Source organism: Grus americana, chromosome 9 (assembly GCF_028858705.1).
Source record: "Grus americana isolate bGruAme1 chromosome 9, bGruAme1.mat, whole genome shotgun sequence".
NCBI classification, from domain to species: domain Eukaryota; kingdom Metazoa; phylum Chordata; class Aves; order Gruiformes; family Gruidae; genus Grus; species Grus americana.
In genome coordinates this window covers 9935567-10223924 of record NC_072860.1, presented here as the reverse complement: position 1 = coordinate 10223924, position 288358 = coordinate 9935567, and the positions used below count along the sequence as shown (strand labels likewise).

General features: G+C 40.3%; 1 protein-coding gene and 1 long non-coding RNA gene across 4 annotated transcripts; one reads left to right on the top strand and one right to left on the bottom strand.

The window, feature by feature from the left end:
- Window positions 1-22922: 22922 nt before the first annotated feature.
- Window positions 22923-27091, top strand: LOC129210080 (uncharacterized). The gene is made up of 2 exons (XR_008578297.1): window positions 22923-23253; window positions 26294-27091. It is a non-coding gene; the product is annotated as an uncharacterized LOC129210080 (long non-coding RNA).
- A 101465-nt stretch (window positions 27092-128556) lies between these two features.
- Window positions 128557-273132, bottom strand: NYAP2 (neuronal tyrosine-phosphorylated phosphoinositide-3-kinase adaptor 2). 3 transcript variants are annotated; one of them, XM_054836123.1, is made up of 8 exons: window positions 272616-273065; window positions 271873-272370; window positions 265079-265321; window positions 208436-208734; window positions 185755-186852; window positions 165598-165810; window positions 157177-157280; window positions 128557-132544 (listed from the first exon to the last, which is right to left on the bottom strand). In XM_054836123.1, exons 3-8 carry the CDS (start codon window positions 265282-265284, stop codon window positions 132317-132319), a joined length of 2148 nt encoding a protein of 715 aa, XP_054692098.1. In that variant the 5' UTR covers window positions 265285-265321; window positions 271873-272370; window positions 272616-273065; the 3' UTR covers window positions 128557-132316. The 3 variants fall into 3 exon arrangements, with proteins under 3 accessions (XP_054692098.1, XP_054692097.1, XP_054692099.1); XM_054836122.1 differs by having other exon boundaries at window positions 271873-273132; XM_054836124.1 differs by lacking the exons at window positions 271873-272370; window positions 272616-273065 and adding an exon at window positions 273121-273132.
- Window positions 273133-288358: the final 15226 nt, after the last annotated feature.

The following is a 288358-nucleotide window of genomic DNA, read 5'->3' as shown; positions in this document are numbered from 1 at the left end:
ACTTTATCATGTACCTTGCTATGTCACTGCACAGTTTTGGCAAAGCAGCTTTATGCAACTTTGTTAGAAAACACTTCTCACTTCTTTTTGTCTGTTTCACTGCTAGTTTAGAATTGAAGCCAAACTCTTGGCAGTCCATTTTATTTAAGTAAGGATTAAGAGAAAATATTGAATCTCTGTCCTCCTTCAGTATGGAGGAAAAAAAATCACAATTCTTACAATTCTTTGCATTATAAGCTCTGAGCCTGTACTTCCCTCAAATTTCAGTGTTTGTAGTATTTTGGACCATAATTTAGACCTCATCGTTTACAGTCTACTAAACAATTTTTATTTTGAGGATACCTTTTCCCCAGGGAAACCTGCAGTGTTGGAGTTGAAGCTATCCCCTACTCTGGGTTTTGAGGCCCTGGGCCACAGGCCCCCCTTTAATGCTTAACTCCTGCTGGCACTAGTGGACCAGACAGTGGCAGACTGGTTACACAGAAATGTCCCATAATGCTTGAAAACTGGATTCCCTCTAAGTAAAAACACATTATGAATTCTCTCAAAGAAAAAAAAAAAAAAATCATAGCATTGCTGATTTTCATTATAGCTGTCACTGTCACACCATGGATTCAGCTAGCTCAACCCTTTGTTATGAACATTTAGTTTGAATTCTGGCATTTTTAATTGAGTAACTGCAAGTATTTTGTCATTATTTTACCAGAGATGGATTGCAATGAATCTGCCTGCAGTGTTTCTGGCCCATATTTTCTTTAAAAACAGAACCAACATGATGACCTGCAAATATTTTGCTTACTTTGGTGCTATTTACTCCAGTATTCTCCTCTGGTAGGAACACATTTCTTCATTAAAGGCTGAAAAGAATATTGCTGTTAGTCCAAGGTTCTCAAATACAAAGCCACGAGGAAAAAAGATGGAACCATTTTCACAAATAACAGACCAGCCCAGAGCTCTTCTTGAAAACAATGTAAGAAGACTTTATACATCTGTCCATGTAGAAAACAGACTATCCATTTGTTTTTATATTTTTTTTCACCAAAACATGTTTGCCTCTGGTATAACGGAGCATTCATTACTGCCCTTTATCTAAAGAATCCAATCCATAGAAATTGTTTGGAGCCAGTTTTCTGGCTCTACGTGTCTGTGTAACTCAGTAACTCATCTGCTGACTGAGAGGTATGTATGTCTATAGAACAAGGTTAACCAATGGACAAGCCTAACACCATCAATTTTGGTACAACAGTGATAATGAAGCACAGCGCAAGCTAATTCTGACATTCATTTCTGAAGCTGTAATTTAATTCAGTCATAAAAGAGTTTGGTACAAGTATTAATTTAAACTCATTTTTATTTCTCATCTGCTGGCTAAAGCTTGCAAACAATAGGGTAAAGATCTTGCTATACTGCTACAAATAAATAAGTAAACAATCTTTTCTGCCAAGAAGACTACAGTGTAAACACAGACTCAGGGAATAATTTTTGACTAATTCATCCTGCATATGGATACTTGGAAACTACAGATGCTACACAACGCTCTCTATCTACAAATATTTCCCAAAGGAAAAGAGAACTTCAATTGCACCTAGATTATAATAAATCATTTCCATGGACTGCTGTTAGCTCATATTAGAGAAGCACTGTGGACAGGGTGAGGTCTAGGCAGTCTGGTTCAGCATTAGGAGCACAAGCCCCATGTGAGGGCAAAGCAAGGCAAGTTCAGATGTTGGGAAGAGGACGTGAAGAGGATATGGGAGAGAATTAAAGCCTCAATCTATCAGAAAGCAGCTGCAAGAGCTTCCCTAAATACACCTGCGGTTCTCTGATGAGGTTGCAAGCTTATCTGCACCATGGCCAGCTAAGCCACACCATTTAGAGCCATGAAGGAGCTAAAGAAGAACTGGATTGAGGTCTGACGTATAGACTTAAAAGGCAAGTTGTTTACTTCCCTCCTTTTCCCCTACTGTGCCTCACATAGTGGCACAGTGATAGGAGCAGCGTGGCACGTAGGTCACAGTTCTGGCTCTCTAACAGTGAGTAATAACTTCTCTGATGCTCATGCTTGCCTGACTCTTTTCCTTTCGCTCCAGATATCCCTCCTGTGCCGTTGTCATTACCCATGTATCTCTAGACGTACAGATAATTTGCCTTCCCCATTTTCTTTACCACATCTCCACGAGAACCATCCCCCTTTCTGACTTACTGCTGGCACTTTCGAACACCACCATCTCCTCAATATCACTGGACAATCCCCCTTGTCTATTTATTCTCTTTCCCTGCCTTTCCTTCTCTCTTCATCCCCCCAGTCCTGTTGACTCCATGCTTCTACCTGTTCCTGGGGCTCTTTTCCTCCTCTTCCATTATTCTGTATGTACTGCTAACCCTTAGCTAGGCATAGCGGGAATGCAGGGAAAACAAGGCTGAGAAATTAACTTTCTCCCTCTGTATTTACATTGGTTTCTAGCTCATTCTACGAACAGGCATACGGTGTTAATCTAAACTGTTCAAGACATTAACAGGAGGGAAGTAGCACCCAGGGGATTATTACAACATTTTACCTGGCAGATGCCACCATATTTATTGATATGAAAACTTCCTCCCTTCATATCAGCCACTGAAACCTCCCTCTGTGAAGTTGTCTTTAATTTAGTGATAGCTCTATTAAAAAAATTTGTTGAGCTCAGTAAGTTTTACTGTGGCTAGAGTCAACATTTTTATTCAGGAAAAGTTATCACTAAGGTTAACAGTATTTTAAAGTAATGAATGACGATGTTTATTGTATTCGGCTAGCTGAACACATTACATTTTTATGATTAATTTCTGTGGGCTACATATATATACATATGTATATTTTATTTTGATCTCAAAACCCTCTATTTTATATCAAATATTCCTAAAGACAACACTTACAATCAATTAATACTTACACATCAAAATACTAAAAAGCAGGGCCAAAGTGAAGAAAAGTATTACTTAAGTTAACCTTCAGATAATCCTGAAATGTGGAAGAATGTCAAGCCAAATCTGGAAAGCATTTATAAAAAAAGGCAGGAGATATTTGGGAAAAAAAATAAATAAAATCACAGTTTCCTTATTTGTCATTTAAAAATAATCTTTTGAATTAGATTTCCTACAGTTTTAATCAAATAACCAGAGCCAATATAAATACAAAGAAGAAGGGTCAAAGACAATTTAGAAACCATGCCTTGGAAGGGCAAAAGCTTTCTGTTTGGTTTTACTTTCACAGAGAAAAACTACATTTAATTTGATCAAGCACTGCGTTTTCAAAAATTTTGTGGTTCTGGCTTAATTCCTCAAAAGAGAAAAACTTCAAAGTTAGGATCAAGCCTCCAATATTTAGTCACAATGTGACACAGTTGGCTAAAATTAAGGATGGTAACCCGTTGCGATAGACAGTGGGGAGGGGTGAACTCTGACACGAGGTTTCCTTTCTTTTGCTGAGTGAATCATAACAAATCCCAATCATACTTAGATGAATTTCTTTTGCTTTTATGATAATATGTCTTTGCTTTTTATTTTGGAAGCAAATAAATTCTAGAATATCTGCACATGTGTATTGGTAATAAAATATTTTATACCTCTAAGATAGCTATGAAACCTGACTCCCCTTTCCTGGTGACCTGTTCTGTGTTCTTTGTGTCTGCAGGTCCTTGCAAGCACCCTTTTGTCTTCCGTTGGCCGACATGGGAACATGATCATAATATCCAGTGACATGCAATACAGTAGTATGTTTTTCTACCTTTAAGGGGCTTGGTATATGAGAAATAGCAAGGTCCACACACAGAAACATCTTTAATAAATCCATTGATAGAGCTTGGGAAAGCGGACAATGTTTTGGGCTCAGAGCCAGTGACATTTAGTGCAATTTTCTGTAGCAAGGCAAGTCAATGGATATGCAGAAAAGACTGTTTGGGGAAAAAAGAAAAAAATCACACATGTTGCTACATCTTATAGGTTAAAAATTTTCCATCGCCATCTGTTCCTTAAAGGGAAAATTGGATTTTGTGAGAATATTTTTTCCAGAAAAAAAGTATCTGCTTTCTGTAGAAAATTAGAGCTATTCATCAGAAAGCCAAACACCTGCAAACCAAATATTTCTGGCTGAAAGTATTGATTTGGAGTGCTGCTGCCGCACCTCTCGGGAGGATGGCAGTTTGATGCTTCATTTCCACACTCTTTGTGAGGGGGCTCACAACCGCCACATCTTTACTGCCTTACATGGCTGAGCTCAAGTAGGGACAGGAGCTCACGCAGCCAAATGGCTGCAGCACGTGACAGCAATGCTGCCTGTGAAGCGGAATTTGGATGTGAGCTGGTTCCTCCCTCCGCTCCTCCTGCAAGACTAGGGCCTGAGTGCAAGCAAGCCAGGCAGTAGGGATGCTCAGGGAGCCTGCGCTGAAAACGAGCTCCAGGAGCAGCCTAAGCAGGACGCCGATTCTGATACAGCGCCAGAGAGAACAGCGATGTTGTCAAGCACCTAAATCTACCATTGGCACAGCTGGAGAAGTGTTTCTGACTGGGAGTTTTCAGATGGAACTTTTGTTATTTCACCATTATAAAAAGAAATTTCTTCAGCTTTTCCAATTAAAAATAAATCAATTAGCTCAAATAGTTTTTGGAAAGTAATGGGCCTGAGACTGCTCCATTAAAGTCAGAGAGGCATTGATTGGGCAGAAGATTACCTAGAACTGAAGCTTGGTAATGCATGAATTTTTAGTCAAGGTAACATTTAGTAATGTTCTATGTAACAACTTTTTTTTTTTTTTTTCCTCCAGAATTGTATTTTAGTTTTGGTCAAATCGAGCTTTTAAAAGATGTTGGCAAAATAAAAATTAATCAGGAAAAGTATACTTTTTTTTTTCAATCCAAAGTACTTAGTTCAGCTTCAAAGGAATGGCTTCATTTTTGTTCTTGGGCTGTTTTGCACGTTTTAAAGCTTTTTTTCTTTTTAAATTTAGGCCAATTTTGAAATGGACAGCTAAAAACCTTTGTTTTGAAAGTTTTTGGAATTGTTTTGGCAGTTCTAGAATGAAACACTCCATTTTGAAAATACTAAAATGCAGTGTTTTGACATTTTATTTTTTTTCTCTGCATTGTTTCATCTGGGACTATTTGCTAAATTCCATTCAAATTCAGGAAGAGTCTCACTCCCTCTGAAATTCATTTGTGTGGTATATTTATTATTTGTCAGAAAGCAGTGATTCATTAAGCTCTGCATCAGTTCAACTTTAAATAATGGGAGAGAATGCTTAATAGGGAATTGATTGTATACAGCTACATTTCTCACTCACTTTATAATTACTACCCTAACGGAGAGCACTGGGCTGTGTGGGGCAGCTGCAGGAAGGAGGCAGCCTTCACCCATCTGGGAGAAGAGGTGGCAGACAGACCCCAGCACCCTGAACTGGTGCTGCTTCCTCCTCTCCACCAAACAGGACAGTCTTCCTCCTCCTTGAGTGCCCATTTAAATCTTATGGCGTGCACCGGTGTTTCCATAGCCTTTTGCTAAGCTCTGCCTTTCTGCCATTGCCTATATTGCCGCTCCTGCCACTGAAGGAAGAATATTTGCTGTTCATATTAGTAAACGTGGTCATTGCACTTCTTATGTTTGCTTTCTCTTCTTTCTCTTCTTTCTCTTCTTTCTCTTCTTTCTCTTCTTTCTCTTCTTTCTCTTCTTTCTCTTCTTTCTCTTCTTTCTCTTCTTTCTCTTCTTTCTCTTCTTTCTCTTCTTTCTCTTCTTTCTCTTCTTTCTCTTCTTTCTCTTCTTTCTCTTCTTTCTCTTCTTTCTCTTCTTTCTCTTCTTTCTCTTCTTTCTCTTCTTTCCCATTAATGAAGATTAGGTTGAATATACTCCAACTGGTTTAAATATTTCTAAAAGCCATTCACCTGCATTAGAAGTAAACAGCTGGCATACCAGTATTTTTGTCTTTTCTGGTTGCTCAGCTTCACCAGGGCTATTCACAGCTTGCACTTTACTAAGGTCACTGGTATCACCATTACACATTTCCTGTATTACATGAGGATCGGGTTCCAGTAGTTAACAAGTCAAAAAATATTCCTGGCAGTGGGAGAGGAACTAGGTAGATAAGTGTGTTACACATGTCCGCTTTATTTCTGCCTTCATCCATGCGAGAAATAATTGTGATCAAACATAGGTCTGAACCATGGTACCCCAAATTATACAGAAATGCTTTTGCAGTCTGCATTCTGAATGTTCCAGTCCACGTAGGCCAAAGTATGATGGGACCTCAGCTGCTGGCCACTGTTCAGAGCCTAGGCTCTAGATAGTCTCTGGGCCAAAATTTGCACTACTGTAATTGGGAATAACTCCAAGAAAATCAGTATCTCCACATTTATTCTCTTGAAATTTAAAGCTAGATTTGGCCCACTATGTGGACAGAGTCCAACTAAAAGCTAGAGGCCAGATTCTGCTCTGACTTATGGGAGAGTAGATGAGAATTAACTCTACTGCAGTTAATCAGGCTCAATCCTCATGTGTGTCTCACTGATATAACTGCTCTAACCTCAGTGGAATTGATCCTAATTTATGCCACTGTAACTGAGATTGCAGCATGCATTGTTTAAATTCTGTTGGGTACGCCTTCTTCCAGGATGGAAACTATTTGCAAACTATAACAGCCCCTTTCCTAACATTGAGGCTTGTCATATCTGAAATTTTTGGTGGGGCAGGGGTGTGGAGAAAAGGATCTAAAGCCAACTTTGTGCTTGGTGCTACCTTGTATACTTTTGAGTCCTGAAGTGTTCTGTTAAATTATCAGTGCCCAATTAGGGGATGAGACGACTCCTATCCTCTCGTCATAATATAGGGAATGTGTTCTAAGATCACCCAAAAGGAGGGAGGAGGTAGCTTGAGGAAATTCAAAATGGCAACATGATGATTCTGTGCAGGCCTTTTTTCATATATGGGCTTTCCTGCTAATTGATTTTTCTTGCCTCTGCAGTTTCTGTTTTTTCCAGGTTTACATATTACATTTCTGAAGCGTATGATGAATGGGATGCTGTGCAGCCGAAAGATCACACGTCTCAAATGGCTCGCTGGTGTTCTCAGACCAAACTGACTGGCTGAGTTGCAGCTCTCTGACAAGTGGAATGGTTGCTTTTCTCTCAGAACAACACTGTAAGCCTTAAATGCGATATAAAGAAGCCTTCACCTAGCAAGATATTATACACATATATATATTTGAGTGTGTCTACATATATAAATATATATGTGTGTATATGCGTGTATTTTTGGAGTAAAAAACAATTCGGTCTTCCTTTGCTTGCACTGGAAATGTTCAGTTTGTCAGGCTTTTTCCCCTGTTAGCAATGAAATTTGGCCAGGAGTCCCAGCACGCCATAAGAAATCAAGCCGTGACCACATTAAGCATGAATGGAGGGCAAGGTTATAGCATGTAACACTATGCTGTGGTGACCTGTTACAGAGTTAGAGGCTGGGAGGTGTGAGGCTGCATCAGATAACTATTGCAAGTGAAGCACAAAGTGAAGCTCAAAGCTGCTTTGGCTGTTTACTATTTCAAGAAACATTTAGTGAGGATTTTTTATTTTGAAAGCATATTTTGAAAACGTCAGCTGCAGAGCTTGTAGCCAACCTTCCAGAATCAACCCAGAATATTTCTTACTTTTACCTACACGTACACTCATATTCCTACTTATTCTACAATGATTTGAAATGCTTTTCTAAAACCTCGTGTACAGATTGACTGCTGAAAACAGGCTGTCAAAGACAGAGATGTTCAGCTGCAGTGATATAATGCACTGTATCACCCAACCAGCAACAGGAGTAGGTTGGGGGACCTCTCCTGTGATCACCTCTGGAGTTGTTCTACCCAGCAGGAAGTTAGGCATTCTCTTAAAGAAGAAAAAGGAGAGATGCCAGGGAAATGTTTACACCACCTATGAACTTTGTTTCCCAAATCTTTATTTTGTCTCTTGAAATACTGAATTAAATGCAGATGGGAAAAACAAAAACTTTTTTGATTTCAAGGCTTTCTTATTCGTTAGTCTTTGCCTTTTTTTTTTTTTTTTTTGGTAATTTTTAATTTCTCTGACTTACTAGACCTAGTAGCCCAAGAGATAGCACCATTTTAATGTAGTGCTGAAGGGAATTTGGTTCGGCATTGTAAGGCAGGCTAGGGAAGAGCCTGGTCTTAAAATAGACACAAGGCACAGTACATGAATCAGCTTCCAGGATCGCACTGAGGCACAGTGTGAACTTTGCTTTGTGGAGCGGCATACTTGAAGAGCACAATGAAAACTTTCATGACAACCAGAACCAGGGCTGCAAAAGATCCGGTGTCCCCCCTTTTATAGCAGCAAATAGGGTCTAGTGAAGATCATGCACCCACACCTGCTTTGCCTGGGTCTAAGACTGCATGCCTTTGTGTGGAATCCCTTGTGAGCTATCTTTCTGTGAGGAGAGGGCAATCCAGCTTTCTCACACCTCAGTCACTTGGGAAACATTTCAATTTTTGTTGACGATATCACTGAAGCAAATAGAAAAATAACTTCTGGTATTTGTAAGTTCTGGCTCACACATCATGGGTAAGGTCTAAGCATAATTAGGATTTAGGTGTTTAAAAGGTCAGTACCAGAGCCTTGCTTAATAACATAATCCAGAGCTGTACACTGGGCATAAGTATTAGATTGATGGTAGCAGCACACTGACCGGGGAAGTGCCTCAGTTCAGCATACTCATTGGGGAGCTGCGTATTGTCCCAACAGAAATACCACCTCTTCCTAGGCTGCAGACTAGCAGGGAATTACTGGATGCCAGTTCTTGCAAGAACTTCTAGATTAGCAGAGTTTGGAGCACTTTCTGCATCCTAGAAAGCTTAAGATGCTGAGGACATAAGGTGTCATTTAAGGACTGCCCCAGCATAGGCATCTGCCTCATTTCTGATTGATATTAGTCCAGCCTGTTCTTAAAACCTCTGTGACAGCACTACCATAGTTTCCCGAAAAGCAGGCTGTGTCTGAGCTGGTCATTAGCATTAGAAAGCTTCTCCTAATGTCCAGTATGAGTCTTTCTTGCTGCCAGTTATGTTCTCACTTTTATTCTTATCTGCTAAGCACATTTCTTCATTTTTATACCAGTCCTTTCTGTGTGTGCAGACTGTTATCCCAGTTATCTCTTTTGCATGCTAATTACCTCAAATTATTCAATCTTACCTTTTAAGTTGTATTGTCTAGATTTTTGGTTCTTCTCAGAGCTGTTATCTAATAGCACTCTCTCCTGTCACTTAACAACTTTCTGGAAGTCTTGTGCTCATCACTGGACCTGATACTTAAGCTAAAGCCTTACCAGTGCCCAGTACCTTGTCCTATGGCTGATTTATAGTTCTTTCAGCCCCTCTGGTAGGACTGCTTTCACCAGAGATGCCAATGTCTGCTTTCAATATTTAAAAGCAAAAGAGGATGAACTGATGCTAAGAGAAGCCAGACATTCAGCTGACACAAACTGATGCAGCATCTTAACGTCTACAAACAATACAGATTTACATTATCAGAGTATGGTGAACCCACCAGGTTTACAAATGCCCTGGCATTAAAACATTCAAGCCTCCCGATCTGTTTCACTGCAAGTGCTGCTTCTGCCAGCTGCAGGTTGGAACTATACCATCTCCTCTGTATCTGTGTCTAAATCTACCCTGCTTCACTGTTGTGATGGACATAAAACCCTGGTGGATGAATGATTCATGCTTGCATAATTAATACTAATTGTTTAACCAGAAGCACTTGCTGTATGAAGTATTAAAATCATTACAATTAAATACTGCTGTATTTTTTGGTTTATGGATACTAGTGTTTAAACTCAGTAATCAAAAGATTATCATTAAGGGTTTCAATTATATCAAAACGTACTAAGAGTACGTTATATTCAAAGTGTCATCAGCTCTGATCAACTCTAAATAGAAAAACATGTTTCACTGATTTGAGGTGTTACAAAATGATCATAAAGTTATCCCAAGTAACAATGTAATTAAGATTTACGGGTTGCATAATTTATTTCACGTGTATAACAATTGAAATTTAACAAATGAAACCTGAGTAAATAGTGCTAATTGGCAGTATTTTCAGAAGCAAAAATGTTTTAACAATTGAGTATCTTATCTTGTTCCTTTCTTACCATTTTTTGCTGGATTGTTATTCTGCTCCCACATTTTCAGATTTGCTGATTTTCTTTTTGGTTGGACTTGACTCTGTTGGGGAAGAGAATGAGGTGGGTTTTTTTTTTTATAGATGAAAATCTTTAGCTGATAAATCATATTATTCCATTTTAAATTGTTCTTATTTTACCCAGTGTGGCCTGGGCAGACTTGCTGATGCATGTTTTTATCTACACCTTGGTCATATATTAATTTAATTCATTGTACAGCAGAAATAGCATATTATATTCATGGAATTGAAAGATTTAGCAGTTTTTGATACTGTGTAACTTCATTGCAGGCTCAGCTGAAGCCTTTCGAACTGGAATGAATCAAGGAATAATTATTCTTGTTACAGTATGTTTTGCTAAAATCAGGCAACACACTTTTCTTTACTATTATTTAACATTTATATAGCAGTAGCTTCAAGAAGTAGAGCTCTATTGTTTTAATGATTATACTGCCTTGTTTATGTGTATTGGTAAATCCCCTACCTTGCTATGGTGATGACAAAGACAACCTGGATAGATAATTATTCACAACGGAGATGAAAGGGCTTAAAATTTGGTCCCTGTCTGAAAGCTGACAGGGTAGATCATTCCATGTCATCAAAACAAACTCATATGAAATTGCATCGATTACTATAACTACTATATAGTCTCTCCTACTGCTATACCCAAAGTCCTTCAGTAGGATCACTCTTCTGAACACTGTTACTACACTTGCTATTTGCATTGCCTTTGTTAATAATTCTTTAAACTGAAAGAGAGTAGATTTAGATTAGATATTAGGAAGAAATTGTTTACTGTGAGGGTTGTGAGGCACTGGAACAGATTGCCCAGAGAAGCTGTGGATGCCACCTCCCTGGAAGTGTTCAAGGCCAGGTTGAATGGGGCTTTGGGCAACGTGGTCTAGTGGAGGGTGTCCCTACCCATGACAGGGGGGTTGGAACTAGGTGGTCTTTAAGGTCCCTTCCAACCCAAACCATTCCAAATTATGCACAGTGCAAAAAAACAATACTGCAGGTGTCTCTCAACGTTAGCATTTACCCATCTTCATGTAACTTCTGACTCTCACACCTCACTGTGGTGAGTGGTTTGAGGGAAGAATGGAAAAATACACTTTTTGTTGTTGTTGTTGAAAGAGGGCTTTATGCTTAAATGGAGACAGCTTACAGGATTGGGCTATCAGAGCAGCAGCTCATGACTTGCGTTATGTTATATTGACAATGTCTTGGCAAATAAGAGACTGACAAATTGTTTTGCAATGAAAGCATAAGCTATACAGAATATTGTGGAATGCAGACAATATAAGGAGACACCCTCCAGTCTCAAAGGACTTGCATTTTTTCTTGCTCACAATATTTTCTCTAATTTCAGGGCTGATGCAGTGTTTCATTTGGGGAAGTGTTTTTTTCCTTCTGCCTCCTACCAAGCACCCAGCAATACCTTGAGACCAACACCACTTGTGCTTGTCTAGTGAATTAAAGAAAATGCACACTGCTGTGTTACAGAGGTGAGAAGCTTTGTTAGGGGCTAACCTCAAAGACTGAAAGATTCATCCTGCAAGAAGAACTGCATGGCAGGTATTTAAAGAGGTAAATAGACAGGTTAGGCTTTAGATAAAGGTCTCCAAAAGTGCAGATGGATACATTTTCTCAGGAAAGTTGTGGAATGCTCATCACTGTCTTAACAAAAAAGTAAAATGAAAAATAATAAATAAAATAAAATCTCCCACAAAATACAATCATCATTAAGCTAAAAGCAAATACAACATGCAGATTTGACTCTTCGCTGAGGATGCACCAGAGGATCTCTCACAGCCCCTTCCAATTCTGCCTTCGGGGTCAGATCTTGAACTGGTGCTGAATTCTTTACATTTGGGTGGCCTGTACAGGGCTGTCCATTGGTACTGATTTGTGTTTACCTCCCTTTGGTAGGAAGGGGGCTTTAACTACTTGACAGTCCTGATACTCAGCAATACCCTGTCAATCTTGTGTTTATTCAAATTTCAGACAAAGTAATGTCTTTTCAATATACTTAGAGATAGATTACTAAAAAGAATTATTAGATGTTGCCAAATTTCAAAGTTCAGTTGTTCTAGAATGATGTGTTTAAAAAGAGTAAGTGTGTGGCACCAGTTTACTGTGCGGGGAAAGACGAATTTTTTTCAACTTCTGTCTTTCAAAAACAAGCAGAGAACAGGAAAAATGTTTTTTCTTTAGCTTGTCACAAGCAGTAATTAAATAAGCTTTTCACTAAGATAATATATGGAAAACTCTAATTCCAAAGAGAAAATAAATCTAGAAAGGTATAGATTAGTGAAAAGGAAGATAAAGATGAAAGTAGCCTTATAAGTAAATATAAAACACAGTAACATAATACTATACTTTTATACACTAGTAAAGCCTTACTACCTATTTCTGTGGCTCACTCTTTCATGGGTTCTTCGGTATTCCCTGCTGCAATAAGCAGTCATCCGAAATACCTGTGGGACTGGCCTCTCCCAAGACACCTACTGTGGCTTGTACTGATTTCTATTATTTTAATGGCACAAAGAAATCACTCTAAAAATGAATTATAGTATTCATCCAATCATAAAATGACATTATTAAAGCAGTTCTTTTGCTGATGTGGTGACTATAGAGTTGCTTGACATTAATCTGGTAACACAATTTGACTGGATATACATTTTGACATCCAGGAAACAGGAACACTGATGGAAACTGATGGACCCAATGTCAAAAGAAGAAAAAACTAGCTGCAGGAGGACACCTAGAAAATTGATAGGTGGATTGGAAAAAATCCCATTCCCAAAGGGCAAAGTCAATAAAAAGACGACTGGAAAAAAACAGAAACAAAAGGCAAATACAAACCAATTTTTATATTTCTTTCTTATAAAAATAACAGAGAGATACTGAGGGGAATTTTAGAGCTCAGTAGAGGCAGGCTGAGGAGTAGTAAGTTTTAACCTGAATAGCTGACATTCAATATTCATATATCTGTTTCTGCTGCAGCCTTCAAGAATAACTGTTGATAATGTGGAGTGCTTCATTATTAAGCATCCTTCATCTTGTTCACACTTTTAGTCTTTTTCTTAATTTCCACCACAAACGTGTTCCAGAATACTGTGAACAAAATGCGCTCCTCAGGAGGACTAACATTTGTAGACATTTTTTGTTGTGGACATTTCATTACAGAAGCCAAGACCTTTTCTTACTTCCCTCAAGAGCCTTTGTTAACACTTCTGCTTTCACATTTATAAAGTGTATTTATATATAATCTCCTAAATCTCCAAGATAAAAAAAAAAATCTGGTTTTGTAATCAGCCAGAAACATATCCTTTCATATATTTTGTCCATTCCTAACTGAGCATTTGTATGTGTCATAGATTGGTCAGTTTTCCCTGTCACCGAGTGATGATATTGCATAGGTAAAGAACTTATGACAGGGCTTAAGGCAGAACTGTGTTAAATAATGCAGTGCCAAGAATTCAGTATTAGCACAGTCAACAAACTCCTCCAAGTAAATGATAACATTTACATATTTTGCCACCTACTGACATGTCTCCCTTTGCATTGACACCAGTATCAGACTATTTCTAAAGTCAGTCAGAAAGACTTCATTATTCTGACGTTTTTGAGCAGTCTGTGAAGTCCCTGAGCAGCAGATTTTGGAAGCTGGGAGACTGGTGTACCTATTGTCATTATATACTTACTGTTCTCTTATATCCTTCCGTAGGCATCTGCTGATGGCCGTAGGATACATATTGGCAAAACCGACCTTTGGGTTGTTCCAGAATGGCCATTCCTATTGTTCTATGCAAAAAAACCCCTACAAAAAACACCAATCAGTCATCCAAAATAATAAACAACAAGAAACAATTTTTTTTTAGCAAAAAAGGATCCTGAAATCAAAATACTGAAAATCAACCAAAAGGAAAAAAGAAGTTTTTGTCAAAGTGACTTGGCTCCATTTTACTGTTTTTGGCTAGAACGTTTCCATTGATAGAGTTGCTAAGTGCATTCTATTTACAAATATAAACACTTGATTTTGATCAGCAAAAATGCATCAGCACACTTGAACAGTGTCAATGATGACATAATTACACTCACAATTTCCTCTCTGTAATGATTTTTAAATGTCAGCAGTCATTTTTTTTGTCTAATTGTAGCCTGCATGTCAGCACTTCCTCTTAAAACAGCATGTTCCTCTCTGTTGGAATTTCACACCTCTCCACTCACTCGCTCACTTCACCAGTGAAGATAATGAAGATGATATAGGGCTCCAGGATATTTTCACTCCTGTGCTGTTTTACCATTTAACATCAAGCAGGCAGAATGAGGACTAATTTATTTTTTTTTAAAGTACAGAGTTTGATCAGTTAGGCTCTAAATAATTATTTGATTTTAATGAACAAATCAAAAAGTAGCCTTTGTTTTTCTGCCCCCCTGCTGGTGCTTTGCTAATAACCTGTTTAAAAGCATGGGCACATGATAAAAATATTCTCACACAGCTACACTGTAAGCTTACTCACTAGAGGAGAAGCCTTACCCTGCAATGCCAAACAGTCTCTTGATCAGTTCAGTGTTTAACGCAGTGCAAAAGCAGGTGACCCTTTCTCTGCAAAGGCAGCCTATTTAGAGATGTTATCACTACTGTCTCATGCTATGACCTAGAAAGTGACTTTTGAAATGTTGTTTTGCATGGTTCCAGGCCTCCGGAGCCCACAGCATAACAAATAGGTGCATCTGGAGTTCATCTCAGAGCTCTCTTCCTCTTTCCATAGATCACAGACCACATCAAGTGTATGGAAGTGTATCACTTGTGCAATGAACTGGAAGCTCTGCATTGAGGTTAGCAGCAAACATTTTTCCACTCATCTGAACATAGAGTGGAATTGGAAACAGGGGCCAAAGAGGCCTCCTTCAATCCAATTTGCTTACAACTCATCTTCAGCTCTCTGATGATGCTTAACTCTAGGATTTAGGAGATAAAGCTTATAATTTACTGGCCCATTTAGTATCAAAATAGGTGAAGAGCCGTAAAGAATATACACTGTGAAATCAAATCATGAAATAATGTTGAGACGTCTGATAAAAAAAAGAATATGATAGAGTATCTCTGATTACAAAGACACATACCTACACAGAGACATATCAACCCTACTTGTATGTCTGAATGGGTCCCCAAAAGATAGATGAATGAATGAATAAATGAATAAATTGAATAAATAATGTGTAGGTAGGGGGTGGAAGTGTGTTTTCTAAAGCCCAAGATAACATTTATTACGTTTCTCTGTAACATTACTAACACATGACCCATACACACACAACTGTATATGTGCACACAGGCACGCAAGTGATCATGCATATATTTGTACAACACAAATGCTGACCTCATACTCTTTGTGATTTATGCTGCATTTTGTATTGTACACTTCAAATTTTACTTTTTGACTAAATTAGTGCCTCAGAAATCTTCTGGAGCTGTTGGAACGGGCAAGAATTTTTTTAACAATCACATCCTATGCACTTGTGAGATATATGAATAAATAGAGACAATCTGAAAAGAGATCCTTCTGGGTCACCCCACTGCAGAGGGATGTCCCCAAGGACCATTTCATTAAGGAAACAAAGCAAACCAAAGAAACTAACAGCTCAGCAATCAAGAGGAAAAGAAACCAAAGTCTTTCAATACTTCTAGGAGAATATGAGTGCTGAAGCCAGAGGAAGACCTGCCATGGGGAACACAGTGGGTGCAGCTAGCTTGCCTGTGTCCACCCTCGGAGAACAGGTATCAAGAACTAGAAATACTAAAAGCTGAAAGACTATGCAAGAGATGAACCTAGAATACAAACAGACACTCCTCTAGAACTTTCCTTCTGCCCTACACTTTCCCATTTTTATACCAAAAAGTAGAAGATATTAAAAGTAATTCTAAATTGGATGTAATATGCTCATAGGGAAGTTGGCTATACTGAAACTTTACAAAAAAAAAATCTTCCTTTCCCTATGAGCAGGCTCCACTTCTAAGCATTGCACTACAAAAAAGATCAACACCTCCTTGCTACATTGTTCGGCTAAAGCTAAATTGAGAAAAGGGAAGGCAAGGAAAGAGCCATTCCTGGAGTCTTCTGCAGTTCCAGGTGGCTTGCTGGAGGCGGTGAAAAGGATTTTCTTAAGGCTAATAAGGTAAAGAGGCTACTTTGAAGAGCAGGTCCATCTGTTTCCATAGAAAAGCAAAAAGGCTGTTTACACGTGTGTTTGACTCTCTGGGTATATCTGCAGAGGACGATGCAAACCCCACACAGTTACCTGAGCTAATTCTTATTTACCCTGGCTAGGAGTTTTTGAGTTATTGCTGAGTCTCGGTATTTTGGTTTGAACCTCAAGCTTTTTAATATGAACTGCAAAAGGCAAAATGCCTTTCACACCCCACACACCGCCCGCCCCCCCAGCATTTCAACATGAGGAAATTTGCGAAAGGAAATGGGAAATGGAGTTTTCCATTTCAATGGACCAAAAGTATTGGATTATTGATGTTAGACATAGGAATTAAGTTTATGTTTTGCATTAGAGTCAAGCATTCCCACAGCTTCAGACAAATAAATACATGCTGCTGAGAGAATGACACATTGGTCATTTAGTGTCTAGTGGTGGTAGGTTCAGCCTGTAGGAGTACAGGAACATTCCCTGTACCAACCGAAACAGGTTTATAGCTTTTAAAAATAAGACTGTTACGGACTGTGCCATTTGGCAGATTATTCATGACTCAGTCACTGCATACAGGGCATTGACTTCTGCTGCATCTGAAGGTGCCTGACATCTCCTAAAATCATGCCACAAGTATTTCAAGTTGGCCTCTCAGAAAATTATGCATATTAAATTAGAGACCACATCTGAAAACTTCAGTTCATTTGCTGCATATGAACTTGAATTGAACCTCAACCTTACAAAACAGGGCATATTAAAACATAAAGACAGCTGAATGGTAACCATGACAACAGTACTTCCAAAAAACCATAAGTATAGCCAACATTTATTTATACTGTGAGGGATAACACATTATTTTGTACACTTATTAATATCAGTTCATGCTGTGTGCATTACTTCTCATCAGCAAAACTCTACATTATGCAGGTCTTTCCAGATACCCTATTAATTTACCTTTGATATTTTTGCTACTCTGACAACATCTGTACAAAACAAAGTTGGTCAAAATGTTCCAAGTTTTAGATTTGAGTACAACGTGGTCTCAAAATATTGTCTCAGTTTTAAAAGTCTCTCTTTTGGTAAAATTTGGTACTTTAACTATACATTGTGTTCCGTAATATTGGTTATAACATTTCCACAAATTTATTTTTTTTTTTTGTAATTGTGAGAAAAAGAGTGACATTTTTTTCATTGTTATATTTTAGGAAGAGGGCTATGAATTTTTCGACTAGCTTGTTATGTTAAATGCGACTTTATTCTATCTAGATATCTGTTATTTTTTTAGTCCTTAGACTAAAGGACCATTCTTTAGTTTGGATGCTTGTTGGCATGGAAGTAAAATGCTTTATGTTGCATTTTTATAACCCATTTCAATCCAACCAGGGTGCATTTTTAATCCCCTTTAACTAAGTTGAGAAATATAGTCTTTTCCATCACTTTGGACAGGAATATGTTTAGTTTATTTTGAAATACCCTTCCAAGGGGCACTTTCCTAAATAAGAATTTTCTAATCTTTAATTAGTATCACAAATACTTTTGCTGCCTGCACATTCCTCCAGTGAAAGGTTGTATAGAACGAGTCACTGAATTCTGCATGTCCTGTGGGACTATGTGAGGAGCTACACACTCCCCTTTCACATAGTGAACAAAAGCCAAATTCTTGCTTGGGTTGTTGTGTGGTGTGGTTTTTTTTTTTTTTAGCTCTGAAATACTAAAGCTATAGGTGCAGTACTGAGGGCTGAATACTGATGATCAGGTCTTCTTGGGTGGTATCAGGGTAAGGCTTAATGTAGCTCTTTTCTTTTGCTATTACATTGCTTTTCTGGCCTTATATATTTACTTAATAGCACAGATACAGTGTTTACTATTTCTTTGGAGAGCTAATGAATTGCAAATACAGTGTCCTTTCCCCTAGCAAGACTAGTGCATAAATAGTTCAGGTACTGTCAATCGGAAGCACTACACATATAGATATAATTCTTACGTATTTTTATGTGTATGTATATTTTTTATATATATATATATATAAAAACGTAGTCTATTGACAATGCACCTTAGTCCATTAACTAGTCTGATATATGTCTTTGGGATCAGCCTCTTCTATTTTATAGCACAAGTGATAGCTAAGGCAGTCTTAGAGTGCAAAAAAATCTCTACCTTTGTGCTAGTAATGCATATCATTCTTCGCTCATCTGTTACAAGCTATGTTAAAGTTTCCCTAACTAGATCTGCAATCATACCTTTTAATCCACTCTGTACTTTGGGAACTAGATGTGGGTTGCATCTCACCTATCTTCAATAGCTATGCTTGCAGTCTCAGAATAGTGATTTAAGTCTGGCTTATCCATCCTGCAGGGAGAAACCTTAAACGTGATCTGGTGTTAAATTTGTCTTGACTTCCACTGTCTAGAGAACCTGGTTGGCTTTTCCCAGGCTAAAACCAGAGTGTAAGCTAACACGTAAGTACTATGGATAAAAAAGGGTGCCAGGATTTGACTGTAAACTGCTGCCCAAATTAGCAAAATTGTATAGATGGTATTGTAACAAATAACCTAAGGTTGTAAAGAGACTGCCAAAATTTGAATTTGTGCAGGTCTCCTGGTCTTAGACACAGGCCTTTTCAAAATAAAGAGCTTGAAAAGGGAAGCTTTCTTTGCCTGCTCCACTTGTCTGTTCCCGGGTATGTGTAGTTTAGGTTGGATTAATTCTCACATAAAGGACTGACATATAGGCAGCAGTTGTTAGGTGTATGAGTGACAGCTGAAGTGATGGTGATATCTGCTTTTTACTGATTTTTTTTTTTTTTTCAGTCTAAATTATTCTTTCCTTAGTGTGTGGAACCCTGTTCCACTTTGGGGACAGCAGGAATATATAACCCAGTTAATCCTATCTCCATCTGGATGCCCCCTCCTTTCTTTATCTGGCACTTATTGCATGATGGCTACTATAAAGTTACCACAAGACGGTGCTAAGGGCACAAATGCACCTCATTAATTGTTCTAGCAAAGAGAAATTCAAGAGCAATAACACCCTGGAAGCTTTAATGAACAGAAGAATCATAGCATGAGCAATAAAAACCTGTCAAGCTGTCCTCTTGGTGTGACCCTCCCTCTGGCTTTCATTCAGCCTAAGCCCTGGCCTGGGCTCTCTCTGGACATGCACTACTGCAATGGTGACAGTTTGTGCCTGCTGCTGGCACCGTGTATCCTGCAACCAGCTTCTCTAACCAAAGCCCATTCAAGTCATTGGGCAGAAGTCCAGCGTGAAAGCAGCCATAGCATTGCTACATCTTTGGGTGTCACCAACACTAATTGAAATGGCAAGCAAGGCCCTTTCATAGCGATCTAGTGCCATCATACTCCTTCCATCTCAAATGCAATTGGCCCAGGAAAACTTGATATTCAAAGCAGTGTTAGCTGGGATTTGTGTTGCTGTGATGCTGTAAAATCTTTAGCGACATGGGATATGTAGAAACAGCAGCACATGCGAAGACACGCTTTCCCCAGGAAAGACAATACTGCCACATTGCACAGAAGAAAACTAAGAGTTACCTTGTGGAAGGTATCACCATATGTGGCTCTGTGCCCATGCTGATCTGGGCACAGTGCCACACTGATCTGTCTAGGATCCACAATAGCTGGGTTAGTGCAAAATCCTAGTTCTCTGCAGTAAGATTTACATTCTGGTTTGTAGAGAATAGGGAGAAGGGAGGCTCCCTGTCTTATAGTCCTCTGTGAAAAGTTACTGCATCACCAAATGCTTAGGGTCTTTAGCAGACAAGCAACAAACTGACTTATTTCTCCAGTAAATTGGGAAAACACATCCTTTACTGCTGCAGAGGTTCCTAAATGAAGCACAGCTGGATGGCTGCCAGTAAAGCCTTAGTATAGTAGTTGGCTAGGGAACAAGGATGCCCTGGCAACCACGCGTTAGCGAGGATGCTGCATAATCTTTTACAAACTCTTGTGAGCTCAGGCTGAGGGTGGAGATGCGGGGGGGGGGGGGCGGTGTGCGCAGATCTGCTTCCCAGAGATTTACATAGGTGCTGCTGCAGAGGAGAAGGTGAGCACTCTCCATCGATGGAGAGCAATGCTGGAGCGATGGAGCCTTAGATGTTTAAGGCTAAAGAGCCTTCAACAATTTTGCAGGTGTACTTACTCTTTCTTGTATCTTCTTGAAGCTACAAAATGCAACAAGGTGCCTCACCATTACAGGATGGAAGATCTAAGGGAAGATCATGCAGACTCTTTTGAAAATAAAAATTAAAGCTTACAGGGAGAAAGGGGGAAAAGCTGGGTTATGAACTGTAACTGCTTTCAACTGCACTGACATCTGCTTGATCCCTGATTTAGTTTTGTTGCATCAATCTCTTCCTTTGTTTAAGTAAATATGCATCGGTGCACTGGTAATTAAGGAATAGTTATAGGTTTAGTGTAGGTACTGATGGTATGCTTTCTCTTGCTCTTCTATAAAGCTAGATCAGGTCGCTTCTTGTATGCTGAGGAAGCAAGGTTAAGTTCTCTTCGGTCAATCTCTACACATCATTTGATGACCCACCCTAGGGTAAAGATTTTAATGCTTTCATAAACATAAACTTCTGAGGAAGACAATAGGGGACAGACCATTGTCTTAAATAAACTTGCAGAATACCATTGATGGTGCAGCTATTAAGTTCATTAATTCTGAGAGCCCAAAATCTACACCAGCTCTTTGTGAGGTGCAGGTGAGGTCTGGTGACTTCTACCACCCTGAATGCGCACTCAGCTGGAGCGTCGTCTTCCAAACATTTATGCAATAGGAACAGCCACTGCTAAAGAGCAGATGTGCTTAACTCCAGTTCATTGGGCAGTGGAATAAACTCAGGGGCAGATCTCATGTATTTCACAAAGACGGTGTAAATCTTATTATTTCATAGTATTAGTTAATATTTATGAAGTATTTTAAATTCCCAGAGGAACCATTATGAAGTTGCTATAGATGTTATTATTGCTGTATCTGACAGGAACAATATTGTGTTCTATAATATACACAAATGCTAATATTGTTTTGTTTCTTAAGAGTACTTATGTGCTTTATAGAATTTCTTGTCTATTTTTCTCTGTGTCCTCTGATCTACAGGAACTTTATAATGGTATGAAACATTGATGTTTTGGGATTGTTTTTTACAGTCTTTTTTCATGCAGACTTCTATGGAGGGTTTGCTAATGGTATATGTGTGTGTTTGAATGAAACCCTTTAATGCTAGGGGAGGAGATCAGTTTGACATGGAATTCAACTGCTGTTTTTGTAAGGAGAAAAGGCCTGAGTATATCTGGTTGACTGAACTGTTTCCTCAAGGAAGTATTCACTCAGTCAATGTCCTGAAGGGTTAAGAAAACAGAAACCCATAGTTTTACTCAGTTGTTGTTATGTACGTTGCCAAGGGAACTGTAGCTGGAATGTTTAAATGTGTTGTTTCTCCTCAAACCCACAGAAGTGGAGCTTGAGTGTCTTGGTGTGCCCTAATCCTCGCAATTAGCTTCTATGTGGTGGGGGGCTTATGGGGCTGAATCAGACTTAATACTTGTTAGTGACACTAGGTAACATTCCCACCATGCTGGATGGAGTGAGTTTAGCATCATACTCTTTACTTACATGAATCACAACCAAAAGCAGAGAAGGGAGTATATTAAAAGCCTCCCTCATTGCTTCTCCCTGAACCCCATGGACTTCTTTTAGTAATACACATTATAGAAATTAATGATATCCAAGGAGCTCTCCTTAAGACTTAGCTAAGAGAAATCATTAGGTTGATTGATTTTGACGCAGATCTTTCGTATCTGTATTGTCTTGTCTCACATACTATTTAAGTTAGCTTCACTGGTGTAAAATTGGAGGAAGATCTATTGAAACTTTCAACAGAGGAGGGAAATTTTAGCCTTGTTTCCATTTTAATGGTTAGGCTCTTGCACTGTGAACAGATCAGTCTGCAGAAAGTCTAATCAAGCGCTCCTCACTGCCAGATCAATTGCTATAAGACAAATCTCTCTCTCTCTCTCTCTCTCTAGGTCAACTGTGACTTAGATCTTTCAAGAAGCTGGGAACAATAACAAGGTCCAAACCCTCCCAAAGCCTTCTACCACCACGCTTTTTTCATGAGCGACTGGCAGCACCTGGCTGAGTCAAAACTAGCCGAGCAGCACTCAACCCCTGGTTGAGTCAAACCTTTTTCCAAGCATAAACTGACCCACACTTTGATTTATGTATTTCTTCTGGTAAGTAGGAGGATCTGCATTCAGGGAAATGTTTTCAGTTTTGTACTTGTATCTCCTCCTATCACTCAACATAAGGTTTTTAATACAGTTCAAGAGAATTCTGGCTTAATATAATTTGAGCCAATTCTTGTTCCAGTGGACATGGAAAACAGACTATCTCCTTCTTTGCAGCTGCCCTTCAAGCACTTGAAAGCCCAATGCTTTCCCAAGACATAACACCTGATGATTCTTGTTGCTTTCTATGGTTCCTAAGAAGGACCCACACCTTGAGCTATGGCTCCTGAAACAGATGAAGGTCTCCATCTTGTCGGTGCTGGGGCAGTTTACACACATTTAATCTATGAAAGTCCTGTGTATACATCCTACCATGAAGTTTCCTTTTTTGTTCCTGCCTCAGTATGAAACCTACAGGCTTTCTTTCTGCATCAGATAAAACAATAAGCTTACTCTTCAGCATGTTCTGGAGTCCTCATCCTCCAGCTGTCCTAACTGGGAGTCATCTGAACTGCAAAACAAAGAGGGAGACTGATTCACACTTGTGTCTTCTACAGGCAATGTTCTCAACATGTCTTTCAAGCACTGAGATTCGTAAAAGGTAGGAAAACAGACCCCTATGATCAGTGATAGTAAAATCCTGGGGATTCAATGCTTCTATCAGTGGTCAGAGGCCAAGTGTCCTATTTCCACTATGGTCAGAACAAGTGGACAGCACTGAAGCTAGCTTGGGCATGCTGACAGCTCACATTTCCCAACTGTGATGAATGTGATGATTTAAAATCCAAGAACAAAGAAATAAAGGCCAGATCTTGATCAATGATTTCTGTGGCTCTTTTACTCCACGTCTTTTGATACTGTGACGCAAAGAAGGGCAACTCACAAAGCATTAATTTTTTGGTTTATTCTATTACCTAGTTTTGCACTTAATGAAACTTCTGCACAGGTTAGTTTGAGTAGGCATTTCTGCACACTTCTGAAAGCGTAATGTAGGGCTAGACGGAGGTGCATTGGCAGGAGCTGAACACAGCTTACCTGCAGTCTCCTTGGCTCAGGTTTGCACTTCACCAACCACATTTATCTAAGTTTTTATTTAAAATAGTCTCTTAGCAGTCTCTTTAGATACCTAAAGTCTTCTAAATTGCATGCAAAGCAGAAGCTCTGACATGAGCCGAGTCCGCTATGTAAAAGATAACCTATAAAAAACAATGGGAAAGTGTAACCAAAGCCCTGCATTCCTCAGAAGAGTTAATCCTGCAATGGGTGCTAAACTAAGCCCTAATGATACATGAGGTGTTCCTTACATCTTTCTTTTTCTTGCCATTTGCAGCCACAAGGTAAGGATGAGCAAAAATATGCCTTTCTTCCTTTTATTAGGTGCAGGAAACTCTTTTGTTTTGGCAGTGCTTCTTTTTGTCATTCTCAAAGTTTGTTTTTCTCTAGAGTTTTTTGGGAGCTTTTTATTTCCTGCCAGACTGTGGAGGAGAAAGCTGTTCTCGACTGTAAGTTATGCGCCCCTTACAGTGCCCCTCAGTTACACAGCACAAGGAAAAGAGAAACAGAATCCATGGCATCGTGCAGAAATGCTGCACTATATAGTTTACCCTGGTTAAACATTCCCAGAAAGGGAATAACACAACGCTGTGGAGCTCTTGAGTGTCTTTTGGCCATTGTGCTGCAGAGGATGCAGGCATTTAGAGTTAAACTGAAACAGCGCTGGATTCTGGGCAAATTGGTTTTCAGATCTGAGCTACATAGATTAGAATTATTTCCTGTTTGTATTACTACACACTATCTCCTCCATACCTGAAATAAGTGGCATCTGGAGCCTTGAAAAGCAATACTTAACAGCTGTGGGAGAATTTCAGTTTGATTTAGCCACATGCCCCAATCTTCACTCACCTTTTTTGATCTTTGTCCAAACAACTTAAAGTATGCCTACAAAATAATGTTGGAAGTCTTGTATGTACAGATTTTTTTGTAGTATGTAATTCTGTCGGGTTTTTTGCCTTATGTTCCAGATATTCAGGGAGATGTCAAACTAGAAAGGAAAAAAATGGTAATTTAATAAAATTTTTCAAACCCAGCAAGAGGCAAGGGTTGCATTTTTGGATCAAGTTTGGGATGTTCTCACTTTCTTCTCAGCACTCATCTTTAACTCACTTTATCTTGCTCTAAAATGTTTTGGTGAGGGAAGCTGAGCACTGAATCTAGTCAGCTGCTTAGAGCTGCTGGGGTTTTCTGAATTATACCTCAGTGCATTCATGGCTAGTGGTCCCTAATCTAATGACAGAATGGATCAAACCACTGGCTCTAAATAGCAGCTTACATGAAATTTGAATGTGCATCTGTAGCTTATGACTTGTGTCAGCTGCTTTTTCTTTGCTGCTAATATTTGAATCTTGCCAGTTCCTATGCATATGCCCCTTCAAGATCAAACACTTACCTGCTTATAGTTATGTTTCTCCTTAGAGCATCATGCAGTCTTTTAAGTTGCAAGGACCTTTCAAAACTAACATGCCTATCAATCACAGGCAAAGTCCATGCAAAATGCTGGATGGGAAAGCGAGTTTTGGCTGTGCATAAAATCATCTGCAACTGCGAGACAACAGGATTTTGTGTAAACAAGAAAAAAAAATACAATCTATCCATTAAAAGTGCACATTGGAATTACATGGTAGCAGAGAACGCATTCCCACAGCAAACACGCTATTATTTAACAGAAAAGCCCTTTTCTGATTTACAAGTAATATTATTGTAAACTACAAATCTGCTGTTCTGCCAATTAATAACTTTATTTCTGTTATGTTCAATTAATTAGTTATTGGAAATACACTGAGGCAAGCATTCGTGCAACGAATCAAACCTTTCAGCACAGTCAGATGCTGGGGATGCTGGCATACATCTATCTTTTCTGTAGCTATGTAGAACAACAACCACCACAGAAGAACCCATTGCCTTTGGTTAGCCCCTGCATTTTTACATTAGGATTTGTTCAGTTGATATAAAATGGTAACTCAGGCAGTCCAAGTCAACACTATGGGGGGGCCTCTACAGGGGGGAAGCACAGACCTAAACATGCTCCCCAGAGCCCCCCAGTCAGGTTCAAAGAATGCAGTTTTAACCATTCCTAAGATGAAACCCCTACCAACTTTTACAGAGGCCACCCTCTGCTCACAAAACCTAGTCCCTTCCCTGCAGGCATTCAGGATCCTTTGAAATGGAAAATTTATGCTGTACTGAAATAGTTCATACTATAATAAACAACTAGTGCCATCATTCTGCTGGTATTCAGAGCACAATTAAACCTGAACCTCATATGAGTACTCCATTTGGGGTGGGAAAGTGGTGGTGTAGGGGGGACAGGCAGCTCACCCCCATATAGTCTTTCCTAAGGCAGTTGGTTTTACTGCTTATCCCGCCCCCCACTCTCCCTGTAGTGAAAACCCCCTTCTCCCTCCCCACACTTACATGGGGCACGGGGGCTGTGGGTGATTATATAACTTATAGGTCAATTTGTTGTTTGGGCAGAAGCGCTGCAAGAATGTGGTATGTTGGCTGAAGCTGTTTGTTTGCTTAAGTTCTCAGAGTTCAATGAGGTCATTTTCTCATCTTCCCTGTGTTTTCTGTATTTTCCACAGACCTGCCAGCCTCAAACAACACCCTCTTTCTTCACATTAGAAATGGAAACACGTCCTCTGCAGGAATTTTCCACTTAATAGCTCCTGCTTTCCTACCGGGGGCCTCAGTGCACCACCACTGCAATGCTGTATTTCTTTCCACTGCAGTTTGACATTTTGCAGCCAGAACAACGAGCGGCATTCACTCCATCCTGATTTTTGAAAAACATATCTCTATAGGCACACAGAACGCACCCAGTGCAGCAATCACCAGGGAGAAATGGCAAAGGTATTTAAACGTCGTTACATGGCACTAAGGATATGACATTTTGTAGTAATAATGATCTTTTATGCAGTTGCTTTTCCTTACTCCCCCCCTCCAACCCTTATACATAAACACGCAAACATCAAAGCCTCTACCCTGCTCTCCCATTACCAGGCAGTCTCATGTTCTACACTTGATTGTAATTGTTTGCCTTTGTGAATTATTTCCTTTGCGTAATATTTGCAAACTGTATATGAGGTCCTGACACTGTGAGGAGCAGAAATGCAGATTGCAGATAATCTGAGCAGTAAACACGGAGCCTGCTTTAAAATGCGCGGAGTGACCTGTCTGAAAGCAGCAATATTTGCGAACTGTTTACTGCTGAGATGCAATGATGTTGTCTGAAATGCAGCAGCCTGAAGATTGGAGCAAAATGGGATCTCAGACACTTGGTCAAGCACAACCTGTGATTTTTTTTATTTGTTGTTTGGGTTGTGCTTTTTTAAAGTTAGAGCTGTATTATCAATTATTAAAAGCTAATTTCCAAAAATCCATTTGCTGTATCTATGAAGTATTTTTTAATTCCTTTATGGGAAAATAAATGTATGGAAGTAAACATTGTTTATTGCTAGAAGGAAGGTTTCCCCTGTCTGTGCAGTGGTAGAGTCTCAGACAGCAAGGTCCCAGTAGGTCAGACTGGCACATTGAATTGCGTATCAAATGAAACTGGTATTCTGGAAAAAGGGTGGAAAGAGGAAGAGGGGTGTTATAAGGAGGTTGCTCAGGCCAGGAGGGTGGGCCACTGAAAAACAACAAGGAAAAAAATAGGATTGATGATTTGCAGGACACCTAGGGTATTTCTTTCAGGGGGTATTACTTCCACTTTTAACCAGGAACAAGAGCTGGTAGAAAAAAAAGCGGCAGGAGCTGACAGCTTTGTGCTGATCAAAGGGACCGTAGCGTTGAATGCCTTCCTTTGCTAGCTATTTATTAGAAAGAGAGGAGGGCTCCTTTGCCATTCTACTTGGGAGAGAAGGGATTAAAGATCAAAAAAAGAGGGGGACTGGCCTGACTTCTTTGTTCAGAAAATATTTCTCTCTCCTTTTTTTTTTGTGTGTGTGTGTGTGCCATGCTGTCCACTATAAGACAAAAACGCCCTTTCTTCTTATAGTGTTGGTGCCTTTCTTTTCTCAATGAGCAAAATTTCTGTTGATGAACAATTCCAGTAGCATTTTTTTTTTTAATTTAATGTAAAGAACATCCCCTTTGGGAACCTTAGTTAACTGTCTTTTAGCCTGATTAACCTAGGAAATAAAGTTTAAATGCACTGCTGGGATTCTATTAGGATCATCAGTTCATATAGATAACAGCACAAGGTGTTAAAATGCACTTCACTGGCGCAAGTGATCTCATGTTGTAAAAATGATTATCCCCAGCAGAACAGGGAAGGATTAAGGGGCCATGTCTACATCTGGGAAACTCCGTAAGTGTTTTATTAGCATTAGTACATGTATTAATCAGACACACAAAAAAGGCCCATCAGGATGGTGGCAAATGGCACAGTGCATTAAACCTACTCTCTTAAGTCACTGAAATGTGATCGTCTTTATTCCTAGAATTGCAATAAAGCTGTTAAGCAGGCTGAATGAAATTGGGAAAAGCCTGCTTGTATGATTGTGGATCATTGTGGATTACCTGTCATGTAAAAAGAAAGACTGTTACCAAAATAAGATGCTCCCCTTGCAGAGACTTTGAAGAAGTGTGGGGTAAATTTGGTGTTCTAGCTCTAAATTAGTTGAATTACACTGCATATGACTTTGATCACAGTGGCCTAACTGCTCATTTACATTCTCATTTCTGGTAAGTGGATCAGAAAGAGAAAGTCTAATCATGTCCCGTGCTTTTGCTCCCTCCTCCGCTCCTTAATTCATGTTGCTGCTCCCTAGCGTGAGTGAGAGTAAGGCTAAATGGCTGTGCAAGCAAGGTTGAGGTAGACACTGATAAAAATAAATGCTGTTGACCAGAGACATGAATAACTCAGCATTTGACATGAGCAGCATCTTTCACACTTTCCAATTGCATCACTAAGTTTTGTTTCAGCTTGAGAGCAACCTCAAGTATCAAAATGAAACATTGCCAAATGTATGGTGATTTTTAAAGCAAGATTTTTTATAAGGTCTATTACCAGCATTAGGCTAGCAAAACAAATACATGGTGATGATCTTTACGGTCCTTTTCAATCTCCAACCTTCAGCACCACTGAAACAAATCTAAGTCCTGCAGTGGAGATTAGGAATACAACTCTTGAAAAAAAAAAAATCCTGATATCTGTGCTGCAGTCTCCTTTCAGCTATGCTGTTTGTTGACAATCACCATACTAGAGTAGCATATAGGAAAGGCTTGGTAAAAACTACTTTAGCACCATGATAGATGTGAGTGAGACAAATTATTGACTTTATTGCTAAAAATATTATAGTTATACATGTTCAAATCCTGTCAAGCAGTTGCCTCTTTCATTCCTGTATTAAATGCTTCTCTTTCAGTGGATATTTGGAATATTGTATACGTCTATCACCACAGCAGTGACATTTGTTATTTTGCTCATCAAAATGTCACCTGCCTATCAAGATATCTAGGATAAGTAGGACTGGGAAACTTCATTGAATCATGCACAGGCTTTTTTCTGCCAGCAGATGTATTATAAGAGGCACTTACATTGATGTGGAATAGCAACAGAAGTCAGCTTTCTTGACTGCAAATTTAAGGGAATTAACATTTCCCTTAAAAGGATATTTTAGTAATTGCTTCACAACATTAAGGGGACCGACGGCCTATTAAACCAGTCAGTGCCTGGCAATGCAGGATTGTTCTTATTGTAACTAGTGTTTGCAAAGGACTTTGAAGATGAAGAGGACTCTGTAAATGTTAAGCATTGTAAGTACTATAGTATTTCGAGCGTTTTTAGCTAGGACACTTGGCTGCCCTAAAAGTCTGAAGAAAAACTTAACTGAGGGCCTAGTAAGTAACTAGGTGACAAAAGAGACAGGAAATACGGATGCTAGATAAGCATTTAGAAAGCAAATTCTAAACAGGGAGGCAAAGAAGAAATGAAAAGCCAAGCCTATAAAAATACAGTGAGGTTTTTAGAAGTGACACCATTATGACAAATGATCAACACTGTTTCAAATATACTGTATTTCTCCACCCATCCCTGAGTAGGTCTTAAGTACCCTTCACCGACTTGGAGTCAGATTTCATGCCAAAATGTCTGTGTTACTAGTTTTGCAAGTGCTACCACTAATTGAAACCACATAATGTTGCAGATCTGAAATAAGGCAGGCAGGGCATCCCTGCTGAAAAGCTACCCAGCAGGACAAACCCTTTGTTCTCTTTTAAAATGAACTAATTCAAGGGAAATGTCTAAATCATTACTTCTAAATGTATGCAGAATTTCCTCCACACCCCTCCTACCCCCCACTATAATTTTCCTGGTTAGCTATCAAAGGACTTGGCTATTCTTGTAAAATGCAAAAATGGTTTTAATATGCACACTTGTCACTTCTAGGTGTATAAATTTTGCTTTTGCGGGGATCTTACATGGCACATATTGTGATCACCTGTGGGTAGGGTAGTTAATTAGCAGAGTTCAGGTCCTATTTCATTTCACCTATACCAGAGTAATTTAAACTAAGAGAATGATCACAGCCACACTCAGTAATTTATCTCCCTCCTTTCAAAGCCGTTTTAATAATTATATTTTAGTTGTATGTTTTCAGGAAGCTTTTACACTGTTTGTTCTTCTGAACCATGCAAGCTCTCTCCCTTCCCAGCTCCCCTCAACCCTGGCTGTTTGTCCTTCTGGGTAGTGTTAGCTGCATTCCTTTAAGAAATTAGAAGGGATGCAGCTGTCATTATGTTGTCAATCGTAAAATCTAAGACATGGAAAAAGTCTTAGGAGGGCAGGGGCTTCATATAAGTTCTACTGAGAAAACAGGTTGTTCCCCAATAGTTTCAGCAGTACTTTCACTTGACCTAAAAGAAAAGGGTAAAAGATGGACTTTTGCTATCAAGGCTTGGATTTTCAAGTGGATCACTACGATGTGTGTACATAAACATCACTTGATACCTGATTTGGAAACCCTCAAAAGCCACCCTCAGCAGTTTTTGGGGAATAATTCATTGTGCAATTTAATTCTGAGCCTCATTATCATTAAAAATGTTGGTGCTATAGCAATCATTTAGCTACAGTGGAATATGGCAGTGGCCTAGACCAAAAGTGTCCAAATCAAAGCATGTTCCCTGTCACAGTGAATGGAAAAACTGACAATAGCGTATAACTGGTAGCATGCAAATAACTTGTTTGCTTGCAGCTTGACAATGAAGGGCTTGCTGATTGTGTGCCCCTTTTAAATCGGTCCTTTTGGACAGGGACTTTGAGATTTAGGAAGACTTTTAGGGATGTAGGGACTTACAGAATCATATTTTTGTTTTCACTCTGAATAGATATGAGAAAAAAAAAAAGTTCATTGCAATGTCAAGATCCCAGAAAAAAGATTGTGCAGTTTTGCTGTTGAAATTTTGATTGCAAAATAGTAGACAAATAGGTTAGCGCTTACTTTTCAGTACTCTAAAAGAGCTGGCCTTTACTGATGCTATTAGTCTTCCCAGTTAACCATATTCTCATCATACATGCATTACAATTTAAAATGAAATAACCTCATGAATTTCTACCAGTTTCTGTATGTCTGCTACAGATTGTACACCAAAGATCAGACTTTTAACATTTATTCATGCTGGAAAATATTTTTGTATGTGTATTTTCTTGACTAAAAATTCTTATTTAAGTACGTCAATAATTTGGTACTTACGAAAAATTCCTTCCTGACCATTGCTTATGTTTATTTGTGTGTATGGAAGCACAAATCTCAACAGTTACATCGCTTTTCACTTAAACAGCTGGTGGCGGTCTAATTATTTATTTTCTTGAGTCCATGGCCTTTGGAGACACAGATTTCCAGTCACTGGTTAGTCTCTGAGTAGTGGGAAACCTTTTGTGAAATATGGGACTTCAGAGGAAGAGGGAGGGGTTTCCTTTAGGATAAGAAAAGTGTCTGTGGATTTTGTTTGAAGATACAATGTATGATTAATGATTCTCTATTCACTGGAAAATAGTTACTCTCATAAAGCGAAATGAAAGTACACCAGGGTAAAATGCAGCCTAACTGAAAAAAAGAACTGAGCTTAGGAAATCCAAGCAGCAACCTTTTTTTCTGGGCGGTGAAAAGCAAAGTGTAGATGTATTAGGCTTAAATTTCCAGTGAAGAAGCCAGATATTTTGTTGCTTTCTATCAGCTATATAGAAAATGGGTCCTGAGCTCTTGCCAAGGGTTGCATGTTGCTTGTCTGAGCTAATGAGTGAGTTATCAAAATACAAGATTTATGACAGCAGTAAAGGAATTAATGAGCAGAATTATGAGGGCTGAGGAAGCCTTTGCAAATCCCCAAAATAGAGAGAAATCTCTGCTTGAATCATCTTCTGTTGTGAATTGGTATGGCATCTGCTGCTACATGTCTAAAAGCGGAATGAATAGACAAAGAGTTTCAGATGTACAAGCTATGCTTAATCACCAAATAATAACAAATAGGAACTCCACAACAACCCTCTGTGAGATCACGCTCAAATTAGCTACACATTCAAGTTTTAGAGCAACAATTTCCTCACTTCTATTTATGGGAAAACTGTAGTATATATACCAGCCACAGAACTTCCTGCATCACATGACACAGATGATTTTCTAATTGACTCACCCTCTATATTGCTTCATGCATGGTCCCTTAGGAGGTTTTTTTCACTGCAGAGCTCAATGAAGCTCACTGTAAAGCTCTTCTCAAGAGCACCTCCTGGCCAATTTTTGGGTGTGAAGAACAAAAAAATTAGCAAAACATTTCATGGTGCCTAAGAAAAATTTGTTTCGTCTGTGAGACTTCATGTATTAATCCAAGTTATATCTATCTGCTTACTGTGTTTTTCATGACAAACAGAGTCAGAAGAGCTGGAGAAGAATTTGATTTTATGTGGTGTTTTTCATAATGAAATTATCCCAGTAGACATGGGCAAGTTATGAGTGTTGTCAGAGGCTGTTAAGTGTGCTTACTGGGTAAGCAGAATAGAGCAGTCAAGTTGTGGTTAATGATAATTCACATAAAGCAACAGACAATGAGAACTTGTTTGAGTGGGAGAGTAGGAAAAACTTGGTCACAGACTCTCAGTATATCAGTATTTCCCTAACTTTTTTCCTTTCCTTCTTTCCTCCCTCACCAAAACACTCTCTTGGTTCTTGGAACTGAGAGAGTAGCAACCCAAATTTCACTTTTCATCTGCTCCTTAATGTGCCTTTTTCCTCATTCAGCCAGACATAAAATATTGCACTTTGCTGCATAAAGGATGAAGTGTTTTTGGAGTAGATTTTAAAGCTATTAGACACCTAAACAATGCAGTTTGGATCACAGCAGGATTTTTCAAAGGTGAAAGCAGAAGGTGCTCAATGGGAATTATGAGCCCTTCTGCTTTTTTAGCTGCCCACAAGACTTAAAAGAAAAAAAAAAATGAAAAAGAATCCTGCTGTATTTCCTCTTGAGGGTCACTGGCCCAAGAGCCATTTCCAGAGGAGCAGGGCTGAATCATTTAGGTTAAGAGGAAACTACAATAGTAATTGGAAGCAGTGGAGCTTTTTTTACTATTTCAGAAAAGGTACCAGGCCCATTGGAGTTTATATGGTTTACTGCAGAGCAAGATGTATCTCCTGGCACTTGTAGTAGAACCCCTCCAGCACATCTCAACAAGACTGCATCTGAGGCCCCCAGATAACATAGTGCTAGTGACGCATGTTTACATTCTGAGTATTAATAAAAATAAAGTAAGGCTCCAAAAAAAAAGACCAGCAGCAATTAGTCTACTAATTCAAATAATGCTTTTTGACTTGCTGCCTGAACTATCTCTGCTGAATAGTTTGAGATTAATTAACACCATGCTATGGGTCTCTCCTGATGAATCTGTTCTATTTTGGATGGAGCTCTACAACAGCCATTGAGAAAAAGAGCATTTACCCAATGTGTGGAGCAACTGGGTGCCTGACTCCTCATCAGCATCAATACCAATACATAGTCAGGCATTTACTACAGAGTCCCAGCCAGATAATCTGCTGCTCAGAATCACTGATAGCCTGGGGGTTAAAAGTTTCTCAGAAAGTAAAAGGCTCAAAGAGAGTTCTCTTACAACATGAGAGAGTGATGTGGACATTCCTGGATTTTTTCATTGCTGAGAAAGAAGAGAACTTTTTCCAATTTCTTGCATGTATAAATCATGCCTCTCTGCATTTCCACTACTTGGCTTTAAACAAACACAAACATAATACAAACTGATGCCTGAAAGAGAAAGAATATGCTTTTTAGAAGACTGAGTGAAAACAAATGTCAGTTTTGGGTCAACTGAAACATTTCATTCCACCCAAAACCAATTGTTCACACAAGTCTAAATAAAAGGTGCTAGAACCAAGCCATAAAAGCTGTAGCCAGAAGCAGAGCTGAATCCGAGTTACTCAGTGATCTGAGGCTGCCTGGCTAGCTGGTGTTCAGTCACTAGAGAAGAAATAAGCATATTTTCAATCGACGGCACTAGAGAAGAAATAGGTATATTTTCAATTGACGGATGTGAAAAATGTAGTATCCTTTTGCCCTTTTTCTGTTCCTTCCCCACCTCCACTGCAGGTGGCTTTTCCATGATATACTGTCCCACCCTCCCTCCCTGCTTTGAGCCACAATTAGCACATATTTTCATAATAAAAATAAGCCTCTCCCTCTGTCCTCCCAGCTGTGCTTCCCACCCAAATTCCCATTATGAATCAAGACAAGTACATGTGTTTAAAATAACAAAAAAAATCTGTCTTTCTTCCCTCCCCAGCCTTGCTGCCTTTTTCCACCCATCACCTCAGCTTCACTGAAATATTTCCTGGAGGGCTCCAGAGTTTCTGCTGAGCTGAAGGCGCCTCGACCGTCCAATTTCTGCTTCAGTGTTTTCAGAGCAACACATGACCAGGGCACTGGGCAATAATGTCAGGAGTTTCTGTCACACTTGTGTAAGACAGTCAGATGAAACAGGCGCAAAAGGACAAGGCAAGCTGGATGGAGGCCCAAAGGGAGAACAGAGGGGTGAAAACTGTACTTATCTTCATGAATCTACAGGGGTTTAGGCTGCAGAGCTTAGCTTACTGACAACAGGCCACTGCAGGAGCGCTCCCGCTTTCAATGTTAGCTAGTGAGGAGAGTATATAACTATGGAGGCGAGGAAGAATATCCTAGCTGGGCAGATTTGCATATGTGGTGCTAGATGGATTAAAAAATATGTGCCAAGGAAACTTACCCATGGAGGAATCCCTCCACTATTCTGGCAGAAAATGAGAGGCTTTCCATAGGATGGCATGCTATGTCCAGCAACTCTTCCCTGATATGGAAGTATGTAGGTTGGTTGGAAGTATCACAACATTTTTCCATGATGAAAATGATAGTTAAGTTCAACATCCTTCTCCATGCCTCAGTGCAGTTCCTCTGGAATGCAATTGAGTCAGCACATACTGAATACCTTAAGACGCTGCAGAACAAGCTTATTTGTATTTACAAGTTATTAATAAAAATGATGGAAATTTTTTAATGATGTATGTTTTCTGAGAGAGGTTTCTGTTCTGTTTCTGTTCAGTGTTGCATGATTTCCAAGTTGAACACTATGCTACCACCTCTTGAAATCTGACCTAAGCTTTTTCAAGCCAAAGCCTGCTTCATGCTTCTCAGCCTTCAACATCTGAGCTTTTATTCAGCCTTTAGTTCACTGAAGTTCATGTGATCAGCTGAAACTGAGTTTTCAACCTAAAGTAAGGTTGGCCTTTTAATGACAACTGGGGTAGTTATCCTAAAGATGAATGATATTCTAGCTGAGTCAGTTGCGAGGTCCAAAACTGGCCTTGCTTGGGCGCTTCTCTTTAAAATTTTTCCCACCATGAAGAACACTGAGGATGTTCTCATTTCAAGTGACTTCTCAACCAGCAACAACCATGACCTGCAAAAATTTGCAAGGGTACTGGTTGCTTTAAATAAGCTTGGCAGACTGATGCAGAAAAAAAGTTATTTTGTGCTTGCCTAATCCAGAGGATTGCATTAATAAGCACTGGGCCATGGACATTGGCTCAGTTTGCTGCTGGTTGAAAGGGCATATTTTGTACAAAATTGTTAGAGTTTCATGTTCTAGAGCTCCCTTATCCCAGTGTCTTACCTCTGTACACAGAATTTCAGGCCTGGCTGATGAACTTTCCAATGTGCCAAGTGTGAGCCCTGTTAGCAGAGCAGCGCAAGTCCTGAACCCTGCCAAGTACTCTGAGCCCTCACGGTGCACGGCCAAAGCATGGTCCAGCTCACAGCCGCTGGGCACATGCTGAAATCAGACCCTGCGCCCATGGGATAGGCACCCACCTGGCTTGCTCTGCCCACTGCATGTACCCAAGTCAAGCATACATACTCCAGGCAGGTGCATCAGCCTTTCTCTTTTTAAAACCCAGGGCCTAGCTTCAAATGATTTTCTGTCACTAGGAAGTATTTAGCTCAGTTCTTACCATTAATTACAAGTATTCATAAGGGCATTATCCGGCAAGCAAGAGGGGACATTTAAAGGACATATGGCTATCCTAGTACGTATATCACTATTCCATTGCCTATTTTCATTGCTCTGTGAATACTGTGGACGATTTCTATTTATTTGTTCAGGCTTCTACAGGCTGCAGAGGCAAAGGTAATAAGCTTGCCACAGGTAGGCACCACCTCTGAACGCTGAACAATTCATGACCTGTCTCCCAGTGATCTCACAGCCTGTCCACCAGCTTTCATGCCTCCACATCTACCAAAGAGTTCATTAGGACAATGACAGTTTGATCCTTAAAAACAGTGCAGTGGGTGGTATCTCTGCTAGGGATCTGCCTTTCTTGCATATGCTGATTTCACCCTCCAGAGGCGTAAATCTTGAGAATGTAGTTATTCCCTTGAAGGCTCAGTCCCCCTCTCCAGCAGCCTTTGATGAAGAACAACATGCAGGCATCTCGCCTGGTAGAGCTCTCCCTGGCATGGGCCACAGCCAGTTTCAGAGCCAACCACTATGGATTTAGGTTTCTATCTAAAAACACTGCATCTTATCTGCTTATTAACAGAGGCCAGAACAGGTCTTCAACCCACAGCATGGTTGGTTTTTTTTCCTTCATTCCCAGTACAAGTTAAAACAGCTTTTATTCTTCCCAAAACACAGACTGGCTCACCATGACCCTCCATCCCTGGAGGATGAGCTGTGTCTGGGAGGTTCGCCTGCCTTTCAGCTCAGGATAGTCCCTGCCCTGACTGTGCACATCAGGCAGCTTGGATACAGCACTTCTCAGCCAAATGGCAGCTGAGAGCAGAGGGGGAGCTTGGCAAGTGGCATGTGGCCAGTGCATGGGAAGCAAGGTGGGCTTGAATGCAGAGGGGGAAGGGATGGTGGGCTTTTGATAGCTGTACAGGTACCATATGCTCAGGGTCAGCCCTGGATGGCATGGATGGTTTGGAACAAGACAGTTATTAGATCCTTTATCACAGCCAATGTTCTGTACTATTTGCACCAGAATGAAACATGTCTTGCTCTCCCGCGGCTCCTTCTGAAGGAAACCCTCTCCTGACCCTCCTATGTCAGGCACAAGATGTCCTTAAAGTAGGACGAGCATCTGCACAAACTATCTTCACCCTGATCTTGATGCTGTGAAGAACCTCTGGTGATGGGAGTGACCCACAAAGGGTGTGATAAGGGATGCTAGGATTTAAACTACTTGGTTAGCACCCTCTGGGAGCAGGGATCTGCAAGTACTACTGTCTTTCCACTGGCCTCCTGGCATGTTGGAGTGCAAAGACTTAGGTAAAACTTTTTGATAATCCTGTAGACATGAGGAGTGAACTGCATCAGATGACCACAAGGACAATCACACCTGTTTATGCCATATTTATACTTTGTGAAACTTCTCAGAGAAGACACTATTTTTTCTTTTTTGTTTAAGAGTACAGTTTGCCTGCATAAAATTAATTCTCAGCACAGATTGTACCTTAGGAAGATTGAGTTCGAGGTAATAGAATTTTTTTCTATTTGGTTGTTAATTTATTATTTGGGCAATGCTGAGAACATGCTAAATGCTGTAGAAGCATGTCCAGGGGAAAAAAAAAAAAAGTTAAATTGAATCATTTACAGAGAACAGGCTGGTGCAGACTTTCTGCTGGGGTAATCAGGCAGGGGAGAAAGGATTAATGTCTCTGCATTATTAAGCTTTGGTGTGCTTGTCATAACCTTCCACCAGCTTTTGCGTTTATTCACTAAAACCTGGCTACCAGATGGCATTATTTGGCTTTGCCTATGCTTCTGAGACACCCTAGTATCATCCTGTATTCTATCCAGAACCCCTTGGTGTGTTGTTATACAGTAAGAAGAGTGAGTCTGGCACCTTTCATTAGCAAACCATGCAATAAATAGCACGAGATCCCTAGGAACAAGCTGGTGCTGTTTTAATGCTCATTTAAGTCTAGCATTTTTCTGGCCAATCTTCTCTAGATTTTAATTTATATTATAATTTCATATTTCTATTTTCATTTCTGAAAACTTTTTTTTTCTTTTTACCTTCCTGCATCAGGAAAAGCAGACATAAAAGCTTCAATCAATTAATTTCTCTCCCATTAGTTTTCTGTCTTTATAATTCTAATGCCAGTATTGATTGGAGTTAACCCCTAAGTTTACTGGTATAAATAAAAAGCAAATTGGTCCAAATATATTTCCCATCATCTTTCAAGTATTCATTTCCTGCAGTTATTTCACCCTAGTGATGCCTGTCAATATTTTTGGCTTTTAAAACACGTTGTACAAAAATATTCAGCAAAACTCATTTCTGAAAACAGAATTTCCCCCCCATTAAGTCTTTATGAAGCAACTCATGAGGTTAAGAAGTTATGGCATTTCATAATCAGTTGAGCAATCATCCTCACATACTCACTACTGATAGCTAAATTTTAGTTCTATATATATTCTTCTAATACTTTCTGTTCTGTTAAGTTTGGGGCAACCCTTTACAGCATTGACTGCTGCTGTGAGCTATGTCTTTCATCTCCCAGCTAGCTGAAGTACCTGTGGTGGCTACCTCCAGCCTTAGGCAATGCAGAACCGTGTTTTGTAGTCTACAAAGTTGTTTTTAACAGTTCTGGGGAACAATTGCATCTATTAAAAGCTCCAGAAGCTCTTTTAAAACAGGTAGCTAGTAAGCCCTTAACTATGAGGTTTTATCTGTCAAGATTGAGATTAAAAAAAAAAAAGTTTGATCCTTCAGCCTCAGTTCTCTTAAGGAAACTACTACAGACCCTGCAAGATATGTGGCTCAGTGTAAGATTAACTGAAGGACACCTTTAGACCTGATGTTCTCTGAGTGCTCAGACTAGGCAGTGAATCCTGAGCTGCTTCTGAGCTGCTTCTGGCTGTGGCCATGTAGACAGGCCCTGGGCCCCGGCTGCCTCTCCGGCTCTTCCCCACAAAGGTTGCTCCTTTGGAGTCAGACCAGGACTTTTGCAAATATTGGCTGCACTGACAAAGTGTGTGCATGGGGCATGGACTCTGCATTAGGAAAACCCCTCAGTAGTATCTATTTAAGATTATTTCATGACTGCTCTACCTAATATTAAAGGTGTAAGAGGAAAATTTGTGGTCGTTTACCTGTATATGTGAGGGAGAACCTTGACATCTTTGCTGCTGTTAGTTGTGTTGTCTCTCACAGTAAACCTCTTCAGACAGGGGTTGGTGCAAACTACAGAGCCTGTGCACTTCCACACGCATTTGCCTTTGGGCTGAATTCCATTTTCTGTAGCTAAAGCTCGAGGACCGCAGAGTATGGTTACAAAATTTTAGGACTCCACAGTTCCCTTTGGCAGTGCCTCCAAGAAATGGCTTTTGTTCTGTCAAGCTTGAAAGGTCTTGCAGTTAAATTGCACATAGATATCTGAAGATGAAGCAGTGAACATAGTGAGTATCTGTAGCTATTCAGCCACAGCATTTCCATAATGCAATTGCTTGCCCATTTAGTTAAATAGTGTATCTAAGCAAAATAAATCTCTGCAGCAATAACACATTCTACATATGAAACTACATTTGTCACCTACTTTTGGATTCCTCTAGTGATATTAGAGAAACTGCAGTTTATCATAGGTACGTTCGTCTAATCCCTTGTCTTGCAGGGCACTGTGGTTTAGGCAGCAACAGGGCCTGGTGGGAAAACTAGCATTTGCAGCTGAAACCAAAAGACACATTTGTTGTGTCTGAAGAACCCTGCACTAGAGAAGTGGCTTGTGGTTGCATTATTCTCTCTGCAGCAGAGAAGAAGTTTGCATTTGTTTACAGGGTTTGTGAATTTGCATAATTAATATCAATCAATAAATCTGCCATCTAGGATCTCTGAGGAAACCATCAGAGTTGTATTCTCTGAAATCAGTGACCTTAGCAAAGACCTGATGACACACTCCCACTGTTGGAGAACATCATTCACAAAAGCAGGAAGAAAACTGTGTGGTCAGGCCCTGGGCTGAACCCCATATGTGCTGCAAACTTCAGCACAACAACCCTCACACTTTGTCTCTCTTTAGAAGCTTCTGTGGCATTGCCTTTTAGTCCCCTTATATAATTTATAGTGGGTAGCATCTCTCATTGTGCTGTCTTTGCAACACAGCTCCCTTTAGACATGCAAAAGCCTGCTTTGCTGAAGACACATATACAAACCCCTCATTTAGAGCTATATAAAAGGGCCAAGAAAATCTTCTCTTGGTGAACTTAATGGGTGTTTTACCACTGACATCAATGAGGCCAAGTTCCCACCCCTTTTTCAAGTAAGGCTAAAACACTGAGGTCAGGTGACTGGCGGAAATTATGCAAGAATTACAACCACCAGGACAGAAACACAGTAGGCTGCCATGTAAATCTTTGGTGTAACAGAATCAATGAGCATCATTGCAGTTTTATGAGTATACATTTATACTTGTCACCATTTTAAGGCAAAGCTTGCATGTCCTAGGGAAAGTGCTGCAAAGCTCCCACACCTTGTTATATAGAAGTATGTAGCTCTGCCATGCATAGTAAATATACTCAGATTTATTTTAGAAGTTGCTTTTCCAACCTCTTCTAATGTTAGCTCTAAGCAAACATGCAAACAAAAGCCTCACAACCACACGTGGAGAAACAAGTTGTGAGTAGCATTTAAACCACCTGTCCAGGGAGCTACTTTGGGCCCAGGAGATGTGCCAGCAATGGAAAGGTCAGAATGAAGCTGCTGGCAAATGGAAAGGCAGGGTCATATCTTAGCACAGAGTACAACTGTGCTAATATGTTGACCCTTTGGCTCCCCTGTCAGTCTGAGTCCTGGGACTACTGCTTGGGTTGGGAATGGCAGACAGCAGCAGTACAGGTCCCTTCTGCAAGGTGACTTGTGTATGAGGGCCTGATTAGCCATTTGTGCTGCTGGTCGGTGATTGGGGGGTGTCTGATGAAGTGGAAGGAGCGATGTGTGCTCAGCTTTTGGAGCAGAAAACATGGGGGTAGAAAGACCTGGAGGAGAGCGCCTGCTCCAACAGCTCTGGTGGTATCACAAAGCCAGCAGCACTCAGATACCCTTGGGGAGACCACAGACCCCACAGAGAGAAAGGAGTCTGCACAAGCAAGACAAGCCAGTACATGGCCTGGAGAGCCCACATTCAGGCAACAAACAGGAAAGAAATCACAGAATATTGTGAGTTCTGAGAAAGTTCTAATCTCACTTCTCATTTCTAATCTGTTGAGGAGTGGCACGTGCTAGCATACGCGAGGACAAATGAATAGACTAACACTTTCCCAGTTAACCTCTAGGGAAAGGCTCTTTCTGAAGAGTCCTGGACTGCCTTAAGTGGCTGGATGGTTAATCATCTGTGGCATGATGACTTTGCAGTAAGACTCGATGAATAAATCAGAGAGAGAGATCACACTTGGCAGACACATCAGCAAATATTAGAAGTCCTTCCCTAAAACCAGACCTTCCTTGATGTTGAAGCAAAAGAAATGACCAGAAATTTCAGATTAAATACATTTCCATGGAATAGTGTGAATTGTCAAAGCATAAACATTTCTGAAGAAGTACAGATTCAACAAGTTTTAAATGTGAATATTCCTGTGGTGCAGATCACTTCCAACCAGAGAAAAAGAAGGAAAAAACAGTGACTCAAAAATGTGATTTTTTTTTTCTAATTTAAAATAGACTAATGCAACAGTTCTGTTTTGTGATTTTTCTAATGACCATATTTTGTGTGTTCCAGGGCAGGAAAAAGAAAAAATTGAGACCTTTAAAGTTATCATAGAATGGAACTGTAGTTCTCTGGCCAATTATATTAAGCAGGCTTGAAGTTACAAGAAATGCCTTCAGAAATTAGAGAAGTAAGGAAAAAGAGATGCATAGGGAGCTGAGAAATGTTACTGTATGTTTAATTCAGGAAAACAATGGTCTGCTGTCATCTCTCTGATTCCAAGGACAGTAGTATCTTAAGGACAACGCATAAGATCTTTGGAATGGAATAACCTTAGACAAGCAAGAGCCCATCCATAGAGCATCTAATAATATCATAGTAGAGATATACGGCATTTTTTTTTTTTAAAGTTGCCTTTATCTCTCTCCAAATAGCTGTGGAGATGCATAGCCCAACCTAGCAATTTTGCAAATGTTAACACTTGTGAATAGTTGATAAATTCTGCAAAAGCCAATGTCTCTCCTAGCTATGCAATAAATAGAGACTGGAATTTATCAGATTAATAGTTACAGTTTAGCTGTCTAATGCTGAAAGCCAGAGACTTTTTTTAATGGAAAAAAAATTGTAAGATGGTCCCTTTTAAACATTTTCATATTTCTGAAAAGAACTTTCACGCTGTTTCTGCACCTCATGAAATCATTATTTCTGGAGGAGTTATCACCTAGTTCACCAGCTGGCCAGCCCTTTGGTATTGGCTTGCCTTTAAAAGAAGGCATCAAAATCAGTGAAGAAAGTGGCAATGATTGTTAGTAGAATTTCCCAATTTAAATACAAGGATTGAACCAGAATACAGAGCTCAACAAAAGACAGTGGTGATCAGGCTAGATGACAGGCTGGCTGCCTTTCTGTTGATGCTTATCCTGAAGCTGCTATATCAGCTAGTGAAGCTGAAAGCCCTTTGGGACCCAGGATGCATCTTGCTAATGTCTGTAAAGTCCTTGTCACATTTTCAGCTCTGCGTTACTAGTAAAGCCAAGTTGCAGATTCCAATGCTGTACAGAAAATTAAATGCTTATTAAAATGTGCAGTACTGTGAAGCTCAAACACAGTGCCTATCTACTTCATCCCATTTAGACAGCGTGCCCTTGTGCCTTGTTTGTACAGCATAGAGAATCCCTAATCTGCAGGTGAACAGTCCTTGCAACTGCCTACACTGCAAAGGAAAGCATTTTACTGCATATTCTTCGAAAGAAACAAGCAGGGAGGCCCTGTAAATATGTTATACTGTACTGAGAGAGAGACAAAGATATGCGGTATGAATTTATTTTTGTTAACAGCCAGAGAAATAATGCTAGTTATTTTAACTCACCCTTGGAGTTACTGCTCTGAAGGAATGTGCTAAATGCTATGCATTTCTCAGTGTGTCTATTTGAATATGAAGATTCAACAGCATGAGGCTACATCTGTTCTAAAAAAAAAAAAAAGATCAGTGCTTGGCATCTTGGTGTGCACTGTGCTACAATTCATCAGATTCCTTGCAATGTAGCTAAGATCTACATTTTTAATATTGGCTAGCCGTGCCTCCATTTTTGGATTGTTAGCTTAAATTGCCTTACAGATGTTGAATGTTCTGGGAGTGAGTACCCTGTGCTGCTTTGAAAAGCCTTAAATGAAAAATCCAATATTGTTTTGGGAGGCACTCCAAAATTATCCATTGCCTAAATACATGAATATTTCAAGTGCTCCTGAAGATAATAGTCCTTGAAAACCTCATGCAATAATATTCTGATATGTTGTAGAGCTTACTTCCCATTATATCTCTTTCAGCATTGATTAAATATTATTTGCTACTCTTTCCAGAGTTAATGAGAAGCTCTACAGAACTTTAAAATATCTCAAATTTGGAGTTGCTTAGTGAAGTCAGAAGCCCTGTTACTCAGTTTGAATATATAGCAAGTTCAGATTTTTTTCAAAGGCAAAAAAAGCAGCACACTATTTTTTCCATGGGTTCAAATTTTGCAAGTGATTCCAATACTTTTAGATAATGAGGCTGGAATAGTCTGAACAACTGCAATAAGCAATGTTTAGTTTTACACAGAATTAAATTAGACAGTACACAGAAATGGCTTAATTTGAACTTGAAAACCTCAGATAATAAATAAATAAATAAATACACTCCCTAAGAGCTCCAATTTAACACAAAAAACCCCCAGAGAAGCAGGGACTGATAATTCTATCTATGTCAACTGGCTGCACTTTTGGGTTGCAAGGGATGCAACAACCAACCAGTGCAACATCCGAGACTTGCACTGTTCAGCGACATGCATGTCACCCAGCATTAGCTATCTAAAAATGGTGTGTCTAAGCTGGTTGTCTCTGCTGCCTCACTACTCACTGCAAAGCAACTGATACATGCAGAGACATCTAAGAGAGGGTGCAATGAATAGCCCTTTGGAGGTGCTACAGTTATTTGAGACAAATCTTTCCCTAGATCTGCTAAAAGCAGAGTATAATTCAACTGTTAAATGCAAGCAGTCACTTTGGAAGATAGGCATTTGTACTACTGTCTTACTGTTTTATTAGGTCAGTCCTGAGCATGGGCATTTGCATCTGGTAGAATCTGTATTGCTGAATTCACCCCCAAATACATATGCACAATTCCTATCATTTATAGAAGTTATTTGTGTTCAACTGTTTTTAAAGCAGAAGTTTCAAAGCTGCATCACAGAGAATTTGTGGAAACAAAATTTTAAACTGGCACATGTGAGGATGAGCTTCATAAATGCTTGAATATGTAAAAAGTACTGTGTGACTTCTCTGATGAATAACAACTGAGCAGCACAGCTTGACTTTCAAATATTCATAATCAATTCATTAAATAAGGAATGAATGGAAGAAAATTATGATCACAGATATTCCACAAACAGAAGGGAAAGCAAAATGACAATTCTGATGTGTCCTCTGAATATTTTCATGAGAAAACTATATTAATATTTAATGTGTGTATTACCTTTTTCAGTCAGCTCTAATTTAAGTGAATTTCATTCTCTGTGAAATGTCTGCTAATAGAATACTAATGCTACTAATAGGTGCTTGCCATACTTGGGGAGGCAGGAGTTAATATTACTAACGTCTGTGTCTAAAGATGTTATTCTTAACATTGCATTAGAGAATGTTGTAACCATGTAAATTTATAAACTAGCACAATAGAAATGGAAGCAGTGTGTCAGAGTGAGCTATTTAATCTATCCATATAAATACGTAATCTCACAGATGGCAAACAACCCCAGATTTGAGAAACAGACTGTGTGCAATACTGATACTAGAGAAAAGCATGTCCCTAAAATGGCAAAAGCTGGGGTGTCTAACAGCAAAGTCAATACACCACGTTTCTAATTAGCTCAAGTTGCCAAAGACCTGCCTTGAACTGCTAACTAGATTTCCCAGGTCTATGACCCACTCTGTGATGGAAGGCACTCTTCCCTCCCTTTGTGCACCCCAGGAGCTTTTCTGCACGGGCTACTGAGCGATCCCTGCAAAGGGTCTGCGGCCTGGTGAGCAGGGGAACCTTCCCAGTGTGGGCAGTTCCGGAACATACCCAGCCCTTGTCCTTTCAGGGCGGGCACTCCTGAGCCTTTCTGACTCCCAGGCCTTCCAGAACTGATAGTAGAACTGGCCCTCAGGAGCTTCATTGTCTTCAGCCATATGTTTCAAGAGCAGATACTTGCCACCTTGAATTGTTTTAGCTCAATCCAGTTCAATGCTACCCAATATGAGGGAACACTCTAGTAACTACAGCTTTGGAAAACTAAAAGCAAACTGCATGCAGGATTTCATGCAATCCCTTGATGTGAGGAAACATTTTATTCTATTTCATACCACTTTGCAGCTTACTATTTTTCCTTGCAAGAAGAACAAGGAAATAAAAAACATTTACAGAGTTACCAAAAAGTTCATGAAGAAATGAAGGGCACAAGCACACATTCACATGCTAATATAATATGTACAATTAAAGGAACTGAAGGCTTAATGAGTGCACTAAAGAAAGGTTATTTTAAGTGCCTGATGCTAATGATTTCTCAGTCAGCTTTCTGATATCTAAGGAAATGACTGACTTCAAAAAACAATGCTTCTATGCAAGTTTGTTTAAAGAAGTTTAAAAACAAACTTCTATTCAATGCTGTAATTGATGGTCCTAGGACAATAAATCTGCAAAGATATATCTACCTGGAGGAAGAAACGACAGTCAAAAGGGAAGAAGAAAGAACTTGAAATATTTGAGCATAAAGAAATATACAACCACCACCTGAGTGCACCAGTGTACTCAGGACTTCACTGAACTGGAAGTGTCACTTTTTAGCCAAGTCCTGGCTAATTTTATTTGCTAAGTCTGGTTTACCAAACAGGATCAGCTGAACAAATTTCACATAGATTAAAAAAAACTTGAATGGGATCTACTTTCTATTGGGGCTGAGATGAACCACGTCAATTAATTCCTTACTCATGGCGCCTATGTCTCATGCCAGCCAAGCTTTAGAGGGAGACAGGCCAATGCTTTAGCAGACAACAAAACCTCTTTTCTTAAGACATTTCTTCTCACACTAGAAAAAACGCTGCTAGTTTTTCTTTCATCGTATATTTAAAATAAACCTTTTGTGCTTCCCGGGGCAATTCCTGCTTCCAAAGCCGTCCCCTGGGAGCGAGATCAGGTGTTACTGCTGTGTGAGGGCAAGGAGGAACGGCAGGCGCCCTGGGAGCTGAGCAGGGCTCTGGCACGGGGGTCAGCAACGCCTGTCGCAGGTGGCATGTGGCAAGGCTGGAAGCTGGGCATTCCCAGATTGGCATCCCGAGCTGGTGTGGGTGGGTAGCTCCCTCCTTGTGCAGCAGTGGGTGCCCACAAACCCACCGAGGAGCAGCATCTCCTGTCTCCCACTGGCTTTCTACTGGTAGGTTCAGTCCCTGAACTGGGAAGGAAAATCACAGTCTGGCTGACCAGCACTGAAAGGTTGCCAGAATCTGGTCTAAAGCACAGAAAGAGGATTTTACGCTTTATGTGCTCTACCATTTCAGGGGATATATGGATGCAGGATGGTGCTAAATCCGGACTCCTTCCTGGGGGAGAATGTGCTGGAAAAACAATAACCCCCATCTCAGAGGCAGGCAGAAATGTTGCCTACAACCTGAATACTGGACCATTGGGGCATTTTCTTACTTTTTACCTCACTCTAATGCTATTCAAGCATGATAGGGTGATAAGTCAATGCAATCAGGGTTAATCCTGGTGTCTGTGTATCTGATGGGCTGACAGTGCTAAGTCTTCTGTTTAGCTGCTGTGTGCAGCTGATCTTAAATCTGAAGAACTACCGAGTTACAGACTGAGCCACTTTTGTTTACATCAGGCTAGATTTACAGGAGGCACATGTACAAATTCTAGTGAATTTTAGGATATCCTCAAGGTGTTCCCTCTCTTCCTCAGTTTAAATGCCAGCAAATTCCTCTAGAATTGAGAGGTGTTTTCATAGTGTTGCCCTGTTTAAGTACACGCACTTTACCTAGGTCAGGTCAGATCCAGATATGAATAGTGTACTGAGAAAGTAAGTTACTAAACAGGCATTTTGTTGTACCAGGTTTCCTTATGGAACCATAATCTTTCTGCACATCATAATGCTTGTGAGGGATTAATAGTAATGGCTGCAGGGAGATCAGAGGGCTTGTCATATTCATAGCTGTAGAAAAGGAGAGACTTTCTGCACAATGGTTTGGTGGATGACACTGAGTGCTATATTCATAGTGTTAGAACATTGCCCATAAGAGCTGAGACTTTTTCCCCCCTCTTTCTGGAGCACATGAAGTGCTCTGCTGAGAGCAGGAAAACAAATTAGGTCATTGACCTTTCCCATGACCTTGACACAAATTCCAGTTTGAATTGACCAGCAGAGCGCCTACTTGAATGGGACCTGTCCTGTCCTCTTTCTCACCATGCCTCACCCACTTCAAAGTGGCAGAAACAGAATAGAAAACCAAAGTTCGGATAAAAAAGGAGGAATTTTTAATAACAAAACCCTCTTGGGGCCTCCCTGCCGTCATAATTTAAGGAAACAAAGTTATTTCATTCTAATTCTGATATTTGGCAATGTTGACAGCTCTAATACATTGTAGATCCTTCAGATCATATTGTTAAGCCAACTCACTTCCACAAATTAAGCTGAAAAAAGACAGATGCCATAACTTGTGAGGCTGATAGGTAATGACAATTGTGCTTGCATTTAAACACAAAATGCATTTCATTCCTCCTTGTGCTGCATTCTCTAGTCAGAGATCACCCACACATTTTCACACCAAGAATTGTATCTTAACAGTTTGTTTTATGGGCCACCTCTTGTGTCATGGGCGACCAACACAGATCACTTCTCCTCCCTGTTGGAGGAGAACTACCAGTAGTACAGCAACTACAGTTGTTTATATCAGGTTCCTTATGATCAAAAAAGTATTTAGGTGTATGTCTTCTCAAGCATATTGCTGTGTGTGTAAGCAAGCATTCAGTTATGGCCAGAGCTTTGTAATCATTTAGACTGCCTGCAAGATCCAGGGCACAGGCAGCTATGCAGGCAGCAGAAGGATTTGCTTTCTGCAGCTCTTTACAAACTGTGTGTAAGATTTTTGCAACTGAGAAATCTGCACACTCCCTAGCTCTAGTTCTAGGCTGGGAGTAAATAAATGTGTAGAGGGGTTTTCCCAGGAGTAGGTATTACAGCAGTGCTAAGGAGAGGATAAAACCCATTTAGCTCCACTCCTTCCCTAATGAATCCATGCTTTTGTAGGTTTGCCCAGACTTCATGCCAGTGATTGCTCCTTCACCAGGAAGAGAGCTTGAAAGGAACTGGAAGTGTGGTGTGGGGTCATTAACTGATGAGAAGAAAAAATCTGTAGCTAATCATAATACAGTTTAATCTGCAGAAGTGAAGAGGAGGGTCCAGACCCATGTGCATAGCCACATCTTTCAACACACTTTAGGCTACTAGTTGGTTTTGGATCACAATTTGAATGTGTGTGATGACCAAGAAAAAAGGTGTTTTCCAAAGCATTCATCAAAAGCCTGATTTGGTCTCCTGTAAGTCAATAATGAATTCTTGGATTCCTGTCAACTGAAGCAAAGTTAAGCCAATGCTAAACAGTTTTGAAAAACTCACCCAAAAATCTTATCCAGCCATTCAATTCTCATTAAGGATCTGCCTGTATAAATTCACAAGCAATGCAGATACGCAGTTCCAACATGCAGTTGCTCTCTCTGCACAAACAGGACAGAGTGATTTACATGCAGTTAGCAAAATGGACACATCCCTGATCCTTTTACAAATAGGCATTTGATTTCTTTATATGGGGAATTCAAGTGTGTGCTCAGCACATATATAAGACATTGCCCACATATTTTTGCAGAGGGGAAGAGGCCTAGAATAAAACATTTTTTGTTGTTAGGTGACTTTTCGTGTTTATGAAGACATCTTTCTTCTTCAGCTATGCAACCTTAAAGATGAAAGAAGGCTGTAGTTCACAAAAAAGCTTTGTGCTTTGTTTAAGATTATCTTGAAAGTTACTCAGTATTTTGTTGCTTTAAATAATTATGCCAGCTGCAAACCATAAAGATTAAATATATGATCCTAGCCTGAGCAGAAGGCTAATCTCCCACAAAGGGAGATGAGCCAAAGACTACATCAACTGAAGTAGGGATTTCAGTATTGCTCCTCAATTTTACAAGGAAGGTGTTCATATAGAATCCTGGCAGAAAGACAGACAGATGAGGAAGGATGATACGTGCATGCCCTGTCATGGGAATTTTGGATGAACTGCATGATTTATCTTTTTTTTTTTTTTTTTTTTAAGTAACAGGAAAGGAAAACTTGATTAGGAGGATGTTGGAAATCAGACAAGGAACTTTTTACAGAAGGGCTGATGACTTTTTCAAATTACTTCAATAGAAATCATCACAGCTATTAATATTCAATAGCTAAGTAAGAGTTCTTTAGAAATAAATAGAGAAAACAGGAGGAGGCAATTGTGTATTTAAAGTAGAAATTACTTATCTGCCTGTAAGGCATCCCTGGGGATCTGTGCATGTCTCCTTGGTGACCAACATTCAATTTCTCATCTGTGAGTTTACCCTAACATTTTCACTCCAGAGGGGAACTACATTTCTTGCTCAGTGTTTGAGCAGCAGCTTCCTCTTCAGCCCCAAACTGGGGCTGCTTGTCAGGAGAGCTCTGCGAGCCAGATGTGTCTCAGTTGCTCTCTGGACACACCAGGAGGAGAGTTCTGGGTTTCAGCTTCCAACCCATTTTTAAATATGCAGCAGAAATTTGCTGCCATTCAACTAGCGCATTTTCCTCAGCCTTCTTCCTCTGCCACCACTGTACCATGCATGCTTTGTAAACATTTTCAATCATCATAGCTACAAAAAAGTGAAGCTTTATAGTAACAAAATACTTATTTGTCTCATTAAGTGCTCATCTGTAATTCAGTTTAATGAAGCTGCACTTTTTTGTGGTCTCTCATTGCCTAGAGGGTATTTTGTATTGATTAAGTCATTGTGTAGGTCTCAGTAACAACCAACCACATAAAACACAGACTGGAAGAGGAAAAACCTTCCTCAGGTGGAAAAACACATTTATCAGAGTAATGAAACTTTTGATTCGGAGAATCATTTAGAAGAAATACACAAAGAAAGAAATTTAGTGCTTAAATAGACACCTCCATGGAGAGGATAGGGAAATACCCACTTGGTTTGTTGTTCTCTGTGCTTTCCTAAACAAACTGATCAGTCCCATCATAGAATATGAAATATTGCTCTATGTGCACTGTGTCAAGTCCCAGTGAGTAGGTATACTGTATGCAACACTTATCTAAATTCCAAAACAATGTTTTTGTCCCAGTTGTAGTTATTAACAAATATTAATTTGATTAAATCTATTTCTTTTCAGAGAAAGTAAGTTAAAGGTAATTAATAATAAAACGTTATGTGATAAATGGCAAAAAGTGATCCAATCAAACTATTATGCTTATATATTTAATCAATGATCTGAGAAATAGGACCTATCACTTGTATTGCTATGACTAAAAGTAAAATATTCAGAGAGACCTTTGAATACTTTAAATGGGCAAGAGTTAAGAAACTTCTTCCATTCCAGCTCCAATATAGAGAAACTCTTTCAATCCTGTAGAGTTTTTTCCCAGAGAACAAATTTTCTAATGTGCTTAGGGCAGTCAGGTAAGAAAAAGGTAATGAAAAAAATATGTAGGGACTCTCAACAAAATACGTGGACACCATCACCAAAGAGCCCTTCAGGTTCCCTCCTCCCCACAGGGACGAGACCCCACACCTGACCACTGGGCTCCCCAGAGCAAGCGTGCGAGTGCAAGCATCTCCAATGGGATGCAGGATGCCAGGCAGGGAGCTGCCTTGCACAGCCAGAAGGAACCAATATAGATAAAAAGCCTGGGGAAAGGTCTTATGTTACTACCTTTCACGTACAAGTTTACAGGCCAGTGCTCTCCACTAAGAAGCAGTGGCAATTTCAGCTTTCCCTTCTTTGATGGTGATTTCTTGAAGCAAGCTGTGACTGACAAAAGTTTTCCTTAGATCACATTGGTGTCCTCTTCTAGTATCACTGTCACCCTGTACCTTTCCAACTTTTGCAACTCAGTATGAAATGTAAGCCAACAAATAATACTGTGAGTTCCTCTCACCCACAAGGGAAGATTATGACTGGCTTTTACTTGACCATATTAACTTTTAGGTATCTTTATTTTTTGCCCTTCAAAAGCAGAAATTGTGCTGGAAGACACTAAGTATAAATTCAGGAACTGTGGAAATATTTTGCTAAGAACTTCATCATGCATGATGGCACCATGTGGGTCTTAAACCTAAGGTTTGGGGTGTCTTGATTGGAACTCCAATACAGAGCAACTCCCAAACTGAGTGCTCGCTCCCAAGTGAGAAAGTAAAGCCTCTCTTTTTAATTCAGTCTCTTTTTAATTTGCCCGTGTTTGCACTCACTAGCGAGGACCCACAAAGCAGTCATAACCAAGGGACTTTTTAAGTATTTCTCATGGGAAAAACATTTTGTGCTGATCTACAGCTCTCATGCTATTAATCACCTGAATGGCACAAACTGAAAAATGGTATTTAGAATTGCTTTTGGACAATGTCTAAGTTACCGATTTCTTATGCGCTAATGAGATGGATGTGCTTTTTGTGCAGCACAGAGCTACAGACAAGCAAAGCTAATCTTTATGGCCACACCATTTTCTTGCTGACAATCATGTACAACACTCTTATCATATGGTAATATTCACAAAGGATCACAGAACAAACAAAATAAGACCTACAATTTGAATGATGTTGGAAATAACTCTATAGATGGTTTCCCCAGAACAGCACTGTTTCAGCCGTATGAGAGGAAGTATAGTCTTGGTTTAAGGCCTGGAATTCTCTTTTTCAGAAGATGCATGGGCCTGGAAACATGTTTGTGTTCCTAACTGTAAGCATGTGAATAATCCCATTACGGAGATTTTGTTACTGGTTTTATGCTTGAAGTTAAAATCACAGTAAGTGTCTAGAGGATCTGTGCCTAAGGCAGGCGTCAATATTGAAAGAAAAAAAGCTGATTAAGACACATTAGTTTCTTTTTATTCTAAGAGTGATACCATTTTCTATCTTATATTTTGCTGGAAATTGCAGGAATTGAAAATTCAATTTTGTTTTTAATAAATAATTCATTGCTCTTCTGATGTTTTATACTTTTTCTGAGAAATCACTAGAACTGGGAGTTTCTCCCCACGCATTTTGTGCCTTTTTTCACAGAACCCTGATGAGGAGGAATAAAAGCTGTAAAAAAAAAATGTTACTGGTCACTGCATTAAAAAATTTAGTTTCATTAGCAGACTTTGCCTCTTTGTTATCCATTTGCAGGCATCTAAGTCATATTATATATATCTGTAGCAAACACTTTAAATGAATCAATTAAATAGATTCCTGAAATAAAAGCTACCTTTGTAAGAGTTCCAGAATTTTTGAATGTATTGCTTCTATTCAAGCTACTAGCAATAAATATAACATTTATATAAAAATATTACATGGAACATTAATACTACAGCACTAGTAGAAATGCTTGAAATAATTTATGGCAGATAAACAGCACTTCAGGCATTTTCTTTGGCAATCTTTAATAAACCATGAACTTCAGGATCACTACAAGTCCTCACAGCTGATGTACAATACTACATAGTGTTGTAGCTCATCCACAATAGACTAAGAAGGTTTCCCCATTCCATGTCTCTTGGGCTGAACATTTTACCACCAATGAGAGAGGAACAGTTTAAGTAAACAACTTTCAACTTCTAGCTGTTCAGCAGTGCAATCCAGGGCTTGTGGGTATGAATCATTGATACTGATCCATAGGGGTGCTATTTGGTGTAGGTTTAGTGTGGAATCAACAGCTAGCAGCTTGCCTTTAACCATGCATTCAATGTGTTTTCCAGGTTTTAAGAATATAAGTGCTGTAATTTGAGGCTAAGAATCATAACCAAGATTAACACTTCACTCCAAAGGAGGTAGCACGGGTACGTAAATTCAAGAAAGAATCCAAACTAATCTCATGTAACCTATGTACGTAGCTGAGACACTAGACATGCAGATTCTCTGATGACATTTGCTGTTCATACTTAAAATTTGGATAGTGTGCAGTACAAGAAATGCCAGTGTCTTCACAGTGTTGGACTTCTATCCTATGCAGGATTCACAGACTAGGTAATTACATTTTGTTAGGTGCACAGTGTGGCTGCTGAAAACAGTACGTGATATTAAAAATATATTGGTCTCAGAGAAGAGCTGCAGCATATTTCCTAAAGCCCAGAGCAAAATGCACCTACATGTAATGTCGTTTGGAAGATTTTCTTCATTCAAGTCTTTCAAAAGAGATAATCATGGTGTGGCAGGTGTAAAGGGAGCGTTATAACTTAGGTAACTCTGTAGTTTCAACAACTCTAGGAAAAGAAGCAACAATCCTATTGTAAATAAATGACAAGAGAAGCTTCAGATTTGCATCTTTATCATGCAAATCCATGACCATCCTGGGTTCTAGTCCTAAGCAATCAAGCTTTCATTGCAAACAACCATTTCTCTCACCTCCGCATAAAATAAGTCCAGCCCCTAGAAAAAAATAAAGGAATACTGAGAATAATGTGATCACATGTCCCAGAGTGACACTTTAGAAGGTATGGTCTGTCTACGTTACAAACGCTTACTTTCTGTCATGAATAAAATGCAACCAGGATCTGTTAAATACTTCGAATCCTCCATTATTTTCACAGGTACTGATGAAAACTGGAAGTCAAGCTACTCACAGAAATTAGTCTCTTTAGTCCTTGCAAAAGGATTTTGAAAGCTTACAGGAATTGCTGTCTGGGAATGACATAGCACTTGCTCCTCAGCCTATATCCTACAGACTGTACTTGTTTTTTGAGCAAGTTCTGCTGAACTGCTGTAACTTGCACAGGTGTGGGTTTGTAGTAGGTTAGAGCAGCACCATGCTTACAGCCCATTAATGATGTTTCCACTATAAGGTGGCTTGTTACTTTTAAACGATAGGATTAGCTGTGCTACCTGGTTGCATAGAGGGCCTCGAAGGACGATAAGTGCTTCATTCTAGAATTTGTGGTGTGGATATGTCCAAGAAAGAATTGCATTTGGTTCTCTCTTACAGAATTTGCTAGGTAATTCTTTTCTTTCTTGGTACATACTGTGCTTGCATCTGGTAAGCATTTCTAGGTGCCAGTATAATAATAGAGAGCAGGGATGTGGGAAGGAAGATGAGTGTGGCTGCTGAAGATACAGATGTGATTTTAAAAACCATGCAGAAGATGTCACAACTCTAACCATCCTCTGTTCCAAAGGGAATCCAACACGCATGAAAAATTAGTATCTGCTTAAATGATCTTCACTGCATAGCTCTAGGGGAGTTAGCAGAGGAACATGGGAATCTTGACATGCCTTCTATGATAGAGACAGGTCATCTTTTTGCCTATTTGAAACACCAAAGCAGGTTCTTTACACAATGTGTAATACAAGATACTTAAAGTTTACCAGGATTCTGGTATAAGAACAATCTAACAGGGAATGTAAAATGCCTTTGTGATGCTTGTGGCTCAGAAAATTCCCAGTCTGCTCATTCACGGAGGCTGGAAGAGTGCATCACTGAAGTGTGCCTGCCCTGCTCTCTACTTTCAGTGAGGTTATTGACTGCTGTCAGAAATAGGAAATGGACTACAGAGACTTCTGGTCTGGTTCAGTACAGGTATTCTGATGTTCTAATTAAAAAAAAAAAAAAAGTTAGTCTGAGTGATTTTTAGATGGATCAACAATCAAAACCCTGTCGGAAGTCAATAGCAATTGTGGATGTCCAAATCTTCCAAAAGATCATACTTTATTTTATTTATTGAGACTAACAACCAATTTTGAAATTAACAACCAGTCTGAATATTACCATTGTAAATGGCACAGCATTCTCCTGGCACAGTTCTCCTTTCCAGGAAAACCTTAGGAACATTCTGTAATTTGTGTTCATAGGAAAGCTGAGAAAACGCAGGCTTAAGTAGCATTGCCAGCTCTTGTGATTTTATCATAAACCTGACAATATCTCATGTTTTCTTGAAGGTCTAAAATCTTGGATTTATAATGGGAATCTCAGATAGGTAAGCTTCTCTTTCTCATGGCTGCAGAGAAAGCTTGAAAATCTGAATTTTAGACTCCATAATCAGAAGGAAAAAACCTCTACAATCTTTATATTAAAAAAAAAAAATACTGTAATACAATCTCTTACTTTTTGGGACCTGACTCTCAGAATTTGAATGCTTTGATTTGGCATTAATGCTTAACTTCAGCTTTGCAAAACAGTCTTCATGTTAATGTTTAAGTCTTCATATTTTCCATATGAAATTGGCAGGCTTAGACATTTTTTAGGGGCTATAGTTTTATGACTGGTCAATATGAGTTTGTGAAGACCATAAAAACACAAGTCCTTTCTAACTATCATGAACAATTCCTTCTTCTCACACTATTTCTGGATCATGACCCACTTCTTGGATTTCCACATCTAAAGTGAAGGAGGAAAATATTTATATTTAGAGTATATATTAATATTCAAAGCATGCTGAAGTTGATGGGACTTTATTAGCACTGCTGGACTTTGGTATCAGTACTGACATTGATTTCAGAGCCATGTGCATCTTCAGCTTCTCTGCCTCCCACCCAAGAGCAAATGTTTAGTTTCTTGCAGATTTAAACATAAACTGTGGTTGAATCTTGTTGCTGGCAGAAATAAGAAAAACAGATACACAAAGGAGAGTACAGAGATTTAAACCTTGCAGGGTAATGGCCATTTCAGGTCTTACTGCAGCTGCCCTGACTTTTGCTTTCGGCTCTCACTACGTGGCTCCATTCTCTGCTGCCTGTGGCAATGCACCCACCTTCCTTGATGGGTCTCTGGCCTGGCTGGGAGGTCAGGCAGAGCTGCGCATTGAGTACATATCACAAGCCCTGTCCCAGACCAGGCTTGCCTGATCCCCTGTGTTGGATTCACACATAGCCCTCCCTAAATCTGCCTTCCTTAGCAGGACTGGCAGGTGTAAAGAGATAACAAGTACTATGGTATCTGTCAGATACCCACAACAGGATTTCAGAGTGCAATGCAAAGGGTTTCTCCTGTGTCCCTGTCTGGAGAGCTTCTGCAGAAGGTTGCTATCTCCAGAGCTCCCCAGGTATGCCCTGCTTTCCAGAGGCTTTCTGTGATGTTTGATATTCATATTTCCAAGAGAGAAAGAGGAAAAGTTTCCGTACTGCTCCCTACTCTCTTGAGATAGGAAATAAGTATAACCAAGCATTTTTTCTCTGACATTTGCTTAAGGCTGCAGCAGAAGGGATGACATGAACACAATCCTCTGAGGACAGGAGTGGAGAGTGGATCTTAGTGACTCTCAGGTACCTCATTCACCTGTGTCTGGTAAAGACCCTGTGTGTTACTACCTCTGTCTGCTGAAAGCAGATGAATTAGCAGGATTGTATCACAAGGTGAGTTGGTTGTAAAGAGAGTTCAACCAGCTACATCCATACCCTTTACAAGTAACAGAAAGACAGCCTCCAAAGGACGATGAAAACAGAGGACTGAAAATAAGCCTGAGGATTGCTTTGTGTTTCATAGCTTGGTCTGTGACCAGGAAGAGTTACCTATGCTTGGTGCTTCTCTTGGAAGCTTAGTAACAAGGGGCAGTCCCTGGTCATTGAAACTGCTGGCCCTCTCCAGCTCTGAGCCAAGACAAGCCTCCCTGGGAGCCAGCCAGGCAGAGCTGGGACCTTGCTGCCCTTTCCTGCATGTCCACGGGAACACCACCACAGCCACCACTCTAGATCCTGGATGTTCTTCATCTCAAACACAGATTCATTAAATAAACACCCTGCAAAATTACTCCTTCACCAACGTGCAATTTTCTTCTGCCCTCCAGCTCCATACAGGAAGATTTCAATAGATACTGATGGCATTTTATGTCAGATTAAAAAAAAGAAATGACAGAATAATATTGAAACTCATGTCCAACATGACTGAATTATAGAATATTTAGCTTTTGGTAACTGCTTATTGGTACACAGAATGTCTTTCACCTAAAATACAGCCCTGTGTTATCCCCAGCAGAAAATGAGTATCTCATTTTAATATTTGCTTTTTTTCACAGAGCAAATGAATAATCTTCACTAAACTGTCCTGTTTTAGAGAGACTGCAACACAAGAGAGTACAGTCTACACAGGTTTTTTTGTATATTGTCACCAAAAATTTGAGGGGATGGGAGAGAAGAAAAAGGGTGGAGGGACCTACTGACCACCAAGCACTCCTAGATATCAGTAGTTCCTGACAAGGTCTAACAGGAGCTTAGTAGGGAAGAACACAAGTAAGCCTTCACAAATAGATTCTTTTAAATGTAATTCATATTTTTAAAAAATTCTAGTAACTTCAGTGTCATGCTTTCTGAGGTACATAATACATAGTAGCCAAAAGGTTGTATCTTTACTTGCACCCAATGTAGCTAGAACTGAAATAAAGTGGGTCTGAAATGAAAGATTATATCAAAAAATAACTGAGAAATAGTTATAAACACCATGTGGCGTTTGTAAGCATTCAAGAACCTTTGATTTACCAGTTCCAGTTTTTAATGGTAAAGTAGGAATTTGCTCTATACTTAATCGATCTACAGTTAATAAGACCCCAGTATCATTTCATGCCTGCCCATTCTGGAATTTACATGGGGTCTTTGGGGCAAGGGGAGAAAATGCACAGCCTAACACACAACTCTGCCAAAATCCTGCGATGAGCCCATTGCTATGAACCAGTTAATAAGGTAATTCTAGAAGCCCAAGTTTGTTTCCGTAGCTACATAACATTACACAAACATTTTGGTTGCAATTTTGTGGCAATGGTTTCACAGTTATTTGATTAAAATGCAGTGCTGTGCTGCTTGGAGCCTGGGAGTGTCTGATATCAGTGAAAGCTCTTTAGAAGTGCTACAATTTAAAATTACAGCTTACTCTGTTTGAAGAGATATTTTTAGTCTATTTATTCAGAGTATAAATATAGTTCTATACATCACTGGTTTAATGTCTGTCTCTTGAGCTGGTCAGAAAGACACTTTACCCAGCACCAAACAAAGGTCAACAAATGAGTATCTTTTATTTTTTTTCTTCCTTTTTTTTTTGTAAAGCAGCATTAAGTGCTTTAGAAAGCAAAATATCTTGTCAGCAAAGGCTGCACGTCTAACCCCTTTAGTGCATTGACCTACTTATAGGAAATACTCCTATTGAAAAGGGCTTTTTCCAAGATCTAGCTTTTCAAAGAAAAATATATCTAAAATTAGGTGGAAAGTTCTCCTGGTTTTGGGTGGGATAGAGTTAATTTTCTTACTAGCAGCTGGTATAGTGCTGCGTTTTGGATTTAGTATGAGAATAATGTAGATAACATGCTAATATTTTAGTTGTTGCCAAGCAGTCAAGGATTTTCAGCTTCTCATACTGCCCTGCCAGTGAGAAGGCAAAGGCGCCCAAAAAGCTGGGAGGGGACACAGCCAGGACAGCTGATCTCAACTGGCCAAAGGGATATTCCATACCATATAACGTCATGCTTGATGTAACTGGGGGGTTGGCCAGGAGGCAGTTCAGCTCAAGAACTAGCTAAGCATTGGTTCTGGGTGGTGAGCAATTGTGCGGAGCATCAATTGTTTTCTATATTCTATTATTATTATTATTAATTATTAATTATTATTATCATCATCTTCCTTTTCTATCCTATTAAACTGCCTTTATCTCAGCCTATGAGTTTTACCTTTTTTTCTTTTTTGATTCTCTCCCCCATCTCACTGCAAGGGGAGTGAGCGAATGGCTGTGTGGTTGTTTTAGCAGCCTGCTGGGTTAAACCACAACAAAAGTGTTTAAGGGATCCCTAAGCAAAGATAATTGAGAGAATAAAAGGCGAGAGAAGGGAAATGATGATGAATCACCATGCAGTCAGGAGGAGTGATGTAGTGCATATTTCTATGAATGGCCATTTTCTGGCTTTATTGTCAACAGTTACATGAGTTATTTATTTCTGATTATTTGTTTGGGTGTCAGGGGGATATTTGTGCCTGAAAACCCCTGGAAACCAAAGTTTTATGTACACACAAAAGGCACAGTAGCGACAGTGGAGGCAGCCACAGCCTTGATCAGCTCTTGCCCTTGACCTCAAGGGACCCTCCCTTCCACACAACAACCCAACAGCGCATACTTGGTTTCTGCGTTCATGTAGCTCTGGGCTTTTCTTGAGCTGGGTTCACTAGTTGTGCTGAACTGTGATGAATTCTTCAAGGAACAGTAGGGTTGCGTTGACTTCAGGTTTGATGTATGCTGGGGTAATGGGGGAAAGAGGTAGAATTTCTTCTAATAAATGGCCTCTCCTAAACATGTTGCTCTTCCAGTTGGAGCCCACCTCAGTCTTAGTGGAGCTTAGAGATCCGAGCAAGTAGAAAAACCCAAAAAGATTAAGTGGGCTCTGCAGTTCATATCTCAGTTGAGGTCCCAGCGGAAAAAAAAAACCCAAACAAATAGCAAAGCCACTTCTGGGTGGTGTTTCTCAGCATCTCATTAGGGGCACAAAAATCTAGCATCTTTCATATTGTGGAGTGTGGATTGGAATATGTGCATGGAGGGAAATGCGTGTGATGTCCCTTTGTTGAGGCAGAGGTGACAGTTAAGTTTTTTTGAGGTGAATGTCAATGGGTAGAGGAGCTTGGCAGTCCAGAATCTGAGGAAAGAAGGTGAGATTTCTGCATATGCAAAAAAAGACTTGTGACCAGGAGGTACAATGCAGGCACACAGATATATATCACGGGACCACCCTGAGAAATTCATGTTGTTTCTAAGGACACAGCTTTGTCAAAGTTCAAAATAGCTATTCAGGCACAACCTCTTTTTAACACTTAATTTTGGAGATGATCTTTTTATTACTAGCTTACAATAAAAAATCAGTTTGGCTGAGATGGGGCCAGGTTTCAGTGAGGAATACTGTTCTATTTGGGTTTTGGGGTTTTTTTTTTCCAATTTTGACTATGTATTAATAAAACTCTCCCCAAAGATCATGCACCAGAAAGGCAGGGGAGACTTTGCAAGACATTTCAGTCCTGTTCTCAGTTCACTGTAAATCTGGGCTTGTGTCATGATCTTTGTATGTCCCTGTTCTTCACTTAAAGAGTCTGGTTAATCTCTCTGTCTCATCTCTGTAATCTGTGGCTACATCCTTAACATTTAATGTAATGTCAGATGCTGGTGTGACTAAATAGTAGAATTTGAAAACAAAAAATCAAATTAGTTTAATCCTCACTTCATTACCTGAGCCTTCTTTTATTCCTTTATTTACTCTCTCCATTTCAGAAAATGGAGATTTCTACTTTCTCTTGACTATTAAAATGCAAGGAATGATCTGGAGAAATATTCTCCCCAGGCTGCAGCACAGAGGCTGTCGATTGCTGGCTCTGCACCCGCCTGGTGTGTGGAATACATATCGACGTCAAGGGGAGTTCCTCCCGCAGAACAAAGGTGGAATGCGCAAGCGGGAACGGCGCGGGGCGCCGCCGAAAAAAAGGGGGCTGCTCCTGTTTGGCAGATGAAGGATAAATACAGTCTCCACTGCAGTCAGAAGAATGGTGTGACATAAGTGGTTTTCCTGTTGATTTTTATCTCGTCCTAAAGAAAGCATTGAAAGAAACCCCAAAAATGCATAGCATGTAAAATAAAAATATTGGAGAAGTCATTTCACAATCCAGTGAGGTACACAGGAGTCCCAAGAACAGGACAGCCATTTCTGTGTTGCTTGTCTAGTTTTGTGTCCCCTGAGCACTCTAAATCAAATTCACAGTATCTGCAGGCTGTGACAGGACTCCCCTAAACACTGCAGTTCTCATACACACAACCTGCGAGCTTCAGTGCACAGACAGCCCTTTCTGAATTCTGCTCATGGAAGCTGGGTGGGTTTTACTGTGTTCTCAGCCACCAACTGTCCTTTTTCATTTCTTTGTGAATTATTACGGACATAATAAGAAATATATACTTTAACCTGGACTTTTACAAATCTCTATGAACCATATTGCTTAGTACGAGAAGTAAAACTTGTTAGCTCTTTCCCCAAGTCCTTTTGTATTTTTTTAATTGCTACTAGGTTAAACACGGATTATTCATGATTATTTTTATATAATTTGAAGTCTTAGGACTACATGTCGTAGTGTGCATCCTATTCCCCTGAGAAAAATGCCATTTCTTATTTATAGGGCAGAAATACAATAGACAGACGACAATGTGATCACTGCCTAACATATCTCCTACCCCACAGCAAGGATTGCACCTGGAAAGTGTTTATTATAGCCAGAAAGACAGCCCTCCCTAAGATATTTTAGGATGTGACTCATGATAATGACTAATAGAAAGTTACTTTACTCATAAATCTGCTCTGTCCCTAATCCATCTGTTATTCTTGTTCTTACAAAAGGCAAAACAATTTGGCAGAATGTTTTTACACAGATATAATACATTTACATGATTGACTCTCCATTGCTGCTGGAAAAGCAAGTCATTATAGCATGAGAATATACTGTAGGAATTCCTTTTTGGATAACATTTTTGCAATGGCAGTTCCAGGTGAGCCATCTAGAGGCAAATGTAAGATTTTCTTAAGAACACTCCACACTAGTAACGTAATGAATTCCTCTCAAATAAATATCCTAAAACACTCGTAGCATCATATGTACTAAGAGCTGAGAGATTGCCATCTGTTAAATTCATAAACCTCTTAAATGCTTTAATTTCCTGTATGCTCATGCTATGAGTTTAACAGTTTCCTCTGCTTTTTAAAATGATTTCTGAGAGTGGTTTGGATTGCTTTATGCTAATGTAGTATCAAGAAAAGCCTGTATTAATTATAATAAATAATATACCAATTAAAGGAGGGACTGTAGAGTTAAAAAAACTTGGAATATCTCCCTGCTCTTGACTCTCTGTGTGACACTGGGAATTCTCTTATCCAGAGTCAGTTTTACCACCCATAAAGTACAGTTTATAATTTTACCATCTTTGTAAAGCACTTTATGATCTTTGGATGAAATACCAAAACACTACAATAAAGATACACACACAGTAAATACAATGAATGACCACATTTTGCCTTTACTTCCCTTTTGCTTAATCCTATTAAAATCAGAAGTACATGGTGCATAAATCAGAGCAGAGCAAGCAGCCTTCTTTGGACTTAGCACTAGCAGCATCACAACACAGCTTATGAAAGGAGGATAAAAGTCACCAATCCAAAACACAGCTGGGGTGATCTCAGAATAGGGGTGCACCTGGTGCACCCTGTGGGAGAGTTTAGAGTGGGTAGTCATCAAAGGCCTATTTACTATTAAAATTGCTAAATGCCTTTGAAAACATTTCTATTCACACAAAATTTCCCTGTGCCATTTAACTGAACCCTACTGCAATACAAGATTTTCTTCTCAACATGCTGGCTAAGGTAATGCAGCCAAAAGCCTGACCTCTATTGCAGGCCCAGCGCTTGCAGCTGATTACACGGTGCAATGTCAGCAGGGCTGCCCGGGCTGTGAAGTGGGAGGTGTAGCTTCAGTCCCAGGGACTCAGAGTCCCAAATCCAGCTGAAACTACCCTGATTTAGAAATTGCTAGTGTCCAGTGCAGGCACAGCTACACCAGCTACTAAAAGTAGACACAGATGTTCTGCCTTCATACCAATTACAGCAATTGCAATGGGAAACAGAAGTGAAAAACCTCTTTTAACGGCATGGTTCCAAGCCCACACATGGGCATCTCTGCTAAGCACACAGTCACCCTTGGGAACTGGAAGAGCCCTTCCTGGACTACCAACAGGGCTTGAATGACCATTTAAAAAAAATCTGTATGAAGCCTGGGCTGTAATCTGTCTGACATTTAACTTTTCCCTGTAGTATAAAACATGAAACGTACATCAGCATATATCAGGCTGGACACACATTGCATGTGAGTACTGGTGTGTGATGCTGGTCCACCGAGGGTGGAGGTTGTCCACATGGAGGTCATCGTGGGTGGGAGCTTTGGGAAAGTAAGGAAGGATGGGGATAAGGAACAGACTGGTGATCCTCTCTCCCTTCCCCAAGTTCACAGGACATATTGGGATAGGCACTCTGGGAAAACATTGTGTTCTTGTCAAAAAAAAAAAAAATTAAATAGATGAGGGCAAGGAGCCAACAGAGCAATGGTTCTCACTGGGAGCCAGAATGAATCAGAAAATGTCTTCTAGCCTGGAAACACAGGCTTTTCACGTGGCATGATGCTGTGCATGGAAGGGGGTGGTGAGGATGCACGGGCAAAGGTGAAAGATAGGGAACTACCTGTACATCAGCCCTTGAGTGGGTCACTACCCTGTGCTATACAGCTAACAAAGTCAGGGTATAAGAGCACACAGACTCCTGCCTGATCCTCTCCTGCAAGAGCTGGTGTTTTACTGGGGCTCCTAGGACAGGGCTGACCGAGTTCACAAATTCACTATCTTGGCTACTGGGATGTGATTTGGATAAGGAGATCTGACCCCATGTCCATTCCTCTCCGTACCTCCGGCTTTGGTGAGCCGTGGGCAGCCCTCCGCCTGGCTTGCAGCATGCTCCAGATGCATGCCGCTGTCTTCTGTGGAAAGGGCCAGCTGGACTCTGGTCCCTATTTGCTGCAGACAGCTGTGGTCTCCTGTGGCTTCCCTCTCTGACCCAACATCATAAATGCTTGATAATATATTTGAATAGTTCTTCTTTCACCCTTCTCTTTTGGGAATTACAGCGGATTTTTGTTAACCATTTAAATAGTGCCAATAATTGCCCTTGTAGTTAGAGATAGCTGCTATCAGTCTAATAGTAATAAAAGCATTCACTAATTTTCCACAGACACAAGCAGGATAAGCCTCATGTATATATCACAGACACTTATTGAGACAGAATAAATAAATTCCGTCCTACAGCTGTTTCCTAGGTAACTGAACCAGGACCACAGAAACAGACTGTGCACAGCTTAAAGAGTGAAAACAGCAAAACTGCAGCATTTCTTTCTGTCTCCAAACTTTTGATTTTGTGTGGTTACAAATATGATAGAAATGTTTCAAGAATGAAATATGCAACTGGAAAATATGCACCTATTCTCACATAGCCAAAACGTGTGATCCCATGAGTCCTATGATATATCACTTCTATATCCTCAGAGCAACCTTGCCTATGCTTGGATTTCTGCCAGTGCCCAAACCCCTGGAAAGCCACAGAGAACAGTCACCAAAAATTGTGTGGTTCTAAGTGTTTCTCAGATGTGAAATCTAGCCACCTTAGGCAAATAGATTTAATGTGTAAGCTGAGAGGAAGTCAGTCCTGTGCAAGGGACTGGTGAAAGCTCTGGTCTCTTCAAGCAATGCAAGGGCTCCCTATCATTAACAAGTTGGAAGGTCCCAGCGGATGGTACAACCTTGCATCAGCAAGGCGTGAACAACATTTTTCCATAGTGAAAATGTCTGCACGGATACGCTGCAGGAAAATGCAATCAGATCCTTTGGAGTGCTGTTCTGCCTTATTCTGTCCATGACATCGACTGCCATATTTGCTTGTCTATTATTTTCAATCATATACTTCTTATCAGTGGATGTGACTATCCATGCCTTCAGCAAACTTCAGTCTGTTTTTGTGGAACATAACCCCTTTTTACATATTTGCATCTCCATTGGATTAACTACACTTCTCGATGGCTGATTTTCTTGTGGGTTGCTTCTTTTTGCCACCCAGAGCAGCCTGGGCACCTTAACACACTGGGATAGTTCCTGGGTCTATATGCTGACTGCCAGCCTGGGGAGCCAGCAGCAGCACCTGCCTTCCTCAGGGGCGGAGGGAGATCCTTCAGGTGAGCACTGCCTTCCTGTGCCCGCCAAGAAGGGGCAACAGTTCCTGCAAAGACCTCTGCTGTCACACTGGTGAATTAGAGGAAAAAAACCCAAATCCTCACACTGTTTGGTAGCTAGACAAAGGTAAAATTATTTGGCTTCCCATAGTGCAAAAGTCTGAAATACTTTCTGCTAGGACCTTGCATTCAGCTAGGAAAATTAGAGAAAATAAAATAGATTATGCTGGGTATACCCCTATTTAATCTATGGAAAGAGTAATATGCAAGTAATCAGCTGCTAAGTGATGTTTGTTTGTGACATTGTAATAATTACTTCCAAATATTGTGCTGGTTGAAATAAATGTATTTGTTTTGTTGTGCAGAGCTATGGAACAGTATTTGTGCCTTATGAAGTAGCACGTTTTTGTGGATTAGAATCATGGTAAATGTGTTACTCTAATGACAAAAGCCTGATAAATAAATGTTTAACTAAACGGTTTTGTTAGCTGTAGGGCCATGCAAGGGCAAATATATTAGAATCGAGGTGATCTAGTGAGTATCAAACACTCTGAAGAATCAACAAACTTAGTAATTTTAGTAAAAAATAAAAATAATGCCTTCTTCAGTTGTGCTCATACATCCAGATACTTGTTTTAAAGACACAAAATGTGTATACCAGTGTGGGGAAGGAAAGTTAGTTTTTAAGTAGTGATACCAAGGCAAACTCATATTCCTGTGTAAAAGGGTCAGAGGATCATAAATGCCAGTAGGGAAAAGAGAGGTCTTCTGTTTTCATGATGAATTACATGCAATTTTTAGAAAAGGAATTAGAATATGTGCCTATCCACCCAGAAAATCAAGTTCACAGAGTGAATTTCAGGAAACTTGGTGCCAGCTATTCACTGAACTACATTTGTGTGGTCCTAGTGAAGGTAATGGGGTTATACGAGGTGAAAGTCCATGCAAATATGGGCTCAGCCAGACTCTCTAGAGGTATGTAGAAACCATAGGACCTTAGTCTGATCGCTTTGGCAGTGATTTGGATTTAAATTATATTAAAGTCTATTGATTTCAGTGGATGAACCGTGAATGTATGCCTATGTAAATGTAGCTAGACTCAGATCACCCACAGCTATATCCAGCCCTGCAGCTGTGAAACAGAGTCAAATTCTGATAATATGGGTTCAGTGCTTCTGCTCCGTTTCACTTCCATATGCAAATGCTCAGTCTGCAAGGAAACAAGCTCCCTTCTTGTCTGCTTCCTGTTCCAACCTACAACTCTTTGAAAATAGCTTATTCTGCCCTCTTGCAGTTCATCAGCAAATGGGGCATGCAATAGTAACTGTTCATGTACAGCTCCGAGTAAACCAAGGAAAACAAGTCTTCACCTGAACTTCAACAAAAACATCCTTAGATGACTGGAAAAAAGCTTAGCTGTCCCATTAGTTGGCTGGTCAGAAGCAACAACTAAAACCAAACAGCAAGCATCCTTTGTTACTGAAATTCAGAGATCTCATTTCAAAGCTACACGCATTTGTCAAGCAAGAAAGCATTTAGTTGCTGTAGTCACTTGCCTGAATGTACCTATTTTAAAATTTGATCACCTACATAAAAGTAAGAATAGGATCACATCATTTCATTGGCTGCAAGTCATAACCTTCCTTTAAAACTGTAAGCTACCTTAAGGTCTTTTGAATACAGCAGGCAGTAAAATCCTGATGTTATTCATATATCACCTAGCTAGGAACAACAGTCTCCTGGGGTGAAGCTCTTTAGTAAGCACAGCAGGGCCAGGATTTTGCAGCCCAGCCAGTTCAACTTTGCCCTGAGTAACAGGGAAGTGCTTGAGGGCCAGGCTGGGCACCCAAATCACAGAAGTACACTGCTTTCTCTTTTGACATAGCTGGCGAGCACCAGGACATAGCTGGCTGGCACCTGTGGCTCTGGCACTTCAGATGTAAGGGTGTCTAAGTTACTCTGACTTTTTAAAAAGCTAGGGATGTCTCTCTCCTGAAGACATTGTCCTTTATCACAGAGAACATCTAATGTGAACAGAAAGCTGCAGTCTGCCAGGGGAGGTTGACTGTCTTACATGGGAAGTTGCCTCCGACTGCAGTTTTGCTCTGTGCTTCTTCCTGCTGGATAGTCTTAATTCGTTACAAACATGATTCAAAAGCAACCTGCAGGATTACTAAACCAGTTAATCACCTAGACTAGATGGTCTGAATGTGAAAATACGAAGGGATTTTAAAAACAGGCAAGAGAGCCCCTGAGGGGTCAGACTCAATGCCATGCTGATGATGGACTCCAGGAGAAGCATCTATTAATACTGCCTGATGAGCTTGCTCATCCAATTTATTGTAACATACAGGAAAACGTACAAGAAAACTGTACCACAGCTAAGCTTTAGAACAGAGATAAGGCCACAATCATGAGTAAACCTACACACACCCCTTAATTCTGTAATACAAGCTGCTTACAGTTTAGAGGGTATAAAATGAAACATATCCATGACTTGGGTTATATTTTCCATTCAACCTTATTTCTCCCATATCTGTAATTAATGTTACACTGAAGCACAAGCTTCAGTGTCTGCCTCCAACTTCTACCAGACTGCTCCTGTCTCAGGATTTATACTGGGAGTTCCTCGTTTGAAATCATATCCAAAACCAAAGTAGTTCACTACTGTCCCAAAGGGCTGATGTAAAGATCATAAGGCAGCTTGAACCAGCCTCTCCGTTTAACTAATGCAGACCATTGGCAGAAGATTTTTCACATATTATAGATACTACTGTGGTTAGTACGTCAGGATGTATTACCACATCAGGCTCAGTACAGAGTCTAAAGCACAGCGTATAAGGAATTAAGGCTCATCCCTTCTCTCCATCAGCTCTGTGAACCTGGCAGGATTTTTGTCCTCTTGCTTTTGGTTGCTTGTTGATTTGTTTCAGTCATTCTCTTCTGGCTCTCTTCTAGCCTAGCAGACTTTTTTTTTTTTATATGAGTTTGAGAGTGAATTGAAAATATAAATCAGAAGGAAGGAGTTCAGCTTTGTTAAGTTCACAAGCTGCATCATTTATGCACATACTTAGAGGGTACAAAATGTATACCATCTGAAAGGAAGCAAGCCCCAAGTAATTAACTTCAAATACTGTAATTATCAGTGGTTTTTTTTCCCCGGACTCTTAAGAAATCACTTCAATGACTGTTTTGTTATTATAGAAACCACTTAATATGAAACACCTCAGGTTAGAAATGTTAATAGCAGATGAGCTTATGTGATCACAGAAGATCTCCTAGTTATGGATCAATGGAAGTGGTATAACTAGCAGGCAGCCCTCAGCTTAGGGGTTTTTTTTATTTTAGAGCTAGTTTTTGCAGAATCTGGCAAAGTTTAAATTTTATTTTCATATAAAATTAAATGGAAAAACAGTGGTATGTTTTCCTTAGGTTTACTCAGTGCAGCATTTCCTGACTGAAACAACAGCTGGTCTTGGTCACAAACACAGAAAGGTTCATAATTTTCTACTACACAACTGAAATAAAATGTGCCCTCATTTCTCACTCCAGCATACATTTTAACTTTGTAGGAACAACAGGCAGTTTGTACACACTACTTAGTTTAGGTAACTGTAGTTTTCCTCTGCTCCCTTCCTCCTTTTCCTTGATCCACTTCAAATTTCACTTTTAAGAAAAGAAAGTTAAATTTAGTTTAAATGACCAGTGGTATTACCCAAATTGCCCTTAGTTTGTTGAAAGGCCAGTGAACCATTCTGCTGGACTAGGCTTTCAAGTCTCTAAAGAAAAGTAGTGAGATTTAGATATTACAAGCCCAATGCCAACATTTTGCATATCTATACCTATGAGAGACTGTTCTCTGGTTCCGTTTCCACAGAGGATGCATTAGACATCGAGCCTTTTTGGCATGGATAGCTCAATGCAATGAGCTAGATCAATGCTTCAGGGACCACTTCAGAGCAGGTACTTTGCTTGACTTGCTGGTGTGTAGACTTTCAAAGATAACTGAACTAGGTGAAATGAAAAATTATAAATAAACATTCGAGTCTGCTAGAAATACAGTTGGTTGGTAACATGGAAGATTATACAGACAGGACATGGTTGTTACACTCATGTGAAGGTATAAACTGTAGTATCCTTACTTTAAAGTGTGAAAAAATGATCCCTCCTAATGATCCCCCTTACTGTTTGAAGATGGAGTAGAAGAGAATGTGCTGCCTCCATCTTGGCAAAATAGGGAGCCTTCAGCTACCACACCAGAACCATCTGCAATCCCTAGTCCTCTGTGCCGTGGGCTAAGAAATGCCTTTTTTCCATGCATTATCTAATCATTAATAGCAATCATTTAATTAATTCATTGCAATGACAAGCAACCCTGACATCAAACCTGTCAGGGAACTGCACAAGCAATTAAAAGTACAATCCTGCAGAAGGCATCATGAAACTGATAGCATAAAATGAAATAAGTTATTAAAGTTCTGCTTAGAAATCTTATGAACCTATAAATATATAGTGCTGAAATATATGAAGTTATTTCTCCCAAATGTAGATAGCTAGTGCTGAAATATGTTGAGAAATAAGATAGTGAGAAACAATGGCACAGGTTTCACTCCACAGGTCTGAATAAACCTTTGCAAAATGGATTATGCAAAAACGTCTCACATGCTAATAGTGAGAAATTCTTTGCTCTCAGGGATGGTGTATTCCTGGGATTGAGGCCATGTGTCCACACCGATTTTTCCAGAACCAAAGTATTGTACGGTAATTGCTGATTCTGCAATAAAAATGCTAGCAATATTGTTAACTGACTTCCCCTTCCAATTTCTGTGTAATTTTTCCACCTGCCAACACAACCACAAATGGCCTCGAAAAGAACAGAATTTTATTGCACTGCTTTAGGCCATGTCTACATTGGGTTGTTGAACCACTTTAACCGTGGTTAGCTTGCATTAAAGTAGCTGGTATGTACATCAGACTGGTTTTCAAAGTGGTTTAGTACCTCAGGCTACACTAAGCATCCCTCTTTAGAGCAGACATTAATCCATTTCGCAGGGACCCTGTTCCCTGTGGAGTTCATGTGGCCCTAGCTGCTCTGCTGCCACAAGCCCTTTACATAGAAACTTGCTCTGTACTAAGCTGCCTCAATATTTCTATGTCTCCAATGCATTGAGGTTATCTTGGCCAGATGCACTTTCTGTTTAATTATCAGTAGCCCTACAGATATCAACATATCAAGTTTTTATACCTGCTCTAGGACATGTGTATCTCTGGGTTTCTTCATGGATCCATGCATAGTTCTTAGACCTGACTGCTCTTGCCAAAGACACATACGCAGCCTCACCACAGTAAGATATCCCACAATGTAGATACTTTCAGGGAATTGCTAGAGCAGAAAGGCAAAAGGCTGACCAAAGCTTGACTCAAAACTGAGTCAAAGCAAAATGCTCAGGCAAAAGTGCCATAATACAAAAGGCCACAACGGAAAGACAAGCAAAGCTCCTAGACATGAGATGACGACTGTATTTTTGTAACCAAGACACAGATGAAGCCAAAACTAATGGTGCATATTGTCTGCAGCAGCACTGTGGTAAGTACCCACAACGGAACTGGCAGACTCTGGGAAACCACTGAGAGCACCCAGCACCCCATGCATACATAAGGTCTGACCTGGAGAATTACAGGGTGGCTGAGACTCAGCAGATGTGGTGGAGACACACAGAGCCCCAGAAGGACAGCCGCACTGAAACATGAACTCAACAGCCAACTAGAAACCACTGCTGGGACTTGCCAACAAGTATGCTGTGCTATATTGTTACACAAGTGCCTATGGGGATTTCAAAGAGTTGGGGTTTTTTGTTACAAGCTACATTGCAGGAGATAGCCTCCTTCCACCTGTCTTTTAAGCCCACTCACAGAGACACCACCTTTGTCCTTTTATACATGATATTCACAGCTTTCCTCTCACTGTCTCTCCCCTGCTCCAAAGACCGGGTCGTTCCTCTTCCTGAATCCTATGCCCACATTAACAACATTGGTGATTTTAATTTCTGATTTAGACTACCTTTTTGTATTTGGGGCTTCATCCTCCTCACACAACACAATATAATGTCTCTGAGAAGAGTGCAACTGCGTGGAAGCAAGAGGAACGGGCAGGTCTTGCCCCTTGCAGTGCAGCACCTTCAGTCCAAGGAGCTAGTGGTGAAGCCCTTGCTCTGCACAGCAGCTGCGGGGGCGGGGGTGGTGAGTGGCCACTGAGAGATGCTCTGGATCAGGAGCAGCAAAGTGTCCTGCCGTGGAGGATGTTGGTTTGGGACAGCAGGGAGAAGAAAGGAGAACAAAACCAGAATCCTCCCTGCCCTCCTCTACGCAGCAGGGTGAGAGTACAGAGTGGACATTCACCACACCAAATCCTGTCCTGACCACAACCACTTCACCGTGGCCTCTGGCCACCAGATGAGGAACGCAGTCCCCAAGAGATGCTGTCCTCACTACCCTACAGCTCTTCAAAATTTGAAGTTTTTCAAGCTCTGAGGGTTTGCTTCCTCTTTGCCATGGTAGGTGTTCACTATATCTTAATGCTTCAACTATGTGTCATAGATTCTCTCTTAGTCTCTATTTGGGACAAACAGGCCAAATATAACGAAGTTTTTGCACTCATTACTGGAGTAAAGCATTGCCAAAGTTTCTACTGATGCTAAGTCTGCTGACAGTCAGCAGCTACATCCAGGAGGGACTGGTTCTACTTTCGTTAAAATCAACTATAGGACTTCTTCAGCAAGTCTCTACATAAAGCCAGTCAGTGTGAGGGGTGTTCATCACTGCCATGCAGCGACCCTGCAAGCTTGCCACAGTAAAGCCTTTGGGGAAGGCACTTTTACTGCAGTGAATGCAGGACCAGGACTGCCCATTTCTGTTTCTATGGTAGAGAAACAGATTGAAGTTAGAGTTTCAGACAGGGAAACAGTCTGCAAAGCTGGGTGAGCTATCAATAGCCTTTGATTAAAACCCTTGAATTCAGACTGCCTTGACATTCAAATTTCAGATAAAGAGAAGAGCTCTTGATTCTCACTCCAATTCTGTTTCAAGAGACAAGACTCTCTTCATTTCAAAACACAATAAAAGATAGTAAATTTTATTTGTTCCAACCTTTTGTCTGAATAAAGGAGGGCTATAAGTCCTAGGCAAATGAAAATAATGTATCACAATGCTGCCTTTGTATTTCTGTTCTGTGCTGCAAGTTCTTTCCTTTACTCTTGAATTGGCTATGAGCAAAGGGCATGAAGAGAGCTGCAAATATAATCTTCAGACCTCTGTATGCAAAAGTATGAATCAGTAGTGGTTACTCATATATTTGCCTAACAACAAGCATCTAGTGCCAGCTAGGTACACAAGAGTAGCCTGCCTGGCCTCCACACTGCTGTTCCAGCAAGCTGTAGGTCTGCCTAAGGTCCTCCATTGCATCTCCTCTGTGACCCCCATTCTTGATACCCAAATATCTCACACTGCACTGGGTGTTTTCCTTTGTTCAAAGTACCTAAATCAGTCCTGCTGCTGCTTCCACTATGTTTAAATTCTAAGCCACAATATATATCAGCATGTAGGAACACAGATTCATATTTAGCATTGCACAGTTGAAAAACTTGTCCTGAACAGAGCCACCAAGCACATCTAAATGCACATCTTACTCCTAGAGGCTCCCTCTTCTGCTATGTGTTGTGGTCTGTGTTTTGAGGCAGCAGTGAACAATTCAGGGTCTGACTGCCCATCTCTAATACTGACTTTGTGGACCTGAGAAAAGGCCAAGCACTGATTTCATATAAGAAATTAATTAAGCTTTGAGCTAGCTAGTGTCATGGTATTAATTATCTTACACATCTATCCATACCAGAGGATAGAACTACTCCAACTAAGTATAAAGATCTGCAACCAAATCTGGATCCCACTGAAACCAAATGGTAAAACTCCCACCAGACTTCAGCAGGTCTGAGGCTTGCTCTATATGGATTGTTAGGAATGAAATTTTTTAGTTTGGATTCCTAAGGGAATGAGGTTTATGCAATCATGCTCTGTGCATAAGCATGTCAGTCTACCCTAGTAACTTTGTACCCACTGAACAATTTCAAAAAAGAGCCCAAAGACATTGAGTTTCTACGAATTCAGTAAAAATAAGGAGGAGATGGGTCGTAGAGAGAGACTCTATCAGCACCCAGTGAAGGCTACATGGCAAACTGAGTTCAATCCTTGTTACGCATCAGATAATCCATGCAGGAGACAGATGTAGGACACCAGATTTCTTTAGTCCTGCAACCAATGAGGCAGCTCGATTTTGTTGCTTTTTTGCCATTCTATGCTTGAGATTCAAGATTAAAATCATTCAGAGTTTGGGGGGTTTTGTGGGGTTTTTTTGTTTGGTTTGTTTTGGGTTTTGTTGGTTTTGTGTTTTTTTTTAAATAGAAGACAGAGCATGCCAATGGCTGCACAAGTGAGCAGTGGAGTTCACAGAATCACAGAATCATAGAATGGTTTGGGTTGGAAGGGACCTTACAGATCATCTAGTTCCAACCCCCCTGCTGTGGGCAGGGACACCCTCCACTAGACCACGTTGCCCAAAGCCTCATCCAACCTGGCCTTGAACACTTCCAGGGATGGGGCATCCACAACCTCTCTGGGCAACCCGTTCCAGTGCCTCACCACCCTCACAGTAAAGAATTTCTTTCTAACATCTAATCTAAATCGACCCTCCTTCAGCTTGAACCCATTCCCCCTTGTCCTGTCACTACACTCCCTGATAAACAGTCCCTCACCAGCTTTCCTGTAGGCCCCTTCAGGTACCAGAAGGCCACAATTAGATCTCCCCGGAGCCGCCTTTTCTCCAGGCTGAACAATCCCAACTCTCTCCGCCTGTCCTCATAGGAGAGGTGCTCCAGCCCTCCAGTCAGCTTCGTGGCCTCCTCCAGACTCGCTCCAACAGCTCCATGTCTCTCCTGTACTGGGGCCCCCAGAGCTGGATGCAGTACTCCAGGTGGGGTCTCACAAGAGCCGAGTAGAGGGGCAGGATCACCTCCCTCAACCTGCTGGTCACGCCTCTTTTGATGCAGCCCAGGACACGGTTGGCTTTCTGGGCTGCAAGCACACACTGCCGGCTCATGTTGAGCTTCTCATCAATCAATACCCCCAAGTCCTTCTCCTCAGGGCTGCTTTCAATCCATTCCTCGCCCAGCCTATAGTCGTGCTTGGGATTGCGCCGACCCACGTGCAGGACCTTGCACTTGGCCTTGTTGAACTTCATGCGGTTCGCACGGGCCCACCTCTCCGGCCTGTCAAGGTCCCTCTGGATGGCACCCCTTCCCTCCAGCGCGTCGACCACACCACACGGCTTGGTGTCGTTGGCAAACTTGCTGAGGGTGCGCTCGATCCCACTGTCCGTGTCACCGACAAAGATGTTGAACAGTGCCGGTCCAGGTACCGACCCCTGAGGAACACCACCTGTCACCGTCCTCCACTTGGACATTGAGCCGTTGACCACAACTCTTTGAGAGCGACCATCCAGCCAAGTCCTTATCCACTGAGCGGTCCATCCATCGAATCCCTGTCTCTCCAATTTAGAGACAAGGATGTTGTGCGGGACAGTGTCAAATGCCTTGCACAAGTCCAGGTAGATGATGCCAGTTGCCCTTCCCTTATCCACCGATGCTGTAACCCCATCATAGAAGGCCACCAAGTTTGTCAGGCACAATTTGCCCCTAGTGAAGCCGTGCTGGCTGTCACCAATCACCTCCTTATCTTCCATGTGCCTGAGCATAGTCTCCAGGAGGGTCTGCTCCATAATCTTGCCAGGCACGGAGGTGAGACTGACCGGCCTGTAGTTCCCTGCATCTTCCTTTTTACCCTTCTTAAAAATGGGGGTTATGTTCCCCCTCTTCCAGTCGGCGGGAACTTCGCCAGACTGCCAGGACTTCTCAAATATGATGGCGAGTGGCCTGGCCACTTCATCCGCCAGTTCCCTCAAGACCCGCGGATGCAACTCATCAGGTCCCATGGACTTGTGCACCTTCAGGTTCCTTAGATATTCTCAAACCTGATCTTCTCCTACAGTGGGTGGTTCTGCATTCTCCCAGTCCCTGCCTTCTGTGACCTGGGCAGTGTGGCTCAAGCATTTGCCAGTGAAGACTGAGGCAAAGAAGTCATTGAGTACCTCAGCCTTCTCCATATCGTGGGTAACCAGGTCACCCATTTCATTCTGGATGGGACCCACATTTTCCCTCATCTTCCTTTTATCACTGACATACCTATAGAAGCTTTTCTTGTTGTCCTTGATATCTCTGGGCAGATTTAATTCTATCAGGGCTTTGGCTTTCCTAACCTGATCTCTGGCTGCTCGGACAGCCTCAACAAATGCAAGCAGTGGTCAAATACCAATCCTCCTGTGACACTATCAGGCTCTCAAATATCCTACCCTGCAGAAATAACTGGAAAGTGATTTGAAAAAACACCTCGACTAGTAAGGTATTGCAAAATCTGAATGATCCTCCCTTTTTTTCGTCTCTGATTCTTAAGCAGTCACTGATGCACTATATTAAACTATTCTCACATTTGCATCTCAGTGACTTTCTCTGGTAAATTGAGAAGAATTTAGTTCCTAAATATTTTTTTATGTTTTTATATAAACACAGTAGCCAGTTTCAGCTGTGATCCAGTGACAGAGAAAGACATATTGCTAGGGGAAGATTTGCAATTTATAGCCAAGACTGTATATTTTCTGTAGCTTTTGTATTGGGCAAACACTGAAGTAAGTATGGGGCTTGTCTTGGTCTCCTTGGGCCAAACGCACTGTGGCTAGAAATCCCACATAATTTATGAATTCAGTGTCCAGGGAAATTTCAGCCTATTAGTTATTATAGATGGAGTAGAACTGTATAAGACCCATGTGAATTATGACTACCCTACAGCAGAAAAGTCTGTCACTTTTATTTTATTTTTTGCTACACATCCCTCACACTTGAAGAGCCAATAACCTGTGTTCAGGCAAATGGCCTCTTTTGGGCTATACTTATAATTTTATTAGAAAAACACAATTATAAAAGTGCCCATTTAAAATTCATAGATACTAACAGGTTACTAAAAAGCCTATTTTACACTGGAAAATTATACTGTGCACATTTTTCTAAATAAAGCAGATTATATTCTACAGACAAATGAATAATTTATTCTGAATTGTACCCCTGATAGTAGCACTTTCACAGACATTTCTTTCTGTGTCAAAATTGTTGGCTATTTTCTCTTAAATATACTATAGTTCTAGGACACCTACATTCTCAGAACCATTCTTTCTTACTGTGCACAATACAATAAATATGAGAAATATTCCTGAGAGTGAGCTCAGTGACAATTAAAGAATGAAAATCTTTAGTATTACTAAACACTTTTACAGTTTGGGGTTTTTTTTGTATTTGCTATGGCACACAGTTTCTTGAGGACACTACCTAGTGTTGACAACTTCCACTGACTTTAGATAAATTCATGTGTAGATTAACATATATGCACATGCATGTTCACATGTGCACACAGGCACCCACGCAACCTTGAAGTCCTTACTGCATTGCAGTCTGTGGACATTTTTGCATTATCTCCAGTTGCACCAAGATGTCACATCTCTGGGTTTTTTGGGGGGTTGTTTTGTTTTTAAGGATTCACTTCTAAACTTAAAGGCATTTTCTCCATATTTATTTGTTCTAGGATCCAGTGCTCTACTTCTGACAAACATAAAGCAGTTGTCAGTCTCAACAAGAGTTATATCCTTAATAACTATAAACGTGTCTACCCTATATTATAAAAGCCTAGCTGTTATTGTGAAACAATTGGTTTTCTTAGTGGATTATATGCAGTAATCTAGTACTTTGAAGTAATAATGCTTTATAAAGTGGAACAGCTATTTCCTGACAGATGCCAAGAAAAGCAAGAGAAAAAGTATATAAAAAAATTTGTAAACAGAGTTTATCATAAAAAGATTTAAAATTAGAGTTTATCTTTCTCTGGAAGAACAATTGTGATTACAGCAATTATACAGTAACCACAAACCATGTTATTTTAATAACGTTATTGCCTGCCTTCAAGTGAGATGTTGATGATACCATGACACAATCAACCAGGCTTGTTAGGGAAAATTCTGTATAACAAGTCAGAATTTTACCAATAGAGCACCACTGTTTCTCAGTCTTCCGGAGACAATTTATACCAGTTGCAACTACCAGTCCTTAAACACCTTCCATATTCACTGTAAGGAATGATAACCTTGAAACAGAAAAGATCTGGGTGATTTGACAGATGTAGAAAGACACAATGTGATCAAGATTCCCCAACAGTGAAGTTAAAATATTTTAATGGAACTACAATAGTTGATCAAGGAGACATGCAGTACTCATGGGTACAGAGAGAAGATATTCAGGGTCCTTATATCTGTCATAAAACACTAATGGGGACCCATGAGTACACTATAACCAATTTACTTTAGTTTAAGTGAATTCTAAAACCTTATATTATTAGAGACAACCAAGTTCCTTGCATCACTTTTCTTTTTTGCCTTATACCCTGATAGTTCTTCATTCCCACTTGTTTAACAAAGCATGCAATTACTGCTGTAGATTTAGCACTTGATTGGTTTGGGCTGTATCTAGGGCTTTGTATCATACAGAACAGAAATGACAGACAGATTTTCTTAGGAAAGTATGAGAAAAGTTGCAGCTGTCCTGCATGATGCCTCAGCACCATGATTTCTGGGAGAATAACCCAAACATAGGAAGGCAGCTTGGTCAGCGCTTCCAAGCCCTTATACTCAGTGAAATCATCTGACAGTTGAGGGCTCCAACATGAGCTTGTAGAAATAGAAAATGCAGCTTGATTTTTTTTTCTATTGGAAAACAAGGTATTTTTTTCTAAGAGAAATTATTATAGGAACCATTACATAAATGACATAATCATGTATATCCCACACGTCAGACTGGAAGATTAAAATTTCAGAGAGCCAAAAGCTTTCTATGTCTAACATGTATTGAGTTCCCTAAGCCTCTCTGAAAAAGCTGTGCCTTTATTAAGGCTGAGGCTGTAATGTTATTTCTAAAGACTTCAGCAGGGTCAGGGTTCCACACTGGCTATTACTCTAAAGTAAATATGCAGTCTCAACCACAGGCAAGAGGAGTTGCAGCGACTTCTGTGAAGTTGTGTTGTGCCTTATGTAAGAGGCTGGCCTAGATAATCAGAGTGGACCCTTGTGGCCTTATGAAACAATCAAACTTCACATGCCAGAAGTATTATTGCCTGAAGAAAACAAAACTTTTGCAAAATCAAATCTTTTGGATTTATGGACATTCCTAAATGCTCTGCCAAATCCAGCTTTTTTGTGTTATTATTTTAAAATCAGATATTTGTTGGCTGAAGTGCTTAGTAATTGTGGTTGTGTGCTTTACTACAGAAGTACATGACAGCTAGCAATCAGGCATATCACTTGAAGAATTCACTGTGCCAATTATGAAAAGCATCAAAGCATTATTAAACTCTGCACAAGTGGATAGTGGGGCATCCCATGGCTCCAGACTGGGAAGAGGGTCTCTCCTATCAATAGCTCACCCTCATTTTCTTTTATTCTTTTGTCTGATTTGATCTCATCATGAGCCAGGCCCTAACCCAGGGGGACGTGACAAGCTGATGGGAGTTGTGGTGCAAAAAGGAGCTGGATTCTGCTCCCTCAGCCAAGGCAAAGGGCCTCTGTGGCAACACAGCCCTGGACTACCTCTGTGGAGCTGCGATGTTGGAGATGTTTGTGTAGAAAAAAAAAAAAAAAAAGACTTATAACAGAAATTGATTCAAGACAAGCTTTTAACTGTTCATGTTCATTGGCCACCAGCAATTTTTTCACCCCTTTATCAGCCAGCCTTGAAGCAGGATATTTTGTAGGAAGGTGACAGTACATTTCTGAAACTGCTCCAGTTGTCTCCCTCCCCCTTTCCCACCCTCAGATGCCTGGTATCTAATGGGTCTTCAGCTCTGCCCTGCTGCTTGCATTAGCCATAGGTTTTGTCTGCTCTAAATACAGCTTCTTGCTTAGAACAACTGGAGCTCTCTATCCTTGGTAGGATCAAGACCTATGGTCTCACACATACAAATGCTATGATAAATGCTCATATGTTAAAAATGAAAAGGTCAAGTTTGCCACAGAACTGTATTGCACACAGTTAACTACTTAGGAACACAGAAGTCTCTAAGCCCCACCCCACATATAATTTCTGCATCATGTGCCCAGGGACAATTTGGCAATGTACAAATCGTGGTTGTGAGATGCCTTTTTTACTTTATTCTCTTAAGTGAGTTTTTGATTAGTTTTCAGACCTTTGCCATTATTGCACAGTCAAAGCATTTTACATATAAACATGTGGCCATGCTTCTGGGGCTTTCAATTTACATGACTCCAATTAAAAACAAAACAAACAAAAGAAAATCCCTTCACTCAATAGGTTTGGACTCTCTATCTCACTGAAGAACAAAAAAGCAAGTTCTGCTGTTGAAACATGTGGGATTTGTACTTGCACAGCTAAAACACTGTTTAACTGGGGGCTTGCTGATTGACTTGTGCAAGTGGGGACAAGATCTTTGAAATAAAAAAAAGTCTGGAGTGATGCTAAAGTTTTCTTGGTGCATTGTGTAATAGCCTTCAATTATGCAGCTATTTGTAAGTGAAAAAGACCTAAGTATCATCCAGGTAGCAGAGGATGTTGTATAAAGGAATGTGATTCAGACTGAAGTCAAATCTTTAATTTGCCTTCAGAAGGACAGAAAACTAAATAATGCTAAATACGGCCACCATAAAGGTTAACATTTTACCACAGTCTAGTTTCTGCCCAGATACTCTAAGGTAGCTTGTCCACTCTTTTAGCCTCATACTATTTTCTGTGAGTGCTGCCCTGAGAACTTGAAACATTCAAGAGCAGACCTAGCATACAGTTTCCATATGCCAAGTGCTACTTTCAAAGCAATAGTTGCTGCTTTGAACTTGTAGCTGATGCCTACAAAGAGCTGGGATCTTCATTCAGAAGAGCAGGGGAATAACCTTATGTATATATGAACTGTATACAAGTATATTACATCTGGTGTACATAAAATTTCCATTTGAATGACAATGCACATCTTCAGCATGGCCATTTATCTCAATACCTTTCCTAATTAATTGGTTCTATTAAATACCAGAAATTAGAGCTTAAGCTTAAGAAAAATAATTAAATGAATCTTTAAAAATCTATGTTGTAGGTAGTTTATGCATGTCCTGATGATTTAGTTCACAAGTTCTAAGTTAAAATAATTGGAGCTCAGCAAAAATCCCACTGGATCAAGTTGTACCTTCAGCTGCACCCAATTAATTAAAAAAGAGTGTGTTTATAGATTCTAGGTGGTCCGAGCAGCATCTTACGTTTACACCAATTAGACAAACAGTATTTAACCCAAATAATTATTACATAAATTATATATTAAGCAGTACAACTAAGCACTGATTTGTAAGACTGAACAAGACAATGCTCCAAAAGATTTCTTTTTTTTTTTTTTTAAATAGAATGAATTTAGAAAGTAATTACTTAGGTGACAGAGGTTAATTCTTCTATTTACAGGCAGTATTTTAATCCTAGCATCTAAACTCACTTTGAACTTGCATAAGTTACAACTCACTGCTGCCTGAGAATTGTACATATGTAAACATGGGCTGAACTGGAACAAATTTTTAAACATAGATTGTTTGATAGCCAAATGGCAGTAATATGGCCAAAACCAAAATGGACTATGCAACTGAAAATATTGCTGCTGATTAGCTGTAGGTTTTGTTGGTTCCGCCCAAAATACTGTTCTCAACAGTTATTTGTAAAACATGCCTGAATTAAAAAAAAAGACAAAAAGAGAAGGTACTTTGTTTATAATGTAGTTATTCAACAATCTGTATACTAAAGAGCACTTTGATTTTCATGGCATCCCAGGCAGGAATTTTTACTTAACATCTGCTTGAACTTTTACAGATTATGTACAACAAAATTTAAAAAAGTAAAATGTGCAATTCTCTCAGTTGCAGAAGTATAAAGCAAGAGTAGGGATGCTGGCTGCAGGACATGTAGGTATTTCCAAGTACATTAAAGGAAACATTATGCCTGATAAGCTTTGATTTTACCTTTGAATTCATTATGGGACCAAGTATGACTCATAGGAGCTTAAGGCTTCAGGAGAGAGTCAGGAGGGGAACTGCCAGAACTGAAGTGTCTTATTTCTGTAAAGAGCATGCTTTCCCCTGGGACCTCGAGAAAGGGGAGTAAGGAAAATACCAACGGCTTCATGTTCTCTACACTCACTACCATAGGAGAGATTACTTTAATCCTTTAGGGTTTGAAGATGGAAGGGGAAGACAAGGGCTCTGTGTGCCATCTCTCCATTTGAATGCTATAGAAACTACAGACCTCAAATGAGATAAAGCTGGCTCAAACTTTTTTTTAATTGAAAATAATTTAGTTCCCAAGTATCAACACATCAACGTTACAAAGTAGGTTTCAGCTGGTACCTTATACATTGGAGCTATCATACTACCTTTTATTATTAACTACCAAAGTTGATCACATTGTCTTTCGATGAATTGTTCCATTATTTTAATCTCTTCTAGAGTGGCTTGTTTTTTGCATGCTTCATATTTACAGCTCCTCAAGTAGTTTGCAAACACACCCCATCTGTTAGCTGTACCTGTGTTTATTTGGCTAAGTGTGCTGCACACATACTATGACATTGTTTCTGCTTCTGCTTTGGATTACTCAAAACTTCCGAAGTGAGCAGCATCACTAGTACTGGTCAACAAAAGCTGCTGCAAACACTGTTTTCTAGTATTTGCATAGCCGTACAGATAAAATAATAAATCTAGTTATGGTTACTAGGTTAAGTATCTTGCTGAACGACCTGGTGCAATAACATGATCATCCACAGAGGTTGCAGCAAAACAGACTTCACAGGTAGCTAAGCTACAGACAGTGCCACGCAGCACCATTAGAGCTGGGCAGTCAGGAAATTAAAGTTAACATAAGGCAACTAGTGCTAGTGTTTTTCAGCTTTTCTGAAAGGTTGAATCCACCATGTCTATGTGTTTCTTAAGCAAGTCAGAACCACTTCTCCAGAAGAGCTGCATGCATGTCACAGCTCTGCTCTTTGCTAAGCATTGGGGTTTTTTCTCCTAAATCTAAAGTCACTTACAGTCATTTTGATGGCCATATTCAAGTAGATCAACTTACTACTTTAATGTAATATGCAAAAAGTCTCCTGGCACATATATTTTCCTTCCAACAGTGCTACACTAGTAGGAAAAAAAACCAAAGAAAGGGAAAGTATCTCCTCCTTCATTTCTCAACTCAATATTTGTTTTTAATTACAGAATCAGATTTAATGAAACAAGAATTAGAGTCTATCAAAAAACTTCCTTTCCTCTTTTTTTCCCCCCTAAAAGAGTGATTTCTTTCCACTTTTTCACATCTCTAAGTGGGTATTCCACAGAAATGCAATAACCAAATTTCCACTCTATACCATGGACACTGACTAGGCATTCAGTGCCACGGCCTTTTGATTTTTACAGTGCACAGATCTTAACCTGAGAGACAAGAATTCAGCTGAGGACATCCAAAAGGCGACAGAGCTGGGTTCTCTCACAGGCAGCGTTGCATGGTCTGCACAAAAGCTTACTCGCAAGGAGGCCAGCATGTGCCCAGCACACTGTTGTGGCTCAATTCTTTGGAGAAGTTGGCTGCTGCATCGCTCCTTGCTGCAACTGAGGGGACTGCATGCCACCAGCCTTCAACCTTCTGCCAAGTGCTAGTGGCTGAGAAAACAGAGAGTAGCAAAGAAGGGTGGGTGTCTTTGTACCATGCACGTCAGGAGTTGCTGTCTGCAGCTAGTCCTGCAGCACTCTCATGCCAGCCTAACAGCAAAGAGCATTGCCTAATTTAAATTTGCAAATGCAACTATTTTCCTCCTGAGTTTAATTAGAGTTACATCTGTAGTAGGGAGGCACCTTCCCTTGCCAAAAGCCATAGCTCAAAGCAAGATTTTCCCACTGCACAATCTAGGATTAAAACCAGATGCTGCTAAATTTCCACCTTCACAAGTCATATTAAGATGATTAGTCATTAACTTTTTTTTTGCACTACCAAATGAGATAAGATAGTTACAAAAAAACTCCACTAACATCAGTAAAGCTTTTATTACTTGCCAATTAGTTTAACTGGCTGTGTGTCAAAAACATGGAGAATTGACATTGGTTAATACAATGCAGGTATATATGCTCACAGATAAATTAATTATACCTTTATAAAGGTGATGACTTTCTAATTTCAATTTTCATGGAGGTAACAAATATAAATGTGGCTCCATCTGCTGAAAATTCACTTACTCCCTAAGAGCAACAACTCTTCAAATTCCAGGAGCTCACAGGGGAAATATTTTTCTGCTACTGGACATTTAACAGAGTGGTAAAATGCAGTGATCATTTTGATGATCCTTTTTACAGTGCTTTGAAGTGACATCTGAGTTTGTCTGTAAGACTTCAACATTTGAAAACTTGTGTCAAGAAAGAAATAGAACAGAGATATTTCTTTGCGAACCAGAGGAAGGGTTACTTAAAGGGTGAGCACAGGAAACTTTGAATGTGAAAATGCTAAAAAGAAATCCAAGGACAAGATAAATCATGCTCCTGAGGTTTACAAAAAATGCATGTGACCTATGTTTTAAGCTCTATAAGCAAGAAACAATAAAATAAATGTGCTGTTTGAAAGCATGAAAATTCATATTCAGGTGACTTATAGAAATAACTATTCCCATACAAATAAAGTCACTAGACTCCATGTCCTCATCCTTCCAATTTGTTCCTACTCTGCACATCAAGACCTGCTGATGCACTGCCGTCTCTGTTGTCCGCACAGTGTACTGGTTCTCAGACAGTCAATGTCCTCCTGTATGGCCAGGGGGTGACTTTAAGCACTGCACTTCAGCTTAAACAAATACTAGTATGCAAAAGCTATAGCAAAGCCCACCAGTGACAATCCAATCTTATCTTGCAAAAGAAGCTTAAGTGACAATTCCTTTATGCTGAATTACCAAGGCAAGATTTAATGTTTAACTACTGTTGATAGTACAGCGTCAACACTCTGTTCCTCACCTGTTGCCTAAATCCACGGTACAGCCAGAAACAGTAGTGGGACACCAGTTTTCAGGAAGGGTCCAGGCAGGACCCAGAAATATCCAGAACAGGATAGCTAATCTTTGGCATGTGCTAAGTGGTTGAAACAATAATAAAGAACATAATTAGTTAACACATTAATGTAATGGGCAAGAGTTGAGAAGGTTTTTTACAAAGGGATATCACACTGCCCAAATCTGAGTTACCTGAAGACATAATTGAGCAGATGACAATATCAAGGCATTATTTCACAGTATTCTTGAAACTACAAGAAGCATTAAGGGTGCTAAAGTAAACTGAGCTACCAAAGGATCTAATGCAAAATCCTCTCAGGTAAAAAATCATTCAAGAGTGAGAAAAGTTACTGTACAAAATAATTGAGCAGGTATCAAAATGACTGAAAAATTGCAGAAGGATTTCATGATATCAAACAAGCAACAAAATTACAAGTGAAATTCAAAGTAAAATTGCATATGCAAGAAAAATAACCCTAAAAGCATTAGAATTCATCATTGTTTCATTAGCTATAACATGAAAATTACATTGAATTCTATGTAGATTGTTGTGTGGAAAATGCAGCTTGATGCTCAACAGCACTCTAGAAGGCAAAAGGATGTGAAAGCACAATTAGAAGTGTAATGAACCTAAACAGAAAATGCCATTGCATTGCTATGCTAATCTATGGTGCAGCCACTCCTTGATAGTTTGTGTAGTTACTGTTACCTTGTCTCAGAAGAGGGGAAAAAAAGCCTAGAAAAGAGCGACGAGGATAATCTGAGAAATCCATAACAGCTTCCATGTGAAGAGAGATTAAACTCTGGTGGAACAGCTGGAAGAGTGACATGGATGTAATGGGACTTTCAAATATCAAAGGGGTGGATAAGGTGACCTGACTACCAGGAATTAGCTATGAAAATACTGAGTGGTAAGCTTAGAAATAAAACCAAAGGAAGCACCTTTTCCATGCAATGTAGCTGAAGTTGCAAAACACCATTATCGGAAGCACTGAATGCCAACAGAGAAACAAACAAGCATTACCTACTATGTCATTTGTACAAGTTCATAGAAAAAAACCTCAAAGGGCTATTAAAAACATTCATGCAAGTGAAGTCTTAGTCTTAAGAAGATTACAGATTGCCAAAAACTAGTAGTCTACACCAAGAATCATTATATGCTTACCCTATTTTTATATTCCTTGCCTCAGCATATGCTGCTGGCTGGCTGCTGTCAAAGGCAAGGTATTAGTTCAGAGGGGCCATTAACCTAATCCAGTAGGGCTGTTCTGGATTCAGCCAGGTCAAAAGGACATATGAAGTAGGTGTTATAAATTTTGAATATCCACACTTTATTTAAAATAATCCAGATGGCAATAAAGCAGATTCATGGAATAATTATCTTGTTTTTAACCTTTAGTAATTTGAATTTCCTTCTCATTCAGGCAAATCCCTTAACCTCTTCAATTACACCTTTACATTACGGAAAAGTTTCAAGAGTCTATGTCCCATAATGAAAAGATTACCATAGAGTATTTTAAAAAAAACCAACACAAACACCACCACAAACACATCCCTACTGCATATTAATTTCCCCTCTTCTCTTTGATCCAGTCATTTTAATGGTTATGCACCTTTCCTCAATGAAATTGTCCAACTAAACTGCCTCATATTAAAAAGAAAAACTAGCACTATCTCAGCTTTAAACAATAATTTTAGAAAATACAGAACAACAGCTTTGAGAGGATTATAAGAAAACAGTTTGCAAAAGAGAGGCTTTGTGAATACTATCGAGTTTCTCCCAAGAGGTTATGGGAGCCAGGTTCGTGGGGGAAAGCACAGAAAGCTCAGAAGTTCTGTTATGTGCCTCCACATGGCAAGAGGAATCCAAGATCAGGCTTTCGACTTGGAGTGTTCCTAAGCACAAGCATGTTCTTTTTCCTCTAGACTAACCAGAGGATACATGCAACATCCGTCCCCTTTGCTTACCAGCGGCAAGGAGTTGAATGAATGCCACAAACATCCTTCGATGATGCACAAACCCATCTCCTGGTTCAGCAGGAAGTAGTAGAATGCCTCAGAAAGCAATACTAGCGCTCCATTTTCCCAAGGAATTGACTTTGAAGATAGTGAAGGGATAAACATTTCTAGGACAAGGAATGGCTTTAATAAGTAGCAGGCACTAGTCTCCAAGCAGACAAATTACAAATACAGGACCTGTTCTATACACAAACACAATAGCATGTTTTATTCTTGAATAGTCAATGACTGTCAGCAGAAGGCAAGTGTCTGATCAGATCTTGTCTAGACTTTCTTGGGACATGCTTCCATTGCGTAAGCCACATGGACACCAGAAGTTATGTGTGAGGACGTATCTCTAGCACTCAGTGTGCCAAAGAAGGAAAATAAAGTAGGAAAATGTAATAAGTCAGGCAAACGGAATTTCCTTTCCACTTACAAAGTTGTTGCTTGGCTTTAGGACACATTCATCGTGATACGTTCAAGTCCACTAGATGCAAGTGCAGCAGACCAACAGAATAACCTCACTTTGCAAATTGCTCAGAATTGGACATCCCTGTATACTGAATAAGTTGAATAAGAGAAATGCTACTGCTCTGCACAAACCTTTTTGTACTGAATCAATGACAGTCAATTTCTTCGTATTTCCTTGGGGCTATTTTGCCTTCTTGGGTAAAAGCACTGAAAAAAACAATCAAAACAGAGATCTACTCTGATTTTCAGAAGGTTTTTGAACACAAGGAGGCCAATCGAGTAAAAATCTTCCATTTTGTCCTAAAGCACTGACTGCTAAATCCTCTATGAAAATTACCAAAAATTAAATGATTTACATAGCCTCATTGGTTGACAAAAATAGGACATCTTCACACTCATCCTTTTCACTCCTGGGCCCTTCTTCCCTTCTTAGTATTGTCAGGATAATTCACCTCTCCTACAATCATTGTTCAAACCATTTTATATACCACTGTCAGCTGATTGATCTTCCCTTTCATCCTACCCTCAAGATCTATAACAATTTGTAACAATACTACTGTATATTATTGTTCTTACAGTAATGAATGCCTGCCATTATAATAAGTAGTCTGTGCAAGCCATTTACATTTCAGATTTTTGTCTTCCATTTCCAATTTCTTCTCAACTTCTTCCTCTCCTGTAGGCCTATTATCACAGCACACTTTACATCCTGGAAGTTTGATATTTGAATCAGCTATACTGATACAGCCAAATCGCAATAATGACATCATGCACCTCCTGAAAGTGCTTAGAAGTATATTATTTTTCCCCGTGCTCAAATTTCCTTTAAAAAACAGACTCAAGAAATGAATGCAAGAATTCAGGGGGTTTTGTTCAAGTGCATTGTCTTCAATTCATTCTTAATTTGTTTTACAGAATATGTTTGCCAGTTGTTCTTTTGTTATTTTCATACCTCTCTATATCCAATTTTCTATTTAAATACTTACTATTTGGCCCAAATTCTGCTCCCTAATGTGCATGATCAGAAGTCACAAGCATATCCAAGCACTGGAATTGGCTCTAGCTATTCACCCACAGCCTGTCATATCTTTGGGGTTTTTTTGGACTACATCCGTTTCATTATTCTTAAATCATCCAAGCCATTTTACTGAGGCAGCTTTTAACAGACACGTGTGTATAACTAGCAGCACCTTTACTAAATTTAACATTACTCAAATTTAATGTTTTTAAACTTAGTGTGAAACAGGTTATTTGATGCAATATTCTCAGTAGCTGAACAGAATCCAGTTCTTCTCACACATCAGTGCAATTTTTAAAATCACTTCAATTAGAAAGTCAAATTACATGAGTTATATAAGCTTTCTAGCAAATTTAATCTAGAATACAATACTTGTTTGCCAAGTGTAGGAGCATTTAGATGATGGTGTTAGATTCCCTTCCTCTGCTAGCTCTGTAATATATTTCCAGGCACTTTATCATCTCACTCTATATAAACACAGGGAAATCTTTTAGACAAGCATATGCAATCAGCTTGTCTGTATATAACATAAGCTACAGCTATTAGTTTGTGGAATTCAATATTTTGACTCTAATAAAGTAATTTTACTTTAACATGAGAGACAACATTTATACTATGCTTTCAGTTCTTGCTATTGTTTTGCCCTTTATTTTAGAAACTGACAGGAACTCATTCAGAAAATGGATAACCTTTTAATTTGTTTTAGTATACTGGACTACTTTTACTAAACTAAAAGTTAGGGGAGAATAAAGCCCGAAAAAAGCAGCCTTAGATCAAATGATTTGTGTAATTAAAAATTTGTAGTAGGCATTAGCAAAATCCTACCGTGCTGTAAATGGCTTTTACCGATTCACATTATTGCTTAGGCTTGGCTTCACATCTCCTAGTTGTAGCTAGCACCTGCTGCTTCAGAGGAAGGTTGAACTCTCCTCTTGTTGCTAGTAAGTTCAGGGCCTTGCATAAAGTTACACATGGGAAGTAGCTGTAAGGACTGCTTTGTCCTTACAGTAAGGAGTTGCAAGTCAGTCACGGTAAGTGAAAGCTGCTGTCAAAAAGAGTCTATCATTGTGTCTAAAGATTCATATCATTACCTGTAAAACTTCTAGATACTCTCTAACATGAATGTTATTGCAACTGTACTCAGTTATATCAACAGATGTTTTGACAGAGACAGGATGCTGAAAGAATATATACCAGCTTCAATATCTAGCAAAATACTTGGACCCTTTAGAAATACTTAGAAGATAACATGGAAATTGACACATCTACATTGGACATTACTTGGTAACAGAAGGGAACTGGATTGATTTGACTTGTTTTAGATAACAAGTGCTATGGACAGAGGAGAAGTAGCAGATGTCATACCCTGAATTTAGTAAGGATTTTGAAGGTGGTTGGAAAATCATATCCAGAGAGCAGCTGTCAGTTGCTCACTGTCAGCAAAGAATGGTATATCAAAGCACAGTTCTGCAAGAGTCCACACTGGCTCTGGTACTGCTCACTGTATTGGAAGTTGGATAGAATCATAGACTATCCTGAGTTGGAAGGGACCCATAAAGATCATCAAGTCCAACTCCTGGGTCCACACAGGACCAGCCAAATCAGAGCATATGACTGAGAGCGTTATCCAGACGCTTCTTGAACTCAGTCAAGCTCGGTGCTGTAACCACTTCCCTGGGGAGCCTGTTCCAGTGCCCAGCCACCCTCTTGGTAAAGAACCTTTTCCTGATATCCAACCTAAACCTCCTCTGTTGCAGCTCATTCCATTCCCACGGGCTCTATCACTGGTCACCAGAGGGAGGAGATCAGCGCCTGCCCCTTCGCTCCCCCTCGTGAGGAAGCTGTAGGCCGTGATGAGGTCTCCCCTCAGTCTCCTCTTCTCTAGGCTGAACAAACCAAGGGACTTCAGCCTCTCTTCATAGGTCCTCCCCTCTAGACCCTTCACCATCTTTGTTGCCCTCCTTTGGACGCTCTCCAATAGTTTTATGTCCTTTTTGTACTGTGGCACCCAAAACTGCACGCAGTACTTGAGGTGAGGCCGCACCAGCGCAGTGTAGAGTGGGACAATCACTTCCCTAGAGCGGTTAGCAATGCCATGCTTGATGCACCCCAGGATACGGTTGGATAGTCAAAGTTAATTTGAATTCTAAACAAACAAGAAAGTAAAACCACAGATGCAAGTCAACAGGTGAGCATATTGAGTATTCTTCTTAAGCAAAAAGAATTAATATAGGATTGTACAAGCAGCTGATCTATAGAAAAGAACCAGGGAGTTTACATAAAATAGTTCCTCTGCTCTATTGATCATGCAGGTGCCACAGGGAAGGACTAGGTCAACTGTGGACACCAGACTATAAGAATTATTTAGGCCAATTAGAAACAGCAGGGGAAAGCAATGAAAAATAGTCAAGACCTAGAAAATACAGCATGAGGAAGGAACGAGTGAACTGGAGTTGCTTAATCTTAAAAAAAGATGCTCAAGGACAGATATGGTGAACTGTGACAAGAAAGGAAATCTTTCCATCCCCATAGTAGATAGGTTTAGGGGCTAAAAGGCTTCAGCTGATGGAAATGACACCGAAGAACATGAGGTTCTGTCCAAAGGCAGAGTTCAGAAGTGAAGAGGTGGGCAGCCAGCAGGGACTGCAGTGGCCTTCACAGCAAGATCTGACAGCAAAGAAACACAGGCAGAAACAGCAGAGTCGCAGCTGATCCCACCTTGGGAAAGGAGGGTGGATTTTACAGATCAGTAAACACGTGTCCTATAGAGAAGGTGAGTTTTTAATACTAGTTCTCTTGTGTTTCTGCTGCTGTGCTGAAAATTAGACCTCTGGTAGATATTTATTGATATTTCCTCTCCAACTCTTTTGATGACTTTTCATTCCTTTACTGCTCAAGTCCCAGTTCCTTATGTTTTCTACTTCACCTTACAGAAGACTATGCAATTGCTCATTGCTAGCCTGAAAATGACATGTTTAGCTACAAGGTATTATTTTCAGGATTACAAACAGTGACAAGCCATGAGAGAGATTCCCCCCTCTCCATGTTGACTTCTGTTTGGTCTAAGTATGTAAAATATTTCAGCTGTTACCTTGTGAGCCACTTCAGAAGGAAAAGAACATAAGCTCTGGCCTTCAGACCAGAGAAGTGGTTAGAAACTCTGGCATGCATTGTTTTAATGGTTGTACCAGAACAGGTGATTTCATAATAAATATTACCGTATTAGACTATTCCAATGAATTAGACACAAAAGCTATAAAATTCATCTTCCATAGATAAGCATGCAATGGAAGATGAATGCTGTTATTTATATCTTATAAAGTGTGTAGAGTTTTTAATAGTGATTTGTACTATAATGTGCTTATGTTCAGCAAAAAAATTTTTTAAATTATTTTTGATGGAAAACTGGACTTTGCTTGCCTTTTTTTGTGTGAAACAAGCCTGCACTCCACAAAGTATTTTGTATTTATTGATAGTATCCAGATTCAGCCAAAGATTTTAAAATTATTTTAAAACGGCTGCAGTGTCATCCGATTTATGGCATGGATGCCACTTGCCTCCATTTTGCAGGGAAATTGCATCCCACATCATGCTAAGTCCAGAAATGGGAACTCGAGAAGTTCATATAACACATCCCAGATAATCAATTCCTGGTTTTCAGGCAAGATTTACACCCCATCCCAAATGGTCAAAAGTATTACCTCTATTACCCCTTCACCTCTTTTCCTCAGAACTGCCCATGGCAATTGTGTTTCTATTCATAGTATATATTCATGCAAACCTCAAATTCATCTAAAGAATAATTAGCATAATAAGAGATTGCCAATAGATGTTCTGGTAGAAATTATACAAAAACTATTAAGTAGAGGGATATCAGAGCTGGAAGAAATGATTTATGAGACATCTACACACATATGCATGCACTATGTCCTGTCTGGACAAAGAAAGAAACCAACACTCCCCAGCTGTTACAAAATTTAGTTTTAAAAATGATGATCATGCAAAGAATAATAAAAATCCCATTGCCTAAGTGTCACAAGTAGAATTTGCAGATAATTTCCACATCATACCTATATCCTATTTTCAAAAAGGACTTAAGTGTTTAGGAGACATAAAACAAGAAACCCAAATCATCCAAGCAAGACTTTAGGATTTTGAAGTGTAAAGATGCACATTCCTTGATGAAACAGCTTTTGAAAGTGCCTAATCAGATTACATAGCTAGTTGAGTTTAGAAAAGAAACAAAATTCTCCAATGTCTCTAAATGTGTATTTTTCATTTATATTTAAAGAAAAAGACCACGTTCCTTGCTCTTGTCATCCCTTTTCTGAAAGTGCTAACCTGCAGTCTGCTGAAGTCCTTTAAAGACAGACTTTCTTTGCCCTTCCTTACCACCTCCTTAAAAGCTGTATAAGCAATTATCTCCTGCCCCAGTTACAGCCATACAGTGTTCTGACCACACAATGCATCCCAATTAACTCAGGCTGTATAGGAATGCCACAAGTTTCACTCTTGATGGAAAGGAGTTTGGGTTGAAGTAAAAGAAGATATGGGTAATACTAGTTTTCTTCCTACTGCCCAGTTACACAACACCATGACTCAACATTAAAATATTTGCTAAATAGGAAACTTTTTTAATCATGACTTTTAGCTTAATTTACACTAAAGTTTTCAAATGAGAAGGTTTGTTCCTCCAAACATTAATCTAGAGATAAATTGTACACATGGGTATGGATGCTAAGTGGGAACATTCCTTCTCAGTCATCAAACAGTGTTGAATTATTTTTAAAAAAGTAGTTAATGACTTAAAGTAACAATGACATCTTTTGGATATCTGCTCTGTTTAAATTGGCAGCTCAAAGCTTTATCTTATTCTCACCAAATTTCTACATAACCACAGTAATGCAAAATTAACTTTCTGCCTCTAAAGACTAGCTGCCTGTTCTTCCTTCTGCGGGGATAAAACTGATATGCTGCCCTTGGCTTCAGTGGCTGCAAGTCTGCATTTCTACAGATTGTTTCTTAAACCAGATTGCGTTACATTTCACTTCAGTCCTTATTTTTTCAGGGACTTTATCTTTCAAGATGCTAAACTAACCCGTGCACTTGGTTTGTATCATTAAAGTGGGCACTGAGCCCCATTACAGTAGAAGTTTGACAGTGATGAGAGGTAATATGATTACCTGCTCAACAACCATTTTGGAAGAGAAAATGTAACTGTTTCTCTCCCCCCATCTCTCCATAAAACAGGTAAGGAACTGATCATGAACATAATTAAGTGTGGTACCAAGGATCATATACTCACCGATCGAGTAATTTTTTCTTTAATAATGTCTTTCACCTTCATTCACTTTAGCATTGCAAACCTGCTCTGTCTTGCTGCACTAGATGTTGTGGAAACTTGTTACAAAGGACCATTTGTCCTCCAAATGCATAATCCAACAATAAGCATTATTAAATACACTTGTGATATGATCTCTTGTGGTTATGATTATATACTATGCAAAGATTTTTTCCATCTATAAGAATGAGTTTAATAAAAAGTTATTAGAAAAAGAGAGGCTGAATAATTGCTTTTTCTAGAAATAGCTCATTTATGCCAAATGTCATTCTATTTACCTCAAATTCCACAATGATGCTTTGTTTGCCTCAATCTGGTTTGCATTTCTGAACACTTGTCACTATCTGCAGGTAACCATTTTAGTTACATGAAAGGATATCAAATCCACATTAGCCAGCTTTTCAAATACAATTTCAATCCTTTATGTTGTTACAATTCTTGCAATGCTTAACCAGGATTTTAAAAGAAAATAGGAAAGAAACTGTGCTTTATTAAAAAAGTTTTCATTCAAAACTTTGAGAGTGCCATGAGAGTACTTTAAGAATGTACAGCCATCTGTACATTCTTCTTACTGACTTGAGACTTACTGATTGTTTCCTTCCTACAGCAAAAGGGCTCATCCACAGTACAACTACTTTTCTGACTGTTCCCATAGACAACTTTAGCATGTCAAAACTACATGTTAGAGTGCTGATACAAGCCATGACTAAGATCATGTAGGATTTAGAGATGAGAGTTAATTAGGAAACCTGTCTTTTGCAGCACTGGTCTCCATTCTCAAATGCCACTTTCCCTCGTGAAATGAATGAGCATGCCACAGTCCAGACCAATAATATATTGTGTTTTTCAATAAAAAGCCCTGGCCAATGTTCCAACATTGCTGCAGGAATTGGTCTCTGTTCCTAAGCTTTTCAAGAATATTTGAGCACCATCTAGCAATGCAATTATTGCTTTTAAATCAGTTACAGAAAATTTCATAATGGTTCTTGAGGAAGTGAAAGAAAAGTGTGCTAGAAATGCACTCAGAATTGGCCTTAAATAGATATAAATTAGTCTCAGCTTTGAGATTAGCTCCAGATTACAGATCAGGCTGAAGAGCCAAGATTTATTTAGGACTAAATTATTTTTTATAAAGCCAAGCAAGGTAACAATAGGAACCATGTTAGAGGCTACTCATACCTGCAACTGTCAAGACAAAAACAGTTCAGACGCACCCTTAAGCACCCACATGCGTGATGCAATGGTCAGATGCTATCATACTTCATCCACCTGTGATGTTACTGGCACTGCCCATCTGGGTGTCTCCAGGTTTCTCTCTCCTGTCCAGAAATGTTATCTGAGCACAATGCAAGCATTGGCAGGGACTCATCCAGCAGCCCAGGCAGTCCTCGAGCCACAAAACAAGCCCTGCCCACCTCAGAACCTTGTTTGTCCCCAGGCATGCCCTGAGGTACCAAGGACTGTACCTGCTACACATAAGGTAGCAAAAGGACTCAGAGCACACTGTTGGGAATGGCAGCTGCTGCTGTCTCTGCTTTCACAGGTGAGCATGGTAAGCCCATTCCTGCCTTCTCCACTGCCCAACACCGGATTCTGTCTTGTAGGCACCACAGAGAAGGAGCAAACCCTGCTGAGGTCCACAGCACTCACTAATGTCACCCTGCTGAGAGGATACAGCTGGAGCCACACCAGCTTTCTTGGGAAATTTGCTTAAATCCACCCTTAGAGGAACATACTAAACTAAGGCTGTTCTGTAGCCTGTATGACCACCTTACCTGTAGCCATCAAATAGAGAGTTAGGTTAGTCACAAATTAAACTAGAGTATTCTACTCCTGTTGGATAGACTATCATTTTAGAGAAATAAATACCTATTGTAACTGGGATTTGACAATCAGGATGTGTTGGATTACTAGGATTTAACGGGTTTTCAGCAGGGTCTAAGTAGTTTTGAAATATGCTCTCAGAGTTTGCTATAGAGACAGTTCAACCTTGACAGATCCCAAGATAATGATCTTAAGGGCATTATGTACTTAGCTGACACAAATAACATTTTAATTACACTTAATAAGAGTCAGATTTTGTTTTAAATTCCATGATGTCAAACCTGGCATGCTTCTCTAAGAAGTCTGTACAGAGACCATAATAGTTTTTTCTGTAACTCATCTAGACCTTTTTTGCTCATGTCAATTTGACCTTGAAGAGAACATGATGTCCTTTGAGATCCTTTTTAAAGGAAAGTCACACTCAAGGCCAACAATTCTTTCACTAAAGAAACCTCTGTATCTTTAGCTGGTGAAATCTGTTGCTCTATCATGCATTAAGAGGCAGTATCCATTGTACTCCTTGTTTACAACAGAATACGGATACAACTGAGCTCTGATTTCAGAAGCATCACCACTAGTACTGGAATTTTTGGTACCAGTGTTGGGAGCCTGATGAGATAGGCTGTTAAACAAGCAAGGGGATGCAAATCTGTACAAGCTTATATAAGGTCTGATCTTTTAGTTATTTCAATAGGGTAAGACACAAGGCTCCTGGAAGTTACTAGATACTGTGAATAGCCCAATTGATTTCAGTAAGGATATTTATGCATTACCTATTATTAAAGTACCTGCTAATTAGGGCTATTACACTAACAATCAATTGTAACTGATGTCTGTTAATTCACTACATTTGTCTGCATATAACATCTGGTGTTTTTACTGATATCATAAACTGTCCTTCAGATTCCGTCATCCTGCAATAGTTTAGCAGTAAATATGCCAGCAGCCCCACTAGGATTTCACTAGATAGTTCAGTGGAATTAAACAAACAAGACTGATAACTGGGTTACTTTCCTACTATTCCAATTCCTGTTCTAAGGAACTGGAATTGACTAGAGAAGGAGTTTAGAAAATCCACAAGACTAAGTTTTTCCTACATGCAGTGCCGGACAAATGCTCGTGGACACTATTTTGTTTGCCTGATCCATAAAGCATATATACAAAATGCATCAAGTTCAGTAGGGATATTAATCTAAAATAGATTTATATGTCCACATAATCCTGCTGGCAGCTACTTAGTCATAGACTGTAAGGCCAAAAGGGACCATTAAGATAGTATAGTCTGACCTCCTCCTACATAACACAGGCCAATGAACCTCACCCAATAATTTATACTTCAAGACCATAATTCGTGTTTGAGTTACAGCATCTCTTTTAGAAAGCTCTTCAGTCATACCTTAAATATTCTAAGTGGAGGTGAAACCACTACATGTCTAGGTAAGTTGTTCCAGTGATGAATAACCCTTACAGATAAGAGACTGCCATACCTCTAGCCTGAATTTACAAAGCTTCACTTCTTGCCATTGAATCTCTCTATGCCTTTTCTAGCTGAATGTAAAAGCTATTATTTTTCCCTACAAAGACACTTGACTACTGTAAGTCACATCTTAATCTTCACTTGGAGAAGTTAATAGACCAAGTAGACATCTTTCAACATACAGCATGTCCTTGTACTCTAATTAATTTTGTAGTTCTCTGCACTTGTTCTTATTTTTAATGCATCTTTTCTGAAATCTCATACCAAAGGGGCCACGTCAATTCTACATCTCCAAGAAGACTGTTTCTTACTTACTGCATGGACACTCATGCTTAGTGAACAAACTCTCACAACCCTGTGTCCTTGTGAAACTAGGATGAAATACTTAAATAAAATAGCTTTAGAACATTAGCATAATTAAAAACATATAGACAATTGAAGATATATATAGACATCTTAGTATATAATTCCCGCTGACAGGATGAAAAATACTGGATCTGGATTTAAAAGCATTCAGCATTAATGTTTAACCTACTGCCTTCATCTATGCCTTTGCTGATTTTTTTCCAGTATCAATATAATTCTCTTTGTTTCTTTCACAACTTAGTACAGAAAAGTTTGTTGCATTTTTGCTTTATCAGGATTACGTTGCCCCCAAGTCTAATACTGGGCACGACTGAAGTCAGTATTCAGTTCATTATCAAACACATGAATTTCTTGTAACTACCCTTTACTTAACAGAAGCAAGTCCAACTTCGAGTATTTTTAGAATGTCCGATTTTATCTAAACTTCATATTTGGGTGTGTCATTTTTAGCTTTAGGCTGCATTTCACTTCCCAGAACCCTAGAAAAAATCTCCCTAACAGCAAAACCACAAACTTTTGACATTTTTTACCCACACTTACAAAGTCAGTTTTTAGAGGAAAGCAGTTGTTTGCCAATGAGGTCTGTATTGTTGGAAAATAAATAAATATAAACAAGTAATTAGTTCTACTTGATGCTGTTTAGAAGTGGCAGACAGTTAAACAAGCCCCAAAACTTCTGAAAGTTTATGCGTGGGAACAAGCACTCCAAACAGCACCCACTAACCCATTCCTTAGCTTGAGCCAGGATCTATTCTGTTTCTATGTCAAGATGTCTCCCAGGAAACTGAAGAAAGCAGTAACTTCTCAACTGCCCACAGATTTCTGTATCCTACTTTTCACTTTTTCTTCTCTCTGGTTCTATCAGGGAGCTCACTGATTTCTCTTGAGCTGATTATTCACTGTATGTGCATATACATGCATTTATTTATGTACACACATACATGTGTGTGTGTGTCTATTCCAGCTGATTTTTATTATTTTTTTTTTATGGGGAAGACTGAATATGCAGAAAGCCTTCCTTTGGCCCGTGCACCAGTTCTCTGCCTAGACCAAGCCAATTACTATACCCAGCTACAACGCGTGAGGCTCAGCAACAACTTCTGAAAAATTAGTTGTATGTGTACCTCACGGACACAGGAGACATTAGTCTCATACAAGAGGAGAGAAAAAGAACAGCTAAAAATTTATAAAATGTTCATGCTGTCTGATTAACAACTGTTTGATACTGAGCTGCTGTTTACATTTTGTAAGACTTCTGGATCCAAGGCAACTGTGTTGCATTTGGGAAAAACCCCCAGCACTAAACAATCACGGAGGACAAACCAAAGTTATTTGACAGAGGTGTGACATACTTTTTTCTGCATGCTTTGTCTCTCCAAACTCCTAATATGCATTGAGGCACATTGTCTTATTGCCTGCTTTACAGCCTTAACATCATATCACATGCCAGATTCATGCCCACCCAAGATGGTTGCTTCTTTTATTGATAAGGTGAATACTAGGGCAAATGAGGTTAGGGGATTTGTGTTCTAAGACTGAAACAATGCTAGATCAAGATCCAGGGCAACTAAATTCAAGGCTCTCATTAAAAATTTGCATGACTTAATTGCTAGCATGAACAATTAAAGCTAGGCACATTGTGAAGATGGTACGTTTAATGAAACCCATGCCTCAGGCACCAGAATTGGCAAGGCATTTCTTCATATTGAATGCATTGCACAGTTATCACAGATTTTAGCTTACTGCTAAAGAGTATCCCTGTGTACAAGGGGCTGGGAAATATATAGAGCAAAGACTTGGTCTAGCTCCTATGGCAGGCACCTCTGCCTTTCTGAAATACAGTTTCAGCAGTGCTACTGGCAGCCCATTAGACACCTAGGTGAAACTGTGAGGAGAGACTTAGTCTTCTGTTCCTGCTCCAGGTAAAGAAACATAAGCATAAAGTTACTGTGGAGGTCGGCATAGCACTAGGAACTGTGTTTACCAGCCAATGATTTAACTGTTAGAGATCTCATTTGTATTATCTTTCTGCTATATGGTTCATTTCTCCTCTGTCGTTTTGAGCTTGGCTTAACATTCACACTTCCTGTTCTACTATTCATTCATGCATTAAAAAAAAGGGGGGGGAGGGGTTATGTCAAGCCCAACTTTTGGCAATCTCCATACATGCTTCAAAATAAAAGGGCCAAACACATCCATACGAGCTTGTTCTTGTGACTGGAAGTGACCTGCACTCATTAGCAAGAGCAAATTTGTTATTTTAGTACTTCCTTCAAAATGATCTACTATTAGAGTTCTCAGTCCTACCTATTTGTTCTATTAATCTTTCAAGTCAGTTATTTTGTGCTGATAATGTCTATTCGTTTGTCACTTCTGCGGTTCCAGGTTTCTTTCTTTTACTGTGGGGATCTCAATGAACTTGTGTCTTTTCCAGAATTATTGAGGAGTTTTGAAATAGAAGATAATTCAGTCATCAATTCCTCAGACTTGTGTGGAAGCTTTACCAGGTGACAGTAAAACATAAGACCGTGACTTGAGTTTTGTGTGTTACATCCTACAGAATTCAGCTATTTTTACTATTAGCGGCTTGTTCTTATGCATATACTTATGAAGAATTGAAAGTAATTTCAGCTCTTACAGAAGACTTGCAGTCAGATATCTGACAATAATTCATAAAGCAGGGCAAAGCATCATTCTTACCATTTTATTACAGGGAAATTGAAGAGCAGAGGCAGCAGAGTGAGTCACTGGTGGAAACAGGAGGTGGGTTCATTTTTCCTACCTGTCAGACTGATATGCAGCCCAGGAACATAAGCAGACTGAACAATGTCTTTATCTAGAGGTCTTCCAGTGCAAGTTGCACTGATACTTATAGCATGAAAACTGCTAGAGGCTTTGCTATTACAATGAGGACTTTTATAAAGTTTAATTACTTTAAAACAAAACTTAGAAACAAGATCCATAAAAATTACACAAGTGGTGATAATAAAAATACTTAAATTTCATAACATTTAATTTTTTAGACAAATTGTAAGACTCCATAGAAACTTACAAAAAGATTAAGTCCTATAAAGCAAGAACAAAAAAAAAGTAATATAAAGCTTGACATGACAAAAATTCTTCCAGATTTCTGTAAAATTTCTTTTTAACAGGAGAGTTTGCCTCTTATTAATATGTACTGTGAGAAGCTACATGGAAGCAACTAGATAGGCCCAGTCCTATGCTAAACTGGATAAAATTAAGTCACTTTTGAGGATTTACTAATGCTGTAAATAACTAAGATTTTAGCTCACAAAGTAACACTTTCTCCAGATGCAATATGGAAAAGACCAAAAGTCTGATTCATTACTGTAAGTTATAAATCACAGATTAAGTTTTGATGAAAGGAGCCATGGAAGAAGTTGAGAGATCACTAATGATATAAACAGCTGTAACGTTAGTAATTCACCTCAACTACATCAAATTAATTAGAAGACCAGTTTTCTGAATTGCCATGTTTTACTCATAATGAAGGTTCAATTAGAGACCTTACTTTTCAGAGATCATTTCTGTTAATAATATATAAGCTTAAGTTTAAGAGTTGCTCTTTTTTTTTGAAGGACTATCAGAATGTTCCACAGAATAAGTTTGTTTTTCACCACCACTTTTTTTTCCCCCCTTCTTTCAAGCACAGGCATTTCCTGAATTTTCTGTTAAATTTGTGATAGATACTATTAAATGGACACATCTTAACCAAAAACATGACTTCAGAGTCCTTTGAATTCTGAACTGAGTATGAAAGGGCTTAAACCAAAATAAACCAGAAGAACTAGAAAGGTTAAAAAAAAAAAAAAATAGGCTGGGTCTTTCCAAGAAGTGCAGGCAACAGTGTTAAAAACTGTTTCCATAGGAGACTTCATATATCACTGATATTCTGAGAAAAAGACATCAAGGGGATGATTGCATATGGCCCCCAATGAACACTAAATCCAAAGTACATTTATATATCATATCACTTTTTACATAGGAATCTTGAGTGCCTAAAGTGAGCCACTTTAAAGAATCTCTGACTTACCTTCACTCTCAATTTCACAAGTACTCTGTGGCAAATCTCCCTTGGTCTGGAAAAAATGACTGGGTTCTCAGTCCACATCTGCTGCCCTGCCTAAATGGGAAAGGAAGGCTGTCTTAGCAATGCAACAGGAGATTTTTAACTTACCACATTAGAGAGAAGGATCTCTGTAATATCACTCTTCTAAGTTATACTACAACCCTTTCCCAGGCTCCTTTCAGACCTCCAAGGCACCCATGTTGGCTGAACTCTCACCAGCCTCGTGTGCTCCCACAGCTGCTTCTGTGCACGTGACTGGGCAAAGGCAACACTCCCAGAACAGCCGAGCACCTCCCAGAACAGCTGAGCCTCATTGCCCTTAACAAGACTAGCTCCAAGTTTCCAAGGGAGACCCAGGTGCTGAGATTGGCACTTTTATCACACCTGGGTGTGGTTAATTTAGTGGCAAGCTGTGTTGCACACAATGTAAAGCCTTTTATTCCACCACAGAGCTGACTTTGACATTGATACATTCAATTACATTGAGAGAATCTGTTTTATCTGGCAGAACATTTTACAGGTGCATATACTGTAATTCAATAGGATTGCATGACTCATTTGATAATTAGTGAGAGGCCTTTTAACAGGCACAAACAAGAACCCAGGAAACTAATACCTTCCAGGAAACTTCCTTCTCACCTCCTAAGGGTTATCTACCAGAGTGAGGAGTGGCTGACCAGGCTGACCATGAGCAGAAACACCTGGCAGCTGCCACTACAAGGTTGCTGCAGAGCCAAATTAGAGACATTAGCATATAAGTTAGTTTAATTATATTTTGTTGTTCAGAAAAAAAAAAAAAACATATGGGAAAAAATGGAGTAAGAACAGGCAATAAAAATGATACCAGCTACACTTGCCAAGTATATTTTGGTTTTGATATTTATACAGTCATATGGAGAAGTTAGGAAGTCATAGCAATATGCATATTGTTGTTTCTAGTAGGTGTTGATTAAGCTATAATGACTTTTTTTTTTTTTTTAATTGAGGGTGGTGAAACACTACCAGGTTGCCCAGAGATGTGGTAGATGCCCCGTCCCTGGAAACATTTGAGTCAGGTTGGATGGGGCTCTGAGTAACCTGATCTAGTTGAAGATGCCCCTGCTCATTGCAGGGAGGTTGGAAAAAATGAACTTTAAAGGTCCCTTCCAACCCAAATCATTCTATGACCTGAGCATCCTTCTCTTAAAGCTCCTTAACTCCTGTAACACTTTTCATCATTGCTCAGCTACAATATGACTGGGCAAGGAATTGACCAAGGGATCTGCTGTAAAACAGTGTCCAGTGTCAAGAGAGGGGGGAAAATGTGTGAAGAGTATGGAGGCAGCTAAGGAAAACATTGTGTTAGCAAACTTCTCTAAGTTCATATTACCTAATGACCTTCTTCTTTGAACTTCAGTTTCTGTCACCCTGCTGGGTCATTGTCACAGGCAGAGCATACAGGGAGAAATAAATCCTGGACTTCCTCAGGTGGATAGAAACACACACTCACACTCATTTCAGTATGGGCTGCCTCTGCCTTGTTCCACCTCAGGTTTGTGATGAAGTAGTACAGACTAGTGTAGCTTCTGCCACCTGCTGAAAGCTCAACATTACCTGATACTCAAGTCAGCATTTGTAGGAAGAGGTAGCAGTCTTGATTAGAACTGAAAAAGCTGGAAAAAAGCTTGCAGGCACTCAGCCCATCAGCCCATGGCAGGCTGTGCAGAACACAACTTCAGACATGAAGACAGGCTGAGTGCCTGAAAGCCTGTCCTTTTCCAAGAATATCAATCTAATAAAAACTATTACCTCTCTCCACAGATCTTGCCTCCCTTGTACTCTTAGACTATCGTGGCTTTAGAAATGATCTTACAAACATCTGGGAGCCACCACTGGAGGGGACGGGTGAGTTCCAGCAATGCTGCTCCCTGCCAGGCCTCCCCTCTCATTTCCCAGGCAGAAATAAAAAGATGTGCTCCCTGTAAGAGTACTTTGAAAGGAGGGTGGCCATCATGTTCACCACAATTAGAGAGAAGACTTGTAAAAAGTATGCTCTGGGATTATAAAAGGACAACCTTGCTACTTTTCATGTCTCTAGTTCAAAGAGCCAATGCTGCCTCTGTGTGTTGGAATAAAGCTGATTTAGACCACAAGATACAGATTGTTACAGATAAATTGCCAACTTCAGGCCAAAGTAGCAACAAAATACAGCTGTTAAAGAGGCAGGTACAGCTCTCAGAGAAATGAATCAACCTTTCCCATTCATCCCTGACCTTTTACAGTATGTGAAAACTCAGTCAATTAAAGAAAACAAAAACTAAAAAAGCCAAACCAAAAACCCCAAACCAACTCCAAACCTCTTTTTTACTAAACACCACAGCTGGATTTACTAAAATTATAGTTGAGACCACTGGAAAATTGCTAGGGTGATAAAACAGCTTGTATCATAACCACCACTTTCATTCTGCTATGTGGTTTAAAAACTCATCTGATTTACTCTCTAGCATTTTTCTTGTCTGAAAAAATGTTGCTACACGATCCTTAGTGGTTAAAACTATGTCTGAGTCATTCTACTTTGCCACAGTTGACTTATCCTTCAGAAAGCCTGCTCCCACCGCACTGTTTGAAGAGTGATTGGACATGCTTTGGCTTCTGCAGAGCCATCCCATGGAAGGAGACTGTGTATATCCCCACAGCTTGAAACCATACAGGAAGTTCTTTGGAAGCTAGGAACTAGCCAAGAAAATGCACACAAGAAGGACGAGTGTCCAAAACACAGTAACAGCAAATGCAGCAAAGTATATTTCAGCAGTTGTTAGCCTCTTTCACATCTTGACCAGAGAGTATTCTGGACAGTAGGTTGCTTCCTACACATCTCGGCTTCCCACTTCTAGGCTGTCATTGAGAGATTATTATCTGTTTACAGCAGATTATCCATTTGACTGATTATTCATATGGAAAGAAAGAACGGATGCAAGAGATCCAAGATTGGGAGAAATAAGACATTAAGACAAGGTTGAGGAAGAGTGTGAAATGGGTTGGAGAAAGGTAGAGAGGGAGAAAGTCTGCCCAATAAACTCACTATAACAAGATCACTTTTCATTGCCTTCCACTTCTGCTCACTAATACTGCATGGACATCTCAAGCTTGCTTGCAAATCCAGTAGACCCTGTTACTCCCCCTGCTTCTGTTATCACATACTGTATATATATGCCAGATCTGAACATCAGGGATGTGGCAAGTATGCCCCTGTAGACTTGCCAGGTTTTCATTACATGTGCCACCCATGAATTAAGACCCTGATTTTTCTCTCATGAATAGCAATTTCTCCCTCCCCAGTAATAATTTCTTTAGCAATCATTGAATGTGTTCTGTCCCAAAACTCAGCATCTCCCTCATTTACTATTTGGCACTAATTGCTTTGTCATGGGAGAGGATGCTAAATAGTTGGTGAGATTAGTCAGGCAAAAGAAAACAGCCACATCGAAACAAATATTTAATTAAAACAACTCTGTGATAAAAACTGTTCTTTGGCTCTCACATCCTTGGAGTAATAATAGCAGATCTTAATGAAAATGGAAGTTCAGATATGATACAGTTTTAAATGATCAGAGACAAAAAATCCAGCAGACTGTTCTCTCAGCTCATAAAAATACCACATTAAATTTAACATATTTACTGCAGCCCCTAAGGGTGCATAGTAAAAAGATGTATTTTGTACTGTGCAAGACCTATCCCAAGCCTATTTCCTTTCACTCGGGAGCCTTGTTTTCATTGGTTTTAAGTGACTTCCTTCTGATCTGTGCTCAGTAAGAGGGAGTTAGATACAGCCTGTGTAAAAGAACAAGCTAGCTTTATTTATTTAGTAGCTTGCTCTCACTGCATAGTCAGATCTTACAGTGAATATGGGTAGACTTTTTGTGGTTAAGTAAAGCTGCTCTAAGCAGGTGGATGAAGATGCTTTCCAAGGGACTCCTGGCAGCTAACATTCATGTAGCCACACAAAAGGAAAGAAGCCCATGACCCTGTGCTGGAACAGCAATGGAAAAGCATTAATGGCCAGAGTTTAAATGCAGTTTAAACACAGCATCTTTTCCTGGACCTAAATGGTGCAGAAGTGCCTTAAAGAAATTTTTCACTCCACGACTGCCCCTTGAACTGTGTGGGACAGAAATTATAACCATTGTGGCCCAGAATATTGATAACACCTTAAACATCTGTCATCTCTGAACACACAAAGCCCAAGCTTTATCACAACATAACTCCACAGATCCTTTGATAGCATAAGAAACAGAAAATAAAGTAAAATTTATCATATGTAAACTGTTACCAACCATTTATCACAGGTATCTTCATTTCCAAATGCAGGCAGAAACTATGGTTATGTTGGACATTGTGGTTAACCTTGGCAAATGCTGCACTTATAATGGCAGGTACCATATACAGCACTGACAATTCTGAAAGACAATTCTAAAAGCACCCTTTTTTATACTGAAGTGCAAAAATACTTGTTCTGAGATTTTTTATATCCATGATGTGTTGATCAACAGCTGAGGGGTAAGGTGCCAGGGGATGTCCTCACTGCCAGATAACCAACCTTGTCAGGGAAGGGCTCCTCTGTCACACTCAGGTTTTCCCCCAAGATTTGAAAAATTCTCAGAGTAGTCAAGATGAAACATCAAAATGCCAGATTATTTAAAAAAAAAAATAGAAGTGTTATTTTCTATTTTAGATGTGTGTTTTATGCTGTCAGATATGAGCCTATAAAACATAATAGCAATACTAAATGCAGTCTGTTACTACAAACTAAAGATTGTATTTTCATGACAATGCAAAAGCAGGACACTTAAGGTTAGACACAAACCCTTAATGCTACAATTTCCTGATTTTTGAGAGTGTAACATAAATGAAGTTCCCTTAATTTAGTTTTCATTTAGCACCTTTTCAATCCTAAGTATTCTGTCAATGTAAAATAATTCAAAATCTAGAATTGTCAATACTTTAAATTCTATATATTTAGAAAGATTTAGGCTTATGTAGGGAAAAATATTTAATACTAGCTCCCCACCTTTTTCTCTTCTCTCCAGTACCCCTAAAAATATTAACAGCACATATAAGAATAGCAGTTTATAATATATAAGCAAAAATCCCAAGTTTGAAAAAAGATAAGCATAGCTCAAGAAGAAACATTCACTTAATCCCTAAGGAACTGAATAGTTTTATCTGTAATAAAGATTTGTTAGGGAAAGACCTAACTATATATTCTTTGGTGTGGTTCCTATTGAGTTTCATTCCTGTGAGCTAGGTGGTACATAAAGATGCAAAAATCAGACTTTTCAGATAAACCACAAAGCAATAGAAATCAAGGCTCTGGCAGATGGATTATCTCAAACTCAGGAAAAAGACTACTAAGGAAAAAATATACGGAACTAAAGTGTTGATTGTTTTCCTGATATGATGCTAGGATAATATTGGTATGCAACTAACCTCTAGAGCTCAGGAATCCATCTGTACTCTGGGATCAATCAGTTATAATACAACGAAAAGCAAACTGTGGAAAGCATCCAAGGCAGACCTCAGTTGCTATAGAGTTTGTTTTGACTATACTTCAGTAGTGTAACTATTGTCTTCACCCAGCTTCTGTGAAAATTTGACTGTGAGATCAAATCTATCCTAATAGTTAATCTATGTGAAATGAGTTCATCTAAAAGCTGAAGCAAATAGCTATGATGCCACCGTTTCCCAGAAACTGATATATTGGCTTTCTAGCTCCACTTTTGTGGGTAGAGCACGTTTTGCCAAGAAGAAGGGTCAACAAAGGCAGTTCTCCGTCTTTACATAAACACATACCTATCACAATTGGATACATACACAACTTTACATCTGAATCTGGGATCAGTTAAGGGCACTTCAGTCTCTGAAGAAAGTAATTTTGCTGGTGATGGTGATAGTTATACAGTTATAATGCAACGTGCAGCATGGAAGTGATCACACTGGTTTTAGCCTGCCTGGAAAAGCCTCCAGATCAGGGAACCTTTCCCCACCCTCCTAAGGCAGTTTTTTAGTCATTCTTGGATTCCTGGTGTCAAAGCACTGGTTCTGTTTCATCAGCAAAGTAAAATTCTGGTTGTCAGGCTACCTATTGCTGAGGACCGAAATTAAAATAAGAAAATGCCCCCTAGTTTTTGTGAACCACAACAAAATTTCATTAACATAGTTTTCAGAAAGAAATTAACTTGACAGCTATCTCACTTTCATCACTTCCATTTGCATTTTTTATATTCCTGGTTATATCCCATTTTAACAGGTGTTAGACTTACAGTGTTCTGGAAGACTTTGAGGAAGCAAATTTACCTATGGCCCATCAAGCACCTTGCATGATCAGGCCTGAGTAAAACCAAAACAGAATTTAAAATTTAGTTTTACATTCTATAAACATAGAAGCACAGTCCCAATGGCAACATGCCTTGCAATTCCCTTCACTGGTCAGTACTAAACTTCAGTAGTAAACAATGACGTGGTGTCAGATTTCCACATATGAACACTAAAAATATAATCTTGTTACTGGTATGGGATAGAGAAAAGGCAAATTAAGCTAAGCCTTTTTCACTTAGGCCCAGATCCAGAACTTCTCAATAGGCACTTGACTCCCATTTGTTTCAATTTCCCTCAGAGAATTAGGCAAGTATGAATTCTGTTTTTAAATACTCTTGTGAACCTGGGACTTAATTTACCAAGTGCTTAATGGAGGTTAAGGGTAATTTACTTATGCATATTCTCCTGTGTTTCCATTCCAGAAACTGGAGCTGGCATTAAGTTCACTACTGGAAATTGCTTTGACAAAACATGGTCTCATGAACTAGCAACATCTAGATGCTTGCAAAAAGTTTTTGAGTATGTTTGAACTAGCAAAGGAGAAATACTTCTAATGCATAGCTGTGGTTTGATTTTAATATTGAGGCTGCTGAAAATGATTTAGAAAAAGCATTTTTCTCAAAACCATTATTTTGTCTTTTTTTTGTTTAATCAAGAAGTAAATATTCTCCAAAATTGACTGGTTGATTATAAATTCAATAACTACAGAAGACTGGAATAAGTAGCAATTGGAGAAAAAACAATAAATCAAATAATTTCCTAATAATGGCTACTTTACTCTAAATCACCCAAATGCCCATGTTTGCCTCTGACAAGCAAGCTGAGATCTCCTGAAACAGGATGGTTAAATCTTTGGAGTGAGGCTTATTCCCTCAGGCCATTTCCGTCTTTGAGCTTTTGTTCCCTGAGATGAGAGGCTCCTTAGTTAGACCTAGCTCAGGTTTTTCAATAGTCAACCTAAGACTGGAAATTCTGCTTGTTACTCGCAAAGGCAGGAAGGCATTTCCACACGCTAGCTGGTCCCACACATCCGTGGCACATAGCAGGTGTGCACACAGCCAGCATACTTCCTACTTCCTCATTAAAAAAGAAAATCAAAACACAACAGCAGTCACCAAAACAAAGTATGTGCATGAATGACAGCAAATCTGCCAAAACTTGTTGTAATCCACACATTCAGAAATGTTCTTAGCACATCAACAGCCTTCACCCATGAAACCTGGGACAGTCTGGAATAACGGAACCACAAAACCAAGCAAATAGCATGCCCTAATGAGCTGATATGTATTTTCCCATTAAAGGTTGGAGGAGGAAAAAAAAAGGTGCAATCACACCTTTTCAGTCATAGATTATGAGCTGCAGAGGCATGGGACCTCAATGGGATTGCATGCATGAGCAAGAACTTGCTTTTTTTGGAAACAATGGTGATATATAGGCTGTCTTCTGATGTTGTCACAGCCTGATCAATGCAGGAGATTATTTCTTGCTAATTGTCAGGGTATCCTGCACCCCTCTAAGGTGTTTTGTTGCCTGTGCTGAAGGCCAGCTCTCATATGGGGTAACTGTAGCCTATCTCACACAGGTGAGAAACAATCTACCTATGTAAGACAGCTGAGAGATGCTTCAACGGGGGCCTTTCCCCCTTTGCTCAAGCAGCTGCTTTTAATCTCAAATCCTCTGCCTTGTCCCTGCCTAAGCTACTTTGCATCTGTGCCTGCCCATGTGCCCCTCTGATCTGCACCTCAACTTGCTAAATTGACTTACTGGCACTGGTGGTACTGAAAAAGGTGTTAAAATGCTTTGAATCCTTTTTTTTTTTTTTTTAAGCTAATATTGCTCAACCAGTAGGTGGACCAAGTCACACTACAGTGCATTGAGACAGTTTAAATTCATGGTTGCTTTACTTTCCTCTCAAAGAAGTTTTATGACACCCACACTCACAGTAAATTTCACTGTATTTAACTGGGTTTTTTTAAGCACTATATACCTCTTTAACAGACAAATAATGAAACTCAAAGACTACCTCTCCACTCTGAGAAGGCAGACAAAATTGATTAATAGTTTTAAAATCATTATGTGTCTATGCATTTTTCTGAAAATGCTTCTTCATTGAGTAATAATATGTATCTTGTAACCTTAAATTTTTTTGGTGCTGATATGTAACACATTTGGTATAAAAACATTGTTGTAACTACAGCCTTATGTGGTTTCTGTAATGCTCAATGACCTTAATGAAAAGGATTAATAGATTAATTTTTGCCTTTTTTTTTTTTTTAAATTAAGCTGAAGTTTTTTCTTTTTTTTCCCCGAGGATACACATAATTCATCCAGCTTGCCTCAGTTTACGTCCACACGTCCTGTCATTTGCTCTGTTGCGTAGAAAAAAAAAAAATTTGTGTTGCTTGAAGTCCATGAAGAGAACGCATTTATTTTCACTAATTCTTGAACTTGGTCAGAGCAATGTAATACTTTATTGCCTGTTGGTATATTAGATGCTAAAAATCCATTATAAGATACAGAAAGAGTTATTACACAATAGTGAATAAAGTTTCCTTGCCTGTTTCCTAAATAACTAGCAGCTTTTAAAAAGAAGCAGAAAATTTCACGAGCTGTGTCTTAGTTTGCAATTAATGTTTTAAAGTTATAGTTTTTATTATTTTAAGCTTCAGCATCTTAAGACTCAGTTCTTGGTCATTCAGAAGAGAATTTCCATTAGATCCAGTGTTGTATGAAAATTTTAAGCCACAGTAGCATAGGTAAAATTATATCATTTGGTGACTGAACTTATGTTTAAAAAAAAGATTCATTCATTATTCCTTTTAATTGGACATGAAAGGACTCCACCTTATAGGAATCAGATACATTCTTGAAATCTCTGCTCTCAGGAATTCAGCTACTATCTCTCCTTTTTTAATCCCTTAGTATGTGGGAGAGATGGGAGGTGAAATAACAAGTCTGAAATTAGGATAAAAAGGAAAAAATACCCATATGCTGAGGGAAATGTAAAAAAAAAAAAAGAGGCAACACTTTTAGTCATGAGTATTTCTCACTGCAGGAACTTAAGACCCCTTCCTTAACTGAATGAGAAAAGAACATGAAGGAACATTAATATCGAGGAGGAAAAGGTAGTGGTATTGTACCACATATTTTCTCCTTCCTAAAATACTGCCTTGGACAGATATTTTCAGATAAGACACTGACTGATCATAGACTTAATTCAAGATGAAGTTTTTCAGTTTCTGCAAGAACACTTGGAAATCCTTCCCAATAAATACATAACCATGAGTTATAGAAATTTGCTTCAGGCAGATTTTACTGTTTTCAGAGAATATCGATATAAAATGCACTGTAAAATAACTGTTTGGCAGGAACCCCCAATCCAACTTCCACTCAACAAACAATCAAAACAAAACCAAGAGTGTTATCTTCTCATAAGCCCCTATAAAGTAAATAAATAAGAGCTAGCTTTTGAGATCATTAATCATGACAGCTAATCCTTGCCTGTACAGAGAGGCTCACCAGCTTCAGCATGGCTTCTTCCGTGCTTGCAGTGCTCTCCAGGGTGAAGAGCTCAGTGGTTTTGTCCACAACCTAGAGATAAAAGATAGAGATGAGAACAGTATCTAGTCTCATCTTAATCTCCATGAAATCGGGGAGGTTTGTGTTCCTATTGTAATTTCTGTTTTGAGGCATCAGCCGAAGTGCTGCTAGTGAGAGAGGTTCAGAAGTGTTTTATCAGCACGTGTTTCCCATTACTCAGGCACAGGCTGTCCAGTAACCAGGCACAAAGTGGTAACCAACAGGATAGCAGAACTGTGTTGCTGTTGCATGTTTGTCTGCATGTGAAACATTTCAGGAAGAATGACATATTATATATTTTGGCAGGTTTAAATGAAAGTTTTCCAGGTGATGAATGAAAAAGTAGAATGCCATCTTGTTATATCTTTGTGACTAATGGAACTGGACAAAACATTCTTCCAAATATTGTATTGTGACTTGACAGCAAATATAAAGGAAGTAGAGGACTTTTGATTTCAAACAATAGAGATAATTTAAGCAAGCCCAAGTTTAAATACCTTGCTGTTAATATTTGAAATTACTCAACCCAAAGTAATTTTAAATTTAGCAGATGGAACTCTTTCTTTAATGGCAAAACCCAACACGATTAATCTTGGATTTAAATACTATTTAACTCCAAAGTGTTCAAAAAGCTGAAGCCAAATATTGTAACCATAGCTATTCTCAAAACAAATGAGAACATTGCAACACAATTCAAACCAAAAGATGGAAGCTGAATGTTAAACAACATCTGCGAGAAGAACAGTCATATAAAGTGCCATTCTAAAAAAAAAAAAAAAAAAAAAAAAAAAGACACAAAAAGCAATTTTACTTAAAGAGACTAGTTAGAAAAGATAAAAAACCCCACATTCTCCTGTAATAGAATAACTGAGTTCTACGCAGTACCTGAAGTGTTAAATAGTGGAACTGAGGGAGAAGATACAACAGCTCTTTCAGAACCATGATCTACGCTCAAACACAAGGGTTAAAATGAGAATTAATATTTCTTTGAAGCCCTTGAAGTCATTTTAGTGCATCACGACCTACAGAAAGCTGCAACTCTCTCTTACTAGAAGTATTGAAAAGCAGAAGAAAGGATTGCCAACTACACTAAATATTTTTTGTCTCCCACAGCCTGGTTGGAAATAGATGTGGTTAATTTTTTCTGATGGAAAAAGTTAGTATTACAAAATACTAAGAAATTCTTCTGAAACAGAAATAATGGTCAGGAAATTATTATTTTACAGGCAATCACAAAAAATTTTAATTTAAAATTGAGGAGTGTAAGCAGACTTAAAGCAAATGTGTACCTGCTGAGCAGGAGTGCAGGCAGGCTTACACAAACATGTTCGTGCCATAATTCTTTCTGAATTTCTCAAGCAAAGTCTGATCTACTCTCATTTGAGGCCCAAAAACTTGTTAGTCCTATGGAAAGTATTACATAAATCAAGGCGCTTAAACCACAACATTTTAGATAAAGAAAAAAATATACCTTTCATAGAATTGTATTCATATTACTGCTATTCAGGGAGAAGAGAATATCATTATTAAGACAGTGCATGCTGCTGTTATAATTATCCTTGGCATAAACATTCAGGGTTGCGTTTTGTTTTTTTTTTTTTACTGTGCCAGAAGAAAGAGAGGTGTCACTTTCTAATTCTTTTCTTCTGTCATATCTTGAAAGTTTCTTTAGATATCATGAAAGTTAAAAATACTGTTACCAGGAATAAAACAGGATTGAATACAACAGATTCCTTGTCCCCCACTGTCAAGAAGGAAATTTCTATGGAAAGAAAAGTAGGGGGTGATATATAATGAGAAAGGTGACAGAAAGAAAGGGTAGATAAACCAGAGGAAAAGATAAGCAGAGGAGAACAGACAAAAAAAACCCGGGGACTGGCTAGCAAAAGGAATTTCACTAGACAGCTCTCAAAGTTTAACACAATACGGTTTTTGAAGCTCTCCACTGGAGATCACAGCCCTCATAGGCAGCCTCCTTCATGCCAAAACATCTTCGAACCTGTGGCCAGGGCTACTGAAATGTCAGTTTCACCTGGACAAGGCACAATGCTCCTTCTCACCACAGAGTGCTTCCCACATGTTGCTTATGTTTGTTCCAGTGAATGTCTTGAGTACAATAGTTGGTAAAGTCACACCCATTCTTTCAAAAGGTGATAGAGTTTTGAAAGCTTTCTTCCCTTTTAGGAGGCAGCAAAAATTTAGAAACTGCTATTTTGTTCTATGGAAAGGGAATTCCAGGAAAAAAGAACTGTTTTGGAAGAATCATAATGAATTTTCTCTTTCTGATGTCTGCTGGAAAGGATCTTTGTAATTTCACAGGAATAAAATTTACCCAAATAGCCTGGACTGACAGAGAGGAGCTCAGCTCCCAGATATATATTGCCTCCCTCAGCTGGCTGTTGAGGCAGTAAGGCTGCAGGGTACTCAGCATCTTCCATCTTCCAGCAAGATATTCAGAAGAAAAGAGCTCAGTTTCATTTTCTCTCTTCAGACAAACTTTTACTAAGGAGAAAATATTTTCTTTCCTGCAAAATCATCATTTTCCCATGGGGAAAAAAAAAGTTATTTCACCAAAAAGGGCATTTCATTTCAGAGAACTTGCATGATGGAAGAGACCCATGTGATTTTATCATCCAATAAAATTGATTTCACACTATATTTTTATATATTTGTTAGGAACAGATTATTAGCTCTTGAAAAATCACTCCATTGCCTTTTTATTTAGATCTTCATAATTTACATTTTTAATAAAAATTAACCACTTCCAAAGGCATAACTCTTAAAAATAAGCTTCCTTTCTGACTGTCAGAGTTACTGTTCTTTCCCATCTCTGCTGCTCTTTGCAATACTCCAGTATTCCAGTTGCTCATCTGGAGCCATTGGGATCTTCAAGAAGTCCTCGACCTCATACAGTTAAATGCTCTCAGTTTCTTAAACTACAGAGATGCTTAGACAGTCTGTTGTGTTTCCTGGGAAAGGTTCAAGTCATCAGCTGGGAGATTCAGTTACTGAGCATACAGAGTCAGTAAAATCTCAGATCTCAGACACAACAAGAACTGGGAAGGACAAAGTAACTAAAGATTAGATGGGACCTCCACTCTTCAGAGGTTCACACGGTGCAACAAGCAGCACAACCACATAACCCCCTTGTGCCCCCTCCACATCATGTGGTGAATCAAGTTCAAGATCCTTTTAACTTCAATAACTCTGCATTCTTGCTCCATCTTACCAAACTGATCCTTTAATCTCTATGTGCCAAACCGAACACTTTGTTCTCACACAGCGCATCTCTTCCCAAAGCCCAGCTGGAACGTCAGAGGCTGCCCATACTCTTTGTTGAGACTCCCTGGTACTTACTGCAGTGATTTGCTCAGCACATTGAAGAACTATAAGGTCATAAACATTAACATCCAAAACAAACTTTGTATCACTTTCAGTTTGGGCCATTATTATTCTTTCATTCTCTCTTAGATCTGTCTTTTATTTCAGTATATCTTTCAAGAACTGTATTGAAAACGCTCCATAAAATCCATGACACACAAACAAATCAGCTTCACTTCTCTAGACAAATATGCTTTTAAAGATTCAGTCAGAAAAATATTTGTGATTAGTTGCAAGTACTGCATTATGGGTCATCTCTTTCTAAGTGAAGAACAAGAAAATGCAAAAATGTCTTTATTTCCCTTATTCCATAGTGTAGCTACTATGTAATAGACAGCCCTTTGTCCACTACATCATTTGAAAACTCACGTGTCCTAGCTTTACCAGGTAGTCGATGCTGAATAAACGCCAGCAATTCTATGGGAATTTAATTTGGTTAAATAGGGGGGGGTGGAATGCACACACCAAACCAAAAATAAAACCACATAAAAAACCCCAGATGAAACCCCACAAAGAGTCCACCCTGCACCGCTTGCTATGTGTTTTGCTGTGAAACTATGGTTATCTTGTCTCAAACACCTCTGGAAAGGCTACCCTAAATGAGGAAGCTTTGCAAAAGTGCAAATGAGCTTATGAATTAGTTTGAAGCTAAGACATGGTATCACCTGGTTAATAAGGTACTTTATGGATTCGTGATCTTTTAACAGCATTGTACACACTATTCTTGTAGAAAATGTTTGCCATTCCTGTAGGAATCAGTGAGAACTACTAAAATCTCTTCTTGGAAAGGAAAAAGTTGAACAAAGGAAGCACAATCCTGCTTTGTAAGAATTCTGGCAGAGACATCTGATGAGTTAAGGGTCTGATGAAGTACTGACAGCTAGAAACTCTCAGACCTATAATCATGCTCAGGGTACTTAATAGGCTTAACTAATAATGCCTTTAAATACTGGCTTCATACAAACCATTAGTTGAGTCATAGATCTCTGTATAAATGACTACCTGGGAAATTTGAACAACTCTTGCATGACACATTTTGAAAGCTGAAATGTGTTTTATGGAGGAAACTTCATTCCCTAATGTAAGGCACATTGCAGACCCATATCACGTACTGCAGACAGTACCATTTCAGCCTCTTGAAGTCAAAAAGAATTGCTCACACCACATGTTCAGGATTGATCCGAAATAGTCACACAACAAACAGGATGACCATGAGTGTAGATCATGGCAATGTGATGCCAAGTGACTGTTGATAGCTCTGGGACAATTTATGACCCACTTAACTTGCCTGAGAGTAAGAGGTCTGCAGACTCTCTGTGATGCTGGTTTCTGCACAGCCAGAGCTGCATGTCTTTTTGTAACAGCGCACTAGAGTCGCTTATGCTTACAGAAGGAACTGCACCTCTATTCATGCTCATATAGCACTTGGGGTAAGCATACAGCATTCAACCTTGTATTCAAATACAGAGTTTTCAAGACCTAAAAGCCAATTGATAATGAGTAAAGCGTAAATAAAAACAGGCAAGTGTATTTTGCTTCATTATAGCCTTTACCACCTTTCAAACTTCACTTGCGCTTCTGTTATTTCAAATTTTTTCTTGTCTCAAAACACCAATTTCTTATGGTATTAATTTTTGGAGATACTGTGTGCATCTTTCATTTTAATTATAGTTTCAAGGTACTTGTTAACCTACAATTAGCACAGTGTGAAGCTGACTGAGGGCATCGGTTGGGTCCAGAATAACCTTGTAATTTTCTCCTTATTCTCAGTTTTCTAAGCCGTGAGGCTCCAGATTGTTTGATTCCCATTTTGATTTTTAGCCCATCATGAACTTGACACAGTTGCTAAGATACATATCAGTCTGCACCATGTTGATACAATATTATTTAAACACTTCAAAAGGGCAGCCTAACAGTTCTCTGTAAACACACAACTCCGCTGTAAACTGTTCTCAGCAGAAACAAGCAGCCTGCCACCAAAATTAAATCCAGGGTATTTCAAAGATTACTATGGAAGGCTTCATGAGCATCCACCCACCACCAGCAAAGCACCTCACAGTTGTGTTGCCACCCTGATCTAGCCTCACTGTACACGTGCATCCTCTGGCTCAATGCCTGCAGCTTCCTATCAAGTGAGACTCCTCTCCTGTTATCATTGTCACGAGCGTGCAGGGAATTTGATGTGATGTTAGTAGCCCAGGAACAACGGATGTTTCCAGGTCTACTTCAGTCTCCTCAAAGTTGATCCAAACAGGAGCCCCGCTCACGCCCAAAGCTCTTGCTGCACTGCATATTGTTGAAATAAAAAAATTAAAAGCTTGTCCCTTTACAAAGGAGAGCAAGAGAAAGCCAGCAGGAAAATACAAGAAGATGATATAGGCCAGGCTCAGGAGGCTTTTCATGTAATTGACCTTTGTTAGTTTGGACAACAACTGTATGGAAAAAAGGTTTAAAGATTGGCTCAGATGATGCTAAGCAGTCTTCACTGAAGTACAGAGAAACTCTTTCACAGAGATAAGACTTCACGACTATACTTTCTCAGTGGTCTTTGCTGCTCAGCCTTAGTCTGTGGACTGATGAGGCATACATCATCTGATGCAATAAGCACTGCTTCTAAGGTAGTTTCTCTCCAATGTGTGCACACAAGAAAAGTGTCTAACAGTGCCTTGCAAACAATCAATAAACTAGCTCACTTACCACAGGACAACCTTACAATAACATTTTGATTTTAACAGCTGATACAAAACCCAACAACTTCCATGACCAGTTCCAACTTTCTGAAGATAGTGAGAACATCTTAAGGGCACAAGATCCATAGCTGGGACTCAGGATCTAGGGATCAAGTCTCATGCTGGGTGCTAACAGTATTGCCCTAGTGCAATCATCTCCTGCACCAAATCAAACATTGGCAATAACGGACCAAGTTTTCAAAAAAACCCTAAAAAATTAAAAAAAAAATCCCCAAACTGTACATTGTTTTTAGAGTAAAAATATTTGTATCCACAACATACCTTAGTGAGTCCAGGATATGGTAATCTCAAGAGCTGTTTCATGAGGGCCAGGCATCAATATAGGTGATGCAGGTGCTCAAAACACCTGAAAATCCTTCCCCATTTACTCAGTTAATGCCCACAAGGTTTGGGTTTTCTACTAATTATGCCAAGTTTCCTTGTGTCAGCCTTAAATTATAGTAGTATCTTTGGCTGTTTTCCTGGTGTTATTTAACTGCATTAATTATGACACTGGTAAACATTTGGTTTCTCCCTTTTATTTCCTCTACTAGAGCGCATTCAGTCTAGTCTTCAATATTTCACATTTTTTTGGTCAGGCTACAAGTTTTTCTGTGCCTTATCTTCTTTATCCTATGCTTGTTCAAACTGCTGCATTAACTTTTCTTCTACCTAATTTTGTCTTTTTCTATATATTCCTGTTCATCCCTTGAAATACTAAGTTCCCAATGAGATGAGAGAAAGCAGGGCAGGCTGGGTGCAGCCAACAACTCAGATCACCAGGCAAGGCCATAGCAGCAAGGCAGGTCCAAGGCCAGGCCAGGCAGGACATCAGCCTCAGGGCTGGGGTCCAGATCAGCAGGACAGGCCTGTAGCAGAGCTGAAGACCACTGCTACCTTATTGCTCAGGAAGGGACCAATCTCCCTGGGCTGAGTTTAAATGGGACTCCTGGGCCCATGGGCAGGTGTGTGTGTATGTAAGGGGCGGTGGAGGCAGGGAGGCTCCAGATCAGGCTGATCAGGGCCATTAAGCAAAATGTGTCTGTAGTGTCCACAGGGCTCTGACACCACACACACACATACAAACATAACCATGGATGTTGCAATAGGCCAGGAGTATTAGCAAAGTGCCCTTGCCAGCTGGGATGCAACGACAGCTATTTAGGAAAGGAGAGCAATGTGGTCTACAGGTGTATGGCTTTTAAATCAATATGCTCACATGGGTGATTCCTCTCTATGCACTTGTGAGAATCCTCTCCAGAATGAAACCAACAAAATACTTTCAATATATATGACATATAAGGAAAGACCTTCTTTTTTTCATGCAAATATTTTCAACCTTCCCAACACATGGAAATAATTATGTATTGATTTCTTTTGGGTGCACTATCTAATTTGCAGGGATCTTAGTTACTGTATGGGCAAAGATTTTAATCAAACTCATCTCATAAGCATCACAGCGTGATCTCCGGATTAGTCATGTGTCTGTATTAATCATCTGCCTTCTAGAGACCATTAGATCAGAGTCAGAAACTCATCCTGAGTTGAAAGTTGAAAATAATGCAGTGAAAGGAGTTAAATGAAATGAGCTCTCTGACAAAGATAGCCTGTCTCTCTCTTGTGTAAAAAGACTTTCTATCTTACAGAACAAGCCATGACACCTAGTATTTGTTTCTGTGTTGTTTTTCAGACTCTCGTTATTTTGTGTGCTTGCAGAGACAACTACTTTTCATGATTCTGTGGGCTTGTTTCAGGGTTCCCTTAATATTCATGTTGTCCATTGACACTATGCCCACAGCCAGCTCTTCTGAAAGACCACTGTGGCCACTGACCTAGTGCTTATGTGTCAGTATGTCATGCTCTGCCACTCCAAATTCCTATCACACTTTTTTGCTTTGCAGAACATGCAATTATTTTGAAACTTGTTGCCAAAAGGAACAAGGCTTCTAGTCTTTCCTACTCTCAAGTCCTCAACTTCAGGAACAGCACCAAAATGTTGATTTTGAGTTAAGTTTTTATATTAATATATAAAACCTGCTTAATGTTAAAAATGCATTTCAAAACAGAAAAAAGCATTCCACTTGCAAAATAAAATCATAGGACACACCAACATTCAATAATTGCTTCATATTTTTGAACAAAACTAGTATTTTATGATGTTTTGATATCAACAAAAAAAAGATATCTAGACAAAAGACTTCTGGCAAGAATTTGCTGATCAACTGTACTTCCTATTCTTTGCATTTATCTTCCTGGTATGTCTTAACATTTATAATATGCAGATAAGTTTTTCTTGGCCACATGGTATTTTGTTCTGTAGTAAAATTCTCCCTCATCCTCCAGTGAAAATGGAAAGTAATCCAATGAATATTTTCCTTAAAGCCAGGGCTGAGTGATACAGTAATATCAGACCACAAATGGCATAAGCGATGAGCCTGACAATTTGTCATTCTACTGCTGATCCTGCCAGCCCAGAGCAGATGTGAACCTCCTTTCCCGCACAGCCACCAGCGATTGCTCTACAAGCCTGACAGCCACCTCCAAGCGCACAGTGAGTGCTCTGGGCCATCAGTGGTGCAAGAGATGGTATCGATTCCCTAGCCACCATAAACACTTAGCTATCTGTTTCTTCAAAACTGTTGAGGGCACCTTTCTGCTTGTAAACTGACTGTATTTTCAAAAGATCATTTGCTTCAGTAAGTATGGCAGGAATAATAATTTGACATTAATTAGCTATGCAGGTGTTCTCTATCTTGTTTTCACTATGTAATCTACAAGGCAAAGAAGACAAGGAATACTTTGGTTTTTATGAAGTGCTAAAATGACAGAGATATAATTTTTTTTTCATGGTCACAAGGCATTTTTTTATAATAGAATGCTGTGGTGACTGTGAAGCCTTTCATTTCAGACGTAGATGGCCATGGAAAAGCCAGAAGAGATGACTGAGAGCATGAAGGAGGCACATGGTCCCAACAGAGATAAGACCTGCAAGTATGAGGGCTTTTTTCCAGGAGAAGGGAGAACAGAAATTATTTTCTAGTCCTACTCTGATCTCATGAAACTGTGGAAAGTCAGTAAATGAGAGCCTTGTGGAGACCCAAGATATTCCAGTTAGCGCATTCTAGAATCTGTGTCACACTATTTCATATACGCGAGTAAATATTTTTACCATTTTTTAAAGAAAATAAACCAAAGCACTGTTTTAAGACAGAATAATAGAATCATAGAATTGACTGTTTTAAGATCCTGATGCTTGGATGAATATTGCACTAAACATACATTTTTCATTGTCAGTTCAGCACTGGTAAGTGTCCCCACATGTTCTTAGGCCACAATAACACTCTCTAGTTAGGAGTTATGAGGAGGGCTATAATGTGAGAAAAATCAATAGTGTTATTTTAAAATGTTCAGCCATGAAAGAACAATCAACGCTTGAAAAGACCAGAAACAATCAATTTCAATGAGCAGTTAATATTAGGTAACAAGGCAGCACAGAGATAGATAAAGATTAAACTGATGGGAAAGAATATTTAAAGCATTAATTAGATAGACTAGAGCTTAATGCCACTCAGAAGAGTTTTTAAAAGAAGGCTGTATCTTAAAGTTTCACAATCCATTGCAGAATTACATCAATCAAATAGCACAGGACAAATGTGACACTGAAAACTATCTTCTTTTAAAACAGCTATAATTTGTTAAACTAAAGTATATACTGCTGGCTGGATTCTGCAAGAGTGCGTAACGACATTCCTTTCCCCCTTTGAAGGTAATGTTGTACTCTCCAGAGTAAAGTTACTCACATGACTAAGTAAGTAAGTGCCTAAATCTATGGCAAAGTAACTGACATCTTCAAATTAGGATTCCAAGCTGGAGGTGTCATAATATAAACAGTATTTAATATGAAATTAAGAATGCCAAAAAGGCAAATAACTCCATTTTCTTGTTCTTGTTCAGAAGCACTTGGCATTCAGTATCCATTTTGTTTTTAAGATATACATACATACATTAATATATATGTAAAATGTCCACTCCTTGTCCTTATTTCAAAGGTTTACAGGAAAATGTCAGGAGGATAGAAACACATCGCAAGACTTAAACTCCCAAAAAATCACAAAACCCAAACCAGAAAACCGGAGCAAACTAGCTAATAGAAGGAATCTGGAAAGCATCTATAAGGCCCACATTGTAGAAAATGTTTAAAAAGAGGGAAGAGAGGTAAGGGACTACTCAAGGCTGAGGTCTCCAAAGTTTTAAAATGTTCTCTGAAATATGGTGGGACAGGTTGACACTGGGCCCTCATTAAGGCTTTGATTTACCTTTGATAGTATCAGACAGCCAATAACAGTCTACCTAAAGATAAATCACAGGTGTATAAAATATTCTCAGTCCAGAGTAAATCTAAAAGGGTATTTCTCTATGCTAGCACAGCAGTAAATGTACCATTAATTATTCTTCTTGGTTGTATTATCTAGTGCTCTTCAGTGCACATACAGTTTGAAGGACAGAGGACACTTTGTCACAAGGAAAAATCCCAAGTCAGCATTTTGTCTGATTTCCTATTAGTTTGTCATGGAAACAGTATTAAACTTTCCTAAGACACGCCTTGAACTAGCAGAATATGTACATTAAGTGCTATATTTCACCATACCAAGACACAACAATCCTTCCTTCCCCTAAACCCACTAACCTCACTTGACAGAGCATTCATTTATCTTGTGGACATACAGAAAAAAGAAAAAAACTGAGCAAAAAGCACTATATATTCATTCTTCCTCAGAGACAGAAGGACAGAAAGGTGATTTATAGGTAGTAGAAGGCTGTTAACATCAGCATTTGTATCTTTGTGGAAATGAAATAGGCAGTAAGAAAGCTTTCTTATGCAAGTACAGAAAGCCTGCACTAAAATTTGCTTCTCTATGTTCCCGAATGTGAGATTATGCTTAGATTATGTTCACTTGGATTAAAACTTGTCAAAATTTGAAATTTCTTTTTGGTAGCAAGTCTCAAAATATCACGTGTATTTGAATTCCCAAACCAGGTGGAAAGTAAAGGAATCTGAAATTATTTTGAAAAAAAAAAATTAAATCTGAAGTGTTACTTTGTTCATTTCAAAAAATGTTATCATGAAGGGTTCTCAGCATTTCTCAGGCAGACATTCAGAATATTAATTCAGACAGCATACCGGAGATTTATACTTCTCTGTATGTCTACAAAAATATCCATAAGTGATAAAACAGAGGGGGATTTCCTACAATAAATTAAATCCCAGCAAAAGTACAAGGAAAAACACATGGTAACTGGTCAAATTCACAGTCCCTATCAGTCCACAGCACTAAATCCCTGGCACAACTGTCGGCAAGATCATTCCAGCATTGACTGTGGTAACTATAAAAAAAGCTGGAGAGGGACTATTTACAAGGGCAGGTAGTGATAGGACAAGGGGTAATGGCCTTAAGCTGAAGGTTTAGATTATGTATTAGGAAGAAATTCTTCACTGTGAGAGTGGTGAGGCACTGGAACAGGTTGCCCAGAGAAGCTGTGGATGCCCCATCCCTGGAAGCGTTCAAGGCCAGGTTGGATGGGGCTTTGGGCAACCTGGTCTAGTGGAGGGTGTCCCTGCCCATGGCAGGGGGGTTGGAACTAGATGGTCTTTAAGGTCCCTTCCAACCTAAACCATTCTATGATTCTATGAACTATGCACAGTACCTGTTTCTGAAGTGCTTACACCAATGTCCTGGTCACACATGAAGACGCACACATGCTCACAGATCTGTGTACAGTGCCAGGGCAGCCCCTGATTTGGTGTTTGGTTGAGATGCCTGCCTGGGCTTTCCCTCAAAGGACAACATTCCTCACAGTGATGCTGTAACCCTGAATTATCCTTCTAGATATTCGTTTTCAATCATATGACCCTGAGTACAGTACTGCAGGTTTTCTCCTGCAGACTGCTGCTGCCCAAAGAGTAGAAGTCTGGAGGAGCACCCTACCTGTTTGCACTGGCAGGTTCTGTTTGGGACAGATGGCATTCCTTGCAACCTTGAATACCCTGAACAGGCTGGATCTCAGTGTGGAGACTCCTTCTCTTCATCTGTGGCACCACCAGATTAGATACCTTTTAGGAAGTTAGGCCAGATGTTCTGTCACCATGGTCATGGAGAGAGATGGCCAAAGCATAGCAGGGAAGTCTTACGGATGGTGGGTGTGGAAATTGTAACTGGAGCAGTTCAGAGGATGAAGCAACACTCCCACTTTTATACTGTTATAACAGCACATCAATGATGCATACTGGGAGGACCAAATGTTTTTTTCTGACGTACTCATTCTTTTAAGTCAGTCTTTAGTTTTTATTCCTGCTTGACTTGCTTGAATTGCTTGGAAAATACACAAGAGAGGACTTGTGTCTATACTGTTCTGAAACCTCTTGATCTTCATGTCAGTCTAGAACACCATCTGCTCCTGCCTCCCCCAGGAACCAGCATCCAGGGGGTGATGGCACAGACCTGGGCAGACACAACCTTGCAGGCTGCCACGAATTAATCATGACAGTTTTACATAGAGATGTGATCATGGCTCCACTCCTCGAGCCTGTTGTTCCCAATAACACAGCATGTACCAGCACACTCCAGATTGTCACAGCTTTCTGCAGTGGACACTGGGGTGCAACCGTCCCACCTGGAGCTAACTGCCTGACTACAGCAAGCCAGGCAGTGCCCAGCCAGTCAAGCACGTACCACAGGGAGTAACTCATCCTGTCAGCTTACTCCATATACAACTTGGCATCACCACATCTCACACACAGGGTAAGAGCCAGGAAAAGAAAGTGCTTGGTTGCAGACTTCCTGGATGGGCCATGTACTTCAGCAGAAATTGTGACAAAATTCTCAAATGCCAATAGACCTAAAAGCCAGGCAGAAAGGGAATGTCTCCGCCTGCTTGGCCAAGGACATCTCAGCCTCTCTAAACTAGGAAAAAAAAAAACAAACCACGCTAGAGATTCAGTTGTTGTATTTACAAGAACAGTAACAAAAACCTGAAGAACCTGGGAAAGAAAAGAGCTCTTTGGTGGGAACCAGATTCCACAGGAGTTATTCTGAATTTCCCCAGCCAGCTAGAGCCGGGGGGCGGGGAGGGAAGGCTGATTTTCCACTGCCCTGCACCTTGTAGAATCATTTACACTCCTCAAGTGGATGTAAAAACGTTACAGACACTAACAGCACCATTTAACACCCACTTTGCAGAGGTGTTAATGTCTAAACAAAGTATAAGGTCATAGAGAGCGGGCCCAGAGACATTCAATTAAGAGCGATTGCTGAGAAAGTGCAGGCTCGTCTCCCCCGGGGCACTGACAGCCAGCGTGCTTCCCCCTGCTTCCCCAAACAGGAACCTTTATGAGGGAGCAAGCTGCGACGGTTACCAAAAAACTGTTCAGAGGAGATTACCTTTTGGTGGGTGTCATGTGTGCTGGGGAGCTATGTCCCCTTGTCCGGAGTGGCACCTCTGAGGCAACCTGCAGCACTCCGCCTGCTGCCGCCCTGGCCAGGCACCAGCTCCGTCCCCACAGGGCACCACCATGCTGCCATCCTCCTCAAATGAGAGCACGGGAGGGAGGTTATACCAGGCACGACTGACCCAACATGAAGCCTGTCAGCCCAAAGCCTGCCAGGTGCACCTGAGCAAGAGGCAGCACTGGAGCAGCCTGAGGAGATCAGTCCATGCCAAGCACAAGGGCTGGACTGGCCAAGCTGTAACCTGGCAAAGTGCTGGTCTCGCTAGCTGGAGACCAGAGCTCTGGCTGCCACATCACCTCAGTGAGCTCCAGCACTTTCTACCCACCCTTGCCATGCCAGGGCACTGTCTTAAGGAATGGGGCGGCTTCTCGGATGCCAAACCCTGAGGGAGGCTCCCCTGTGATGGCTGGGCAGCGCAGCCCTGCCAGATACAGCTCCCTCAGGGGAGAGCCGGCTGTTGAGGGGCACAGGGCGTCGGCTGCAAAAGTGGCGGGAAAGGCCAAGGGCGAGCAGGGGCGGGTGCAGCCCAGCTGCCACAGCCCCTTCTTTGGGAAACGGACCCCACCACAACAACCCAGCTCTGCAAGGGCACTGCGGCTTGGCCTTGCTGCCTCAGAAGCTTCCTTGTATCAGAGACTAAAGTTTAGTGTTTACCGCCAAATTCCCAGTAATTTCTCTTTGCCCAGCCCATCTGCCATTTTGTCTCACCCCTGGGGCGTGTGGCCTGACCCTCGGCATGCACAGTGGCATGGGGACCTGGCCCTCCCAGCGGGCCCTCAGACTGGGGACTGCGAGCTAGCTGCTCCCTCCATTCTCCTCCAGAGAAGGTCCTCCTGCGCTGCACCGTGACGGGCAGGGAGGCGGCATTCAGGCTGCAGCTGCCTCCCACCGCCTGCCTGGCCCCTCAGAGCAGGCGTGGAGGTGAGGTGGCCAGTGGCCAACTAGCCTCTGCCCTCACACTATGGCTTCGCAGGCTTGAAGACTTCTGGGTTCAGCTGTAGCTACCAGGAGGCTGTTGGAGACCAGGGGTTTACCTCTTGTCCTTGGTCTTAATATACTTAATTTCATTTCCTCCAGGCCTGTGCTGACGTCCTGCCAACTGCACTCAGAGAACCTCTCCCCTAGCGCTGCTCTTTCTGCTCCTCCACCCAAAGCTGGGTTTGGGGCGAGAATGTTCGGGCATAGGAGAAAGGTGGGCACCAGCCCTGGCTTTGCTGCCCGCCAACTGTAGCCATGGTCCAGTCTGCAGCTTCTCAGTACCTCTGCGTTTTATCACTCCTTTTAGCCACTTCTGAATCCCTCCATGAAACTTGCTGTGTATACATTGAGAACAGCGTTGATAAATGCTACCCTCTAAAACAAAATCGATGGTGCTTCCTGCTTTCTTTGTATATTTTCATGAAGGGTTAGAGAGTGTAGAGCCAGCTAAGAACAGGGGAGGGAGAGCACAACATTAACAGCAACAAAAGACTACAGGGGAACTCTCATTGTACCTACAAATATATTTCCGAAAGCACATCATGAAAGGATTGAGACAAAAAGAAGGAGACAAAGGAAGATGAAGATATGCCACAGGCGGGGACAACACTAAAACCACCACCCATTCCCAGGCCAAAAATCTCAATTCAAAGGTGACAAGTGTGTAATTTTGTTTTAAAGGCAAAACCACACCATAAAAAGATGTTGGCAGGTTTAGGAAATAAATGCTAAATGTGTTCAGTCTTGCCTTTAAGCAGTGTTTCTTTTCAGTTGTCTTTCGTTTTTGTAAATTTTATTTAGTTTCCTGCGGTTCCCTTGCCAGCTCTGTCAGCACTGGCCATAGATCTGAGAGATGTTGGCCCATCTCTCCTCTAACGGCTGCGCGACTTCTCTGCTTTGCTCAGGGCACGTTACTTGTTCCCAAGCAAGACAGGCCCCTGTGTGCTTTAATTGCTTCACAGCCACTCTGGCACCAGCTAAGGTCACTCCGAGTGACTGCGGCAGAGAAACAGCAGTAACTCCAGCCAGTGTTATTGTGACGGTTTTTAAAATGCAAAAGGAGCAGAGACCCAAGATAGAGCACTGCAGGCACCTTTCCACTTCTAAATAAACATAGAACAAAGACAAGTGTAAACCTCCACCATTGCTTTTTATGGTCTTGTCTCCTTTTAATTTAATCCTCTTCTGTTTATGAAACAATGGCACATAGAAATTGTTTCTGTAGTGGCAAAGAAAGTGAATATGCGTATTTCAAACAGGGAAAATTTTGACTTTGCCCCAAATTTGTGCTCCCTGCTGCATTTGGCAATCCTCCCCTTTCGTTCTGTCTCTGGTTAAGGTGCTGCTGTCTCCAGCAGTGGTCAGGCATGGCATGGGGAGTGAAGTGGATGCTGGAAGTCATCCTGGAAAGTCTTTAGAAATGAGCTAGGACATAGGACTTCATGAACTGTCCCACTGAAGTGTACAGACAGCAATGAGTCTTACACTGACTGAATATCTTTTTCTCATTTAGATCTGGAGAAATCCCTATAAAACCTTCTTCTATTCATTCCTAGTCATCCCTGTAGGATTTCCCTATGAAACATGGAGCCTGGGACAAAAGGTTGGAGTTTGCTTTGGAGGACAAGTGACTGAACATCCATGCCATGGGCTGGAGAGAAGAAGAGGAGTGTAAAGAGGTAGCAAAGCTCTTCAGCCATTATATGGCCACTGGCACTATGCTGCTGAGGAGAGAGAGGCTGTGCCTTGGGTAAAGCACGTGGCTCCTGGGGCAGGGAAGCACTTGGAAAGCACTTTTTGGATCATCCTCAACCTGACTCAGAACCAGCTCCTACAGAAGACAACCAAAAGTTTCCCAGTAGTTCAGTTCTGTGCACAGATCTATAGAAACATGGACAGTACCTTTTTTGCATATTAAAGGCAGCTTTTTCCATGAAGGGAGAGAAATTTGGTCTCAGTGCTATAGCAAGAACTTTACTGTTTCTTTATTAACTACTTGTTTACTTCCTCTTGGAAAGCTTTTTAAATCACAAAATATCTTAGAAAAATTTGGGGGAAGGGGGAAGTTCTGTCAGTCACTGAATGCAGGCTACAAAACTTCAACAAAAACCACAAAGCATTGAAAAATTGAGCATTGGAAGATCAGTATCATTTGCAAGGTTGTACAGGTTCTTTCCTTCCCCACTGCCCCTGTCCTATCCCCTCCTCCCACTGTGGAATTCCTCTGTAAGGACTGGGTTTTACAATCCCATGGGAGTAAAGCTGCTGTCTGGAAACACGTAAGATCACACCGACTTTTAAGCAGATTTTTTTAGAGCTTTATGGAGAGCATTCTCCCATTCGTGGATATTTGGCAAATGGAGATCTTTGAAGGAGGGTCTTTGAAGTGAGCATCTTCTATCCCAAACTGTGAAAGGTACTTACAGAAAAATTTCTGCCTGCTCTCCAGAGAAATCTTATCCTAAGGATTTAGTTGAGGATGGCACTCATGGCATTAGATGCAACCAGGCATGACTTGCAAATATTAACCTATTAAAGCAATTCATTCATTTCCTCCAACAAATGATGGGATTAAAAATATGCCTAGGGAATGTTATAAATATACATCTATGACTTGACTTTTCTCCCCAGGAATCTCTGGCTAAGCCCTAGTGAATAATCCAGCTCCAAGCTGAAACCATCAAATGAAAATGAACAGCCAAGTATTTTAAACTATTGCTTTTTATTATAATTACACCGGAGCACAAATAAATAAGCACTAAATTATTGTAAAATATTGTCAATGCACTAAAGAAAGCAGAATTGATCTTCAAACAACATCTTATTACTTCAGAAGTATCAAAGTACATTTAATTACATCTTACCTAAAAAAATCAAGTACAAAAATGAAAAGAAAATTAATATGTATTTATACTGTGTATATAGAAACGGCTAATAATATATGATTACAGTTAGCCTCTAGCTACTCCTTACTCCTACACAATATCAGGCACATACCTGACAATTTCTAATGAAATATGAAAAAAAGCAACATGACATTCAATTTCAAGATATTGGTAAATCTATTACATTGGAATGAACACAGAATGATTTCATTTTATTTAAAAACCCTGTCATTTAAAAACATAGTGCTGTTGTTCACTTAAAAATAAACAACCCAAACAAAAAAAAAACCCCATACCATTTTATACCATTTGCTTTAATTTGTCAAAAGGAGCAATAAAGTAGACATACATTGGCTAATATACGTAAACACATTTTTAGTGCAAGAATAACAAGACCTGTGACTTTACTGTGCTTTCTTGAAATCACAGTGCACTTTACACAAATTGCTACACTATAATGTTTAACTTCAGGAGTTTAAAGCAAAATAAGTGCATACCAAACAATTTCATATATACAGTCTTCGTAAGTGTGTGTATATATGTGATCTGTATGTATATACAGATTGCATATTTATACAGACTACAGCTTTAATGACCGTGTGTAACTAAGCACTGTCATTCACCCTGTGACGCAGAAGCTGCTGAGACAATAGGTGATGTAGAAACTGTCTAACAGCGTTTTGATGGCACGCTTTCGGCAGTACGATGCACCTTTTACTCGAGCGATGGGGTGGGCCAGCAGGCACGGGACAGGACAGTGGTGGCACATGTCTTGCTCCGGCTCTGTCCGTGACCTTTGCAAACTACTCCACGTGAGCCTCACTTCCCTCCTCTGTAAAATGGTTCTTGCAAGCGTGAGGTTTAGTTCACATTTCTAAAGTGCTTTGAAGGTAAGTGCTAAGTTATATTTTACTTTTTCATGTACTGTTGCACTTTAAAACAAAAAGCCATTGTTTCCATGGGATACAATGGGGGTCTGGAAGCACATGGGCAGTTATTTAGGAAGGACAACATAAACAGTTGAGCAATAAAAGCAAAACAAGGAGTGGGTTTACAGTGGCCTAAGTGTACGAGCAAGTCTGCTTAGGACAAGAATGCTTCAATTCCCTGATCATTGTTCCTATTATGTTTCGATATGAAAAGGACACAATATGACCAACACTATTAAACACATAACTGTTTACATTAACGTTTGCCTTCCCCCACAGGGCCTGGCACTGCAGCACCCATGTGTACCCATGGGTCTGGACTGCAAATTCAATGCTTCGGTAGTCGGGGGTTTAAAGTAATTGCTCCAGGAAGAGACCAGTGCAGAGAAGGAGTATCAAGACTGACTGAACGCCGGCTTTCCTTTTGTCACCAGAGACTTAGTGCAGTCGGGGGAAAGGGTTGAGCTAAGTACTTCACACATGGTTGTGAAAAATTCTTCTCTTGCCACACAACAAGGAAGACAAAGCATAAACACTTTCTGAATAATGAACCTGTTATCTCAACAGATTCTTCACGACCAACAAGACGTCTTCTTTCCAGCAGATTCTGGAACTTTGCGAGATCTCTGGAGTTTTTCTTCTGCCATTTTCTTTCTTTAAAAAAAAGAGAATAAGCAGAATATACAGTTGGGGTCTTTTGGATGTAACGTATTCAAAGATTCCTTCACAGCCTCTGGGCTTTTTCATGTCTTCTGTCATTTCGGCTGTGAGGGGTTCTTTAAATCTGCATTTCAATTGTGTACCCATTCCAGCCACTGTATATTCATAACACACACCAATATTTAATGTATGTGGGTATATACGTATGCACACATCTATGAGTATATAGAGATACATGCATATATACATATATATGTGTGTACACATATGCATATATACATATACAATAATGCTTATATACATACACACATATAAACACACACTTTATCTTTTACAGAAATCTCAGTTTGGACATCAAAATATACATTAGTTAATTAGTTATAAAATATTTAAAAACTTTATTTCAGAGGCTGAAAAGAAACTACTACTGATAAAGCATTACTCAAACTCAAACTTTAGCAATATAGATTACAAAAACCTCCTAAAATTTCTTATTTTTGGTTTTTTGATCAGCAATGTGGCAATGCTGTCAATATAATTTCAAAGAAAAGCCAATATAACAAGAAGTTTCAAACAACACACCTTTTCTTCTCAGCGAATATAATATTAAAATGATTGTTTTAAAGAGGGACTTCTGTGCTACCAAACTTCAGACACATAGATAGAAATTTAAATATACAAAATATATGCCATAGATCTTTCTTCCCCTACTCCACAGCAGTACAATTTTCCCTCGTTCTCAACAGATCCTTTTGGAAGATATTTTACCACATGGATTTCACCCTCATAATCAGCATAAGCCATCTCTTTCTCCCGTTAAAACCAGGAGGTCATAATTCTTTGGTCATGACATAATATTCTGTTAAAATGGGTGTAACATAATACAGGATTGCAAGCCAATTCCAGAAGCAGCCAGGAAGAAGAAAGAGCATACCCGGGAGAACGTGTCACGTGGGCCTCTGCTTCAAAACCGCGTGAAATCAAGAGGGAATTCCCTACTGGCTTTCAAGGGGTCTGAATTCCAGCCTTTATAAATAACACAAGGAAATTTGACACAGCGTAAAGGATGTGTTGCTGGATTTAAAAATAATAAACATGTAAACAGATTTTGTTGCCTTTATTTTCTGGACCAAAGACAAATGTGGACAGGAAGCGTGGCCGCAGTGCCACTGCCTTAACCTGCTAAGCGACTGGGTCTCTCTGTCACGGGCTGTACAATGCTTAGTCACAGTGAACCATGGTCTCTGCTAGTCAGCTGAATATCACGAAGGAGGAGCTTCTGCTGCAGGCTTTTCTGCAGAAAATTTAGTTTCTTGGCCAAATAATTTTAGTAACTGATTCATATAAAACCGAGGGCAATTTATCTGATTAACTTTATGGGAAAACCAATGCAGAACAATTCATATTTAAAATGCAACTTGGGCATCCACATTAAGCACTTTAATTTGCATTGATGCAGTTTCCCACCAAAACTCTCTCCTTTGTCCAGCCCTCCCCCCCAAAGCTAAGGACATCTAACGAGTGCGACTCTAGGTAACTTCTATAGCCCTAGCACCGAGTTGTTTTGTACATCGTCCTGTTCAACAAAACGTACAACCACATGCTTTTGTACAGAGGCCAAATCTAGGCAGGTAAGAGAAATAAAATGGTGGCGGCGGGGGGGGAACATTAGAATACCACATAGAAAATAGGTAATAAAACAGTATAACAGTAACATTATATAGTAAAATTCTCCATAAATTTTTGAATTTTTATATATATATATATTTAAACAGTGTATTAGTTTGGGTGTTTTCAATATATTGGTGAAATATTTACATTTCGATATCTTCTGGATCCAAAAAAATCCTGGATAAATATGTATGCCTTAATCCAGTCGGAAATTTAAATCTCTCTCTTGATTGACAGGTGAGCACTGTATCGGTGTGTCTTTTTCCTAGGAAGTTCACCACCTGCAGGTAAGTCTTAGGTTAGAGCCTTTGCCTTATTAAGAAAGCAGGCTACCTGTGCACGGTGCAACACAGTGGAGAGGGCATCCTCCACACGCCTGTCAAATTGCAGTGTCCCAGAAAACAGTTTGTTGTTTGGAATAAGGAGGAGGGCTGTATTTCTTGGTCCCGGTATTCTTTTTCCAACTCGGCAAAATAGGCATGCTGTCCTGTTTGCAGAGTCCTTTTTCTGATTTCTGTCGAGCTTTTATTTCTTTGCAGAGGCAACGTTTTTTCTCAATCATATCCAGCATTGTATGGTCCCCTTGCAACCACTGCATACATGTCACCTGGGGGCGGGGGGGAGAAAGAAAAGAAGGAAAAAGAAAAGAAGAAAAAAAGCATACAAATAACTATTTGGTCACAGATCGAATACGTCGTTTCTTTGCAAGGTTGACGTTACTCTCATTTGAAACACTCTAATTCGTTTGATGAACAAAAAATCTCTATGCCAACAACAGAAACAAAGTCAGTCTTTACTTCTAACTACTACTTTAAGAAAAAAAGGGGTAATAAAAAAGGTCCCCTTTTTAACTTCTCCAGAGCACTGAAAGCTAGTAAAGATAAATGTTTTCAGCAAACTAGCACTGGTTGGATTTAAAATGATGGAATAGATCTTAAAAAGGCACATGGATCTTAACAACGTCCTTAAGTCCTGGAAATAAAAAATTCTATACACTGAAACTCATGTTTTATACTGCTTTCCAAATCCAATCTGTCACATTAAAAGCATAGTGTTAACACTCCTGAGTACCAAGCTAAATATAACTCTGCGTTTAATTTTTTAAAAATGCTTTAATGGACTCCATGCGAATTATATGGATTAACCTATCCTATTCTATGATGCTATCTCATTAACTGGAAGGCACAAGTAGTTTAGAAACTCCATGTTTTCATGCATGTAGAATATCTGAAAACATGATCCTGATCCAAAAGAGGAGGTTAGCATATGTTTAGTCGTAAGTACATGTCATAGCCCCTCTGAAGCCTGAGTGTGGCTTCATTTGAGTTCAGTAGGGTGCTCACATGATTGAAAATGTGTGTGTCTTCAAAGGCTTCGGATTGGAACCGAAATCGCTAAACTATCCTGAAGGGGCTCATTGTATTTGGTCGACACACTGTATACCTGCAAATCAGAAAACTTCCTCTCCACACTTACTTCACAAATTTGAAGTCATGTCTTGGGTCTCCCAACATTTATTTTCCACATTAGTCATAAATTAAGGATTTGTGTGTAAGTAAACGCATGCCATACATTTGCAGGGGCTGTCCAAGTACATCTCTGATCGTCTCACGAAAATGCACATGTAGAGTAATACTTTGGCAGCGTTTTATGATTCATGAAGGAAATGTATGTTTATTATTAAGAGTATTGGAGTACATCTACTAATGCATATGCCTTTCATTCACAAATCTTAGAATGCCAAGTGTGGGCGTACACCAGGTTCCCAGAATTGGGGACTGGTCGTCTTAGAAGCTGGAATAGAAACTTCCATTGATCTCAGTAGTTTCTGTGGTCAGCTTTAAGTATTTAGCATTTATTGATAAATAAGATAGAGAAAATGTTTAGATTCATAGCAGAAAACAAAGCAAAAGGAATAAATGTGAGCACGCCCACCAGAAAAAGTAATAATAAACGATGTACTCAAACAGAAAAATAATCAGACTACAGAAATGTGCATGTTTTTTCAAATATCTTTGTAAAAAAGAGTTTTTAAGGGGTGACACAGCATAAAAGAATTTCAGATAGAATTACCTTTCTTTATACTGAAAAAAAACTACGCTTACCTTATACATTAGATAGTACTTTGATAGTTTAAACCACAATATGAATTTTGTTCTTGAATATTCTTATGAATTTAGAATTTCACAGGTAATGTATCTGCAGTGTATCCTCCTGAATGGCTGAGCTAAAAGTCTTCTGGAAGCCTGCTGTGCCTGCTTTTCCTAATCAATACTTATTTTTCTTCTCAGGAGTGATCGAACATTTACTGTGGTGCCGGCAGGTATGAGGTACGTCATCCGCCACGGCCATGAGACTTTCTCCCTTTGGGTGCCCAGGCCTGGTCCAAAACTCACCGACTGAACCGGAGATACTCCTCCCTGCCCCCGGCTCGGCTTCACAGGTCTTCGGACAAGTCTTTACCTGAGGCAGATTTCCTGCCACCCTACCCATCAGTGACGGGTTAGTACTTACGCAGCAGTATCTTCATTTTGGCTGGGTCCTCCTACGTGGGGCAGGACAGGGACACAGTCTGCACACAATTTATTACACAAAATATTCACAACAACATAGCTGCACACCAGCTTCTGGGCTGGATTTGATGACAATGGTGCCTGAGTGCGGATCTCCTCTTCTAGGCATCGGGAAATACCTTCGCTTTTATAACCCATCGTGTACGTAAACAGAGCACGTGCCAATACCAAACTCTTACGGCACGCTGTGTGCTCCAGTCACCATGCGTCACAAGCACCATCCGCGGCATGTACGACAGTCACCGTGAGGGTGTTACATCCACATCACCCCCGCTCTCACCACCGTACTACACGCAGTGCCGTTGCCAACACAGTGTCTTCTGGTAGCTAATCTCCTTCATGGGATTCAAGGGGACTGAAGCAGGATTTTGACGTGCTAAGCTCTAAAATACCAGTTGCAACTTCCCAAAGATAGAAATGGTGTTGCAGAATGTATCAGTTACACAGACACTCTGCCACCCCTGCAAAAAAGCCCCTAAAATAAACCTGAGTGTAGGCAGCTCCAAAATCCCTTTTTTATACTGGCTACCATATTGTGTTGCAGTTAGTGAATCATTTATTATGAAGAATTTGAGTTTTTCCACTTTCCCAGATGCAGATTTTCAAGACTACTTGTGATTTTTTTAATGTTATTTTTGTTTGATGTCCTTCACACCGGCATCTTCTTAGATGTACCGTCCACATGGTACATTCCTCTCCTGTAACTGCATTCAGGTAATGGTCTGTGCAGTATGAACATGCAGAACTGGTATGTGCAAAGTCACTTGCTAAAATAGACTAAGTGAACACATATGATGTTGAAAGGCTTGGGGAAAAAAGCTTAAAAGTGAGAACAAATGTTAAAGGGTTTTATTTGATAGTTTTGCCCAGTTCTAGTGTTAATGTGTGACAAAATAAAAATGTACTGAATGAGGGCGCATGCCTTTTGAAGTTGCAAGACTCGCAAGAGGAAATCACCAGTTTGTAGATCAATGAACTACAGATATGACAATAGCCATGTTGCTAATACAAAATCCCAAAGAGTGTTAACAAGATTTTCAGTGTGTCCTAGACGAATTACAGGCGCGAAGCCTCACAAGCCAGCACTCAACCCAGCTGTTTAATCACAGCAGTAACCCTCGATGACTTCAGTAGGGCTACTGAGGTGTTTAAAGCTAATGTGGACTTAGGCCTAATCCTTCCTGTGATTGAACTGATGGTGCTCACGCTTAGTTCCAGTACTAATTTTTTCATATCCTCCCTCCTTTCTGACTTCAGCCTGCTCCTCTGGTCATGCACCAGGTTGTTAACATCCCTGCTATATCATAACAAGGGATTTGTTCAGTGCGAGAGGCACAAAAAATAATGATGTTACAACTTAAGTTATGGGAAAAAGTAGAGCATTGAGAACATTATACAGCTATACAGCTCTCCCGTTCCCAAAAGATCCCATAGCATGTGAGGAATGGTACACACACTGCAGCATGTCAGAGCTTGGCTGCAGATGTGGCTGTAGGCAGACAGGCACAAAACGCATCAGCACTGGAAGTAACAGCCAACAAGACACAGCACAGGAGAAGCAAAGTTGGTTTTGACCAAAGAGTCTTGGCCCAAAGCCTATTCTTATTGAAAAGGGATGAAGGAGCCAGCAGCTAATGTTAGGATTGTAAAGAGGGATCTTCTGGAGACTCCAGGATATGTCACATAATCTTCTTTGAATTATGAAATTTGCTGATTATATATCAATTTTTGTTTTGATGGAATTTTTACTCATTAAATTATCCAGGGTCTAAAACACTTTTTTTTTTTTTCAAAATCAGACAGAGCAAGAGAGTGAAGGAAGCCAAAGGCCCAGAAGTTTGGACATTCACGTAGGAGGTGTTGGAGGTAGGCTCAAATTCTTGCTCCTAAGCAGGCAGTAAAAGCTGCATGATAACCTGGTGTGTAGGAACCGTACAGGAACGTAGAGTGGTTGGATAAATTCTCTCACCTGAACGTGTCTGAGCGCAAATGTAAATGAGGATGTCTTACAAGTTCCTGATAAACACACTAAGCCTTTGATTATTCATTACTCTCTAGATTTTTTCCAAAAATTTTTAGAGCAAATGCTTGTTCCAAACTTGAACATCAACAACAAAAAGTAAAAAACTTCTTCCCCTATACAAAACTGAATTCTTCTATACAGTTTTAATCACCAGCTTTCTTGAAGGCCTTAGGAGAAACCAGTCTACGTTGCCACCTTACTTCTGCCCTTATTTTTCCGCTACTTTTATTCCCAAAACACTGGAAGTGAATTTTATTAAGATCTGTTACATACTTTCAAGTTCTATGTTGGCAGTGCCACGGAGCAAGAAGTAATATTGTAAAACCATCTTTCAACTAAGAAAAACCAACAACTTTGCACATCCTCAAAACAATGCAAAATGTTTTGTCTAAGAAAACCTAAGTAAAAAAAGGTCCCTTTCGGTGTGTTAATGCTTTATGAAGATCTGAGAAACAAACCAGACAAACCAGTTCCCTTCTCTTAAAGTGCAACCGGTAGAGTTTTGTATATAGGTGCCTTCATTAGCAGTGGCCTGTTTTCATTTCTTCTTACCTCACAGGACTGAAATTTGAAATATTCCAGAAAGATAAGTAGCAGTCCCCATGGTTTACCAATGTATGTATTGCTTAAATTAGATTGCCCTGAGCTAGATCACAGAACTGCCTTGGAGCAGAGGTTTGACGGGCAGAACATCGCTCTTAGAGGACAGAACCTGGAGCCAGAGGTCAGTACATGCCGTAGCTCTCAGCCACATCAGAATTTACTGAGAAAAGCTCATTATCCCAGGGAAAACTCAAAACAGGCTTTGGGGGACAGACAATGACTCACGCTGCCAGGAACTCCCTGGTGTCACAGCAGACTGTTTATGTTTTCTATTGCCCTGGCACCAGCTCTGCCCCGGCCCTGGGCACCCCCACCGCTGCCTGCAGAATGATGCCGGCGCAGCTCCAGCCTGTGCTGTTGTCGTGGCAGCCTGCACCAGCAGATTCACGAAAGTGCTCAAAATACGGGCGTTTAAAGCAAGAAAAAGAAATGTAAATGAACATAGTTCTTTCCCTGTTCTTAGCTAAGCACGATAGTTTGGTTTGGCAAAGACAGTAATAGTTACAGACGGAAAGAGAAGAAAATATTCTCCAATAATACAATTAAGCAGCTACTGATGGACACAACCTTGCACACCTGCTAGCTGTGGTCACCAGGCATAGCAAACGTCTTGTATCTTGTTGTTGGTGACTATTGACAATATGAGATAAGACTTTCTGGCCCTTCAGGACCTGGACTTCCACCATAAGGTGCATCAGGTGAAGTGCATCTGTACAGCACACAAGCAGGTCTATGTAAGTTACTGAACACATGTATGCTACTGAAAAAAATACGGCAATGCCTGCAAGTACCAAATGATCCCATGTAGCACAGCCTTTCCAAATGAAAAACATGAGGGGTGTGACGAGAAAAATCTGGGAGCAGGACTGAAAATACAGACTGAAAAATCCTTAGCACTAGGCCTGGGACTCTCTTTCTTAGGTGTGATAAATTTTACCTGCTCACGTGTGACAGATAAATAGCTACATAAATACATAGATAGATAAGGCTCTCTCTTGGGAAAAAGATGTATGTGCTACATAAGTCCCACTCATATCCTCTTGTCTCAACCGAGCCCCACCTAACTTCAATCGCGATCCCTGTGCACCAGGCAGGCGGGTGCCCTGCGCTCCTGCGTGTGCTGGGACAAGAGAAGAGCAAGTGCCGGGAGCGATTCTGCTCCTCCAAAGTCAGGCCAAGGGGTGAAGTGTAGGTAGGATAAAGTCACGCTAATTCCCGGTGCTGAGAGGCATTTCAGGAAACCTATCATTGAAAAGTGCACTGTAATTTTTCAGACGAGTGCCCATGAAAATATGTGCTGCTAAAAATGCCACGGGGGAGAATATTTGAAATATTGTAGGCAGCTCTATTACTAGTCACTAAGTTAGAAAATGCTGCCAATTTTCATTCAGTTTTGAGGGCGCTTTTATAACATTTGAATTGACCACCTGATATTTCATGCTCTGGACACTTCTATGAGTGGGTTGTTTTGGGTTTTTTTTGTGCTGCATGAACTTTTGATGATGACCTAAAAAAAAAAAATTCGACTTTAGTTTACATGAGGGCTTTAGACAATACCATATCCCATACAGACATACATACATACATCTGTTTCTCCTCATGACATCTTGGCTGGTAAGTTCTTCGTTTGCCTATTTTAATGCTGCTGGTTTGTTTGAGGTGAAATCAGAAGCTCTGGGCAGTAAGAAAGCCCCATGACTCAGTGCTGCTTCAATCACTTTTTCCTAGTACTATCGGTTCCCACTTACTGTGCTGAAATTGCAGAGGTCGGGGGGCCGAGGAAGATGCTGTTCTCTTCTGGCCCTTGTGAGTGTCTCCCTCTCCTGCTGGATGGGCAGAGGGGCTGACTCTTCCTCTACAGGAAGGATGGGGAACACCACGTCATACATATGTGATCGTTGGTGTCAGGTACAAGTACCCTTTTCTCTGTGACAACTGCATATCACAGATAAAATGAAAGCCCAACAGCTGACATGAGGCTGTAACAAAGCGATCTTAAACCAACGCAAAATATAATGAATAAAAAATATCAGCAACATTTGGAGGTGATTATGAGAAATGTCTCCTGGATCTGTAAACAAAGCGCTCTCTAACAGTGCAATCTGTGTGCAGTGCTACACATCATTTAGCAGAGCCAAGCATGCTGGTTTGTTTTGGCAGGCGACAGTAAGTGAAGAAGAAAGGCTTTCTGAAAGCCACTTACCATCCTCTGGGAGGAAAAGGTACTCCCCTCCCTCTTGCCTGTTCTCAGACAGAAGTTTCCAAACTCTCTTTCCCACTGAAACTCTTGACGGCACTTTCTCTGGTGCGGATGGGTCCCAGCCCCCTGGCCGGGTAAGGTATTTCCACTCGGGAGGGTGTGAAATCCCACTCCTAGAAGGCAGTCGTGTGCCACGGGTGCAAGCGGTGGAGGGCTATGTTAAGTAGCAACAGTTACTTCACGATCTGCTATCTGATACTCTTAGCTTGATGTGGAGGTCTTCTTAGCACATGTTCGCAAGAGGGGGGTTGTCCAAGGCAGGAGTTCAGCCAGAATCAGGTTTCAGAAAATCTGAGCAGCAAGATCCTCACCCATTTGCAGCCAACAGGAATGTACTGGCTGACTTCATGGGTCCAAGAATTTGACTGCACTTTGTTCAAACAAATAACAAAAAAGCCCTGAAATGATTTAAAAAGCCTTCGGAAGAGCACTTGGAAAATTATGTTGGCCAAGATTTCTTTTGCTAACCGTTAGCTATAACCATTGCACTGCAGTTGAATGTTGCTGCTTCCAATGGCTGCAAAAGTCAGTAAGTGAGGGTAGAACTACAGGCTAAATCTGCAGTCATTTCTCTCTGACGGGAGTACTCTGGAATAATATTGACATGAAAGACAGCGTAATTTGGCCCAGGGTAGTTAGTTGTTCATAGAGTTCTGTACTGCTAACCCCTTCTCCTGTTACTGTCAAATTCAAAACAACTGATTATTAATACAAAGGTGATTAAAAGTAACAGTATGTTCAGGAACACGCAGGATGTGCAAGGTGAGCTGTGAAAGCAGACACTCTCCATGCAATTCATAGTGCATGGTAACGCTCCCCAGGGACACTGGATAACGTTAACTGCAAATTCTTCTCTAGAAGTGCCTGACGTGTTTTCTAGAAGGTGTCCTATGATGCCAGCAACCAAATTAGAATCATCCTGTGCATTCATGTACTCGCATCACAAGCACAAGCACACGCAAGGTGCTAAGCGCTACACAAGCTACCCTTTCCAGCCTTTCACAAATTCTTCTTTTTAAAGGACACAAGTAACATCTCTATTTTCCCTCTAAACACTTGGGAAAGAATTCCCCTAGCACACTAGTCTTAATTTTGACCAAATATTTGGGTGGGAAGGAGCACTTTGTAATCTTACCCTGCATCTTTAAAAGAATTCAATGACACCTGCTATTTCAACTTATGAAACTGTATATGCATCACATTTTAGGGTTACTGTAATGTTTGAATTGCTGTGTTTAATGTTTAGATCTACATTATTCTAAATTTCTGGAAATATGTTTTCTTACAAATGATACTACTACAGAAAAAAATGACAACTAGAGTCCCTGTAAAAACTGTTCTACCAGTTAATGTAATTACACGATGCAGTATCATAAGAAAACTCTGGACACTTTTTTCCAAACACAGGACCCACTAAAAGACTTATGACATTGTCTTCTGCTCTACAGCCTGACTAATCCACCACTTAAAACCAACTAACAAGAATCTTTGGAACGCCAGGAATTCCCAAAGATTCAAGATTATGAGCAATTAATACTTATCCTAAAATTAAATTAGCAAATGGTTAGTAAACTTTCAGCACCTCTGATTCCAGACCTCCGGTTTCATGATTCATTGCTTCCAATTACTAAATGCCACAGTTACTTTGTACAGAACCAGCCCTGCACATACTTCTATGCCTCGAGTTTTCTGGTAACCCTTGGATTTTTGCTGAGGCTATCAATAAAGCAAACTTTAAACGATAAATTCACCATCCTGCTTTCCATTTTTATACTGGCAATCAGTCTAGCTATAGATCTTCATGACCTTGCATTATCATCTTATTTGGAAACATGTATTCTTCTCATCTAAGTTTTTTTTTTTAACACCAAACAACTGTCCAAAATGTACTGCTCGATCTACTGCTAGTTAACACATTCTGTAAATGCTAGTACATTTGAAATAAGAGGCTGTAAAATAACTCATATTAGGGATATTGTGTAAAGTTGTCTCATGCATCTCATTTATGCAGTGGATCATCACAAAGTGCATTCCTATTGAGATCACTCATGAAAAATCAAAGCTTAATCTATGCCTTTGCTAAGCAATAAATGCAGAACTCAAGCAACCCACGATGATACATCCTGTCGTTCACTGTAAAACAGAAAGGAAAATTCAATATTGTATTAGGTCAATCACAGGAGGGACAAAGGACAGAATACTTTGCTAGAGTTCAGTGATACAGAGATCTCCTGCTAACCCATTTGGCAGTGCCGGACCTGCAGGGTGACGCTCTAATGTCCTAGATTTCCTTGAGAGGCTACTAACCCTGTCTCCCCACCTCTTCCTCTTGCTGGAGGTTGCTGCTCCGTTGCATGTGTGCCTTAACTGCTCATGAACCTGCCTTAAACAGCAGGACAGTGTGAGGCAGTGACCTCAATGACCACTACAGCTGGCCCTGTCTATGACTGAGTAATCACGTCCACAGTACAACACACCTGTAATTTGTGTTTCTTACTTTAAATTGTGGTAGTTTTGAAAAGCTGCCAGATCCTGAATCTCACACTGAGATGAACAGCCCATCCATCTTTGCATTAAGAGGTGGCATAGAGCAGTGAGGGCTGCCAGCGGGCAAGATCCTTTCCTCCTCAAGATCCAACCCTGGGACTGCAAAAGCTCTCATGCATGAGGGAGCTGAAGGCAGCAGGGTGCACGCTCTAGATATCGCTTCTGGTCACCCACCAGAGGCCAAGAAGGACCCAGAAATTGAATATGGAAGAATGAAAATGAGTGGAAACAAGATCAAGACTTTGGAAGAACTAAGAACTATGAGAAAGTGGACATCGAGGCCAATCCTAGAATGACAAAAATGTGACATGTGGGGACACCACGAATTCCATTTGTTTGCCCATTTTATTTGACCTCATTTTTTCCAAGCTAAAAACACGTACATGAGCTTCAGCACTCTTCCTATTGAAGCCAGTACTAGAACTCAAGATTTAACTAACCTTTATTGCTGTGACAGCAGAAGAACCTCACCACACCAGTTTGCCAGCAAAGCCCCAAAGTCTTTATATTTCTCTAGCATTTCAAGAAAACGGTCACAAGAATAATTTTAAAATAAAAAAATGTAAAATTATCAGAATAATACACGGAAGGAGAATGCCTCAGCACTGAAAGCTCTGGTGCCTTCAGTTCCTCTTGTTTTGCATTAGGTGATCTAGATTCACAAACATCTAGTTGCAGACTGTGAAGTTGCTTTACAGATCAGAAATTTTGAAATATGCTCTTACGTTTGTCCTTTTTTGATGGTGAAATGGAGTCAACAATCATTTTCTTACATTAAATGCCATTTCTCAAGTATTGTACTGATTGTATGAGGGGGGAAAGGTTTAGGAAAGCATGACTGAAACCAACACTGAATATACAGAGATGGTCATATTCTTGTAGGTGGCCACATCTTCCTTTGTAAAGATGCAGAAAAACATGATTAAAAGACAGACATCTCCATGTGTGATTAATTTCTAACTCCAATTTGAAATGCAGTTAATGAACAGTTACTAGACTTATAAACCGCACTGAGAGTTTCTAAAGAATCCAAACATGTAAAAGCCTGCCTTAGTATGAGATACCACATCTGCTCACAGCAACATCATGCAATTTCATTTATATCAGGAATTGTCAAACAATACAGTACCCAAACCTAATATAGACGTGATTTTCTGACGCAGTGAATAGCTGAGATACAGGCAAGAAACTAAGACTGGCACCCGCATGTTTTACAAACCGGGATTCATTGGGTGCAGCGTTTCCCTGCACCTTGTCCGTGTTTTTCTGTTCAAAAGGCAATCGCCAAAGGGATGGCACTGGCTGATACGCGTGTGACACTGATTCAGCGTTAACTCATTGAGAAGACTGCCACAGAAAAGCCACAAATGCCGGCCTGCTGAACCAGGGTTTGCTCGCAGGCTCCCAGGCATGGAGTGACCAGGCTAACTCGACTTAGCCTACAACAGCAGCATGGGTTGAATTCAAGTTCAAATCTCCAGGGCAGGGAGGAGATTTAAATAGCCAACTTAAAAGGAATGGCTAATGACAACGCATGGCAAACAAAACATTCAGCTTCATGGTAACCTATACGCACATATTACACGCAACATAAGGAAACAAACTGTCAACCAGCAAAAAAGTGCTGTTTTTTCTCTGATTATGTTTGTGTTTTAAAGCGTGGTGCAGAAATCAAGTAAGAGTCATGATCTCACCAGTATTAATTTTTAAAATGCATACTGCTAGTGTCTTTTCTCCTGTTTACTCTTTCCTATCGTGAATTATACAATTGTGATTATAAACCCTGGACAGTGAATGTGCCTTTCCAGACTGTAAAAAAAGAGCCGGGCCAACCCAGCCCAGGAGTCCCCTAACCGCCACTGACTGGCAAAGGCTTAAGATCAGGCTGCTGGCCCATAAACACTGAGCTCCATTAGCGGAGCGTGTCCTTTCCCCATCCTATTTTTTGTTGAGAAAAAGCATTCCTTGGACATTCCAGTTATAGCTTATGAGTGAAATGGGAATTCGCTGTTGACATGAGCAAGGTCAGAATTTAACCCTGTCACTTTAAATTAAAAAATGAAAAAGATTTTCTATTATGCGATTTTAGCTGGGATGAAGGCTCCTAATAGCAGTGTCTCTGTGATCCTAAACGTTCCTTAGTATTTCCTGCACAAAGATCTGCCTTCTGAGAGTTTTCTGAGTAGCTGCTGCCACTCTGCTGCTGTAACTTAGTAAGCACTGAGACTGGTCCAGCTGGACAAGGTAATACACCGATAAAATTAACTGTGAAGGAAGCAAATTTATCACTCCTAAGTCTCAAAGCAACACACATGATTATCATTGGAGCTCCAATTCAGTGAAGAACTTAAAATACACGCTCAGGTGGAGAATATGTATCAGTCATCCCCTTGATTTACAGGGACACTTTGCTATTTAAGACAAGCTGGTGCTTTGCTGCCTCAGGCCAGTTAACTGAGCAGCCTACGTACAGTTGTGTGGTGACGAAGAATAATTTTACAAAGGGCCAATAAATGATTGTTAGCTGTTTTACTAAATGCCTAATCAATTGGCAATTATATGTTACTGTGGACTACAAACCAGAAGAGGTCTGACAAATAGTGTCTGTAATGTTCCCATAAAATTGACTCATAAATATGATAATTTCACCCCTTCCTAAGGCTCACCTGCACTGGAGAAACTTTTCTTTCCAGCCTAGGGCCTTTCTATATCCAGCATTTATACGTGCAAGATTTATTTATTGCAAGTCCCTGATGTGAATAGAGTTGGGATTTGCAGCACGAGAGCCCAGCTGGTTAAAGGCACTTCTAAACCCAGGAGCACTTGACCAGCACAAGATACAGAGAACCAAAACTACAGTTTGGGCTGTTACCAAACATTTTTCAACCACAGAAAACTGTCATGAGAAACACAAATATCTTTGCAATTTTGAAACTGTTAAAATAGTTCTTCTGAAGAACTGGAAACCTTAAAATTAGTAAAAATAATAATCTTTTACAGTTCTCATTTAAAATACATGACATTTTTATTTTCATTGTTTAACAAGACAAATGAGAATAAAAGTAGGTTATCAAAAGTGGGTGCTGGCATTCATATTTTTTATAATTGGCATACACATAATGTATATGAATAGCCACACATTTCTAGTGAAAGACTATGAACAAACACACATACATATACAGAGATATATAAACATACTATACATACATACATGAGTGAATATACATATTTATGTGCATACAGTATACAGACAAGATACTATACAGGTACAGTAAGTGCAATATACTGTATAAGGCTATACAAACACCGAAAGGTTCTGGTGAAATGGTGACAACCATGAGAACAAAGCTTGGATGGTTTATGACTTAACGCAGATGGTGGGGGAAACCTTGCCATTCTGTGTCATGTTTTATGCATCAGGCACGCACAGGTCGAACAGAAACATGGTACAATACATTCGGTTCGTATACAAAAAAGGTAAGACAAGGGGGAGGGCATGGAGGTAACTGAAATGCGTATGAGCAGACAAATAAGGTTGTTCTACCTAGAGTACAGAACGTTTGGTTCATTTACAGAGAATGCCTATATATATAAACCCATGCTTTCATGAATTCATGCCATTTTTATTTCTATTTTCCTTTAAGAATATTATAAAATTCTTGCCCTGAGTTAAACATAAATACACACAGAAAAGGAGGGGAAAAAAGGAAATTGCATGCTTCTGGTTTGGTTTTTTTTTTAATTTATTTAACCAAGGCACAATGTCTTCAATAGTGGTTGCAAGACCATTTGAAATAAACTTAGCAATTGCTATTGTTCTGGTACTGCATCCTTCTTAATGTGACTAAACTAATTGTTTGCACACAAAAGTCTCAGAACAAGTTTTGAAGTGAATTTACAAGTTTTAGAAGAGAATAAGTAAATTTATGAGAAACGCCTTAAAGAGAGATTCCCTGAAGAGGAAGGAATGCAACCAAATTAAATTCTTTTATAGGCGACTTACTGATGTTTGGACTGAAATTATTTCACATAAATTACATTATATATTTGTTTAGTATTACTGTAAGTTGTTACCTATTTTCAGTAGAACCATGTACAATGCTGTAAGAGCAGCTAAAAATGAGATGAAGAACTTCCATATCATTTTTAGTTTCCTGTTGCAGGCAGGACAGGACAGTGATCTCACTGATTCAGTGTTTTGTAAGCTGCAAGAGTTACAGCTCAGGAACACTTGTTCAATGATGCCATAAGACTTTCAAGGCTTGCATCTCCCCATCTCACTGACCTGCATAAGTCTTTTACTGGAAATATTAGATGTTAGTTTCTACATATGTCATACTAAATTCTACATACCCATGTACGAGTCTGACTCTCCAAAGAAAGGTCTGGGTGCAAATGCCATGCTTGGCTGTTGCCCCCATGTCCAAGCCCTCAACCACATATGTCGTGCTGCGTTGGCCGCGGCATCTATCTCCATAAATTTCTCTGTTGATCCAAGACTATTTTTCAAAGTACCGAAACGCACCGTCCCAACTCTATCAAAACCAGGCACAATGTGAAACCACAGACCATGCAGATGAGATCTTCTCATGCCTGTCCTGTGCCTTTTAAAGAAATTGTAACCCCCAATCTGAGAAACAATTAGGTAAAGACAGTAAAAAAATGTTGAACGGGAAATGAAAACCTTCATAAATGCTGTAATTCATTCTTTGTCAGAATATTGTTGTATTTGAAAAGTTTCAACAACTTCTGTGAGGGAAGAAGCCTCTTTCTGTACTCTGCTGGCAGGCTTAGAAAGCTTGTGCAAGAACAAGGAGAGATCAGAGTAAGGGAATGGAATATTCTTCCTCCCACTCTCTTCCATCACAGCTGAAATAGTGGCAGCGAAGCCGTCACTCGAGGGTGAGGAAAGACGTGAAGACAGACTCTAGTCTGGTGCTGAGACTGGTCACTCTGTTCCCATCTCTGATACTCTCTTTCTGTGGCATCACTTTTCCTACAGCTGACCTGTTTTCACCCACCGCTGCTCCTCCCTGACACGTCTTTTTTGTGCCTAAGCCCCATGCTATTGGTGTGGAGAAGGAGAGCCCCAAAGCCACGCTTGGGCCTTGGGACCTACCGCGACAGCAGTGCGTGCTCAGCCCCGCTTCTGCCCAGCTTCCCCGCACCATGAATCAGAGGCCTCTTTGGTGCCGCGAGGGTGGCCGAGCACGCACTCTCTCATGCTCTTAAATCAGAGCCCTGGCAAAGCAGGACCCAGCAGTGCAGTGACCTGCTTCTGCTGCATGGCCAGCCCAGCTGAACGCTGAAGAAAAGATGTTGGGACAGCAACAGCAGGGCTGTCTGCCAACAGAAGACGGCTTTGACACATTTGCTTCTTATGCCAATCAGTCAGGCGTGCCTTGGAGGTGAGGGATGATGGATGTGGCAATTCCATCCACTTCCAGGTTTGCATTTCCTTTTCTTTCTTTCTTTTTTTAATAAGCGTTCCCTATTTGCAGTTTATATATTTAGAAACAATTCGCACTGCTCTGGACCCATGCTCTGATTATGTAAGACCAGATTCAAGCTGAAACTCAACACAATGCAATGTGGAGCCTTCCCTAAAGCATTAACATTCTTGTTGTTGCTCTCATCCCAAATGTTGACAGCATATTTAGCTGGACTGACGACAGCAGAATTTTGCCTTCGTGTGTGCAAGATACTTGCCCTTGCAGGAAAAAAAAAAAAAGAACTGTGTAAAGTAATCCAACCGCTCCCTCTCGTGGGCACAGGGCTCTGCTGCACTTTATAAAGGCACAAAAGCATACTCTGAAATCCAAACTCTCACAGACTTTCAGCAGTGCAAACTCCCCAGCAGGCTGTGTGACATTTCAGGACACCGCTCATGCCCCGGCACTTCTTTCTAGGTGGTGGCAGTCAGTGTGATGACTCATCCTTGACTCTTGTGAACATTCAGCCTGAACAAGAAGGCAAAATCCTACGGCTCTAGATCCAATTTTTCAAATACACTCAGGCCACACGCTGGTCAAATCCAGACATTACCTCAAGGTAAAAGTCAGCCCATGTCCCATCAGTGAAGTGCTTGTGCCAGAGGTTTCTCTCTGTACCCCACCAAGGGTTCTTCCATGCCTGCCCATCCTCCCAAGTAGGACCCAGAGGAGTTTCCCCCTCCCAGCTATTTGCAAAACCAGCACCCACAAAATTCAGTCTGTGTGTACATTTTTTTTTGCCTACACAGACACTGAAGACTTCTCCACTGGAGGAGCAGGACTTCTCCATGAAATGGCCATTTGAGAGAGAGACATAATTTGTAAAATGTTCCCAGAAAAATTTACCTGGTTTTCCAGTTTCAGACATTCAAATGCATTTCATTGTATTAGTGGCATAAAAAAATAATCAAAATCACTGTCAAAGATACAGTAGATTGCACCCCAAATAGTTTTTGCACTAATTTCACATAAACCAAAGCTTAAGCAATTCCCGACAGTCACAGACTTTCCCATCTACTCCCATCTGCAACTGCTTACTTTCTCATCTATTACACTGAGCTTACAAATCCTTGGGGTAAGGACAGCCTTTGTTCTACAAACATTGTCTACCAACACGGGGACCTTATTTATGACTATGACTCTCAGACACTACCGCAAACGTCATTGTGGCAGATCCTAGTGGCCAACATTAAGCAGGTTTTGGATCCAGTGACTATCTCAAGCCTTATTAAAGGTGATGGTTAAACACAAGGAGCAATTAAGTCCCTTAAAGGGAATAGCTTCACAGGCAAAAATAGAAGGTACCATTCAAAGCAATAAATAGTGTATAGAAAGTCCAGACCAAAACCCCATGGGACTCTGATTACAGAGCAAGAGGCACGGGACTGTTCCCACACTGTGGACATACAGTTTGAACGAAGAAAAAGATCAAGTATCAAAAAGGAACAACCATAATCTTGGCTCCAGGAGCACAGAGATCTGGGAGGCATTGCACTGGCTGAAGGGGAACACTTGGCATTTACACACAGGGAGAAGAAGAAAACAATTGCCACCTTCCCATGAATTGTTTCATATGTTTTGCTATTCTACATCCAAAATACACAATAGACTTTCAAAACTTGAAAATTAGAGGAAAAAAGAGGGACAGAGAAAGCCATACCAGAGTGGCAAGTAGTTAGATATTCCTTTTGAATGACTGCATCTCCCCTGCGATCTTTAACCGGCAATGCAGGGGGATCTTTTTTTCCCTTTGGCCCTGAGAGTAAGTACAACACAAGTTGGTTCTTTCATTGCAAATCCTTCTGCATTACTGGAACCACGAAAGCAGAATCACTAGAGTTTGATGCTACTTTCAGATTGTGATTCATCAAGGAGTGCATCTAGCAAAGATTTACAGTACTGAGTGATGACACGGGTTTATGCTATGTAGCAAATACGAATTCTCTTACTAGGACATTTTTTTTATTACCATTTCCCTAGTATTCAAACCGGATGAAAGAGCACTTCAGTCTACAGAGTTCTCCACCTACCCGCAACAACTGTATTTCTTTCATATAATGGAAGTTAAAAAAAGACTGCTGTGATCAGATACAGAACAGCAGATCTTGATTTATAGGTGCTCATTTTTCAGCAGCAGAATTCATTAAATGCAGCCGTCAGGAACCCAGCCCTGCTAGGATGCCTGACAACTGCAGGGCGTTTACTGACTGCTCTGAACTCTTGTACACTATTGCTGGGGAAAAGGGCAACTTTAAGCTGAGAATAATAGAAGAGCACAGATGCTTTGTTTATGCTCACAGAGTAACACGGAGCCCATACGCTTTCGGATGCACATTTGCCAACTAAAGCATGATAATGTCAATTCATTGGGGAAGTACTTTGTCTAGGTGCCTTCAAAAATAATTATAGCCATAATAGTAACAATTTACCCTTCTTGCATTCATTAATTACAGGGTGAACACAATGCTTACAACGCATACAAGGACTACAATATGCTTTGTATGCACAACTAAGGCTCCGAGACATTAAGAGCTGGGCTTGTGATATTTAGTTGACCCGGTACAAAGTTATTCATGAACTTAGGCATGAGACAAATACTTAGCTGCATTGCTGAAGAGTACTCAGTACTTGTCAAAATTCAACTCTAAATTAATTTCTCTAAAGTTTTGTAGAGCTTATACTATGCTTAAACTACAGGGTATTGCTACGAGAATGCATGTGGAGAGCAGCCAAATATATATCTCAGCTTTTTCTTTGACATATTTCCCATTCATCATTCTTTTGTTTCAAAATGGAAAAATTAGAATATGTGTTTGGGATTTTTCAGCTACAGTGCAAAATTAAATAATGGTTGCCCTGAAGATAAGGTCTCACATCAGTTTTAATACTATAAATTTTTCTTCATGATAAAATGCAGGTGTTTTAATTGCATTTCGGTTAGCACCTAAATATTGAGTCTTAAACAAAACATTAACTAACCTGTTGTGTGGAAGAATTTGGGATTTAACAGGTGAGGCTCCTGCAAGCCTCCTCCTTCCCTCCCTCCCTCATGCCAGCTGGTGTGGTGCTAGGCTGGCATGGCAGCCGGCGGGCACGCAGGTCGGACCGGTGCAGGGAACGTGGCTTACAACGATTTCTGCACAAGGTTCTGGCAATTACTTGATGCAACACTTATGATTCCAGCCAGCAGGGAAAGAAACAACCCCAACACATCAAACCCACTCTTCTTAAAATAAATACTTTATCCCCTAGAAAATTCGGGTGAAGGCCCTGTAAGATCTGAGCAGGCTTTACCCTTCCCCAAGCTGCGCTTTGTCACTGGCGGTGTCGAGCAGGAGCCCCGCAAGCCAGCAGAAGGGCAGCGCCCTCGCTGCCGAGAACCGCCCGTTCAGTTCCGCTGGCGGGACCCGCCTCCCCCGCAGCCCCGGCGCCGAGGAGCCCCAGCGGGAACCGCGCGGCCGACACCGACACCGACACCGGCACCGGCGGGGCGCGGCGCGGGATGCGGCCGCCAGGCGGCGCCATGGGCTCGCCGAGCGGCAACTCCTGCCCGGCCCGGCGCGGCGGGCGGCGGCAGCCGGGGCGGGGCGGGGGCGGTGTGCGCCTCGGCCCGGCCTCCCTCTCCGAGCAGGGATGCAACCCGCCTGCCGCAACGGTGACGCGGTCCACACCGCTGACAGACCCGATTTCTCACGCAGAGCCGAGCTGCCCGAGGCGTCCTACCCGCTTCCCCACCGCAGCCCAGCCCCAGGCAGCCACCCTGCTTTGCGTTTCCGGCTCCGGGAAAAATAAAGCTTTTCCTAATCCGTTCGGATTTTCCAAACTGCTCATTTTGAACAGCTGTTAAAGTGCATTTTCGTCCAGGACTTCTCCGGCACCGACCCAAACAATAAAGAGGGTATTTTCTCGTGTTCTTGCTGAACATAAACCAGCGTGCATGATAACTATCTCAGACCAACTGGAAATAAATACGACCAAATCCCTTCCAGTTACATATTTAAAGCAGAAAATCTGCTTTCTACTTCCCTACCTACGTTACATTAGAAAACTATGCTGGAAAAATCCTGGACTCTTGCTTTCAGGACTCTACAAAGCTTGGATTTGCATTTACAGGACTCTGCAAAGCTTGGGTTTCCATTTCCTTAGGACAGCTCCCTTAGCAGGGTCAAACCCCAAAACCAAGAGCCAACCCACCCACCCCCCCCAACACCCCTTCAGGGTGCTGCTCTCCCCTGGGCGCTGCTAGCCCGTCTGGCTATGAAGCCCAGTAGCAGGGAAGACACCAAAAGCACCACGTCATTTCAAAGATCAGCCTAGCCATACCACCCACAGAGCTTCTCCCTAACAATCGGCACCTGCAGATTAAGTCTGAAAAGGTATAAATGTCTATTACCTAGCAATGGACATTTTAACAGCTCTTATCTGTTCAGTGGTAAATGTCCAGGAGCCTCTAACACACACAGGCCAGGAGAGATCTGAGCTAGCTTTCCACAACCGACAGAGGTGGTTGAATTAGGAGGATAAATTACCAGGTTATCCGAGATAACAGACATGCAGCTCTACATGGTCACTGAGAGTTTAGATAGGTGAATCCCCTCTGCAGGTGCCTCTCTTCATATCACCCATGGGGACCTTGTGTCATACCCCTCATTTAGATATCTCAGAGGTAGGTAGGATAGATCTCAGCTAAAGAGTACACTCAGTCCTTCTACAAGTCTGTTTTATTATTTAGCTACCTAAATATGAATTTAAGGAGCCAACTTGTATCTAAATTTTCACCTATCACAGATACATACTCAAACTATCGATAGGTTCACTTCATTTGGTGCAAGACAATAATTACATGGTCAAGTCCATCCTGTGAATGGGAGGCCTTTCCCGTTTGCTGTATTATATTCAGTTTGTCCATCACGTGGGCCTTCTGTGTTGTGTTCACTGATGGGGTTGCATGGGGGAAGAAAAATGCTGTCTCAACTTGCTGGGGGCTCAGGCAGATACCAGGCAAGTAATGAACTGAGCTGCATTTTGTTTGTTTGTTTGTTTTTTAAATAAGCCACAAAAAATGTCAGTGCTGATTCTGACAAATTTTCTAGCTTTTTCCTCATTCCTTCAATCCAAGTTGAAACTCTTTAATTCATAGCTGTCCATGTATCTTCATTCCCTGCTCTGAGTTATTCCTTCTAATCTCAGCATGGCTTCTGGATTTTACTTTGATCATCACTGTAAAGCTTAAATCTTCTTTCCTTGCTTAAATTGGAGCTAGATATCACTGCCCGGTCCTCCCCACAAGAAGACACCAGACCTTGAGAGGCATGCAAACCTTCGGAATTAAGATAGCATACGTGAAGGAGAAAACAGTAAAGAACAGTGCTGCCTTCCTGCTGAAAAGCAAGTAACTAACAGGCAGCATGAAGAGAGGCTGCACATTTGCAGATAAGGTACACAGTTTTGTGGAAATCTGCCTGAAAATAGGCTCTGCTTTGCAGAAAAGCTGAAATACCACATTGTAACTATCAGGGGTTTTGTTTTCAAAGGGCGTATTTTCCTTCAGATCATGGATCTTCATTACGAACATGCACTGCTATGCAGCTTAATACATGTGATTTTCCAATAGCTGTCTACATCTTAACGAAAACAAACTTCACTTTGCAGAATTCATTTGCAGCAAAAAAAATCTAGAGATAGTTATATTGGCTCCTTTTTCTCAAAATGGAAACCAGCGGTTTTTTGGTGTGCTGAAGACTGTTTCAGAGAAGCCTGGCAGTGAGCTAGAGATGATTTTATGTACATTAAAAATATGGATGCGAGATGCTCTGCTCTCCAGCAGAGGGACTTCCACAGTGCAGGCTGCTCAAAACGTTTGCTTCTTTTGTGACAGACATGCTCGGTGTATCCTGTACGCGACAGGGATTTTTGAATCCATCGATGGAGTATAATCCTTTGTTACCCTGAGGTGAAGATGTGGAGAATGACAGGATGCAGGGAAATATCGCTGTATTGCAGTGGTACCTGTGACCCCAAATCCTGCTTGCTTTACACAAGTGAACAATTTTGCTCACTGTGGGGGTCCCCTGATGTGATGGAGCGTTTGCCACTGCAGGGTGAAACACCTGGCAATGCCTGCTACAGAAGTCTCAGGCACCAGCACAGAGGCTCCAGCAACATGGGTGATGGGTTATTTAGTGGGGCACCCTTGGACCATGTTTATTCTACTTTATAAACCTCACATGATGGTTAACTTCTGCTGTTCTCTGTCCACTTGGATGGCTACAAATGACTTGTCATTTCCATATAAAGGCCAAACTCAGATGGACTTTCACAATTTCTAATTTTATTCACATACTTCTTATCTCTAAGATATAACTTACTGTACTTTCTAGAACATGTAAGCTCTCTGCTAACACCGGAGAACCTTTACAAGGCATTACATTCTGTGATATCTAGAATGCTTCTCTGCTACTTACAGTCCTCTCTTTAGGATATATATATATATATATAGAGAGAGAGATATGTATTTAGGAAATATAGCTATATGCCACTTCTATAGCTCAAATATATTCCCTGCTCCTGTCATATTACATTTCCAAGCTCTCCCCTTGACTTCCTCTGCTACTTCCTTAATTTCTTAAACTTTGTCCTTACACAATCAGTAACTTCAGTTCCAAGATAAACTTAGGTTTATCTTTCAGTTTAAATTGAGTCAGTTCACGACTTCATCCACAGTTACTTCCTGCAACCAGCTCCTTCAGAATGCCCTCACCACTTACCAGAACAAAGTACAGAGCGGCACGCTCTCTATGTGGGTCAGCATGTTGGTGACTGCTGGCTGCCGCTACACTACAGAATTTTAAAGTGTTCTCCATCAGAGACCAGCCACATAATTCATCTCTGCTTTTAAGCTTTCTTTTTATTTATAAGTGACCACTATAATGCTTACGAAAAATATACCATAAATACATTCTGTGAATATTAACTGGTTAATCCTCACAATTCCTACACCAATAAACAAACAAAAACCAAGGCATAGGGGAGTTAAATGTCAATAGTTACATAATTAGCCAATATTTGATTGGAATTATAATTTAGGTTTCTGTAGATCAGACCTATTTTTAATTACTAAGCATCCTCACCACTTCCTTGAATGATTCTGTATTAAAAATGATGGGCCTTGAGAGCTTAGTTGCAAATCTGATTTTTTCCCCCCAAGTTATACGTTTTGAAAAACATCAGTTTGGGATCCAGGAAGATTTGAGAAAAGCGATTCACAGTAATCGTCCCTTTCCCAGATCTTGTGTCCCTGTACAAATGTTAGCTGTGCCCATCTCATCACCAAAGAAGTGGATAACAGGATGCGACCTCCTAATATTTTGGAAAGTCTAACTGCTGATTACAATGTGGTTAAGGAAACCAGTATCAATACAATCAATAGCCACAGCACACAAAAATAAACACGCTGTATGCCACAATCTGTCAGATTCAGAATGAGCTAACAACCCAGCCGTTTCCACACACATTTCACCTGTCATAGATTATTTGCACATTAAGATAGAATAGGTGTATAAAGAACACAATCAAAGTAATGTTTGTATCTGCCATGGAGATAAGAAGACTTTTGTCACTCCGCTGGGATCAGGGTCAAATCCACACCTTAAAAAAATTATGTCATTACAATAAATGACAAATTAATAGATGGACAGTAAGAGATTGACAGCTTGAAGGGAAGACTTACGGAGAGAGAAAGCTTTTACTAGTTTTTCTTGTTTTTCCTGAAGCCATGTCCATACCATACATCATTCAATTAACAAGATCACCCTCTACAGTCACTTGAAAATTCCTCTTATCATCTTTGTTCCTTTCTTCTGTATGAAGTGAGGTGGAGTTTTCCTCCACAGTTTCAGTGAACCCTGGCTGCAGCTTCTAAAAGGCTCATTATCTCTTCTATCACATCAGCTTCTGCTTTCAAGGCTTATTGTTTAGTTCTTAATATAAACTGAAAGACTAAAATCCCTTCAAAACACCCAAGGTGCCTTTGCCACTGAGTAACCAGCAAAGCGTCATGTCTGCTCTAAGACCCATTTAATAAAAAATCATATACTACATGAACACTGGGACACTCAAAACCTTTGGAAGTACAATCACCCTAATTTCTTCCTTAGATGAAGTAACACTTGACGTGGTATTTAAATGGGCTGTCATTTTGAATCTCCATTATGGATTTGATTTTCTTATGTAAAATATGCTTTAGAAATGTGCAAGGTTCTGTTAGGCATTGTGTCCAGCAGGGCTTGGAAGTAATACAATAGCATCAGTTTTGCAGGTTAAAAAATTTTAACCTGTATGGTCTAGGCTACCCAAATATAACCTTCCTAACAAGTAGCTGGCTGGCTGGATTGAGTAAGTCAACCTTACTCTTCTGGTTTCTACTTTGGCCAAGACCTTCTAGAAGCAACTCACCAAGCTACAAACAACTTAAATACATGATTATGACAAAGAGGTCCGCAGGGAGCTTTCCACTCAAATCTTATTGAAATTCAGTAGGATTATGGGGACTAATTCCCTGAAAGCCGGTTGAAAATTCGCCATCTAAATAAGTGTGTTTGTGTGTGTGCACATGTGCATACATATATGTATGTGCACATACATACATATGTTTATGTCTCTGTGCATATGTATACCTACACACATGTACAGCGATGTGTAGGCCCGTACATGTACACACGAGTGATACAATACTGGAGTGCTTGACAGAGAAGCTTGACAGAAGGCATTCATATCATGTTTAAGTGAAACCTCTTCTCTCGATTGCTACTCTCAGCAGTTAGTTCTGTCAAACTAATAATACAGGTCTGCACAGCAAAATGATACAATATCAGTATTAGCATATAAAATAAAGGTAAGTATAGGTTTCCCATGTCTTTATTTCTTTTCCATCTTCTCGCTATTGCAGAAATTTGCCAAACCCAAACACTTCTGTTTCTTTCTCAAGGGTCTATGTGGCATTTTTGGTTTTGATGAAGAAAATAAAAAAAGTATCTCTTGTTTACGATACAAGGAGATATTACTCCTTTGATTTGAGTTTTGATTCCTAACAACATACAATAAATATAACTACAGTGGACTATTTAACAGTCCTGTAAGCATTACATGGCTTATAACTGAAGAGAGTCTAGCTGCCTTAACTAAATAAAATAACTTGCTGTAAGAGCAGTTTTCAGGACAGTGATAAATCAGTGTAATACAATCATGCATTAAGCTCAAACCAAATGTGAGACTGGCACAAATATTAAAGTACAACTGGGGAGAAGTCAGGTATGTACAAGTCATTAACAAACATTGGTGCAAGTGCTTTAGACAAGACATTTAAAAGAAATTTACATAAAAACATAGATTAAATTTATCAAAGTTTGATAAATTTTAAAGACAGTAAAAAAGTACAGAAAACATGAAAAAATAAAAAACCCAGCCAATTCATACAGTACAGTTTTACTACATTTATAGTACAGAATGAAGACAGAAAAGGATACAAGGAATTAAGAGCAAAGAAAATTCTACTGTCTGCGTCCAGTGGAATTTCATTGCCAATGAGAGATGCGCACACACAGATGCACGCACAGGCACAGAAAATAAAGACAAAAACCAAAAAAATCATTTACGGTAACAAATGACAGACACAGAGGTGAGAAACATTTGGCATGTTGCAGCACATGAAGTCATTCATTCACGATTGGCTAACGATGGTACCTGGCTCGGCTGAAGATCACTGGCTTGCCTGAGCGGAGTAACGGATGGAGGAGGCACACCTGATGTGGACGCGGACCGACCTAATCTGCAACTTGTTTTAGGCTCTGTGAAGGAAGAGAGAAGAAAATACACCAGTGAACAGGAGGTGGGTTGCTGCTGTGTAAACTGAAACATGGTGGACCCAGCATTCCCTTGAAACGGAGACTCTGGGCTTGGTTTCTAGTTAGTCTTGGGCATTTGGCTGAATCATGAACAGAAGCTGAGATCAGAACAAGGGGGATTAAGAAAGAACCCATCCCGTGTCCCAGCCTCTTTCCTCTCCTCTAGCATCTCTGAAGCTGAAGTATAGAGCATAAAACAGCAGACAGGAAGTATGTAAAGGAAAACTTCTTGTTGCCTCCCTGCCTCTCAGCACGTTTTTCTACCCCTCATAAAATACAGCAGTGATTAAAGGAGTTACAGCAGCTTCTGGTTTCATCTCTCCACCCCAGAGCTGAGGGAGATGGTAGCCCAAAGACTGATTGTGCTGAGGGAAAGCATGAAATGCCAGAAAGTGAAGGAGGGAGTGCATAAAAGTGGCGAGGATGCTGTCGCACTCGGGGATTTGGAATGACACCAAAAATACCTAGAAATCTGATGTTAATGGCAGTGAATTGAGAGACAGAAAGTAGGAAGAAAGGAGAGGAATGAGAACATCAACAGTGGCAAATTATTAAGTCAGTTCCCCAGAATCAAGGCAATTACAGAAGTAGAGGTTGCCTTATTCCAGAGAAGAACTGCACAGAAATTACAGTTATTTCATTTTCCTTCCTTAACATACCAACACGAAGGTGGCCGTGCAGGTCAGCAGTCCTGGATGTAGGTTTTTGTGTCTGAGCCATGCTGACACCAGTGTGCTACCCCAGTGTCCAACAACCCACATCTGGTCTAGAAGAAACTATCTTTTCCTGAGAAAAGGGTCTGCCTGTTTCTGCCCAAGAGAAATATTTGTCCCTACATTGCCTGTTTATGGCTGAGGAAACATCTCTCAAGCCATGACTTTTGGCTCATGAATGTGTTCCTTCTCCCTGTGTTTTATAAGCCTTCCTCCCAACCCTGCTCCTGTCTTTTCTATTTAGTGGGCAAACACTGAGACCAAGGATATTTGCACTCAGCAGACACACTTTGTACAATAACAGACTCTCAATTTTAGCATTGATAGTACTGCTCTACCATGAATAACACGTAATTATAATAATACCATGCATCTTTACAACGGGTTTAAAGAATTCCTCCTGTTCAATCTCATGTTTTCAAGAAGAGAAGGACATATACTTCGTGCAATCCTGGTTTAGCAAGTTTGCCTTTGAAGCACTTTTTCTCACATATCTTTTGCTTGTGTCTCTCTGAAATGTATTTTCTTATGCCTCATTTACACTGCTGCTTTGTCTGTGTTTGCTTTATACTAATATCTCCGTTTCCTGCATGGATCTCTAGTATCATCACAAGCCACTGGCTGGGCCATTGTTTGAATGGAATAAGATGTCCATCACTAGCACGTCCTTAGGGTCACTTGGCATATCTTGGAAACTTGAGGACAGCTGGCACATTACACCACCTACCAGCAACATGCTCAAAGGTGTTCTTCCAATCTCACTGATGCTTTTTCATTGTCACCTTTAATGCTTATTTTCCTGGGATGTTTCAGAATTTAATAGGGTATGGAGAAGAGCTATCCACTTAAGCTGGAGCACTTAGACCAATGAAAGCATCTGTATGGGTGAATATTCATCAACTAAATATTAATAGGTTGGTTAACATCCAGCTGGCTGAGCAGCAAAAATATTTATGCTGTTCAACGAATGCATTATTCAATTCACTCGTTCCTAGTCAGTCTGTAAACATACCACAAGTCAACACAGCAATAAGCGTGCAGAAGGGAGCAGACTCATCTCCCCCATAACCTTGCATTTTGTTCATAATCTGTTGTTTTGCTTTTTTTTGGACTTGGGCAGTTATTCTGAAGGTTTGATTAGATTTGTTTTTGTTCTGATTTCACACTGTCTGCGTGCCAGATTTCTGATGTTTCTTTTAGTAATATAGCTATAATAATGGATGTCATGTCCATTCCTCCTGGAATTTTTCTGGGGTTTCAGAGAGGACAAGAATTGGGCTTTTTCTTGGATTGTTTTTCTCTACTGCTAAACAGAAATTCTGTTTTTGCTGTGACAAGCAGAATCAGACACCAAGCATGTAAAAAACTCCAAGGCACTGTCTGCCATTGCTTCTGAATTGTTTTCTTTGCTTTCGGAAAGCAGAGAGAAGTGTCATAATTTCCAATTTGGATATATGTGCAACAAGAGATTACCATTTCCTTGCCAAAGAGACTCCTTTCATCTGGCATCAAAGAAATAAAACCTATCACACAGAGATGAAGTATTAGTTCCTTTATCTCCCTGTAATATATGTTACGGTATTAAGGAAACTATTGCGATTTCCATGGTGATCCTCACCAAAAGATGTTTCAGAGATGGCTCCATCTAGCTTTTTTCAAGTTCAGGAAGTTGGATTATGCAGTAAAAGGCAAATGGGGGGTGGGGTGTGGGTGTGTTTAATAGCCATTCCATTGGTCTCAGTGGGAATATTTTTAGACCAAATAAATACTCTATTCTTCTGTAATTAGTGCTCTAACATCTTCACACTGCACACTGCCATGGGGAAAAAGTATCCATAAATGGTCTGTTGTATAAGTGATGCCCAACTCACTGCTCTTTATTCTTCAGCATGTTATTTTTCAGCTGTGGACAGCTTATTCATGATATTGAGGCTAACTGGATTATGATCACTTCAAAATAATAATGATCACTTCAAATAACTTCTGCTGTAGGCTATCTAAAAAGCAGTAAGAGGTCTTCTTGCCTAATTACATCCACTGTCCAGTGGACATAATTTCAGTGTCTTTACTTCTTGGTTTTCATGTTTTAAATGGTCATTTCAGCTTGTCTGCAAGGCCTGCATATTGATAAGCACATAGGGAAGGCTCTGTAGATATCTGTCCTCTGAGGAGGATCTACTTGCTCCAGGTCCATGATAATGCAAGCTAAAATACATCTAGCTCCATACTGATGAAGTCAGCATGGCACCCCATCTCTGCACTGTGCTTCACTTCTCTGCGCAGGTGGATCCTCTGGTTCTAAATCACACGTGCCTGAAAGAGGGTTCCAGAGACTCCAAACACAGGACCCTCTCTGCATCCACAGCTGGGGGCCTTTTGACACTGCTGTGAGCCACTCCAATGCTGACAAGGGCTAACAGCCTACTGCCAAGCTAGGGAACTCACAGGGACACGTCTAAGTGCTTTTCTGGACTGGGGCCAGGGGATGCAGTGCACTTGAGTAGCCATTAGATGCCTGTTGCAATCAATGGGCAGCATGAGGTTTGAATTCAGCAGATCGTTCGGGGTAGCTAGAGCACTGCGTAACATTTAGTTACATTACGCACAAAAATGTTCCTAAGATTCAGTTGCTACATTTAACTGATGAAACTTTGGTGGTATTACTTTGCACAGCTTCAAATGACGCATCCCTCGCAGTGTGCCGTATTACGAAGAACGCACTACTCCGTGCCTGAACCACCCCCAGGAGCCAGGTGCAGATGCAGTGTAATGCTAGTAGGGGATGGCGGGTCAGCTGCGTCTCAGTCCCCTGTCATGTCACCCACAGCAGCCACAAGACTCCCAACGATGCTAGTGGTTGGGACCGCAGCCACCTCAGCATGAGGTGGGCTCACACACGTAGTCAGCTGCAATGGGGCCAGCATTTCTGGACTCTCAGGTTTAAGCTGAGTCCTGACAATGCCAGTGGGATTACACGTGGACATAAGCAAGAGGACAGCCCCAAAGGACAGCATTAAGGATGAGGCATTTAGGAGAGACTATCCAACACAGAAATACAGGCTTTCCAATCACAAATAGGATTGCCTCAAAACTGTGTACTTAATTACATACTTAAGCACTCACAAAAATGACATTTTCCAAAAGTGCAAGTGCTGTCATCATAACTAGAGATGTAGAGGCTTGGCTGGTTCCATTTGGGGCAGGGGGTGTTGCTGGATTTTCCTCAATAAAGCACAGCACTGAAATGTGACAAGATTTTATGGAAATATTTTCGATCAGTTTTATAGCAATGTGCTAAGGTTTTCTATATTATCCAGAAATACAACAGCTCTGTATGATTTTTATTTTTGGATCTTAACGGGAAGAGTTCTTTTATGCATCCAAGGAAGCCTTCATTCTGCCTCTCCTAATCTTAATTCAAAAAAATACTCTGGCTGTCACTTACATTGGAGAAGCTTCTTATCCTGTCACAGTCTCTTCTTTGCACATGAAAAGAGAAATATTGCTTATTTGCTACAGCTGCCAAGAAGCACGTTTTGAATTAAACAAGGCAATGTGACAGGCTGAGAGTAATCACATGCAAAAAAGAAAAAAAGAAAGAAAAAGAAAAAGAAAACATGCATACTGAAAAAATGAATCACACCTATTATCATCATACTGGCCTGGCCATGTCGGTTTCCTAAAAAGAGATGAGTAAGCTGAAACACAACTTGAAATTAAGAAACCTTACAGTGGAATAAACTATATAGTATTCTGTCACTTAAAAAAAGGTATTTAGGACTCCACCTGCAGAAGCCACTTAGTGCTGAAATAGCACAGCAACATTTCAAACTGAACTTGTGGAACTCAGTGTTACTAGATATCTGTAGGTCAAAAGCTTAGTGGGTCTCGAAATCAAGTCAGGTAATGAGAAAAACCATGTCTGTATTAGATGGGGTATGTTTTAAATCAAGATTTGTTCTGAACTGTCATGTCTCAGGTCTACGTCAATGACTGAGGCAATGAGCTAAGGAATAATCATGTCCTACTGGCAGTGTTTTTTCCTTAAAATTTCTTGCTATTTTTCTCTGAAGCTTCTGGCATGGGCTACTGTTAATCTTGGGGCTCTGGATCAAAAGGACAATTGTGCATTGTTCCAAATAGCTGCAACGCCACTGCACTTCTACAGTCAGGCTCTGTGCCCTCTCCTACACCCTGCAGATCACACACTTGGCTCATGGTGCACTGGCTCAATGCACTCAGCGTAGAGCTCCCAGTACTACTCATTTTACTATAGGTGACAGGTGCTGCTAGGGGGGAGCTTGTGTGCAGAGAACATGGATGACCAGAGTAGGCAAGGTCTGGAAGCATCACATCCTGGACTGGACCTCGTTGGGCAGGCTGCCCAGTAACACTTACTTCCAGCATTAAGTTGCCTTCACTTGGAGAATCCTTGAGGATTATTAGCACAGATATTGCCCGTGAGGAGAAAATTTAGGGGTTGGTGGGAGTACTCAGTGTCTTTGAGTGAAGCAGCCCTAGCTAGCGTGACCTGGTACTTTGCTACTACTCCCTTCTTGTACCAATGAACGCACCTTGCACCTTGGGCTTCACAGGCATTGCTCCATTCCCAAAGAGATTGAACTTAACTATTCATTACTTTTGCAAATCCACAATGCTAGCCAATAATTCCAATGAAGGGTGGGCATTTACTCCCTTTCTGATTATCCACAGTGTTTTCAGCTAGAATACTAATGGGCTGGCTGACTGACAAGCGATTCGAAAACAGGACACAACCAGAGAGCAGCGAGATTTACAAGGCAGCGCAGTGCCTGTCTCTAGCAGCAGGTGGCAATGCGAAATGCTTCACGGTCGCAGTTAGGAAAAAAGCAGCAACATTCCAGAAAATACTCTTCAAAGCTCCTGGAGTGAAGTTATCACAGCCTTCTGTTTCACAGATCTCGTTTGGCTGCTCACTACAATTGCACTGACTTTCCCAAATGCCAACATGCCGCCAAACCACTTACACTGCTTTCCACAAGAAACAACAGGATGCCAAGAAACAGAAAGTGGCCTTGACAAATTATGTGACGGATGAGAGAACAATCAGGCATTAGAGACAGTGATACCCATGTGCACCTGACAGGCCAGGCTCATTTGAACAAAATGACCAGAAAGCTCAAGATTCAGTTCGGAGATGGCTCATTCCCCCTCTGATCTTACTAGCAGGTGCAGAGATGGGTAGAACCCACAAAAATCAGTACTCTCATTCAGGTATTCGCTCAGACCACTCCAGTTCCTAGTTAATCCGTGCCTCAGCAGAGCTGCCTGTTGAGCACACGAGAAGTCCTTTCACATCCTTTCTGTTTTACAGCAGAACAATTCAATCCTATTTTAAATTATTCCAACACTGCCCTAATAAATACCTGTACCAGCGTGAACTAGGAGGTAGGCAGCAAACTGTGGTGTTTCAAGGACATGTCTGCACAAAAAAGTAGGCTTTTTTTTTTTTCTTATCTGTGATGTCGGAAAGAGAGCAACAGCAACAATGACAGTACTGGGGATTGCCCTGATTTTATTTGGTCCTGTGGTAAATCAAAGTTCTAAATTCCTAGCACAGAATTACGTTATCTCCTTGATTCCAGAAAGCACTTGTATCCATACAGATGTATTAAATCTCTCTTCTTGCATTCTGTTACAGTGCTAATTTAATTGCGAAGAATGAACCATTACAGCTCATGTGCAAGTTCATTGAGGAGAACCATGTACAGCATTTTGAATGCAATGCCCCACCAATTAAAGGTAAAACATGTTGCTCAGGCAACAGCTAGAGACGCAAGGGAAAAAATATTCATGGCAGACGAGAGGCAATATTAATCAAGTGAAATGTCATAAAAACTGCAGGGAAAGAAAAATCATAATCAGTTCTCAGATTTTAATCATAAAAAGAAGTCAAATTCAGCCAATGAAATATTTCCATAACTTTTCTGTGACAGTCCTAGCTATGCAAGACAGAGTCGCAGTTAACTAAATCAAGGCACGATTCAACAACTATTACAGTTTGCTGATGCCAAATGAAGATTGAGGCCAACATGTTTTGTCTGCTTTTGGAGATCGACCAACTCTTTAAAATAAAACTGATGCAGGAAGGTTGGACAGAAGTGCTATATTTTGCTAAGAACTTACTCTTTAATTTTCATCTCTCTTCCATTCTGCTTTGTACTGTCATCTTACAGAATTGTAAAGGTTGATACACGCCTTCGGTCTAATTATCAGATGTCCCGATACTTTGATGTGGTACCTTTAAACCTACCCTTTTACCTGCATTAGCTCAGATGACACTCTAATACACCGGGAACAGTATTTTTAACAAAGCTATGAGCTAATCTGGAAAATTCCTACCTATCAAGACACTTTGTGAGAACTGACAAGTAAGGAAAAGGCAGTAACACCTAAATAACCTGTGCTAGTTCCAAGATTTGCAGAAAAGTCACTTTTGCTCTCTCAGGAAGGACTATTTGTGGGGTCTGCAGCAAGAAAAGCTGGACTACATGATTGCTGCAGATGATACGCCAGATCAGCAAAGCCTATTCAAGTTATATACTGAGTTTCAGGTGTCATTTCCAGCAATGCAGGGAAAATGTGAGTCCCATTATCACACAGAGAAGTGGTGCCCTGGGTGAGGGGCGGGCATCTCTGCTAGCTTGGCACTGTAAAGACTCATCTCTGCCCAGCAGATCTCTCATGCAGGAATAATTTCTGGTTTGAGAAAGCGTGGTCTCATGCTTACTGAACATTGACCATGAAGGTCCAGTACTATATATGCACCTGTTTTTAAAGTGGATAATTTTCACAATCCTACGAATAAGCAACGAAGTTACTCTTTTAAGAGAATTGTCAAATCTCAAAAAGGAACAATGCAGTGCTTATGCCAGAGCTATACATATCTGTTCATAGATGTCCATTCATGGATCAGTTCTGTTTGTCTTATCAATTTATAAACAAGGCTGCATTAATTTTCATGGTTTATGACAATTCACTATTTTTATATACCTAAAATTTGATGAATAAAATGGATAGGTATGAATTTGAGACTTCTGAAATCCATAGTCACTTTTCTAGAAATTGATGTACAAGCATAAAGCAAAGGCTGCCTGTGTCCACTTACTGTGCATATCAATAAGACAGCCTTGTTTCTGCACAGTGCATTTTTGTTACTGTATGTGATATCTGAATTTATGAACTTCTCTCTGAGGTGCCATCCTGGAGGTGTCTTTGCCATAGTGTCCCCTTTCAGTGTCAAATGAAATTCCTTACTTATTTTAAAATAGATGAACAGCATGTTTACACGCTTGTATTACCTGCCACCATCCCAATCCTGTGCCAGTACAGAGCGCAAGCAGACAGCACAATGCTTATTAGCACAGCAGTCAATGGGCAAGGCAGATTCTATAAGATATTTGGAAGTCTAAAGAATCCAGATGCTTATCTGCATCTGTGTATCTTTAGAGATCCTTAAGCTCACAGGGAGATTCACGAGATCTCCGCTGCTCTGCTACTTGACGTACCTGAGCTGTTGCTTCCAGCCAACATGGTTGGACTGACAGAGGATCTGCCCAGCCTGCTGGACACCACAGGCGGGCCTGGCGTTCCATCCCATTCCTGAGCTTTCCCTGGCTCCCTGGAGGAAGCTGTCCCGTGATGGCCTCCCCTCTCTTTGTTTTCCAGCTTTGGTAGTGGTTCAGTGCTGTGGCTTCTGATCTTCAGCTCATCTAGTGGTTCTACAAAACACACAAGTGCACATTTCGTTATAGAGTGTCTGCTGATTACCCATAACAATCTTTTCCTCAATATTCCATATATACCAATCATAAGTCTTTTAAGAGCAATTTATATCATGATTTTACTGCCTAGGCCTGAAACCTATAGTTACGTAGGTTTCAATACACTTTTTAATTATTAAAACCATATACAACGCAGCAGATGGATACAACGTAACTTTTCTGTTACAACTTTTATATGCCAGGAAAATATATTTGAAAATGGTATCCTACCAAATTATGCTTTCGTTAACAATTTATGGAAATACTTGAATTCTTTTCAGCTGTCATTTCATTGGGAACAAGTTCATCCTCAGGCACTTTCTGAGGAAGCTCTCTCCTAAGGCAATATTGTGCAAGCGACATATCTGTACACCTTATAAGCTCTAATAGAAAGCACACAATCCACCAAAGTGTCCAGTGTTAATATTTCAGGTGTGCCCAGCACCATGACCTAGGGAATAAAATTTCACTTGGTTGGAAAATCCTTGGGGTCAGAAAATGACTTTCTGCTTGCAACACCACGACTCAATATAAGGAGGAGAAATCCAAAAACCAATTGAATGATTTTTCAAGTGAAGCAGTGATGTCTACTTTCTTCATGGCTGGTGATTTTCTGTTCTTTTCTCAAGACCCTAATTTCTTTTCTTGCAGGTTGAGCAATGGATGGAGGAACAATTCATTCTTGATCTTTTCCAACTGTAGCTGTGAAAAATTTACATGAAAAACTAGGCACAGAAGAAACATGAGATTGCTTTTAGTTGTAACAGCTAATTACTGTGCTAGTCAGTTATTCAAAGCTTGCATAACTGTTTGCCTCCTTTTAGCAAAAAAACCCAAACAAACAAACAAACAAAAAGCCTCCAAGTTTAGAATTTTATATCTCATATTTAAGCCCAAAGACATCCTTATGTGATACTCTCAGTTCTATTCATTCAGGTTTATAAATCACCTCCTTGATGTACCTTGATTTCTATATGTGTTGGGTTTTGTGTGGCAAGGTTTTGGTAGCGGGAGGGGCTACAGGGGTGGCTTCTGTGAGAAGCTGCTAGAAGCTCCCCCTGTGTCTGATAGAGCCAATGCCAGCCGGCTCCAAGATGGATCCGCCCCTGGCCAAGGCCAAGCCCATCAGCGCCTCTGTGATAACATATTTAAGAAGAAGAAAAACAGTTAGAGAGAGAGAGAGAGCTTTTGCAGCCGGAGAGAGGAGTGAGAAGATGTAAGAAACTCTGCAGACACCAAGGTCAGTGCAGATGGAGGGGGAGGAGGAGCTCCAGGCGCCGGAGCAGAGATCCCCCTGCAGCCCGTGGTGAAGGCCATGGTGAAGCAGGCTGTCCCCCTGCAGCCCATGGAGGAAGGATGAGGGGGTGTAGAGATTCCACCTGCAGCCCGTGGAGGACCCCACGCTGGAGCAGGTGGAGGCACCTGAAGGAGGCTGTGGCCCGTGGGAAGCCCACGCTGGAGCAAGTCCGGGCCGGACCGGTGGACCCGTGAAGAGGGGAGCCCATGCCAGGGCAGGTTTGCTGGCAGGACTTGTGACCCTGTGGGAGAGAGCCCACGCTGGAGCAGTTTGCTCCTGAAGGTCTGCACCCTGTGGGAGAGACTACGCTGGAGCAGTTCGTGAAGGACTGTAGCCCGTGGGAGAGACTCCATGTTGGAGCAGGGGAATGTTGGGAGGAGTCCTCCCCCTTGAGGACAAAGAAGTGGCAGAGACAATGTCTGCTGAACTGACTGCAACCCCCATTCCCTGCCCCCTTGTGCCGCTGAGGGGGGAGGAGGTTGAAGCTGGGAGTGAAGTTGAGCCCGAGAAGATGGGAGGGGTGGAGGGAGGTGTTTTAAGACTTGATTGTATTTTCTCATTGCTCTACCCTGTTTTGCCTAGTAATAAATTAGATGAATCTCCTCTCTATATTCAGTCTGTTTTGCTCGTGACGGTAATTAGTGAGTGATCTCCCCCTGTCCTTATCTCGACCCAAGCCTTTTGTTATACTTCTCCTCTCCCATCCCGCTGGGGGAGGGGTGAGCGAGCGGCCGCGTGGCACCCAGCTACCGGCTGGGCCTAAACCACGACACTATATGCACCTACAGTCTTGGAATTCACATTTGATAGAGGCGAACAATCTTACCTTGAGCCCTACCTCAAAATCTTTTTGTGGCTACAAGGGACATTACAAGACTTGGGAGAGCCAAGCAAAAGGAAAATCCCAGGAGCCATTGGCAGCCAGGAGATGACAGCAGCTCCCCAGGGGACCCATGCGGAATGACAATGGCCTGCCTGCGCAGCACTGCCAGAGATGCAACGTCAAAATTTGTCTCAGCAGCCATTTACTCTCCTAGTTATCCCCATGGCTAGGAACTGGCACTGTCCAACAGGAATTGCCACTCAGATGATACAGTCCCAGAAAAAGAATCACATTCAAACCACTTTAATTTGTCTATGGCTCAACCCCCCACATGCTGTTTACCCTTGCTGCAGCAAACAGGGGAAGATGCAATATTAGATACCTATATGGTATAGTGGAGACCCCACCTATGCACAACAGTGACAAATCTCACTTTGTTTTGAGTACTTTGACATTCCAGTCTGCAGATGAACTCAAGGAGCAACAACACAGTCAGCCTGAAGTTTCCTCAGTGAAACGCCATATATGAAACATGTAAAACTATTTAACTGCAATACGTAATCATTAATGTATTTCATGAATTACTCTCAGTTAATAGTAAAAATTAACGTTAAGAATATCATACCACAAAATTCAAGATTTATTTTTTTTAATTACTCACAGTAGTAACACCCCATGAGAAAATGATAAAATGACTCCATTTTAGCAAGTCTTGTAAATAGGACGGCATTTAATGTGACGAAGACCTTCCTTGAACTTTTAGGTCACTTGCCTACTTTAATGTATGCAAAAAGACACTGTAATGAAAACCTAAACTATTTGTTTTTCCTAGTTGGTAACCCCAGCAGAGTACAAGGTTGAGTAATAATCTGTAGCAGTATAACATGACATCTGCCTTTCAGGGACCTTTGCTACAAAATGTCTGTAACACAGCTCTGTCTGTGACTGCGTAGAGAGACTTGCTAATACAGAGTCGTGCAAAGAGATGTAGAGCCCAAATTACAACTAGATTTGAATCATTTCAGTTATTAACAAAAATGCTCTTATATTTTTTCTGAGCATTTATCTATCAAAAATAATGATGTACTTTTTCACATAAAAGATACATGCATTCATATCTGCATTTTTTCTGTACACCAATAACTTTCACTTCTCTAAGATACAACTTATCTGGGAAAAGGAAAGATGCGAACAGAGTTTCAAAATTCTTTGGAAAGGCACACAATCCTCTTGCCCACCAATACAGGAAGCTGTCCAGATTGCAGCTCTTCCTTTCCAGCAAAATGAAGAGAAAGCCAAAAGAATAGAATATACTTTTAAAAAGTGAAAATCTGGCCCTGCAAGTGCCCCACCAACTTAATGCATCATCCAGTAGATTTAATTTACTCTGTCATTCAGCTGCTACTGGAAATGTTGCGATTACCTTAGTGAAAACCTTCTTGGTGTCTACCTCCTTGACACAACTTGAACACCACCCCTTGAAATTTCACACGCTCATGCAATCAGCCCTTAGTTGCAGTGGAAACACTCTGCTTGAGAGTGGAGCTAAGGATTTATCTACTTTAGTTTACTTAACAGAGAAGCATTTGTACTTGTTGCCTGATAAAAATGATTTGTGCATTCTTAGTTTTATTATCAGCTGAATCAAAGCATAGCAGTTCTCTGCAACTAGCTGGAAACTATGGAAATATTCAGACTAAATAAAGATTTGGCTTATAGTCTACTTCTTTATAAGGTGTAGAAAATCAGTTTTCAGCTGGCTGTCTAGACTTCGTAAATTTACATTCCACTATCCTTTCTTGGGGATTTTCAGTTCTGAGTTTATCTGAAAAGTAATATATCCTAAAAATGAAAAGCAGATAGAATGAGATTATAATGTCATGCAACCCATCACAGAGCCTGAATCATTATTATTTGGTGATCACTATCAGTAACATTGATACACAGTCAGAAAAACAACATGTCAGTGTGTTATATAGTTTTCTGTAATATTAATTTCCTGCTCACTTGCAAATACATAAAAAATAAAAAAAACCAAGACCACCTCACTTTTGAGCAAATATTTTGGGGAGGATTTGAGAATAATTTCAGCTTCCTTAACAAATGTCAATGGGAATCATACTCAAATTCAATAAAAAATTTAAAAAAAATCACTGTGCTAGTTCTTGCTCAACTGAAGAGTACCTCAGTTCTAATGTGACCATGACAGCTCCAGAAACACAGAAGGCTCCTCTCCTGGGCCACAGCGCATTACTGGGACCTTTTGGTGACTGTCCCAGTCACTTGAATGTTTTTATACTGTCAACTACTCCCTGCTGCAAATGCAGCTCCACGGAGCAAGCTCAGTGGCACAAATTATCGTGTCTCATGAAAGCAAATTTGTTGCTCCGCGTTTTCACTCCTGCAGTCAGGCATGGGGCATTGGCAGAAAGCAGAACACGCATGCAGCTGCCAGCTATGGTTACCTCTGGGGTGGTGACCTTACTATCGACTGAAAATCAAACCAGTATATTTTAAACAGGGTATCCCTTTATAAAAGCTACAGCAGGATCTAAATGGCCACTTTATCCACATTGATCCCGTACTGAAAACATGAACTCTAACCAGTCATATACATATATATATTTTCTGCTGAAAGGAAACAGTAGCTGCTGCAAAGCTTTTTTCTATTTTTTATTTGAGAAGTGCAGAAACACAGATGGGATCTAAGTTACCTCATGCTGTTAAAAACCTTAATTTGGAATTAGGAGATATTGAAGCTCAGTGTTATGCTGGGAGCTCACTCAATCATATGATGGCCACAGGCAAATCTTTTCACAGTCAAGTGCTGTATTTTGAAAGCTGAAATTATTATGGAAAGCATCTTTATTGTTCAATTATTCGTCAGCCAAAATAGTACATAAAAATGTAAATTTCAAGAAATAATTCACTGCTTTAAATATTTATGGATACAGTTGGTTGAACTGCCATAAAGGCATTCAAATGTTTCAAGCACTTCCAGGTGTCATTGTATTTCAATATTCAGAGATATGCATTTTCTTATTTATTTCACCTGAATCTCAGGCTTTTCCATTTCAAGAATAAGACGGTGGCTAAAATCTCTTAGAGAGAACATATTTTACAAATAATCGACATGTACAATTTCCCCTCTCTGAAAGGTCCCCTAGTAGCTGCACACTATGCAAGGCTGGCACGTGAGCTGTGGCACTAGAAAACTCATAAATACTAAAGAAAGTGAGAAACAAACTGAGTTAGTCACCTGTAACATGGACCAAAGCAAACTGAAGAATACAGCTACAGAAAACACCTTACCTGGAGAGCCATCATTCAAATGAATATATACTCTGTGGCCAGTCCGCCACTCTGCTCTTAAGTACAAATTAATTTCAGGTCTTGGTGGCTTCTTATGGTAATACCAAGTGATAAACAGCAGAACCTTTAATACAGCTTGGGTTTTTGGGGGGAAGATAGAAAAGCAACTGGTGTAAGGAACTTAAAATGGGTGTTTCTCTCTGCCATCTCTCAGCTGTGAGATGAAATGTATAAGCTAATCATCCATGCATTATTCATTTACTCTTTTTTCTGTTTGTTATAAATCTAAATAAATAATACATCACTCTAGGCAGAACTCACATACTGTGGGAAGTCAACGGTACTACTCATGGGGTCTAAAATTCAGCATATGCACACAAGTGTAAAAGCAAAGTAAGTCACTTGGGATGGGGTTTAGATGTGAGTCAGAACTCCCAATCTCCTCCAGCCCCGACACAACAGACCTCACCTTGTACGGCCGCAAAGTGGGCATGGACCTGGCTGAGGGAGCAGGAGCACAGAGCATCCCCCAGGGCACCCTGGCCATCAGGAGGGGTGGAGATGGGATTAGACTGCAGCCAGCATGTGTGTGTGATGATCAGAGCTACCAGAGACACCTCCCAGGCTTCAGCTCCTACCTGGGGCAGAGCTGGCAGCAGCCCTGCTCAGCGAGCCATGTCTAACCCAGGGTCCTGACCAGGGGAAAGGCCAGGCACAGTTCCAGCAATGTCCCGTGTAACACTACTGGCATGACAGCAGCGTGCACCTGGCCGCTACGGACTGACCGCTTCCACCGACATTGGATGTAGAGCAATACTTCTCTTGAGGGAATCCCACAGTTTCTTCTTTCTGCACACCAGGGATTTTTATTTACCTTTATTACACATTTAAAAATTAGAGCTGCCTTTTAATGGCTTTCTTGATGTGTGGTGGTTTGTCTGATCTGCACAGCTGTAAATTTATCCCAAGCTCTCCCAAAGAAAACTAATAGGTTATTAATACTGCATACGAGAAACATGGATAATGCTCAGTGCTTAAGCTATTTTTCCCCCCAAAATAGGAGTGTATTATACTGCCAGTGAAAGCCATTTCCTCATCTTTATTAACTATGGTGGTTTCTCTATTCTGACTTCGTCTGCTTGCTAATTAAGCAGAAGTTTGCTTTGCATATCAATTTTTAATACCCCTTTTTTACAGTTAAGTGAGAGTTGCAGCAGCCAGCTTGTTCAATTAAAAGCAGCTCTGACCTAGTTCCATGCAAAATCAATATAAAGCCTGAAAGAGTCTCACAAACCATCTAACATTTAAGGAGACATGGCTGAAATGCTGCTCAGTGTTCACTGAGCATACGTTTCTGCGAGCAGTGAAGGGTTTGTTTTGTTTTATATGGTGAAATCCAGAGGAGATTATACCTGCCTACTACAGCCCTGCAAAGATCAGCTCTGCCTGCTACAGACAGTGAAGGGAGAGGAAGGAAGGATTGCTGAAGAAATGCATTTGGTTGACTTTCTGTGGCTATCCCAAAGCTGCTAAGTGGGCAACATTGGCTAGGAAAAGAAGATAGGAAAAGAAAAAGCCCACACTGTAATTAACTGAAGACTAACAAAAGAAGGGATAAATTTATCACAAAAGATCATCCAAAGCTTTAGAATAAAAATATTCAACTACAATTATGAGTGTTATAATCTGGTTGAAAACATAGAATAGAATTCTTTAAGTTTCAATAAACTTCAGCTGGCATTATCAAGTCACTTAAAAGATGAAGTTTTGAAAATTCTACATGGTAAGACATACATTTAACATTCTTTGATGTCCTAAAGTACGAGGAAAAATCCTCTTGTATATTGATGATTGGTTGAAATACAGGAAAACCTGCTTTTACTCTTACATAAGGAGAACCATTTGATGCAAGATGATTATATTTTGGCATACATTATACAAGTGATGACAATAGAATACGTCCTGTTTCCAAGAGAGCCATCATCATTTCTTAATGATTTCTTCCAATACTGCACTTGATCTTCCAAGTGTGCCTATTCTGCTGCAGATCACCTCACAGCCTGATCCTTTGACTGAAAAGGCCACATCTGGAAGATACACGTTGTACAGATGTGTTACCAAAGCAAATAAAAAACAATGTCCTGGGACTCTCACCATTAAATCAAACAATATGCTTGGAAAGGACAGCCTTTTGGCACTCTATTAATAGGTTCACTATTTGTCTCGGACCAGTCACAATTACATAATTAAGCAGAACACTTTATGATATGGACTGCATATTTTTCTTTTATTTTCAGAGCTGGCAATGTTGGGAATTGGTGACTTGCACTTAGGAGAACCTGAACAGAAGCCTCTGTGTTCCCCAGTGCCTTCTTGGGCAAAAACCTAGGTACAGCAAGTCAAAGGGAATTCTGCCATTGACTTCAAGACAGTAAGGGTTTTTCTTCTAGCAGTTATTATCTGGGGCTAGCCAACTAGGCTGATTCATATGAATGTATAGCATAGTTGATACTGGTGAGCTGCAAACATCTCTTTTATGTAGTTTGTGCACCCAGACCTCCTGCCGATAATCCAGGCTACCCTTTCAGTCAAACAACTAAATGTGTGCATATAATTTTCATACTTGTAGATGGGTACGTTACATGTTCTACGTCTATCTGCAGAAAATAGGATTTAAGTAGGAAAAGAAGGAAGATGAGTAGTTTGAAAAGTCTGGATGTGGCCACCTTGTGAAACTTTCTTCCTCTGTTGGTATCACTGACACCAGCCTTTGACTACTTAGCAACACACATATGCAACACAAGCATATACTGCCATCCCCACCCTAAACACTCATCAAAGAGAACAGATGAAACACGTAATGTGGAAATCTGTGGAAACCAGTGACTGTTAAAGGTTGCCCAACTATTACTAGCATTCAACTGGAAGAGAAGTGCCTAATCTTACTTAATTATTGTCCTTCCCAGCCCTGTTCATTTAACTGTTATGCAGGTTCTTAAATATACAGCCTTCACGTTTTCATGAGGAAACGATGATTTGATGGGCACTGTGCATGTCCTAGCACAGTATGGCAAGAAATCAGAAGGCAAGGGTGGGCAAAAAAAGCGAAAATATACTGACACTTCAAGAAAAATGTTTCTGTAGAAAGTTCATGACCTTAAGTTTCAAAGCTTCTCTTCAAAAATATCAGTCTTTCATAAAAGTGCTGACTATTTTAAACTTGTCAACATTTTTGGTCAAGTTTGCTGCTGAAAAAACAGCCTTTGAACTGTATCAGCAGTTTGAATGCAGGGTTTTTCCATTGTTTGACCACTTTCATTTATTCTAAAGTGTATGCCTTCATCCAGATTCTGTTGTAAATGAAAATCTGTTGTTAGTCAGAAAAATGCAGTTAGTAATGGACACTGGTTGTGAAAACTGGGGACATAAACCTCACTCTCATATTTTCACATCAAAAAATCAATTACAAAGTTGGAGTGAAAATAAATTTTCCTGGCTATTTTGTCTGTATTTTAACTACCTCTATGAAAAACATTTTTATTAATGCTTTTCTCTTTATTGACTCAATTAATGAATGAGAAAATTTGCCTTTCATTATTAGAACAAGTGTCCCATTTGTATAGCTCTCCCATCACAATACGTTACCAGTAAAAGGGAATCCTGACATTGTCTTAACATTGGCCTTACCTGAATTTTGCTCTCAGTTTTACAAAGCCAGGCACAAGCATATGGACTTTTCTATGCAGCCTCTGGGCCAAGCCTAGCTGGGTCACAGTCCCAGGCACTATTTGCTCCGCCAATTAACGTTCAAGGTTCCTCCGGATTACAGAATGAAACCCGTACATCATTCTGTCTTTCTATGCCTTTTAACAGAGTCAACCGTTTTAGGCCCTCCCCACTCTCTAATTAGAGGTTTTGTTTTGTGAACTGGTTTTATTCTTGCTAGCTAAGCAACTGTTAAGCCATGACAGAACAGACATCAAATCCCGAGGAAATAAGTAGAATTGCAGATGGCCTTATACAGCTCTGTCCGATGCCTGTGCTTGTAATGTGTTACTATTATTGCTTTCACAAGCATGCAGAGCAGCTAGTGTTGCTGGCACAAGTGTCTCTGTATGTGGTACAGCACGTATAAATTAAATACAGATAATGCAAACATTGCCTGAGCAGTAAAATAGCTATAGATTTCCTGGAAGGAGGTACTTCTTGAGTTATGAATTTAGGTCACATAGAAAAATATAGGGTAATTTCCATCTCCAGCAAAATTAAACACACAGCTTCTCTTTTTCAGATGAGTAGTTACGAGAACAATAGTTCTCCTTACTCATTCTTAAATGCCAGATACAGCGCTAATTGCATGTTACTGTTTTAACAAAAAAATAATTATTGGGGATGGCTAATTCTGTTCAGAGGAGTAAAAGTAACCTGAACCTTCACATCAAACTGAATGTAAGTGAACCTAATTTTTTTAATATGCATTATTATCCTGACAATTATTTCCTCAATGTTCCTGTACTTCTCACCTTATCTATACCTAGCGTGTTTGTACACCCCTACAGTTTCATGGTTCAATATTTGAATCAATGTTACATGTATAACCCAAATAAAGCTATTTCAGACTCTCCGATCTCTCTTGTTACTGAGAGACTCCTGGAAGGTCCAGAGAAAACTTAAGCAGCAGCATATCCACCTTTTCTCAGTTAAAAGCCTAGAACTTTTTATCAGAATATGATGGGTAGATTAGAAAATACACTGACAAAAATGTGTAGCATATCATGCGGTCATCCACTATTTTTTCTTAGTCTTAGTATTATTCACTGCTGCATTCTGGATATCTAAGTGCCTTGGTTTGCAGAGTGGTTTTGCAAGGAACAGCAGCCTAAGACAAGGAGAGGGTTCCTCTTGCCATAATCTATAATGGGATCCCCTGAAGTATATCTTGTCTCATACTTCAAGGACCTTTGAATTGGGCTGTTAATGACAGGGTTTAAGATTTAAGCTCACTCTGCCAGGAATCAAATCAGACATGCCAGAAAAAGCATGGTTTTAAAAAATGGATATATAAACCACTTAGCCCAAGAAATTGTCAGTCTTTGTTACACAGATCTGTAAGGTAAAGGCATTTTAAGAAATATCAAGAGGAGAAAAAGCAGTCAGAAGTATTGGAGGATTTTAGAACTGAGGGAGGAAACCTTGTTCTTTCCTTTATTTCCCCCAAAATTCCCACCATCTTCTCTTAAAATCACACAGCTCCTACAGCTAGAGCTGTGTCACTGTAAGTGCAGATAAGGCATTTAATTAAACTCCAACTCTTGTAAAGATGCAATGACAGCAGCTCAAGAGATCATGAAGCCAGGTCTCAGATCATAAACCGGCATGCAAAAGACTTTCATTTAACAACAATCTCGAGCAGTTCCTTTGGCTATGATGTAGTTTCCAGTTTCTGGGGAAAAAAGCAGATTTTTGTTTGCAAAACTGTTTTTCACTCACGATAAATTCTGGGGAAACTGTAACGTTCTGCTGTCTTTGAAACTTGCATGGTATTTCACCTTTCTAAAGCTCATAGTCCTTGGCTTGGTGGGGTTGTGGTCTGGGCGACTTTGGTTATTTTTACTAAACAAAACAGTGATCTCATTCCCTGTGATTTAGTTTAAGCAAAGAGACTTAAGTGCTATCTCTATATACCTACCTGTGGAACATGTCAAATCTAGTTCAAAGTGCTTTATGAACATCCTGCTTCTTAAAAACAAACACAATACATGTAGATCTTCCTACTAATGGTGTCTAGTTTTACTTTTAGGATTTGACACAGAAAAATGCACTTGAAACCCAGTGTAAAGAAAATCTGATTCTTAACTCAGAAAAAATGCAATTCAGGGTCCAGTGTTCAGTTATAATGAAAAATTCTGAAAGATCTAGCAGTTGCCTTGAAAAAGGAGCCCTGTACTGCCAAAGCCAAAGGCAGGAGCAGTAGTCCCACCTGACAGTTATTGCTGCAGCCAGCCAAGTCGACCCACCAGAAGACGCGCTACAGTCCCCAGCCACCGGTTTGATCTATGCTCTCAAGAACTTGCTTTCTCCCTTTCATAAACCTAACGTGCACGGGTATCTTTTTACATCTGAACTGCAATTTCTGCTTAAAACTTCTAACTCTCCAATTGCTGCAACACATGATACGATTTTAGTAAGATAGTCTATCTACAAAAGTCCTGTGAACCAAAGCTGACACCAGACATTTCCTCCAGCAATAGGCTCCATATTATTTTCAAATAAATTATCTCCAACTGACACCAGGTTAGAGATAATCAGACAATCCCCCAACAGCTCTATAGGGTATAAAGTTTAAACATGGCTACGTCCAATACAACCATTGACGGTTCTAGCAGACAGAAATAAAGCATGGGTCCCTATCAAATCCAGAAGCCCCAGGGAGGAGGACACCGATGAGAGCGCGGGGCTGGGACAGCCACCCTGCGGGTGCCACAGCTGCTGCCCCTGGGGCACGTCCTCTCAAACCTCTCGCACCGCCAGCCTGGCCGGCTTCATTCAATGCGGCCGTGCCAACTTCCTGAGTAGAGGCTGCATAAATAAAACTGCACCATTCCTTTAAATCAAAGTAGTTCGATTCCTATCCTTTGTTGTTTTGGGTTGTTTTCTTAGTTCTTTTGCAAAAGGAGGACCCTGATACCCTACACTGATACCCTACACTGACACCACCCTCCCTAAAAACACAGTGAGAAATTTTAAGAAATTATTTTTAGCAGTTTCGTTGAAGGTAATGTATGCTTATGGAAAACATCACCAGATTAAGCATTTCTTACCATTATTACTGAGCACCCATAAACTGGTCGTAAATTGTGTGGTCCTGTTTGAAACAAAAAGACAATAAACGCTCCAATTCACCGCCCTGCTGTATGACTACACTATTTTGAATACAAGCTGTTCTAGTCACAAAGGACACATTTATTTTCTTGAAGCCAGAGACACAGATGGTGTAAACTGGAGTAGCTCTCCTGATTTCAAATAAGAAGCAGTGATTTGTAAGTGCTGAGGATTTGGCCTAAAGGTCAAGATATTTCTCTGGCTTAGAAAGCTCTGTTCAGGGGGAAAAAAAAATAAATCAATTGCACTTAGAACCTATTATCATTATCCACGTCCTTAAGTGCAGCACGTGTTACCTTGCTTATTCACAACACAGTGAAGTAGGTGCCAGTAACTGAATTGAAGGCATTTTTTTCCCTTTATTTTGAACAACTTTTAGACAACTTACATCTTCCTGTACATTAAACTTGAAGAGAAAATGTCTTTTTCAGTCCTTTACCTGAAATCATCTTTTACTTGAAATCTAACAAAAAGACAATAACTCTGTCTTTATTAATTTTTCTATTTTACCCCTTACAAGTTTATTTCTTCATAAAAAGAAATATTGATTAAATTGCTAACCAGAAATTCTATCAAGTAGTCAAGTAATATAAACAGAAGGAATAAATAAATCCATATACATCAATCAGAAACAGCAGCTGTTTCCAGAAAAACCTGAGCAATTATTTATAAAATTATGTCTTCTTCAATGGTTCTGTATACCATCATAATCCCAGGAGGACCTGATTTTCTGATGAGTCTAAATTGCTGAATTAGAAGAGGAGACAATGTCATGGTATCAATTAGCAAAACCATTGCATATCATCTCAAAATGCGTGTTTTCTATTTTAGTAACTGCATGTAACAAAGACGTTCCTTCATCTTAAAAATGGAGGGGACATCCCACCTATTAGTGACTCGAACTACTAAATGCCCTTAAAATAGACATACTCACTTTTGTGTGAAAGCAGCAAGACAACAAACGACAGAGTGTGCATTTCAATCAAGGAACAGGTACCTACTGATTTATCAATCAAAACAAGTTCTCAAACCTGGCATTATCCTTGGTGCCGAGAAAGAACTGGATTACTGGCATGCAATGCAAAATGGGGCAGCGATGCCATAGCTACGGCAGGGGATTAGCACCCAGGGACGTGCAAGCTGCCACTGAGCTGCCACGCATCCTTTCACACATTTCTTCTTTGTACCTTTGCTTCTCAGCTCACTCTTTCCCACTTAGAGTAAACCTAGGTGAAACGCTGGTTCCCTGCCTTTTGCGTGCTTAGCTGAATGGTCTTACTGTCACGTTATGATTTTTCTTTCCAGTTATTTCCTGTGATTGTTAATTGGGGAACACATGTCAGCTTCAACAAGTAAGAGGCTCCAGCTGGCCAGGCTAGCTGATCTGGATCAAAATATTTAGTCCAGCACCCACCTCTTTTCCCTAGGGGATCTAAGGATTATTGCTGAAGGACAACAACAGGTATGGCTGAAGCAGCACTCAAGGCCACTCAGTTGCAAAATTAATCTTGTTTTTCCCCCAAAAGCTTGGTTCCTGAAGGATGCTGACCACATCTGCTCATCCCCACGTTTACACTTCAGTCATTTTCAGTTCTGTCTCACAGCATGGCACGCACACCCCAACAGGCACATCTGGTAGTGAAGGGCAGAGCTTTAGAGACCTGACACACCAGCAGACCAGACAGCTCATGACCTTTGTGCATGCAGGTGTGCACAGCTCTTGCCCTGAATACACACTCACAAGTGAGCACCTGAAGAAAGTACTTCTGATGCTGCAACTCCTTGGCTTGCTTACATCTCAGCTGATAGTAATTGATGGGAAAGGACAGAGACTTCTTCAGGCTTTAACTAAATGCAACTAACTGTGCTAAGACCATACCCTTCCAGTGGTGAACAAGTGTCATTCTCTTCAAAGCTGGTGTTCTCTTACCCTCTATTCCTTTTCCTCTGGCACTTCTCCCTGCTCCCTCCTCTAAGTATTTTCTTTCAGATCTACTTTCAGGACTGTCAAACAAGACGTGACTGCTGCGATCACTGCGTCTAATCTCATACATATCATGGGTCATCAGACTAGAAAAGCTAACTTCTAGTGAAACGGCTGCTTCACCTGTGACGGAGAAGCCAATACACCTCTGGCACAAAGGTTCAGGAATAACTTCAGTTATGCAATATTATTTCTGTAAAGCTCTAGCTATCTCATTAGACTGAACATTGCATTGATACTGCATGCAAATCAATTGCTACGATGCAGAAAAGGGCTGGAGAATTAGGCTGACATCCCTTTATATAAAACTACAGAAAATACATTAACCTAGAGGTTAGAAATGACGTAGGCTTCCAAATTTCAGTCTCTGATACTGACTTTCAGCTATGCAGTAGCTGAGCAATGGTATGTAGGGAAGCAGCTTTGCATGGCCAGCCTAGTCTTCTCTTCAGAATACCAGAGGTTGAGCAGGTATCCAAACAAGAAGGTACGCACCAGTCCACTGTCCTTAGCCCAGCATTTTTCATCCTAACTCCATTAGAAATACATAAGCTAAAATCCTCCCCTGTCTGTCTACGTCCCTCATCCTGTGTTCAATGCACAGAGGTGGAGGTTAAACAACCAAACAGACTGACATGGGGTGAATTTTCACTTAAGTAATTTCCTAAACTCTCTTTTCCAACATACTGTTCTATCTAGAACAGGGAATCCAAAGCTGTTTTCTAGCTCCCCAGAAAGCACCAGAATTTCAAAGAAAAAAAAAAAAAGGTAAAAAATTCCACTCTAACTCCACAATTTCTGCATGGGAATGTCTCAGCTGCCTGAAATCAGCATGAGCTCCTTTTTACAAGTTGAGCCACTTCTGCAACCCTCCCCTCACCACACTATTTGACAGCTTATAATAAAATGTTTTAGATTCCTAATACAGTGGGTACCAGCCAGGAACAGGAAATGTTAATAATTATCCCAATTTTCAATCACTTTAACTGAATTTTCGAAGTAGCACGTTCAGAAATTTCCTCCCTATATGTGACTAGAAGCTGAAGAATGAAACTCTCTGTAGACAAAAGCCAAAGCAGCTACAAAGCCCTGCAGAGCAGCTAAGGAAAAGAGCAACGCACTGCTGTGCATCGCGTGCCCTGATCTCACACCTCCTGCGCAGAGTTGGGGCACACAGCAGAGGTAACTATTATGTTGCGCAGTTCGTTAGGATGAATATTTGCAATACCTGCTCAAAACAGGAGCAAAGTTCCAGGAAATTATGAGGAAACTGAAGCCTTAGCAAATGGAAAAAACCAATACACAAACAGAAAGGGCTGGTCCTGGCAAGGGTTTACAGGACCATTTCACCCAAAAAAATGTACTGCCTGGAAGTGAGTGCAGTTTAGACGTACAGCAGAAGCCTCTCCATTTTGCTTTTTAAGATGTGGGTATGACTACAGGCACATGACTTCCGTTCTGTATTTTCACGTAGTACAGCATGTTCCTATGGCGCAGAAAAGACAGAGGCAGCAAATACAGCTCCAGAAAATGTGAAGACCATTCCCTCCCTCTCTCCCTCTGTAATTCCCTCTTTACTGAAGGACGTGGGTAACACAGACACAGTGAATACACTAAAAGCAAAAGGAATGTGTCTTTCAACACAGCTGGATTGAGCAGTCATACTTAAACACCTTCCAACTGTACTAGAAAAGGACACCCTGCAGCAGCCCAAGGACACCAGGCAGTGTTGGTATCCTTTAAATAGCTTCCCTCTAACCTCTTAGGACTGATGTTATATTTCACAGGGGGTCTGCCAACTGTTAGGGCACACTACTGTGCTATCCCACACAAAAGCAGGAAGGGTTAAAGAACAATGCCAATTAATAATATCTATCTTTTCCACTCTCACATTTTTCATGCTCTACATCTTCTGTTTTCTGTAGGGGTTCTCTCCATCTTTCTGCCTTTCTTTGTGATCATCTTCCACCAATTTTTTCATTTCTGATTTTGCCTTACAATTTATTTTTCTTTGTTCTTTTATCCCCACCTTCATAATTGTGCTGCAATGCATAGTTAAGATGCTAACAGCACACAAGAGGATTTTTAGAAGAACACAGCACAATAAGTGAGCTGCTTATGAAATCCAGATACGCACATCACAGCTGCAGCCGGTGGATGCTGAGTGCATTCAGCAACATGTCTAGGGCTTCAACAGAAGCTCATATCCGCAGAAAATGTGGCCCTGAGGTGACAGTCTTTTTAGTATCACTGATTTATCCCAATTTCCCACTAATGCAATTCCAGTGAACTCTGTAGGAATAAAATGGAGGGGGACAAAAAAGGAAAAATGGGAGAAGAGTGAAGAAAATAATACAGAAAGGCTACAAAGACAGCTTTGCTTGTATATTAAAGCTGTTGACCGGAAATAAGGTTTGTGCAGTCCCCCTCCTCAAAAAGAAACCCACTCAAAAATGCCACAAATTAAAAGCCAGCAAATACATTCCGAGTTTGGACTCAAATGCCAAATTTCCACAAAGTCAGATGCAGTAATAACAATAAAGACGAGAATTTTCTCTGTAACGGCTGCAATATTTTCCAAATACACTCAGCTGAATATAAAATTCAGTATTGTGCTATTTTTTTTGGACTAGCATATGGCAGTGAGAGCTTCAGACAAGTCACAGAGGGCTGAGTCTTGGAGGATTCAATGAGAAAGTTGCTTGAGATGTGCTCAGAATAATTTTATATTTTAGAAGCAAATATTCTTAGTTTCCTAGATGATTTTGTAAGTCACAAAACTTCTTTTTTTTGGTGTTTATTATTCTCTAGATTCTGGAAATCTTGCTGTATGCTGAGAGCAAATTATACTGAAGTGACAACTATAAAACCATGGCAGTCCCAGTTAGTCCTATGCTATGCATTTGCCCTCCCATAGCTTAAAAAAAAATAAAAAAAAAATCCAGAACTCTGAGTGCCTTAGGCTTCCAGTGGGATTTGCAGGAGCAAGATTTCTTTAACAGATCGTATGACTAGTCCAGTCTACACTATCTATCACTACGTATAATCACAGCATGTAAATGCAACAGTCTGGTACCAACAATTTCGATTCTTTATGGTGGATCATTTTAATGTAAAATTGCAAGACATAAAACGCTAGAACTGTTGTGTTTTCTATACATCTTAGACCATCTTCTACCTCTGTAATATATGAGCACAAACCTGGTTCTTGCTCAGTGGAGTAATCCCACAGGATTAAAGTCATACTGTAAATACCAGACGAATTACAATCGGATTAGATGGGCAGTCTGTTCATTTACTCAACACAGCTGCACTCCAGAGTCTTTTCACCACTGGTGTCTATTTATAACATTAATATTTTGTCCTTAAAGTAAGCGAACACAGTTTCTATTTCCTATCTCTCTTGTTTTACCATTTGCGATCAATAAGGAGCACATTTCTACTTCCTAAGGAGCAAGCAGAATGATGCTCCTTGAGAGGCCAAGAAGAAAGCTGCTCTTGGTACAGATCTGCAGGGCAAGATTTATTTTAAATTTATCAGTGAAAAGTCTCTTGAAAGGTCTGCATTCAATTTCAGTCAAGTGGAATACAGAGAATATCTTTATGGAGGTAGGTATGACACAGCAGCACAGATTTGCTGAAATTTCCCAGGACTTGCCACATTCACTGCAGGAATTTCTATAGGTTCCAAACCTCATACTTCTGCCTGTGTCAGTGAACGTAAAACTGTCCAATTTGCAAAGCTCACTAGGTAGATCTGGTGTAGCATGGGGTTTACAGGGGATTTCTGCTCACTGATGAATAAAAAGCATGTTTAATAGTGTTCAATATTGTCTGCAATTTGCCAAAATCTCCCTACCACTTCACTGCAATTATTTATAAATGTCACATCACATCCCTCATAATTGTTCCCAATTACAAGAATCATCTTGCCTTTTAGGTACAAACTTGCTTCCATCCAGCACACAAATCTGGCATTATTGTATTTTTATTACTGTAATCACTTATTGAAACCCTACTGAATCATGGAACTCAGACTTTCATAAAACAGTATTTACCATGGCAGGTCACAAAAATACTAAAGCAAATTGCTGCACCAATTTGTATTCTCAGTATCCTGCTAACTCCATTCTCACCTCCACCTTCTCATTTCAGAGTCATTATTACCGATTTGCACAGAGATAAATAAGAATAAAACTGCTGAGGTTGGGGCAGTGGAATCAATAAATCAGGAGGAATGCTTTGTACACCAACCCAAACCAGTGCCACCAAGTTTCTCCATACTTACACATTTGCATATACTCAGCTGCAGAGGCACAAGGCAGGCAACCTCTGCCCATGAAAACCCAAGGGGGTGTTTTTGTGAGCCCCCTGAGCGTGCCCCAAAGTGATGTGACCACACTGCAATGAGTAATGCAACAGAGTGGCACAAACACAACCATAAAAGGCAGTGCAGAATTCACTTCTGTAGCGATATGGCAGCCTGAAAACCAGAAAACCTTCCTCTATCAGGTATAAACCGGTGTAGTTTATCACGTCATATTGAATACATTACAACTTCCAAATAGGTATAATATAGCACGTACACAAACATAAGATCAGCTGCTCTCCAAAGAGAGCTTTTCTGTTAGGCAGGTGTCAAGAATTCAAAGTCATAAACTGATTTGACTGAAGTGGGAGGAGAAAGCGTACTGAGCCCACGTTGCACTCTGAGAAAAGGTGTTATGGCTACCTTCCACTGCAAGACGTTGTCTTTGGCACCACTAAACAGGAACCCTTTTGCAACAGAAATACTGGTGCCAGGTTCTGCTTTCACTCTCACCTCTGACTCCTGCTGATTTCATTAGGAGTTTCCATATTTCACTAGCTCAGAAATAGGTGTACGTTGTGTAAACCTGAATGCATATGGGACAATGATTTTATGATACAGCATATGAAAAGTCAATATTGGCTTAAGGTTTTCCCACACAACTTCCTCCCGTGCTTTCCTCTGTGTGTGGTTAATGTGTTATGGGTCACGTTGGTTTTCAGATCGATTTACAGTATGGCCTCTGAACCAGTCACATCTGCACAGCTGAAAGAGATACCCTGTGGCATAGTACAGCACAGCGGGAAGGAGAGGAATGGTTTAACCTGGTACCTCTGGTTGCCATCATACGCGCTGTGATCACTGGCCAAGCTAAGGGTAATCAATGGATCTTTGGCAAAAAACAACTACTGTTTGGTTATTTGGCTACAAGCTGCTTGGACAATTACTGTGTCTTAGCATCAATCAGGAAAGGAAGGATGTGACATGGTGGGAAGATTCCAACTCACATGGGACCCTTACAACTGTGGAAAAGTTAATGAAATCTCCTTTGCAAGACCAAGCCATGAATTGTGCTTCTGTAGCGCAGTATGCATACTTAAAAATCTTAAAAATGTAACAGGATGAAGACTAAAGCAATTTTAACAATAACCTCTTGTCTTCCCATTACAAGAAATTTATATATGGAATTAAGACTTCTCAGGTATTTGACTTTTGCAAGTGTTTGATTTAGCAAAATATAGTGAAAGATATTATTACACAAGGAAGAATGAAGAAAAATTACATCAAGAACTTACTTTCTGCAGGTTCCTTAGATCTTCTGCCACTGGAGGACTTTCTCAGGAGGCTTCGTCCTGAGGTAAAGAGGCTGGTTAGCTCCTCCAGAGGACTGGTGGGTGTCCGAGAACGGGAACCACTCTGAGATGATGACCCATAGGTACTGACTGAGGCATTTACCATCTTTCCTCCTTCTTGTAATGTGTTTCTGGCTGTAGAATGAGGCACTGATGGAGAGCTTCTTGAGAGACTTCCTGAATGTACAGAGTCATAAGGTGGAGGTCTTTTGAGGCTTAAGGGGGTAAGAGACCTACCCATACTGACAGGAGAAGGTGAGGCAGAGTGACTTTTAGGATAACCATGTGGAGACTGTGTTCTGTATAAGGTAGAAGGATGAGGAGGTGAGGAGGTGTGCCCAGGGGTGCTAGTTCCATGAGATACTGTCTGGTCTTTCTCCAGTTTTTGATGGCCTGGTGTATGAGGTGGCAGTGAAGACGGAGAAGCTCCAGCTTGTTGTTTGATGTAAGACACATTTTCTAGAACGGGAAGCTTTGTGACCTCTAGTGGAGTTAGAGGAGACTCGTCAGAATTCGGAGAACACTGCACTGGAGCTGGTGGGAACACCAGCAGTGGAGGTCTGTGAGAAAGCAGATTTGGAAACGGTGGGGGTATATCACAAAGCAAGCCCTTGGGAGTAGATGGCACTGAAGACTTGGTGAAATCTAGGTCAGGCACTGTGGGAGTAGCACACTGAGAAGAACAAGTGTGATGGTCATATTCACATTGACATTTTGAATCTTGACTTACATCATCAAATATAGGGTATTTCATCTCCTCATAGACTGCTTCACTTTGGTCATCCTCATCTTTTTTGAAGTCTCTGAGAATATTCCCAACCATTTCAATATAAACAGGCTCCTCTTCCTCTGTGTCTGGGGCAGGACTGCTCACCTGCGACAAAGAGGCATCCCTAGTGAGAGTTGTCTTCATAGGGCCGTGCTTTTTGATATACGTTTCATCAAAAGATGTGCTTAGCTGAGTGTTTGGATTTCGTTTCGGCTTAGGAGGTGGAATCTTCTTTGTATATTCATCACTGTGAGGTCTTGGTTTGGCTGAAACTGAAAACAGAACAAAATATAAACTCATCAGAAGTATGTAACACACAGTCAACCACAGGATCTCTGTTACAGTGTCATAATTCTGGAACATATTTCCTGGGACCAGACTGTTGCTGGTTTTCTTTGGTATTACATCAGTAGAACACTATAAAAATAACACCCTATTCGAAACACTCCTAATCTTCCCCCAGAATGCTCTGACACTCCAGTATTAAGTAGCTAGTAAGCACTTCCCTTCCTCCGAGACATCTGTTCTCTCCCAAACTCTTTGGACAGGGGACTTTCCATTTTTAAATATTATGCTTTTCAAATATCTCTGTGGGATTTTAAAGACCCAAAGAGTTGCCAAAGACATAAAACTAAGTATCCGAATGAACTACTTATGGCTGCAAGAGAACAGTTAATATCCTGGACATTCGTTACTGGAATGCCAGTGATGTAACTCTGTGATGACACAGTGATGAACCAACACCTTTTTATTTATAGTAACTTCTTGCATAAAGCACAACAATTCTCTCAGCACTGACTGAGAAATACCGTAGTCACAAATACTGTAAAATTTGCTGTTAGGATAATCCTAATCATTTATCTGGGCTCTAGCCTATGAATTAACGAGACTTCAGTGAAGTCAAGGGGGAACAAAGTATCTCTCAGACTCAGATCCTTCCCAACCAGGTTACTTCTAAAAACGATAGCCTATTTTGTCTTTGAAATTATAAATCAAAACATCGTGATGAAATTTGAAATGAGAGGTCAAGGGTTTCTTAGAAATTATCCTATATGAATTAATAAAAGAAACTCATGGAAATTGCATTTTGGTCACTTTGCATAAATAGTTAATAAAACATCTCATTAAATGTTGGGGCTAAAAAACCGCCTCATTAAACATTTGGGCGAAGTCAGATTTTTGTCCTAAGCAGACTCAACAAACTTATTCAGAAACAAAATTTACCACATACACAACCTAATTTATATTCATATAAAGAGTTCTTGTATTGAAAACCTTGATACCGCATTGGTAAATTTCCCAATTTTAAAAAAAAATAATCCTCAACTACAGGCCAGGTTAGAATGGCAGCTTTCCTGTCCTACCAAACTTTGCTGCTCCTCGTAACTCACCGTTACAGATCTGCCACTGCAAACTCAGCACTCAGACAAAATTCCAGACACCTTCTGCTGATCCATCAGGAAACAGCCAGCAAATTTCTAATGTTAAACCAAGCAGGCAGGGCTCACGGAGTTAAAACCTCTCTTTTAGAAACAGCCTCAAACGTATTATAAATTCTTATGCCAGCAGCGAGGCACTGCTCTGCCAGTATTTTGACAGTCTGTGAGGACGCCGGCTCAGGGCTGGAAGACGCCTGCGTTACAGCATCTTCCTAACGTGATTGGGTCAGTAGCAGAGGAGGATTCAAACATAGTGTTATCACTTTGTCACACTTCTGCTTTGATCCGCTAAATAACCTCTCTTCAATTCTTACAAAGCACAGCAAAATAAAGGCAGATGTTAAACAAGATTCCAGTTTTGTTTAGGAATAAGGAGCTGTGAATGTATGCGTGTGCGCATATGTGAAGTAACGAGACCACTCTTCTCCAACAGCGTTTATTTAAGCTTAATGTATAATTAAGGTACAATAAAGCAAAAAGAAAAAGAAGTCTTGCCAGAATAAAAAAACCCTCACAACCTCAAAAAATGATAGTATGCTTTAATGATGGTTCCAATTAATGTGTTCCACTTTGCAGCAGGCTAGGGACATGCAAAAGCTACCACAGACAAGAGTACTTGGTAACTTGATAGTTTTTTTACTATGTGGATATATCCTAATGCACATTAAATTTGTCTGTTTAATTAACCCAAATTAATTTTCTTGAATGTATTAGGATAGACTTTTGGGAATGAGATGTAGGCTACAAGAATCATTTGGGCTTTGCAGAAAATATTACTTCTGATGCATTTGACAATACGAGCAGATCTTTCTTGCCCTGCTTCCAGCTAAATCACTATTTCCTTTCTGTTTAGTCTGTTATTTGTATATTACGTTCATATACATTCTAGTGACATAAACTTGATCTCAACCCTCTCTCCACACCTCTGTTAATCTGATTTACAACCCTGGCAAAAGCAATCTTCTTCAGATTGGTGTCATTAAAATGAAGAGACAGTCAATGAGACTGGCACAAACTGCTTGATCATTTCTGACTGGCTAAAGGATTACAGATGTTGCTGCATCTGAAAATTGTGTATTTTGTAGAGAGGCTTCTCGCAGTCTTCAGTTCCCTGTGCATCATGCTACTACCATCCTTAATGGATATCTGAAATACAAATGTTTCCCACTCCTCTGCCTCCCTCAGACCCCTGGCCCCTATGCTGTCTTCTACATCTCCTGTACCACGGGTGTCACTCTGAGAACGTGCTGTCTCCTAGCCACATCCTCACTCTTCCATTTCTTTATCTGGAGAGATGTTAATGATGGACAAAGTCATCAAAAGATGCTCTCGTGCTGGAATTCATTCAAGACTAGTGTTAACTGATATTTTACCTAAAAATAGCTAAAAGTGGTTGAGAGTACTGTGTTTTCAAACAAATTGCTAGAAAAAGCATATTTTGCCTCTTCCCTCCTTCCATTTTCACGTTTTTATCCAGCTGATGAAGTTCTGCCACATGGGCTAGACCTGTCCTTAGGTGTTGGGGTTTGCATATACAACATTCACAAGTTATTACATTACAGACAAGGAAATGTGAAATGTCATGGAAAAATGATTGATGTTCTGCATCTAGTCTTGTAAAGTATTTTTGCATGGGTTGAAATTAAGTACCACAGTGACACACACAGCATTCTCATCTTTCGTTGCATGATATGTAGCATTAGCCTAAAATATCTTGGTGACATTATCAACAAAAAGGTCAAATGACCCAGCCTTGCTGTATGACACACAGGGTAAAACATGACAAGGTGAAAGATTTACTTTCCATTTTCTATTAAAAGCATTTTTAACTCTGCACAGTTTATTTTATTGAAGCATCTATTTCTAGGAGGTGATATGTTACCGAGATCTTTTTCCCTCCTTGACAAACTGGAATTTTCAAACTAAAATTTAAAACTAAATGCTTTAAATATTTTATAAACCTTGTAAAGGTATAGAGGTACCTCCTATATGCTACATGGAACAGGAACATTTGGTGCTGTAAGACTTCCCAGAGAAAATACATAGGTAAATGGATAGGGTAAATAGAAAAGGAACCTTTTTATCATGACTGGGAACAGAGGAGCTGCTCAATACCTACTGGGAACTCCCCTCAGCTGCAGTGGGGCATTCAGGAGGCAAATGGAATTAGCTTTAAGGCAGCTATGATGCAAGACACTTATCATGTTTATTTAACAAAGGTTTCTACTGTGAAGCACAGCTCCATAGCAAGGGCTGAACTCTACGGCACACCCGATAATGGAATATGGATCATGAACTACTGCTCCAGCCCGGAACAACAGAGAAAAAACCCAGGAATTCTGCAACTGAACAGAGCTGCGCAAAGCTAATGAAAGGAGCAGGGAGTATTTGTACAGTTCCTGTGTGACCAACATTTGGCAGGGATAAATGTGCATGAATGCAGAAGCCCTGGCAAGATCCCATAGCCAATGAAAGGAGATTATTTGGCAACCTCCAGAGAGGAACAGGCAAGATTGCTTTAAGTGCTTGACATTTATCAGGCAGAAAAAGCATTCGGTGCCTGCTGGGAACATAAACTCCTATGAAAAGCAAACCATGCTGACATATTGGTGATACACATACTGCCGTGTTGTCTGCTCTAAACATGGAGTAATTAAGTGCTTTTCAACATGGATTACTACATCCTTGGTGCAACTGTCGCCAGTAACTTGCCTTCAGACTCTGCCACTCGTACGTCAGAGCACATGGGACCCGATCCAAAGCTAAATGGAAGAAATGAAAGTGAGGACTATTTCTCTCCCTGCCGGGTGCAAGTTCCCTTAAACAGCCACATCAAAGTGCACCACAAAGCTCTTGTGAGTGCTTCCATTAGACACCCGCAAATGCAAGAGACCACCAGGTCTGCGAGGAGTTCGACCAGACCAGAGACAATCAGAGGAAGGTAGCTCAGCAACTGCTACGTGGTCCTCTGCCCTCACGGGAGCTGCCCCAGCTGCGGGAGCTCAGGATGCTATGCTAGTGGCTCCTTTTTTGCATCAGAACTGCCCAGACAACCGCAGTTGATACACTGGAGGCACAATGATCCTTGCAAGCAACACTGAACTTCACAGAGTTTATGCTGCTTGGGTAGGAACTCTCTGCCTTTAATAGCATCCTGCTACCAAGCAATTATCTAGCTCTAATAAACTGTAAGTGAAACAAAACATGCAGGGTGTAATAACTTCAGTTCTCATCTAGAAGCAAGAAGCACAGTGCTTAAAATAGCCTTACGGAAGCCCTACTGAATAAGCAGAATATGACATTTTTGAAATGAGATATTTGTAGCGCAAAGGTTATGCATAGCTTTCAGACATGCCCAGATAATCTGCCTTTCATAGTTAATTTTGGAAATATAGAATGCTTCTGGTCATCTTATCCTTCTGAAGTATTTTTTTTACTCTTTAAGAAAAGACTGAAAAATGAAAATGTGTTATCAGATTGGTTTTTATTATTTGCTCACTGTATAAGGAATGATTGAAAAAAATCTAAAAACTAAAATGAATGTTGTCATTTTCTATTATCCTTTGGGTGTTTACCAGCTTTTGCAGTTCAGAGACAAGCCGATTTATTGTGCTGTTCACCGTAACAAACAGCATAAAAATATATGTACAGGAAAATTCCTCCCTTTTAATTTCTACAAGAGGAGATAGCATTCAATTTCTTTCTAAATGAAGGAATGATTTGGGGCCTAAAAATTTTTTAAAATTCTTAAAAACATTACTTTAAATGCAGAAGAAATTAATCTTGCTGTATTTTGAGGGGTACCTCTATTAAAAAGAGCCTCCAGGAGCGAAAGGAAATAGAATTTCTTTAATTAAACTCTGAACGTGCTGGATACTGAACCAAAGATGCACATATTCTGATTTACATCACATAATTCAACAGAGAAAATCCAGCTCTAGGGTAGCACAGAACCTATATATGTTTCTATGTTCAAGACTATGAGTAACCCCACTGGCTTTAAGGAAATGAACTGCTTGTTCAAAGTTGCACATGATCTTAAGTCCATTTGTGCACCAATGCTTATATTGGGTTGGATTTCATTATATCTGCAGATTAAGTCTGAATATTCTTAGTGAAACTGAATTTAAAAAGGCACGGTCCTCTGAACTGTGGAAAAGATCGGCACTCAGGAGACCCGAGTTTAATTCATCTCTTTGTCAGAGGCCACAGGGCCTCAGCTGTCATTTTACCCCTTAATGCCACTTTTCGCCATCTATCTTTTGCCAGTTTAGGCTCTAAGGTATCTTACACAAGGTTTTTATTTTAATTTATTTGTTTATACTAATCCTTGCACAGTGGTTCCCATCACTGGAAAGCAACAGTAGAAAACAAAAGCAAATTTAAATGTATCTATTGTAGACATGCAATGTTGAACATGTATCTTTTCTTCTCCAAGGAATTTTTGAAGGCAAATGTTCCTACACTGTGAACAGCCATAAAAGCACAAAAAAAATGCAAAACCACAAAGATGCACCTTAGCAAATGACTATAGAAACATCATCACTAACATCTGAGAATGTACCTCTGTCACAAAAAAACCTGGCTTTCAAAATAGCATTGTCCTCATGGACACAAGTCCTTTCCCTGCAGGTTATCTTTTCTTTTTCTAAAAGATGCTAGTAGGAAAAAGCAAAGAGGGAAAGAACATGGAAGGAATAAAAGAATCATCTGATTCATTCAAACAGCTTTGCAAGCAATAGGTGGTTTCAAGCAGAATGATTTCATGCAGTACATATTTCTTCCCCCTCCTGAATCTATTAGCTCTTACTGGAAATTATTTGGGCATTTAAAGAGGACAAAACTATACTGAAAATGAAAGGACTAAAAGACAATGTCATAAAATAATACCGACGTGCTATTCGGATGTCTCAAGGCTATGATTAAGGAGACTTTGCCAAAAGTATTCAGGTCCCTTTATTTTGGCCACAACTTCTTTCAGTTTTTAAAATGATTGATTTCTGCTCTAATTCAAAACGGTGGAAATCTAGGGGCTTCAGTAGTGATATTCCAGAATTAAACACCAGTGTAACAGAGAGCAGAATTAGGCCCTGCAGTTAAACTCAGTTCTGCGTTAATCCAACAATAGAACTACCGCAACTAATAGGCACCATGGTTGAAGACGCGCTGCTGCTAGATTCAGCTTAGGGCTGTGTATCTGGGCCACTAAACCACATTCTCAGCCCAACACCACAGCTCCTTACATGCTGCGTACACCAAGGTAGCCATACCTGCCTGGGACTCACAAAAGCCAGCCTACTGCACTAAGTGCCCTGCTGCCAGAGCCTCCTCCCAGCACGGCAGGAGCTGCAGGTCCTTTGCTTTACATTATTAAAACAAGGGCAGACCCAGAGATGCCGGGACATTTTAAAAAAAAAAACTTTGGAGAATCAGCGTGCTGCAGAGAGTCCCTCCCCAAACTGCCACGCTCCAGAGTAGATTGACTTCCAGGTTGTCTCCTCCATAGCCCTCCACTTCTCTGAGCATCCGCCTGACACACCGAGGTCTGCCTATGACCCTTTCCTGCAGTGAAAAGGTCTCCAAAAGCTTTCACAAAATTACAAAGTGACTAAGTCTCCTGAATGCCCAGCCTTGTGCTTTCATATATTTTGAACTTCAAATCCTAGTTCTTTTAAAGAATGAGTAATTGGTGTCCCTGATTTTTCCAGATAACATTGAGTAGGCAAAGAAAAAAAAAGAGTGTGTTTGAGAAATAATTACAAATTATTTGCAATCAAGCCTTTCTGTACTATTCACTGAAGCTAAAAGTTATTGTCAGTCGGCACAGCCCTGGAAAGGCAGGAAAAGCTAGATTTTGGATAAGTAAGAAAAGTCAATTTGACTGATCTTCCTTTTACTGGAAAACTGATGAACTGAGTGCAAATGGAGGCAAACAAAAAAAAGTCTCACAGTAACTTCTTTTTGGTTGCAATAATTTCTGAGTATCCATTTAGAAAAATAATCCTTGAACGAATATGCCCAGACACAAGGGGCCAGGATCTATGGCATTACATGGGTGTAAGTTACAGCAGTTCCAGTGGAAACAGGCTCTGAGGAGGGAGAGGTGGGAGGATTGCTGGGGAAGTGGGAATCTGGTACAGGATCCTGACATTGCCCACACATGCAACCAATATTGCTGAAGTGCTGGTTTGTTCTGTTTCAGATAGCCTGCAGTCTGCATATGTGAAAGAGGTTTTGCAGCCAGTGCAACAGTAGCAATAAAAAATTCTGTCACTGTATATAATCTGAAGGAATTCTAGTTATAGAAAGGCAATTGGCATGGGAATTTATCAATCGCAAGCATCATTAGATGAATTACATGAAGAGTGTGCAAATAGAACTACTGAATCATGCTTGCAGAGAAATTAATTTACAAAGTGTATCTGCTCGTTTGCTGGTGGCTGTAGTGCTCTACTGCGGGAACCTACACAGAGTTGGAGCACTGAAGGGTTAAACGTGGTCACAAGAGAAAAACAGCCACAGATCAGCAATCTGAGTAAAGCCCTTTGGTTTTAAAGCAACATTTATGATATCTTGACTGTCATCTCGGAGATGAAACCTGAACAGCTTTCACTGTTTTACTGTAAATTAACTGTTATTGCTCTATTCTTACAGCTACCCACAAACTGCATTTCACACTGAGAACGATGGGCGACATCAGCCCCCGCCACCCCACACCCAGCATCTTTGTTGCAGTGCAGCTATTAGAGCCCGGTTCTCGTATAGTTGTCATCTGGTGCTAGCTGCCCCCTCTCCCTCTCTGTAGCTACCCATCTTGCATTCCCCGAGTATCATGCAGAAGATGGTGAGGTTCTGCATTTTGTCTGACTGAGTTTCTACAGGCTGTGCCACGTGGTGACTACAAATGCAGCAGCATTTCTGTTGGCCTGCAGAAAGAAAAGATCTCTCTTGCTCAGAAAGGGATGCTTCTGGGTATGTGTGAAGAGCTAAGTCCCACTAACACGTGCCTTATCAGCGTGCTGGAGAGAGTCCCTCACCAAACTGCCATGATACCTATTTCATATGAGTTTGGTATGTAGTGGACACCACTGTGATACCAGTAAGCCTTTGAGGGCTGAGCTGCTTATTCCTATATTATCTGCTGCCCAAAGGGCACCGAAAGCCTCTGTGGTATCATTTGGCAACACTCATGTAAGCAAAGGCATACTCCAGTCTGAATGCAGCTCCTGGCTTCACAGGAACAACGCTGCTATTGATTACTAGCTATTGTAGCTGAGGGAGATGATGTGGGAAATCACCGGCTGGACATTGATGAACTTCTTGGAGAATGTATGGTACAGAGGCTTTCTAACCCGGTACTCAGAGACACTGAATGAAACTTACCTCTGCAAGAACTCCTGGCTCTGAGGGATTTCTAAATGCAGTACCTGCACCCAAATAGTGGACTCTGAAATGATTTACAGGGAAAATGGGAAAGAAGGAAATCAAGCTAGAAAAAGAACAAGTGCTAAATGAAACAGTAAGTTTAGCTCACCTACTTCATTTATCTAGAAAAACAGTCTGTATTTGCTCATTGATTTAATTGTTGCTTTGGTTCACAAGCATCCTGTCCAGAACACTAGCGGTGACTATATGCAAAGACTTGAATTTGTCCAGAGATATGAGACTCTTCATTTTTTAGATCCACAGTAACACCTATCGTCGTCTTCTAGATACAATAAGCAGGTCAAATCCATTATTTGCTTACATAAGTAGCGATCTGTTTGCCGAGCTTCTAAAATAACTGCAGCCCATTAAATCAAGCTGGCAGACCCACCGAGGTGATATTATGCATAACACTGACTTCTTAGGAACTCCAAGATGAAACATATTGTGTCCAATTATTCTAGAGGCACGGCAGCCCCACAAATGTTGCTGCGCTTCCTCAGCATCTCCCACCAGCGACAAGGAACTAACAGACTCCACTAACCTCCTCTCCCGCAGAAATTTTGTGGTCTTTGTACAATTATTTTCTTGAGGCCACTGTGTAAAAGCCTCTGGCTGCTGCTGAAGGACACATCCAGCAGGCCCTTCCGCCATGGAGCTCACATTTCAAAACAAAGCACAACCTTGATGGCGGGGTCAGATGAGTCACCACAGCAGGAGCATCGAGACAGCAAATGAGCCCCAATGAACAAGAGTTCATCTAAAGGGGCACTTTTGCCTCTACCAAAAGGACACAAGGTGACCCTGCAGAAGCTGTTCCTGCAGGTTATCACCGAGCATCTTTTGGGTGACTATGACGACAGCTGAAGTGGACAGAGCATTGTCAGAGTAGCTCACAGGCAGGCAGCAGTGCCTGGAGATGTAACAGCTCTGCGGTCAGAGGCTGAGCGTTACTGAAATACTCAGTGTAATCGGCTTTAGGAAAAGAGCCTCACAGCTATTCATTTTACTTCCATCTCCATAGGGGTGACTCCTCTCTCCTCCTCAACTCTAAATAAAGTGTTGACAAAATTACAGACAAGCCACACGATATCAGCTGCCTCCCACTCAGAGCTTCTCTGTGCGCCTGGCATCTATCATTTCATATTGCATTTAGTTGCAGAGTGGTCTAGTGAAACTAGTAGAGCCTATAATAGTGTTGATCTATAAGGATCATGCAGCCAGACCTAATCACCATAAATTCACCTGGTACAGCTGCAGCGTACAGTATCATTCTGACAGTGTTGTATGCAGTTCCAGACAAGCTTTGGGAGAGCCCTCTCCTGTTTCAAATGCCAGGCTTAGCCTCATTGTGCCATCTGAGAAGTGAGACGGAGGATGAAAAGACAAAGATTGAGCACAAAAAGGAACAGAGGAATTGCTGCCAGAAGCTGTTCCTACCTCACCCACGACTGCAGAACCTGTTCAGTTCAACTCACAGGCAGAACTAGTGGGAAGAAGAACACCACTAAATTAAAAACTAGCATCCTGCAAAAAAAGGAAGAAAGACCAAGACGCAGAAGACAGAAGATGGAACAATGAGGAAAAGTGGAGCTCTCTAGCAAAAACATTTGGAAAGCTAAGGTAAGTGAAAGGCAATTAAAGTAAGAGCAGTATCACAGGCTAAAAGATCTTAGCCAATATCTAAGGGAAGAAGCAGGCATCAATACAGGAGTATGACTGGAGAGAGAGCACCAAGATCATAATTTCCTCCCAAAAACTCTTTACGTGAATGAACTGTATTGTTATTTCCCCTTGTCTCTCCCAGACTATGTTTGCAGTGAGCACACACACAGCACTCCCCTCCTCTTCTCTTCCCCTTTTTCCCTTCTCCTTCCCCTTTACTTATAATTTGGACCCACCCAACCTTACAGCACAGCCCCTAAACCAGCCCTAATGGATCAATTAGGTGCAGAATGCAAGGGCATGGTTGTAGGGACAAGCCGATGCTGGTTTTGCCACGGAAAAGCCAGTGACGGCTGAAACGGTTATCCCAGTCAGCTTTCTCAGATAACATATCTTATCCTTTCCTTTGCCAAGCAACTTTTCATTGCAAGAAATGTTCCTTTTTATCCTATCTTGCAGCTGTTGAAGTTCCCCACGAAGACTGAACTCGCATCTACTCCCACTGTCACTAGGACATAGGGATGCACCCACGCTTTGAGCAGTTGCACCACCACAGGAAACCAGAAGCGATTGCTGTAACCAGCCTGCTTCATTTTGCTGTTGCTCAGAAGCAAAGCTCTTTGCAAGAATACACCCATACCACTGAGGCACAGCCTCTGGTACAGGACAGCACAGAACAGCCTGAGAGGGGCTGTTACCTGCTGTCTTGTGGGACTGTCTGTGCAGTAAACCCATGGCATTCAGCATTTCACAGAGCTGGGCCATAATCACAGCCCAGATTTTTCCATCCTTATTCATGCACTGCAGCATCAGCGATACCAACATGAGGTTGGGAAAGGGAACTCGAGCAGTTCCTATGCTGAGAAGCTGCTTGAAGTCCTCGTTTCCACAGACTGCCCTCAGTCCACAAATGAAACCCTGCCAGATGCGTGGAATTTCACATTAAGCACGCACAGGCTTTTTCACGTATTCCCTTCTCCGCTCAAAAGCCTTTTTCTACAGTGCTGTTCACAAAAGCACTCACACAGGTCCCATTAGCCCAAGTTTTGACTGTGAGCAGAAATACTCTCATCATATGTTCATTGCAAACCACTTCGCAAAACAAAGCCCTCATCACTATCTCTACTTTACAAAGGAGGAATCCAAGACACTAGGAGCCAAGTGAAATGCTCAGGGTCATCCGAGCCAGTGGCAGAGCTGTGAAGAGCCCTGTTCCTCCACTTACGCCACTGGGAGATGGTAGTGTTATTTACAGAAGTCTCCATTTGGCGTAAAACTTACTTATATTCAAGCATGTATTTGCAGGACTGAGATCTTATGGCAATTAGTGACTGCAGATACTCATCAACAACAACTGTAAAAAAATCTCACCTTTAACAGAAAATAACAAATCATTCAGAACCATAGAATACCTTGAGTTTCCATGCTTTTGTTTGCAAAAACTCATATTTAAGAAAACAAACAGGCTAGACATATCATCAAATTTCGAATCCACTCTAGTGATATAGCTTCAAGTTTGTGCTTGGTGCACGTTTGTATGTTTACTTGTTTTGGTTGTGTTTATTTTTCTTTTAATCAAAGGGTTACTTACCATTTTATTCACCAAAACCCAAGTATTTAGAGACTGTCATTATCATAAGCAAAAACCTAATGCCATTAAAACTTTCCCAATTGAGGATACTTGTGGCATCACCACACTGATCCTAAGGCAAGATTTTATAGCCAAGCCATCCTTCGGTATTCCACCGAGAGGAAATGGGAGACAGCTCCCTTTACAGTCAGGCATGGAGGGGAATATGCCAGTAATGTCTTTCATCCCACAAAGCACTGTTAGGGCCAACAACCCAAAGCTTATACTGCTCCCAACACAGAGTTGAGTTTTTTCAGGCACGTTTATGCTCAGGGAGTCCTATATTTGCAGTACTGGTTTTGTTTTGCTACTAAACATAAGAGGAGCTAGAATTATTCAATTGTTACATGCAAGCTGGTTGTGAATTTGAAGGCAGAGTATTATTCATGATTATCACAGAGAAATGATGGAAGCCATGGCAAATATTATACCACTGGACTGGAAATGGATATTAAGCTATGCCTCTTGATGATGTCAAGTATGCTCCAGCTTTTTATCTTGCATCTAAGCCTGCCCCCACCCTGAACCAGCAGCCAGCTGTAAATCACAGTGGACTTTGGGGGATGTGCTTCTTGGTTGACATGCCAGCAGTTCAGAGTTACGGCCACTAAAATTAGCACAAAAATTTGTGTGTGCTTTTTGTTTTTTTCCCCTCGTGCATCTATGAAAGGCCCAGGCTGGTACACTGTGACCTCCAGGCAAGTTGATGGCACTGCAAAAAGGAAGCTGTGCTCTCTTGAGCTGTCACTGCTGTGTACATTATCCCAACACAGCACTGTTTGCACACGTACGAGTTGAAAAGCATGAAGTGCCAAACACAGTTGTAGCATGCCAGGCATATGTTGCTTGATGTCATCCAGCATTAAGCCAAGTGGAAGAGAAGAAAGCAGCAAACCAGTGCACCAACCAAGACTACTATATTTGAACAGTCATTAGAAAGAAATTACCAATGAAACAGAGGACAGTCATGACAGGATCTCACCTGGAGCCAGACTTAAATCTCCTGGGACGTGATTCTGCTAAGCACTGTACGTTCCCAGTGAAGACAACGTGAGTGTAGGGTACTTGCCTCCCCCAGGGTCAATATCTTGGCAGGAAATGCTCTGAGACCTCAGTCATGCTTCACTCCATAAGGATTTGTCTCATTTGGTTGTTTAAGTGGGAACAGAATTAGGGCACCAGTTAAAAATAAGGTAAGACGAAGAGGTGGAAATCCTATGTATTTGCAGTGGAATAAGAAGTGCAGCCATTTTGTGTTTTTTTTTTCTTTAATTCCAAATGAGTTTTGCCAGACGTCTCTCATCACAGACCAGCTCAGAGAGTAAATAGGGACTTTAGGATTTCAGTGTGATCCCTCAAGCCTGCACTCGTTTGTCTGCAATGTCTTTAACAGACAATGCCAAAGACAGTATGGAAAATAGAAGTGTAGTATTCCAAAATTGTTATTTTTGTAGTTTCACGGGCATTTCATTTCACTTAACAAATTGTGAAGGGCTGTCAAAATGAGGCAAGAGAATTACCTGGATTTCTCCTCCCTTCCTCTCCTGGCCCTGATTTCAGAGCCATTCTGTGATGCAAAATAATGCAAGAATCTAGCATTTCATAGTATTTCAGCTCACAGGTGGAAATGCTGAGAAGGCTCAGTATTATGGTTCCCTGCGGTATAAAAAAAAAATTAAATATGATGGCTTGCAGTTTTTTGTAGCAGTATTCCAGGCATGACATACAGTGACCTGACGATAATGAATGGATTTATTGACACTATAACCTTCCAGTTACATAGAGGTAGCCTATTCAGGTTGCAAATTAACCATGTAGTGGACAAGAGCACCAACATGATAGTTTCCTTCAGAGACTCTCTTCACTGTGGTTTTTCTGGTAAAGATTATTGATTCAGATACCTCAAGAGCACAGCTGAAGTACTTCCAGGGCTGAGTTGGCTCTAAAAGCAGTTCAGTGACTTCCCTAGGATGTGAAACCTGTGCTAATACTCTCTCCTAGATCCCAGCTGAATGCACAAACACATGGCTCACATTTTCTTGCCTTGTTGGTGCGTCCAGGGACCACAGTGACCCTATTCAGTGGACCTCAGGGTGGCAGCAGCCTGGAGAAAGTCTCCTACTCATCGTGTCCGCATTATATCCAAAACTGGTTTGAAGTCCTAGATTGTTTGCTAATTCCAGGGCAGAATGGTGTGAATTCACAAGTGCAGTTTGGGCCTGGGGTGACAACCAGGTTTATAAAGTCTCCTGATCCCTGGAGCGCTGGGGTACACAGTGCAGAAGAGCCCACATGCTCAGCAGGAATCACAAGTGTTTAGCAGGGCCTACTAGCCTCAGCTTAAGGCAGGCAGCTTCCTCCTGAACTGGCTGCATTTGCAGTCAATCTGGTAAATCAGCACAACACTCCCTGAACTCGCATTATTAAGGCTTTTCCATTATCAGGAACATCACAGCTTCCATCACCCTTGAGAGCAGAAAGATATCTGTACTGCAGGGGGGCTGCACATTTAATTTTGTGGTTTTTTACACAGGTGCAGTCTCAGCAAATGAGCAACATCCAAATTTGAAGAGAGAGATGAGGAATACATAAAGCATCTTTGTTAAACAAAAAAGAAAAAAAAGACAATAAGTACACAGGATAGACTAGCACAACATGACTAAAGTACCAACTGCCAAGTCTCGGGCGCAATGCAATTCCCAAGCGGGTAACTAGAGCTTCATGTCTTTTACCACTGCATGGTCTATTTTCTGTTCAATGCTTGCAGCTTCCATTAACGTTAATGAGTATGCATATGTGCCTTGAGGGTAAGAACATACTCCCTCTGTGGCTTCAAAACTTGTTTATAAATCCCTCCAAAAATCACATTGTGTTCATTGCTCCGCACAGAAAGCTATTATAACGGCTGTAAGAATTGCTGCTTTCATTCCTTCTTTCCCCCTTGCCCTCCCTTATCTGAGGGACCAGAAAACAGACCTGAAAAGATGAAGGGCTGGAGGAGGTGGTACGCACAGGAAAGTAACCCAGCTCTGGGAGCTGCAATCTGAAAACTGACTCGCTGCAGGGAGGGGCAAACTGAAATCTCTGCAAAAGCAAAGAAAACCAAACTGCAAAATATTGAAAAACTACCACCACCACCTCCCCTGAAAACCCAAGCCTTTGAAAATCTCTAAGCTATTAAATGCTAGACAATAGATCGAATTCTTTGCTGTGTCCTTCCTGCTAGAGCGCAGGTTCGTGGGAACAAGCTGCTTCAACAACCAAAGGGGCCAAACACAGAACAGAGGCACTGCTGGGCAGAGTCCCACAGCAAAGTCAGGGCAGCGCTGTCCTCCAGCCTGTTAACCACCGTGGCAGCAAGGAGGCTGTTGAGATGCAGGGCTTAATAAAGGGAATGAAGTGCTAGGTTTTTAGTAGAGGCTGCATTGCTCTAGTGCTGCTTAAGGCACATATCCATCCCTGTGCCACCTGCACACATAGGGCAATTCTCTGGAATCGTGTATGGTAGTTAAGAGCCAACTCCACCTCACTCTGCTGACAACAGGGCATGTGTTTCCTGACACAGGCTTTGACTTTTCCCTCCGTCACTGCCAGCTGCCTTCTCCCAATGTGCACAGTTTCCAGTTAAGCCCCCTCAAGCCTCACAGTCTGCAAGAGGTACATTACAGTGTTCAAAAAATAATGGGTAATACAGGACTGAGATCAAGAATCAGATTAAGGTGTGTGAAGGAAAACAGGCACTGCTTTACACATGGCTGAATACCAGCTTGCATTATACCTATAGGTAACGTGAACACTAGCTGCAGCTTTTCATGGGCCAAGATGCTGTGCTTAAAATACAGAGCAGGCTGTAGGAAAGAGGAAGATGAGGTAAAAACCATACAGTTTTTTTCTCAGGCACAATGACACATTGGGGCTCCAGCTGAGCACCTGGCTGAAGAACCCATGCCCTGGGAGGACATCTGGGAGGCCCGGACATCAGGAGGCAGCACACCCCCTCCTGCCACAGCCAGGCAGCCTGCCCTTCCCTTGTTCTCAGACCCACATGCCGGCATTGCAGCAGCATCACAGGCCACAGTGACGTGGCCCTCGCTAAGAGGGAGCACATTGCAAGAGCATCCGCACAAGGCTGGTGCTCGCTGTGCTGGGCTCTGACAGACTTCACAGCAGGATGCTTCTCACCAGACCTGCCCTGCCACAGCTCCTGCCCAGCAGCAGGGTGGTGCAGCAGCACCCGTGTCTCAAAGACACGTACCTAAAATATTGCATTCTGCTACATCAGCACTGGGTTGTCGCATCTGACAGGAGGCCAAGCAGATAGCCCAGAAGTAGCAGCATCTTAAACTGCCCATAGCTATACCCACCAGAACTCATCTGTCAGTCCCTTTAGACTCATTAGGTCTGAATAGGGTTCATTAGTGATATTTCTTCCTTTAGTAGGCATGGAAAAGATGCGGGAATAATATCTGGCTATGAGGAAAGACATGACATGGTTACTGCAGAGGACACTGTTTCGAAGTTCAGGTTAAATACATTATTCACGAAGGTAAAAAGTAAAAGGAAATCGACCCCGTGCAGAAACAGCAAAAGTGCTAAATCCCTTTAATCCAAGTTCTGTTTAATGAGAGTAGAAAAAGTTCAAGTTTACAATGCAGAGTCACCAGTCTAGCTGACAGAAAACTAGATTTATGAGACACACCAGATGGACTGCAACCCTAGTTACAGTTACTGTAATTGCTTTTCTCCAGTGGAAAATTTTCCTTCCATGTTGCCCACCTTTAGATTGCCGAGCAACAGGGAGAGACTTCCACTGCATGGGCTTGGAAAGGAGCAAGAAGGATATATTCTTCCACACATGACACTCAGAAGGAAAACACTAAACAAATTGAGTGGGTTCGAGTGGTGGGGATCCCTGCAAGTATTTTCACGTGTCAGACCTAAACTTCCTGTGGGCTCTGGCAGGAGCAGAATTACAGCCATGAACAGCACTTTGAAAATGCTAGTCTCAGTTTTAATTTGTATTTGTGTGCACATGTTTGTATGTACACACAAGCACATGCAACTTGCATTTTTGTTATGCATACATGTGTATATTATGTATACATAAATTAAATTATATTTTATGTGCATATATTTATATAATGTAGTCCTCATCCATATTACTAAACATAATTTTAACAAAAAGTTAACTTTCAAAATGCAATTCACCATCCATATTACTAAACATAATTTTAAACAAAAAGTCAACTTTCAAAATGCAATTCACTTATACCTCTTCATTTATGTTTGCACTGCAGTAGATCTGTAAACTTTTCTTGTGAACATGCAGTGATCATATCAAAAAACACTGCTTGAGGCTGGTTACAGTCACCAATTACACTGTTTTATTAATCCCTTTTTCTGTAACACTGGGCACCGAAAGCACATCAATTAATTGAACTCCTGCATTTTCTCAATAAAGAGCCTTTCAGGATCAAGATTAGATATGCCTTTCACACTGAAATGTTATTTAAAAATACCCTTTTCTAGTCAATTCTCACTTCCAATGTGCGATGTACGGGGCACAGATACATTTGTTTGCTGCTCCTACCAGAGTTTGAAAACTCTTCTGCAGAAAAGACAACCCACGTTTATAAAACAACTTTCTAGAAACCTGTCACAGAGGAGAAATGCATTGGGTGGAAGGCATTCAGTGGGTGCATAGGACAGGTAGCCAGAAGAATAAAAAAGGAATATGGAAGCATAAGAAGGGATACAAAAGTGTGGAAACACAGCAAGAGAATTAAAGTCAAGTTAAGGAGAATGAGGCCTTAAGGCTGGAGAGTGCTCTTTCAGGTAGAGCTAAGGTAGACCGGGAAACACACAAACCGAAGTGTTATCCCACTGCTGCACAAGGAGACAGGATTAATACGTGTCATCACAACTTAAAAGAAGATTCTCAAACTCCTACAAATTTGAAAGCAAGAGTACAGAGCTGGTGTGGCTGTTACTGATGCTATTTGTGCTTCAGGAGAAAAAGGTCTTTCAAGTTCATGACCAAATTTCTTCTGCTACTTCTGCAGTAAAGTCAGACTCATATTCAAAACATAACCTAGTGTTATGGTAGTTATTATGATGGGGTGGATTGAATATTTTTACTTTATCACAATCAGAAAAAGAATAAAAGTTACCATCAGTAACTGCTTCTGTTTGTATAAACTGGATCATTACCAAAAAAGCAAAAAGTAAACGTGTTTAATAAAAACAAGTGGTGAGGCTGTCCCTGGTTGCCTAGGAAATGTAGAAAATTCCTTTTCAAAGTAGCCATGGGGTCAGACAATAGACATTATAGTCTGAATTATTCTGCATTGCCATAAAAAAACCAAAGAGCTGGGAACAATTTTGTGACAACTCCTTTGTAGACATTGCACAACAGTTGATGGAGAAACAATAGGGTTTTTCATCATTGTTTTCCATAGTTCCTGGAAAAAGCTGTAGCCATTCAGCCTGCAAATACCACAAGTACACACAAATGTGTGACACACACATATATAAATATTTGGGTACAATATGGACAACACTGACTGAAAGTTAAACCTGCATGTTCTTGGACTTGATCTTCCAAAGACCTCCCTAGGAGAACACAGATATTGTATCCTATGGACTATCTCACCTGAAATTGGAAAGATACAGGTTTACAATTTCTTGATTTCAAAGACTGCTCCTAGAATGAGGACTACTAGATATGGAAAAACTTCAGCACTGGCACAGAAAAAACAGACTGGCAGAATCAGAGCTTCACAGGTTTCTTTGAACTAGGCACAATTTCAGATACTAAATTTACTGGGAATTAATTTTAGAGCAACAGTAATAATTTCATATTCTGGGACAAAGCTGGTTTAATATTTGTATCAAATCAATACTGCAGATAATGAACTTTGACTTTCATCTGGTTCTGCTCATCTTTAGATGGACTCATCAATGTATGACCACAGTTGTTATATAAACATTCCTGTGCTACCCAGACAATGACTGTGAAAATTCTTTCATCAAAACAAACACGTTCCCTCAGAGTGCACAGCCTCTCCTGGTGACAGCAAAGCATTTTAGAAATCCAGCCTGTTCATCCAAACACCATATTGTACCACCCTTGAGTATATCTCAGACTTTAAAATTTGACTGCTTACTTAAAAACCCCTACAATCTGATCTTACTTGCTATGCATCAAACTCTTTGGTGAAATCCCTGTAAGTCTGGCACAAATAAAACCAGACACATACAAACAGGGCAGATATTCTGAACACACAAAAACAGTGGTATGGTTAAAGGGTTCTGCCACTTGAAAATCTCCAGGAACTTCTTCATGATAGTCTAAAAGTGCCCACTGCTGCGCTACATAAAAACCAGCAGAATGAATATAATACAGGTCATATATTAGGTATCATAGAGATTCTCCATATTCCATGAAGGCATTTAGTCACACTAAAAGGTAACATTTAGGGATTACTTTTTAAGCTAGTGAGAAAGTATTACTTGTTCACTAGGTCTTTCCAAAGATCTTGCTCTGAATATTCAGCTCTTGATTATAACGAATCTGAGGCGCTCTGCAACACTTAGAACTGTGGTGTAGTAGTACCACTGTCATACAGATTATCCAAAGTGAACACAGCTACACCACCACGCGTGCCACTCGTAACCATCACCTGATGGGATATATGAAGCTCAACCTGCACAGAGTGGGAGGAGGCAAAGTGGTACATGGCCTTGGAAACAGAAAGGTCAATCAATTTCAAACTTTGCAGTCTGTCAGAAAGGACATGACTGCATATTACATCCTTGCTGTCAAATATCAGATGGTAGGGGGAGATGAGGGAAAGGAAGCAAAATTTTCAGAATCTTCCATAACAATAACGCTGAAGATGATCTAGTTTCATGAAGACACAGACTGCTTAAGGAGTCTGCCATAACTTCTGTGAGATTGGTAAAATACTTGGATGTATTTCAATTATCACTATCATTATTATTATTGCTACTTTAAGGCTGTCAAAGTCTCTTGCTTATCAGTAAATGAGGAAAAGGGCTGGGGGATAGATGTAAAGCAGACCTAATTCCTAATCATCCTAGAGATAATGCCAAGGTCAGCTATACCAAAGAGCACAATACATTGCGTGACTCAACGCACACTTGCAGGAATATTCATTAAGCAAGTTAGAAAATGTTAGAGCCTATCTTACTGCGCTATCTACAAAACAGATTTTATTTAGCCTTGGTAATTCTGGTTGTGCAGACTCAGGAAGAAAGAGTGCTAATATATATTAAAGAATTATAAAAATATTTTAAAATAGAATATTTTTAAAAGAACTTTTGAGTAACTTAAGAGCTCCTGCCTTTCACCTCAGAGCATATCAGACTGAGAGGTTTGTGGCATGCATTCTCTTTTTGTATTAAATGAAAGACTTTCTGATATGAGATTTTAAATCTGTCTGTGGCACAAATGCAAATAGTTTCTATGTAGGCTTCAGTCCAGTAAAATTGTGGTAAATTGCTTTTATTAAGGGCAGCTACTTAATGCTTGGATTTGTCATGTTAGTCTGTTCAGTGGAGCTGATGTAATGGTCACTGTAGAGGACAAGCTATGGAAGTAACGGTAAATGTCATATGCAAAATAACTACCAACAACAGCATAAATAAATTTATAGTTCTGTTCAGTGTTTGTGTTCAACCTCGCAATTGTATATATACATGTCACCAGTTGAATTACACACTTCTTTGCATCTTTGTTATCACTGATGACTTTTTAAAATCCTATTTCCTTAAAAGGGGTTGTAGCATGAATGTAACTAACAAGTATTTCTGGCCACAACGACAAGCAAGAGGGATACACACTAAGAGCACAACATACTGTGTGGGATGTCAGAACTGATAGATAATGTAGCAGTGGGTAAGACCAGCAATGATCAAATCCGTTTGTCCCTAAGGGTTCCTTCTTACAGTTCACACTGTGAAGCAGAGTCACCCTGCTATCTCCTAGCAGGGAGTACAGCTGGTCCTACTGCTGCACAAAATGCATTTCCAGCATGGAGGAAAGGAAGGAGAAGATCCCTATAAGCGTTAGCTCATCTTTAGTAGTTCAGAGTAAGGAAGCGACATCCTTATTCGACACATTTGTTTATTTTCTTCTGAATGCTGCATTGGCTGAAATGTAACTGGGAGGAATGGGAAGAGAAAATTTAGACTCATACACAAACAGAAGCTTTGGGCAATACATTATATCATCACGGGTACAACTTTTACCATTGGATGATATTTTCTTGCTGTAGAGTTTAACGGCCATGCAGAATTCTTTTTAATAATTTCTGTCCTTCACTACTTTGTTGAGGAGGACCCTTTCCAAAGCTGTGGTTTGCACAGCACTAGTGATATAGTGAGTAGTCCTCGGCTGGCGTGCAGATAACATGGTCCTACATGTCATCTGATAGCAATCTCTTTTTCCCTTCCTTTTGAATTCCCCAGTATAGAACCAAGCCATATAAGTGGTACAGTTCTGTGAGAAACGTCAAAGGTTGGCAATTACCCACTGGTCCAAAATTTGGAGAACCCGTGCTGGCACTGTTACACAGATGGGGAAACATACAGGTAATTCTACATGCAAGATTATTAACTGGATAATCTTAACAGTCATCGAAAACCTTTTTTCCAAATAATTATAGTGTTTACCTTCAGTCCTGTCCGGTAGTTTCCCACTCTTACTTGTTGTTCCAGTATTGACTGTTTCAGATGAGGTGCTCAGTTTGGTGTTGGGGTCTCGCTTAGGTTTTGGAGGCGGCTGCTTACGAGAGCTGCTACTTTCATCATCGGTTCCTCCAACAGAATGAAGAGACTGGGATCTCACAGTGAAGCCACTGGAGCAAGGATGCGGCAGTCTGTCCTGAGGAGCAGGCATTGTCATAAATCCCATACGGAAATGTTTCCCCACGTAGCTTCCTTCATTTCCTCTCACGACTTCTCCACCTATGCTGTAAGAGAAGATACACATATAAGTAAGTGATCCACCTTTGCCTGAACTGTACCTGGAACCAGGGTCTCAGTTCTGCCTGTGATGAGCAGACTGTACTTTTGGTTTCGTAAACAAGCAATGCTCTCTTCTTTTCTTAAAACAAGATGACTGCTAGAATGGTCTAGTCTGTTTTTCAATACAAGTTGCCAACAACTGAAACGTAGATATACTGCTGTAGACTCACTCAAAATTTTACAAGAAATTGAGAAAAGCTTTTGTTCAGGTTTCATAGCATTGTGACTAGAAATTGTCCATAGACAAATTTCAAACATCGGAAGTCAGAACTGAGCTTTCAGAAAGACAAGAGATTTCCAGTAAGGCAAGGAATACCGCTTTAGAAACGCAACACTGTGTATTGATCTGCACTCCCTTGCACTCATCTTTGACTACAGACACTCACGTACCTGGGGAAACACGGCTCTTAGCATCCAATCAATCATTTCCTTTCAGACTAAAGAACGGTAAGAGAAAGAAATGCGCTAAAAATTTCTTGGATATAGGAAACTGAATATTAACATCTCATCAAATCCACATGAAGCTGCAACATAAGCAGCATCAGATTAGCAAGATACAAAAGGCAATGAGACGCCAGGAAGAAAATAACCTCCAACCACTTTGAAACACAGGTATAGAAGAAGGAAAGCTCAACTGAAACAACTGCTGTCATATCAAGTACTACATTGTACTGCAGGACTGAGAACCTGGTATTATTTCTGCTATACTCATGCATGCTTATCAGTTCTGAAAAACAGCTCTTACTGATGCTTATATTGTAAACATACAGCACATTTCAATTAAGGCAATTCAGTGACTATGCAACGAAACTCAGCAACACACACAGGTCAACATGGACCTATCTGCAAGGTGGTTTCAAATGGTACCACTGTGGGCATGTAGAAATGTCAGCGTGAGAACTGTGAAGTCCTGCAAAGCCCTAATTACCTCCTATTTCCCCTTCACACAGAGTGAAGCTCTAAGCAGGGTCATGCTGCTCCTCTCTGTTTCCTAGTCAATGTTGCCTTGGGCTGGTGCAGTTTTTTTGGTGCTGGAGCACAGCTCCTTCTTTAAAAGAGAAGAACATTTCTCAACGGTTCATATGAAAACTAAGGTCACTTCAATCCATGATACTGTCCCCATCTTCATTGTAGGTAATACACAAGCTGTATCTAAATTATCCTAAAAGCATCAGATAGGTACTGTGCAATGCACAACTTTGTGCATAATAAAGCAGAACTTTTATTTGCTTGCCACTGTCCTTGCATTTTTATTTAATTTCCACTAGTGGAGAGGTCCACTTTCCAAACTGGTAACAACTGAACAGGTCTAACTGAACATGTGCCACTCTCCAGGGGCACTGACACCTACCTGCACACGTACACACATGCATGCACACATGCGTGCCCTGCATATGCACGCACTGGTCCATGTTCATAACCAAATTATTACTGAATCCTGATTGGCATCAATTCCAGAGGGATTTGTAGCCAGAAAGATCAAAAGGTAGAACTCATTAATTTGAAGATTAATAAAAAACCTGTAGCTAATTTAAATGATTAACTATGCCTCTACTAATCTTTCATAAATTGTTCTGAAAATAATATAATCCTCTGACGCTGGACTACGAAAAAGGCCTGTCACATTACTTAAAGAAGATTACTATCCAAACATGCTCAAGAACACAGGTGGGGAATCTGATTCCTTCCTTAAGTCCATTGGATAAATCACGTTTAGAAAACAAAGTTTCAGTTTGCCATGTCTCTGACATTAAGATTCGCATCTTGTTATACCATTTAATTAGTGCATTTACTTCACTGGAGGTATTTAAACCATACACTATAGGGCAGATTCTGTTCTGGAGGGACTTGCACCAGTTCCACTGAGATGACAGGTTTCACACGTTTCCTAAGAATACACAGAACTGCATTTATAGGAAGCATGGTTTTTTTCCAAACTGCTGCATCTTGTATTGCAGAAATAAAAAAACTCAAAATATAAGTCCAGTGTCTAAATGCACTATCTCATTAGGCAATTAAATCATGTCTTTTCTTTTTCTTTCCCTTCCCATAATGTTTTCATTCTTTACTGAATTACTTTCAGCATCATGGATGAAAACCTGTCTCACCTACTTCCTACGCCTACTCCAGAATAAACAGCCTATAGCCAGGTCAGAGAGAAGTGGCAGGTACAGCTGGGAACAGACTTTGCTGTTTTGCTTCATGGCTGAAGTAGATCTGCTCTTGCTTTTCTACATCCTCTGCTCGGCTACTAAACAAAAACAGCAGGACACCATTTTCTTCTTTTCAGCCATGTTTAAGAGAGACTCCATTTCTCTTTGAGCATAGGAGCCAACCTTCAGCTGATGGTTAGGTACTGTAAACCCCAAGCTGAAGACAACTAATCTAAAATTCTTGCTCCTGGTCATCAACCAGGATCATAAAAGGCTTAGGTTTGATACTTAACGCTGGTAGCAATTCCCGAGTGTCGGGCATCAGGTGTTTCCTAGCATAGCTTAATAAGCCCAAGTGTAACACTGGGTGGAGTACCAAGTTCACACCTCAGTAACACAGGCTGAAATCCCCCGTGGTGTGAAGAGAAAGGAGTCACCCCAGACTCATACCCAGAGCACAAGCACAAAAGCAGGATGGCAGATTTCAAACGTGGCATCCCCTACCCTCAGGCAGGAGCATGCTGAAGCTCCATTTGGACATGCGCAACGCAGCTCTGCAATGCACAGTGCTGCTGACGGTACATCATGAAACCAGACTGAATTAAGGGATTTATTCATATACTCCTCCTGCTTGCAACCACGGGAGTTGGCTGGGGCTGGTGTACGTCCACCACAGCACAACAGGACAAGAAAGATTTATACGCACCTTGCTGCATAAATGACTACAGAGACAGCGAGGGAAAATAATTGTGTAGATGATCTCACTCCATTATTTCTGACAGGAAAGAGCCTGTGCTCCTCATTGTACTGATAATGAGTTCTATCTCATTTCAAAACTGTATTATGTGAGTTGCTGCAAGTATTACACAGTTTATTAATATATATGGAAATACAGATTTGGATTATTCCTCCGGGAAGTTTCAATTTGAACTTGGCCAGGTTCAACTGCCTCTCTGACAAAGAATTACGTACAGCGTTCAAATAACCGTTAAAAATGCAAGACATTCGTCTACACAGAGACACATGAATTACATAATAACAAAATTAATCATACGCTCACTTACACTACACACTTAAAGCAAAACTGACTTTGTGCTGAAAACGCACTTTGGCGTTTGCCTAGGTCTAGTGACTGACGCTGCAGTGGATGGAGAAAAGGGCAGTGCCACGAGGGTGGCTCCAGACACCCTTAAGAAGAATGTTCTGAAGCAGCTCTCCTCTCAAAAACATGTTACAGGGCTTCTCCAAAGCCCACCTAACAAGTCTAAGCAGACCACTGAGTGCTGCCAGATTACGCACTCCCTTCCTGGATGCACTGGAAGGTAAGCCAGCTTCCCATCCCTCTCCCTCTTGCACACAGTACTGGAGTTGAATCATTACAGCAAATACCAAACCACTTGAATCTGCCTTAAATCAGTAATAGTGGATTTCACCTTTCATTTCTAAAACATGATCAAGAGCTCCAGCTGATGGATCTGATGAGTCTTTGTTATACCTCAAATACCTGTTTTATCTATCAGCTGAGATTTCTGAGGTCAGAACTGGGCTACCATAAAACCATACTGACCTTGCCGTTCCTACCTGTGGTATCAGCCTGTCTGCGCATAAGCTGCAATCATCGCAGTCCTGGACACGTTACAGCTCAGCTTATTGTGCTCTGCCTGCTCTATTCTATCAAGTACATACTGCAGCACTGACCAAACTATGGCACAGACTAACTGAAATGTGCACGTGTTTGAAGAACTAGAGGGGAAAGTCTTTTATTCATTTTATTACACATCACAAGAGGGCAAATTATAGAGGAAGACTAAACATTAAAAACAAACACAGAAAATACTCTAAATTGACAGAGCACGGGCAAGGTCACTTCCACCTTGCTTTGCATTCAGTCATAATGTTCCTATTGACTGGGAATATATTTTCAAGTTGTTAAGTTAGAAAACTAAGACAAAGAACTTGTCATCACATTGCTGAAAAATCCATGGCAAAGAAAAAGTATCCAGAGACTGCCTGCCTCAATCCGTGTGGTCTTTAATTTGCATTGTTCCTACTTAGCATTGCAAATAACAGTTTTACTTTGGTGTGAAGTTTTGTTACTTGGTCCAGGCAGAAATGGAATTAATTCCTGGAAAACGAATAGTTGTGTGAAAACTTTTGTTTTACTTGATGTTACTGCTTTAACCATAAACAATGTGGAATATTAAATCCCTCAGTGCAGTTGTAAGGAGTAGGAGAATTCTTGGGAATATCTAAGTCCCATAAAGTCAGAATACCCTAGAGCTACATTTTCTTCCTAGTCATCTATCTACCCTTGTTCTTAGTATTCATCCAGAAATCCTCTTATCAGTTCAGACTTACAATGGATTAGTTTCATGCCTCAGGCACCAAGAACCACTTGGTAATTCTCATCTTTGTGCAGTTTCTATTTTTCTTCCTGGGCTCCTTTACATGAGACTTTCTGACTTTTTATCCACATGTTAAAAGGGACAACTACACCTGATTATGAGACTGGACCTTCTAAGCAGGAGGAAGGGGAATGTACTCTGCTGGTGACGTGGCATCTTCGAAGGTATTTTGCCATTTCTTTGCTGTGATACACCCCAGTCTGGGACTGCAGCAGGTCACCATCCTTCTCTTGGTGATGACAAGAGAAGCCATGTCAACAGCAGCTGCTCACTCCTCTGTGCTTGAGGAAGACTCAGTCACAGATACTGACTTGTTAGCTTGCAGAAACTGGGCTGGGTGTCTCTGCAGGCTCTTCTGCAGAAGTGGGGAGAACTGTGAATTACAGGGCAAAGAATGCACGTGGATAGCCAGGCCTCTTCCCTCTGGGGAGCTACAAGCCCACGCAGTGCTACCCTCCATGACATGCATCTAATCCACCAGGGAAGCCATCTGAGTCAGAAACTGAAGAGAAGTCACAAAAAATTAACCGTGATGGCGTAGGACGATTTTTGTAAGCCCATCATAAAAATGACTAATCATCAGCAAAAATACAAAAGGAATAAAAATACTTAACTCAAGGATCGTATATGAGCTGGCTTGACTGCACAAACAGCAGTTCATCCCTTGGTACATCTACCCTTTTTTGGGTTAAGAGAATAGCTACTGTTACTTTAGGCTTTTTTAACCACTTCCCTACTCTTACAGCAATGAACACCCAGCTACCCTGCTCATATCAAATGTTCTGAGTATAAAGGCCTGAAACGGCTTTGAAATGTCTATTCCCCATCAGAATAAATTATACACACATATACTAGGGATGACACATTTTACTTTGTATCTGAGAAGCACTTTCAAGATTAGCATAAATTATATTTGTAAATTAGAGGTTGGATGCCAAAAAACAGAAGATATACTATTTTTATCCCCCTAAACATGATTTCAGCAGACCATGAAATGTAATACGGAAGAAAGAAGGGCAGGATCAGAATCATGGATTCAGGAACTGCACTGCAAGTATGGGTTTACACAAAGCTACACCATTTTCATCGTAGAAATTAAACATACAAACAAATTAGACACATTTCTTTTTTAAATCACACTTCAGAGGTCTTCCTCCTTATTCCCAAGTAATATAAATACATGATTTTTTTCTGCATTACTTTGCCGAAAGACTCCAAATGACTCACGATGATCTTACATGAAGATCTGGAGGATAATACTACCATCCTTTCAGATACAGGCTAAAGTGTAAATGAATCATCACAAAGGTCAAATTTAGGGTAATTTTGTGCACTGGGAGGACTATATAAAGTGAGCATCTGACATGCCTATGAACATCAAACATCTTACCTCTGCTATATGCCTCTGCTTTTGAGGTAGGAGATCAGGTGCTGCTTGAGAAGTCAGGCCTCTCAGGACACAGCATACATTAGTGCTATAAAGTAAAATTTATTCTTTTATCACACCTGCCAGACCCACAGGCCCAGGGTTTGATCCTGCAAACATGCGATGAGCTGCCACTCCCTTGTTGTGTACCTGCATTATTGCACTGGCATAACTAGGAAGCCGTGCAGAAATTGCTTGTTGCTTGTGAATCTGTTCTAAGCAATATTTACAGAGGTGTACGCACGTAGGCTGACACTAGATTGTTCCTAGGAAATAATTTCTTCAAGCCAACCTGTATGTGTAACCGACCCCTAACAGCACTCTGCTGCTGTTGTGAGTCTGGCTCCTGCCATCCATGGCAGGACTGAATCTTACATGCAGAAGCCTGTCCAGATCAAACTGAACTACCACGTGTCATGGTCGCACTAGAAGATTAACTGAGTCCCTGGTTAGCAACCAAAAGACAGCTGTAATTCCTACGCAGTGCACAGGGAACGATAAAAGCAAAACTAACCAAGACTGTCCACAGCAGGTTTTCCATAAGATGTCAGATAACCCAATTTCAAATGATGATCTGCTATGCTCCGCAGTCAACTATTTTTATAATGCAGAAGGCTGAAAATGCTAGCAATGGTTGGGGTTTTGGAAAAAAAAAATCAAAACAAAACCAAAACAAGCCCAAAATACTTTATAAGAAACATTGATAAATAAAAACTAGGTATGCTATTTTTAACAATTAATCTAGCATAAGCTAGTCAGCTTGGAAAGGACTCACTGAGGAGTAAGGACATTTCTGATCCACAGAGAGCTTAATAAAACTGTATTTCATGAGTCTGCAGAGAAGTGCAGGTACTACTTATTTCTACCAGCATTCCTTCTATCCTTAGTCGGCTGCCTCAAACTGGTGACTAACGAGTATGTTGGGCTGAACGTCCACAAGGGCCCGATGTTGCTTTCCTCAGAGGACCAACGCTTGCTTCTGTATCTGGGGCATGGGGTCTCCAGCGCTCCATCCCCCCATATGACTGGTGACTAACTGATGCGTATGGAAAGGTTTGCAAGTTGTGAATACAGAGGACACTTAACAGGCAGGAGTGAAAAGCGCTCTGCTTTTATATGACTACAGATATTTTTAATTTTGCATGGGAGATGCACAGCTAAAAGCCAGTAGATGAAAGCTCATATGTTCAGAGTCACCTAGAATTAGACATGAACCATATGCAATGTTTAAACTGAGTGCAAATGCATGTTCGCATTAATGGAGTGGGGGTTTGCATCCTGTCAAAAACGGGTGGAGCTAGAACAAGGCTGTGTTTTTGTCACATTCAGAGGAAACCACATGGCGCAGACTCCACACTGCCTGAGCAACTGCGGCTAAGTAAATATTTCAATGAGATATGGGAATAAATTAACATATAAAATATTTTTTGTGGATTTCTGTAATAAAATGTTTCTTTGGTTTTGAGTCAAAGAGGTATAATGGAAGGAAAAATCTGTAAAAGGTAAAAAAAAAAGTCTTTTTGTGGATCAAATGTTGGGAAAAGTTTAAACCTGGACAAATGAATGAAATGTGCCAACACTCTGAGAATGGCGATTTGTAAACCAAGAACCAGCTGCACTGTGCCTGCCAAGATATTACAGTGTGTGTAACCTTTCCAGATTTATGCCTATTTCAAACAGTGATTGTACAGATGCTGTTCAGAGTCCCTCAAGCAAACATGACTCCACTTTCCTTTTAAAATCCAAGCTCAAATACAAGCAAATTAAGGTTTTAAATAAATGCTTCGCGTGTCCTCCAGCCTCAAAGAGGAAGCAGTTCGATCCTGACCTGGCAGCGAACAGCAAGAAGAATATTTTGTTTTGGAGGAAGACCCCTCACAAATTTCACTTCAGTGTGATCCATAGCACAACACAGATTATTTTTGTTTGTTTGTTCAACTAGTGACGTGAAACTCCAGATATTCACATAATTCTTCTGATAATATTGTCATTCAAAACTCTCAGTTCAAAATATACTCCCTGAGCTGGCTTCTCCCTGTTTTCTTTTATAAATGCCATGTGAGTGGTAAGCAAGGGAAAGGCAGTGTCTGGCATACAGAGCCTGGGAGGAGGTACCAGCAGCACAGACACAGCAGGGATGCGACAGGGATGCAGGCTCCACCGAAGGGACAGTTTTATGCAAACACTTGTCTTTTGGCAGCTCACCACTCCAGATCTGTTATATCCATATAGGACAATTTTGCCTCCAGACACCTCACCACATGGCAAAACTCAGGGAATTGCATTCTCTTGAACAGGCATATATCAAAATATTCCAGGTACAATTTTAGGTACTGCTTTCATAGATATTCAGGGTCAGTTTACAGTAACTAAAAAAGCATCTGCACATTAGCAATTTAAATGGGACTAAATTAATTTTAAACTACAAATTGTATTTTTAAATTTTTATTTAAGGGGAATGCACAGTGCAAGTTCCTACAAAACAGCACAGGCTTACTTGGGTATTTTCCCCACTTAACAACGTTTCTGTGTGCTGAACTGCTCTTCGCACAGGAAACACAAAAAATTAACTTACTGCAGCTTACCCCACCCTAGCTACATAAATGCTATGCTGGATACATCACCTTACTGTCACAGGTGCTGGAACCCATAGAAACTTTCATCAGAAAATCCTTTTTTGCACTGGAACAGCCCTGCCAGAGTCCATTGCCTTGACTTTACAGCTAACATTACTAACCTCGTGCTATTAAGTATACATATTACCATCTCTCTGTTCCTTCTGATTTCTGGAGAGAAGGTTTCAGCTCAGTTGTCAATCACCGCTTTGTGATTTAACTGGGCATCATGAATATCTGTCTGTGCCTTGCAAAATGAAACGAAGACTCCAAAAATTAAGTGAAACATTTTTCACAGGTGTGATAAACCCAGAAAACAGGAAAGGGAACCACTCCATACAGACGTGTATAGTGGTCAGTCTCTCTCCTTCTTCCCTGGACAGTCTCAATCTGGTAAAAAACCCCATGAAATCCTGTACATCAGTATCGACAGCTCTCGGTGTCAAAGCCTGGAGAGGCTTGTTCACTAAGATACAAAGTCGCTTTGAAAATCTCTCTGCTCACATCACTTTTTTTATCCATAGCAAAATGACCGTTATTGCCACAACAAAATATTAATGTGCTTCACACCTAAATTTAGAAATAATAATATAAAACAACTCCTTCCCTGTCTTGATGGATGTCAGTTTCTTAGTCAGGGTTGTCAGAAACTGGTTATTTGTTCAGAGAAATAAATAAAAAAGGACACTTTCAGAAACACACTTGATTTAAAATTGCATGTCAGAGTGTGTGAAAAGCAAGTATAATGCGCATACAGGTGGTTAAGACTTTGTGATTTCTGTCACGACATGAAAGAGGCTAGCCAGCAAAAGTGTAGCTTGTCCCATACATACACGCACCCAGAGTGCCCCTGAACCAATTCCACATGTAGGTCTTCCAATACGTTCATTGCCTATCCATGCATTCCCTTTAGAAATCAAGGTGAACTGTCCAAATGCAAAGTACAGAAATTCTTTTCTCCTCTGTATCCATGCACAGAGCTAATGGGCCAGATCCAGTAACTCTAGCAGACTACTATGTACATGGGAATTACTATATACATGGGAATTTAACACCAGAGACAAATGGCTGTAATAAAAGCCGCCAATAAACTGCCAAAGGTGCCAAAATCCAGCATGTGCTGATTTTCAGCACTCTCAGCATTACTTTTTGCAAATGGGGATGTTCAGCTAATTACCATCTTGTGGTCAGCACTGTGTTGTGTAGGGGTTTTTTTGGGTTTTGGTTTGGGGATTTTTTGTGGGGTTTGGGTTTGTTTGGGTTTTTTTAAATAGTTGAGCAAAACCTACATCCAACAAGCTCTGACACTGAAAGAAGGTAGTATTTAAATGCTCCTTTAGTGACATATACTTACATTGCCCAAAGGATCATCACGACAGCCTATGAAGCTGCAGTGAAATGAAATTTTGCTAAAGCAAGAGTAAGTATGTTTTCCAAGCTGTGAAAATCTGTGTGGAGATTTTTTAGGGAGTTAAAAAATTAAAACAAAGAGCAAACTCCATTTTAACCTGCAAACAATGGTACAATGGTAAATTAAGTGGGGAACATGGTTTAGTTCCCTGCCCAAGGGGTGATCAGCTCAGTGCTGTTCATACTATAAGTGTGTAAACTCCCTTTATTCCTCAGGTAACTCTTTGGAGCTGTCATTCATTGAGTGGCACGTTCAAAGTATTTGAGCTTGCAAGAAATAGTGCTTTCTGTGCACTGAGGTGGTGAGCTGCAGCAATTGGGGTTATGTCATTTTACAAAAGAGATAACAAACCAAAAATAATGTGCTGCTGCTTTTCTTTGCACTAGGAATTACTATTAAAATCTGCAAAGCTGCTGGTAGTAAATTTTTGTGTATTTACATTTCTAGGTCACTTAAGTCCCTTGGAAAAGTATTCAATCTAGAAACCATAACCCTGACATCATATAACCTGTTTTTCCATCTCCCAAGGCTACATTGCAGGCAGCAGTCTACTTAAAAACAACTTAAGCCAACAAGGGGCTCAGAGACACCTTGTATGTATGCACCAAGCACCACTGCCCAAATCAGCTAGTCTGCAGTCTAGGCAGCACAAAGGGATATCTGTGTCTCTCTAGTAAGAGCAATTCACCTTTTTTTTTTTTTTTAAAAACAAAACAAAAACAGGAAAATACTGTTGTTCTCTACTCCAGAATACATAATGTTCCTTTCCCTGCCCTGCTGCCCAGTGCCCAAATAGAATACAGAAGCCCGCTGTGTGCTGACTGCACCAGCTACCCCAGGATTTCAAGTTTTGTAATGCTAAGCCAAAAAAAAAAAAAAAAAAATTTTCTTCAAATATTTTGGGCCATTAAGTAAGCCTGGATCAGGCAGGCTTTCAAGTCCTACAGAGGTCTCATGGAAACATATCTTTTAATAAGCACCGTCACCCACTTACTAAATGCCGTAAGGGGCTACTGAGTTCTAGGAAGTATGAGCCACACTGGACTTCACACACACTTCTGTGAAGTTGCCTGGGAAATGGTTTTCTAGGCTACCTAGAATGGCATGCAGAAACATCAACATTTCTTGTGATGACCAGCTCATTATTCTGGTCTCTAGAATCTCTTTGTATTTTATTTTTTACTCAGTAAAAAGTGGAAGATAACAATTGTTAAATAAAACCTATCAGCACCTAGTTATTTAGCCAGTGAATGCATTGCTTTACAACAAAAGCAGATGATTAGAGGTAAGAAAAGAGAAGCGGCACAATTACATGACTGCAGCTCTAAAAAAGTGCCTTCTGGAATCCATGTGGAGGTAAAGAGTAAAACCAGCATATTTCCTATTGGGGGTTTCGAGTTATATGGTTACCTGTGGTCATGTTTTCAAATTTTGCTTTATATCCACGAGTAACAACACACTCTTAAAATAAGAGTGAAGCCTCTTTTGTAATCCGGCTGTTGGATTCTGGAAGGGAAAACTAAACACAATCTAAGGATTGCAAGACACTAGAGAAAAAAACCTTGGGAAATCAAAACTATGGAGTTTTGCAGATGTTTATGAGTGATCCAAGCTGAAGTTCTTAATCTACCCTCAGATATTTAAAGGGTCTTCATACTTCACAGCTGTACCCAGTAAAATCTTTAGGCTAGCTTTGATTCAAGACCCAGATCAATTTCAAGAGGGGTCATGAAAGAATAGTGTCAAGGAAAGAAAATATCTCCCAGGGAGAGATTCCCTACTGTGAAAGTGACAAAACCAGCTTGTCTAATAGGTGCTAGCATCTCTAATTCTTGAAACGTAAATAAAAATAAATGCACCTTATAATTTTTCATAATACGAGTTATTTATGCATATGCTTATTAATCTGTGTTTATTGCCCTTCAAGCTGAACAGAGAAACAATTAGATCCCTTTTTAGCAGTAGTAGTATGGCGCATGTAGATATATAACTTTGATTTACAGAGTATGACAGGCAATCAATGTGTGTCAGAGAAAGCCCACATCAGCAAAGAGACATCTTAAAGCCTCATTTAAATTTTCTTTTTTAGGACTGAACAGATGAGCGTTTCCTTCATGTTCTGAACACAATGGGATTGGGAAATAACCTGAATTTCAGGCTAGGAGAAAATGGATTGCTTCGAGTTATAGGAAAATGAACAGCACCGATTTTATTCCTCACTTTCAGCAGAATCAAGTAGTGCATACCAGAAAAAGGAAAGCCAGACATACCCTAAGTCTGTTATTAGACCTTTCCACTTGCACACACAAGTAGTATAGGAATGACAGCTAGAAATCAACTATTTTCCTACATTTTTCACTCTCATGACATAAACATTAAATTTGGCTGATGAAGTGAAAAGTAAAAAGAAAGTCTATGGATTTTTTTTTTCCAAATGATTAAGCAAAACAGGAATACAGCCAGGAAATGAAAGACTGAATTCCTGTATTAATATCGAAGTACAATGAGAGCAGTTAAAGATACCATTTAAAAGACATCAATATTACTTCCACAAAAGGTTTACATCAGTTGTCAGAATATGAACTGACTACCTATTTCAGCTGGGAAATGTCTGATTACAAAGTCATGCAGCTATCAAAGAGGCAGGCTTGTAGGAAGCAAACATCTAAGCTGATCAAATCAGTGGCATCCTGCTTTTGAGACCAGGTGGTCAAATTCAACATAATGTCTCAAGTTTGACAAAACCACTCCAAAACTGAGAAAACTGAGCAGGACTACATTCCCCAGTCCCGTCTGTCCCATTATCACAGGCACTCCTGTCCCATCCCATCCTTTGTCAAAGCCAGGCTTGGACCCTTCCTGGTAATACTTTGTATGCTTTGTCAGGACTACAGGGTTAGAGCCGGGTATCAACAAGCAGTTCTGTCTTCTGTGAAGATAAACAAATGTCAACTTTTTTTTTATTCTTATGTCACTCGGTGTGACTGTAGTGCATATGAATGGCCGGACAAATGACTAAGGCTGCCCCTGGAGAGCAGCACTCTGTGCCCTGCTGCATTTGTGGCTCAGCAAGGAGGAGTGGGAGTCAGCTGGGTCTCCCGAGTCACTTGGTCAGCTCAGGGCTGTTCCTCTGTCCTGCCTTTTAACTGCAAAGCACAAGGTAATTGAGAGATGAAACTGGGACTAAATCACCCACAAAATAAAATTCTGGAGATTCTAGCTCCTCAAAATTTCCTTTAGAGACATAGTAACACACATGTGTATACCTCCCACACATACAATTTACACATCTTATGTAGAAAACTTCAGTCTCAGCAAGTGCCATTTTCCAATGACAATACTCCAAAATGTAATTTAATAATTCCATTGGTATTCTTTGTGAATAATGACTATTGTTGATCCTTCTTGTTTTGCTGCATTTTCTGTTTATCAGGGAGTGTAGTGACAGGACAAGGGGGAATGGCTTTAAGCTGAAGGAGGGTCGATTTAGATTAGATATTAGAAAGAAATTCTTTACTGTGAGAGTGGTGAGGCACTGGAACAGGTTGCCCAGAGAGGTTGTGGACGCTCCATCCCTGGAAGTGTTCAAGGCCACGTTGGATGAGGCTTTGGGCAATGTGGTCTAGTGGAGGGTGTCCCTGCCCACAGCAGGGGGGTTGGAACTAGATGATCTTTGAGGTCTCTTCCAACCCAAACCATTCTATGATTCTGGTTTTTTGCTAGCTTCCATTCCTAATGTGTTTTATTATTATTCTAGCCCTTGCCAAGTCTGTCTGTTACCTGCTCATTAGAACTTCTGTGGCAGAAAATGTTCCTGCAAGAAACTAATTCTAGTACCTTTCAATTTATTTTCAGGCTGAGTGAATCTATAAACTCAGATTATTATTAAGGTGAGCTTACAGTGATGTGTTCGATAGACTCTCAATCTTGTTGTATTAAGGTAAAGGGAAATTCATCTATATAGTTTTAACTTTATACTTGGAAGGCTGAACAAAAAAAATATGTAATTCTAGACCCTCAAAGAAGCTTGCCTCCACTGGGTTTAACATGACTAGCAGGTCAACGGGCAAAACAACTTCAAGAGTTTCTTTGTTAGACATACGAGAGGGACATATGGCAACTAGCAATACAAGCTTGTTCTGATGACTCTTTCACAGTGGAAACCCACTCTGGAATTCTCCAAAGCAATTTTAAAATTTCCAAGAGCAGGCATACACGTGCTTTTAGTTAATATTGCAAATAAAACCACTGAGTAGCTCAGTGAGTTGAACCTACAGCAAACTCCAGCAACAGAGTTTTTATATGCAATTTGAGGGCTGAGTTCCCTACAGAACGATATTAGAGTTCTTATTCCGCTACAGTCACAACTACAAAATATTAGCAATGTGAAGTAAATTATAAGAGATTACATGAGAAAGGCCTTCCATCAGTTAACAGCTGGGCCTCCAAGCTATCCAAAACAGGCCTTATTACTTGTCTCTTTTCAAAAATCATATTATTTACTAACACTTAAACAGAAAAGAGCAGAAAAAAGAAAAGGAAAAAAAAAGAGCAGAAAAAAGAAACAAAACTCTGAGAGTTTAAATAATCATAGCTAAAAGGTTTACAGTATGCGCATTTTCCCCAATTTATTATTAAAAACAGCAGCAAAAATTGACTGATTTTGCAAGGGCAGGAGAAAATTAAGCAATGTCTCATCTACAACTTCCAACTACATTTTAAGCACTCTGGGGCTTTTAATATAAATGGCAATTTTATTGCTGGCATTAGAGATGTAGTCATCCTGATCTCCAAAAATGCCTACCACTTTCTGGGCAGTTCTGTGAAATGTGTGTACGCTATTAACCACAGGACAGGTTATCTCAGAACCAGAGCAATGACAGGACTGTTGCAGAACCGTGCGTTCTCTTTGGGTAGCAAACTTTAAGGCCAGAGGCCAAGAAAGGCTTGGTGTTCAGAGAAGCAGACTAACCCACTGGCCCAAACCAGAGCCACCCCCATGGGAACCAGGTGGCCTCAACACCCTCTTTCCACTTCCCCTGCATTTATTTTATCCACACCACCTCCTGAGGCAGGAACGGGGCGGGTGTCAGCAGGCAGTACCAGCACAGCCAGCTTTGGCACCCCGGAGGCTCTTGTCTCTCCAAGAGCCGTAACAGCTCAGAAGCATCTCAGACTAGCAAGCCTGTGCAGAGGGAGCCAGGCTCTACCCCAGTCACACCTTCATGAGAAGATCATCTGGCTTATTACAAAAGACACCAAATAAAACTGGGTATTAAGGACTCTTACTGTCATGATGGGGGAAACTGCTACTAAGTACTAGCTTATGACTAGTTATCCAACCAATTTCACAGAAGACTAGCAGCATCTCATTAGGTTTAGGAATATAAACTGTCATCTGTTCAAGTCCATTTATAAAATGTGGGAAGGCAGCAGGAAACGTAAAGATTCATGAGGACTTCTGGAGAAAAACACCTGCTGTTCTCTTTCTTGTTTCTCTCAGCCTTTGATTTTAGTCTCATCTTTTCACCATCCTTTCTTCTCCTTTCTGCACTCCCTCTGTACTGCAGGGCCACCCATCACCCCATGCATGCCATGTTATACACAGAGGGAAGTTCTGTGCAAATGTCCAGCACCAGCATAGCTGTAGCCAGCTGTATGCCTGTTGTTCTGATATTTTACGACAGTTGATCTTAATCTAGGGACAAGGGGAAAGGAGAGCATGAGGAGCACTGGTGAAAGCAGGGGCCACCTTTGAGTCTACACAGATAGATGCAGTTTGTTTTGACAAAGAGGAACTAGACCTACAGATGGAGCTGCACAGCAGAAGGATTGCAAGGACTTCAGAAGACCCACTGAGAAAGCGGGCTCCAGTCTGTACAGTTGTCTTGTATAGTTATATAGTCTCACAGACCTACAGTACCTGAGCATCTCCTAATCTTTTACTTATCTCTGTGGGATAACTGCTATGGCCCCATTTCAAAGGCTGGCAGATGATGCAGAACATACAGCCAAGCAAAAGCCTGAATCTATGCTCCATAATTCCCAGGCAGCAATCTCAAACCCAGAGCCACCCTTTCCCTCTGTCACACTTCTGCTTCTCTCTCTGTGGTTAGAATTCCACCTCTGAAATACACACAAATACTGGTCTGAATACAGTGCAGCATGCCAGAACACAGCCCCAGAGCCTTCAGAGAGGGGTGCATCACAAGCCATCACAGATCACTTCATGACGAAGCTGTTGACACTATGAAGACCCCCAACTCATTCTCTTTTGACACAATTGACAATGGTAGTCTCTCAGGAGATGGCCAGGCCTTTGGTCTGAGAGCACAGAAGGGGTTTGTGTGAGGCCTCAGACCTGGAAAGCAGGGGCAGAATGTGCTTTTGGCTTATCTACAGCTGTCATTTCATTCTTTCCCACATTGCTTTCCAAAGTTCCCCAGCACACTGGCAGGAGAAGCGAAAGTCTGATGATATATAAAATACAAGATACATATGCACAAAAAGGATAAAATAAAATACCTCATGTTGTTGATAAGATACAGTCCTCAGACAGTGACCTGTGAATGGATTTTACTACTTGGCCAATCTGCTCATAACAAAAGACATGACAGACAGAAATGTAGTGTGCAAGAGTGTGTCCAGTAGATGTGGTAAAGTGCCAAGGCTGAAGGGACTGGCAACAACTGGAGGAAAATAGAGACAAGTTATTTTGCCTTTCAGAAGGCAGATAAGCAGGAAGAAGAGGAAGATGAGAAAGAGGGAAGTCCTGCCCTGAGCATGCTAAGATGCTTCATGGATGGATGCATATTTGCTGCACTGCAGATACACTTGCACATAATAAACCTGAATTCATTAATACTAAATATTTACGCTCAGCTTGTAACTGGTCCAAAAAAGCAATTATGATACATCATGTTGATGGAGAGTATAAAGCCATTAAAACTTGGATCACTCACACAATATACTGTGTCAATGCACAGTTAACAGAAACATCCCTAGTACAGTACATTTAAATTGGGACAGTCCAGTGCTTTCTAATAAAGCAACACAAAATCTATGTTTTGCTATGACACATATCTTGCAATGAGATCCCTTTAACTGAAGATGTGCTACAGTGAAAGCCATGAATACAATTTCAGTTGCCCATTAAATTTAGCATAGTTTATCTGGTAGAGTCAGAGGGAGCTCTTGGGACTGTACTTTGGTTGTAATATTTTCCCAGCAGCCTAACATGTTATAGGTGTCATTCATGGAGGACTTAAAACATGGTGATGAGCTGGTAGCAACAGCACCTTTAGTCTCATGATAGCAGGTGAAGAGAAGCCACACAAGACGACACTCCTCAGTGCCCATCCTCAGCCTATTTTCAGTCTGCTTGAATATCTTTGAGAAAGGAATAAACAACAGTAATTCCTTGGTTGGAAATAAAGAGCGGAACAGCCAAAAGTCAGACCTCAAGATATGACAGTCATTCAATTCTCATCTCTCTTTCACAAATAACAGTCTTAAGAGGTTAAGCCTGTGGTCTTTTAAGAAGCAACACACTCCCCATAGAAGACATTGTCCATAGAAGTGCTACTAGATATGGCTTCCAGTTCCCATAACACACTGGCCAAAGTCTGGTGGAGATAGTAAAAGGTTTTGAAATTACCAATAGTTACCTAAAAAATATGTGGCCTAAAACACAGTCCCAATACACTACAGGGAAATTGAAATACAAGCTGATAACAGACAGAGGTTCTAGGGGAAGTAGCTATCCAGTTTGGCACAGGGAATACACTACTACAACAACATGACCTACAGAAGTCATGGATGTCCCCTCATTCCATTTACTCTTCTCTTTGGATAACCCTGTATATAAACACATGGTGCCACTGGTAAAAGATCAGTTGCCAAGATAAATGGTAAACGACATAGTATTAAATCAGCCATTTCCAGGGCCCAGATCCAAAGACACTAATCCTTTCATCAGGATTCAAACTGGCAATATTCCATATAGGAGGACATTTGTTCTCTCTCTGAACTGGATATAAAACCCATCTGTTGAAGAGAGCAAACTCTCTTCCACTCTCGACTGAATAAAGGCGTAAAACCATATTTGCCTTCTGTGTTTATTCAGAGTCACCAAAGTGACTATGAGTACAATGACAGTACAATGACACTATGGATGTTATAAGTCTCAGGTCCAACTCAGATATAAGACTTTGCATTGTATTTCATAAAGCCCATTGATGGTACAGGAGCATGCAACACGTTTGATCTACACCAGAATCAAATCTAGTTACCTACTGTGTTTTGATACAAGCTTACCTTTGCACACGATGAGAGTCTTGAATTCACAAACCAACCCAAAGTTTGGATTTAGATCTGCTGACATGGCTCTCGTTGCTGGCACAGCAATGGTATACTTCAAAATTTCCCTTTGGAGTAGGGAAATCATGCCAACGTTTTAGATACCATATCATGTAACCGCTGACTTCTTTTGTTGTGACCTTCATTCCCTCTCAAAACTCTCATCTACAGCAAGTAGCTTTCCAAAACAAAAATTGCCATTCTGATATAGAAAGGCAATCTCATGATTTAAGCTGAACAACAAGTAAAATAACTACTTCAGAAGATTCAGTCTATGGTCATTTCCTTGAATTCCAGTTTTGCCATTTTGTTTATTCTTGAGGCTGAGCCTGAGAACTTACATCCATGCTCAGTTCAAGTTGTATGTTGTTACTTTGGGCAACCACACACTGTAAATGTCATTGTTATTTATAAATCAATAAAGAGTCTTATGTATTTCTCTGGTTGATTCCTATGCACCAGAACGTTTACAAGATGGCCAAAGTCAAATAAATCATTATTTTCTGTGGTAGGAATAATCTGATCCTTAACTTGAATGTTCTATTTCACTCTAAAAACATGGGATAGAAGTGTGGTACTACCACTGAGAATAAAGAAGTGGGAGTATTTCAATGATTCAAACAAAAATCCCAGTTCCAGTTGTTGTGGTTTAATCCAGGGCAGGCAGCTAAAACAAACACACAGCCCTTCACTCACTCCCCTCAGCCAGGAGGATGGGGGAGAGAATGGGGAAAAGAGGAGGAAAATAAATTTAAAAAGTGAAACTCATGGGTTGAGATAAGGACAGTTTAATAGGACAGGAAAGGAAGATAATAATAATAATACTAAAAGAATGATGCACAGCACAATTGTTCACCACCTGCAGACCACAAATGTCCAGCTAGTTCCCAAGCTGCAGTCTAAACCCCGACCAGTTATATACTGAGCATGACATCATAAGGTCTGGAATATCCCTTTGGCCAGTTCGGGTCAGCTGTCCTGGCTGTGTCCCCTCACAGCTTCTTGTGCACCCCCAGCCCCTTGCTGGCAGGGCAGGATGAGAAGCCAAAAAGTCCTTGACTTGGTGCGAACATTGCCTGGCAACAACCACAACATTAGTGCGTTATCAACAGCATTCTCATCCTAAATCCAAGCACAACACTATACCATAACTAGGAAGAAAATTAACTCTATCCCAGCTCAAACTAGGACATCAGTTTACATAGATATAGAAGGTCCAGGGAAGTGTTAAATGAAATGTTAAAATTAACATCTACATTCTCTCCCAGGTAATTTATTTAATTACTGTAAAGAAATTCCTCCAATTCTGTGTTGGTCATCTTATGTAATAAATGAAGAACCTCACCCTGTAGATTCCTATATGTATAAGCAGAGTATTTTCAAGGCCAAGTCTTTTCTACTAGTTTGTGTTTATGCATCTTATAATGTGTGAAATATGGGTCAGGCAATCCGGTCTGAAAACCAATTAATTTTTGCTATACATACTTGCCATGTTGAGATCAAAAGTTTTTGGATAACAACCATGTTTTAAACATAGGTTTTTATAGCTTAAAAATAAAATCAAGGCTTGATAAACTGTGTTTTAGCAATTTCTGAGGAGAAAACTTCTTTCTAGAAGCATGATATAAAACATTACTTAGCAGAAACCATCAAGCAACCACCTATTTTCCCAATGCTTTATAAAGCACTTTTGTGCACAATAAATAAAAAAGTACTTAGTATTAACATCATGCATTGGCAGAACTCATGGTCCTAGGATATGATGTAAAAAGCATTAAAATCCACAACTCTCATGACTTTCTGTTCATCGCTTTCAGCTCAGAGAAGAGTCATGGAAATATAAGAATGTTCTTTACTCTTTTTCCAAAGTCAAGTCATCCCTGTCTTTTCAGTTTTTCCTCTGTTGCTGTCTAGATAGAGTTACCTTGTCAACCAAATGTCATAATATTTCTTCAAAGTCTAAATGAGTTCTTTCAGGATAGATTAAGAATCCTTTTCAGTCTCTCAAGCAACACTTTGCATATTTTATAACTTTCCAGGGAAAACTTTCAAAAGTTCAGTAGTTTATTACATATTTATTATTGAACTATATCTAGGGACTCAATTTAAATTTAGATCATGTGCGAAAGAATTAAGATCACCGTCCTTTCCCAAGGTTGTACTGTGTTTGTCCTGGATCTGAGCACCTTGCACCAACTAACCTTCAAGTTCAATAGCACTAGGATTTTACTCTCTGAATTAAGCCTCAATTTTGGCTTCCACTGTGGGATTCCCTTACTGCTCTTCTTAGGACAGAGAGTTACCAATGAAATATTTCCTCATCAGTGGAAAGAAACTGGGGAATAACAACTTTCCTGGTAATGTTGCCTATACAAGTATAAGCAGGGTGTGCCTTCAGATCAGCCCTGCCTGCAAGTGCAGGCTACCAACAAGCTGCAAGCCAGATCCAGGCCACTGGGTTTTAAAGGCTTCGTAGTGCTACTGTACATACAGCACTTTATCTCTATTTCAAGCTCAACCTGAAGAGCTGTTGGCCCAGGGATGGGTAGAAGCTGGGTGATCTGGGCTTGAAGCATCCATATTACTGCTGGCCTGAGCTGGTCAGGAGAAAGACTACGTTAGTAGACTATGATCCAAGTACAAGACCATTTAATTCGGCTTCTATAGTACATTGCTGAGCAGGCTTCACAGCACAAATTTAAGAGACAGCTCACTGGGAGAGACAAATCCTCTGTAATAACAATTAATAACCATACACTTCTCACGATTGGTATTAAGCATCACGAAGCCTTCCCACTGAAGGACTGATATCAAATCAGTGCAAGGCTGGGCTCTTATCACTCTCCATCTAGCTGGAATTCTGTTCCTCATCCCATTCCCTCAAGGCAAGTGGCTTCTTTCCTGGGATGAAAACCAAATTCAGCTGGCACTATGAAGTGACCACCTTCTTCACATCTGATCCCACAGCAGAGAGATTGAGCAGTAGTCCAATCGTCTTGTAAAGCCTGGCTTATTGATATGAGATGTGATTCCACACTGTAGTGTAGGGAGGGGATACATCTCATTTAGCCATCTCCAACAGGAAGGTAAGGAGGATAGCTGGGAGCAATAATTCACTCAAGCCTGCAAACACGAGCCACAGCCCTCATCTTGCTTTTGGACAAACAAGACATCTTCCTTCCAGTCTACACGATACAAGACACAGGAGAACTAGTCAGTGAGCAACATCAATGAGAGAAGCCAAACAGGATGTCCAAGGAATCACTGAGGTACTTGCTCTGTATGAGCAACTATATTTTGCAAGTTAAAATGCTCTGAAGGAGTTGGGAGCTGGTCAGGGAGTAGAGTTCAGTGCAGCCTGGGAAAGGTGGGGAAAGCGATGAAGTAAAAGGGGCTGCAGAGCTGCTGCAGTTGTGCATGAGTGTCTCTGGGAGGGGAAGGGTTGATAGCATCCTTGTATTTTTTACTCACTCAACTAGAAAGGAAATTTTGATTTATAACTAGAAGAAATACCTTTGGATCTATGAACAGCCACCGAGTTTCTTTGATGCAGCAATACGCGCTTTTAGCCTTGCCTTCTGCCCAGTCTGAAGTCCTCATGCAACCCCAGCCACTTTGTGGGGAAAGTCACAGGGGTGGGGAGATGACTTGTCTCATGAAGTAGGAGTTTCCTGTTAGGAGATCAGGACTTTCCCAGCTCCTTTTCCTCAAACTGATCTCCAGGGGAACAATGTGTCCAATTACTGACTTTTCAAACACTAGCACAATTCCCCTGTCCTTCATAAAGCATCTCATACTGACCGGCGCACAACCTCAGGTAATTAGGTAGATTCCTAGATGGCAAATACCCAAGATTAGTCTTTAATCTCAAGGGAAAGAATAGTGACAGAGCTTTTAAAAGATTTTCAGGTAATTCACAGAGACATTACATCCCTCATTACAGTCATCTTAAATGCAGCAGAATTGACTGAGTTGGAATTTCTGGAATGAAATGAGATACAACCCAAAGCACGCTGAACAGCCCTTTCCTGGGCATCTTCCCTGTTTCCTACTCAGCCTCCTCAGACAGGTGATAAATGCAATCTCTCCATTTATTGGATCATATTTCATCAAACACAAATGTAGGTGTCATTATAGATCTGTGCACTCCCTAGATGGCCTCTCCAGATTGTGCTAATGGGCTGCAGCAGGACAGAACCAGGCTCAAGGCACCATAAAGCAGAAGTCAGGACAGCAAGGGAGGCTGGCACAGGGAAACAGTTTCATCTATGTATTCATTTAGGACCTACATGGAAAATAAATGTGCTCCATTTCTTCAGAAGACCTCTCTAATTTAATTCTCAGCTAAACAGAAAAGCAGTTTCTATTCTTACCTAAGAGATTAGCTCTGAGGTAACAGGGTACGTTCAACCCTGATCTAGGATCAGTTCAGACCTGGCTCAATTTAGGGCTAAACATTAGTGAATACTCCAGACAGCAAGATTCAAAGTGGGATGGTCATACCAGTAATATGCTGTGCAATGCTAAATCAGCCCAATGAAAGTCACTATTATTTCTTTGCTGCTGCAGTTGTCCTTAAAGGTCCCACACGGGGACCCAACACTCATCTACAGACCATGAAAAAGTGAGAACCCAGAGCTAGTCACAAATGCAGGAAATCAGCTACTGATAACCCCTGAATTAAGAGTCCTCAAAATAAGTTGTCTATAAACTATGTAACAACTCAAGAATTAGCTACAGAATTATCCATCCAAACCGTTATAACAAATTTATAAATATATTAATAAAATCATAAGCCCCCTTAAGCAATTTATAAAGGAGAAAAATAACATGCCAATTATTTGCTGTAAATGTCTTCTACTTTAGCTTCTACTTACATAGCTGCAAAAATAAACAGTTTGCAACCATGTTGTTTTGGCATAAGTGCATTTGAATTTAACTGTTAACAAAAATCAGTTATGATTTTTGAAGTTCACTTTCATTTCAGAAAAACAAAGAAAATATACTTTTTTTTTTTTTTTGTCTTTATACTTATCAAGTAGAGGGCATGGATCTTGGAGAGAACAGCCTACAGTGTAGCAAGTCTGGCCTGGATGAATTGCAGAAGTGCCTCTGGAGGTTTCAGGCAGATCACCAGGAGTCAGTGAGAGGCAACTCAGGATTCAAAAATTCCTTCTTACCAAGGATGAGATCCTGCAAGTTCACTAAATGTGACCTATTTCAAAGTTCAGTGAGGTTCAGATACAAATCTAAACTTTATCTCAATTGTGAAGACACAGAGTAAAATACTAAATCCCAACCCATTTCACATCTGGTTAAATCTATTTTTTGGGCCCAACCATCAAAAGGTTATTCTGGAAAAGTCTTGGGACAGAAGTACAAAGCTGAGACAATATTATAGGATTGAGTGTTTTGACGAACATAGAGAGGGAACAGGTGAGGAATTACACCAAGAAGTAGCTGAGCTTCACGTAAGAAAAAGACAGATAATTGATTTCAAAGGGAAAGAGACAGAATGGGAAAATGAACTATATGGAGAAACCTCACAGGACCTGAATAACTTTAAACATGTATGACTCAGTATTGCCTGCTGTGCAGATCAACTCTAATACTTTAGTCATACAAATTGAACAATTCCAGCTAATATAAAAAGGAGTCAGTTAATTATTTATGCATATTTGTATATAAAATAAAGAATATGTAGTTATTTTTCAGAGTATGGTCAGACCTATACTTCCTGAATTGCATAGTTGCTAAAATTTCTATGGTTTAGATATGCAGCAGGAACCATGGACTGATTTTATGTAATCAAAGAGTTTAAATTTTGAACTGCTTTCTTATTTAGCTAACAGCATATAATAACTATAAGAACAAGCCATAAAGTTATCATCTTATTTGCATGAATATTGAGTCATGACTAGAGTCAATGAAAGTTTTCCAGATTTACACAGTCATTGGGAAGAAGATCAAGTCCACAGTGTATAAACATTAAAAAGACCCTAATTAGGATCAAGTATTTTTGACAATTTTATTTCCAGCTAATTAGCACTGATGTTTTAGTACTAGGACCTGACTGCACTGTATTCTGCAATAAAGAATGATTCATATCTACATTCAAATAAATAATTCAGCAAAGAAAGATGCATAGAAGTGCTTTTGTTTATACTGCTGTCAGAATGAAATACTTGGGAAAAAAACATTAATCGTCACACACTTTTAACACATTGAGACTAAACTAAGTGCTATTTACAGGGAATCAGCAAGCCACCCTCCAGGCTCGGGATAATTAGTCACCAGAGCAGGTTTCTGACAATCTAACATGTAAGGGCCAATTTCTGGTGTGTGTACACACTCCCACGTCTCTAACAGGAGCAATGGTTCTCAAGTACAACTGGGATACTTGCAGCTACAACAGTACCATTAAGTGACATCTTGGGTGGCTTCCTTCCTCTAGGCTTAAAGGGACTACAGAGGTTGGGGGGCTGCTGGCAGTAAGGGGAAGAGCCCTGCCCTGCATCCTATGGAGGAACATGGATACGTGCTTGCACAACCCAGCACCCGAAACCAGAGTGAAGTTCCAGGCCCGTGCTCCACCCTGGGGCCTCTGCCAGACTCCTGCGCAGGGCAAATTGCTGCCAGAATATCACATGCCTGCTGTATGAATGTAAAGGTACACTGAATCTGCAGGTACAAACTCAAGAAAATGAGATCACTGCACTTGGAAATGTGCCTTGCCACGTATAAAACCTTCTGTACGCACGCAAAACTGTAATGGTTGCGTGTACAAGCCTCAATATTTAATGCAGAATCTGTAGATGAAGCAGCCTGGAAATACACATGTAACTAGCAGCAACTGCAAAAACAGAACTGTATTTTTTACTCCAAATTTCTATCACTGTGTATAAAACATCTCAGTGAGAATAAATAATTTTAATGTCCTATTTTGCTCCTCTGTAAGTGGCAAAGCATTGACTTCAGCCAGAGTAACAATCCTGTACACAAATACCTTGTAGGTGCTCTGTTTCTCTTCCCTTGTCTCAGCACTGCTTTGGGCCAGATTCTCAGCTGGTGCAGGCTAACAACACTTCACAGGACTAAAAGAATGGCGCTGACTTATGGCAACTAAGGATCTCTGCTTTGCTAAGTATGAGGAGGAGGAGGGAGAAAGGGAATTTATTAGTGTAGTTACTTTAAAAGGCCAATTACAATTTTATTAGAGGAAAAGCTTCAGCAATTTCAGTTATTTACAATTTAACAACCATGCTATGAATTAAATTTATATGGATTTTTTTTCAAAAAATAATTAACACTATCAACAATAAAAATGAATTGAATGTTGATCAAGACAGTTTGGATTAGACTGGTGGTATTTGCCATTTGGTGAAGCCTTTATTATTACCATTTTAATGACCTGAGCTTAGACATTCTGCTTCCTTTTACCATATGTCACTTTTATTCTGCCCTTCTGGATACATATGTGGGAAGGAGTAGGACTGATGTATATTGGAAAAGTTAACTCAGTCAATTAATTAAAGCTTTTATTTTTACATAGTTAGCATTCATGAGGTGGGAAAGAAGAAATTAATTCTAAACCAATAATAAAGAATCAACAGCAATAATTAGACCTTTAATAATGAGTGACAGTAGTAACCCCAGAGAATAAACTCCATTTTAACTCTGGTAAATAAAAGCTGATGCAATAGATTTGTGGTTTTGGTTCACCAGCAGAAATTCATGTACCTCACGTGAGGACAGCGAAGTCCTTGCTGAGGTCTCAGACAAGGTACAGGATTTGCATTCAGTGACTGTTTCTGTTGGATGGAAACATTCAGCTCCTTCCTTACTCCCAGGGATTAGCTAGACTCTGATTTCACACCAGTTTAACACATCAGTAGCATTTCAGTAGTATAATTCAATCTCCAAAACTATGTCTTGACTTACACTGATAGCAGGGCAAGGTGAAAAATCAGGCCAAAAGAACAGTTCCAGAAGCAAGGTAACTATTGCCTGGAGACAGAAATGCACATACCTCCCACATACCTATTCTCCGCAGAGAGAATCATTTCAGTCCATTCATCCAGAACAAGCAAACCCACAAATAGAAGAAATGAAGCGTTCTTTGTGCTTGGATCCACAGCATAATGAGCTAAGATCCATCCTCTCTGCCATGGGCATATTAGCAAGCAGCTCCTACTGCCTCAAGGGAAGAAGAAAACAGGGGATAAGAACAACTCCAGCACCCCCACACCTACCTGCTGCACCAGCAGGACAGGCAGGACTGGGGCACAGTGTGACCGGAGCCAAGAAATGAATTTGTTCTCCTCTAGCCAGCCAACTACGACTCCTCTCCCTCCCTTCCTTATTTCTGTAGCCACTATCCTAAACTGCTAGCCTAGCCTTGTGCTTTTGATTAACTGTGTCGTGGATTAGGAGGGAAGCGACGGTACCTCTGTCCTCTGGCTGCAGTTCCTCCCTCAAGCACAGCCCTTCCCCAAGCTTCTCCTGGCCTGCAGCAGCCTTTTCCCCAGCAGTGCTGCCACAAAGCAGTCTAATCCCCAAAGGGAAGAAGAGTTTGCAATCCCCTGTTCTGAAAAGAAGGCATATTTATTTGACACAGGCTCCAAATGCAGCAGAGCTGCATCCTTTTTCACAAGAACCAATCAGTCACTAAAACTGACTGGGCCTGACTGCCAGATTCTGCTTGCTTGCGTTTTACACAGCAGCCACGGCAGCTCCTTATTTGCTCCTCTGTGCAAATGTGAGCAATTACAGCTCACACAGACATGAAATGTAGGTACGTGGGCCTAATTAGAGCTGCAAAGATTTAAAGACAAATATTTTCCTTGGAGAAAACTCATCTGAAACCATACTTCAGACACTTGCTTGGACAGGTTCTTTGTGCTAGAAAGAGTTATCCACATTGTGCTGTGCTGGAAATCTTTAAGGAGAGCAAAGGAATCAAGAGCTCAGAGCAAGCTTTAATTCCAAACACACCACTGACGTCTATATTGCTGCGATCCCTTGACACATTTCTTTAACCAGCCAGCTGGGATTGCAGCCAGGCCAGTAACATTTAGTTCCAGACTATGGGAAAAGCTATTTGCACATTCAGCCCTCTACCATAGATCAGCACCGCTAATAGTTATCATTATGTTATATATGACAATGAATTAGAGCTCAAACATAAACTAGCTTTTAGAAGATGTTTTCATTATACTGCAGAGAGTCTGAAACCAAGTAAAATGCTGTCACCTGTCTCATTTGAGTTGACTTTTACAGTTCTATGCAGTCTACTGTCATTTACAGTAATAGGAGAGATTTTTAAACACTTGTGATCAGGTTTTTTTCTGTGGAAAGAGCTGATAATAAGGAGCGTCTGGTGCCATGTCATGCTCTCCCCTCTCCTACCACTCACACTGACTGATTTTAGAGGAGCAAATTCTTTGGCTGACGGCAGAAATCCTGTAGCTTCATCAAAATCAGTGACACAACGCAAGCTTGCATGCTTGAAAATTTGGCTCAGTAAAGATTTATCTACCGTACCAAAATGTGGTCCTGGATAGCAATTTGCTTCCTCCAGCTAAATTAAAAATCCAAAGTTAAATTTGTTTAACACACTAAAGCAGAAAATCTATTTTCTTCTTGAACAGACCCCATGTGGAAACTCTAGAAGTCTGAATCTTCATAAGCAGATTAACTTTGGCATCTCCCACCATGAAGCAGGAATATTTAAATCTAAAAATAGCATGCTAAAGCTGTTTTAAGTTGGATAATTCAGCTGGAGGTGGCTCTCATTTCATCTAGCTCTACCTAATTTGCTACAGCTAAAACCTATTTGAGACATGCTGAGCAAAAGGGACAAGCAAAGTGTCCCCTTGTCCGTAGCTTAAAACTCCACATTAAATCTTGCAAGTCATTGCATACATCCTGTCCTATATTTAAAAGGTCACATTTGAACAAGCTATCATTAATCACACATCCGCACAATTTAATCAATTGAGAGAGAGAGATCATATTAGTAGTTTCCTATAGCAGCATGCAAATCTTTTTGCCCTAGTTCAGCTACTTTCCAAAGCCAAGACAGTTTACAGCAGAAAGGTGAAAAGCTAAATGCTCATCTGTTAGACAAGTCAAACACAGAAGATGCATCTTCTTTTTGTTTTCGTACTTAAAGATCAAGGAGAATGTACATTGGGATGGGGAGGTGGTTGTTTAATTATACAATAGCTATGGAGAGATAACAATCTCTTTGAAGTGCTTTAACTTCTGTGCCGCTTTCTCAAGTGAAAAAGGAAGAAAGATACTCATCACTTTGAATGCTACCAGCTTAGATCTGGGGGAGGAGACAAGGGGAAGGAATGTCACATTGAGGAAGATATATATTCAAATTGATTAATAAATATAAACACATCATTAGATTAAATAGCAGGTTAGTTTCCTGACAGCTAGGTTGTCAGGAGTAGAGAAAACAAAGAAAGAAAAGATCACCAAAAAACCCAAACAACAGCTAAAATGCTAGAGTTATTTGGAGCTTGATGCTGTTTCTGTTTGAGTGGATGAGAATCCTTCATCAACTGGATGCAGCAGGAGCTAGCCCTGGGTTGTTTTCTGCAATTCTTTGTGTCCACGTCAATTAACCGATTCCTTCTTTATTCAGTTTATGCATAATTAGAATCTAATTTTTAGCCACATAGTGATTCCTTCTTCCCTCTCTGGGATTAGGACCTGATGTTCTCTCATGAGGGATTTCTAGGTTTAAGGAGGATACTCTGGCCTAGGGTAGGTATACCCTCCTGCTAGCTGCAGAAAGAGTATTTTTTCAGCTATGGAAATACTTAGGAGTAGTCGAGGAGGAGCAATATTCTGCAAGTGTCTTAAACTGATCAAATCTGGCAAAACCAAAAGGATACATTTTAGATCGAGAACTTCTTGAACAGGGAAGACAGAGTACACTGACAGCATTTTTTTCCTTCCACTGAAATCCTTCAGAAATGTGTATTCTCAATAAGTCAACTATAAACTTTAAATCTTTAGAAAAGAAAGAAAATCTAGAGCAAGAACACGAATAAATGAAATTAATTCCACTGTGTCTGTTATTTACTGAGTGATCAAAAATCTCCAGCTGTGAATTTCTCCATTCAGAAACTCATATATTTTTGTAGACATAAGGATGGCTGAATTTAGTAAAAAATATAGACTGATAACCTAAGCAATGAAAGTGTTGCCAATTCAATTACACAGCTGATTAGTACCCAGTAAAGTAGAGGGAGAAAGGAAAGATGATAATTTAAGCACAATATAAGAGAGGACATAAAAAAGTGATCCCTTTTCTTGAGGTCTCGAGATCTGATCAAGTAATCTTCAACTACTGCTTAAAGAATATGGCCCTTTCCATGACACATATTTATTTAATCTTACATAGACAACAAATGCCTATACATGTTTTTAATTGAAATCTTGCTTAATTAAAGCAAGCTTTTTTTATTAAATAGTATATCATTTCTGTGTGTCATATGACACACATGGTTTGATTATCATAGCAATAACTTACATTTATCTCTGTGTACTTGCAAATACTCCCTAGAGACCAATAAAAGGGCATATGGCATAATGGCATCTCTTCAACTGTAATCATTATTAGCAGTACATATTAAAGCATTGAAGGTGAACTGAGGCCTCGTAAAAGATGATCCCTCTAATACAGATGCTTCCTTTTTCTGTTTCAAACAAAATCAGTACTACAAAAGATGGTACCTTATTCATCATTTTACAGTGAGGGTGCAGCTTTAGGAAGAACCAGTTTTGGCAGTAAAATGGGCATAACAAGTTCTACCTGCCCTTTTCTTCCTTCATAGCTCAAAAGTCCTTCAGCTGGGCTAACACTACAATTTGGGTTAAAAACAACCCTTTTATTTGGAGGCACAACAGAAATTTCTTCTCAGTAAACATACTGCTCAAAGCCTTGGAAAGCTTACTTCTAGACATGAAAAAATATTTCTCAGAACTATCCAATCCCACTTCAGCAGAACAACTGGTTACATCTCATATGGAAAACACAGCTTTGTTTCTGTGGCTCAGAGACTGGCAAAGCTTATGAGAGCATGTAATAGACAGTGAAGTTTGAATCCAGAATTAGATCTTCAGTTAAATTTTCCCAATTTTTTGAGAGCTGTCTGGATTCACTGAATTGTGGCTGAAGGCCAAACACCAAGGTTCAATGCCTAAACTCACATATGGGGTATGTTTTTCATTCAGAAACTGAGCTAATGTCCAATCATGGCAATGGGGATGCTCCTTTCTACTCTCCTCCCAGTGAAGAACCAGTGGGTGTAAATACGGGAACTATTTCTAAACAGACCTGCAAAAGTTGCTGTCCAATGCAATGATGGTAACAGGTCATTGTGTTGTGTCTGACACCAAGTAGGTACTGTCATCACAAAGTTACACCGTTACCTGGTAGCTGGAAGTCTCCAACTTTCATCCTAGTAGGTCAGAGGCATCCAGACCTCCTGAACAAGTTATCCAGACTCTCTTCTTGGCATTGCAAATACTACATAGAAACAGAGACACTGGCAGAGGAACGCAACTTGAACAGCATCACACATCTCATGGGAATTCTGGGCTGCATCCTTTCTCTTTGACTTAATACTAGCATCCAAATACAATCTCAAATAACCAGTGCCTCAGATTTTCTCATGAGCTGTACTCAGTGCTTAGGCCTTCAGAAGTGCCATTCCAGTGTGAAACCTGAGGCTGTTTTTAATCTTCTTTAGAGCTTCTGGATGGTGCAGTTGTACAAATATCAGACAACCTTAATATTGATTGCTTTCCGAACAGGAATAATTAGGATGCACGGAACTTTCTCATCAAGAAGATGCATATTAGTAACTCCAGGACTCTATCATGTGTACCTATGTGTTTATACGCAAAAGATGGGGTTTGCCTATCACTCCAGATGTCTGGTGCATAAGACATCTGATGCCTGCAATAACAAAAAACTGGGACATTAAGCATACATATGTAAATAGCAGTTTTATACCATATTCTACTTCCCCTCACAATAAAAGAGCTCAGTATCACCTTGAGGCAGACCAGGGTTAACAGTCTGTTAACCCAAACTACTGATAAAACGGTCTGTTGCCTCAAAATTTACATCTCAACAGCTGCTTAAGGAGTATCTTATCAATTCCTTTTCATAACTCATCTACCCAATCTAATGAAAACTGAAAACTTGTTTCCAGTTGTTTTTCTACAGGCTAAGGGAATTAAAAGGCACCTGAACTTTAGTCTGTCTCAGAATCCTCAGTTAAGGAATGGTACCTCCATTTTATTTAGAGGTTTTCCAATATTAAAAACAAGCAAGGCAAGACATAAAGAAAGGAAAACAGTTTGAAACTCCTAAAATGATCAATGGCTTCTGAGCCAGTAGCTTTCAGCTTAAGATGATGAAGGAAAAAAAATAATTAAAGGAGTGTTACTCAGGAGGTACACAGGTTACACCACACCACTGCCACAGAGGCCGAGTGAGAGGACCCACTGGCAGGACACTCCAATGCTGCTGTCTCCTGCATCCCTCACATACCACCATGGCCCCATGGCATGGACAGCACAGCCACAGTCATAGTCCCTTCTGTAAGTAGCTCAGTCTGAATAGAGGAAGCAGGCAAAGAAGGGAAAAGTAAAGGAAAATGTGTTTAATGACTTTCTTAAGGTCATATTGCATAACAGTGGCAGAGAAAGAAGAAAATCCTTCTCTCCAAAGCCCACTAGAGTGCTGCTTATGGCAGGGAAGATCAAACAAGAGTCTCTCCAACCTTCTTCCTCTGGCCAACAGCATATTCCCCACTTTAACCTCTTGTCTGTCTTAAAAAGATATGAGGATTTCTTTACATCAGCTTAAGCCCTCTTATTGGAGACTTTTGAAACATATATAATTTCCAGGAGGTTTTTTTTTTTTATTATTATTTTTCTCCCTGTTACCATCTCATACTTCTCACCCCTTCTCCCTTCCCCAGTACTCCCCCAGAAACCAGGTGAATCAGAGTCTTCATGAAGAGGAAATCATCAAAGCAGCACATACAAAAATTCTATTTTTTAAAAAAAAAAAAAAGAAAGGAAGAGGGCCAGTTAGGCATAAAAACATTTCCTGAGAAAAATCCGTGCAGAACTGGATGACACCAGGAGTTTGGACTTACAATTCTTAAGCAGAATAGACCCACCTGAACCATGTCTTTGTAGGCTTCTGCTTGAAGGTGTAAGCAGCTACAGACTCACCAATGGTGTTGTGTTAAAAGCAGCAATGGCAAAGCACAACATAAATACTCTTTGTCTCTAGCAGAAAAGGTATTCCATTTGCTTTGGGAACTATTCAATGTTACCTACTACCCTCCAACTTAAAAGTTGCATACAATAAGAAAATAAAACCAAACACCATGATTCACAATAAGAATAACAAACACAAAACAATTCACGGGTACTCTATAGGCTGAAATTTGTTTGCACAAATTATTCAGTGAGCACTTATGAATAATGAATGCATTGTGGAAATCACGATCAGCTTATGAATGATTTATGAACTGAAATATGGGCTGAATTTGTCAGATAACCTTATTTTCCACAAATCACTCAACCATCTCTTACATTAAATGGTACCAACTGGTTTCCAAATAGCCCTACCTGCAAAATATAATCTCTGCTTTCTGTGGCAGGAGAAGAGCTTTTTAAACCAAATTTCTGGAGACCTTCCATGATATTGTCTGTCAAAGCTTTGCTTGAAAAATAAGTAATTATCCAGAACCAATACTAATGCCATCCTATATTTTAATTGCCAAAGGCTATAACATGACAGTTTGGCACCTACCCTATCAATCCCAAGTCTGCAAAGAGAATATGGGTGGAAATTACCTATCACAGAATACTTTATAGACTAGGAATAGTCCTGCCAATCACAGTGCCTTTAAAAGGAGTCATTATTTTTGAGTGAGTTGTCTGGGAGAGAAAGAATAACTAAAACAACTACTGCAAGTGAATGAACATGACCAGAAATTTAAAATATTTAATTCTGCGGTATTTAAAATGCTTAGGAAATAAATTCAAACTTGGCAGTTTACAACATAGCCTTGTTTCTTGAAGATTTTGCTCTATAGCTAGTTTAACCAAGGTTAAAAAGTAATTTATCAGTATATACAAAAGACTTCCACATGGTAGGTAGCACTGGTACACAGACACTGTCCTACTGGATCGGGCTCAAAGTTAGCTAGCCTGTTCTCTTTGATGGCACACAAGGTTTACAGAAAGCTGTAAAAAGCCTGCAGTAAGAAGCAAGATCTCCGTCATGCTCATACACATCAGAAGGGCAAGCTGCTCCTCTTGGCCCAATTCCTCCTTGGTGCCAGAGGCACATGGAAGGTGCCATCACCACATCCCTCCAGATCTGAGGCACTGCTTATCTCTGGCCCCTTTGCAGCAGTCACAAGGCAGAATGAGAGCCCTCTTAGTACCCTCTTTTCCCAAGCATCCCCACAAAGCCAGGAAAAAATTGGCTGAGGGTGAATCAGGGAACATCCTTTCAAAAAGCATTGTTATTTTACAAGTAATCCCTCTGAAGTACAGACAGCAGCGGGCTTAACGCACCATTACTGTCAAACGGCATGCGGGGGCTACTGCCTTAACTTAATGCTCTTGATTTGCTGAGTGAACACCAGGATGCAGAGAGCCTGCTAGCCACCGCACGCGATGTCAGCAGCCACTTCGGTTTTCTTTCACAGCCTGTCACACCTTCAAAGAAAGGAGACGTGAAACAGCTGGCATATGCATCAGCTTAAGAAGGAACAAGTTCTCAGGTGGGAATTCATCTCCCTTGGGGTGGAACATCTCCACATGGTGGAAAGCCACTAACGATCATGCAGTGCTGAGATGAGAAAGGCAACTTGATTGTACTGTATTTGTTGCTTGCTTATGCAATTGTAAGGAAAGATTGCTGCAGTATTTCTAAAAGACCTGGAGTGCTCGTGACCTTTTGTTTTGCTTACTGCAGTCTCTGACAGTTTCAGCAGCAAGTACTGAACTATTTATTTGGAGTACAAATGAATAATGAATAGGAGTGGAATCAGGACCCCTACATCAGCATTCTTACTCTAATAGCACCAAAATGCAACAGGCTACTCACAAATAAACATACAGAGGTGAAAAAATAGCATCTCCCCAATGACTTATTGCAAATGAAATTCAGGAATGAGTTCATCCCAAATGTTACTCCAGTAAATAAAGGGAGCCGCATGAGATCTGATGTTAGCCCTCACTGTTTCAGGACAAATTGTGGGTTTGGGAAAAGTGGGCGAAGGTATTAAAGATTTTTGGGAAACAATTGGAATCAATTTCTGGCTTCTCATCTGGACAAATATAATGAAATCAAAGTGGAAGCAAATTTAACATATTCTGCAGAAGTGCTTCCTTCTCTTTTTGCTTACAACTACCATCCCAAATCAACAGGTATTCTAACACAGTTGAAACATGGTTATTGTAATAGGATGTATTATTAGCATGATCAGGAAATGGTTCACTGGAGGCAATTAGGAGAACAGACATACAAGCCTTCATTATAATTACAAAATTGTGGGTTTGGTTTTTTTATTTGGTTGGTTTTTTGTTTTTACTACCCAGGTTGTTTTTTCCTGTGTGGGTATAGTATGACCTGATCAAAGACCCATGACCCACATTAAAAAGCAACAAAAAGCACATCAAAAGCATCATTCTGCAAGGAAGAGAATAAAGACTAAACTGTCTTAACTGTTTCCTTCATGAGTAGGCATAAAGGACCTAAATGAACAGCAACACAGCTGTTACAAGAAGTGGAAACTCCATCTTCCAAGAAATGGTCACAGATCGTGCCTTGTTGAGAAGACCTCGCTCCTTCTGTTGCTTTTGAGGCACTTCATAAATACAAAAAAAACAATTAAAAATGCTAGACACTGAGAACTGTACTCCAGAAACCTACCTACTTTAGGCTGAAAACTAAATTTTTAATCATCTATGCAGTGAGGTTCTGCAACTCCAGTGGGAGAACACTGGCCGCTCTTAAAATTAAACTCAATTCGCTGCTGAATGCTTCATCAGCTTGTAAGAGACATTTGTTTGAAAGAATGCACAACTGGATTTCACGTTCCTTTTCTATGTTCAAATGAGTGGGCTCAGAGCGGGGTCTGAGTGCACGCCATAGAAGCCTTAGCCACCAAAGGCTCAAAAACGCTCAGATTAGGGTATGTTTCACTGTTTCTCATGCACACACACAGAGAAGGATGAAAAGAACTGGGAAAAGCGATTTGCATCACTTTCAGCAGAAGGAATTGCAGAGACAAATGAGGACATAGCAGTGAAAGCAAAGCAACTACAAAGCTTTAGGTGAGGCAGTCGGAGAGTATGAATCATCTAAGGAACTCTGCCATTGCTTGTCAAACAAATTATTCATCAAATTACTTCTGCTGGTATTTGACTGGTTCTAATAAATATCCCAAGCTTAAAAAAACAAAACAAAACAAAACAAACCCCACCACACACAAAACCAAACCAAACCAAACACCAACAGCGGTAAAACAGCAAGATTAGATATCTTTATATCCTGTGGTCTCATGAAAACAGTGAAGAAACTGAAAAGTCCTGCAAGTTGAAGACACCACTGAGGAGGCAAAGAATCAATTTTGATCAAACAACCTGAAATTTGTTTTAGTACAAACTAAAAAAGATTAATGTTTTCACTTCACAGAGAAGAAGGGACAAATAGCAGGCAGTATATTACTTTCTCAAGCTATCATTTCATCCTCACCCTACTGAACAAGTTCCACTTACCTTAGCTATCCTAAGGCTACTGCAGCCTTTTAAACCAGAAGCTCTGGCAAGTCTGCACCATACTGAGATTTGCATCCCCTCCCAAGTTCTAACACTAAGTTACTTACAGCCATACAGCAAACATTGTGACAATCCTGCGCATCCGGGCACCTTCTGTCAACTTTAACACCTGGGTCATATAGGTGGAGGCATTTACATTGAGATAGAGTGCAAAATTAAACCTGAAAATTAATCTGAGCACCATCTGCTCATGAACACAGCTGTGGTTTGCAAAGCCAAGAGATGCCCAACTTCACAAACCAAAAGGTGACTGCTGTGAACTGTAAAACATTGCACTCACTAGATCCGCAACTCTCAACATGCACATAAAACTGTCAACAGAGTTGACAGGGACACTAAACATGGAATATTCACTATGTTTTGACTTTTACAGGTGGAGTCTAAACTTTGCTGTCCTGGCTGCAGATCTCTTGAAGTACTCGGATTGCCCAAAACCAGCCTGTGTAGGAAACAGCTACCATTAGCATACAAGCACCTCAGTTTTCTTCACGTGTACATCTGCTCTTCTGCTTTCATCTACATGACCACAAAAAGGGAAAAATAAACAGTCAAGTATGCAAAAAAATAAGTCCAAGACTGTTAATATTACTGATAAGTGAGGAAAAAAGGCAAAGCATAGAAAATTAAAAGCTTTAAGTGAAACAAAATTCAATTTGCTCTTCCAATGAAAATAAAACGCCTTCTTCAATACACAGCCTAGCGCTGTAACTTGGCTAGAGAAAGATTATATTGCAAGAATACATGTAAATTAATCCTTACATGTTACTTTTCTGTGGTCATTTCGTAGGGGCCTTACCTGCTCTTCTTTCCTAAAAGCTGACAGAAGGTTTCCATGTACTACAGAGGACATGGGCGAAAGGACTTCCAGTTCCCAAACCAAGAAATGAAAAGGGTGGGTTGCGGGACTGCGAATAGCCAACAGCACATAATTATTTCTGACCACTCTGTTCCTTCTGTTTTGGAAGAAAACAGTTGAGAATTTCAGTTCCTCTGCTGGCTCTCTTTCTTCTATATCTGCTTCGTTGACTCTGGCGGTGGAGAGTTTCTTCCATGAGGGTGATAACAAGTACTGTGAAACGTGGCACCTTGAATCACTGATGGTTCATAAAGCACATCGAAATAAACGTGGATCAACCACTGTTGGCCTTCACATGATCTTAGTCTGTTCCATGTCTGCAAATTCAGGCCCCCTCTAGAGGTTTACTACCTCTAGACTTTTGTATTCGACCAATCTAAGAAATACTGTTCAATTGCTCCTTATGCACTTCACTGAAAGCCTCCACTGTCACATTTTCGTGCTGTCACCAGTGTAGGAACCACAGCAAACCCACAAGACAGAACAAGCATCAAAGGGATCTGGCAGATTAACAGCTGTGCTGCCTTGCAGGGCAAACAAATACAGGTAATTATTTTAAGCAAGCAGAATGAATGTTTTCAGCATTTTTTGTGTTGGGTTTTTTGTTTTGCTTTTTACATCTCATAAGTATCACTCACACATTTATACCAGAGCTTATCTGGAATCTTCTGACAGGATACTTCATATGAGAAACTTACGAAGGATTTTGCTGCAAGCAAGACTTTCTGCAGCCTGACAGTATTTTATGTTGAAAAACAACAACTTAAAAGTAAGCATATCCAGTGAATCAGTATTCAGCGGTGACATTTGAAGTTTTTAACATGTAGATGTTTCAACATGAAGTGACCTTTAATTTCAATATTTTAAAATTGCATATAGAAAAAGAAAAATATGGACCTTGCCTTTTAAATTCATTTCACGGGGAAAAAAAAAACCCAAACCCAAAACTAAATGACTCTGGTTTTCCTTTTAGTTGGAAAGAAAAATTTGGAAGATGTAGAATTTCCTACAGAACAGAGTTTTTGAAATCTACATAATGCTTTTTTCAATTGATCACAATTCTTTTTGTAGGAGGAAAATGTGACTGTGGAGTCAAGAAAAAAAATTTCTCATGGCAGACTTAATTATAAACTAATGATCTATAAAGTGAGAAAGCCCAGAAAGACAATAGATGCTGGGTTATAATTTGCTACATTTGGTGATACTAGACCAGGAGAATTCTAAACACTTGAAATATTTTTTACTTTTGCGTGATTTATCCTACGTGTTTCTTTGCCTTGCTTTGATCTCATCTTATTCAAACCACTCTTTTCTCACCATTCTTGAGCTCTGCTCAGTAAGAAGGGAAAGTTTTGGGGATGTCTACCTGCAGCTTTCAAAGCATGCCACTCCCAACTATCAGCATGCTCAAAAAAAAAAAAAAAAAAAAAAGGAAAAAGCAACATTATGCAGTGTTTTTGTCATAGTTGGCAAATACCCATGGGCCTAATCCACTTTTCAGGCCTGATAAACAAGCAGCAGATATGCTGACAGAAGTTTCTAGTGGAGATCATTTTTCAGACAAACAAGAAACTAAGAAAGGAAAAGTTAACCCAGCCTTCAAACCCTGTGCCTGCAGTGCAACATACAGGCATACATCAGTTACTACTAACCTGATCTTTCCTCCTCTGTCAACGGGAGGAAAGCAAACGGTCTCTGGATACTAACTTGGGCAGATGGCTGGCCTAGCCGTCGGTAACGATACAGCCACGCTGCTGGTGAGTTTGGGAAGCTGTAAGGCCTGCGAGTGAAGCAGGGTGGGTATGTTAATAGGAATGCTTCCTATCCTTGTCTTCAGAAGGGGCTGGGATAGAGAAGCAGAGCTCAAATCCAAGAATCTGCTACTTATATTTTCTTGAGGTGTTAGCTTCGAAATGCAATTGCCTTCACCTGCAATTTCCTGCTCCAGTGTTTGGCTCTGCTTATGACTTGTACAGTCATTGGACTAATTCAGACACTATAGTAAGTGTTTCAATTAGTATTTGTTTTGAAGAACTAAGATACACTGTCCTCCTTGTATCACAGTACTGGAAAACATAATCATCTTCCCTGAGATCTCTGATTACATTTGGGAAATACTACTGTTACTGTAAAAAATCAAGGCCATGAATCTGTTATTTTGAAATCTACACAGCCAGAAAGACCAAATGGATCTGAAATGGAAAGAAAGTGGCACTTGCATTTTTGCTCATCAGCTAGCACTCCGCTAGGTGAGCCTAAGAGGTATTTACCTGCCCTCAGTTGGATTCCCTAATATTCTCATCTTCAGCCTTCCATCAGGCAGCAAAGCAAAAAAGAGCAGAATTTGAACAAGCCGTAACCTTCTGTGAATACCGGTCCTTTATACAACAAGCAGCTCCATTTCTCTCCCTTTTACATAGTAGATGAATTCTCCAATTTATTCAAAGGCTAATACACTGAGAGTCATGCTAAACAAAGAGGACTGTGCACAACCTATGACTGTCAGATACATTGAGCATGAAGGCTCAGGAAAGTGCCTCTGCAGATCATGTGGAATTTGACCACAAGCCATAGAAACACTCAACACAAGCTAGTGCAACTCTGTGAAACCAAACAGATACTACTAAGTACCAAAAAAGTACAACAAATGTGTCCAGCATATTTTAGACCATCAGGTATATCGACAGTTTTTTCCACCAAAAGCAAGAGCATTTTATTCTGTCTTAATGGAAAATATCTTGGTATAAATGAATATATGGAAGCATAAAAGTGTTTGGGGTTTTTTAAAATGATACAAAAAAAGTAATGGCAAAATATTGTTGGGTTTTTTTTTAAACACAGAAGAGGTACTATATGCCATTTAAACATGGACTTGACCTTGAAACAGGAGCTTTAGTGTGACTGTACTAGGGGACAGGCTAAAGGAAAGCATTACGTAAATTATGCATTATCTCATGAATTAGACTACTGTAGTTAACGTGTATATCTGTAAACTAACTCTTAATGTGTATAGAACAATTATTTACATTTATTTAATTAAATAAAAATATAAACAGCCATATATTCCATAAAAAATGTTAAGGTTTCTCTTGCAACTAAAATGGCTGGTCATCATAATAAAATTATAAAAGGCAGGATTATTACCAGTATCTCAAAACAGAAGACATGCAAGGAAAAGACCCTTTTGCATCAGTCACTCCAAGAATTTCAGTTTCAAAGACATTTAGCTCCTGTTTTAGATTTTACTTATACTACCTCTATGTTGCAATACAAGGGTGGAGAATTTGTGATTACAGACAGCAAAATTGGAACTTGTGTAGGAAAAGCTGTGTACCAAAGAAACAATGAGGTACACATCATATCACGTTATTCAGAGTGTCAACAACATCACTAGAGTGTTTATACCAGTCTTTTACAAAGTCCTTTATAACATGAGGTCTACAGTAAATACACAGTTCTGATGACCTTGCCATTAAATAAAAAGAATGAAAAAAAGCTTTTTCCTCCCCCTTATTTGCATGAAAGGGGCAAAAAAAGGTTGAAAATAACCAACCTCCCTTTCAAAGAACATCCCAGAGTGATTCTGAAAAATGCAAAAGAGAATAAAAAATTAGGAGATTCAGATTGCTGTTCAAAGGCGGGGGGGGGAAGTTTCAGATATGATTCTTTTTAACCTTGACAATTGTGTGTCTAGAAGTTGAAATGTGTAAACTAATATTATTTAAATGAACCTATTTTTTTCCTGACATGTTTAGTGTGGACTAGGAAAAAAAAAATCATCACGCAACCAAAAAAAAAAAAAAAAAAGAAAGTTGCAGCAAATCCCTTCATGGAATCGCATCTCCTTACCCTTAGGGCTTTCTGCATCCAGACACAGCACAGGGGTGGTGTTGCAGTCAAAACAGATCACCCAGTGACAAAGCTTTGCCCTCCTAAACTTCACTGGCGGAGACTCAGCTCCTTTTCTTAAGGCAGCATGCCATTTTGTCTGTTATACATGGGAGCCAACAGCAGATCACTGGGATCCCAAGGAGAAAAGAAGCAATCACCAGAAAGCCCTTGCTAAGCTCCAGTGGCCTAGGAGACAGCTTTCCAGAGCAGTCAGCAGGTGTCGGCAGAACAACTGGAACTTAATCCTTTGGCTACCCAATGCTGACTTCCACTGCTGGATTGCTACCACTGGAAATTAAAAGAATGATCATCTGTGAAAAAGGCCAGTGTGCTGCACCTCTATTGTTTCTGATGCGGTCCTCAAAAGATGGGTTTCATCAGAACTTGACCAAGACTCCTTTTGCCACCACAAGGATCAGAGAATGAGCTAGAGTGACATTGAGGGGATGACACCATCTCCCTAAAACTCTGGTGTGCTTCCCTGAAGAGGTGGCTAGGATATGAGAGGTGACCTGCAGCTACAAAAAAAGGGCTTGGCAGATAAAGTTGTTCTGGGACAATTTTTCTGGGGAAGTGACCTGCAGTTTGGTTATGCTGAAGCTTGGTAAAAACATCTACACTCACCTGTCCTGATGAAATTCAGTGAACAGAAGGATTCACAGCCCTTGCTGACAGAAGGTGCAGAGGCCAAAGACCACAGTCCAGGACAACCCTCTGCCCCAACCTTCCAGAGCAATGTCCCACAAAACAGTAACACACCTCGATGGACATGCTTTAGTACTACAACATCAGAGCTGCTGACTGAACACCAATTCAGATTTCAGCATACTATTAGGCTGGTCAGAAGCGCTTATTCCTTCAGTATTGTGGCGAGTTCTTCAATTTTACAGCTAGTGTTTCACTATAGCTAAAAGTTAATCTTTATTTCCATTAAAGAAGCAGCAATGGAAAATGTTACCATTCTGAAAACAGAGGGAGAAACCTGTGCTTCTCTTTTTTTACTGCCTGTGCGTAATTTACCAGATGCATGCCTTTAAAACGAAGAAAATGAATAGCTTAGGATGGCATAAATCTTCTACTGTCTGCATAATAGCCACAGTGACACAGAGAAATGTAAACTTCATTGTGGCACAAACTTAGTTTGCACCCAAAATAAATTGCAGTACTTATCTCAAAGTGCAAGCACAACACAAAACATTTTAGAAAAAAAAAAAACATAAAATGAGTCAATGACTCATGCTGGTCAACCTTAAATTAACATCAGCATATATCAATAATAGAATCATAATACAGGAACACTGAACACTGCTACTGTTAAACAAAGACAGCATAGCTGTAAGTCTTTTACTAGAAAAATTGTACTTTACTATAGATTTCATTTTTTTGCTTTGTCTGTATTATCAGTTAAAATACACGCAACATATGTAGATTTCAGGAGCGAGAGGGAAATGAACATAACTGATATTATACATTTAGAAAAAAAACACAGGTCAAACAAAGCTCTCGTGTCATTTCAAATGCCCTTCTTAAAACTGCATTTGACAGTAAAATACATTCGGCTTATGTTGTGCATAGCTTAGAATTCAGGGCAGTCCACAGCTCTTGCCCTTCTAAGTGTTTGGGAATGGTAAACAAATTGGCAGATAATTACATTCTGTCTCTTAGCAACCTTAACTGTCTTGCAATGAAGTTATTTGTTTGGGTTTTTTTTTTTTCTGATGTATTCTGGTAACGACATTATTTCCACAAATTTTAGACCAAATCTGACAAACCCCTTTCGTACAGAACCTCCTGGATCAGCCCACCATTAAATGACAGCAAAGATCAGCTAGTGATAGTTACCATCTTGTTTATAACCTCTTGGGAAGACAATTTGCAATAAACATATACTGAGGACAAACGAGTAAGCAGGAAGAGGCTAGTCAAAATATTTTGTCATAAACCTAAATAGCCTTTTCCATTGCTGTAACTGCAAACAAATGCAATATAGAAACCTGTGGTTTAAATACAAACCCTTAAATAGCAAGATTCATGATTATTTAACTGAAGAAACAAAATTTGAAATTCTGGAATAGAAGAGAGTTTGGAGCCAGTTTTCCAGAAGAGATTTTATTTTGGTAATCTCTCTTGAAAATGCAAATCACACTTGTAGGCATGAAGGAATTCTGAAAAGCCAGTTCTTTGCACACGAAAGGGGAAATATTGCTGCTGCTACTGCCTTCTGCAGACCTAGGACTACGCAGTGGTAGCAGAGTGCTAGGAGCGGTTGTCAAAATCTTCACTACATTTCAGTGGCGTGGGCAGGGCCTTTGTTCAGTGCCTTCCTAGGCAAGAAATGATCTCTAAGTTCTCTTTCCCTCTTAATAATATCAGAGCAGGTATTAATAACAAAGTAGTTAAAGATGCTGAAAAATCTGTACTGTCGTAAAATACAATTAAAACAGTAACATAAAATACCTTATCCTGAAAAAAGAGTTTTTATTACACACCATGTTAAAATTTCTCCTTACTCAAACGCTGATTTTGCATTAGAATCCTTGTAGAATCGCTTCAGAAGAGAGTACCTTTCTGTGTCCCTAATAACAAACCTAATACTGCTTCTCTGTTTAATGGTCCATTTATGTACAAGTATCTCTCTCAATTAATTCCCAAAGCAGGTTATTGTTCCCTTATTGGGGATCATCTCCAAAATGGTAACCAAACAATGCACTCATTTGAAACAGAAGATAAGGAACCAGCACTCACTGAATAGCAAGTATTTGCACCTTGACTGATTACTTGGGAAATGAAGATGAAAATCTGACAGACTGGAACCAGACATTGAAAACAGATTTTCCTTAAGTTCAAAAGCAACACCATAAATCACAAAAATGATTAATTTCATCACACGGACTTGAGAGTTAGTCTCTGTAACTCTTGGTAAATTGCATCCACACAGCAGACATAGGTGACTAAACTTAGGGGTTTTTTGGGCAATAACTAATTAAGACTAACACGTTCTTTTCACAATGTTTTGTTGCTGTGGTGTTCTACTGCTTAGTCAGGTACCTGGTGATGTATCTGGGCTCAAATTAAGTGCTTGCCACAAAAACCTCAGGTTCCAACTAGATGACAAAGAAAACCCTTGCCACTTAAGCATCTGATAGAGGAAAGCCAAACAGAATGGCAAAGGGATTCCTTTCTGTGGTATGCTGTTTTGGTAGAGGAACAGTTTTGCAGCGTACTAGTGTGCTCCTCCTCAAGACCAGTGCCAGAGATGACACCAGCAGCAGCATACACTGTGCCTGCCTTTTAGCAATGGAATTGGGGCACGACTGCATTCCTGCTGTTCTCCTTTCCTTTGGGGACGTTAAGGTGCAGACAGGCATACTTTCTCAACTCCAGCCCCATCCCTTAATTTCTCTTTGCTCACCACCATTCATTCCCATGAGGTTGCAGCTCCTGAGATTTGCTAATCAAGTGCCACGCATAACTTTTCTTAAACAAGCAAAGTCAGGAAAAACTTCTATAAAGTTGCATTTTACTGGGTGAGGAGTTAGAGATCACTGTCATCATCATCATCAGGTCTGAGAGGAAGTGTGTTAAGCAGCAAGGAGCAAAGCTGTTTTCAGGCAAATGTTTTGGGAATGCTTTGTTAATACTGGAATGGAGCAGGGTTTGTTTTTTTTTTTTTTTCTCTGTCCTCATTTACTCTCCTGAAATCTAGTAAAAGCCCACAGGAGGCAAGAGCAGAAAGTGTGTTCAGCAAAGCAGTATATTGTTCACTCAACTGCACCAAAGAGCCCCTCAATTTCTAATTAAAAAACTTAAAAATTACACCCCCACACACTATTTTATCTTTGCACAGAGATTTTTTCTAAATAGAAGATAGACAGAAGAAAACCCCTGTAAGCAGAGTCTTGTCAACCTTCACCCATTTTTAAAAAAACTCAACGCAATTTAAGATGAGAGGAATGAACTTGGGCAAAATTATGTTGATGGCAACACTATGATGTTCAAATACAGTTTCCCTTTAAAAAGCTGCCAGGGCTATAGTAGTCACATGGCAAAATGGTGTGTGTCTGGGTCTGTGCGTGCCTGTTTAATAAGCCATGAAGCTCTTTGGCTGAACTAGTGTGTGTGTCATGTGATACAGGGGTTGCCATGGCAAGTACATATGCAGTTCTTGATCTGCTTCATCACAGACATCGCAGAATTCAGATTTACAATGCACGAATACAATTTCCTAGGGAAAAAGCTGCACTTTGCTTAGCCTAACAGTTCAGATGTAAAGCTAAAACAATTTAAATTATCTGTTAAACAGTATTTGTGATATACTGATTAAAAACTTTTGATCTCAAAAAAATAGCCATATAACACAAACGCCATCGGTTCAGTCTTTGAGAGCAGCTGTGTATTTGGCATATGTTATAGTATATGAATTTCAGTGTACTCTTCAATTTAAACACACAGAAAGTTGTCTTTTCAAAACTCAGATAAAACTGGTAGAGAGGGGAACAGGGGACAACCGTTCCAGTGAAATAACAAAAAACATGTCAAACCAATTCTAAAATTGTTGTTGCCTTTTTTTAAAATGTGGTAATCCACAGGCTGACAGACAATGCAAAAGATTCCTGTGAAAGATATTCCTGGCACTGAGGTAGAAAACGTATCATCAGAGTTTTAACACCCGGTACCAAAATTAAGCAGCTTGCCATTACGACACGCTGGTGAAGACCTGCATCATACAGGCTGCTGTTCCTAACTTGGTGACAGGATACGGCTGGAGCTACTTGCAACCCAAAGCCAGGTTTAGAGAGATGATTCCATTCCTGCAGGGGTAGCCACAGGACTGTCCTACCTGACTGAGGTCAGTTCCAGCAAGGCACATGGTTCCTGCCCTTTTAGGAACCTCACTATGGTGCCAGGATCTACCATGAAATGCCCAAAGACCTTTGGCATACCTTGATCTTCAGTGTTTAATACACGTTCGGGTGATTTTTATGTGTGCTACTGCTCCAAGAGAAAAGATATCCAAGTCCTGAAATAATTTCTGATACTACAGAACAAACAACCTTCAAGCAAAAAAACTATAAGGAGCTTAATCATAAAGAGTGAGTGCCCCAGCCTCTGAGCAATTACATGAAAGAAGGCAGACCTCAATGCAATTGGAATTTTTAATAAAAGTTAGCCCTTTGTCTCCATGCTTTTCATAGAAGTGCTTGAAAAGGGATAACCTGTATTGAAAAGGCAATTGATTCTCTCAGTGTTTCCTTCCAGCAAGAAAAACAAATAAAAATTAAATTTGAGTTAAAGCCAAATGGATTCCCCCCACCCCTACACTGGCTTCCAAACTCTTCCATCACATACATGGGGCTGGTCTCAAAACCTCCAGCACCATTCATGCCTGTAATTACTACCGACTCAGGCCATCTGGAAGTGCAGCGCTCTCCTAGCACGTAAAGAACAAGATGTTGCTTCTGTTCTTTCCCTTTATTAGAAGATACTGTGTTGGGGCTTCATGGGTTAATTTCAGACCCTTCTCTTTTTTAACTTTATGCTGCTTCTCACTCCACTTACATTCTTCATGTCCCCACACACATCTCACTTCCACTGTGTATCATTTTTTCTCCAATAGCAATAAAAGGGAAAATCTCCATTGCAAATCACTTGCTGATTTAAAGGAATCAGAATACTAAAACACAAAGCAGTGCTCCAGGATTTCCTCTCCATTAGAGTGGGCTGCATTTAGCATTGATTGTTATTATTTTTAATCTGATGTCCATAAAATTGAAGACCTGCATCACTACTGATCCAATCAAGACGTATCTCCCATAACAAAATTGCATAGCAGATTATATAGATTTTTACTGAAACTACCTTGAATTTCTCTGCTAAATGGAAGATGAATATCAAAATCTAACCACTAAAATATTTGATGCAGTTTCAAGATGCAAATAACTGATTTTGTTGTGCTACTCGGTTTTGTTTATTACAAAATTGCTGATGTGTCTTTCAAGTTCATCTCATTACCAAAAATTAGAAAAATGAGATCACTAGTGAGAGCTCCAACTAATGTGATTTTGGTGTTAGCACACTAATTTTGTAATTAGCCTGTCTTTATTTACTGATTCAGACTTGCACATTCTGGAGGGCTGCAGGATTGTCTCCTGTCAGAGTTACAAAGCTGAGCATAAGATAAATAACTTCTCACATTCCCCAGTACCTCCCTTTCAGCCCTGACCTTTCTGCAGACAGCAGGAATTTGCTTCTCCATAGCTGCATGCAGAGAAGCAAAACAAACTTTATGTTTAATTATAGAAGATTATTCTCTAGATGGGCTACATTTTTAAACAATCTCTTTTGCAATACTAAAGGACTCAGCAGTTTCCTTTTGTCTTCAAAGATTCAATTAAAAGTATGTTTCAGAAATTAAATTACAGCATGAAATTAGCTAAGGGTATGAAATACTGCATTTGCCCTAGCATTCAGGGAAAGGCTGTACAAAGCAATTCACTTAATGGCTCCTAACATGTGATCTCAACTTAATAACTAAAGTGCCCTCAGCTAGCGGAGGATCTACTGGTGAGATACGCCCTATATAATCCACCAAAAGGAGAAATGGATTAAACACAGGTAAATCTTATTAATTTATGGTAAACCCTACAGTTAGTCTCATTTTTGATCTTTTAAAGTGTTACGATTTTGTCAAGTAACACGCTCGTTGGCAGGAATATTTCTGTGGGTTTTAGCTGGCTGTGGCCCTCTCAATCTTGACACGTTCCAGAAGCATCTGTCGGAGTCTATTGGAAGCGTTTTGTTTCTCTCTAGCTTTCAGAGAGTACTGCTGGATGTAATTCATCACAACCACTGGGGATACACTTCAGTTTATTCTTTGCTGTACTAATACAGCGAAGGAAATGAGCAGTCCCCTAACTCTTCAGCTGTCCCTTAAGTCACCTGTTGGGTACAATTTCAGCTCACGCTGTGAGCTGTCTTTGTGCTGCATGCCTGCACTGGGTTAGTGTTTCAGAGAATCTAATTTCCATTTAGGGTCCTTGGGTACTGTGCAATAAAAAATAAAAACAAAACACAATTCCACTTACGGCTGCCCTCTGTGGGACCAAACGCAGCAGCACACTGGCACTGCCGGCCCCCACCTGAGCAGGGGTCTCCCGAGGGCTGAGCAGTGCTCACTCCACGCCAGCTCCGCCACGGCCTCTTGGCACAGGAGATGGCTGCTGGCACTGTGTTGTTGATGAAGGCCCTGTGCTGAGGACACACTTCACACCGGGTTGTTCTTTTTGTTTGTTTAGTTTTGTGGTTTGGGGGTTTTTTTAATATTCTTAAACTGACTTTGCTTAGGATTACAAGTCAAATTAGAGTGGAAAGTCAGAAGGAAAAATAAAAGGAGTCTCAAATTGACTATAAAACCTACAGCTAGTAATGTCTCTGCAATCCATTTCTTCTCTAATCTCTCCTTACTCCCATTTTAATCCAATTGCATAAAAATCTAATCAGTGCACATGCAAATTCCCATTTTCATACAAATTTTAGCCACTGATCTAGCGTAACTCAGCAACAAGATGCCCATCACCACATGCTTCTGTGGCAGAGGTGGTCTGTACTGACATTTTCTGCTTTCAGGGGTATACCAAAGAGCAGACTCTCTTCTTTAGGCTGAGAAAATAAACATCCCAATGAAATTATCAAGCACCATACTATGTTTGTGCTTTCCTGGGGAGGAAAATAAATAAAAGCATGGGTAGCCTGTCAGAAGGGTGCTGAGAAGGAGAACATGCAAGGGGAACAAATGCCTGCCAGCTGGGTGGGTCATGAAGTAATCTTTATTATTATTAACAACAGCAGAATACAGCTGTGATTTATAGCCCTGGAAACAGCAATGCACCAAGCTGTTTTGCTCAAAGAACATGTTTGTTTTTCTTCAATTTTATGAACAGGTATTGTTAAACAATGGATATTCCTGAAGGCACAGAAGATTCATATTATTCTAATGCTAGCACAGACCTTTAGTTCTGCTGGGTTTTCAGACCAGTGCTGTGTGTTCCCAGTGTTTATTACAGATAGTTTTGGCAGAATTTCCAAAGTGCGTGTAGCTGAACCTGCATGTGTGCATGTGGAGGAGTATGGCTAGCTGCTAGCTGCTACTTCTGGGTCATGAGACTACTTTCTGCATGTCTTCTGTACAAGTATCTGCCCTTCAGGTTGTAACAGGTAACTTCAGGTTCTTAATTCAGGTCACAGGCAATTACAACATTTGTCAAGTGACAGTGAACTTCAGCATGGAGTACTTTTTGGTTACTGGAAGCCTTGAACCAGAACAGAACAATGCTTCAATTTTGCCAGCAGTCCTGGGCTAGGCTTTATTAATAACATGGCATATTAATTGTGCTGGTTTACCAAATGTATTTCTCCATTAACAAAGTCCAACCTAGATTAGTTCTAAAGACTGTCTGGGCATGTTTCAAAACAGTCTTCCTTTTTTTTTATTCCAGTCTTCACAATAACAGGTTTTACTTCTTTCTGCTCTACTCTATGCAATTTCATAATATACTTGGAGACATTTTCCAAGCAAATGCAAACCTTTCACTAGAAATAGCAGCACCACTAGAACCCTAGAGGGTTGTGCAAATATCTACTTCCCCACAGCTCTACATGCATCTCTGTCTTGCTAAGGGGGCTTTTTGATTAGAGGCACTACTGCATAATTTTAGCTACCAGGTTAAAATTACAATCCCACATCCTATAGTTAGAGATTAATAAAGAGATAGTGAGAAAAAAACCTAGAAATAAAAGTGGAAGGAGAACTTATGGCTAAAAACTGGACATTAAGACCCAAACGCCCCCTCCCCAGCATCTTTCAGCAATGGTACGTCAAGGACTGTCTCCCAGTGGTACAACAGACCTCCTCCATAATGACTCAGTCTGCCGAGGAGGCACCAGCCCGTAGGTTGTACACGAACAGGCGCCCAAATGGAATTGGAGCAAGGCCAGTTCCCTCATTTACACAGGTGGTCAGACAGCCTGTGAATACCAATAGCATGGAGCCACTTAGACTGGATTTTTACAAGAAAAGGGGTCTGTATACCATTTAGAAGTCCTCTGGGCTCTCTATGACCCCACACTTCCAATTATGCTTTTAAATATAGCAAATGAGTCCTGAGCAAAAATGCATCCATTTACATGGTGGGCCAGTATACATCTGAACAATTTCTGGAATGATGAAGGGGAAGAGATCATACAACTTCCCCAAAAAAGAGTTAAAATTGTAGGCAGGAGCCCTAAAAATCGTGGAAGATTTATTGATAATAACATTAAGATTCATATACCAAACTGATAACTATTTCTGCTATATTTCCTTGGTACTTGGGATTACCAAGCAGGCTGTCAGTCTCTATGGTAAATTTTAAATGACATTTGTTGCATGACTGTCCTAAAATAAAGCTTCTCAGAATAACAGCAACACAATATAGTTTGCATTGTGTCTGTTGTTTATTTTGTGTGGCAATAATACAGGCGGCCATATGGATATGAGCATTTGGAAGGGAGGATTTGTTGGCTAGATCATCACATCTGTTTACTTATAAATGCAACAAAAATACATTTGGAGGTCACTGACTGCACAACCATTTTACACACTCTTTATGAAATAAACTATCAATGTTACTCTTTTTATGTCAACCCAACTTCAAAAGAGACCTTATGATATTTTCATGAGAAAACGGTTTTGAAATCATACTAAAATTAGTCTCTATCACACCTCATCAGTCACTTCCACCAGAAAGGTGGTATCACAACAATAATTTAATCTAGGATGAAATGAGTATGCAACATGTCCAGGAGGAAGATAAGGAAAACAACCAGTGCCGCATAACACATACCCTTTGATTAAAGGAGCACATACCACTGACCTCATATCCAAAAAATCACATTCACCGAGTGAACTTAGATTTGAATTTAAAAAACCCAAACAAAACACCACAAAAACCCCCAAAACACACTGACAAACCTAACCAATAACAACAGGTTCACAATCTTGTAATTCATAAACATCTTAATAATGTGCTTGCAGGTATTTCAGCTGAGCCCCTCACCATGATCTCAAATATTTATTGCACTTCCTTCACATTTTTCTTGAGGTCTGGCTGTAAGCATATTGTAATCTAGTAAGCATAAGTATTCCTGCAAATTTAGGAATGTGTGGTGCACTATGCAAAAGTTCAACTACAGACAAATGTTCAGAAAGAGAAGAAACAGTACTGTAAGCATTCTTTTACCTAAAGTATTTTTCCAATTTCAATACATTTTATAAACAGTGAGTTCATAATGAAATTATTTTACTTAGGTTATTTTTGATTCTAGTAGAAATCTTTTGGTAGAAACACCTCAGCATATCCATATACTCAACGATTACACACATTTTCTCAGCTAAACACAGCTTTTGGCAGTGAATAAACCCATGCGTAGAAATATTTTTATATTTGCTTGCTGCCGCCCACGGTTGATAACACTTAACTTTTAGATGAAGGACACATAAGTTTTATCTTCTTTATGAAGGAACCTAAGGACAGAAACTACAGAAAACTACAGACAGATAATACTTAAATTCAATTACTTCCACAACCTTAAAACAAACAAACAAACAAACCAACAAGAGAAAAATATGGTCTTACTTTTGCCGATGAATTAGTCTTCAATATTTGATTTGCTAAAGGAAGGAGAGGTTAGGCTGACAGCTGTTCATTACAATTCCTTCTTTATTACAAGAGCTTAACTCTGCCACTGGCTGCCTGGCCCATTTCTGTTAGCTTTAGCACAGAACAGTGCTCCTAAAAGCTCCTCCTCTTGACAGCATCTGTCTGGATACTTCCCTCAACAAGCAGAGACAAGGCTTTCCAGAGCCACTTAGGTGCTGGGAATGAGCTACGAGTAAGGGAAACCATTAGAAGTAGAAACAAATATTTTGATGGCTAAATCCAGGATTTGGCAGGTAGAAATGCATGCTCGCTAACACCATCAGCTTTACACCAGAGCAGTCACTTCTTCATAGTGTTACAACCCCAGCCACTCCCTATGATTAATGCAACATGCCTCAGCCTTCAGAGGAGGAGGGTTCATTATTTGTTTCTTACAAGATTTTGTATTTATACAATCAAAAAAAGTACCAATGAAGTATCCACACAAGACTGTGTATAATAAAGTATCTAAATATATGTATTTCAATTATGGATGAGTCAGAAAGCAACTGCTCATCCTAACAGACGCCCTAAACTCAAAATACTCACCTTTTCCCTGGCACCCATAACAACTGAGGCGAATCTACCTTCTGTTCCCGGAAACGCTGCCTATGGCAGACATTGTACCATGGCAAACGTACATCTCACAGTACTGCAACTTTATTGCCAGTGAAAATGATACTGCTTCATAACTTTATTTGCAATTTATAAGCTCTGTGGGCAATATGCCAGTATGTTCTCTTGGTCTGGGCACAGCCGCCTAAGCAGACAAGTAGTGAATGATCAAGCAGTGAGACCAGACGAATAAAAGATAGAAGAAAAACAGGTCTAAAAATTAGGCCCAAAATATATGTGTACACACTAACATATTTATTGTGGCTTACTCTCAGCTACTGATCAGCACGTTAACCTTATTTTCTCTGCATGATTGCTAAGTACCATATTAAAATTAGGTCAGAAATTCAGATCAGATCAGCTGACAGCCCAGCAAGATCAGACAAAGACTAGTTGCTTCTTTTTTTTCTCCAATCCAATCCAGTGTGTTTTATCCCCTGCAATGCACAATAGATCCATACATTTTTTCCCCCCAATTAACCTATCGGAACCACACGCGATGAGATAGCAATTACACTGAAGGTACATCAGTGCTACTGAAGAAATGCCACACAATGTATCCTTAGGAAGGCAAAACATACAATCAAAGGGCTTTTTCTTTTTAGGTCATTTTTCAGATCTTGTTTCCATACTGCTCAGACTAATGCATTTCAATGAACTTTTAAGACATTCAGCATGGTTATGAGATGATTTAGGTAAATAACAGCTGCTTCTAAATAGTGTTGTGTGTGAATATCACCACTTTATTAGATAATAAATTACTCATTACTATGTTGTTAATGTAAACGATCAGTCTTCTAAAAGAGACCATCTGAACACTAAAATTGAATAGCTTCTCCAAAATTAAATAATCAGACTGTTAGGTGCTGGAACCCCTCTCCTGTTCAAAATCTACCTGCGGTTAATCACAGGGGATGACTCCCTTGTTGCTAAGGAGAATGTTTTCAGCGGTTGGTAGTCTCCAGACTGGTAGCACTGTTATCATTGCACATGCGCATAACTTGCTATCTAGGCCGCACTATCAGGAGTTAAGGATAATATAAATACCCACTAAGAAAAGGTAAAGACATAAGGAAAATAGTACAGAACAAAGAAGAAATCAATAATCCTACTTTACCTTTCCTGACTGCTGTGTTTCAATAGACAGCATGGTCTTGGATGAATGTCTGGAGGTTACTACAGGGAGCAGACACAATTGCAATCAGCCTAAGTGACTTCAGACATCATGGCTCCTTTAGTCAAATCAGATGTTCTCCTGTGGTCTGCCACTGCTTTTAGTTTTCCTAATCAAGGGTTCATCAAAAATACCTTGTTTCCCCCCCTCCTAGTTTACACAGGAAAAAGACAGATAAAAAGACTGAAGGCAGCGTTTTCCAAGATTTCCTAAGGTGGTTTTCCTACTTTGTTTCCTCAGACGGATATTGTTTACACCCTCAGTGTTACTGAGATAAGCCAAGTGAGGTGGGAGTAGAGGGAACCACTGCAAACATGGTTTCCCACAGAAGAGCACTATATCCAAGAAATGTTGATGCCTCCAATCCACATACATATACATGTTGTTCCTCTGATAAACCCACTATACTGCTGGTAATCTTCCTTGTGTCTGCTGACTCTGTATCTGGGGAGCACAGCACTGTTCTCACAGATCTCAGTTTAGCATGAGCAAGAATTTCATGGTTTGGCTCAGCCCTAAATGATTGCACTTTATCCAGAGCTCTTCATCAAATCACTTTGCCAAGATCAATAAATACAACCACACAAACCAACCACAAAGTAGGAAATACTGTTACCGCCATTCAAATTAGGTAGAGAAGCTTGGATAGAGGACCATAAAGAACCACATAGGTCCACAGCTTACTCTCTCGTGCCCCAAGAAACTGATGCATAACAAAACCTGTTTTGGCACTTAGTGACCTTTATGGTCACAAACACTGAAGTGTATGTAAACAGGTTAGCAAGAGCACAGCCTAATTAGCTGTCAACTCTGAAGACTATATTCTAAAGACATCTGTATACATTGACAGTTTAACATATAAATATAGTCATGAAATGAAGAAGTTGCCACAAGGACCGGGGAATTTATTTTTCCAGCCAATTCTAAAGTAATCAAATAGTGAAGTTTCAATAAATTAAAAATATTTACACCTTTGTTTTATTATTATTTTCCTCAGTGAGGAAGAGACAGCAATGTAAGATGAGAAAGTACTCTTCATCTCACTACTTTAAACCAGCAATTCATTGACTAGCACTTTTGTATGCGCTCACTTAGCAGGTGAGACAGATTCAAATTCTTCCTCTGCCTCATGTAACTAGAACTTAACTTCCCTCTCCATAATATGAAGAAATATTTTGAGGTGGGTCTCCCTACCCTTTCCTCTTGGAAATTTTGCCGTTTATGTAGCTATTCAGTAATCAAAAGAGAGAGAGATGAGCACTGAATAAAGATGACTAAAATGAAACAATATGTGTATCCAGCATAAATCAAAACAAAAACCCCACCCTCCTACGTTAATCTGCTGCAAGGAAAAACATTTTCTCTCATGACGTGCATAGCATAGCTCCTGCTACGAGCAGCCTATGCCTTTGATTCCCCAATAGTTTGAATCCCCCTAAACACCACCCAAAAGTTGAGCTGGCAAGATAAAAGTCCAGAAGGTACCAAAATACACGTTTGCATGGGCTCTCATTATTCACCTTAATTTCAGATTGGTCTTATCCCCCCAACCAAATTAGTGACAATCCAAAAAAAAAAAATCTACATCCTGGAACAGAAAGCAGCCATGATTTTGCTTTACATTGCTGCTTCTCCCTCCTCTGCCAAACTGTACGTGCTGCTCTTTTGCTTTAAACATTCCATCAAAATTACCAGACTACCGAGGCGTTGCTGGAACGTTCACAGCACAGCATGTCTGGTATACCTGGATGTACAGTACCCAAGACATAGCATAAAATTTGATCACTTAAACTGAAATACAGAAAATTCACGCTGGGGGAAAAAATTCAAAAGACCTATCAGTTTGTGCTCAAGCCATCCATTTGCATATTAAAGTTTAGCATTTGGATGGATGATTTACTTGTATTATACAATTTGTCCCTCTCCTCAAGAAAATACATTTTTTAATATGCAAATGTGTATATAATAAATATTTATATTTATCCCATTCAACCTTCTTTTCCTCTCCAAGAGGCTGCAGAGATTTCATTGCTATCCATTGGCACAAGAGGCCAGGTCATGTGAGTGCTCCTCTCATTAACTGTCAATTAAAATCGATGGAATTATTCAAGAAGAGCCATTATAGGGTTCTGCCCATCAGGGGCTTGATCCATTTTCCTTTAAATGATTGCAATATTTTTACTGACTTCAGAGCATACAGAATGGTGAGGAATCACAAACAACAGACTTTTTTTTTTTTAAAAAACCTCAGACAGCAATTAGAGAGCTTTGAAAATTACCAGATTTAAAACATCAGCTCAAGGAGTGTCTATTTTGATCTGTGAGGCCGTGCCTGTCTTGCAAGAGCTCATGCACCGATATATCTTTGCACAAAGTACACTCTGTCCATCTCACAGCACTGAGCTGATGAGGACGTATTTTCCATTAGGTTTACATCTCTTATTCCAAACACCTAAACTCTTTGTCACAAATCACAGCTGCTGAAGATGCCAAACTGAATACATTTGGATGGGAATACTCTGTTCCATTGAGGGAAGTAGAACCGTTCATCATCATTTCTACACAATGTAAAATGTATGCAATTAGCAGCCTGACATGGGCCAATGGATACATGGATCTGTACTGCTTTTACCAGCAAGCTGCTTTGAAATCAACTAGTCTACATGTGTTTACCATATCTGAAACTGAGTTCCTCACTGTTCATTCACTCTGCCAGACCACTCATCTTTTTATCAAAATATTTACCGTTTTATTGCTTCTTCTTGTTTTCGGCGTTTTTCACTCTTTTCTTTCAAGTAAGCCAGGTTTGTTTCATTCCTCATGCGATCATTCTCTCGAGCAATGTCTGATGCATTCTGTATAACCAAGCCATCATAGGCCTTCATCCCCATATCTTCAATATACTGGAGAAAAGCGCCCAAAGTGACCTCCTCCTGATTAGAACTCATCATCTTGCAGGAGATAATGAACAAAGGAAAGCAACGTTTCCTGCAGGTTGAAAAACACATAATACCTCAATCAGTAGGAAAATAGCTTATGCGTTATGACAGCAAGATTGTGTCAATTGTAATTAACATCTCTGTAAGAGACAATTTTTTAGACTTTCTCCTGTCTGTAGGATAATAAAGCAATTCAGAACACAGAACAACATTACTCGAGACAAGAGGAGATAAAAACCGAGTCTCTTCTTTCAAGCAATGCAGATCCATCCAGTTATACATTGTTCAAATCCCAAAAAGTTTTGCCCCACCCTTTCCCTTTTCCTAATACCCTTCATTTGCAACAACACTGACCTCCCCAAACCTCATTTTGAATTAGACTGAGAAGGCTTCCATCCCAGAACAACAGTCCCTTTTTGCAGTATAGATAAAGCTGCACCAGAGCAGATCACCAGACAAAATTCCTATTCTGTAGGATATTCCAAATTTCAGGTGGAAAATATTGTTCCTTTTTTTTGGAACAAAAAAGTTCAAATTTTTCTTCAGGTTCAAAATCTGGAAAGAAATATTGTGAAATAGTTTCCTAGATGTCTTAGTAACCTAGATATCAGCCCATAAGCCCTGGTCATCTGTTGTCCGACAGCTTGTTAGCTTGAAGCTCCAAGAACAGACAAGAAATCCCAGTTGAGCTTGGACCTTCAGAACTCTAAAGCCCTTGAATTAATTCTTATGACAGACACTTGGGTTTACAGCACCTCCAGCTAGGCAGCATGGAGCACAGACATGCTTAGATCCCTAGGTCACTCCTGGCTCCAGCCTAAAAAGCTCTCAGAAAGGCCCCAAAGGTTTTCCACTCTGCAGCAGATGCCCTGGGAGTCATGAGAACTCTGGTGTATAGACACATCAGTAAATACCACAGGTGACTAAATGCAAGGTATAATTTCAAGAAACATACTGGCTATCTAAATTCTGTACAACTGGATGAACTACTTATTAAACAAGTAAAATAGAATTTTAATAAAACAGAATTGTATCATCTTATTTTAAAAATATTGATTACTGTAAGGTCCTGAGACATTACAACCTTGAGCAGCATTATCCTCACGCAGCCCTGTGAGGAGGGTCCTCATCTTACAAAGGAAGACTCGATGCAGAATGACCAAGTGACATGCTGGCAGCTGAACTCAGCTCTCTAAGGCATGTTTGCTTCTTCACTACTAGAGCATCCCTCCCTTTCCCGAAGAAGGATGGTGTGACTTCTCGGAATCTGCCTGAGAACGATGCCAGCCCTGCAACTAGGAGTGATCTTATTGAAAAGACAACGAGCATCCTGCCTGCACACAGATTTTAGGTGCAGAGTCCCTGTGGAATCAGCAACAAAAAAATCTTTCCTCCATTTCCTAATATACTGCCATATTTATAGTTTTTATTACACTGCTGGACAAGCAAAATTCTGATCAGGGTAGGCATTGATTCTAAAAATAAATTAATTAATTAAAAGCTCTTATAGACTCCAGCAATCCTCTGTGGGCTTTCAGGCACAGACTTGAACATGGGAACAAAATGCTTTTACATCCATGGAGTAAGCTATCTGAAAGGGATGAAAAGAAAAGAAATACTTTTCCACCCTTGAATACTTTTTCCCCTGTTTTTGATCACTTCAAGTGGCAAGAGCAGCAAGTGCTGGTTTCAGGCAGTTAAAACTTAAAAAGCACACCAATAATTTTTTTACCTTGTTCTCCATGTCTCTATCAAAATTATTTCTGTACAATGGTAACTTGACTGTTAAAATGATGAAGATTCAGAGGGTGCAAAGGGTCTGCTCCTATCACCTTTTCCACCTCCCAGGACAACCTTGTCTGTCAACTAAGCCCAAACATAAGCATAAGGCTGACGTTCAGGGTCACTAAATTGATCTTAAAGTATTTTCAGGCATGGGTATAGGTATCTCCTACTAATCCCTGCAGGGTAAAACCAGCAAATGAGGTCTTTGTGCAGCCCAACATGCATGCATTTTCACACAGCTTGCATGTTAGAAGTGTTTAGAACTCTACTGGGTTGGAATATGTATTGAGCCATCCTATATATTCACCATAAGTGGCACAGTATCTGCAACAGAGTGAACTGGGAAGCTGACAAAGAGCTAAAACAGACTGTATCAATGTTACTGATGCTTCAGTAGACATAATTTTAGACCAACCTTTCTGATTAAGTAGAGTCCAGATACCATAGCCCCTTCCTGAGAGTCTCTGTCTATAGCATGAAGTCTACCCAAATAAAAACAATGCTAACAGCATAAACAGCTCTAACTCCCCTGTCTCCAAACTTCTCAAATGGTATCTGCTTTTTGATGGTTAAAATCTGGGCCATTCCCCCAGTAGATGGCTATTTCACTATATTTTCCATTTTGGACTTCTAGTAAAGCCTACTTTCTGCATATGTTGAATTGAATCCAGATAAACCTGTACAACAGAGAAACCCCATCCTAGTGGCCTTAATGGCAGTTTTGCCATTGATTACTCCAGGGGTCAGATTTTACTACTGAAATATAATATGAAATTTTACACTGAAGATAACTTCAGCAGGCTCTCAATAAATGCAGTTCTGATCCATTTTTCCCAGAGATATATAGAACTCTATCTGCTTAACACCCTCTTTTATGACAACAATATGCTTTTTTTTTTTCCCCTCATCGTTTCCCTGTCTTTTTGGAGGTCAAAAATGAGCTGACATTTAAGGATATGCTGAATCTCCTTTTATTATGAAAATTGTTTTTCATGTGAGAGGATAAAGTCATTCCAATTGGAAAAAGACTGAAATAAAAAAGCCTTTATTCTACTGCACACACTGACCAGATAGATACGTTAGATACTGGTTTATCGCTGATGTTGTCTATTACTAAACTCATACAGAATGCCAAAAATTTAAACAATATATCATAAATAGATCAAGATATATTCTTTGTCCTAACAGGGGTCCAATCCTGCAACAGTACTGAGCAACTGTAGCTACTGAACTCCTCCTGTGACTGTTGATGCTTGCATGCTCGTGACACAAAATACAGTTTGAGGTACTCCTAGAGGTACCATTGGGCAACTCCCAGATATTTCAAAACCTTGATTCAGCTCTTACAGCAGTAACTCTGAAAAGCATCTATACAAGTAGCAGGGGTTTCCTGGATCAAAACCCACATATCTCCTGCATGCATGGTATTTTACAGCCTCATTGCATTTACTAATATTGGACAGTTGTACATGCTACGCTTAGGGAGTAAAAATGCAAACAACTGGAGCAAAAGGCTTAAACAATTACTGTAAACATTTCTACAGTATTAGTATTCCTTGTACAGCACACCAGGACCAATTTTTTTTTTTTTCAAGTATTAATGCCACTTCAGAGATGCTATGTTACCTTAATAAGTGAGCTTTATAATGGCAATAGGCTGCAAGCACTACATGTGGCCCATCGAGTCCCATGCATTGCTTGCTTGTTACTTGTCACCTTGGAGAGAATGTGTGGACAGCACTGATCAACTTTTGATCAAAGGTTCTGCTGACTGGTAAGCTCAGGCAGTGAGCAATTCCTAACCATCTGCCAGGGCAGATACAAGTACAAGCAAATGTTCTGTTTGAGTACATTTATATTTGATTAAAAACATCCAAAGGCAAGTTGTTAAACAAGTAATTTAAGCTGTAGGTGAGGTACCACCATTTTGATAACCCTAACACACACACTGTGGTCAGATATTTTTGTTAGCTGGTGACAAGGACCATACAGGGTCACCTGTATATTTGTAATCAAGTTGTTTTCAGTGCATTTTGTTTTCTGAAATGAAGCAGCCCTAGAAAGTTGCAACTGGGAGTTGCTCTGTTTGGGAAATTCTTTTGACACTCCTTTCTCTTCCCCTCATCATTATCAAGGAACAGAAGGAGACAGTGGGGAGGAGGAAAAGCCCTGGATTTCAGCCATTGAAGTCAGCATAGAGAAGTCAACAGAAATTGATTGGAGGAACTTTATTGCGAGCGTTCATTGAACACAATCATTTTTGGAAATCCACCTGAGTACAAGGACACAAAGAAGGAGTTCTCTGACATGTTCACTTCATCTTTTAAAGGTCAAACCAACACTATGTGAAACCTCACTAAGAAAAGCCAGTCATGCTCACTGCCACCTGCCCCTCCAGGTATCCCCAAATCAGAGGGAAATTGGCAAAGCAGCACAGAGCAGCTCACGCTGCTGTGGCCCATGCAATCAGCTGTCAGCACAGGAGGAGTAAAACAAGCAAGAATTTGGGTTTTTTTCTTCTCCGCCAGTGCATCTGGTTTACTGGCAAGGGCAAGCAGTCCCCTTACAGGTTTTCCTAGAAATATTTACATAACTAAATTTGAGATCTTTGTGTGGATTCAGACACAATTTTTATGGGAGAACAATGCACTGTCCCTCACAAGATTCTTGCATACCTTACTTCTAATTTAACTATTTTCTTTGATACTGAACATACAGCATTCTTAGTCAAACCCAAACCCACCTCCTTTTCATATGATCAGTGTGCAAAAATATTAAATTCAGAATATGAGGAGTAATCAACCCAATATCACAGTATCAAAGTGGTGCTATACGTTAATATTCAGACATGTTCTCCCTCTTATTCACATGAGGATCCCCAAAATATCAGTTGCTTTTCAGCATGCTTGACAGCCATAAGCTGCAGCTGTGCTGCATTGAAAATTGGCAATGCTGACATTAAACTGAAGGAGCTTTTTGAAGTAATGACAAAGGCACTGATTGCCTTCTTCCAAACCAGAGGGATTTTTTTTTTTAATTTTAACATAGGAGAACAGAGCCTAGAAACACAAGAGTGGGGTTGCCCAAAGTCCTGAGTCCAACCTCTACTTTATAAGAGGTCTACACACCTCTCCAGTCCTGCCTGTCTCCCAAATTCTGCCTCCTTTCTTTGAGAGCACATCTGCTTTCAAATTACCTGTCAATTCCCACCACTAAATTCAGCATATCAGAAGGATTCTGCACAAATCAAGGATGCTAATCAGCCATTCAGCCCTCAAGTTTGAGCTGTGGCACTATAGTTGCTTGCAAGGCAGTAAGAGCAAGACAGACCAGCCATATCCAATTTTCATAAACTGCTGACCACAGCAGCACTAATAAGGACCTAATGGTATCGGGTGTACAAAGAATACTTTCACTGCAACCAAGAAAAATTCAGTGATGGAAAAAAAATATATTAGAGACCACTTTGCAGAACTCTCTTATCATAGCTGTGCCTTATACCAAGTGAACTTTGAAATACCAGACACTTGAATGTGATGAGACAAATTGCTAAGACATGCTTTTTGGAGTTGCATTCCCTGCTCATTCTTAACAATGAGCTGCATTACTGTTTTTACACAGTGATGCATTACATTCTAATGTCAAAGAGGAAAGACCTTCTGAAATAGATTGCAAGTTTCCTAATGTATGTAATTTGACAACTTTTAATGCAGATATTTAAAGAAAGAGAACCACTACATTCATTTGGAAGTACAAAATATACTTCGTATTTTGACTGGGATTGCAGATTATATACTTTGTCCTCATTATACTGCACAGCATGAGCTCTAGCACCTGGGTGAAATCACTGAAGCTAAGTAGTGCTAAGCCCTTCACTTAAAGAGGTTAAAAGTGGCTCCTTCAGTAGAATGAGAATGCTACTGCATGGTTTTAAAGAAATAGTCCATTTCTATAGACGTTCTACCCTTCATAGGGGAATTTATGCTCCCTGTAGTTTTAAGAACTGAAAAAAAATAGTTGAATTTTGGCTCCCTTGCTAGTGTCTTTTGAAACAGAAAAAAGTCTTTGCTAACAATGACTCTTATATGATTCCAGAATGTAAAGAGCTGTTGTTTACTTTGCAGTACAGCAACACTTTTATCACTTTTATCCCAAGGAAAATAATGCTTCCTCCTAACCACACAGATGTTGGACAATTACAAAACTAGATTTAGAATGGCCAGCACTTAAGTGCAATTATGACATTTTATCATCCCAGTATTATGCAGCAGGCTTATGAACAAGAAGAAATAAAACCACACAACACAGAGACATATAAACACACATTCTGTATGCAAACAGGAGTGTATTTGAACTCAGAAGAAAGAATGAGCTTCTTGCCGATGGATCTATTTTTTTTACCTCAAGAAAATGAAATGGAGATTTCACTACCACCAGCATCACGTTAAGATGCTGTAAAATATTAATGGTGCAGCAGGTCTGATAATTTCTAACATCTATGTTAGTTACTTATTTCAACTAATTAATCAGAAAATAACAAAGAATATTCTTAATTATTTAACAGTGCTTTTTACAAAAATATCCAGCTGCAAAATGTCTCTATTACAAGCACAATCAACATGTGAAGTACACAAAACCAGTCAAATAGACTTCAGCTTTTAGTTTTGCAATGGTTTGATTAATACCTCCTAAAAATACATGCAAGTTCATCATTATGCATTCTGACAACTCATTATTTAATTTTGCTTTTTTTCATTCTAATTAGCACTATATTTTATTAGCATGCTTATATAATGTATTAAAATATGTACGTACCAAAATTTAAGTCCACGGGGACTGCTAAGTGCAATAATCAAAGGTGACTTTTGCCTGTAAAAGCCCTTTCCTGTGGTTATCTCAGTGCAGTCGGAAGGGATATTTCAGCACCATAAGAAACAGATTTGCAGTTAGGCTCAGTTTTTTCTTCAGTTAAAGTGCATTAAATCTTGTTGGCAAAATCGCCCAGATTGTAGAATTCGACATCACTATAAGTCAGTGTGTTACGTTACAGATCTTCTTAACATACAATTAAAATGGCATGGAAAGTTTGGTTTTTAAAAAATGCAGTGGCAGGAGAAGACAGGTGCTTGCTTCTTTAAATCCACATTCAGAGAAGAGAGGGTACAAATAATGGGAGGGTATAAACAACACCCTGCTTTGAGGTCCAGCAGAGAAGAAACTGGATGATTTTTACCCACTTTACAACATAGAAGATTACAGCACCATCATATGCACTAACACAGAGATTTCTAAGGTGCCTCATTTGAATATGTTCTGTGGAGACAAAAAGAATGGAATATAAGGAATAGAAAACATCCTATCCAAATGGCTTCTTGCAGCAGGAAAGACGCTCGCACTCTCATTGCCACTTAGATACAGAAGGTCTGTGGCAGTCTAGCTTGTGGCATCATCTCTCTCTCTCCCCCGTGACTAGAGGCAGGCTTGCTCTCTCCAGCTGCCTCAGTCTGTTGATGCTGCTGTTGATTAATCAGGGATTCTCAAACAAAGAGCAAGCCTACCTTCGGGTGCCAGCAGGACTGTGGGGCTCCTCTCCTGCTGCAATCCGGCTGCCCTGACCCCCCGCGCAGCCAGCATCCTAGTACCTCGGACAGCTCCCCCGCGCTAGGCCCATTGACGGGGGCCGGGAGACGGCAGCGGAGACACGCCAAGAGCCGGAGAGCGGCAGCTGCGTCGGTCCTCGGGCGCTCGGCAGAGCCTCCTAGCTAGGCAACAGTCTCTCTCTTATCTCCACTGCACTGAAGTCTGATTAGCAAATAATCCGGTGGGAAAAAAAGTCTGCATGAACGGCACTGTACATCACATTTAGTCTATAGGTAGGAACGCATATGAAACAACGCCCTTCCCCCCTCCTTCTCCCTTCCCAAAAAAAGAAATTGTTCTTCCACGGAGAATGTGTAAGTTAACCTTTAGCCCATGTTATGGCTCAAGGAAATGAGCAGCCACTTAAAAGGAACATCTAAGCCTCAGTTTGATACCTCATATTGATGTATCTTTTGCACTCACCCTCACTGAAAGCAGTGCTAGGCACACAATTACTGCTGACGCAGATTAGGCTGCTGCTTGGGGAAAGAGGGGAGGAGCTTCTTCACCTCATCAAAACAACCTCCCACCACCTGCTCCCATTGCACGAGAACAAAACTATGCTACTTGGACAGAATGAGCGTGACATTTACGCTGTTTTACTTACATTGATATGAGATGCGGAAAGAAACGTTCTGTTTGAAAAGCATTCAGGGTGAAACTACACAGTTTTATGCTCATCCAGAATTTGTGAATGTAATGATTTGGAAGAAAACATTTCCTTTTTTCTGAACTGGATCTATCTGTGTTATAGCTCCTCCTTGCAGAAAATGTGTAGTTTTGCTTTCTCTCCCCTAAACCTGCAGCCTGGACACAAAGCAAAAGCATTCACTCCCTGTGCAAGAGCCAGTAAAAGGGGAGATGTCTGAATGTGCACAGAATGTGTTACCCCATTGTTAAATGCCGTTTCATTCTTCCTCTGTTCTTAAGTTACGGGCATATTTTTCTCTTGCCTAAATCTTGATTCTGATGTTACAACAGTTAAATTTATTTCTAAAACTAAAAACATAAATTCTAGTCATGGAATAAAGTCCTTTCAAAGTAATGCATGTTCACATGAAAAGCAGTGCTAGTACACAAATAAGACCTCATCTACAGATCAGAGGAGAACAACTTCCTGCAGATATACTACCCCCTGACTGGAATATCAGTATTACCTCACATTGAAGAGCATTCAAAATAAACACCTTGACACACTGCAAAACAGGGTGACCTCCTTCCTGCAGCAGTGGCCAATACTAACATTGGAACCGTAACGTGTAAAAAGCCTGCTCCTAAAACTCTCTCCCGTATTCACTAGTAACTCTCTGCTCACTGTAATAGTGCACATCCCAGCGCACCTCCTGCAACTCTGGGAAACAGGGCAGTGAAGCTTCCACATAACATGTCCAAGAGACCATTTCAAAAGGATGCTTTAAGGAGGATTACAAAGACAGAAGGCTTTGAAGTTATAGAAGGTTTTTCTTTTTGTCAGGGAAGAAGATCTGGAAAGGAAGTACCTATGGTATAGAAGAGCTGGAGGCAGTCCTTAAATAAGAGTTCTTTCCCCAGCCCAGAGGCTAGCCCACAGCCCTGCTTCTGATTTTTTCCTTCCTTGAAGGGTAACTTAAGAAGAGCTGTGACTGTGTGGTAATTGGGGAATTCTTTGATTTTAATCAACTGGAGATTCCTGTCACATAGTAGCCTCTTATTTCCAGTACTCCTCCAGAATTTACAACCTTCTCCATCTGTGCCCCAAGTCATGCACCGAAAACAGAGAAATTGCCCAGTCAGATTTCTTTCTGTGTTACTTTAACAAAGATATTACTGCAAAGTCAATACAACTTCATAAGCAATTTGAAGAACTCCAAATTTTAATTTGTAAGTGTGAAACACTTGGCTATGTCTTCACTACATGGCTCATTCCAGTAAGTGAACTAACCCAGATACAACCATCTTTCAGACTACATATGTTATTGCACCTTTTAGCAGTTTCCACATCTTATCATTCTTGCAGCAAGCTTCCTGGGGACCATATCTCCATCAGCTGTGGAAGGAAATGTCCATTTTTCCTTCCAGGAGCACTGTGAGAAGGGCACTTCATGACCTCTGCAAGGCTGGCAGTTCCACTCCTGATTAAAGCACAGAAAAGTCTCTCACCTGCCTCCACAGCCACATAGAATCAACTCAGGACAAAGCACCTACCGAATTAATCATGGGACTTTCTGCGTGGATGGCAGAAGAGCCGAATCAAAACTTAGGTAATGTGTTTTGTGGTTGCTCCCCACCCCCCCAAGTTTCTTACAGAACACTGCTATGATCATCTTTAAACATGTTTAATGACAACCTTAAGGAAGCTGTGACTGGCTAGTTATAAAAGAAGCCTAATCAGTACAAATATATGTACCCCCACAAATTACTACCTGTGTTTTCATGTTGCGGAGGTCTACACCTGGCTTCCTGGTCTCCAGACAACTAGCAGCGGAGAACCATTCATTCCTTATACTAGCTGCCAACACCTCTCCCCATCTCATTTGCTCCACATCCTTTCTGGAGGTTACAACCACACAGAATTCTGACAGATGTAGATTATTCGCACTTACTTTGAATTTCTTAAAAACCTGTGCAAGGCTTCATTACACAGCACGAAAACTTGTGCAAGGCTTCATTACACAGCACATAGATTAACCCATTTTATTTATGTCTATGTACACACACACACACGATATAAATATACATAAAGACAGGGAGAGATGTCACTTGACCTATGGTTGACATTTGCACATTGGGAAAAAAGATGAACCACCTGCTGTGGAAATGCATGCTGGCTACTACTCAGTCTTACAATAGTTGCAGGATATCACAGCCTCTGCCCCAGCCACACTGGAAGTGGGCTGGAAGCACACACTATATAACAGGGAGAAGGCAGACCTCTGCAGGAGGCTGCTTTGCCAAGGGAATGAGAAGCCCTTTCAGGCTCAGAGACAAGTGGATTTGCAAGGCCTGAAGACCGCAGGCAGCAGAGAGACAAAAGGCTTTCAAGAGGAAGAGAATATTCAATTTAAGATGCTAACTGGCCACTTAATGACTGAGAAAGACTGTCTGCTTGTCCCTGAAGTAAGGAAAGCTTGAGCACAAATGGATCGGAGTTCAGTGCTACTGTCTCAATCTCTCCTTGGTTGGTGAATGGAGGAAGAAGGCTCTGCAAAAAAAGGAAACTCCATTGGGTTCCAGGTCTGATCCTGCTAACACCTGACTTTATGCAGGGACCTTTATGTAATCATTTACATTTATGAGGGTCAAAAAGGACAGGTTTCTTCACTTTGAATGCACTATTCCTCAGGTCATCTGAAGCTTCTCCTGAGAAGGCAGTCACATGACAGATTTTTATATCTGACCTCCAGGACATAGATGAAGAGTTCCATGAATGGAGACTCCATAATAGCTAAAAAACCTGAAATTAAAACCAGAAATGGAGGACTTAAACCTGAAAATTCCTGACACTTAATCAAGGGGAGTGTGGTATGAACCTACATCCCTGTACCCAAATTCTGCATCCCAGTGAACAGGAAGAGAAAGGCTGCTGGCCATGCAACAACAGAATGAGACAGAGTTCCTATCAGTCAGATTTTGCCAAGACCAAAGACTTACCAAGCCTGACTCATCACAGAGGAAGCTAAGGTTTAGCAGCTTGCCCACACTTACAAATACAAGGCAATCAAGATGATGACTTTGACTGATTAATATGTCCCTTGGCTAAGCTAAGCCAAACTTGGTTTGCTTCTTTCTCCTTTACCTCCTTAGCTTCAATTACTTTTTTCTGTCTCCTGTATGCTTAGTCCTGAATCTTAGTTGCTATTGCTGCCAGTCTGCAATTGCTCTAGCCGCTTCATGCCCCGTGCAGTATGGATTCCTTGCCTGATCTCTGGCCACATCTCTTAACCTACACCTTGCTACTATCCTTGACCTTTCCAGCACTTGCATTTGGCTTTTCTTGACTTCCAGCATCTGATATCTGGTTCCAATCAGTCCCAACTGTTAGGACCAAGCCAAGTGTCTTAATTTCATGATAAAACAACAGTTTCCTCACAGAGATCATCATCATTTGCATAAATGAGTAAGGCAAGTGAAATTTTCAATGACAATCTTACCTATGCTGCCTCCTAAGTCTTTAGGTTTAGCAATCCTTAGGTCCTAAGCTTTAGCAATCACCGTGATGAACCATTAGCAATGGATGTGCATGTATGAAAAATGCTGCTTAGATTTTTATCTGGATTTAAACCTGCGTTAATAAACCCAGCAGTGGGTTCATTTGAGGAAAGTGCCTAGAAAAACAAACTACATCCAAAACCAAGCACAGTACTCACTGTAACCTTGACATTAAGCAACTCTCACATTTGGTTTGTTCATGCTCTTAGTATCCAGCTATGATCATACTAAGCAAAGTGAAAAATCTAATGATTTATTTGCAATTAATTTTCAACATAATATGCTGAAATACTAAATTGAGCCTTTGAGGCCACTTTTCACAAATTATTCATTCCATGCCTCACATAAGCTTTAACATTTGTGGGGTTTCCCCTCAAGCGTTCCAAAACCCTGGAAGTTCTGCAGTTGCTCCTTCTCCCACCCATGTTTGGCTCCTTTTGCCCCTTTCTCCGTCCTCACACATACAGTACTTCCACAACAAGTAAAACTGCGCACACAGTAAGAGTAAAGGAAGCTCTCGTTGCTCCATCTTGCTATTTGTTTCAGCTATTTCACATTCCTCTGTAGCACCCTTTCACTTCCCTGGAGCACCCTGGCTCTATCCCTCCCAGCAACTGACTATCCACAACCATCACAAACATTTCTCTTTTCAGGGTACTGAGGAAAATTCTTCTAAAGGTTCTAAAGGTACAAAAGTAGAGGGGTTCCCACTCATGTAAAAAGCCAATTAAAGTTAAATGTTTAACTGCCATCTGTGCCTTTAAGAAAAATCTCTTAATTTTCCCTAGTGATCAATTTTTTTCACATGGGACCAATTTTGCTGTTATTGCTTAGGCAAAATTCCCATTGAAGTCCACAGGGAACTTTGCCTGAATACAAAATGTGGAGCAAAACCCTGCACTTATTTGCATAGATCACAAATCACAAAGATCATGTCCTGATGCAAGTGATTTATCCTACATGACAGCTGGTGCAACTGTGCTATTTTTAACCATGATTTGTTGTAAAATATTTCATTATATTTACCATTCAAAAAAAAGAGTCAATTGATTCCTTTTTTCTTAAACTGGATTAGATTGAAAGATTCTGGCTGCTTTCCAAACCCATTAATTACTAAATGGTACATTTTCAACAGAAATGTTAAGCTATAAGTAGTTCTTCTGGAGCCAGTTAGCTCCTAGCTAAAAATCAATTAAAGCTGGTAAAGATACATTTCTATGGTCAGGTCTCACATACAGACATCTGTATTTATAGCATAGCGGATGCTGGCAAAATCCTCCAACATAGATGCAGTTGTAATAGCAAAACTGTGCTTTTAATGTATAGCTCATAGAGGGGGTAGTAGGTGGGTTTATTATTCAAGGATAAACCCAGCTGTGTCAGTATGGTTGCACTCACACTGTGCTCTATTTCTGCTATAGTAGCCTTGATTTTCTAGCCCCAAAGAAACCCTCTAGCCTATGGAGTATAAAGGCAAGACAATTTAGGCTTGCTTGTCACCCCCAACCCTGCTGCTCATTCCCATTTGTGTGGCCTTGCAGGGAACTGGGTCATGGAAATGATCCAGAACAGAAATAATTTTGGGTGGGAACGAGGAGGAATAAAAACAAAAACAAAAAGGAGGGTGTTCTATTCAACCAAATCATTTCCTTGCACTACACAATGCAGAGGGCACTTCACAGCGTGAGAATGGTACCCCTGCCAAAGTGGTCGGTGACTTTTAAAGTGAAAAGTCCTTGTGCTGCAGACACTAGTGTGCTTTAAGCTTCTATCTGAATGACTCCAGTACCCAAGCAGCACACATGCCAAAGCTGTTGCACTGAGACTTGGCTTGCTGAAGCCTACAGGCGCAAAGAAAATCCTGCAGGCAGTCGAGGAGCTGTACAGGCAGTCCTCCCTGCCCTAGAAACTTCACAACAACAATTCTGACAAGCACATACAAGCACATGAAACCACTCAATTACTTTAAGGCAGGCAGAGAAGGACACAATATACAAATGTGACCATGTATGTAAGTTGGAAAGTGCTTTACCAGAGCACTTGACAATCTCCAGGAATTTCAAATTTGTGTAAGCCAGCACTGCAGCTAAAAAAACAGAATCAAGAATGCAGCTCTGCTTTCCTCCCACCCCCAGCTATTCCTCTGGCCTTATGCTGGCACAAATGCTGCTTGGCCGTGTGGCGAAGCAGATTGGGAAACCGATCAAGCTGAGAACTAGCCTGGGATTTTGGCACCACATGGATGTTATTACTTGTGAGAGGACCACCCTGCCTATGTAATCAGCGGGCAGCAGAGAGCCAGCACGGCCCAGCAGATGGAGGGCAGGCTAGTTGGGTCTCATTCAGGAGCAGCCAACTTCTTGCTTTCATCTGAGCTACTCAGAGACTCAGCTGTGAACAAGGAGCTGCAGTGAGCCCCATGGCATTTCTGAACACTGAAAAAGTGCCTGGAAGCCCACAGAGCACAAAATCTGAAAAAGCGACCCACAATGAGGTTTAGAGGAAGAGGTCTGGGAATGGGGGATGAGAAACTTTCTTGAAATTTGTCAGCACTACAGGTAAGTCAGTCCCATCTAGTTAGGAAGTGGACCAAGATGGGAAAAAAGTCAAATGTTGCTCACTTTCGCCAAAAAAAAAAAGCATCAGAGCCACTAGATAAAGGCATAGTAAATACTGAAAGACTGGAAAGACTCAGAGAAGAAATTGCAGTTTGTAATTCAGGATTGACAAATCAGCAAATTCCTCTATTAAATAATGTAGTTGTGCTATGTACATTCAGATGGCATTTAAGAGTAAATCATTGCTGTTGGCTAAATTCTTTAAGGCATTAACTTTATTAAGAAACTAAAAGATGCTATTTGTTCAGTAAAATATACATAAGCTTTATAAACAACGCATCTACTTAATGTATTTTTCAAACATGTTTGTTTTCAGTACTTAATAAAAATGTGCATGTAATATTTGTTGCTACACACTTCAGGACAAGAGGACAAGTGAAGTTTGGATGAAAAAGCTGCTAGACCCCCAGAGAGAACATGCAGAGCTCAGTGAAGGCTAGGGGAAAAAAATGGAGGTACAATAGGCAAGAAAAAAAGGAAAGACATTCAAGAATGCAGGGAAGTCAACTTTCAACCCAAAGAGACAGCCACACCAGAAAAGAAACTGAGGCCACAGATGCATGTTTGTTTATTTGCTTTTCTTAATGAGATAAAGATTGTCTCTAACACTAGAGTTGAAGAAACAATTACCTTTGGTGGAAGAGGAAGGCTTCGTACCAGGGATTTTAAGTGGTGAGGGAGGCTAGTTACCTCATGCTGTTCACATCATCCAAACAAGCAAGTCACACTCAGAGAGGCAGTAATGATGTAAGGTTCTGGGTAGGCTCTAAGCTTCCTTATGGTTCGTAGGCAGCCAGCATTAGGAGATCATCAACCCCTGGAGCCAGACAATGGAGACTGGCTGTCACGCAGTCAGAAGTCACTGCCAGCAGCATGCCCTGGTGGCATGTGGCCAGGCTCCCCCAGCCCTCATTAGCTGTTCCTGGCTTATCCTCGGACCATCGCACATGGTTTAAAAAGTATGAGGGGAAGATCTTATTGGCAGAATAGGCTGGTGACAAGGCAAGAGGTAACCTGGTAGCCTCAGTTGGCATCAACTGACAAGTTCCTCTGGTCACGGACCAGAAAAGCTCCCATGAGGGCAACAGGGACCAGAAGCTCAAATTGTTCCCATAACTTTAGGGAAATAAGCCTCATTTTAGGTGTCTGGGTGTCTAGATACAGGCTGTGTAAACACTTTGCTCACCACCCCAGATTGAGCAAAAGGAAAGAGCAGTAGCATCTCTCTTGCATTCAGACAATCCTTATCTCCGCAAAGAAAAGTACTGAAGTTTGCAACAACATGTAAGTCATGGTAAACACTTTGGTCAAAGTGAGCTATTTTTCCCCATGCTCAGATATAAAGCAATTAAGAAAAAAATCAAATTATTCTAATTACTATGGAAACAATAATTTCCTGCAGGCACTCCCTAAATAAACTCTTAGGAAAATCAGTTTTCTCCACAGCTATAGCTGGCTAATCATCAGATGTCAGTTAACATATTTCTGGTTTTCCCTCCTGCTTATTTTCTTGGAGAAAATATTGTGATCCTTTATATTCTCTCCGTATAATAGCCATTCCTATCAACGGATGTGCTCAAATTGCCACCACTCAAGAAGAAAAGAATGCAAATGAGGAATACCAATTAACCCCTTTACAATTAAAAATATCTCTATCTATTATAGCACCCATTAGTGATACTCTAGTTAATGGTCTGTCAACATTTCCATTAGACCTTTTCCCCCTGCTCCCACACAGAACTAAATCCTAGCTAATCACCTTGAATATACCTCTGTGGATTTACACAATACATATACACAGCTCAAATGAGGCAAAAATACAGATTTCTCTGTTATCTTTAGCCATTACATTCTCCTAAGTACCTGTTTTCTCATATATCTTTCTAAATATGAAACAAGGAGCTCCTTAGCAAAGTTAAACAAAAAAAGGAAGCCTTCAGAGGGTGGAAGCAAGGGCAGGTAGCCTGGAAAGAATACAGAGAAACTGTCTGAGCAGCCAGGGATCAGGTTAGGAAAGCCAAAGCCCTGATAGAAATTAGTCTGGCCAGGGAGGCCAAGGACAAGAAGAAAAGCTTCTATAGGTATGTTAGTGATAAAAGGAGGATGAGGGAAAATGTGGGTCCCCTCCGGAATGAAACGGGTGACCCCAACGGTTACCCACGATATGGAGAAGGCTGAGGTACTCAATGACTTCTTTGCCTCAGTCTTCACTGGCAAATGCTTGAGCCACACTGCCCAGGTCACAGAAGGCAGGGACTGGGAGAATGCAGAACCGCCCACTGTAGGAGAATATCAGGTTCGAGAACATCTAAGGAACCTGAAGGTGCACAAGTCTATGGGACCTGATGAGTTGCATCTGTGGGTCTTGAGGGAACTGGCGGATGAAGTGGCCAGGCCACTCGCCATCATATTTGAGAAGTCCTGGCAGTCTGGCGAAGTTCCCGCCGACTGGAAGAGGGGGAACATAACCCCCATTTTTAAGAAGGGTAAAAAGGAAGATGCAGGGAACTACAGGCCGGTCAGTCTCACCTCTGTGCCTGGCAAGATTATGGAGCAGACCCTCCTGGAGACTATGCTCAGGCACATGGAAGATAAGGAGGTGATTGGTGACAGCCAACACGGCTTCACTAAGGGCAAAATTGTGCCTGACAGACTTGGTGGCCTTCTATGATGGGGTTACAGCATCGGTGGATAAGGGAAGGGCAACTGGCATCATCTACCTGGACTTGTGCAAGGCATTTGACACTGTCCCGCACAACATCCTTGTCTCTAAATTGGAGAGACAGGGATTCGATGGATGGACCACTCGGTGGATAAGGACTTGGCTGGATGGTCGCTCTCAAAGAGTTGTGGTCAACGGCTCAATGTCCAAGTGGAGGACGGCGACAGGTGGTGTTCCTCAGGGGTCAGTACCGGGACCGGCACTGTTCAACATCTTTGTCGGTGACACGGACAGTGGGATCGAGCGCACCCTCAGCAAGTTTGCCAACGACACCAAGCCGTGTGGTGTGGTCGACACGCTGGAGGGAAGGGGTGCCATCCAGAGGGACCTTGACAGGCCGGAGAGGTGGGCCCGTGCGAACTGCATGAAGTTCAACAAGGCCAAGTGCAAGGTCCTGCACGTGGGTCGGCGCAATCCCAAGCACGACTATAGGCTGGGCGAGGAATGGATTGAAAGCAGTCCTGAGGAGAAGGACTTGGGGGTATTGATTGATGAGAAGCTCAACATGAGCTGGCAGTGTGCGCTTGCAGCCCAGAAAGCCAACCGTGTCCTGGGCTGCATCAAAAGAGATGTGACCAGCAGGTTGAGGGAGGTGATCCTGCCCCTCTACTCGGCTCTTGTGAGACCCCACCTGGAGTATTGTGTCCAGCTCTGGGGACCCCAGTACAGGAGAGACATGGAGCTGTTGGAGCGAGTCCGGAGGAGGCCACGAAGCTGACTGGAGGGATGGAGCACCTCTCCTATGAGGACAGACAGAGAGAGTTGGGATTGTTCAGCCTGGAGGTTGCCCAAAGAGGTTGTGGATGCCCCATCCCTGGAAATGTTTAAGACCAGGTTGGATTAGGCTTTGGGCAATGTGGTCTAGTGGAGGGTGTCCCTGCCCACAGCAGGGGGGTTGGAACTAAATGATCTTTAAGGTCCCTTCCAACCCAAACCATTCTATGATTCTATGAAATACTCTGTACTCCAACTACATTGAATAATTTTGCAGGACAATTTTTTCCAGTGTTACAAATACTTTATGTACAAAAACCCCCAAGTAATTGCAAAGACCCATCCTAAATATACACTGTGAAAATTGTAGAGTGAAGTTCTGTTCACAGCAGGTTCCTTTTGCCCAATATACTTTACATTATACCATCTTTTTATTACACTAGATGTGAGACAGTGGGTGACATTTGGTTCCATGTACTGTAGTACCTAGAAATGAAAGGGTGAATTAAGGACAAAGCTTCAGCCTTAATAGCTTAAGATCCCCTTGCATCCTTACGGTCAAACTACATTCTCCATACTACTATAATGTCTTTTTTTGTGTCAAATTCATTACAAATGTATCACATTCAAATATATTGCATTTGTTAGTCCTTTCAAGTCTCAGAATAAACTTAAGCATTTTATAGCATGCTCATCATCAACCATCCTCAAAGTGCTGGCATACTAGGGAGAGTGAGAACTCTGTAACCAATACCCAGATGGAAAAAGGGAGAGGTACACAACATAAATCCTAAGCTATAGTTTAACCTTTATTTTTACCACAAGATTTCTCAGTAAATTTGCAATGGTATTGTTTGGTATCTATATGCACCATTCTGAGCACTGAGCTTGCACAGAGCAATACAGCTATCCCAGGTTTTCCTGGCTTGTTTATAATCCTCAAATAGAGGATCCATAGCTCTGATGAAAACTAATTAAATACATCTTGTACACAGACTACCCTTCAGAAACTGCGCTCCGCTCAGAGTTAAGTGTTTAATACGGTGTGACTGGCTTTTGTTTGGAATTACTGTTTGCAAACTCCAATTAGACAAACTGAAAATGACTCACATTTTATATATTACAGCTGATAAAATACTAGTTGGCAAAACTATGTTTTTCACACTCAGTCTATGGGCATACAAACCAATGCCACCACATACATTAGTGCTAGAAATACTGCTTTCTGGCAGCCCTGCAAAGATGTCCTTAGTTTTAGAGACTGGTTGAATTTACAGTTCCTTGAATTCATGAGGTGACTCCATTTCATGATGTCAGAAACAGACAGAACAGCTTGTAAAATCAGCCTTTTGTACATTTCTAATACCAAATTTGCTCAATCTATATTTAAGAATTCCATTATTTGTGGCATATCTTTAACATTAAAGTGCTTATCATTCAAAATGCATCAAGGACTTGCTAAACTAATCCCATCCAGAAAATAATAAGCAATAGTGCACTGGAAGTTACAGTTCACATCTTCCAACATAAGACTCCTGTAAAACTGAATGTCCTCAGTTTCCTGGAAGATGGGTCTGGCACCACTAAAGGCCAACCATAGAATTACATCGTTTTGTAAAATGATCATTTGTCTGTAGAACAGCCTCAAAACATCAACTAGCTTTTTGCCCAATCATACCAATATGACAAGTAAATGATTTTTTTTATAAATACTCAGCATTACACATAATAATGTTGCCTTTAGCATTGTTACAGGGTAAATGCAAGAAATAAACAGAAACAACCTTGTCTGCCTTGAGTTTACACATAAGAGGCTAGCTACTCTTATTTTCTGGAAATACTTCAAAGCAAAAACCTAACAAACAACTAAGACATAGGCTACAGAAGGAGGAAGAGTGGAGAGAGCGGGCAAAGGAAAAAAAAAAAAAAAGATGTTTATATTGGCTCTATCGTGCCTAGAGCTAATGATAAAATCTGAATAGGATTCAGACTTTTTTTTCCTGCTATCAGTGGCATTTTATTTGTTGTATGTAATGAACTAACCTCAGGTGGCATTAAGAATAACAATTTGATGCAACTGCTGTTACCCACCCAGGTTTGAAGAAACTGCAACACGACCTTATTTGCAAGAACAAGTCAAAAGTCAAGTGGGCACCAAAGGGGGCACCAAACAGAATCGGATCAATGAGAGATTCCATACAGGAAACTTGTTCAGTGGGAAATGGCCCTGCCTTGCTCTTTCTAAGCTCAAAAAAAGCATAAGAGGAGACACCAGCATTTCCAGAAGTGTGCTAACAGGCAGGAAGTGAAATGCAGTTTATATTATGCAAACTTAGCTCAGTTTTCCCACCTTTCTTGATATGCAACTTGTAAAAGGAAAGAAAAGATTAAGCTTCTGCCCTGGTTAGGGAGAGGAAAGGACTGGGAAAGCACAATTTGGAGTATTTGTTGACTTGAGACATAATAGATGACCCCATGCAAAATAGATCCTGTCGCCTAAACAAAGTAATGAGACATTTCAAAGACTAAATATTAACCTTTAATTAATCCTTTCTGTAATCCCTAGGAAAGAGGATCAAAAGGAAGCATTTGAAGTAGACTTGTGGAATGCCTGAACTTATTTCTGGTTTCTAAGATCCAAAATAGAATCTTTTTTGAAAGCCAGTCACCCTGATGAAAGAATTTTCAAATCAGCACATTTCCCCAAAATGTTTTGGCTTCTGTGAATCAACATTTTCGAATTGAAAAAGCATTTAATTAAAAATTCAATCAGATCCAACTTAAGTGAGGCACAGGAAGCCAGGAAAAAAAAAAAACCAAAACTCTTGAGCAGAATAAAACCATGGCCAAAGGACATTTTTCACTAAAAATAAAGGTGGTGACTGTGAAGCAGTGGACAGAAATTACAGGCATTTCTGAGCTTTTTACCCTCAGGTGCCATTAACCATTCTAGACCCCTAAGAGATCAAAACCAATGATTAAATAAGCATCACAGCCCAAAAATTAGACAGTGATATTTAGCCCTTTTATTATCTAGACTAAACATTCAAAATCCTTTCAAAACAGATGGCATTGCATGCCTCTACCTACAGATCTACAAAGATCAATTCTGATTCAACACTCAGAGTATGCTTTTCTTAACGGAAATTTTAACCTAACTCACACATTTTGCAGGAATGTAATGGCAATGCTTTTTCCTCCATTATCTGCAGAATCTCATGTTAGTACTATTTCAAGGCTTTCTAGTGACTAAAGAGAAATTTAAACAAATGGATGTTTTGCCAGAATTCTCTTCTAAAGAAAAAAAAAAAAGAGGGGGAGAAGGAGAAGATTTTTCTTCTATTCTAACCCAAGAACAGCAGCAATGGCATAGCTCTTAGAAAGGTTCCATTACATAGGTGCCCTATATTCCATTTACTCAAACTATAACATGCAGTTAAAATAAAAAAGGCTTCCCAGGCACAAAAAAAAATTCAAAAGTCATAAGCAATGCAAACAAGATGGCAATGGGCACTGAATTTGTTATTTTCCTTTGGTTTTATAAAGGTGAAAAATGTTTACGGCACAATTCCTCTCTTTCACAGCCTTCTTGAACAATGTTGTTCCTCCCTACCCAGCATACCTATTCTCAGATTATTAACCATTTGCCTCTCCCTTTAGAGTTATTAAAAAAATGGGTGACTTGGACAAATATAACTTGGTCCAGGGTATATTGAATTTGAGGTACTGTCACTGAGACAGCCTTGCTGAGAATTGGATTAAACAGTCTAATCTAGGTGTGTGAGAAGAACAGAATTGCCAGCAGTTTTCCTTTACATCTTCATAGTATAGTACTGCAAGCAGTTACAATCATGGGTCAGTGGAAAATAATCTATGCCAGCTAACAACACTACCTATGTTATCCATCCAAACAGTTAGATCTCCAGGAAATCAACACTACATGCTCTTCTAGGATGATGAAGTTGCTGCTGCAAACCCATTTTCCAAGGAATTAAAGCTATTTCCATAGGGTCTGCTGCAGTCCCTCTAGAGTGGGTTTCTAGATGTATCAAAGTTTTTCTCTATTTGAACAGAATAATTACACTGTAGGTCTCCAACACACCACAGATGGAGCCTGCTTTCCCTAGTGCAGTAGGGAGAACAAATGTGAAGAGCTGGTATTGTTTAAAGGCTCCATAGCAAACATACAAGTTGATTACACACACAAAAAAGAAGTACACGATGAAAAATAACTATCTAGGTTTCTTTTCAGCTGTGAATACCTTAGTTAATGCTTACTGCAAGTGCTTTGACAGGTTGCCGATGTGAATATTGCTGAAGAGTTGCTCAGAGATGCTCTGACAAAGTATTCTTAAAATCAGAAAATACCAGCTTGTTAAGCTGAAGAGCTTTTGAGGCAATATGAAACTGCAGTAGAAACCTGCCAGGTTAGTGGCAAGCAATAGGAGAACTCAGACCCTGGAAACAACAGCTTGAGGGCCCATAACAAATTATCAGGCATACTATCACACAATTTAAGGGACTCTCTTAGATCACCAGAAACCTTCTGGGCTGCTATATAGCCATACACAGTAAACGTTGCACTTGGATCAAACTAAGTCCTGATTATCTCCTCAATCCCACAGCATGCTGTAAAGAATAAAGACACCAAGCTAATCCCATACTGTGCTTAACAGGTAGCAAGAGTTTCATCCGGTAACATCGAGTTTGGCACTCTGCACAACTGATCAGTGTTGTGCTGCATCCTTCAAACGCCTTGAGGAACTTTTGAAGTGATTACATTCCCCTCTGCATAAGAGTACCCTATTGCTTTTCGCCTTTTGCATTATACTGTTAGGTTGTTTGGCCTCCAGAAAGTTTTGCTGAATATCTCTGCGCTACCCCAATTGTCCATAGTGTTAAGAAGTCAGATCTAATGCCTCCGCATTTCTCTCTCACTGCTTCTCTGTCCACACTGATTTATGCAAACTTGCCCCTTCAGCACACCATGCAGAAATATTTAATAGGATTTTTATGCCTGCTTTCCAGATTGTTAAAAACAAGGCTAAGTAAATAGCAGAAAATGAGTAACACCACATATTCATGTATAAGAGCACTCCCAAAAGAGTGGCTAGGATCTTGGGCATCCAGACAAAATGGAGAGAATTTTGTGAGTCTTATAAGTTGCCAAACACCGCAGGACTCAAGTTTCTCACAGTAGTGAGAATGATAAAAAATTTCATTGAAAGCAAAGGAGAGACATCCCTATAAAACTCATGTAAACAAGAAGAGAAATAGGTCCACTGAGTTTTATAGCTCCAACATGGTTTTCTTACATAGAAAAATAATACAAGGGCTGAGAAAGCTGCATGGGAAGTTTCCAGGCCCCTGTGATCTCATGCTCATTGTTCACTGAGCTTTGCTTTTGTATATATCACAA

Bases quoted from the DNA above. Each gene is read 5' to 3' on its own strand.
- NYAP2 (XM_054836122.1), bottom strand. From the start codon at position 265,284: ATGATGAGTTCTAATCAGGAGGAGGTCACTTTGGGCGCTTTTCTCCAG. The intron at 186,853-208,435 runs GTAAACACTATA...TTCTGTTTTCAG, and splicing joins ACTACCGGACAGGACTGAAG to TTTCAGCCAAACCAAGACCT. The intron at 157,281-165,597 runs GTACGTCAAGTA...CTTCCTTCACAG, and splicing joins GGCTGGAAGCAACAGCTCAG to AGCCTAAAACAAGTTGCAGA.